General features: G+C 46.7%; 4 protein-coding genes, 4 long non-coding RNA genes and 2 pseudogenes across 22 annotated transcripts; 6 read left to right on the top strand and 4 right to left on the bottom strand.

Annotated features, from left to right (window-relative positions):
• The first annotated feature begins 24,241 nt into the window (after nucleotides 1-24,241).
• Fscn1 (fascin actin-bundling protein 1) lies at nucleotides 24,242-37,356 on the top strand. The gene is given in 5 exon segments (NM_001100806.2): nucleotides 24,242-25,153; nucleotides 33,551-33,707; nucleotides 33,847-33,968; nucleotides 34,195-34,362; nucleotides 36,058-37,356. Coding segments are annotated over 5 exon segments (1,482 nt in total). The 5' UTR covers nucleotides 24,242-24,321; the 3' UTR covers nucleotides 36,261-37,356.
• A 20,828-nt stretch (nucleotides 37,357-58,184) lies between these two features.
• On the bottom strand, nucleotides 58,185-181,484 carry Rnf216 (ring finger protein 216). Of its 8 annotated transcripts, none has more exons than XM_087578242.1 (17): nucleotides 180,805-181,190; nucleotides 168,000-168,135; nucleotides 163,729-163,859; nucleotides 160,750-161,388; nucleotides 159,289-159,365; nucleotides 156,946-157,048; nucleotides 155,249-155,413; nucleotides 150,411-150,525; nucleotides 149,659-149,798; nucleotides 145,280-145,330; nucleotides 143,663-143,800; nucleotides 138,787-138,935; nucleotides 138,298-138,376; nucleotides 89,427-89,524; nucleotides 77,724-77,946; nucleotides 60,908-60,977; nucleotides 58,185-60,374 (listed from the first exon to the last, which is right to left on the bottom strand). In XM_087578242.1, the coding sequence occupies exons 2-17, from the start codon at nucleotides 168,064-168,066 to the stop codon at nucleotides 60,058-60,060; spliced, it is 2,562 nt and encodes an 853-aa protein (XP_087434368.1). In that variant the 5' UTR covers nucleotides 168,067-168,135; nucleotides 180,805-181,190; the 3' UTR covers nucleotides 58,185-60,057.
• On the top strand, nucleotides 124,308-129,008 carry LOC120095834 (uncharacterized). The gene is made up of 6 exons (XR_015634664.1): nucleotides 124,308-124,352; nucleotides 124,794-124,963; nucleotides 125,051-125,157; nucleotides 126,244-126,319; nucleotides 127,381-127,835; nucleotides 128,298-129,008. It is a non-coding gene; the product is annotated as an uncharacterized LOC120095834 (long non-coding RNA).
• Nucleotides 169,655-174,899, top strand: LOC148002206 (uncharacterized). Its single transcript, XR_015634658.1, has 3 exons — nucleotides 169,655-169,779; nucleotides 172,524-172,688; nucleotides 174,715-174,899. It is a non-coding gene; the product is annotated as an uncharacterized LOC148002206 (long non-coding RNA).
• Nucleotides 181,485-210,566: 29,082 nt separating the features above from the next.
• LOC148002205 (olfactory receptor 10AC1-like) lies at nucleotides 210,567-215,022 on the bottom strand. The gene is made up of 2 exons (XM_087579661.1): nucleotides 214,883-215,022; nucleotides 210,567-211,631 (listed from the first exon to the last, which is right to left on the bottom strand). Exons 1-2 carry the CDS (start codon nucleotides 214,929-214,931, stop codon nucleotides 210,646-210,648), a joined length of 1,035 nt encoding a protein of 344 aa, XP_087435787.1. The 5' UTR covers nucleotides 214,932-215,022; the 3' UTR covers nucleotides 210,567-210,645.
• Nucleotides 215,023-227,634: 12,612 nt separating this feature from the next.
• Nucleotides 227,635-228,056, top strand: Rpl36l5 (ribosomal protein L36 like 5; annotated as a pseudogene). The gene has a single exon (XR_015634947.1). The product of XR_015634947.1 is annotated as a ribosomal protein L36 like 5 (transcript).
• Nucleotides 228,057-233,346: 5,290 nt separating this feature from the next.
• On the top strand, nucleotides 233,347-234,296 carry LOC148002204 (uncharacterized). Its single transcript, XR_015634946.1, has 2 exons — nucleotides 233,347-233,414; nucleotides 233,516-234,296. It is a non-coding gene; the product is annotated as an uncharacterized LOC148002204 (long non-coding RNA).
• A 4,341-nt stretch (nucleotides 234,297-238,637) lies between these two features.
• Nucleotides 238,638-239,638, bottom strand: LOC102555525 (uncharacterized). Its single transcript, XR_015634656.1, has 3 exons — nucleotides 239,508-239,638; nucleotides 239,272-239,391; nucleotides 238,638-238,939 (listed from the first exon to the last, which is right to left on the bottom strand). It is a non-coding gene; the product is annotated as an uncharacterized LOC102555525 (long non-coding RNA).
• A 1,279-nt stretch (nucleotides 239,639-240,917) lies between these two features.
• Rbak (RB-associated KRAB zinc finger) lies at nucleotides 240,918-261,584 on the bottom strand. Of its 6 annotated transcripts, none has more exons than XM_087577919.1 (6): nucleotides 261,342-261,584; nucleotides 260,175-260,236; nucleotides 252,069-252,195; nucleotides 251,647-251,742; nucleotides 249,692-250,663; nucleotides 240,918-242,541 (listed from the first exon to the last, which is right to left on the bottom strand). In XM_087577919.1, exons 2-6 carry the CDS (start codon nucleotides 260,187-260,189, stop codon nucleotides 242,465-242,467), a joined length of 1,287 nt encoding a protein of 428 aa, XP_087434045.1. In that variant the 5' UTR covers nucleotides 260,190-260,236; nucleotides 261,342-261,584; the 3' UTR covers nucleotides 240,918-242,464.
• Nucleotides 261,585-267,461: 5,877 nt separating this feature from the next.
• On the top strand, nucleotides 267,462-277,226 carry Spdye4-ps1 (speedy/RINGO cell cycle regulator family member E4, pseudogene 1; annotated as a pseudogene). The gene is made up of 5 exons (XR_015634178.1): nucleotides 267,462-267,489; nucleotides 271,058-271,278; nucleotides 271,756-271,814; nucleotides 272,376-272,461; nucleotides 277,037-277,226. The product of XR_015634178.1 is annotated as a speedy/RINGO cell cycle regulator family member E4, pseudogene 1, transcript variant X2 (transcript).
• Nucleotides 277,227-288,358: the final 11,132 nt, after the last annotated feature.

The following is a 288,358-nucleotide window of genomic DNA, read 5'->3' as shown; positions in this document are numbered from 1 at the left end:
CCACAGACAGGTTGAGCTCTGGTGCCTCCTGTTGGCAAAAAATCTAACAGGAAGCTGACTGCCAGGGACTCTGGGAGATGTAGTTTATAGTTGGATCCTGTGGCCCAGAGGAGATTAGTAAGTCTGGAGCTGGGAGCCAATAGCTCTGAGGCTAGCACCGGGCCATTAGAGACATTACTCTGTGTCTAACAGTCCCTACGCTGCATGGATCTGGGTACACAGCTGCCCACCACTACTACTCCCCACATGGTGGGGAATGTTTGAGTTTGTACCTGGACAAGTTTGCCCATCCAAGCTGTATGGACTTGCAGATGTCTCCTTGCTGGACCAGGGACTTTGATGGTGACAGTATGCCTTGGTTCGCAGGTGCACCAGACACAGAACACGGGTAGCATGAAGGTCTTGTGGTGGCAGCTGGCTTTGGATGCCAATCTGGAGAGGACGGTAGGGGACATGGCGGGGTTGGCTTCCAAGGACATTGACAAAGCATGTACTGGTGGACCAGCTTGCGGCCTAATGTACTGAAAGCTACTTATTATTCCCACAGTTGCATCTGTGGGCCCTCAGAAGTGACTCTGTAGATTTCCTGGGAGCTGCTGGGCAGAGAGAGGGGAGAGGAGTCCAGCCTCAGATGCTTCCTCCCAGCTCTGATATGACCACCCTCCCTCCAGGCCTCTGCAGACACCACTGACAGTGCAGGGGGATGCCACAGGAGACCCTAGAGTGGGAGAGGAGAACTCCTCGAGAAGGTTGGGGATTCTACTCTGTCCTCGGAGAACTCCCATCTCTGACCTTGGTATAGGACTGGGGTCTGACTCTGGTTTCAATCTGAGCCCAGGCAGAGGTCTGGGAGAGCAAGGAGTTCCCTTATTGATTCTACTCTCTCCCTGCATATAAAAGCAGCCATTGGACAGAGAGGTGAAATGGGTCCTTTGTCATCAGGTATTAGGAGCATCGAGGGTATTTGTAAGCCCAGGCTGGGGCGAGGCATGCTGTAAGATTTAAGAGCACTGGGCTAGGGTAGAGGTGCCAGCTGTTCTTCATCCAGCCTCAGTTCGCACACATGAGCACAACGACGTTAAGAATGATTCTTGTTGGGGTTGGGGATTTAGCTCAGTGGTAGAGTGCTTGCCTAGTAAGTGCAAGGCCCTGGGTTCGGTCCTCAGCTCCAAAAAAAGAATAACTTTGTGTGCCACTTGGAAATAAATGCACGCTCCCGAATCCAACTTGTCCTTCTTAGAAAATATGTCCACCATTGCTAGGAGGACAGTTACAGGCTGGGCTCAGACCGGAGAGCAAAGACGGCCCCACCCTTGAATTCCAAGTAGTTCAGACCTAGCATCACCACTCCTGGATAAGCTGCTATGTTCGTGATAGCCGCCAGGTGGCGATAGAGACGCGCCGAGCGGCTCAGGCTGGGCGGGGCCGTACCTGCGTGTACGGAGGACTCCAGGGGAGACGCCCACAATCCTATTTGGGAAGAGAAAATCTGAGTTCTAAGAGGCAAAATATCCCGGCCTGGCGGCGAAGGCCTCTAATCCTAACGCTTAGGAGGCAGAGGCAGGCCGATCTCTATGAGTTTGAGGCCAGCCTAGTCTACATAGTGAGTTCTGAGACAGCCAGGGCTATGTAGATATGTAAAGAGATTCTGTCTAGATGGCCTGAGTTTGATCCTTGGTATGCACACGAAAAACTGGATTCAGGGCCATGCATCTATAACCCCAGAACGCCTACAGCAAAGCGAGAGAAAGAGGCCCGAGAGTCTTCAGAAAACTTGCTGGCTCATCGGCCAGCTAGCCTGGAGTAGGGGAAGAGCAGCCCCAGAAATGAGATACAGAAAAGGGTCATGTGCTGGGTGTGTCGGTGTTGTGGCACATGCCTTGACACTGGCAGATAGAAGGCAGGGGCCAGCAGTCTCTACGGGGCACCAGGAGTCCAACTTTTCATATGAGTACTGGGCACCTAAATCAAGTTCCCATATACTTTATCTACTGATATGTATATATATGACATATATCTACATATATACATATATATATATATATATATATATATATATATATATATGTCTCAAACTCTTTAAGAAGGCGAAGATGACACTGAACTCCTGGTCCACCTGCTTCTACCTCCTGAGTGTTGGGAGTAAAGGCCTGTGCCACCAAGCCTGGCTTGCAACTATTGTATTATTGTTGTTTGTTTTGTTTGAGACTGGGCATCTCTACGTAGTCCTTGCTGTCCTAGAGCTCCCGATGTAGGCTAGACTAAACTCGGACTCACAGATATCAACCTCTCACTGCCTACCAAGTGCTGGGATTATAGGTATGTGCTAGCATACTTGGGATTATATACTCTGTAGCCCAGGCTGGTCTCAGACCCGAATCATTCCTTCTCCTTCTGCTTTCCTGCTTCCTAAGGGCAGGGATCACACACCTTTCAGTTGATTCAGACCCCCACCCGCATGAATTTTACCTCCAAATGTACCCCAGGACACTATCTCCGTTTTCCCTGCTTTGTTTTAAGAGACTCTGGGTCAACTCGAGTGCTGTGTGATTTCACAAAAGTTTGCAGCTTTTCTGAGTTCCCACGTACCACGTAGGCACGGGGAAGGGGCTGTGGCTGCTTCGACCTGCAGGAGTTAGAGAATCTTGCTTTCCTCGATCTCACTGGATTGAGAAAAGAAAAATTTGCAGAAGCCTTTCATCTCACGGGTCAGAAGCAGCCGTCTCTGATCTGCTGAATTCCCAGCGCCCCCAGCAGTGGGAGACAAAGGGTAGGGGGTAGACATGACACACAACTAATTAGGAACAGGACGCCAGAGAGAAACCCAAGGGTCTGCAGGTACTTTCTCCCCAATACCGCAGGCCAACTTCCCCTGCAAGCTCCGCCCACACTCCTGACCTCAGAGCCCAGAACTCTCCAGATTGGTTCATCTCTGGTGGATCCCACCCACAACCAGCACAAAGAAAGTGGAAAGCTTTGTCACACCCACTTCTCTAGGCCACGCCCCAGAATAGCAAGGAAGGTGTGGTCTAGACTACAAACCACGCCCCCAGGGTTCCCCAAAGTCACCGTGATGTCCAAGAACGAAGTCATCTATTTTTGTTTTGGACACGGTCTAGGCTGGCCTGGAACTAGAGGTTAACACATTTCTGATCCTCCTGTCTCCTCTCCCCACGTGCCGAGAGTACTGGCTTTCGCCACCACCTCTGGTTTAGAAGATAGATTTAGGACATTGGACCCAGGTTCTTGGGCATGCTCACAAACGCTCTACCGAGTGAGCTGCAGTCCCATCGCTTTGTTCTTCTGTTCTTCAAGTCTCTACCCCATACTGGCATGGAACCCATGGGTAATTCTTCTGCCTCAACCTCCCAAGGGTTTGGATTAGAGTGGCTGTCTGTGAACAGGATTTTTTTGTTTTGTTTCCTTTTGCTTTGGTTTTTGTTTGTTTGTTTGTTTGTTTGTTTTTTAATGCTATAATAACTTTATTAGACTTGATCTACAGAGAGGCCTGGAGCCAGCTTCTCCATCGTGTGATCGTGTGTGTGTGTGTGTGTGTGTGTGTGTGTGTGTGTGTGTGTGTTCAGGCCAGAGAAGCACATCCACTAAGCCTGGAGCTAGGCTGGTAACCAGCTGGCCCCAGAATTCTCCTGTCTCCACAGCATTGTGCTTTTTTTTTTTTTTTTTAAGATTTATTTACTATATACAATGTAGCTGTCTTCAGATACACCGAAGAAAGCATCAGATCTCATTACAGATGGTTGTGAGCCACCATGTGGTTGCTGGAATTTGAACTCAGGACCTCTGGAAGAGCAGTCAGTGCTCTTAACCACTGAGCCATCTCTCCAGCCCAGCATTGTGCTTATAAATCCAGTGGCAGTCAACCCTGGCTTCCCTCATGGATGTTCGGGATTTGAACTCAGCTCCTCATGCTTGTGCCTCAAGTGAGCCATCTCCCCAGCTCCTCCTGTGTCCTAACCATGTCAGTCACATGACTCTTTCTTTTCACTGCTTGCCTAGTTGAGGTGACAATTTCTAAAGGTACAAACACAATTTGGAATCTCTGTGCATGTCTGAAATTCCAGCACTTGAGAGGACGGGGAGGGTCAGGATTTGGCTGCAGGAGGCCGTGTCCTAGAAAGGGAAGCAGGGAGACGGCAGCAATGGCTCAGCACGCTGCCAGGCCTGCCAACCTCAGTTTGATCCCCAGAACCCTCATAGTGGACAGAACTGATTCTCAAAAAATGATCTCTGGGGAGGTTGGGGATTTAGCTCAGTGGTAGAGCGCTTGCCTAGCAAGCACTAGGCTCTGGGATCGGTCCTCAGCTCCGGAAAAAAAAAAAAAGATTTCTGATCTCCACATATGTTACCACGGTGGATGTGTGTCACACACACACACACACACACACACACACACACACACACACACACTAAGCAAAGCAGACACCAAACAACAAATCAAAGACAGAGCGAGGTGGTGGCCCACACTTTTAATCCCAGCGCTCGGGATTCAGAGGCAAGTGGATCTTTGAGAGTTGGAGGCCAGCCTGTTCTACAGAGTGAGTTCCAGGACAGCTAAAACTTCAAACTCAAACGTAACTGAGGATGACCTTGAACACTTGTTTCTCCTGCCTCAGCTCAGAGTAAGAGTACTGCCTTACAACACAAAGAAACCTTGTCTCAAAAACACAAAAGCAAACCCTCCCCACAAAATCCCCACAAGCATACAAATGAAACAAAGGCAGGAACCTCCTGTTTGAGATGAAGCTCCGCTCCGCAATGACTCACTTTGAGGAGAACAAAAGTCAAAAACTCAGGTGGCCATGTTGAATTTCAAGTGACCCAGGGATAAGAAATCAGCTGTCGTCTGATCTTCAGAGAAACCCATAGATGAACAACATAAGAAGCTCACTTTCCAGTCAGGCCAGTTTAAACTACAAGGTACTCACTCTGAGTAGATCTTAAATTAAAAAAAAAAAAAAGGTAAAGGTTTGTCTGTCTGTCTGTCTATCCATCTATCTATCTTAGAGCTTCACTGTGCTTCGAAGTGCTGACATCAAAGGCCTATGTTTTTTTTCTTTTTTCTTTTTTTTTTTCGGAGCTGGGGACCGAACCCAGGGCCTTGCGCATGCTAGGCAAGCGCTCTACCACTTGAGCCAAATCCCCAACCCCAAGGCCTATGTTTTATATCTGAGTGTGTTCTATCTGCATGCATGTGGTAAGCTCAGGGGAGCTTACCACAAGAGGGCATCAGATCCCCATCATAGATGGCTGTGAGCAGACGTGGGTGCTGGGAACTAAACCAAGTTCCTCCGGAGGAGCAGCCAGTCATCTCCATCTCCCCTCGACCCCCTCCCACTCCCCCATCCCACTCCCACTCCCCTCCCCCAACCCCCCTCTCACCCCCACCCCTCCTCCCCCCTCCCACCCCCCCCACCTCCCTTCCTGTCAAGTGAAATGTATTGTAAATTTCCCTTCCTGCTGCTGCCTCTTTCCTCTCTGCTTCTTCCTTCGTTTATTTCGTGGTGCTGGAATTCCAAACCAAGTCCTAGGCCAAGCAGAGCCCATGCAGAGGCAAGAGAATATCCCATTCTCAAACTGATTTTCTTTCTTTCTTTTTAAAAACTCAGGAGTGGAGAGATGTGGCTAAGAGCATCTACTGCTCTTGCAGAAGACCCAAGTACGGTTCCCAGCACACTACACAGACATTCATAATCACCCGTGAATCACCAGCTCCGGGGGAATCTGATACCCTCTTCTGGCCTCCTCAGGCATCTGCAGGCATCACCCCAAGACACATACATACATTACACTTAATGGTAAAGTAAATCCTAAAAAAAAAAAAAAATCATTCATTCATTCATTATTTATTTAGGGTCTCATATATCCCAGACTGGCTTCAAGCTCAATACATATCTAGGCTGGCCTTGAACTCAGAGATCGTCCTGCCTCTGCCTGCTGGGATTAGAGGAGTGGCCACTCAGCCCAGATTGTTGTTTTTTATTTGTTTATTTGAGAAGCCTAAACTATCTCTAAAAAGGAAAAGATAGGTCTGGGGAGGTGACTTGGTGGGTGACATTTACATGTGTTTGTGTCTGGCCACATGAGGTGGAGAGACAGCTCAACAATTAAGAATGCTTGCAGCTGGGGTTGGGGATTTAGCTCAGCGGTAGAGCGCTTGCCTAGCGAGCGCAAGGCCCTGGGTTCGGTCCCCAGCTCCGAAAAAAAAGAAAAGAAAAAAAAGAAAAGAAAAAAAAAAAAAGAAGAATGCTTGCAGCTTCCCAGAAGACCTGAGGTCAGTTCCCAGCATTTACATAAGGTGACTCACAACTGCCTGTAACCCTAGTTTCAGGGGAGCTCACACCATCTTCTGGTCTCCATAGACACCACTCACACTACGTGTGACATACACTCATACACACACACACACACATACACACACACAGAGGCATCACATACATGTGGCATATACTCACATACATATACACACAGGCACCACATACATGTGACAAACAGGTGCCACATACATGTGGCACACACACATGCACACAGGGACCACATATATGTGGTATACATTCACACACACTCACATATACACATAGGCACCACATACATGTGACACACACACACATGTGCACATAAATAAGAAATTAAAAATAATTTGAAAAATAAAATTATTTTGTAAAACAGTAAAAAGCCTGGGGGTGTGGCTCAGTGGTCGAGCGCCTGCCTATTCAGAAGCCCTGAGTGTAGTTCCTAACAAAACAGAAAACAATTTTAGGCTCCAGATAGCCTTGGCTGTCTTGGAACTCACTTTGTAGCCCAGGCTGGCCATGAACGCACTGGATTAATGGCACATGCTGCCACTGCGTGGCTTCTTTTCGGTTCTTTTTTTTTTTTTTTTTCCGGAGCTGGGGACCGAACCCAGGGCCTTGCGCTTCCTAGGTAAGCGCTTTACCACTGAGCTAAATCCCCAGCCCCACCTGGCTTCTTTTCTTTTCTTTTCTTTTCTTATTATTTGAGACAGGTTCTCATGTAGCCCAGGTTGGCCTCAAACTAACCCCAGCCCCAGGTTTGTTATTAACTCCTGATCCTCGTGTGTGTACCTCTTCCCAGTGCTGTGATAGCACTGTGTGCTCTTGAGTGTTGTTTATCCTGGTGTTGGGGCTGGAACCCAGGGCCTCCAGCCTGCTAGTCCAGCATTTCCCTGCCGGAGCCACATCCCCAGTCTAGATCACATGACTCAGCAGGCCACTCACATAGCCCCAGGGAACATGTCAACTCCTGGAGGAGGCCATGGTGACTTAGGATCTGTAAGAATCAGAAAGGGCTGGGCCTGGGATCCTGCAAAGTGGCTAGTGCTAACGGGGTGGGGTGGGGTGGGGTGGGGGCAGGGACGGGACTTGTTCTCTCTTGCGGATAACAGACTAAACCTATGATCAGAGATAAAAGGCCAGTGTAGGCCAGGAGCTACAGTCCTGGGGTGGTTGTGCCCTCTGGAAGGGGTGGCTTCTGGTTTTTTTGTTCCCTCACCTTGTGCTTGACTCATGAAAGATAAGGGCAGGTGCCTTGGCTAGGGCCACTGGAATGGGATGATGGCCATGATGTTGGAGACCCCTGCTCTAGCCGGTGCACCCCACCATTGCTCAAACTGCTTTCAGCCACGTATGGTGGTGCTTCTGATTTCAAGGTTAAGGAAGCTAAGAAGGAGGACTGTGAGTCTGAGGACTGCCTAGGCCTACTGAGTGAGGTGCGGAGAGGAAAGGGAGGGTGAAATAAGAGGGAGAAATAAGGGGGGAGAGGGGCTAAGAGGGAGGAAGGACAGAAGGCGGGAGTAGGGAGGGAGGGATGTCTCCGAAGGTCCCCTCTATATGCTAGGCAAGTGCTTTATCAATGAGATATTCCCAAGTAAACTTTAACAGAAAGGTTTTCTTTTATTTTAAAATTATGTGCATACCGTGTGTCTGTGTATAGGTTCACACACGTGAGTGAATTGCCTGTGGAGGCCGGAAGATATCTTTGGGGATGAAGATGTAATTACAAGGTGATGTGAGCCAGCTAATGCTGGGAATTAAACCCAGGTCCTCTGGAAGAGCAGGAAATGCTCTTAACCACTGAGCCATCCTTCCAAAACTTTTGTGTTTTAATTGTGTATCTGTATATGGATGGCCACGTGCATGTGAATGCAGAAACCCTCAGAGGACAGAAGAGGGCGCTGTAGTCCCTGGAGCTGGAGTTTTAGGTCGGCGTGAGGTGCCTAAGGTGAGTGCTGAGAACTGAATTCAGGTCCTTCGCGAGAATTTACGAGCACTTTTAACCTCTGAGTCCCTTAAGTTGTTTCGGAAGTCCCATTTCACTGTAAGTCACAGCTTTCCTTCCAGGAGGAAGGGTTCTGTGTCTGTTGGTCTCTGTTGCTGCTTCCAGGGCTTCTCCACATGAGATTTTTGGGAGGTGGAGGGACTCAGAACCCATTGTGGAGCATCTGGGGCTGGAGAGATGGCTGAGTGGTTAAGAGCGCTGGCTGGTTCCATCCCCAGCCACATGGTGCCTCACAGCTCTCTCTAACTCCAGATCCAGGGGATCTGATGCCTCCTTCTGATGTCCATGGGCAGCAGCTACACACATGGTACACAGACATAATTGCAGGCACAGCACCACACACACAGAATAAAAACCTGCTCCCACCCCCACCCCCTCCTTCCTTCCTTGAGGATCCCTGCTTCCTCCTCTCTTCTCAGAGTGCCCTCTCCTACCTGAAGCCTGTCTCCTCCAAAGATCTGGGGATCTCATTAAGAGAGAACCAGGGCTCAGGCTTCAGGACTTTCCGGTGACGAGGCCTTCCTTTCCAAACCTCCCTGGACCCGAAGAGAAACAGCTGGCCAGGATTGCAGGACAGCCAAGAAAACAGAACAACTGTTTCCAGGCTGAGCGGCCAGGATTTCCTGAGGCTGACCTAGCTCCCCAGAGGGAGGTCTGGCTTGCTGGTAACCCTCAGGCAAGTTTCTTGCCTTCTCTGAGCTGTGGGTGGGCGAAAGGCTTGAGAGTTAGAAGGCCTGGGAGGTGTCATTCACCCAGCCCGGGTGAGTCATATGGGGTCACCGCTGGCTACAGATCCACCAGTCCCCTGGTTGGTGGTAGTGTCGGTAGGGTTGCTAGGTGTGTGTGTGTGTGTGTGTGTGTGTGTGTGTGTGTGTGTGTATGTGTGTGTGTGTGTTCCATGTTCCTGAGTGTATGGGTACACACACGTGTGTGCGTGTGCACTTAGAGGCCAGAGCAGGATACTGAGTGTCTCTCTATTGGTCTCTGCCTTGCTGCCTTGAGACAGAGTCTCTTGCAGGGCCGTGGCGGCACACGCTTTAATCCCAGCACTGTGGAGGCCGAGGCATTCTGGAGGTCAAGGCAGGCAGATCTCTGAGTTCGAGGCCACCATGGTCTGTTGCGCGAGTTCTAGGACGGCCAGGGCTACACAGAAAAACCTTTCTCAAAAGTGAGTGAGTGAGGAAGAGGGAGAACCTCATTGGGCCACAATCATTGGTTCAGCTAGGTTGGCTGGCCTGCACGTTCTCGGGATCCACCTGTCTCCATGCTCCGATGCTGGGTTACAGTCAACGCGCCGCTTTTTACACAAGAGCTGGGAACTCAAGCTCAGTCCTTCATGTCTGCAGAGCAAGCACTCTTAACCACCCATCCATCTCCTCAGCGGCTATGAGCGCATATCGGAGACATGATCTGGCTGAATAGCCCAGGCTAGCCTCAAATTCATGGTCCTCCTGTTTCAGTTTGCTGAGCACTGGAATTACAAGCCTGTGTCGCCACACCTGGGTGTCTTTAATCGCTATACACACTGGGGCTGGAAAAATGGCTCAGCTGTTAAGAGCACTTGCTGCTCTTAAGGGGACCTGAGTTCAGTTCCCAGCACCCACATGACAGCTCACAACTGTCCATAGTAACACGAGTTCTAAGAGGCCCAATGTTCTCCTCATGTAGCAGGAGGGTCCATGGTGTGCGAGTAAAACATTGCTACACATAAAAATAAATAAACCTAAAGCCAGGCCATGGTGGCACACACCTTTAATCCCAGCACTCAGGAGACAGAGGCAGGTGGATCTCTGTGAGTTGGAGGCCAGCCTGGTCTACAGAGTGAGTTCTAGATCAGCCAACACCCCACCCCCATCCTCTTGAAAAAAAACAAAAACAAAAATAAATAAGTAAATAAATCTAGACATGTGTTAAAGTAATTTTAAAAATAAAACAAAGAAATATGAACATGCAGGACCCCCAGAACCCATATCAAATGCCAGGTGGGTGTGATGGCCCACCAGCACTTGGGAGGTGAGACAACAGGTCCGCAGAGCACGCTGGCTAGTTAGACTAGCCCAGTTGGTACACTCCAGGCTCAGCAAAAAGACCCTGCTCAGTAAATAGGGAGTAATTGCACAGGACACGCAGTGTCCACCTTTGACCTACACACACTGGGAGGCGGAGACCAGCAGACCTCTGGGACTTAGACTCACTGGCCAGCTAGACTACTCCATTCGGAAAGTTCCATACCTGACAAATGACACTGTGGTCTTCCTCTGACCTCTACATGCATGCATGTACACTCACACAGAAAGAGAACAAAGGTAAGAGCTAGGGGAGCAACGCAGCTGGCAGCATGCTTGGGTGTGGTGCTACACTCCTGGGGCTATAGGCTAGCCTTAGCTACACAGTGTATTTATGGCCAATTCGGGATGGTAAAAACCTCCTCTGTCTCACAAAAGGAGTCAGGCATGGCAAAAGGAGTCAGGATTAAATGTCTGTAATCCCAGCAATTTCAGAAGCCTTGTCAAGTGGATAGAGTTCAAGGCTAACCTGGGTTATACTGAGAGGCCCTGTTTCCAGAAATAGCCAAGGGTGCTGAGGCAGGAGGATCATATTGGGTTTGAGGCTAGTCTGGGTTTAGTATGAGATTTTGTCTCAAGAACCCTGGGCGAGTGAAATCACTCAGTAGGAAAAGCAGTTGTCACACAAGTCTGACAACCAGGACTCCATCCCTGGGAGCCATTCGGAAAAAGCTGGGTTCCCTGCTGTGCCGCTGAAATCCTCAGTGAGATGGGAGGTGGAGGCAGGAGAATCGCCAAGAAGGGCTGAACGGCTGAACATCTTCCTGGCTAGTGTGAAGGATCCAAAGCAAGGAAAGCAAAAGACATTCGGGGTGTGTGTGTGTGTGTGTGTGTGTGTGTGTGTCTGTGTCTGTGTCTGTGTCTGTGTGTTTGTGTGTGTGTATGTGTGTGTATGTGTGTGTATGTGTGTGTGTATGTGTATGTGTGTGTATGTGTGTGTATGTGTGTATGTGTGTGTATGTGTGTGTATGTGTATGTGTGTGTATGTGTGTGTATGTGTGTTTGTGTGTGTATGTGTGTTTGTGTGTGTTTGTGTGTGTATGTGTGTGTATGTGTGTTTGTGTGTGTATGTGTGTGTATGTGTGTGTATGTGTGTATGTGTGTGTGTATGTGTGTATGTGTGTGTGTGTATGTGTGTGTATGTGTGTGTATGTGTGTTTGTGTGTGTATGTGTGTATATGTGTGTGTATGTGTGTGTGTATGTGTGTGTATGTGTGTATGTGTGTGTGTATGTGTGTGTGTGTGTGTGTAGGTAGAAGAAACTGACTCTTTGAAAATTGTCCTGTAATTGAGTACAGTGGGATACACACATGCACATACAGACAACACACTCACAAACATACACATACAGACATACACATATATACATACATACACACACATACACACAAATATACACACACAGTCACACAGACACACACATAGATGCACACAGACACACAGATACACACACTCACAAACATACACATACAAACATACATACACATACACACAGACACATAGATGCACACAGACACCAAAACACACACATATACACACAGAGAGGGGGAAGGGGGATCAAGGATTGAAATTAAAATTAAGAATTTTTGGTTTGGTTTTTCTCTTTCTTTTTCTTTTTTTCTTTTTGGGTTACTTTATTTTATTGAGTGTACCATACCAGGGAAGAGGGAAAATGGGTCAAAAGGGTGGAAGGGAGGGAGGGAGGCAGAGAAAGAGGAAGGGAAGAAGGGCCTGGTTTGGTTTTTCAAGACAGGATTTCTCTGTGTAGCCCTGGCTGTCCTGGAACTTGTTCTGTAGACCAGGCTGGCCTCAAACTCAGAAATCAGCCTGTCTCTGCCTCTCAGGTGCTGAGATCAAAGATGTCCACCACACTGCCCAGCAAGGTTGGGATTCAAACAACATAGCAAGCTAACAAAACTGCAAGACAGTAAATACCAACAGCAAAACCCAAAGGGATCTACTTGGCGAGAGAGAACTTTGTAAGAAAACCGAGTCTGGGTTAATTTTCTCCAAGGCAAGCCATACATTTAATGTCAGATTGAGGCCTTTACTCACTGGCTAGGGATGAGACAGCCTTACCTGGTCTGAGGTCAAGGAGCTCTGCTGTGTTTGCTGTGGTATGAGAGCGACTGACAAATGTGATATCTCGAGCAGTATTTTGAGAAAAAAGGATGTGCTAGTGCTCATCTGTAACCCTAGCACTTGGAAGGTGAAAGCAGGTGGATTAAGAGTTCAAGGCTAGGGTTGGGGATTTAGCTCAGTGGTAGAGGACTTGCCTACCAAGCGCAAGGCCCTGGGTTCAGTCCCCAGCTCCGAAAAAAGAAAAAAGAGTTCAAGGCTAGCCTTGGACCCAGAGTGGGTTTGATAGCCTGGGCTACATGAGGCCTTGTCTCAAAAACCGATAGATAGATAGATAGATAGATAGATAGATAGATAGATAGATAGATAGATAGAGACTTTGAAGGGGTCTCATTTAGAAGGTCAGGAAGGTGTTGTATCTGGTGTCCCAGCGGCCACCTCAGGATCCTAAAACTATTTGTTAAGACGTCAAACACTGGGTGGTGGAGAATATTCTAAGGTCCTTTCCCGGGTACATTCTAGTTACTCAACCCTGGGAATCCCCTACTTGGAGGCTTTCTTGTTTCTCATCATAATTCCTTGTTTTCTGGTTTAGCCAACAGAAGTGGACTTTTCTGTGTCTTCAATTTCAGCTCTCAGAGGCAGAAAGGGGAGTCCCCTTAGCCACCCAGAGAGGCTGACAGGGCAGACCCTAGCCAGCCTAATCTGCTCTTTCCTGTAAATTAGAGGAAAAAAAAAAAAAAAACAACCACTTCTCGGATGTGGAGGCTGCAGGCTAGACTGTGATCCTGACTTCCAGCCACTGTACATGGAGGCCTTGGGGAAGGACACCGGGATTGTGGAGAATTCCCAGAGCTGCAGTTATAGGCAGTTGTGACGTGAGTGCTGGGAGCCAAGCCCTTAAATACTCCTCCCTCCTCCCGCCCCTTTCTTTTTTTTTTTTTTTTTTTTTCTTTTTCTTTTTTTCGGAGCTGGGGACCGAACCCAGGGCCTTGCGCTTGCTAGGCAAGCGCTCTACCACTGAGCCAAATCCCCAACCCCCTCCCGCCCCTTTCTTGAGACAGGGTTTCTCTGTGTAGCCCTGGCTGTCCTGGAACTCCCTCTGTAGACCAGGCTGGCCTCGAACAAAGAGATCTGCCTGCCTCTGCCTCCCAAGTGCCGGAATTAAAAGCGTGAGCCACCCCTGCAACGGCCTGCCGGTGCCCTTAAACCGATCGGAGTCGTCCCTTTAGCCTCTCAGATTCTTCCTGCTTCAGCACGCGAGGTGCTGGAACTACACGTGCGCGCTACCAGGCCTGGCTAGTTTTCTCTCCTGAACATTGGAAGGGTGCTGAGTTTATTGGATCTGGGAAAACCACGAGGAGGCTGGGTTCTGGAAAGCTGGTTCGGCTTGCCCCAGCTCAGTATCTGAGGGCCAGGCACTTCGAAGGACAGATGGGGCCCGAGGCCAGACACTGGGCCCCAGCTCACCAGAAGGGGAGCCCTGAAGGTCTCTGAGGGGTAAGCTGGGGCAGCTGCCAGGCAGGCAAGGCCAAGGCCTGGCACCAGCCAGTGGCCCCTCTTCTGGCAGACATCTTGGCATGGGCCTGGCTCTGCCCATGACACTAAAGCGGCCTCTTAATTAGCCAGGCTCATGCCAAGCATTGGCCATGATCGCCTTGATTCACAGAATTCACCTTGGACCAGGCACAGATGGGGAGGGTGGACGGCCAGGTGTTTTGTCCTTCTTCTAGGGGAGCTGGGCTCCAGGGCCAGCCCAGGTTTCTCCCTCAGAAGCTACAGCATGGACGCTGGGCATGATGGGATATGCATGTCATCCCAGCATTTGAGATAGGAAGATTGTTGAGAATTTGAGGCTAACCTGGGCTAAATAGGGAGGCCCTATCTCTACACATCTCCCCCACCCCTGGAGATCTGGGGAAGATGTCTCAGAGGCTAAGGGCACTTTGTTGTTCTTGCAGGGGACCCCAGTTTGGTTCCCAGCATCTACAGCTTGGTGACTCACAACCGTCTCTAACTCCGGTTCCTGGCACTCTGACACCTTCTTCTGGCTTCCAAGGCACCTGCATACACACGTGTGCACATGCACACATGCACACATCCCATAAATAAGAATGACATACATTTTAAAAACAATGACAACAACATATGCTGGACACGGTGGTGTGCCTGACCTGGTGGTGGGCTCTGCTCTGACAGCACTGAGGAGGTGGACGTAGGAGAATTGAGACTTGGAAGCTAGCCTGAGATAGGAGTCCCTGTTTCAGAATAGGCTGAAGGCTGCCTCTGCCCTTTGACCTCTATTTCTTTTTTCCGTGTGTGTGTGTGTGTGTGTGTGTGTGTGTGTGTGTGTGTGTGTGCGCACATTTTTGTAAGTATATGTATATAAACACACACACACACACACACACACACACACACACACACACACACACTGGGTAAGCACTCCCCTCACTGAGCCTTACTCCCACTCAGTCCCAGACAGGCTCTGGCTGTGTAGCCCTGGCTGGCCTCCTCCTTTCTATCTCCCTGCCTCAGGCCCCTGAGCACTGAGATGAAGGTGTCCGATATATAGCCAGCTGGATTCTCACGGTGATCACAGCCGTGGCCAGGGCACGGTCTCGTGACTCTAATTGGAGCCACTGGGCAGGTTTGGTGACTACTTTGGCGAGGAGCCATTTTAAGACCCAGGCAGACGGTCACACTTCGTCCATCCCACTCTGTTATCTGGAAAGTCGGCTGTGGTAGCTCACACCTGTCTTCCCAGCACTCGGGAGGCTGGAGCAGGAGGATAATCACAGGTTCAAGGCCAGCTTGGGTTACATGAGACTCTGTCTCAAAAAGACCAAACCAGGGACTGGGAAAATGGCCGTTAGAATGTTTTCTGAACTAGCGAGGGAACTTGAGTTTCATCCCAGAACTCATATAAAAAGTTGGTTGTGGGGGGTTGGGGATTTAGCTCAGTGGTAGAGCGCTTGCCTAGCAAACGCAAGGTCCTGGGTTCGGTCCCCAGCTCCGAAAAATAGAAAAAAGAAAAAAAAAAAGTTGGTTGTGGCCAGGTGGCTCAGGCCTTTAATCCCAGCACTCAGTAGACAGAGGCAGGCAGATCTTGAGTTAGAGGCTAGCCTGGTCTACAGACTGAGTTCCAGGATAGCCGGGGCTGCACAGAGAAACCCTGTCTTGGGAGAAATAAAACAAAACAAAACAAACAACCAAACAAAAGCTGGGTGTGGGTAAATGTGCTTGTAATTCCAGTGCTGGGGACAGAGGCAGCACTGCTGGGATTCGCCTGTCTAATCTGTGAGCTCTAGGCTCGGGGCGACATCCAGTCAAATAAATGCAAGCAGGTGACATCTGAGGAAAGACACCCAAGGTTGACGCTGGGGAAGGCGTGCACATACAAACCACAGCAAACAAAAACTAACAAAACGGAAAAATATTTTGTTGTTAAATCTCCTTTCTTCTTTGTGTGTGGGTACCCTGCCTGCATGAATGCCTGTGTACCATCTCCACGCCTGGTGCTCTCGGAGGTCAGAGGAGGGCACTGAATCCTCTAGAACTGGGGTTACAGAAAACTGAGTGACCTTGTGGGCTCTGGGAATTTAACTTGGATCCTCTGCAGGGCAGGCAGTGCTCTTGACTGCGGAAGCACCAATACAGCTCCCCAAACCCATATTTTAGAAGAGCCACCACTGGGCCATGTCCTGTTTGTTGTGTCCAGGCCTCAGTTTTCTGAACGGCAAAGAGTAAGTAGGTACCATATTAACGGGGACAGCAATGGAGGTGACAGCTTGGTCTACCCTCTTGGTCAGAGGAAGGCAGGCCAGGAGTAACTCAGGGCCTGCGGGCAAAGCCCACAGCTGGGCCTGGGCTGGTGGGGACTCAGCCTTGGGTGAGCCCTAGAGTTGGCCCCTCCTACTCCCTAAGCTCCATGAGCAAGTGGTGCCAGCGGCACCAGGCTGCCTTGAGGGGCCCTCAGAGCAGGTGACCACAGAGCCACAAAGAGGCTATTCATGCCCTCTGGTTCATGATGCTGCCCCTTTATTGAGGGCTTGAACCACAGAAGGCTGTGTGGTCTGCAGGGAAGCTAGTTCTGAGTTCTCTGGCTTTCTACAGTAATCTCTCGCTCTGTGTGTGTATGTGTGTGTGTGTGTGTGTGTGTGTGTGTGTATGTACGCACGCATGTGTGTGTACATGGTTCTTTTTCTGTCTGTCTATCTACCTACCTATAATCTATTTTTGTATCTATTTTTGTATCATCTATGTTTATGTATCTATCAATAGATTGATCTATTTAACTATCAACCTATTCATCTGTGTATCTATGTATCTATCAGTTGATCTATGTATATATATACACACATGTATGTATGTATGTATGTATGTATGTACCTACATGCGTACCCGAGGCAGATTTCTTGTAGCCAAGACTAGCCTTAACATATTTTATAGCACAGAATGGTCTTGAACTTCAGATCCTCCTGTCTTGACCTCATGAGTGCTGGGATTACAGATTTGTGCCACCATGCCTCGTTTATGAGGTTCTGTGGTTACAGTCCAGGATTTCATTACCAATTGAGTCACAACCCAGCCATATTCAATGTGCTTTCTTTTCCATTCTTATTTGTGTGTGTGTGTGTGTATGTGTATGATATGTGTATGTGTGTGTATGTATGTGTGTATGTATGTGTATGTGTGTATATGCGTATATGTGTGTATGTATATATGTATATGCATGTGTATATATGTATATGCATGTGTATATATGTGTATGTATGTGTATATATGTGTATGTGTGTGTATGTGTGTATATGTGTGTGTATGTGTGTATGTGTATATGTGTGTATCTGTGTATGTGTGCATGTATGTGTATGTGTGTATGTGTATATGTGTGTATGTGTGTATGTGTATATGTGTGTGTATGTGTGTATATGTGTGTGCATGTATGTGTATGTGTATGTATATGTGTATATGTGTGTATGTATGTGTATGTCTGTGTATGTGTGTGTATGTGTGTATGTATATATGTATATGTGTGTATATGTGTATATGTGTGTATGTATATATGTGTATGTATGTGTATGTGTGTGTATGTGTGTGTATATGTATGGGCATGTATGCCATGGAACTTGTGTGGAGGTCAGAGGACAGCTTGTTGCAGTTGGTTCTCTCCTTCCACCATATGGGTCCCAGGAACTGAGGTTGGTAAGCCTAGTGGCAAGTGCTTTTCCCTGCTGAGGCGTCTTGCTGGCTGACTTATTTGCTCTTTGGAATTAGGGTCTCATGTAGACAAGGCTAGCCTTTCAAGCATAATACAGCCAAGGCTTGTTTTGAACTTCTCAATTTCTTGCCTCTACTCACCAGGTTGAAATTTTAAGCCTGTGCTATATCATGCCCAAGTTTGTTTGTTTGTTTTGTTGTTTTTCAACACAGAGTTTCTCTGTGAAACCCTGGCTGTCCTGGAACTCCCCTTGTAGACCAGGCTGACCTGGAACTCAGAGACACTCCTGCCTCTGGCTTCCTAGTGCTGGGTTAAAGGCCTCTGCCACCACCACCCAGCTTAAGCTCAGCTCCTTGTTTGGTAGCTGGAAATTTTCCTGCCTTTGCCTCTCTCCAGTTGCCCAGCACGATGTCTGAGGAAGAGCAGGGAAAACCAAGGTTCTGCTAGGACAAGATCACATGCAGCTGTGAGCAGCCCTCCTGTGCCAGCCTCTCAGGCCACGCCTTCTGGGTCCTCTGTTACTGAAGCAGAGGAAAGTTGGCACAGCCTTGCTCTCCCAGCAGCTGGGAACTCCTGAAAAGTGTGAATGAGATTTCCAGGACAGCTAAGAGGTGAGAGACTGACACGTTGGGGTGATGACGGGGTGCCCATCAAGCTGTAGCATGGAGCCTCGATATATGGTGAGCCTTCCTGTTATCTCAGCAGGAGGATCAGGAGTTCAAGTTCATCCTCAGCTACATAGTAAGTCTATGGAGCTAGCCTGGGCTACATAGACACCTTCACCCAAAAAAACAAAAACAAACAAACAAAATACCTAGTAAAGAAAAAAAATCTTGTGACAAACCTGGGAGATGGGGATGTGGGTGGGTGAGCTGTGTAGCCCAGGGAGTCATTACTGGTCCCTTTGGAAGTCCCTGCTCTGCAGTGGCAGAAATAGGGGATCATGGGGACTCTGGAGACCCTCCAGGAGTCCTCCTTCAGGGAACTAAGTTCAAGGCAGGTGTCAGGTAGCAGGGCAGCCTGTCCCTGTGGCCTTGTTTCCTGTCTGGAGCAAGTGCTGGCAAGGCATCCAGCCAGGAGCAACTCAGGCCTGACCTCCACTAAGTGTTCTGTTTTGTGCTGTGCCCTCATCTCAGCAAGGATCAGGTGGCACTTGGGTCCCCACGGGATCCAGGGACACAGTGTCCATGTTCCCATCTTTCCCCAGAGGGACCTGGGGCAGGGCCGAAGAGGAGACCTCGTGATGTGTACAGGTCTAGCTTATCCCTCCTAGGCCTCGCGGGTGTCAGAGTTGGGGACACTTGGGGAAGGTGTGACATAGAACAGGCTGGAGCTCCGTGTGGCCCTTTATTAAGCAACAACAGCGGGGGCTGGAGAGATGGCTCAGTGGTTAAGAGCACTGACTGCTCTTCCAGAGGTCCTGAGTTCAAATCCCAACAACCACATGGTGGCTTGCAACCATCTATAAATAAAATAAATAAATCTTTAAGCAACAACAGCAGAGACACAGCAGTGACAACAGTAACAGCCCCACTTCTAACCAAAGCCCAATGGTTACTAGACCCAGCCAACTGCAGAATTCCCATTTTCCTTCCTCAGGAGCTTATCAGAGAGACCTCTCCCCCAAGCCTTCACCCCATCTAGAGCAAACGTTTATGTCATCCATGTTTGCTCAGAGCAGAGCACAGAGGAGCCTCCCTGTCACCAGAGGCAGAGGTATGCGATCTGAAGACAAGAAACAGTGCATGTGCACATGTGTATATGTGCATACATGCGTGTGTGTGTGTGTGTGTGTGTGTGTGTGTGTGTGTTACAGATCCAAGCAAAGAAGTGAAAGCCATATGGACAGGAGGGTCTGGTTTGAGGAAGCTAACTGTATGGATCTGAATATTATACTGTTCTGGAAAGGAATGAGGGAGCTATTTTTTTTTTCTTTTTTCTTTTTTCTTTTTTCTTTTTTTTTGGAGCTGGGGACTGAACTCAGGGCCTTGCAGTTGCTAGGCAAGCGCTCTACCACTGAGCTAAATCCCCAACCCCAAGGGAGCTATTTCTTTTTTTTTTTTTTTTTTTTTGGTTCTTTTTTTCGGAGCTGGGGACTGAACCCAGGGCCTTGCGCTTCCTAGGTAAGCGCTCTACCACTGAGCTAAATCCCCAGCCCCGCTATTTCTTTTTTTAAAAATTTTTTAATATTTATTTATTGAATGTATATTACAGATGGTTGTGAGCCACCATGTGGTTGCTGGGACTTGAACTCAGGACCTCTGGAAGGGCAGTCAGTGCTCTTAACCACTGAGCCATCTCTCCAGCCCAAGGGAGCTATTTCTAACCAAGATTGGGTACTAAGACATATGAAGGAGGGGTTGGGGATTTAGCTCAGTGGTAGAGCGCTTGCCTAGCAAGCGGAAGGCCCTGGGTTCGGTCCCCAGCTCCGAAAAAAAGAAAAAAAAAAAAGACATATGAAGGAAAGGTGGGGCTGAACAGACAGTAAGCACTTACAGTATAAGCCTAAGACTGAATTCAATTCCTGGAACCCCAGATGTGGCCAGGCATGGTGGCACATGCCTTTAGTCTCTGAGTTCAAATCCAGCCAGGACGACATGGTAAAACTTTCTCTCAAGAAAAAAAAAAAAAAAAAGAAACAGAAGAGGAGGAGGTGGAGGAAGAGGAGGAAGGGGAGGAGTCGAGACAAAATAACCAACCACACAGCTGGAGGACGGGATGCTTGCCTATAATCCTAGCACTTAGGAGGTTAAAAGAGGAAAATCAGGAGTTGCTGTGCAGTTTTGGCTCATGAGAGCCTTTCTCATAAAACCAAAATCAAAACAGCAATACATGAGGTGGTAACTCAGCTGTATAGTGCTTGTCTAGACTCCCCCAGGGAGGGGCTGGGGGCGTGGCTCAATGGTAGAGCCCCTGCCTAGAATCCCCCAGGGAGGGGCTGGGGGCGTGGCTCAGTGGTAGAGCCCCTGCCTAGAATCCCCCAGGGAGGGTCTGGGGGCGTGGCTCAGTGGTAGAGCCCCTGCCTAGAATCCCCCAGTGAAGGGCTGGGGGCGTGGCTCAGTGGTAGAGCCCCTGCCTAGAATCCCCCAGTGAGGGGCTGGGGGCGTGGCTCAGTGGTAGAGCCCCTGCCTACAGTCCCCCAATGAGGGGCTGGGGTGTGGTTCAGGAAGAGACAGTTCACCTAACATGTTCAAGGCCGTGACTTTCATTGAAAACATGTGTTTCATTCAAAACAAACAAAGCCATCAGTGCAGTTGAATATATATTCATGTTTGCTTGTCTCCATTTAAAGAACACCTGGAAGATCTCTAGTTGGTGGTGGAGCGAGGGGGGAGCGGGGGAAACAGGGCGGCGAAGCTTGTTTCATCATTTGTATTTGAACTGGTGGCTATGGACATATTATCTGTTCCCAAGGGTGGCTTATGAAATGACAACAATGAAAGCTTCGGTTCTGCTGAAATGAACCTCAATTCTCCACTGATGACCTCACCCAGAGCCAGATGGAAGTCCCCCAACGTTTAAGCCTCTGTTCTGTGTGCTGGACCCAAATGCATCTTAAGGGAAAACCCAAGGAGCCTCTCTGTGGTTTCCCTCCACAATGCTCTCTCAGTGTGTGTGTGTGTGTGTGTGTACATGTGTGCATGTGCATGTGTGAATGTGTACATGTGTATGTGCATATGTGTACTGTGTATATGTGTGTACACGTGTGCATGTGTGCGCACATTTGTACATGTATGTGTATGCATGTGTGTACATGCACATGCAAGTATGTGTAGCATGTACATGTGTGTGCATGTGTGTGAACATGTGTGAGTGTGTGTACATGGGCGCATGTGTGTATAGGCCAGAGGTTGGTGCTGGGTAACTTTTATTGTTTGTGTGTGAGTGACTGTGGCACTGTGTGCCATAGCACGTGTATGGAGGTCAGGGGTCAGTTCTCTTCTTCCACTGTGTGGGTCTAAGACCCAATTTGCATATTCAGGCTTGGTCTCCCTACGTAGCTCCAGCCAGCCTAGAGTTTGCTCTGTGGACCAGGCTGGCATCAAATTCAGAGATTTACCTGCCTCTGCCTCCCGAGTGCTGGGATTAAAAGCACGTGCAACCACCGCTCGGCTTAAGATTTTAAAAAGATTTGTGAGTGCAGGAATTTGGAGAGGCCAGAAGAAACTGTCGGATCTCTTGGACCTGGAGTTAGAGGTGCCTCCACGGGTGCTGAGAACTGAACTTGGGTCCTTTAGGGGAGCCGACTGCTGAGCCGCCACCTTAGATCTGAGTTCCACACTGAAGCTGAGGTTTGCTGATTTGGCAGGCTGCCCGGTCCGTGAGCCCAGGGATCTCCATTTCCCCATGTGGGGTTTTGGATATGCACCATATGCCTAGCCTTCTATCCTTCTATGTGGGTGTTCGGGGTCCCGACTTGCATACTCACTTAGGCTTGCACAATTGACCTTTTGCTGACTGAGCCATCTCCTCAGATTTTTTGCATTTACCTGTGTGTGATACACACACACACACACACACACACACACACACACACACACACACATACGCATGCATGAAGAGGGAAGGGGCACTTGGGCACCACAGTGCCTAAGGTGGGGGGATGTATCAGAGGCAACATGAGGGATGAGGGAGTTGATTTTGCCTTCCATCATGATGGTGGGGAGACTGAATTCAGCCCTTCGGCCTGAGCGTATGCCTTTACTCTCTGAGCCTTGGCTCTAGCTCCCGGTTTTGGGTTTTTGAGGCAAGGTTTATATAGCTTAGGCTGGCCTGGCATTCAAGGTCATCTCGGAAGCCTAGGATGACCTTATCCTCCTGGTTCTTTTGCCTTTATCTCTGGTGTGCTGATGTCTGCATTACCACACCCAGGCATCCCCCGTAACTTGAGCCTAAAGTTTGGGATGGATGGCCCGCACATCCATGATCTGATGTGATGCTAAATGACTAATCAATGCCAGGCATTTATGGAGCCCTGACACATAGCAGGCATTGACGTAACAGCCTGGTGTGTAATGAGGCAAACGTGTCTGATTCTGCCCAAGAGGCTCCTGGGTTAAACAGGTTTGAACAGAGTACCGGATTGCAGGGCATCCCTCAGTATAGGGTTTTGGGTGTTAATGCCTCCAGTCTTCTGACCAGGTCCCCCAAGGCTGGTCTTAAACTCAAAGACCCTGCCCTGTCTCTCAAGTTCTGGGATTACAAGTTTGACTCCCTGTGCCCAGGAGTATGTGTCTTTACTGCAGAGTGGGAAGAGCTCAGAGAGCCCCTGTGATCTGTGCAAAGTCCCACAGCGGGAGAGGACGGCTAGCTATCAACCTCCTTCTTGCTGACCTTTTCTGTGACCTCTAAGGGAGGAACTTGATTTCTCAGAAAGGATGCTAAAGGCTTGTCAGAGCTGACCTTTGATGATAGGGAAGGCACGGCGTCTACCCTTCCTCTTGCCTGGGACAGGGATCTATTTGGACTCGGATCACCCTAAGGACTGGTCAACTTCAGTACCCTGCCCAGCCTGTGGCTGGGAAGGGCCAGGGCCCAGATCTTGTGGGCAGCCTGTGGTAGGGCCAGCATTCAGGGGCCTGCCTGGCATGTGGGGAATGTCGTAGGAGAAGTCTCAGCCTTCCAGAAACTCAAAGGGAAGTGTTCTCATATGGGGTGGTGGGAGGTGGTGTTTGTGGGATGTCCCTCTGGTGTGGAACCCTGAGGGGCTGCCGTTAAGAGTTACACTGGGGCTGACCGGCTTTTCTGATGTCTTCATAAACAAAGACCGCTGTTCCTGCCTTACCTACCCTACTTCCTGGTAGACCAGTACCCCAGTGCTTGAGCTTCACCACAGTGGGGTCTTTTGTTGGTCACTGACTTGGGCCACAATCACCACAATTTATTTAGAGTCAGCACGGTGGCTGTACTCTATGCTGGCCCTGGGATACAAATCTCAGTTTCTGCTCAGGAGGCCCAGGGTACAAGGCCTTTGAGAAACGCTAAGGCAGGCAGGGCAGGTAGGGCTCTTTATGCGCCTTTCTAGAGCTTAACTTAACCTCTTTTCTACCCCAGACCCCTCTGTTTCCGGCCGGTATCTTCTGGTGTCTCTGGCCTCTTCAAGGAACAGCTCTAAGGCTGGTACACCCTGGACCTTCCCTCCATCCCGGACAGACCATTACCTTAAACCTGGTCCTTCCCAACGACTGGGCTTGGGGGTAGGGGTGCTCCAGAATGGCCTCAGAGAGCAGGAAAAATTTGGGGATCAGCCAACTACTGCAGAACGACCGTGGAGGAAGAGTTAAATGGACTAGCAAACACGAACAGGCCAGAGGCAGAAGGATTGCTATGAGTTCGAGTCCAGCTTGAGCCACACATATACTTCAAGCCTAGTCTGGGTTGTAGAGTGAGACCCCCGTCTTAAACCCCGGAAAAACCCGCAGGGGAATCGCAGGGGCCCGGGACCGCGCTTCAGAGCCCCCTCCCCTGGCAGTCCCGGGGAGGGGCGTGGCCTAGCACGGTGACGTCACCTGCCTATAAAACCCATGGCGCCGCCGGGCTGGCTTTGTGGAGAGCTGCAGCGGACTAAGCGGTGCTGAACAAAGGAGGTCCGGAACAGCCACCCAAGCTCCCCGGGCTACCGGGCCGCCCTCCGCCACCATGACCGCCAACGGCACGGCCGAGGCTGTGCAGATCCAGTTCGGGCTCATCAGCTGCGGCAACAAGTACCTGACAGCCGAGGCGTTCGGGTTCAAGGTGAACGCATCCGCTAGTAGCTTGAAGAAGAAGCAGATCTGGACGCTGGAGCAACCTCCCGATGAGGCGGGCAGCGCGGCCGTGTGTCTGCGCAGCCACCTGGGTCGCTACCTGGCCGCCGACAAGGACGGCAATGTGACCTGCGAGCGCGAGGTACCTGACGGCGACTGCCGCTTCCTCGTCGTGGCACACGACGACGGCCGCTGGTCGCTGCAGTCCGAGGCGCACCGGCGCTACTTCGGCGGCACCGAGGACCGCCTGTCCTGCTTCGCGCAGAGCGTGTCGCCGGCCGAGAAGTGGAGCGTGCACATCGCCATGCACCCGCAGGTCAACATCTACAGCGTCACCCGCAAGCGCTACGCTCATCTGAGCGCGCGACCGGCCGACGAGATCGCGGTAGACCGCGACGTGCCTTGGGGCGTCGACTCGCTCATCACCTTGGCCTTCCAGGACCAGCGCTACAGCGTGCAGACGTCGGACCACCGCTTCCTGCGCCACGACGGGCGCCTTGTGGCGCGGCCTGAGCCCGCCACGGGCTTCACACTGGAGTTCCGCTCCGGCAAGGTGGCCTTTCGCGACTGCGAAGGTCGCTACCTGGCTCCGTCCGGGCCCAGCGGCACCCTCAAGGCTGGCAAGGCCACCAAGGTGGGCAAAGATGAGCTCTTCGCCCTGGAACAGAGCTGCGCTCAGGTGGTGCTGCAGGCAGCCAACGAGAGGAACGTGTCCACGCGCCAGGGTGAGCTGGGGACATGTCCCCTCCCTTGGGTCCCGACCCAGTGCACAAAAGCACCTCTGCACTCCTGCATCCTTCTGTTTCCTCGTCTCCTCCTGGGCTCCCTTTAGGCGCACGGGCCTCCAGGCTTAAAAGACCTGATCCTGGAACTCGCTATATAGACGGGGCTGGCCCAGAACTCGCAGAAATCTTCCTGTCTCTTGTGCTGGGATTAAAGGCATGTACCACCCCTCTGTCCCGGACGTGGGTTTCTTCTCCTGGGAGGAGGAGGTAACATGGGGAGGGAGAACGGCCTAGCACATCCTAAAGGAATACTGTTCACGTCCCCAGCCCATGGCTGGGGGCGTGGAGCTCTCTAGACCTAGCTTAGACCTTCTCTGTTTCCTCTTCCTTCCCAGTCTGAGCCGTCCCCATTCATGAGCTGATCCTCTAGGATAGGCTGTCCCAGGTCTTGGAGAGGAAGGGTCCCCCCACCCCCACCCCCTTGTTCATTTCCTCGTGCGTCCTCTTCCGTTTCGCGGGCCTTTGGCTAGAGGGCCAGGGGACAGTCACCCCTGCCCTCCCCGCCTTAACTGGCGTGATAGAAGAGATTGGAGGGGTTTTTGATCCCGGCGGGGTGTGCCGGGCGCGGTCGGTCCTGCGACTGGTGGGGGGGGGTGTTGTCCGCAGGGGCTTCCCCTCCCCCACTCCACCTCCCCTCACTAAGGCCAGGCGCTCCCGGCCGCGGCCTTTGTGAGCAGGGGGGCGGGTCGCCACGGCTGGGCCCTCCCTCGTCCCCTTTGTCCTGCTAAGGCTCTGCAGATGGGAAAACCAGATGCGGCGGAGCTGGGGGAGGGGATCGACTTAGGCGGGTCCCTCTGCGGAAGAGCCACCCCCAACCCTCCAGGCGTTGTCCCTGGTCCAGGGTTCAGTGAGGAGGCGCGGAGTGAAGCCGCCTGGCTCTTCCTTCGCACCCCGGCTGGCAGGCGGCGTGGCGCGGGTGGCTGCGCGCCAGGCACCCTCCCTGCCCTCCCGTGCACGCCTTGCGGTCCGGCACTCGGCAAAGTGGCCCTCCAAAAGCCTCTACCCTCGAATGAACCGGTCCCCACGGCCTCTCTGACTGGGAACAATCGTTTGCAACTCTATCTGTCCCTATCCAGGGCCTCCTGCAGGTTGGCAGGCCATTTCCGACCGGCATGGGCATGGCGCAAGTAGGCGCCTCCTTTCTGGCTACCCCTACTTTCCAAAGGGTCTTTGGTGCCTGCTGGCAGGGGCTTGTGAGATTTCCCTTCCTTGGTTGGGAAATTGAACCCCAGGTTTTGGAGAGAGCTGGATGGGAGCCAGTCTGTGGAGAGGAAGACCCCCTCCCCCAATGCAGAGAGTAAAGCCTTGGGTGGGGCCTACTGAGTTTGGTTGAATTAACGCTCAGAAAGGTGCAACCATTTGCTTACTGTTACACAGCAACGTGCTGAACTGGGTGTACTTGATTCCAGAATGTTCTCTCATTTTACACACACACACACACACACACACACACGCCAATGAACCATAGCTTCTCTTGTTTCACAGTGCTGGGTGAGGGGGTCAGAGTTCCCACCTGTTTAGCAAACACTGATATACAAGGATCAGTAAAGGTCTCTTGGGAATGCGATTGGTATGCAAAGCAAAAGATTGGGGGTACAGGATCGGGGTAGTGGATTATAAGGATCTGGGATCCTTTCTGAGGACCCAGGAGAGTGAATAGAAATTAGCGTGCACCAAGTTTAAGGACTGGTCTTGGAGGCCGGGGGGGGGGGGGGGTCACAGCAAAGGCCGGGAGGCAGGGAGGAGCATATCTAGGAGGAAGATTGGGATTTGGGACGGAGGGGATGCCGGGAACTCTCAAGCCCAGAGAGACCAGCTCTCTGCCTACCGAGCTGTGTCCAAGGCTTGTGCCCTGGGGGAGGTTAGGCAAGGCACAGGTGAGTTAGGCCCCTGGGGCCTGGAAGGAGCTAGAAGGTGTGTTTTGCGAGCCTGGACAGGTACCCTTCTCTGAGGGTGCCATGATGGTGCATGATTCACACTGATGCGGCAGGAGGAGGCGAAAATCTAAGGAGTTGAAGGGATGAGAATCTGAAGGGAACTTGGGGTCACAGTTAGACCTCTTCTGCCCTCATATGTCCGGGTCTAAGTCTAATTTCCCTGTCAGCCAACTCCTCCCCGGGCTTTTTGAGGGTGAGCGGCTGGGTGGGTGTGCCGGGGAGGCCATTTTGGGCAGGCCTGCGTGGCAGGGAGGCGGGGCTGGGCTTCGGGAAACACGTGTTGAGAACTGCTAGCCCGGAATAGGGGGAGGGAAGGCACAATCTGGGGTTGTGAATCATCCATGCAGATTTGCCGCTTCCTGCTCCCTGGCCTCAGTTTCCCCATCTGTAAAACAGAGGTACTTTGAGCCAGGCTCTGTTCCTGGGAGGTGGCGATCCCACGGGAGCAGGATTGGGGGGGAGGGTCTTTTGCTCCTTGCTCCTCTTGACCCTCCTAAGCCCCTGCTGGCTCAAGAAGACCCCGTGCTGTGTCCGCCCATCCTGGTTTACATGTTGGGTTCTGATCCCCGAGTATGCTTTCAAAGGATTTTGTCCACATCACTTCTAGGGTGGCTGGCTGAAGAGTGAGTGACGGGTGAGGCTGGACTTTGTAGACTATCTGACAGCTTCCCTCTTGGGGCAAGGAATGGCTTGGTTTTGAGCACTGTATGAACTAAGCCACCTTCTGGTTTGTGGGGATTGCTTATTTAGAACAATGCAAAGGAATCTGGCAAACAGCTAAGCCCAGGAAGGGGGTTGTGGGTTGGAGGACCCACTGAGTCACCACAGAGACGCCTAGGAAGCTGGAGGACAGCCACGCCCCCTCCGTGGGCTCCTAGGAGCCTGTGACTCAGGTTTTCTGTGCTGCTGCTGAAAAAAAAAATCCCACAGAAAATCTGTTACCATAGCAACGCAGCTCCAATGTGATTCCAAGGCCAAGTGGGGCCTTTCCCCCTGGCTGAGCCTTAGAGGGCCCATTCAGGAAGGGGGCTAACATCCCTTTCCTGCTGAGGTGGGAGGGCCCAGCATCTCCTCGGCAACAGGCCCTCAAGTCCTTTCACGGTTCCAACAGAACTGAGAGGTGATCCTTTTTGGCAAGGGAGGGAAACTGAGGCAAAGAGCAGAGAAGGCATTCACCTAAGGGTGTATGGAGTCCACGTTTGGTGCCTCGATGGCTTCTTTATCAAAAAGTAGATGCACCAGGCCCCTTTGTTCCCAGTACCTGGAGATGAGACCCAGATGGTGGCCTGGGTGAGGCCCTTTCTGTCCTCCGTCTGGGTGTCTCATTTTTCAGAGGGTACTGGGAGGGTGAAGGTTGGTTTATGTCCACAACACTGCGCTGTCTTGAACTCAGTGCCCCTGACGTCTTGGGCCTGGGCCTCCCCTTTGTTTTTTTGTTTTTTTTTTTTTTTTTTTTTTTTTTGGAGCTGGGGACCGAACCCAGGGCCTTGCGCATGCTAGGCAAGCGCTCTACCACTGAGCTAAATCCCCAATCCCTGGGCCTCCCCTTTGTATGAGGGAAGCTGGCATGCTGGACGCCCTGACTCTTTTACCCCGCCCACCTTATTTTTAGTTTCTGTCTTGTAGCCCATCTGGCTTCCAACTCTCCAGTCTCCTGCCTCAGTCTCCAGGGTACTGGGGATGCCAGGCCACTTATGATTGGCTTCTGGCCTCCTCTTGATGGTCTTCCTTGGATGCTGGAGTGGCTGGGAGGGGCTTTTCTTTTCTTTTTTTTTTCAGACAGTGTTTCTCTGTGTAGCCCTGGCTGTCCAGGAACTCCCTATGTAGACCAGGCTGGTCTCCAGTGCTGGGATTAAAAGCCTGTGCCACTGTCTCTTAGTGACGCTTTTCTTTTATTTGTGGGAATGTGGGGATAAAACCTGAGGCCTTGTGCAGGACAGGCTGAGAGACTCTACCACTGAGCCACACCCCAGCCCTCACTGGGGGATCCTAGGCTGGGGCTCTACCACTGAGCCACGCCCCAGCCCCTCACTGGGGGATTCTAGGCAGGGGCTCTACCACTGAGCCACGCCCCAGCCCCTCACTGGGGGATTCTAGGCAGGGGCTCTACCACTGAGCCACACCCCAGCCCCTCACTGGGGGATTCTAGGCAGGGGCTCTGCCACTGAGCCACGCCCCCAGCCCCTCCCTGGGGGATTCTAGGCAGGGGCTCTACCACTGAGCCACGCCCCCAGCCCCTCATTGGGGGATTCTAGGCAAGTGCTCAATCACTGAACCACACCCCCAGAACCAATTCCCCCCCCCCCCCCCCCCCAGCTAGGGACCAAACCCAGGGCCTTGCGCTTCCTAGGCAAGCGGTCTACCACTGAGCTAAATCCCCAACTCTTTCTTTTTTTAAATACATTTTTAATCTAATTACCTTTATCAGTTTGAGTGTGTGTGTGAGTGTGTGTGTGTGTGTGTGTGTGTGTGTGTGTGTGCACGCACACAGGCATAGCCCCCAATACCCACAAGATGCTCAGAGGAGAACTTGTGGGAATCCTTTTTTCTCCTTCAGACATTTGAGGACACACTGTGGTCCCGATGCTGGCGTTTCCCTGACTGCTCCATTACCCTCTGTGGGCACGATTGGATCAGGTGGGGTCACTTAGTCTCTCCAGCCCCGGGTGTGGCTATTCCGCCCAGTATCCTGTGCTGACTCAGCTGTCCCTGCGCTCAGTTACAGGCTGGCAGAGGGGACAGCGGGGGACACCTGCATATATGTGGCCAACTGTCCTCTTGATGTTTAGTCATCTCAAGTGTGGGCCAGGGACAGGAGAGCCAGTTTCTGCCTGAGAAGGTTGGGCAGACCCCAGCCCAGAGCTGTGGCCTTGGAGTGGCGGTCTAGCCTGGGATAGCCTTCCCATCTTCCTCTGTGCTTCCTGGTAGGGACTGGGTCAGGGTGCTGGGGACCCTAGAAGGGGAATGCTGAGACATGGCCAGGCTTCTGTCCATCCCCTTGGTCTTGCTGGGTGACCTTGGGCTAAGGCCTGGCATCATTTTCTCTGAGGTAGAGTAAACGACTCAGTTGGGTTAGGGTGGCACTGGCACACTCTTGGGTGGAGAGTCAACTACAGATGGGTTCCTAGGGGCAAGGTTGAAGGTGGCATCTACCATCCCCTGCTAGGTTCTGCTTCCTAAGGACAACTGTGAGATCAGTAGTGTATACTGTGTCCATGCCGAGGACATTCTTGCAGAGTCCAGGCCCCTTGAAACAAAGAGTTTATCTGGTTAGGAACCAAGGTCCCACTCCTCGGTGGGATCAAAGCCACTATGCAAAGCAGGGCCACAGAGCAGGCCTGGGGAAAGACACCTTACTGGGGCTCAGCGAGGTCATGTGACAGGGAAACCATGTTGTGTTACTAGTGTTGTGTTACTATGTAGCAACATACATAATTGTGTTACTAAGTTAGCAAGCCATGCTAGGGCACAAACCTGTCATTCCAGCACTTGGGAGGCAGAGGCAGGTGGATCTCTTGAGTTCAAAGGTGGCTCGGGATACACAGTGAGACCCTGTGTTATGAGCACTGGCTCTAGAGGTTCTGAGTTCAATTCCCAGCCACCACATGATGCCTCACACCCATCTGTTAATGGGATTCAATGGCCTCTTCTGGTGTGTCTGAGAAGGACCGTGTACTGAGAAGGACCATGTACTCGCATATGTGAAATAAATAAATCTTAAAAAAACAAAAACAAGAAAATGAAAAGAAGGGAGGGTCAGATGTTTTTTGTTTGTTTTGATTTTGGTGTGGTGCAACCCCACCCCCCTTTTTTCTTTTTGGCTTTTTTTTTTTTTTTTTTTTCAGAGCTGGGGATCGAACCCAGGGCCTTGCGCTTCCTAGGCAAGCACTCTACCACTGAGCTAAATCCCCAACCCCTCTTTTTACAGGACAGGCTGGCCTTGAACTCAGAGTTCCGCTCTGGAACACTTGTTTTTGCACAGGCCCAGCACTCACATGGTGGCTCCCAACAGTTCCAGATCTGACCTCTGAGGGCACTGGGCACATATGTGTGTGCACATGCATACACACAGGCCAAGGCTCACACATAACATAAAATACAAGCAGTCTTTCCAAAAATTAGAGAAAATAAATGAGAGAGGGAAAGAAGGAGAGAGACCCCAATGTTTGGACATGGCCACCACATGCAGGGAAATGCTGGAAGGTTTGGTAAACATTCCGTGTTTGTGGCTAGTGGGGGCAGGGATAAAGTATGACTTCATTCTTGTGATTTTTGAGTTTTCTAAAGAAACATGTGGCGTGCATGTCTGTGTGTGTGTGTGTGTGTGTGTGTGTGTGTGTGTGTGTGTGTGTGTGTGTTTGGTACAAGGGGTAGAATTCAGGGCCTTCTATGCCAGGCAAATACTTTATACTGAGTTATATTTCGAACCCCCTTTCTCTTTTATTTTATATATAGCTCTGGCTGGCCTAGAACTCATTATGTGGACTAAGGTGACCTCAGACTCACCCAAACTCAAATGACATTCACCTGCCTCTGCCTCCGGAGTGCTAGAGATAAAGTCATGAACTACCACGCCTACCTTCTCTTTAAAAATATGTCACTGCTTTTGTTTTTAATTTTGTCTGTGGAGGAGGGTGGTACCCACATGCAGTGGTGCCAGTTTGGAGGTCCTGCCCCCATTCGTTGGTCCTAGGGATCGAACTCAGGTTATCAGGTTTGGCAGCCGGTGCCTTTGCCCCATGAGCCATCTGGATGGCCTGCAACACTTTGTCCATCTGTCTGTCTGTCTCTGTGTGTGTGTGAGTCTGTATCTGTGTGTGTGGGGGGGGGGTGGGGTCTCATATATCACAGGCTGGCTTTGAACTTATGATCTTCCTGCCTCTGGTAACCAAGAACTGGGATTGCAGGCTCACCCCACCACACCCTTTTACACAGTTCTGGGATGGACCCCAGGATCCTGCGTGTTCTACAAGCGCTCTACCAACTGAATTACAGCCACGGCTCTATTTTATTTTATTATCTTTCGGGATGGGGCCCTACTCATCGCCGAGGTTAACGTCAGCCTCCGGAGTGCTGGGATGATGGGCGTGGGTCGCCGTGCCTGGCTCCTACTTGGTTCTTTGGCTTTCACACATGCCCACTACAGGAAGCAGGTAACGAAGCCCCTTTTACCAGCATCCGCCACGTGACATTCTGCAGAACCAGCTCCATCTGTGTGTTTATTCAATGGTTTTGGTTGTATTTAAAGCAAATTCCTGACACTGGAGTGTCTTATCCGGAAACGCCTCTGTAACTACAAAACCAGGCCATTCCTTACATAACGGCAGCGTTGCCGAACTGCAACCAATCTTTAAGACCCAATCCAGGACCACGGGAGAGTTCTCCTGCTTGGCCTTAGAACATCCTTGTGGGTGGTTCATTTTGAAGTTTGAAGGCTTCCTTCCTCCCCTGCTCCCCTTCCTCCTTGTCATTTTGGGCACTAGAGTTTAAAGAAATCCACCACTGAGCTAAATCCCCAGATTTTTTTGTAAGAGTCTTATATAGCCCGCGGTGGCCTTGAACTTGTGGCAGTCCTCCTGCTGGGCACATCCTGTTTTTATTGTCTATGTGTACACCTCTAATGTGGAAGTCAAAGATCAATATCATATGTGTGGTCTTCGGTCATTCTACATACTTTTGGGGGGGGGCAGGGATGGAGTCTAGCTGGGTTGCGGTGACATGGGCTTCTTATCCAGCATTAAAGCAGAGGTAGGTGGCTCTCTGAATTCCGGGACAGCCAGGGTTACACCGGAAACCCTGTCTCAAAAAACAAAAAACACAGAAAGAAAGGAAAAGAAGTGAAGTCTCCCTATGTAGCCCTGAGTGGCCTAGAACTCACTATGTAGACCACGCTGGCCTTGAACTCACAACAAAGATCCTACCTGCCTTTGCCTCCTGAGCGTCCACTCTCTCCTTTGAGACAAAAATTGCTCAGTGGCCTGAATTCAGTGACCTAAGCTGGCTGGTCACTGAGCTCCAGGCCTCCCTTTGTTTTGGCTCCCCTGTGCCTGGCTTTTACCTGATTCCTAGCAATCTGAATTTAATAGTTTATGGCCGAGTCATCTCTTCAATGTCTTCAATGCCCCGTTCCCCCCCCCCTTTTTTTTTCTTTTGAGACAGAGTCTTACTTGGTAGCCTGGGGGCCCCAGAACTCAGAGTTAGCCTGTCCTTTCAGTCTCCCGAGGGGTGAGATCCTGGCTAGCTTTGGCTACTGACCTGCTAGCCTGGTCCTGCCCACTGCTCAGGATTACCACTGAGGGATCTAAGCCACACTCCAGGAAGCCCACTGCCCTGTGGTATTTTAGAATATGGCTGAGACAAGGGTCATGCAGTGGCCTGACTGCCTTGGGTCTCTCCACAGGAATGGACCTGTCAGCCAATCAGGATGAAGAGACGGATCAGGAGACCTTCCAGCTGGAGATTGACCGGGACACAAGAAAGTGTGCCTTCCGCACCCACACGGGCAAGTACTGGACGCTGACAGCGACTGGAGGTGTGCAGTCCACTGCATCCACTAAGTGAGTGACACCCTGCACCTACCCCCACCCTTCCCCCCACCACACCCACCCCACCCCCGTCACCTGGCCCTTCTCTCCCCTTGGGACTGGGCAGCCTGCTTGACGCCCCCACATTGCCCTCCTCTCTGCTCTTCCTCAGGAATGCCAGCTGCTACTTTGACATTGAGTGGTGTGAGCGGCGGATCACTCTGAGAGCGTCCAACGGCAAGTTTGTGACCGCCAAGAAAAACGGCCAACTGGCTGCCACTGTGGAGACAGCAGGTAGCCACATGGGGCACGCAGCCCAAGCCTGTTTCCCTAGTGCCCTAGAGGGTCAGTTATCCTGCGGTCAGCCATCAGGCCCACCTGAACCTCTCTGTGTGTGCAGGGCATCCCCGTGAGCTGGCAGCTTGTGACCCTTAGCTTCTTGGTATCCCTCTCTGAGCCACACCTTGGCTGGCCTAGCCTTGTTGCTGTAAAGCTCAACGGCCCCTTTTCCCTGTGACAGGGGACTCGGAACTCTTCCTCATGAAGCTGATTAACCGCCCCATCATCGTGTTCCGTGGGGAGCACGGGTTCATTGGCTGCCGCAAGGTCACGGGCACCCTGGACGCCAATCGCTCCAGTTACGACGTCTTTCAGCTGGAGTTCAATGATGGCGCCTACAACATCAAAGGTAGGTTCACTGGGTGGGGATGCTCGCGTCATCAGCAGAGGACCGGTGTCCTACGGTCGGCCACTCCTCCCCGGGTAGACCCTTCCCCGCTTGTCTACAGAGAGAACGTTCCCATCCGTCCCGGGCAGACAGAAAGAAGGTGGGGAGAGTGAGTGGGCGTGGCTCCAATCTGAGAAGATGAGGCAGGAGAATTACCTTTTTTTTTTTTTTTTTTTTTTTTTCCTTTTTGGTGTTGAGGACGAACCTAGGGCTTGTTAGGAAACGTTTTACCACTGAGTTTAATCCCCATCCCCAAGAATTATCTCAAAAAAAAAAAAAAAAGAAAGGAAGAAAGAAAGAAAGAAAGAAAGAAAGAAACAAAGAGAAAAGAGAGAAAGAGAGAAAGAGAGGGGAAAAAAGAACAAAAGAAATGACAAGAGTGGGGTTGGGGATTTAGCTCAGTGGTAGAGCGCTTGCCTAGGAAGCGCAAGGCCCTGGGTTCGGTCCCCAGCTCCGAAAAAAAGAACAAAAAAAAAAAAAAAAGAAAAAAAAAAGAAATGACAAGAGAAGATGGAGCCTGGGGGTGGCACACGCCTTTGGTCCCAGCACTCAGGAGGCAGAGGCGGTGGAGCTCTGAGTTCTCCGCCAGCCTGGTCTACAGAGCGAGTTCTAAAATAGAGCTATGCAGAGAAACCTTGTCTCAAAAACAAACAAGCGAAAAGGGGCGGGGGGAGGGGGAAGGAAGATGGACGATAAGTATGTTACTTCTTGGCTATGAGACCAAAACCAGTGAGAGTTCAACAACCATCCAGCCGTGTCAAGTCAGAATCAGTGCCCTGTGCTATGTGTGGCCTTTCTTACAGTGCTGAGGATTGAATTCAGAGCCAGCCCCCAGCCCCTCACTGGTGGATTCTAGGCAGGGGCTCTACCACTGAGCCACACCCCAGCCCCTCACTGGGGGATTCTAGGCAGGGGCTCTACCACTGAGCCACACCCCAGCCCCTCACTGGGGGATTGTAGGCAGGGGCTCCACCACTGAGCCACACCCCAGCCCCTCACTGGAGGATTCTAGGCAGGGGCTCTACCACTGAGCCACACCCCAGCCCCTCACTGGGGGATTCTAGGCAGGGGCTCTACCACTGAGCCACACCCCAGCCCCTCACTGGGGGATTCTAGGCAGGGGCTCCACCACTGAGCCACACCCCAGCCCCTCACTGGGGGATTCTAGGCAGGGGCTCTACCACTGAGCCACACCCCCAGCCTCTCACTGGGGAAATCCTACGCAGGGGCTCTACCACTGAGTTACGTCCCTAGCCCCTCACTGGGGGATTCTAGACAGATGCTCTACTGCTGATATATATCCCTCTTTTTGTTTGTTTTATTGTGTCCCTAGCTGTCCTAGAACTTGCTTTAGAGACCAGAAATGTACCTGTCTCCACCTCCCAAATGTTGGATTTAAAGGCATGTACCACCATGCCCAGCCCTCTTACATTTTGTAGTTTGAGATGACATGTCAGTAAATTTCCCAGGATGGCTCTGAATCTAGGTAATCCTCCTGCCTCAGTTTCTTGAGCATTTGGATTACAGGACTGGGCCCCACATCCAGCTGAGCCCACTCCCGTTGTGGAAGCCTGACAGTGGCAGGGAGTGTTAATCCTTTGGGGGACTGACAGAGTTGGGTGGGAGCAGAGCTTGACGTGTAGTCTCCTTCCCCAGACTCCACGGGCAAGTACTGGACGGTGGGTAGCGACTCCTCGGTCACCAGCAGCAGCGACACCCCCGTGGATTTCTTCCTTGAGTTCTGTGACTACAATAAGGTGGCTCTCAAGGTGGGCGGTCGCTACCTGAAGGGGGACCACGCCGGGGTCCTGAAGGCCTGCGCGGAGACTATCGACCCCGCCACACTCTGGGAGTACTAGGGCCACCTGCCCTCTGCAGGCCGCTGTCCAGTCCCTCCTGTTATCCTTACTCACCGAGTGGCCCTGCAGCAGGTGGCAAGCCCTTGCCTTTCAAACTGGAAACCCGAGAGAAAGCGGTGCCCTTGCCCGTCGCCCTCTGTGGACCCCTTCTCCCTAACTCTCTGCTCCCCATGGGTCGGTGGCTGCAGACTGTCCCCGGGAGGGACTCTGGTTCCCTCTGTACCCTTCTTTTCATGGGGCACTCTGGCACCTTTCTTCTGACCTCAGTCAACTCTGAGCCTTATTTCCCCCAGGAAGTGGCCTAGGAGAAGCTACAGGGCCTAGGGAGCTGCCCTGAGCTTGTAACTGGAAGAACCCCACCCCCAACCCCCACCCTCACCTCTCTGGTGCACCTACTCTGGCCCCAGCATCTGGAGGCGAGCCTTTGGGAGGGACTAAGGCCCGCATGGTCTGCCTTGCCCCAAGTGTTTTTCTGGATCATGGCTGGAAGTCAGTCCCATCCTGCAGCATTCAGGCCTGGCTCTTAGACTCAAAGCTAGCTAGGTGACACTGCCAGGTTGCTTCTGCGTATTCTGGAGGGGGCGGGGCTCTCCACATCGTGAGGGGGCGGGGCTCTCCCCGCCTCATTCCCTTTCCCCTGGCCTGACTGGAAGCAGAAAAATGACCAAATCAGTATTTTTTTTTTTTTTAAGGAAATGTTACTGTTGAAAGGGCCCTAGGCAAGCCTGCCCTATTGGTTGTAGCCGTGAGTGGTCTTGGGGGGAGATGCTTGGCACCTCTCCCTGCCTCCCCAGAGGGTTCCTTCCCTCCCTCCCTCCTGCCTGTCCACCCAGCCCTGGCTCTGTGATTGGTGCTCCCCGTCTTCCCAGACACCTCGGGGCTCCTGGGCGGGAGAAAGCCAGATGTGTCCCTCCCTGGGAGCCCTGCAGTAAACCTCAGGGGGCCCTTTCCCAGATACCCCATTCCACCGACTCCCCCACACCATGCATCTCACTCTGGGTGTCTCTGTCTTTTATTTTTTGTAACTGTCATTTGTATAACTCTGAAAACCCATGATAGTAGCTTTGAACTGGAAAATAAAGTAACACCAAGTCTGCGGCCCGTGTGTGTCTCACAGCGGAAGCAGAGGAAGAGGACAAGGGTAGCGGGCAGAGGGCCAGCTGGGAGAGAGGCGGGGAGAGAGGCGGTGCTGATTGGCGGGCTCTTGTTTGGACTCGGACCCTAGTGGCGCCGGCATACGATAGTAGCTCTGGGCTGAGAGATGTGTAACACAGGGTTCCTGAGTCTTTCAAGCTGGGCAGGCTACAGGGTTCAGCAGGTAAAGTCGTTTGCTGCCAAGCATGATCAGTTTGACTCCCCAGCACCCATGTGAAAAGTTGGGCGCAACGGTGTACCCCCACTTCGGAGCTTCTGGGGAGTGCAGACACAAGAGGCTCCTTAGAGCTTGCTGGCTGCCCAGCCTTGCCTAACCTGTGACCTCTGGGTTGAGTGAGCGGCCCTGTGAAGATGGGTTGTGGAAGACACTCCACATAGATCTGCGGCCCACCGACACAAATGAAAACAAGCCAGGCCTGTCATCCCAGTTACTCAGGGAGCTGAGGCAGGAGGATCACATTTAAGACCGCCTAGGTTGAAGAGTAAGTTTAAGGGCAAGCCCAGGCTCCTTGCTAGACAGATGTTTTATATGAAGGGGCTGTGGGATAATTCAGACAGGCAGGGGCTGGAGAGATGGCTCACCTGTTAGAGCCTTGGCTGCCGTCTTAGGGTTTCCATTGCTGTGAACAGACACCATGACCAAGGCAGCTCTTATAAGGACAACTGGGGCCGGCTTACAGGCTCAGAGGTTCCATTATCAAGGCAGGAAGCACAGCATCCTCCAGGCAGGCATGGTACAGGAGGAGCCCGAAAGTTCTACATCTTCATCCAAAGGAAGCCAGAAGCAGATGTCCTCAGGCATCTAGGAGGAGGGTCTCAAAGCCCACCCCCACAGTGACACATTTTCCAATAAGGCCACACCTACCATCAAGGCCACACCTCCTAATAGTGCCACTCCCTGGGCCAAGCTTATTCAAACCACCACAGCTGCTCTTCCAAAGGACCCAGGTTCAATTCCCAGCACTCACATGGCAGCTTACAACTGTAATTCCCGTTCCAGGGGACCCAACACCCCTTACACAGGCACCGTTGCAGGAAAAAGACCAATCGGTGCACATAAAAATACATAAATCAGTAGAAAGAGAAGCCATTAGCTACCTCTGCCCTCGACAGGCAAGCTGAGGTCTTGGGGGTGCGTCAGAGGTCCACAGCTTGAGCCTAGAGGGTGGTGGCATCGCCTATGTGCTCCCTCTCTGACAGGTAGGTACTTAGCTGAGCCCTTTGGATTATCCCAGAGACCCATTTTACAGAGGGGGACGCTGAGGCATAGGAAAAGACAACCTTGTTTGCTGGCTTGTGAGAGTGCCCAGTAGGGCACCCACAAGGCCCAGCAGCCCCAGGCATTGTGGAGGCCGTTAGAGAGCCACATTGATTGGCTGCTGATGACACAATGAAGAACCCGCAGAGTGATTGGCGGTCCTGGAGGGAAGGCATGTGAGGAGATTGACAGGGGCAGATGGCCACAAAGGGTCCAGTGGCTTCCCACAGGGTGGAAGCTCTGGGCCCAAGCCAGTAAAGTGTCAGTGACTCAGAGACATTTGAATCCTTGAGTCGAATTCTCAGGCTCTAGCGGGGCCAGCACTGGGGAGAAAAGACACCCTCCCTGTCCATTACAACCACCAAGCACAGCCTGGCTACCTGATGACTGATGGTCCCAAACTACTACGTGGGTGGGTTCCTGCTGTATTGGAGGGGAAGAACTGATGGAGGAGGCTCAGTCTATTGAGGGCAGCCCAGGATCTGAGGGAAGAGGCACAGTTCTCACATGGGAGGCAAAAAGTCTGGTGGGAGTCCAAGGGAGGACAGATGTAGGGTTATGGGAAGGAACCTAGTCAAGGGACTCTCCTAAGCACAGGCCCTGAGCAGGGGAAGCTGTGAAAGAGGTTGGACTAATGAGGCCCTGTCGTGGGGAGGCAGCGGACATCTTGGAGGGAAGAGGGGCACCCATGAGCTAACACAGGCGAGCCATTAAGTATCTCCGAGTCCTGTATACACGCTCATGCCCACGAGCGCGTGTGTGGCAGCATCCACTCAGCTGTAGCTGAGTATCCCACCCCCTTGTTTGTTCCAGCTGAGTGAGTGATGCCACAGCTTGGAGATGGAGCCCTGTGAGTTTGGCCTTTTTCCTTTGGTTTGGTTTTTCGAGAGGGTTTCTCTATGTAACCTTGGCTGTCCTAGAACTCACTCTGTAGACCAGGCTGGCCTCAAATTCACAGAGATCTGCCTGCCTCTGCTTCCCGGAGTTCTGGGATTAAAAGCCTGCGCCCACGTGTGTGCCACCACAGCCCAGCTGTGTAAATCTGTTTTTTGTGTGAGCGTAAGGAGCGGGAGCTCCTGTTGCACGGATGGGAAATCGAGGCAAAATCTCAAAGAAGCTGACGGCACAAGCTAGTGTGTTCATTTTCCCTCTCTAGAGAGAGAAGATTTTTATTATTTTAAAATAATTATATTTATTTTATTGTTTATTTATTTTGTTAATTTATATTTTATTTACATTTTCTTCTTCTTCTTTTTTTTTTTTTTTTTTTTTCGGAGCTGGGGACCAAACCCAGGGCCTTGCGCTTGCTAGGCAAGCGCTCTACCACTGAGCTAAATCCCCAACCCCTTTATTTACATTTTCTATTTTTTTCGTGTATGAGTGTTTTGCCTTCATGTTTGTGTATATGTGTACCTGATGTCTAAGGGGGTCAGAAGAAGGCACTGGATCCCCGGTATGTATGGTTGTTAGCCGCCATGCATGCTGGTCCTCAGTCCTCTCAAGACAGCACTTATCAGTTACTCCACTGCCTTTTCTTTTCTTTTTCTTTCTTTTCTTTTCTTTTCTTTCCCTTTCCCTTTCCTTTTCTCTCTCTCTCTCTCTCTCTCTCTCTCCCCCTCCCTTCCCCCCCTCTCTCTCTCTTTCTTTCTTCCTTTCTTTCTTCCTTCCTTTCTTTCTTTCTTTCTTTCTTTCTTTCTTTCTTTCTTTCTTTCTTTCTTTCTTTCTTTCTTTCTTTCTTTCTTTCTGAGACAGGCTCTCCTGTAACTTAGGCTCCATTCCAGCTTACCTGGTAGTCAAGGATGACTACATTAAATTGTCTTAAATTTCTGCCTCACCTCCACCTCCTGAGTGCTGGGATTGCAGGCATGTGCCACTGGGACGGGCTTCATTTAGTGCTGACTTCTGAGCTGTATTCGGGGCCATCCCTCTGCCCACCGAGCCACAACCCCTATTGTAGGGAAGAGCAGTAGAGAAGCTTTCGTGGCCCTCACGGGTCCCTCCAGGTCTGTCAGAGTTCAGGTGGCTCACAGGCCCCTCTGGGGGCTTGACAGCAGACTCCAGCCTTAGGCACCCCCTGTTCTACTGCGCAGGCCGGCTGGGCCTTCAGGAAGGCTTGATGAGGTGCGAGAGGGCCCTGGCTAGTGCTGACTAGATTTCTCTGGTGAGGAGCAGATGGCTACAGCCTTGGGATTTCCCAACCAAGGCTACACTGAGCACCCTGTCCACGACCTGCTTCTAACCCCTCCAGTGGGGACCTAAGGGCGTGATCTTAGTTCCCACAGGGCCCCCATATCCTCCAGAGCTGAGAGGCCTCTCCCACTGGAGAGAGAAGAGCTGTCCTGATTTTGCTAAAATGTCGAATGCTAGGAGCTGGGGAAGTGTTTGGATGGACCCCCAGAGCTGTAGAGTTGCCAACGCGATGGGGCTCAGTGGCCGCCTGGCCCAGCTGGACTGGAAAGTTCAGAAACCAAGATGGGTAACTCCTAAGGAATGGCCCTGAGGATGACTCCTTGTGACCACAGACACGGCACATATACATGTGCAAACATTCACATAGGCATGTGAATCCCAATCCATTCCCAGTACATGGGAGACAGGGATAGAGGATTGCTTTCAGGTTGAGGCCAACCTGGTCTACATATCCAGCTACTAAGGGAGACTCTGTCTCCAACTCTTGAGGGTGGCTCACCCTCAATCCTCAAGGCAACCTGGAAGATGCCTAGAGAGGAAGGTTAGCTCAGGTTTACTGTCAGCCCGGGGTCCAAAGTGAGGTCCAGGCCAGGCTGAGCTACCTAGCATAAGACCCTACCTCAAAACCAACCAGCCAAAAGGTCCTACTGTCTTTCCTCCAGAGTGACGCACCGAGCACTTGGGAAGCAGAGGCAGGTGGATCGCTGTGAGTTTGAGACCAGCCTATATAGAGTGGGTTCCAGGGCAGCCTGGTCTACAGAGTGAATTTCAGGACAGCCAAAGCTACACAAAGAAACCATTTCAAAACACAAAAACAACAATAACAAGGAAACTTGAGTGTGTGCGTGTGCGTGTGTGTGTGTGTGTGTGTGTGTGTGTGTGTGCACGTACACGCGTGCATGTGTGCCTACTGTTGTAGTAAACGATTCATTAGAGAAGCAGCCAACAACATCCCACTGGCTCATTTTCGACAGTGTTGAGCAAGGGACAGGAGTTCCTGGCTTCTCTGGTTGTCGCGCTCTTGTCTAGATGGGGAGATAGGAGGGGGCTTTCAGTCCCTTGAGGGTGATATCAGCAGAGGGAACAGATGGGGTCTCCCAGGGAGAGGGATTGGGGGGTGGGGAAAATCAGGGTAGGGGAGGGGTGGATTTAGGTTTACGTGAAACCCGAGCTACTTTGGGGCCTCTGGCTTAAAGCTACCAACAATGGCAAGGCCATCTTCACAGGGGGACTGGAGAGGCTGGTCAGAATCCCTCTCCCTTTTTTCTAGGACACAGGCCTGACCCCTGTGGGGAGGGGACAGATAGAAGAATGCTGCCTTCTAGAGACCCCTAACTAGAGCCACACACCAGGCCTCAGTAATTAATGCCAAGCCTTTTGCTATCACTGAAAGACCACAGTAAAGATCTGTAAGATGACTCAGTGGGTCAAGCTGCTGACAGCCTCCGTCCCATCCCTGGCACCCACGTGACGGAAGGAAAGAATGGACCACTGTCCTTGGACCTCCACATGTGCGCACGTAAAACCATGTAATTCAGAATTTAGAATAAATCTGGAATGGTGATTCACACCTTTAATCCCAGAACTCAGAGGCAGAGGCAAATGGATCTCTGTGATTTTGAGGCCAGCCTGGTCTACAGAGCAAGTTTCAGGCCAGCCAAAGCTACCAAGATCTTGTCTCAGCCTCCTCCTTCTACGAACAGAAATTAAGACCATAAATGAGTGGGATATAAAATAAAAGGCAAAGGGGCCGGAGAGGCAGCTCAGTGGTTAAGAAAATTTGCTGTTTCTGCAGAGAACCCAGGATTGAGTCCCAGCACCCACATAGTGGCTGAGAACTATCCATACCTCAAGTTCCATACACAGGGGGTGTGCGTGAGGGCACACACACACACACACAGACACACAGACACACACACACATACACAGACACACACACACAGGCACATGCATACATACACACAGACACACACACAGAGACACACACACAGACACACACACAGACACACACACATACATACACAGACACACACACACAGACACACACACAGGCACATGCATGCATACACACACACAGACACACACACATACACAGACACATACACATAGACACATACACAGACACACACACACACAGGTACATGCATCATATACACACACAGACACACACACAGAGACACAGACACAGACACACACACAGACACATACACAGACACACACACACAGGCACATGCATACATATACACACACAGACACACAGACACACACAGAGACACAGACACACACACACAGACACACACACACAGAGACACACATACACACACATACACACACAGAGACACACACAGACACACAGACATGCACACAGACACCCACAGACATGCACACAGACACACAACACACAGACACAGACACACAGAGACACACACATACAGACACACACACAGACATACAGACACACACACACACATACACACACAGAGACACACACAGACACACAGACATGCACACAGACACCCACAGACATGCACACAGACACACAACACACAGACACAGACACACAGAGACACACACATACAGACACACACACAGACATACAGACACACACACACAGACACACACAGATACACACACACACAGACACACACACTGGAAAAACAGTAAAGCACATAAAATAAAAGCAAGCAAACAAAAATAGGATCAAAGGGAATTCAATAACACCCACAGAAATCCTGTCCCCTGGTTTGGGTGTTATTTTTTTTTTTTTTTTCCGGAGCTGGGGACCGAACCCAGGGCCTTAGCGCTTCCTAGGCAAGCGCTCTAACCACTGAGCTAAATCCCCAACCCCAGGTTTGGGTGTTATATGGGGCAATTAAACCCAGGGGCTCTCACCTGCTGGGCATATAGCCTATCACAAACCTGAATCCTTGGCGCACACTTTTATATTTATTTTGCGATGGTATTGTTTTTTTTTGTTTGTTTGTTTCTCTTTTTCTTTGTTTTTTTAAAAGAATATTTATTTTATATATAAGTACACTGTCACTATCTTCAGACACACCAGAAGAGGGCATCAGATCCCATTACAGATGGTTGTAAGCCACCATGTGACTGCTGGGAATTGAACTCAGGACCTCTGGAAGAGCAGACAGTGCTCTAACCACTGAGCCATCTCTTCAGCACTGTTTTGCTTTTTCTTTGTTTTGTGTCTGTTTGTATGGTGTGTGGGGGTGTCTATGTGTGTACCATGTGTGTGGATGCGTGTGGACGCTCTGGCATGTGTAAGTCAGATAGATGTTGGATATCTTCCTCCCCCCACTTATTTACTGTCGCAGGGTCCATCACTGAACCTGGAGCCTGACAGGTCCTTACATAGCCAGCTGGCTTACTGCAGGACCTCCTTCACTGTCTCAGGAGTGCAGGAATTCCAGGCTGCCTGCTATACCCGCAGCCACGGGTGCTAAGGATCTGGACTCTGGTCCTCCTAGTATGTACTTGGTAACAGCTTTTCCCACTGAGCCATGTCTTCAGCATCCCCACCTCATTGTGTTTGGCAGGCTCTCACTAGGTAGTTCTGCCTGGCCTGGGACTCCTTAGAGTTCCAGTCTACACCACGTTAGTCATGAACTCAGAGACCTGCCTGTCTCTGCCTCCTGAGTGTTGGGATTAAAGACACTGTGCCTGCATACCTGATACCTACTTCTCTCCCAAACTCCCTGTCTCTCTCTGTCTCTGTCTCTCTCTCCCTTCCCCTCCCCCCTCTCTCTGAGGTATACTTTTTTTTAAAAAAGGTTTACTTATTTTATTCATATGAGTACACTGAGTACATTGTAGCTGTCCTCAGACATACCAGAAGAGGGCATCAGATCCCATTAGAGATGGTTGTGAGCCACCATGTGGTTGCTGGGATTTGAACTCAGGTCCTCTGGAAGAGCAGTCAGTGCTCTAACCACTGAGCCATCTCTCCAGCCCTGAGGTATACTTTTAACAGGTACCCCAGTCTGGCCTTTAATTTGTGGTCATTTTCCTGCCTCAGCCTCCTGACTGCTAAGGTTAGCCCCCACATCTAGCTTCAACATTTTCTTATGTTATTTCAGAACTTTTTATTTGTTTTGTTGCTGTTTTGTCAGGGTGTCTCTGTAGCACTGGCTGTCCTAGAACTCCGTCTGTAGACCAGGCTGGCTTCGAACTTGGAGATCCACCTGCCTCTGCCTCTCAGGTGCTGGGATTAAAGGTGTGCGCCCCGCTGCCCAACAGTTTATGTAGTGTTGAAGGTCCAATCTAGAGCATTTCATTCATGGCAGGCAAGCACCATTCCAGCTCAGCAACATCCCCAGACGCCCCTAATTTAGTCTTTAAAGAAATGTGGGGGGGCTGGAGAGATGGCTCAGCAGTTAAGAGCACCCGACTGCTCTTCCAGAGGTCATGAGTTCAATTCCCAGCAACCACATGGTGGCTCACAACCATCTGTAAAGAGATCCGATGCCCTCTTCTGGTGTATCTGAAGACAGCTACAGTGTACTTATAATAAATAAATAAATAAATAAATCTTTTTAAAAAAAAAAAAAAAAAAAAAAAAAAAAAAAAGAAATGTGGGGAGCTGGGGATTTAGCTCAGTGGTAGAGCGCTTACCTAGGAAGCGCAAGGCCCTGGGTTCGGTCCCCAGCTCCGAAAAAAAGAACCAAAAAAAAAAAAAAAAAAAAAGAAATGTGGGTGTTGGGGCTGGAGAGATGGCTCAGTGGTTAAGAGCACCGACTGCTCTTCCAGAGGTCCTGAGTTCAATTCCCAGCAACTACATGATGGCTCACAACCATCTGTAATGGGATTTGATGCCCTCTTCTGGTGTGTCTGAAGACAGCCACTGTGTGTGGTGTGTGTGGTGTGTGTGTGTGTGTGTGTGTGTGTATGAAATAAGTATTTTTTTTTTATTTTTTTAAGCGTTGTTGTGCGTGTGGTGTTTGTACTACGGGAGACTGTGGCAGTCAAATTACACCACATAAGTCATGGGACTGGAACTCAAGTTCTCAGACTGGGTGGCAGCCGCCCTTCCCCATGGAGCCATCCCACCCACCCATAGGTAAGTTGTCACTCACGGACAGTTTCCATACGAAAGCCTTATCCCTCAGGATCTCTATGTTATATTTGTAAGACAGAACCTTTTTTATTTATTTGCTTTCTGGAGACTGGGTTTCTCTATAGCCTTTCTCCTGGAACTCACACTGTAGACCAGGCTGGCCTCAAACTTAGAGATTGGCCTGCCTCCTCCGGAAGTTGAGATCAGAGGCCTGTGTGACAGTGCTTCCCAGCCCCTAGGCAGGACCTTTAAAGGCGTGAGAAGGGTTAGGGATTTAGCTCAGTGGTAGAGCGCTTGCCTAGCAAGCGCAAGGCCCTGGGTTCGGTCCCCAGACCGAAAAAAAAAAACAAAACAAAACAAACAAACAAACAAATAAAAAACCCTTAAAGACGTGAGAAGCCAGGTCTGGTGATCCAGGTCTGCAATCCCAGCATCGGGAAGGGGGATGCAGGAGGATCAGGGGTTCAAGGTCAGGTTTGGCTAAATGGGGACTTGGAGGTCAGCCTGGGCTATATGACAGCCTGTCTCCTGTTCCTCCACTGCAAATGAAGAAAGAGGTGAACAGTTCAAATGAGGTCAAATGGGTTGGGGGCGTGGCTCAGTGATAGAGGGCTTGCCTAGCATGGGTGAGGCCAGGGTTCCACCCCTGACACTGAAGATGGACGGTAGATAGATGATAGATAGATAGAAGGTAGATAGTTGGATGGTAGGTATACAGATGACAGATGAGGGATAGATAGATGATAGATAGATAGAAGATAGTAGATGAGAGAGATAGGCAAAATTGTCATTAGGCAAAATTTGATCTAAAAGATTGGGGTACCTATAAGACAAGTGACTTGCTTGCCCAGCAAGCTCAAGGCCCTGGGTTCGGTCCTCAGCTCCGAAAAAAAAAAAAAAGAAAAAAAAAGAAAAAAGAAAAAAGAAAAAAAAAAAAGTAAAAGACAAGTGACTAAGCTGGCCAGATATGGGGCAGGACCTAGGGTGGGAGCTGGAGGCAGGAGGATGAGGAGGTCATGGCTACATAGTGAGTTTGAGACCATCCAGGCCACATGAGACTCTGTCAAATTCTTCTCCACTAACAACAACAAAATCGCAAAGGAAACCCTCCCCTAGTCATAGAGCAGGAGTCGGAGCATAGATGGGCTTTCAAAGCTACATGGTGTTTGGGAACCGATGACAGGAAGCACTGTAGAGAGGACTCAGACCCAGAGAGGAAGGGACAGCAGAGTCGCCACGTGGACAGGAGAGTTGGGGCTTGCTGGGCAGCTCACAGGAAACAGCACACACCAGAGCCATCCGCCTAAGAGCTGGGCTACCGTTTCCTGCAGAGCAGGCCCTGACACACCCAGCTAAGGCAAACACTCGCCGGCGGACAGAAAGCAGACACAGGATAGAGCCGGTGCCAGGGGTTATCTCACTGCACTTGAAGATGTAAGCCCAAAGAAATGAGGGCGTACCATGGTGTCCTCTACAGATACTACTATGCCAATTGGTGCTAGGACACTCACATATATAGTATATTATTTAAATATATCTCTTTTTAAAAATATGTATTTATTTTATGAGTGTTCTGCGCCGGAAATGGGGATCGGATCCCATTACAGATGGTTGTGAGCCAACAAGTAGTTGCTGGGGATTGAACTCAGGACCTCTGGGAGAGTAGCCAGTGCTCTAAACCTCTGAGTCATTTCTTCAACCCATATATATATTTCAAAATATATTTTATTTATATTTATTTATTATATATATACTACATTTGTTTATATATCTATTATATAATGTAGTCTATTTAATATTTTTATTTATATATTATATATATAAAATTTTATGTATAGGGGCTGGAGAGATGGCTCAGCGGTTAAGAGCACTGACTGCTCTTCCAGAGGTCATGAGTTCAATTCCCAGCAACCACATGGTGGCTCACAACCATCTGTAAAGAGATCCGATGCCCTCTTCTGGTGTATCTGAAGACAGCAACAGTGTACTTATATGTAATAAATAAATAAATCTTTAAAAAAATTTTATGTATAAAATCTGCCTCCCATATATATAAATTTGAGACAGAGTCCCTCTGGCTGTCTGGGAACTTCCTATGTAGACCAGTCTGGCCTCAAATTCACAGAGATCCTCCTGCCTCTGCTTCCCCAGTCCCAGAATTTAAGACATGCAGACATCATGCCTGACTACATCTCTCTCTCTCTCTCTCTCTCTCTCTCTCTCTCTCTAACACACACACACACACACACACACACACACACACACACACACACACACACACACTCACTGACAGGAGTCAGTTCTCTCCTGCCTCTTAGCCCGCTCCCCGAATGTCCCTGGAAACACTGACCGCTGAGAAGTCTACCTTTCAACTCTTGGTTTCTGTTCTCTAGAGTGCAATGGCCACTGACAAGGCAGTTTGTTCACTCACTCACTTCTGAAGTGCTGAGAATCTCCCTTAGAGCCTTGAGTGTGCTTAAATGTGTGCTCTGCTGGGGCTCTGCCTGAAGCCCTTGGTTTAGTGAGAGAGGGCTTCATTGTGGAGTTCAGGAGGCTTTTGAATTTGTGATCCTCCTGACTCTGCCTTTGGAGTGCTGGGTTACAGTTAGTTTAAAAAGATCTTTTAGGGTTTGGGATTTAGCTCAGCGGTAGAGCACTTGCCTAGCAAGCACAAGGCCCTGGGTTTGGTCCCCAGCTCCAAAAAAAAGAAAAAAGAAAAAAGGAAAAAAAAAAAAAGATCTTTTAGCCGGGTGTTGGTGGCAAAAGTCTTTAATTCCAGGCACTCCAGAGGCAGAGACAGTCAGATCTCAGAGTTTGAGGCCAGCCTGGTCTACAGAGTGAGTTCCAGGACAGCCAGGGCTACACAGAAGAGCCCTGTCTCGAAAGGTGCCCCTCCCCCCAACTCCCTGCCTGAAAAAAATAAATCTCTGAAATTTTATGTGTGTCTGTGTGCATTTATGCCATGTGTGTCGGGAGCCTGAGGAGGCCCTGAGAGAATGTTCTAGACTTATAGCTGGTTGTGAACTGCCTGACTTGAGTGCCGGGAACTGAACCTGGACCCTCTAAAAGTGTAGCAAACGCTCTTAACCTCTTGAGATATCTCTCCAACCCCTGCTGTTTTTAAAATATGCTTTTAAACGAGCTTCCCCCCTCCCCTGTGTGTGTGTGTGTGTGTGTGTGTGTGTGTGTGTGTGTGTGTGTGTGTGTGTTGGCAAGAGGATAAGGGTGCCATTATACCCATGTGGAGATCAGAGAACTTTCACGGAACCAGTTCTCACCGTGCACTGTGTTGAGGCTGGGCTGCTGTTTCTGCTGATGTGTTTTCTATGCTGGCTGGCCAGTGAGCTTCTGGGTGATCCTCTTGTGATTCTGCCTCCTGTTCTGAGTCCTGAGACTCCAGATGCACGCCACGGCACCCGGCTCTCTACACGGCTTTTAGGGCTTATACTCAGGTATTAAGTCTTGCCTGGTTAGCACCTTTACCAGCTGAGCCATCTCCCCAACCTTGCTACCGGGGACTGGGTCTCACTGTGTAGCATTGACTGACCTGTCCACTTTCTATGTAGACTAGGCTGGCCGCACACCTTTGGTAATCCTCCAGCCTCTGCCTCTGGAGTTCTGCTGGTATTATAGCCACTACACCCAGCTTAATTTTGTTAAGACCAGGGTTTCTCTGTGTAGTCCTGACTTTCTTTGAACTTGCTTTGTAGACCAGGCTGGTCTCAAACTTGAGGCTCTGCCTGCCTCTGCCTCCGTAGTGCTGGGACTTAGGCATGCACCACCTCACTGGCTACTTTTTAAGGAAGTGTTATAGTATTTGTCACAGCAGCTGTCCCGTCTTACAGTTCATGGCTGACACTTCCCATTTTATCTGTTGGCACATGGGTTAGCACGCACTGCACAGCTGGGCTCTTGAGATGTCACCTAACAAACGCCCATTTCCCTTATCTGCACAGACAGGCCTCACTTACTGTGTCTTCATCCGGGCGCACGCTTTCTGTGACTGGATGAATGTCACATCTTATCACCATCCCAACACGCTCTGTCCCAGACATCCAGTCGCATTCATCACTGGTACAAATACGGCTGCATGAGCTGCTCTGTCCACGAACCTTTGTGCAAATGTTTGAGGAATTTCCTTGGAGGGCAATTTCTGGCTCATTTGACACTTTAATAATAAATGTGGCCAGAAAAAAAGAAAAAAAAGATGAAAAACCAAATCAAACCAAAAAACCTGGCTTGGTGGTGCAGGCCTGCAATCCAGTGGGAAGTTGGAGCAAGAGACCCTGGAGTTTGAGGCTAGCCTGGGCTACACATAAGATTCTGTTTCAAAATAAATGAGAGGAGATGTGTTCCAGTTGGTAGAGTGCTTTTCTAGCAAATATGCAGTCTTGGCTGCTTGAAACTCACCATGTAGACTAGGCTGGCCTTGAACTCATAAAGATCCATCTTCCTCTGCCTCCTGAGTGTTGGTTGGGATTAGAGTGAATACTACCATGCAAGGTCCATTAGTTTTTGGTTTTTTGATACAAGGTACCACTATGTAGTCCAGGATGGGTTTGGGCTCCTGATGCTCTTGCCTCAGATCTGAGAGAACCACAACCCTTTGGCAGTACTCGTTTCTGTAGAGCTGCTGGCCAGGACCTAACCCTGCCTGAGCCATGGCAACACGACGGGAAGATCCTTGCAGACAAAGGCAGTGGACAGTGTTCTCCTTGGCTTTGGCAAGTACAGGCTTAGGAACTGGAAACTGAAAGCCGAACAGAGAATGCCTTTCACATGCAGAGGATTGAACCCAGCGTGCTCCACCCAGTGCACTCCAACGTGCTAAGTAAGCCCTTTACCCATGAGCCACACCCAGCCCCTCACTGGGGGACTCTAGGCAGGGGCTCTACCACTGAGCCACATTCTCCAGCTCTCTTATTATTTGAAACAGAGAGAGTCTCACTAAGTTGCTTAGCCTAGCCTCGATCTTACTTTGATCAGTCTTTTTTCCTCTCTCCAATTAAGTGGCTTTTCTCTTTTTCTTCCTAGAATCCCCCAGTGAGGGGCTGGGGGCGTGGCTCAGTGGTAGAGCCCCTGCCTAGAATCCCCCAGTGAGGGGCTGGGGGCGTGGCTCAGTGGTAGAGCCCCTGCCTAGAATCCCCCAGTGAGGGGCTGGGGTATGGCTCAGTGGTAGAGCCCCTGCCTAGAATCCCCCAGTGAGGGGCTGGGGGTGTGGCTCAGTGGTAGAGAAGTGTCTGTTGATGACATTCTGCATCACCACCCTTGGCTGGGTTGCTTCTCTTCGGCTGTTGGGAATGCTATCCAATGACTATTGCAATGGAAACCTCTCCAGTGAGCATCTCCACAGACTTTGAACGTTTCCCATCTGTGTACCAGGATAACAGGGAGCAGCAGGTAGAGGCCTACACAGCCAACCCTCTGTTTTGCTGATGTGAAAAGCAAGGCTCTAGCTGTCCAGAGTGACTTGTACACTATGATGCTGGCAAAAGTAACTCTCATCTACTTTTATGATCCTAAAAGCACCAAGCCAACTTTGATGTGACTTCTAGTGTTGCCCCACTGTCTTCACTAAGGTCACTTCATAGGATTCACAGCAAATTCCCTTCTGGGCTAAGAACATTTTCTTCCTAACTCCTCTCTGTCCCTTTTCTCCTTTCAACTCTCCTCTTATTCCCTTCCCTCGTCATCTGAGGCACTGTGTCACTATGTAGACTAGGCTAGTCTTGAACTCACTCTGGAGTCTAACCTGGTCTTTAGTTCTACGGTGTTGGATCACAGATGCGAGCCACTATTTCTAGTCCTCGATTCCTACTCCCTCTACCTTCCTTTCTTTCCCTACTCTTCTCCCCTTCTTTCTGATACAAGGCCACACTCTGTACCCTAGGCTGGTCTTTTTTTTTTTTTTTTTTTTTACTATTCACAAATAATTTTTGTTTATTATTTTATCTTTTTTTTAAATTTAGAGAATACTTTATTAGTTTTTGTAATCAAACCCACGTAGATAAGACCTTACATATTTAATACAGTGTGTTACCCCTGTACAAATGGAAAAAACTTAAGTTCAACATTTCTAGACCAATATGGCTGTTAATTTATGTACAGTGCCAACTCAACACAGTAAGCGGGGATACTTTTTTCCAAAGTTGACAGCACAGCTAAAGTTTCAAAAAATTCAAATTATATATCTGTATATATATATTTATATTTATATAAAAAGACCAATAATAGCAGTGTGTTATGCATCAACAGCAGCAACAGCTTTTCCAGGTTCTGCAGTCATCTGAACAAAACTGTAGAGACATCCAGCACACTCCATTAAAAAAAAAAAAAGGGGCTGGGGATTTAGCTCAGTGGTAGAGTGCTTACCTAGGAAGCGCAAGGCCCTGGGTTCGGTCTCCAGCTCCGGAAAAAAAAAAAAAAAAAAAAAAAAAACAAAACCCGAGAAAACAGCACAGTTCTGTTACTCTTGTGGTACCTGGCACCATTTTTTTTTTAAAAATTAGCTTCTCAATCATCATCTGGAAAGAAAACATTCTGAGCAACATCATTTTTTTTTAAAGATTTATTTATTTATTATATGTAAGTACACTGTAGCTGTCTTCAGACACACCAGAAGAGGGCATCGGATCTCTTTACAGATGGTTGTGAGCCACCATGTGGTTGCTGGGAATTGAACTCATGACCTCTGGAAGAGCAGTCGGGGGCTCTTAACCACTGAGCCATCTCTCCAGCCCCCTGAGCAACATCATTAAAAACAGCTCTGATAAAGCACGGTCACTACTACGTATCATAAAGCAGGTACAAGCTATTTTACATCCACAGAGGTATGATACAGTACTGTCCTACATCTATAATACTAGAGGATACAATTTAAAAGGCATTATTTGAGACTTGATTCTACTTTTCCAGCAGAGGGCCCAAAGGATGGTGTGACACAGCTTTGTAAAGAAACATACTCTAGACAGGATTTCCTTTCACTAGTGGCACAGTTCTAAGGATTCATTCTCTCCATGAATGTCAGCTAAAACCGTTATTAAAAAAATGAAATATCCCTAGAACAAAACCGTATAACCACCGGATTCACATGAAGATGACCTAGTGGAGACAAGCTGGACCTCACCTTACCAACAAGCTATCAAATCTGTTATGTTTAAACAGTGAGACCTCCAAGGAAGGAGATGCCAAGTCCCTAGGCTGGTCTTAAACTTACTACATAGCCCAGGCTAGACTACATAGCCCAGGCTAGTCTTGAACTTACTACATAGCCCAAACCTATTTTTTTTTTTTCTGGAGCTGAGGACTGAACGCAGGGCCTTGTGCTTGCTAGGCAAGCGCTCTACCACTGAGCTAAATCCCTAACCCCCTCCCCTCACCCAACTAACTTCAAACTCACAATGATTGTCTTGCTAAGTGCCAAGATCTTCAGCCTATGATTTCATGTCCACTACATAGATTCTTCCAAATAGTATTTCCTAAGCCTACCTGACCCTGATCTGGAGCTGAGGCTGGATTTCTGCGCCAAGTGGTTGTTTATGGTCTTTTGGGGATTTGGAAAATATTCCTAAGGAGATTATTAATGGAAGCGTTAGTGCCACAGATGGGGAAAGAGGCCAAGAGCTGGGGCTGAACCCAGCATCCTAGTTTCCTGTGGCTGCCAGCTCTGATTACACCCTGGGCTTCCGGGTGGGCCCTGTGTCCTGTCAAATGGAGGCGGGGGTTGGGGGAATGCCTTTGGCCCATCAGCGTACTTTCAGAGGTTAGGTGGGTTTCTGTGGCAATGAAGGCCAGGGGGGCTACAAATGTTCTTTTAAATTTTCTTTTAGGTTTTTCAAGACAGGGCTTCTCTATGTAGCCTTGGCTGTCCTGTAATGCCTTCTGTAGACCAGGCTGGCCTCCCACTCAGAGATCTGCCTGCCTCTGCCTCCTGAGTGCTGGGACTAAAGGCATGAGCCACCACTGCCCTGTTTACAAATGCTCCTTAAGGCCTGAGGGTATAGCCCAGTGCTTACCCAGCATGTGTGAGGCCCTGAGTTCAATCCCTTGTATGCCTCAACATCCTTGTGCCTTTGTTCTGTGATGACACCAGGCCATCCTTGAATGTTCATGGTGCAAGGAAGAAGACATCTCCTGAGGATTTTACTTATTTCTTCATTTGAAATAGAGTCAGTATATAGCCTTGGTTGGCTTTGCAACTTGTTATATAGACCAACCTGGCCAGCTGGCCTCAAGCACAGAGATCTCTCTGCCTCTGCCTCTCAAGTGTTGAGATTAGTGGCACGGCCCACGACCCCCAGCTAACGTTAGATTTTTTTTTAGTTTATCAAGTCGTGTGTATGTATGGCCTATGTCTGTGAGTGAGTGTATGTTTGTGTCACGGTGCAGTGTGGAGATGAGAGGACAACTCAGCTGTTTCTCACCTTCCACCACAGGATCCAGAACTTGCCCTCAGGTCCTCAGGTTCCCCTCTCCCAGAGTCTCATTATGTAGCCCTAGAATTGACTGAGTAGACTAAGCTGGGCTTGAAGGCAAAGGTCTATCTGTCTTTGCTGGGATTATAGGCACGTGCCAATATGCCCACCTAAAACACAGTCTTATGGGGCTGGGGATTTAGCTCAGTGGTAGAGCGCTTACCTAGGAAGCGTAAGGCCCTGGGTTCGGTCCCCAGCTCGGAAAAAAAGAACCAAAAAAACCCCACAGTCTTATTTATTTATTTATTTATTTATTTATTTATTTATTTATTTTATTTTCTTCTCTTTTTTCTTTTTTTCGGAGCTGGGGACCGAACCCAGGGCCTTACGCTTGCTAGGCAAGCGCTCTACCACTGAGCTAAATCCCCAACCCCCAGTCTTATTTATTTTTAATTACTCTAAGTATATGCTTTAAGATGTGTGGTGAAGCTCAGAGGACATCTGACCCTATCTGCATCTACATGGGTTCTGGGGATCAAACTCAGGTTGTCAGGGTTGCATGGTAAATGCTTTACCTTAGGGGTACATGCTCATGCTCGCCCTAGATTTTTTTTTTTTTTTTTTTGTCAGATTGGAAGTCTCACTATGTAGACCAGGCTGGTCTGTATACAGACCTCACAGAGATCTGTAATCTTTGCCTCTCAAGTGCTGGGATCAAAGGCTTGTCCCACCATGCCTAGCTAAGATTCGTCTTGATTCCCACTTTAACGACAGATGATAGGTCCCAGGGCCTGGGCTCCAGTGGCCTGGAGGACTTGTTGGACAAATTTCACTACAGCAGAGCTGTCTACGATCACTGACAGGGATTGGCTGAGCATGATGGGGAGAGATTCAACTTCCCTTCCCCCCATGTTCCTTCCAGGCAAGTCAAACAAAGGCCCCTGGTAGAGGAAGCAACGGGAGCAACTGATGCTTCATTAAATTCTGCATGAGGAAGATCAGGCAGCCCTAAGGACTATGGCAGCGACTGTTTCCCCAGCGGTCATGAGACCAGAGTGCTTGGAGCTTGGCCACTACTCCGAGAGGGAAACCCTTGCTGGACAGTAATGTTGTGCACCAAAGGCAGCTGGGCACACTGGCACATGGCCAAGGTAGGATGCCAAGTTCAGGCTTCATAGGAAGACTGATTTGACAACACCCTCTCCCTAAAAAAAATAACAAAACAAAAACAAACTAACAAAAAGAAAAAAAACAAACAAACCAGAAGCATATGTATCATAGCAAGAACCACACAAATCCTCCTCTAACAAAAGATGTTACGTGGAAGGGGCTAGAGAGATGGTTCAGTCAGCAAAGGGTTTACCACATAAGCACGAGGACTCAAGTTCCATCTAAAAGAGACACCAAACCCAGTCAGGGGCAGGCATGTGTAGTCTGAGCACTGGTGAGGGGAAAACGGACTCCTGGAGCCTGTTAGCCGCCTAGCTGAATTGGTGAAATCTAGGTTTACCTGGTGGTGCATGCCTTTGATCACAGCCCTTGGGAGGCTGGCAGATCTCTGAGGCCATCTATATAGTGAGTTACAAGCCAGTCAAGGGCAACACAGAGAAACCATTTCAAGAAAAACAAAACTGGGGCTGGGGATTTGGCTCAGTGGCAGAGCGCTTGCCTAGGAAGCGCAAGGCCCTGGGTTCGGTCCCCAGCTCCGAAAAAAAGAACCAAAAGAAAAACAAAACTGGCCAGCAGTGCTTTTTTAATTCCCAAATACCTTTAATCCATGGGCAGAAGCTGGCAGGTTTCTGTAAGTCTGAGGCCAGTCCAGTTTACAGGGTGAGTTCCAGGATGGCCAGGGTCACATAGAAAAACCCATCTCAAAAAAACCCAAAGGACCCCCCACCCACTCACCCAAAACCCACCATCACCAACCAAAAACCCTAATAACTAAAAGAAAAACAATCCAATAAAAGATGGAGAACCGGGGTTGGGGATTTAGCTCAGTGGTAGAGCGCTTGCCTAGCAAGCGCAAGGCCCTGGGTTTGGTCCCCAGCTCCGGGGGGGGGGGGGGGGGAAGATGGAGAACCAGTTGAAGAACAGACTGACTCCTGATCTCCGTAGTCCCATTTGTGTACACAGCCATGAAGCCCTACAGGCCACGTGTGTGGTGCACGCCTATAATCCTAGCACTTGCGGTACGGAGGCAGGGGCATTCTAAGATTGATGCCAGACTGGACTCTTGAGTTTGAGGCTATCCTGGACTACGTACGAAGCTTGCCCTCTCCATGTTGGAGGGTAATCCATCTTGGAGAGCATCTGTGACCCATCATGCACAGGGTGTTTACTGAGGGTCTTGGGTATAATGGCAATACTGGAGGCCCTTAGGCTTGTCTGTTTTTTAACTAGGGTGATGTCTGTGAAATGGGGTAAACCCACACAGTGAAGTATCAGAAAACAAATCTGTAGGTCATGGTGGCACACATCTTTAATACCAGCACTAGAGAGGCAGAGGCAGGCTTTGGTCTACATCATAAATTTCAGGCCAGCCTGGGATAGAGAGAAACCCTCCCACCCCCTGCATAAAACAACTCCTTCTGTGTACACGGTATCCAGGTGTCTTAGGGTCTCTATTCCTGCACAAACATCATGACCAAGAAGCAAGTTGGGGAGGAAAGGGTTTATTCAGCTTACACCTCATCACTAAAGGAAGTCAGGACTGGAACTCACGCAGGGCAGGAAGCAGGAACTGATGCAAAGGCCATGGAGGGATGTTACTTACTGGCTTGCTCAGCTTGCTCTCTTTTAAAACCTAGGACTACCAGCCTAGGGATGGCACCACCCACAGTGGGCTGGGTCCTCCCCCTTGATCACTAGTTGAAAAAATGTCTTACAGCTGGGTCTCATGGAAGCATTTCCTCAAATGAAGCTCCTTTCTCTGTGATAACTGCACCTTGTGTCAAGTTAACACACAAAACCAGTCAGTACACCAGGAAAGCTATGTGGTAGGGAAGATTTCCAGAAAAACGGAAAGCCAAGGCCTGAAGCCTCAGTAGTGGGTGTGAACCTGCAAGTAAGGGCCTGGGAGGGTACGGGACACCACCGTCACCTAGAAGGGAGAATGGCTAGTCTTCTTGGCACCACCCAGTTGCAGAGCCTCAGCCACAACAAATGTGATAATTTGTAACCCACACAGAAGCAGCTCCAGAAGGCTCTGGACCACTAAGGAAATCGGTAGTCAATGGCTGCTTTGGAAGCTGGGGATGTAGAGAAACTTTGTCCCAGAGTTTACTTCAGCACAAACCTTTCAGATGTGAAACAAATTCAGTGAAACAATAAAAGGCAGGAGAGCAGACAATGCCTTCCTGGAGTGTTGTCCCGCTTTCCCTGGGTCCAGGCCCTCCCTTCTGGCCATGCAGTGGTGAAGGTCTGTGCTTATGGAGTACAGGCAGCTGGTCTCTCCTTCCAGCCAGCCAGGCCAGGCACCCCCATGACGGACTCACAGATGTTTTTTTGGCAGTCAGCTGGATGAGGCTAGCCCCGGATGACGGCTATTCTCTAATGCACACTGGGAGCACTTGGGGAGGTGGGGTCCTCCAGGGACCGCCTGTGTTTTCTTCAAGGCTCTCTGCTACGACAACTGCTTAGTGTGTTCTAGCTGATACTCACTAGCCAAGGCATCACATTTCTCCTCTGGCAGGTAAAGGGGGTCTTTTCTTCCTGGCCTATGCTAGGGCCATTAGGAGTCCTATGTCCTTCCTTGGAGTGAGTAGAACATGGCGCTTGTTTGCACCCAAGAATTCCTGGGGACCTGTGATTTGAGTGGGGACAAACAGAGCCAAGAGAAGCGTTCACAAACATTTATTTACACAAAATTCAAGTTACATATGATACAGTCTTTTTACACAGTAGTTTAAACAGACTTGTTTTCTCTATTTTTACTACCAAAAGGTAAAGAAAAACGTTTAACCATCTACTTCATTTTTTTTCCTTTTTTTCTTTTGTACAAAGTGAGATCATGCACTTTTCTCTTAACTTTGAAATCTTTTGCTAAGTGCAAATACTAGATTCTCTCCAGTTTTAAGGCAAATACACTGGGAGTGGCTAGGCAGTTTCTTAAACCAGGAAGCAGTCTGGGTCCTAGGGGTTAAGGTGGCAGCTGCCTTGGGGATCCTTGCTGGCCCACCCCTCACTCCCTAGCCCTGCTGGCAACATGGGAGGGTCACTCCTTGATGGAGACAGGCAGTAGCAGTCTCCCTGTCACAGACTGACAATATTTTGAAGGATACGTCTCTGGCCTCACCTCTCCAAATGGAGTGCCAGGGTCTGGATGGCACCTGCCTGGCCTGCTCTTCCAGCTACCCCAGAAACTGCCAGTTTTTCCATCTGGCCTCTTGGTGGAACAATGTGATAGGGTACTGAGGCGCCCAGAACTGGGTGCCCAGTCCAGCGGCTCATGAGGCCTTGGAGGGGCAGTGCTCGGAGTACTGCCCCCTGCAGGGCTTCTGGAGAAGTGCAGAGAACACGAGTACACTAATTGTTAAGGTACTTGGAGGATCCTGTCATGCAGCATGTGGCCCATCTTTCCAAGGCACTGTCATTCAGACTAGCATCACAGTTCAGGTGACCCATGGCAGGGCTCCTGAGTTGCCCTGTGTGCCCTACCCACACTCCAGTGACAGTGGGCACCTCAGGGAGTCTTTCCTTTTCCCAGGGACATCTTCTCTCTTCTAAGTCTGTACACTCTGAACATGGGACACTCCACGACAAGGACAGCCAGTACAACTGAGTGAGACACTTGCTATCAGCCCTGGTCAACACACACTGGAGGAGAGTATAAAGATCTGGTCTGGACAGGAGGGGACACAGGTAGTGGGAACATGGCAAAGACTGTGCAGGCCGATTTTCATCTGACTCTAGGGAAGCCAGCTGTCCTCATCTTGGAGCTAGACCTCTCCTGTCTGCATCCACTGCTAACTAGTGAGGGACAGCTGAGCGGGCAGGAGGGTTGCTGTGATAGCTGCAGCAGCTCCATGAGGTCATCTGCACTGCTAGGGAAGCCCCTAAAAACCTTAGGAGAGATGCTGCTCATCCCAGGTTGGTGACAAGTGAGGTCTCTCCCAGAAAAGGGGCAGCCCAGGAATAAAGGGCCCTAAAAGGGTCCTTCTGTTTGATGTCAAGTGTCAGGACTACTGGTTCTCAGCAGTTGCCAGCCCTGGGGAAATACCTTCAACCTGACTTTCCACGGATGGGGACACACAAAAAACTTCAGCTCAAACTATGTGAATAGGAGCAACCTCTAGGTAACAACAGAACAAAACTTGCGCCACAGAAGATTCTTGGCGGCCCTTGGACCTGAGTGGGCCTTGGGCAACAAGGAGAGAGCCCTGGCCTGGGGAGGGTAGGCCATTTTCCCTTGGGCTTTCAGTGGTCTGCTGGGGAGGAAGTATGGCAAATGCTTAAAGGGCCTGCTTCTCGGCCAAGGCCCCTGGACTGGCTGCTAAGATAGATGGCAGACCCGGGGAGCTGCCCTATTACTGGTGCAGCGACAGTCAGCACCCAAGGCGCATCAGACCCGAAGGAGCAGTGGACCTCGCAACGGGAAGAGCAGGAGGACACGAGCCCACACCCCATAGGGAGTCGAGGACTTCATCCCTACTCAGAGGATGAGACTGGGTCCTCCTGCAGACTCAGCACAGCTGGACAGGGCTTTGGGTGTCAGAAGCGATGCCGTGGTTGGGGGCCAAAGTGCATGGGCAGGTTGTGCTCCAGGGGCACATGCACGTGGCCAAAGTCGAAGTTGACACGCACGTTGGGCAGAGGGGGTACATAGGGTGCGGGCACAGGACCCATGTTGATGGGGAAGTTGTTGAACACGGGCCGCACAGGTGGCAGGGGGAAGGGTGGGTGGACAAAGGCATAGGGTGGCATCTGAGGGTGCAGGTTCTGTGGGACAGGCCGTGGCAGGGCTTCCACACGCTGCACTTTCTCAGCCGGCTTCTCCAGTGGGGGCCCGATGCGTTTGAAAGTGTTCTCTGAAAGGGAGTTGGGATTCAGTGAGGCAAACAGACCAAACCAACAGCAGCAGATTCGCCCCTGTGACTAGGGCTCTGCATGCCACTTCTGACTCTGCCAGGGCTCGGGAGCCTTTAGGGGCAGTGCAGCCTGGGAGGGCCACTGACCTTAAGACTCCTTTGTGCCCAAAAGTAATGGTTCTTAGAGTAGGCTGGATAATGATTAAATTCAAGACAAGAGACACCACTGTCCACCAGAGCAAGATCCAAAGGGTAAATCCACACTTCCCAGGGGTCACTCTCCACCTACAGAGCATGCGGCAGTTTACCTGGCCTCACACCGTCCATGTACAACGTCCCCTCCCTTCAGAGCCCCTGGGGCTCGCTGCCACCCCTTAGTGTCAGTCCAGTGCGAGCCAGTCTCTTAGTCAGGCTTCTATTTGCCTCCAGAGCTCACACACACACACTTGGGAGTGTTTCATCGTGAGGGATGCCCACTGAACCATGGCTTCCCAAGCCTCCCAAGCCTCATCTATGCTGGGAAGAACACTTACCTCCATTCTTTCTTTTCTGCTCCTCCTCAGCCTCCTTTTGGATCTCCTCAATCAGCTTCTCATCATCTTCCTAGAACAAAAGCAACATCAGGGCAAATCTGCAGCACCGGGAAGAGGCCACGGGCTGAGGGCAACACATCAGCACAGCCCTTCCCCAGCTCTTGCCCCTCTTCCTTCCTTCGTCAGCTGCCCAGCCTTCTACTGAGGAGGGCTGTGCTGGAAAGGCCTGTGTCTGGGCCCTCAGAGTCATGGAAGCAGGGCAGACGACACAGACTGGCTAAAAGCCTCAGGCGTTCCTCATCTCCACGCTGCAGCTCTGGGCACAGGAGGCTTTTGGACCCACCTCTCACAATACAGGGAGGCCCCACTGATTGGAAACTGCCCGTGGTGTCCAGTGGTATCCCTGCAGCAGAGGTCTGGCCTCTGCGGGACGGAGAGAGGCATTTTGCATACAGAGAAATTACCAGTGACGTGGTGTGCCTGTCCTCCCTGTTTAGAGGAGAGCTGGACTGCCTGTCCTCCCTGTTTAGAGGAGAGCTGGACTCGCGTCCGAGCCATGTCCCTGCTTGCTTCATCTGATTCCTGAATGGCCGGCGGAGTGCATCTCTAGTTCACAGTGAGACAAAGACTCTTCAGTTGGCACTGGGTGTGACAGTGCAATGTCTTCTTTAATCTCTGCCATTGGGAGGCAGAGGCACGAGGATCTCTGTGAGGTTTGTGACCAGCCTGGTCTCCAGAATGAGTTCTAGTGAAGGCTACAAAGTGAGACCCTACCTTTTTTTTTTTTTTAAAGAATTATTTCTTTTATGTCTATGAGTACACGCACTGTCCATGTCTTCACACACACCAGAAGAGGGCATCTGATCCCATTACAGATGTCCTTCCAGAGGTCCTGAGTTCAGTTCCCAATGACCACATGGTGGCTCACAACCATCTGTAATGGGATCTGCTGCCCTACCTCTCTGGTGGTATCTGAAGCAACATAGTCTGAAGATGAGCTACAGTGCACTCATATACATAAAGACAAAACAAAGGGGTTGGGGATTTAGCTCAGCGGTAGAGCGCTTGCCTAGCAAGCACAAGGCCCTGGGTTCGGTCCCCAGCTCCAGAAAAAAAGAAAAACAAAACAAAACAAACACAAAAGAAACCCCACCGAGATGGTGGACATCCATCAGAAGCAACACAGCAGACCTTGACACATCAACTGAACTGACCGAGAGCACGTGGAATCCGTCCTGAGGGCTGCTTATGAATAGCCAGATTTGGTGCACGCCTCTGATCCAGCACTTAGGAAGCAGAGGCGGGAGGGCTCGCCTGGCTACCCAGTCAGATACTAACCAATGCTGAGTGTGGTGGTGCTTGTCTGCAAACCCAACACTTGGGAGGTGGAGGCAAGATCAGTTTAAAGTCATCCTTGGTTATTTATCAAGTTCAAGGCCATCTTGGGCTACATGAGACCTTGTCTCAAAAAACCAAAATGATGAGGGCAAGTTTCAGTCATGTAAGGGGCTCTTAGAAACACTTGATTCTCCAGACCAAGTCACCCAGCCTACCTTTGACGATGTTGGGTTCCTCCCTTTTTTAACTTAAAATTTAATTTATTTGATCATTTAATATGTGGTGTGTGTTCGTATGTGCATATCTATGTATGTATGTAGTGACACTTGTGTGGAGTCAGAGGTCAACTGGCAGACGTTGGTCCTTTACTACCTGCATAATCTTGCTGGCCTCTTTTCTCAAGAGAGGGTCTTACTGTGGAGTTCATGCTGGCTTGGTATTTGTAATTCTCCTGCCTCAGCCACCTGAGTGTAAGTGCCACTAGTATTCTAACGCTCACCTGTGATACCCAAGAAAGTTCTGGGATGAATAGGAGGCTGCAATGCGGCCTATGAATGACAAAGACCCCAGCCCCGGACTTCTTGTTGGAGAAGTAATCAGTGATCTTACTACAAGGCTATCATGTCCCTCAGGTCAGGAATTTCATTAGACAGATGTGTACCATATGCTGCTGTGACACAGTACGCTGTTAGGCCCACCTCTGAACCACCACAAGACAGAAAGCCACCCAGATGGAGTGTGTCACTATGCAGCACATTCCCTTGACTGATGAAGGACTTCAGTAGAGGGCTGCTGGAGATGGCTCTGTAGCAACTTGTGTAACGCCAGTGAACACTCACATTCTCCAGGCTTCAGCTGCCAAGTGACAGATTTGGTTGAAATGATCCAAATTAAGCTTTCCTCGACATAGGGAAGTCTAACTGCTTACCTCACTGTGCCCACAGATGCAGTTACACCTGACACTGAGATCATGCTTGCCCATGTCCACTGTCTGGGAGGAGTACTGTGGACTCTCTGCTAGAGAGGCAGAGGCAGGTAGAGAGAGTTCCTGAACAGCCAGGACCACACTGAGAAACCATACTCAAAGTCATAAAGAGACTGGTGCAGGGATTGGCTAGGGCAGTGCCTGTAAAGAACTCAGCACAAGGTAAGATCTCACTTGGAAAGTAGGAACACAGACTTTAGAGGCACAAAAAGGGTATGGACTGGGACATGGTGTTTGAAAAGTTAATTTATTTGAGACAGGGTCTCTCTGTTTCCCTGGTTATTCTGGAACTTGCTATGTGTAGCACTGACTGGTCTGTGCTTCCTGAGTGCTAGGATTAAAGGTGTGAGCCACTGTGTTATGCTTTTACAGATATTCTTACTTTGTATGCCCGAGTGTTTTTGCCTGTATAAGTTTCTGTGTATCATATTTGTGTTTGGTACCTAAAGAGGTCAGAAGGGGCATAGGGTCCCCTGGAACTAGAGTTACAGATGGCTATGAGCTGCTGTGTGAACGCTGGGAATGAAACCCAGGTCCTCTGCAAGAGGAGCCAGTGCCTTACACCCATCTCAACCTCCCGAGTGTGGGATTCTAAGTGTGTGCTACCACACAAGCCTCTGTGTGGCTTCTTCAATTTAAGCAAGAGGTTGCCCCACTGACCATTTCTTAAGTAAATGTTAGTGCTGTCACCAGACTTCATCCCTGTCCAGCTAACTGTGGTGTCACTGGTATTTCCTAGGGAGACAGCTAAGACTTCTCCTGGCGCAAGACAGTACTTAGAAACCACACATTAAAGTCTGGTGTGATGGAGTGCACCTGTAACCCCAGCACTCTGGACGAGGAGGTAGGATACTCAGAGTTGGGAGTCATCTGCAGCTACATAGTAAATCTGAGACTAATCTTGGTCACATGACACCTATTTAAAAAAAAATTTCAAAATACACCCCCCATTCATTCTGACTTCCTCAGAGCACAGAGTTGAGACCCCAGAGAAAGTGAACTGCTACTCTATTGGGTGCAGTGGCTTGGGAAGAACATTCAGTTAAGGAATGGCAAATGTCGCTGTGTCCTTAAGGTCTACAGAGCAGGTCAGGGTAACTTCCTTCCTCCCCTTAGCTTGTGAACCAGTTCGTGTGCAACATGCATGTCCTGAAGGGTACAGGAAAGGTGAGGACAGGAAGAAGCAGTGTTACAGCTGGCTCTTCACCATGGACTCTCTGCTATGACATTTCAGAGCAGAGAAGACTGGATGTCCATCTTGGCTCCTCAGAGTCCTGTTTTAATTAGAAGAGTGATATAGATGGCTTTCCAGATCCATGAATCTAACCAATATGGGTGGAAAATATTTGGTAGAAAAAAATAGCAACTGTTCAGAACAAGGCCAAGCCTAAACACTGCACCTCTGACTTGGAAACCATGATTCTCCTGGCCAGCTGTTTAAGCTCTGAGGCAGAACTGCCTAGATAGAACCTTGTGTCTACCACAGAGGATGGCTGGATCATAAGGGACATGGACTTTTCCTTTGAGACAGAAGGTCCTAGGCTGCTTATGGCAGTATGAAGACACGGAATGTTGCTGTCTGCCTCCCATCCCTTTCAGGCTTCCTGTGGACAGTCCGCAAGAATGGACTAACACGATTGTAGGGGCTTTCTCCCCTCCTCTGCACAGCACTAGCAAGGGTCACCCAGCCTTTCCTCCCATTCCCTCCTTCGTTTCCTCACTCCCTGAGGTGCCACATTCCTCAGGACCATTTGCTCTGAATCAGTCTGGGAGTCTGGAGATGACCTTGGCCCCTTACATCAGTCTCTGTTACCAGAACGATGGGGCTCGGGCATGACTGAGGAGGAATCACGAGTCAAACAGTTCAGACCTCAACTATGAGCAAGGCATGGGGCATAGGTCTGTAATTTCCCACTCCTATGGAGGAAGGTCTGTGAGTTCCAGGACAGCCTAGGCAAAAACAATGAAAAACCTCTGAGCAAACAAACGGTTGCATCCGACGGCTTTTGCTGTGTTAACAACTTTAAAAGGATTTTTTTTTTTAAAAAGAGAAAAAAAGTCTCCGTTCAGCCAGTGTGTGTATATTCTGGTCACTTCCCACTTTTCTGGGTGGAAGGTCCCTACCCAGCAGTTTCCTTTCAGTCTAACTTCCTTAGGCTAAGGCAGGTGGGTAGGCATACAATTTTTATCTAATATCCACTTTATCACAACTGAAGAAAAACCTGTACTGTTCCAAAAAGGAGGAAGGGCTAGGTTTAGGGTTGATGCCTGCCCTTTAGTCTGAAAACAGATGGAGCGAAGGAGGGCCCAGGGAGACAGTCTAGGCTACCTGAGTAAGGGAGCTGGGAAAGGGCTTGCTGTGGGGCTGCTGGAAATGGAACAATGGGAGGAAAGAGGATGACAGGTTGGGAAGGAACAGGATCACAGGCCAGTACCAAAGTTCTTTTGGCTGAGCCACTTACAGGAAGCTGGAGTCTGCTTGGCCATAGCCACAGGGCTAAGTAGTGGATATGGCTAAAGATACACAATTTTGGGACTCCAGATCCAGGAGTCTAGCCCTAATCCCACTCCCAGCCTATTCTTTCAGAAAATTGTTGTACCAAAGCAGCGAAGGGCTCTGTGGTGGCTAATTCTGGTTGTCAACTTGTGTCACCTGGGAAGAAGGACCCTCGACTGAAGAATCACCTCCAGCACACTGATCTCACCAAGTCTATGGAAAGTTTGGGAAAGCACACGAGGTTCTATGTAGGCAGTCCCACCTTACTACCTTGAGCACTTGGCCACACAAACCAGTTTACAAGTGAGAGGTCTACTTCATCTAGGCTCTGCCTTGCTCTGAGAAGATGCCGTTTTTCCTGCTCCCAAATATCCTTACTCATGGTTGGTTGGGTTATTGGACAGAGAGGGTCAGCCAAGGAGTCAGTATACACCGGGGCACAAGCTTCTCTAACTCAGCTTGGCTCACAGTGACCTCTGAGGGGCTCATAGCCACTGGTAATCCAGACCCACCAACTCTTGATACCTCTGAGGGCCCCTGAACACACATGTACACAAGCACACACACATTGAAAAGTAATAAAGGGAGAGATGGCTCAGTGGTTTAAAAGCACTGGCTGCCATCAAAGAGGCATCCAAATGGCAGCTCACAACCACCTGTAACTCTGGTTCCAGGGAATTTACTCTCTCCTGACTGTGGGACAGCAAGCACACGCCACACGCCACACACAAACATGTGCACTCCAAAAACAGTCAAACACAAAGATAAATCTAAGAGAGACAGAGAGAGAGAGAAAGCCAGGCTATGGCAGCACACACCATTTAATCTTATCAGTCTGGAGACAGAGGTAGAGGCAGAGGCAGAGCTCTGAGCTCGAGGCCAGCCTGCTCTACCCAGCAGGTTTCAGGTTCCATAGTGAAGCCCTCTTTCACAAAACCTTTAAAAGAGTATTATGTGTATTTGTTGGGTGCAGAGGTACATGGTTTAATCTCACACTGAGAGGCAGTGGCTCTCTAGGATTTTGAGGTCAGTATGGTATACGGAATGAGTTACAGGCCAGCTAAAGTCACAGTGAGTCCTTGTATCAAAATAAATAAGTAAATAAATAAACAATAAAAGAAAAAAAGAAAGAGTATATATTCACCATTAAAGCATAAATCCACAGGTCACCTGCTGGAGGCAGTTCCACAATTGCGGGTGCCTCCCTCCCTCTCCCCAGGTGTGCTAAGTTGACAATCACCAGCAGCCATCAGAGTCCCTGAATGAGTGAGGGAAGGAGTTAGAACTAGACCCCAAAGCCTGGGTCTGTAGCCCCAAGCTGAAGATAGTCTAGTAGGTCTTGCAGTCTAGTAGGTCTTGTTTACACAACTGCTGATGGTGGAAAGTCTAGCTCGATGACAGAATGTTGCACAGAATGAGCAAGGCCCTGGGTTTAATCTCCAGCTCTGAAATACAAATAAAACCCAACAAACCAGGCTGGAGAGATGGTTCAGCTCTTCCAGAGGTCCTGAGTTCAATTCCCAGCAATAACATGGTGGCTCACAACCATCTGCAATGAGATTCGATGCCCTCTTCTGGGAAAAAAAAAAAAAGAAAAAAGAAAAAAAAAAACCCAAAAAACTTACCAGAAGTAAATAACTGCTAACAACATACTGGTATATTTCTAACACCCTTCCTCCCCCGCCCTCTTTCTGGCTTGACTTTGCACCATGATTCCTATTCTCACACAGAGACTGGCAGGGTCAGTCAGAGGGCACTAAAGGAAGGGCAGGTGGCCTAGACTCACAGATAGATCCCAGGCCTGAAGAAGTGTCTCTGTTCTTTTCTGAAGAGCAGGGACAGCTGAGAGGGAAGTGGGTGGAGTCTGGCCAGTGTTAAAGGAAAGAGGATGAGGACATACCAGGCTGTGATGGAAGTGAATCCTGAAGTGCCCTTTGGACCCCTACAGCTGTCTTAGGAAACCCTTAGATCACCTGAATTTGGTGAAAATGGGGAGGAAGTATGGGAAGCACCCCAGGGTGGGCCAGGGCACTCCAACAGCTGGGTCAAGGACAAAGGATGAAAGTGAAATGTGGCACCTCACGTCCAGCAGATCCCTGGAAGGGTGCTTTCAATAGAGAGAAGGAGGGTGGGAGAGGCTTTATTTCCCATCCTTGAATTCTTTGAGCTCAGCAGGACATAGAAGGCATCAGGAAAGGCTTGTTTTACTGCAAGGCTACAAGGCTGGTGGGTGGGTTGGGAGTTAGGTCCAGAGTCTGAGGGAGAAAGCAGGGCCCAGCTGTTCTAGAAGTTCACAGGAAGTGAGGTAGAAATCACCAGAGTAGTTTTCATTAAGAGCGGAAATGCAAAGACATCTGCTTATACCTCAACCACAAGCACCACAGCTGTCCACACAGCGGGGTCTACACAAAGGAACTACAGAAGAGAAACTGCAGAATGCCTGCAGGTCAGCTCCCAACAGCTCCCCTCAGGCAGAGCTTGTGGGTTTAAGATGCTTGCATGAGTATCTGGCACAGCGCTGTTCTTGCTAAGACCTTCCCTTCCAAGCCCCCACAAACCCGAACCCCAACCCCAGTCTGATTTTTCATTACTTGCTTGCTGGCCAGGCTCACGTGACTTGACTTAGCTTTCTTTCCCCTCTAGAAAGATGACAGGCAAGCCTGCTGCTGCCCGACCCAGCCCCTTCCCCCCATGATTCTGGTCATGTGTGGCCACAGCTGTTGTTAATAAACTTGCAAGGATTTCGTGAAAGGCTTCCAAGGGCTAGAGATTTAGTTTCAAATTATTCCCAGCTCAGTCGTGGGACTGCATGAGAACAGCAGCCCCTAACCCCCACCCCAGCTGTCTCCCTACAACAGGAAATTGGGGGGGTAGGGTGGAGGGGAAAGCCCAGCTAGGGAGGCACATGCTGTGCAGAGGGAAATAGAAATGTGCTGGAGAGGAACAGAGATTACACAGCTCCAGACCAGCCTCTAGCTTCAGCAGCCATCTTCTTAGTCACGGAAGCCAAGCATCCAAACGCCTCTGACTGGGGCGCCTCCTCCTCAAGGACCTGAGGCGGTGTGGAATGTGCGAAGCTTTGACTCAAGGCAGGGTCTGCTGAGTAACTTAGTTGTTCCATCAAGGAGGTGGGGCTGCAGGGCCTCTCCTCCATCACAGTTTGCTCAGCTGAGGTGTCCAGTGAGCCCCCCACTCTACTTTAAGGTCTACTTGGTTCACAGGACTGAGCCCCGTGGGTACATCTTGGCCATCTATTTGTGGAAGAAGTCGAATGGGCAGAAGACCCGGGCTTTTGCTTTGGCTTTACCAAACCCAGGATTCTGGACAGTTTTCCTAATCTGAAGTCCCACTTAACATTCCAAAAGCACTGTTCTGTGAGGGAAGTTTTCTAAAGACTTCAATGATGACGCCCACTTTCCCTATGCTCCTCTTAACAGTTCTACAGACAACGGGGCTGAAATCAGTGAGCAGAGATGAAAGTCAGGGCCAGCTCTCAGGGATGGTGACTACAAATTTTTTTTTTTGAGACGGGGTCTCCTTATTAACTAGCCCCAGCTGTCCCAGAACCTGCTATATAGACAAGGCTGGCCTTAAACTCAGAAAGGGTCATCTGCCTCTGCATCCCAAGTGCCTGGATTAAGACATGTGCCACAACACACTGCTAGACGGTTTTGAAAGGGTTCATGAGGGACATGAAGACTAACTGCTAACTTGGTAAGAGATTTCAATGCTATAGAGGAGGACATACAGGAACACGGTGAGGCTCTGAGGAGAGAGTAGGTCTGTGCATTACTGTGAGAATCTCTTCTCTTACATTTTACAGGAAGGGGGAACGTTGCTGGTTTGTGTTGATTTTTCCAGACAGTCTTCTGTAGAGCCCTGACTATCCTGGAACTCAGTCTACAGACTAGTCAGGCTGTCAGGACCTCAGTAATTCACGTGCCTCTGCCTCCTGATGCTGGGATTAAAGGCGTGGGCCACCACTAGCAGGCTCAGGAGGGAGGTTTTCTACGCTCTGACTGATGGGTAGTTATTGTACCTGCTTCCCATCAGAATATCCGACTCTAGGCCAAAGAAAAGGAAGGGGGAAGGACTCTGTGAGCCTAGGACCTGTGTGCAGTCTGGTGTAAGATAATAAGAATATCGAAACAGCTTAATAAAGCGGGGCTGCTGCTTTAATCCCAGCAATTAGGAAGCAGAGACAGGTGAATTTCTGAGTTTGACAGCCAGGGTAACAGAATAAAGACTCTGTTCGGCCGCCCTTGAACTCACTATGTAGCTGAGGCTGACCTTGGTTGTCTCATCTTTTTGTCTCCATTTGAATCCTGTGACTGACGGTAGATAGGAGTACCATCATGCTCAGTTCTGAAGAGAACAGAGTTGAGGGTTTTATGCGTGCTAGGTCAGTACTCTGATCTACATTCTAAGCCCTCCTTTTTATTTTTGTAGAAGTTAAGGGAAAAAGATGAGGTGCTAGAGAGACAGTGCTTAGTTTTTGTAGAGGACTGGGGTTTAGTTCCTAGTATGCTCATGACATTCTTGTAACCTTCCTGTGAGTCCAGTACAGACCGTCTGACCAGGACAGTGGTGCTGGTTGGTGAGGTGAAGCATTACGTTTTTCCAGGTGTAAGCACGAGAGAGCTTTCCTTGCTAGGTTTCTACCTTTTTCTTTTCAATCCTCTTGAATCCACTCCTGCAGCCCCTTGTCCTCTTTCTGAAGGACCACCAGAACCAGTCTCCAAGATGCTGCAGGCACTGAGGGGAGAAGGCAGGACCTAGGGACAGCTGGCCTGGGGCAGGTGTAGAAGCTGACTTCACTAACTAACAGGCTTCTTGTGAACCTGGGGCCAGGCAGGTGCCCTAGCGCATCACTTGAGCACACGCAGCACGGCACTAAGGCAGGTGCTGTGGCTCTCCCCAGGAGCTGGCAGGGAAGCCCGAGAATAGGCTCCAGACACATATTTCAAAGAAGCCTGGTGTGGTGGCTCACGCCTGTCATCCCAGCATTTGGGGAGACCAGGCAGTTGGAATGTCAAATGAGATCCTGTTTCAAAAAACAAAACCCCGGGGTTGGGGATTTAACTCAGTGGTAGAGCGCTTGCCTAGGAAGCGCAAGGCCCTGGGTTCGGTCCCCAGCTCCGAAAAAAAGAACCCCCCCCCCAAAAAAAACCACACACACACACACACACACACACACACACACACACACACACACAAAAAAAAAAAAAAACCCAAACTAGAAGCCAAGAATTGCTCAGGATGCAGCTTAGAGGTAAAGCACTAACTAGCTTGGCAGTCTTGGGCCGTGGATTCTATCTCCAGCACCATAAAGCATCACCACCACAGAACAAACTCCTAAACCCAAACCAAGAGAAACTCTGACTTTGTGATTTTGGGGTCTTTCTGAGGCAGAGTGTCTCACTGTAGCTCAGGTCAGCCTCTAACGCATGGTGATCCTCCTCTCTTGTCTCCCCAGTGCTGAGATCACACAGGTATGAATGGACCATCAGGCCTGACTCTTAAAATCGATTTTCATTGCAAATATAATAATAATAATAATAATAATAATAATAATAATAATAATAATAATAAAAACATGAACAAAAATTGTTTCTTTTTCTTTTTTAGAAACGGTCTTATTCCTGGCCAGCCTCAACTCAGAGAGATCTGCCCATCTCTGCCCTCTGAGAGCTGGGATTAAAGATATGCAGTACCATGTCAAGCCTTTAATAATTCTTGTTTATTTTCTTTGGCTTTTTTGGGGTGGGGTGGGGTGGGGTGGGTGGCCTCTCAAATGCTAGGCAATCACTGAGCTACTTTGGTATTTAAAGAGCACGCTGTCAATCCCACTACGCCTCTAGCATGCAGCCTGCCAAGTGGATGCTCTTGTGAACACAGCTCTACTCAAATCCAGCTTCTTGGTCTTGGCTGCCCTGTTCCCAGCCACGTGCAGACAAGCAGAATTCAATTCAACTCTGGGTTTCAGTTCTGCCCCTGCACAATTCTCCACTGCAGAGCAGTACCTGCTCCTCCCCACCTTTTGGGCAGCATTGGGGCTTGAACACGGGACCTTGCACAACAGGCTACGAAAGCGCTGTACCACTGAGTTAGGTCCCTTGCGCCTGTTTTCTCTTCTTCCTAAAGAAGGCAGCATGCTTCATGCCTTGTTTCTGGCACACTCACTGCAAGGTACATGTGGTAGCAAACAGAGAAAGCTCTTATTCACCATCTGAGCCCTTAGCACAGAGTCCATTCAGGCTCCCAAGCCACCACTAGTCATTAAGGGCTCAAACTTCTCTTCACCCCAAGCTGTGCAGGAACAATTCCCTGCTGACAATTCGAGCTTCTTCCTGGCCTGCTGGTTAATGAAGCAGAGGTCGGGAGCAGGACAGTGCAAGCTTTGTCTCTGGCGAGTCTGAATGGCTTTGTGTTCTCAGAGGACTCAGCAGATGCTGGGTTGGAATTCAATCCGTCTCCTGGTGAGAATCAAGGAAACCAGGCTGATCCCTGGTTTGATGGGAATGGGACAAGTGGAACAAAATCTCCACCTTAGTCCAGAGGAAATCAGAGGGACTGCTATTTGCCTGACCTTCTTTTCGAGTTACAGAACCTTCCTCACGCAACAAGATGGCAATTCAACAAGAAAACAGGGGCAGGTACCTGCGATGGCAGACAGACAGAGTGCAAAACAGAATTTCATGTGGGGGAAGGAGGCAGGGGGGAGGGAACGAGCTCAGCCCAGGATGCTAAACTCCTTGTGTGGTAATGGCCACTGTCCTGTTCCTAGAGATAAGTAGGGGTCTAGAAAGACTCCATTTCATCCCGAACCTGTACAGATGTAAGCGAGACAGGCAATGGCAGGGGCAGGGGAATGACCAGGCCCGTATCAAAGGACCTAGGTTCCTGAGGCATACTCATTCTCTCCTGCACCTTGTAGGCTGCCTCCCCACAACTAGCAATTTGGGAAAATTAGACTTTCTACACTCAAAATCTCTTGCTTTGTTCCACAGACCACCCTGGAGACACCTCACTGCTTGAGGTCTCATGGGTTGTGAGGTGCATGGGCAGGTAATTCCTGAGGCAGTCCCTCAGCTCAACACTGGTACAATGAGCCACAATGACCTGCTTCTGACAAAGCATTACTGACATAGGCACGCCCAGACCCCAGAGCATGACTGCTTTCCCATTGTGGTGGCTCTGATATATTTATTATATGACTACACTGTCACTGTCTTCTACACACCAGAAGAAGGCATCAGACCCATTACAGATGGTTGTGAGCCACCATGTGGTTGCTGGGATTTGAACTCAGGACCTCTGGAAGAGCAGTCAGTGCTCTTACCACTGAGCCATCTCTCCAGCCTGAGAATTTTTTAACATAGATTCAAACCAGCCTTTAAGACCACCCTACCCATGGCCAACAGAGTGGCCAATCGTGACCTGGCTGCTTCTTGTGGTATGTATGCTGTACATTTTCACGCCAGAGACAGAAAAGGCCCTTTGCTTTAGGTGATAGGATGCTGACTCAGAGTTTTCAAGATACCTTAGTAAATGCCAATTTTTAAAACCAGAAGTCCATACTAAGGCACAGATTTTCAGCTCTGGGAGCTGGAAGCTATGGCAACTCTAAGCAGCCTGAGGAGATCAGCAACAAGCCAAGTTGAAAGCGCCCTGAAATAGGCCACACCTCTACCATGCCATGCTGGCTCAGCAATCCTCAGTCCTGGTTGCCAGCTGGCCTTGTGGTAATTGGTCTGCGGTCCCAGCTACAGATCATTCTTTCACATTAGTTTCCATATTTGGAGAAAACTGACATACACATTGCATTTTGGGGGATATTATTCTAATCTGAGCATACATAAAATATGACATCTTGTATTGGGGCATTTAAAAAAATGTGGTTCTGGGGCTGGGGATTTAGCTCAGTGGTAGAGCGCTTACCTAGGAAGCGCAAGGCCCTGGGTTCGGTCCCCAGCTCCGAAAAAAAGAACCAAAAAAAAAAAAAAAAAATGTGGTTCTAAACGTACAATCGTTAAAAAAGCAGTACATAGCAATTCTGCAGACCTTTCTGAACTGCTGAGCATATTAGTGGAAATTCAAATTTCCCGTCTGCTGGGAACGAACATGCATGTGGCTGCAATCCCAGTTGGTTGGGAAGCTTAAGCAAGCTGAATTTAAGTTAAGGTCTAGGCCACACAGGCAGTGCAGCGAGAAACCATCTCAACAACAATTCCTCTCTACACTGCTGTCCTCACGAAGGTTATGTTAGTTCAATGTGCGTGATGCCACCCACCTTCCAACCCTTTAACCACCTTTGACAGGCACTGTGCCATCTACATACACTAGACGATTAGAGGCAACACTGTCATAACCAACAGGCTGTGGCTAGGAGAAAGCCGGCAGGTTTGCACAAGTTTTTCTGCTTCCTATAATTCTCTTCACTTTCCTACCTATCTTTCCCAGTGGAAGCAGAGAGACTTAACTCACTAGCAGAACATTTGTCTCTCCAAATGCCAGGGGACATTAGCTGAGAGTAGCTAAAGTCACAACCAGCCTTGGTTATGTTTATTTTATTATTGTTATCACTGCTATTTTTTACTGTGTGTATGACAAACGTGGAAGCCAGAGGACAGCTTGATGGAGCTGGTTTTCTTTTTCCTGAGATCAAACTCGGGTTACCAGGCCCAGCGGCAAGCTCCTTTATCTACCAAGCCATCTCACCAGACCATCTCACACTACTTTTAGACTCGCTATTGATTACCTATACTCTTATTTATGTATATGTGTGGTCTGTATGTATGTCTGTGCAGGACACTCGTTCCCGGTGCCTATGGAGTCCAAAGGAGGAAGCTAGATTCCCTGGAACTGGAGTTACAGATGGCTGTGACCAACCAGACCTGATCTACAACAGCACCATCAACTGTTCTCAACTGCTGAGCCATCCAGCTCCAAAGTTGACAATTTAAGAAAAGAACATCTATCATTTATGTATGCACATGGCTGTTTGACTACATGTATACACAGGCATCACATGTGGGCGGTGGGGGTTAAGGATGGCTGTTAAGCCATCGTGTGGTTGCTGAACAGACCCTGGGACCTCCAGAGGAGATGCCAGTGCTTTTTCCAGTCCTAAGTCAACAATTCCTTTTTTCTCTACCCTGAGGCAGGGTCACTGTGTAGACCAGGATGGCTTCCGACTCACAGAGATCCACCTGACTCTGCTTCCCAAGTGCTGGAATTAAATAAAGGTGTGAGCTACCAATTGCCCAGCTGATAATTTTTAATATTTGTCGATAGACTAAGTCATTTTACTCTACATAAGAACATTTTGGTGAGTTGCATAAGCTGTAATAATTTCCCCTATTTTTAGGTTGTAATTATTTTTTGTGTGTGATAAGTGTGTAAGCAGGGCAGTTTTCTCCCTCCACCTTTTGGTAGGTTCTAAGGACTGAATTCTGTGCAGTACGCTATCTCACTGGCTTTCTTTGAGTTTTTCATTTATCTTGTATGTAGAATCTGCCAAAGATAATTTACATTTTCATAAAAAAATATCTATTCACTTATTTGTATGTGTGTGCTATGTGTGCCCAGGCCATGTGTGAAGGTCAGTGGACAGCCTGGGAAGTTGGTTCTGTGTTTTTTATTCAGTCTGACCCTACGTAGGATCTTCTGGACTTTCCAGTCACCCCTTGGTTTTCTAGAGGTGCTTCTGACTGGACAAGCATTCCATACCAGGGACAAACCTCCCACCCTCACCCTAAGAGTAAACAATGTGCCTATCACACTATGCGGTGCCCCAGTGGCACTCAGTCCAGTACCTGGGAGGCACTGGATGATGCCACTCCTGCCTCCTCTGGGCCCGAAGGCTGAATCTGAAGGCCTTGCACCTCCTCTAAGCCCCTGGAGCTTTTGCTACAGCCCTGGCTCATAGTGACTAGACTGTGGCTACTAAAACCATGGAGCACTGCACTGTCTCACACTATAGTAGGGCACTTCTGCTCAACAGATCGGCTCTGCCAACGTTTCCTAGTTAAAAATGAACAAATGGGGCCTGCAGAGATGCCTCAGGTTGAGAGCTCCTGCTACTCTGGTACACGACTGGGATTCAGCCCCTAGTACTGACATGACGGCTCACAAGCATGTGTCATTCCAGCTGCAAGAGATCTAACGTTCTTCTAGCCTTGGCAACAGACAACAAGCACAAAGTGGTACATATGTGCAGGCAAACACTCAAAAACAATATGATAACAATAATGATGATGATGATGGTAATAATAATAATAATAATAATTAATAATAATAATGATGATGAAGAGAGAATGAAGAAATGGCTCACATCTACAATCCTAGCACTTGAGAGGTGGAGGCTAGCCTATGTTACATGAGATCCAGCCCCAAAAACCAAGCTGGTGAATAAATGTGTCGTTACTTCAGTAATATAACATGTTTTGCTTTGTTGTTTTGGGATAGACTCTTACGCAGCCCAGACGATCCTCTTACCTCAGCCTCCTAAGTGCTAGGATTATATGTGTGAACTGCCACAGCTGACTGGTTTTTCTTTCTTTTTTCTTTAGAGACAGAGTCATTTTATTTTATTTTTAAAAAGATTTGCTTATTTTATGTGCCTGGTTGTTTTGCCTGCACGTGCGTTTATGTACTACAGGGTGGAGTGTCCTCCAAGGCCAGAGATGGTATAGAAGCCTCTAGGCAGTGAGCCGACAAATAGGTGCTGGGCATGTACAAGCCCTCTGAAGAGCAGCCAGTGATCTGCTGCAGTGCCACCTCTCCAGGCTCCCTGTCATATGCGGTTGGTCTCACAGAGCCTAAAAGGGCCTGGAACCTGCACATAGCTGAAGATGACCTTGAACTTCTGATTTCCTTTTACTTCTTCAGTGGTGAGAGGATGGGTGCTCACCAACACTATTAAATTCCCCCCAAGACAGGGTTTCTCTTTATAGCCACCCTGGCTGTCCTGGACCTTCCTTTGTAGATCAGACTGGCCTTGAATTCAGAGATCCGCTTGCTCTACCTCCCAGAGCACAGGGATTCGCATGCCTGGCATTTTAAAAAGTTTTAAAAACAATTTTGTGTGTATGATTGTTTTGCCTGCATTTCTATCTGTAAACTGTATATGTTCCTGATGCCCACAGAGTAAGAAGGATGCAGTAGACTCCTAAGTGGAGCCAAGGATGGCTATAAACAACCGTGTGGGTGCTGGGAACTGAGCAGGTCCTCTGCAAAGGCAGCATGTGCTAACTGCCAAGCCAGTTCTCTGGCCCCTAGTGCTGTTGCTGCTGTCCTGGAACTTGCTCTGTAGACCAGGCTGGTTTTGAACTTAGAGAGCCACCTGCCTCTGCTTTCAAGTGCTGAGATTAAAGGTGTGTGCTACTTCTGCCCCCTGGCTTTTTTATTTTTCTTTTGTGGTTTTGGAGATTTAATGCCTGGTCTCTTGCATGCTAGGCATATGCTGTAATGCCAGTGTCTTTCAAAGTTTAAATCAAGAATGAAGGTCTTGAGTCCCTTTAGTGTGTAAACCTCTAACTGCAGCAGGATGGAGAAGGCTGCTGATATTAACCTGCCCTTGCACTTCTACAGTACGCTGCATCCTAGACTTGGAACATGCTTATTTAACTTTTCTTTCCTTGTCTCTAATGCTCTCCCTTGTTCTGCCAACACTTCAGATGGCAGAGGAAAAGTTTGTCCTCTAGGGGACTGAAGCAATTTGTCCACAAGGCTTTTTTTGAGATGAGGTCACCCTCTCTTGCTCAGTGATTCTCCCACCTCAGCCTCCTGAGAATGGCTACAGGGCATGCCCAGCACACTCAGTGTACTTTATGGCTAGTATTTTTTGATGACATTCTCAGTTTTCCCTGTGATTATTTCTTGTATGTTTCCATGAGCCTGAGCTGCCACGTAAATACAAAGTATTTTTTATTACAGGAATGTACAGCTCTTTTCTCATATATGAAATGGACTGACGATATGCATCTACTCACAGTGGGGTCGGTCCAGAGGGAGCACCTGGAACATTCCTGGCAAGGGGCTCCTGGAGAGCGAGGATGCTGGCAGAAGTGGTCATAGCCATTGATAGAAACTCGACAGAGGTAGCACATCTGGGCACCACAGCGGCAAGACATGCGGTTGCAGCCTTCAGATTTGATGAGGCCAGTCCCACACTTGTGGCATTTTCTAATTCGAGCAGCAGTCATTTTTTCTTCACTGAGAAAAAGAAAAAAACAATCGGAGTTGGCAGGGAACGTGAGGGCAATAAAATTACTATGGCCATTAAGATGTACTATTTCCCATATGTAAGGATGGATTGAGTCTTTTGTGACATTCAGACAGTGGAAAGGAAGGGCCCATGTTTGAGTCTGAGAACTGGCTCCAAGTTTACGAACTGTATTACCCAACTGCCAGGAGACTCAGTTTCCTCACTTTTAGATTGAGAGCATAATATTCTAACGGTAGTTTTGGAATTCAGGTAAGATATAAAGCCATTTGATTGATATAATGTGTGGCACGTTATTGATCAGAAAAACAACAGGGTGAAGAAACTCGGCTCCCTCCTAACCAAATGTAATTTGTTCAAAGTTAGTGATTTAAGAACTGGGAGTCCAAGCCTATATACTCCAATCTCTGAATACTTGGTCTGGGAGTGGGCAATCCTATGGTCAGCCTACTTCCCCAAGCTCACACTCCTATAGTCAGTTTCCCAACAGTGAGACTGCTTCTAGAAGCATCTGAACTGATAAGGAGGGCACACTACTTTTGCCAGGATACTTCTTCGTGTGTTGGTATTTTGGATTGCTGTTCCCAACTACAAACCAATACCCTTCACCTTTCTCTGTTACACTGAAGGCAGAGGGAAGGGAGGAGGGGTCAAAACAGAGTTGCTATTGAAATAGAGGGTGGCCAGCTACAAGGTGAACCAGAGAGGGGGTCCAGCAGGATCTGCTTCCACCTAAAGGTGAGTCTATGCAGCAAGTGCTTCCACTGCGGGCGCTTCAGCTATTCACACACTGTGGCAGTTTGTCACCCAGACTATGTACCTAAGAACAGTAAAATGCAATACAACACTGGCTGCTACTTATTGAGGTCCAATCTGTAGTGATCTGAAAGGAAGAAACCCAGAACTTTAGCTTGGAAAGAATTTACACCCAGTTCAAATAACAGAAGAACAAATGATTTCTAAGTCTTGAATAGGAGACCAAGTTTAACTAATTAATCTTTTGAATCAAGGTGTCACAAAGCCTAGGCTGGCCTAGAACTCACCATTAGACTAGGCTGACCTCGAAATCACAGAGATCTATCTGTGTCTGCCTCCTGTACTAGGATTGAGTGTGTCTAGGAGACTAGACTTAAAATGACTTCATTTCTCCTGCCAGCTGAGAGTAGCACAGTGAGTCTGGATACTGAACAACTGTGGACACACTTCTTTTTTTTTTTTTTTTTTTTGTTCTTTTTTTCGGAGCTGGGGACCGAACCCAGGGCCTTGCGCTTCCTAGGCAAGCGCTCTACCACTGAGCTAAATCCCCAACCCGTGGACACACTTCTTAATGTTGCTTGTTAAGACTCAAGGTGCTGCTGGGTGGTGGTGGCGCACATCAAGTCCAAGCACTTGGGAGGCAGGAGCAGGCAGATCTTTGAGTACAAGGCCAGCCTGGTCTATAGGCTGAATTGTAGGATAGCCAGGGCTACACAGAGAAACCCTGTTTTAAAAAACCTTTACCACCACCACCATCATCGCCACCCAAAAAAGGCCAGGACGGGCCTGTGTAAAGGCCGCCCCTATGAGACTGAGCGGCCTGATGGGAGGGGCTGAGTGACCATGGGAGGCGCTGAGAGAGAGACCATGGGAGGGGCTGAGAGAGGGACCATGGGAGGGGCTGAGAGAGACCATGGGAGGGGCTGAGTGAGAGACCATGGGAGGGGCTGAGAGAGAGACCATGGGAGGGGCTGAGAGAGAGACCATGGGAGGGGCTGAGAGAGACCATGGGAGGGGCTGAGTGAGAGACCATGGGAGGGGCTGAGAGGGACCATGGTTGCTTTTTGTTACAGGGCTTTGGCAAGAAGATTGTGAACCCGGCAGGAAAGTCTCACAGGAAGTGCTTCCAGAAGCAGGGCAGGAAGGGAAGCCTAAGTGGAGGCTGTCTCTGTCTGTTGACCTCATGCTCAACAGGAAGGCTCAAGGACATCCTCTAGGCAGCCAGCTGACATCCCGTGGGTCTGCCACTGCTTGTGCTTTACTACCCAAAGACAATGGGAAGTAATCTTGGGGGTTTCCTTCTCCCTACTCTCTCCCTCCTACTCTTCCCCCGCAAAAAACGTACTCTGCAGTCCTGGCTGGTCTGTAACTCCCTATGTAGACAAGGCGGGTTTCAAGTTTATAGAGACCTGCCTCTTTTCCTGGAGTGCTGGTATTATAAATAATTCTTAAAAAAGGAAAGAAAAAAAGAAATAGGGTAGGGTTGGAGGAAATAGTTTAGTTGGTAAAGTGCTTGCATGAGGACTTGAATTGAGATTCCCAGTACCCACAAAAAAGCCAAGTACAGCTGTGCATGTCTGTCAGTTCAGAAAGCTGGAGACAGGAAGCTCCCCGGGGTTTGTGGGTCAACTAATCGTGCAGAACTAGTTAAGTTCTAGGTTCAGTGAAAACCATGCCTCAAAAAATAGGGTCAAGTGCTGGTAAGGTGACTTATAGAGGACCTGAGTCTCTGGGACCCGGATGGTGGAGGGAGAGAACTGATTACTGAAAGTTGTCCTCTGTCCTTCATAAGCCCTGTGTCTGCACACACTTTTCTTTCCTTTAAGAGACAGGGTCTCACAGGCCATTTTTAAATCTCAGTACTTGGGAGGCAGAGACAGGTGAAACTCTGAGGTCTAGGTCAACCTAGTCTACAGAGCAAGTTCTAGTTAGTACAGCCCTAGAGCTACACAGAGAAACCCTGTCTCAAAAAATCAGAGACAGGGTCTCAATTGTATAGTTCTGGTTGGCCTTGAATTTTGTATGTAGGCTGGGCTCTAAATCACAAAAATCCATCAGCCTCTGCCTCTTAAAGCTGGGATTAAAGATGTACCTGCCATGCCTAGCACATAATTAAAAAAAAAAGGCTTATTTAATCTATATATATGAGTGTTCTGCTTATGTGTGTGTACCATGTGCATGCCTGGTGCCCATGAAGTTTTAAAAAAAAAGTGAACCCTATAAACTTGAGTAATGGAGTGAGACACCATGTAGGTGCTAGAAAGTGACCTGGTTCCTCTGAAAGAATATTGGGTAATTCTATGGCAACTTGTCACAAACTAGGGTTATCAGAGAGGACGGAACCTTAACTGAGAAAATGTCTTTATAAGAGTCAACTCTACGGGGTTGGGGATTTGGCTCAGTGGTAGAGCGCTTGCCTAGCAAGCGCAAGGCCCTGGGTTCGGTCCCCAGCTCCAGAAAAAAAAAAAAAAAAAAAAAAAAAAAAAAAAAAAAAAAAAAAAAAGAATCAACTTTAGGGCATTTTCTTAATTAATGATCTATGAAGGAGCACCCAGGTCACTGTGGGTGCTGCCATTCCTAGACTGGTGGTCTTGAGTTCAGTAGGAAAGCAGGCTGAGCAGGCGGTGATGAGCAAGCCAGTAAGCAGCACCCTCCATGGCCTGCGCCTCAGCCCAGGTTCTTTTCCTTTGCCTGACTTCCTTTGACGATGAATGAATGTGGAAGAAAGAGTAACCCAAATAAACCCTTTCCTCCCTGTGTTGCTTTGGTCATGCACAGCAATAGGACAAAGAGCGGTGTGTTCTTAAATGCCAAGACATTTACCTCATCAAATAAAAATATTTTTTAATTAAAAAAAGATGGAGAGTATCTAATGAAGATGCACACGTACACACAGAACACATGACTCATCCCCCTTCACCCAGAAACAAAATCAAACACCATTGTGCTGGTAGGACTCGGTTACTTCCCACCTTCCTGGCCCACCTTCCTAAGGAAATACCTACTGGAATCACCTGGTTTTGGGTTGGGCTCGCTCTCTTGCTGGTTTCATGATCTCTGTCTATTTGGGCTGTGACTAGCGCTGCAGGACAACACTTCTCAGGCACGTGGAAGGCCCTAGGTTAAATTTCTAATATTGAGAATCATCTAACAAATGGATCCCTGCCTCCACAAATCCAAAACGTTTTTCTACATTTTCTTTTCTTTTTTTTTTTTTTTAAAGCAGTTTGCCTCTCATGCGTCTTGTTTCAGACCTTTTAAAAACACTGGTTCACAACCCTAAATCTAAACAGTTTTCAGCCATTCTTTCTCCAAGTATTCTCTCTGGCCCCCTTTGTACCCTCTTAATAGGAATATACCAGATCATGGGCCATAGGTCCCTTAGGGTCTATACACTCCCTTTCTTTATTTTCTTCTGCCCATTTTCTCAACTGGAAAATGTCAATTCAGTAATCTTCAAAAATCTGATTCATCATTTTCTTTAATTTATTCATTATTTTGTGTATTAAATGTTTTGCCTTCATGTATGTAAGTGTACCACTTGTGTATGCAGTGCCCTCTAAGGCCAGAAAAGAAGGCACTGGATCCTCTCTGGACTGGAGTTCCAGAGCTGCCACGTGGGTTTTGGGAATCAAACCTGGGTCATCTGAAAGAACAGCCAGCACTGTTGCCCATAAGTCATCCTGAGCCCTTTTCTTTCTTTGTTTTTTGAGACAATGTCTAATGTAGACTTCAGATGTGCTAGTTAGCTGAAGATGAGCTTGACTCTAGAACTGCTCTGACATCCCAAGTATGGGATCACAGGCCTGCACCTCTGTGGCCATTTTTATGCAGTGCTGGGAAATAAACTCAGGGCACTGTGCATCCAAAGCAGACCTTTTACCAATTGAGCTACGCTGCTAGCCCTCTGATTCATTCTTTTGCTTGCTCAAATAAGTTATTTCATTTTCATAGTTTTTTTTTTAATTTATTTATTATGTATACATCATACAGCTTTCTGCCTGCATGTATGCAACTACAGGCCAGAAGAGGGCACCAGACCTGATTATAGGTGGTTGTGAGCCACCATGTGGTTGCTGGGATTTGAACTCAGGACCTCTGGAAGAGCAGACAGTGCTCTTAACCTCTGAGCCATCTCTTCAGCCCCATTTTCATAGTTTTACTGAAGCTGAAACTCTCTTGTATTTTTTTTTTTAAAGATTTATTTATTTAACTTATGTATGTGAGTACACTGTCACTGTCTTCAGACACCGGATGAGGGCATCTGATCCCATTACAGATGGTTATGAGTCATCATGTGGCTGCTGGGAATTGAACCCAGGACCTCTGGAAGAGCAGACAGTGCTCCTAACCCCTGAGCCATCTCTCCAACCATGGTTTTTCTTTTTTTTTTTTTTTTTCAGAGCTGGGGACCGAACCTAGGGCCTTGCGCTCGCTAGGCAAGCGCTCTACCGCTGAGCTAAATCCCCAACCCCCTCTCTTGTATTTTTAAAGGTGTCTTGTTCTGATACTCTTGCTTATTTATTCACCATGAACTGGTTCCTTCTGTCCATGGTTTCTTTTTACTCTCCGACAAAGACAATAGATTTTCATTTTTTAAAAAATGGGGGTGGCTACAGTTTGACTAGTATTGCAGTGATGACTAATGCCAACGACCACTCTAGCGACTGCTCATCGTCACCTCACTGGCTTTTTTAGACAGGGTCTCTCTGTGTAACCTGGGCTGTCCTGGAACTCACTTGTAGACCAGGCTGTCCTCAATCTACCTGCTTCTGCCGGATAAAAGGCATGTGCCACCACTGCCTGGTGACTTTTAGACTGGTCCAGTGCTTTTCCTCTTGTGAATAGGCCACATTCCCCTAGTTTCTTTGAATGCCTTGCAAATTGTTGTTGAAAATTGGCTATTTTAATACTGTAAATGGAAACTGCAAACCAGACTACTTGGAGCTCGGCAGCTGCTGAGACTTTTAAACGCTCTCTCTGTGAGTACTATCTTTCCTGTTGGGTGGGGTCATGATTAGTGGTCAGGGCTGAACTGAAAGATAAACCCCAGAAAGGAAGGCAGTGAGCAGGCCTGCTGTCCTGTTGCCTGGCGGCTGGCTCCGCACTCTTCTTCCTCGCTGAGCCTGCTTCCAACTCTTGCCTGCCTCTTACCTATCATTACATGGCTACGGCTAGAAGCTTCCAATCTTATAGGATGTGTCTGAAGTGTGGCACCCTGGTCCCTGGTCAACCATGCAGCCTTCTAGGTCTCAGGTTGCTGCAACCAGTCTATGTCTTAAAAGTCTTTGCAACAAAATCCACAGGGAAGCTGCTCAGATCCTAGGTTTGGACCTGGCGGCTCCTACTGGGCTAATAGTTGCTTTAGTGCAAAGGGTGTACTTTTTTCCAAATACACTGCCATTTTTAGCAGCACCATTTTCCTTTGAGTATGTTCTTTTTCTTTTCTTTTTTCTTTTTTTTTTTTTTTGATAAGAAAAAACTCTGGTGAGTCCTGAGACTGATTCTGTGCTCACATGTGAAACCTTAAATTTGCTGGGCACGATGGCACACACCTTTCATTCAGCACTCAGGAGGCAGAGGCAGGAGATCTCTTTGAGCTCAAGGCCAGCCTGTTGTTGAAAATTGGGTATGTTAGTACTTTAAGTGGTTCTAGGACAGCGAGGGCCATGTAGAGATCCTACCCAAATCAACGGCCCCCACTCCCAGCTCTGCTCTACCACCACCACCACCAAACACCAACAAAAACCAAATCACACTACTACCATTAAAACATAACCCACCCCCCTCTTCAGTGTCATTATTCCTTAAGGCTCTATAACCTCTATCTTGGGCTACTGTAGTAGTTTTCTTTTTCTTTCTTTTTTTTCAGAGAAGAATCTTTCCTAGTCCATGCTGGTCTTCAACTCACTAAATATAATATGGAAGACTTGAAGCTCTGTTAGAGAACACTGTCCTCTTCGGGCCTGGTGGTGTACATCTTTAAGCCCAGCACCAGGGAGGTAGAGGCAGGTGAATGTACACAGAGTTCTTGTAAAGTCAGGGCTGCACAGAGAGACAACTGTCTCAATCTACCATTACCACCATCCCTACCCACCCACCCACCCACCCACCCACCCACCCACCCAAAGAATGTTGTCCTTTGAGCACAACAACATTACAACCTTCACTATTTTATCCGAGTAGCTTCGAAAACCTGCAAAGGATGCTAACCTGAGATTCCAGCCACTCCTTCCTCCACTTCCCTCTAATCTCTACGGAATTCTGCCCACACTGAAATAGTTGCAAAGACTTGGGGGTGTAAGAGGTATGGTGGCACATGCCTTCTGTGAGTTTAAGGCTAGCCTGCTGCTTTCCTGTGTGTGTGTATGCGCGCATGTATGTAATGTATTTATGTATGTATATGTATGTATCCCTTGTTTCAAGAAGGGAGAGAGAAAGAGTAGAATAGAGGATGAAGGTCTAACTGAAGGGTTGGACTTCATTTATGCAACTACAAGAAATAGCTTTTAGGGGGAGATGTGGTAGGATGGCTGTTTTGGGATTTACCCACCCTCTATAAGCCCCTGATAAATTCATCTGTTCTCCAAGACAGTACACCTTCTCGGGTGAGTTCACATGACAGTTCACACGACAACTCATTTATTCTTGATGAGATATGGGCCCTCTATGTAGTCCTAGCTGCATCTTACTTTGCAGACTATTTGTCCTAGAGCTCACTGAGAGGCTTCTGCCTCCCAGGTGCTGTGATAACAGTGTTCAAACAATTTCTCATCCTGTTGCCTCTACCTTCTGAGTGCTGGAACTGCAGGTGTAGGCCACCGTGCATGGCTCTCTTCAATCCTAGCCTATTTCTGTGAAAACTACTTGCTGTGCAGCCATTGACTCTCAGGCATTGGGGCCTAACACTTGTTTAGGGGTACCTGACTGGGGGATATCTTGGCTCCTCTGTGCAATCTCACAGAGCCCCTGACTCTAACACCCAGCTTACTCTAAGCTAGGGGAAATACAAGGAGGGAGCAGTCAGTGTCAGAAAGTTTCCCCCAAGCTGTCTTTATCAGAAGGCACCAAGACGATACGATGAGCCAGCACTTGGGAAGCAGAGATGGGAGGACTTGTGGGTCTGGGGCCAGCTGGGCTTGTGTGGTGAGCTCATGGGAAAAGCAGGCCTTCTATGAACCTCATCTGATTGAAGTTCTTTTAACAACTGGAGGACCGTGAATCTGGCAACCAGCACGGCAGACTCACTGCCAAACTTTGTCAATGATGACAGCGGCAAAGGCTAAGTAAGAGCTAAGTACTTTGGGCTGAAACAAATGATGGGAAGGACAGATTTGCTTGAAAATATAAAGGGCTTAAAACAAGAACAACAGAGACAAAGTATGGCAAAACAACTCTGGGGCTTACTCACTCACTAGTGTCTCCACTGTGGGCACCTGAAATCTGTGTGTGCTGAGTGTCTCACTCAACGCTCACACTTGTAAGCAGTCACTGAACTGAACTGTCAATTGGATGCCTAAATATTTTCATAAGGGATGCCTAAATATTTTCATAAGACAGAGAAAGTGATTTTTTAAGAAAGCAGCTGGGGCTGGAGAAATGGCTCAGTGCTTACGAGCACCTGTTATTATAGAAGACACTGGGTTTGAACCCCAGTGCCTACACTGTGATTCACAGCTATCAATAAACTCCAGCGCTAGGAGATCCCAAGCCCTCTGCTGCCTTTCCTGGTTATCAAGCATGTACAGTTATATATATATACACACACAGAAGCATGTCATCTGTACATAAAAAAAAATAACAAAGAAAGCTACCACAGTTTTCATCATTACAAAGTTAAGATGTATTTATTCTGATTCCCATTGCTATAACAAAGAAGAGGTTCATTCTGCTCATAGTTCTAAAAGTTCAATGACATTTACTTGGCTGTGGTAAGGATTGTAGATGGGTGGTTCATAGCAGCAGGGAAGCAGGCAGAACAGATCACAGGGTCATCCCTCCTCTTTGGTTGAGAGGGTCCATGTAGGACTGGCCTTGAATTCATCATTCTCTTTGCCTCTGTCTCCCTATGGCTGGGATATCCCAGGCACGCACCAAGGTGCAGAGGACTTTTTTGGCTAAAATTTTTCAGCTTATTTAGACAGTCTTCTTCCTTGCAGCCAAGGCTAGTTTTGGACTCTAGGCAGTCCTCCTGCTTTTCCCTGCATATGTTAGGTAAGCGCTCTACCACTGTGCCACATACCCAGGCCTCAGTGGAAGTCTATTCTTTGTGGTTGCTGTTACTCACTCTTTTTAAATAGCCTGTTCTGATGGGACTACCTTGGTTTTGTGAGAACTACATTAATCTTGTCCAAAGGTAGTGCCCCCACCCCCCATGGCTTAATTTACTTCCCTACCTCTTCAAGGTCACACCATCAGAAGCCAGGCGGCTAGCACATGAACATAGAAGAATCATGCGACTACACCCAAAGCCTCATGTAACTCAGGATGCTCTGCAGTGGGGCTACATCCCCAGCCTTCCACATGGCGGTTTTCTTTCTTTCGAGAGGTGGTGTGTCTGTGTGTGTGTGTGTGTGTGTGTGTGTGTGTGTGTGTGTGTGTGTGTGTGTGTCTTCTCTGTCTGTCTGTCTGTCTCCTGTGTGACCACACCCAGCTCCGAATAGTCTCCTGCAGGCAGTTCCCAGACAGAGCACCATCGCCTATCATTTCCTCTCTACACAGTCGTGAGCTTTCTTCCTTTTGCTACTTGTTAACAGGCAGGATCCCCTGGGTCAATTGAGGAAGGGCTACCTGGCGAGCCCTTAAAGCTACCTAAAAACAGGACCGACGCCTCCGGGCATCTCAGAAACTGCACTCACCACTGACTTCAAGGCCTAGAATGTTGGTTCTCACAGGTTAGTTATTTCTGTGTGGCCAGTAGAGAAGGATGGGCAGCAGAGAGCGGGGTGCCAGGTACACTGCTGACCAGGTAGTGAGTAACTGCAGCTGCTGTTCCAGATGCTATTCTTACTGCAGCAATAAACAGCTCCTGGCAACTGGCACACAGATACTGATCTGGAAAATGCTTTTATTCCTTTGTCCAACGGTAGAGAATAGCAGCTGACAAGGATCTTATCTGTCATCCACCAAGACAATAGACTAGTCTGTGACTCAAGTGACATACAGATCTGACCCATGAATAGAAGCGGCAGGTGATCTAGAATGCACTGATATCGGACAGTGGCATGTGTTATCTCTATAAAGCTCTGGTAGTCTGGAGGCCAGGTCCATATCAAGAAAGACTTCCCCAAAACAAACATGTGCTGTGAACTTCCACCCTCTTCCCCATACAGTGAAGCATGCTAGAGAGCCATTTTGAGTCAGGAACTGACAGATGTTGCATTAGATGGTCCACTCTAGTGGTCTTTTACTTTAGAGGATCACCAAGCTGAGAAGGTCCTGCATACTTGAGGTGCCCATGGCTATAGAGAAGCAAAATGGAATTCTATTTTCAAACAACCACAGACTCTCTGAGAAACATCCATGGTCTGCAGGCCACATGGGAGGTTAGATCCTAGATGTTTAGGATCAAGGTTTTCTTTGGGGGCTGCAGGTTAAGGGTTGCTCCTAATTTTCAGGGGCTACCTTACTCCATCTTTAAAGGGACTAGTATACAGTCAAGTCCTCACGTTTTCAAGTCCAGTTACAGCATCTGTCTGACTACTTCCAGGAAAACATTCCAGTTCAACAATACCCAATCAACCGAGTCCACTCTGAGAATTTCACCATCTCAAGGTCCTTAATTTAAATGCATTTGAAAGGAACCCCAAGTACAACCTGGGGGTCATTATAATGACACAGAGCACAATCAGAAGCTATGTGCCTCAGTTCAAGTTCCTTCTATGCCACTATTACCTGTGTGACAATGGTCCAGTGACTTGGGTTGCCTCAGGTGCAAAGTGAGGACAATAGGACCCATCTGTGATGCAGACCTTGAGAATACAAACTGCTTCAAATGTCTGCCTAAACACTCCCAACCCCTATTCTTTATATTTAAGACTGACGTGAAATCATCCACTTAGAGGCCACATATACTGCCGGGCTATCTCCATGTATGTAGTATACATCATTCTACATTACTTCCAATTTGAGGAAAAGTTGCCTGCCTAATTAATAACCTATTTCTTTCCTTCCTTTCTATGCTGAAGTAAAAACGCAGCAATGACCCAAGCACAACTATGCAGAGGATAACACCACACATAGGGAGCGACAGTCAGAGGGTGAAGGACCCAGATCTCTAAGAGATCTAACGGGACATTGCCCATCAGTCTGGCAAAGCTGGATTCTTTATGAGAGAAATAGACTTTGGTAGCACAGGTGACTTGTCTTACCATATATTAACATGTAGAACTTGCTTAGCCACACAGGGAGTACCACATAGTGCCTGTTATTAATATTACCGATAATCTTTTGCCTTCTGGAAGTTGGCAATTCTACCCACTATCTCAGGCCACTTGTATCCTGACACAGTAGAAGCAATACCAGAGCAGTAAGACCTATTGTTAGCTGTTTACTGATAGACAGTAAGTAGAGAGATGGCTGACTTTTACTGAGTGTATGTAAGCCAGACCTTCCATAGACACCATACACCATTTGAATGGCTAAGGGCCCAAGACTCCTCTGTGCAGAGGAAGCCTCTGCTCCCTGCAGGCTCAGCTGCTGTCGCATCACTCACATAGATGTCCGGTACTTGATGTCATCCTTTTCTGCCAGCTCTTCACAGGTGAGGCCATTGTGTTCTTTCCAGAGTCCCTGACACTTCCTACAGGTCTCCTGAGGACAAAAGACAGATACAAAGACAGTTCCTGGTAAGCAGGTGTCACTCAAGCCTGTTCGCAAATGTCTGTCAAATGTACTTCTTTGGGGTTCTGAGTCTGAGTGCTGCTGTCCCAGTGAGCAAAACTGTTTCTAAAGACAGAGCAACAGCAGAAGCTCAGAAGGCACAGGCCAGTTTTCTCTTTTCCATTAGAAGAGTCTCTCTCACCCACCGATCTGAAATGCTGGAGAGCCCCTTGAAACAGCACAGTAGACCGAGTGAAGACTTGTGAAACACTGTGAGCTGTTTGAGGGCTCGTCTATTAGGATCTGACCCTTCCACAATTCTTCCAGCTAGGCTCTTGACATAGAAGTGAGGAACAGTCTAAGTTATAATGACCAGGAGGGAACTGAGAAAGACATTCTTTCTGTCACCTATCATTCACAAACATGGATGTAGCCTTTCACGGTCTCACTTCATTACAAATACAAACTTAAAAATGTTACCACCTCGGGGCTGGGGAGATAGTTCAGTCAGGAAAGTGTTTGCCTTGGGAGCATGTGTGTGCACCCATACATCATTCCCTTTTATTTTATTTTACAGAAACTATCTTGTACTAATAGCAAGAACATAAGAAAACACCAAGCCAAGGATCCCTAAGTGAAAATTGCAACTCTGTTCAGAATAGCACAAGAAAAGATAGTGTGTGTCAGCTGACTGGGCCTGTTTGGGGCGGCAGGAGACACTTGAGGTTCGAGGCTGAAGATGTTGATGAAGCTGGGCTGCTGGGTACTGGGGCTTGTACAGATGATGTAAGCAGGCCTAGTTCGGCCTAGTTAGGCCTGCATGACCAGTCCATGTAGACTCTTGTGAGACCTAGTTATCAGTTTCATCTTGAAACCAGATCATCAGGAAGCACAGAGGCAACATGAATAGATGTGTGACTTTATTAGAGCATTCTGGGAAAACAGATTAGAGGGAGAAGAGATTGAAGTATTTGAAAGACAGCTGGAGGACGAGAGACGGTTCAAGTGAAGAGTATTTGTTGTGCTAGGTGGTGGCAGTGCAGGCCTTTAATCCCAGCACTCAGGAGGCAGAGACAGGTGGATCACTACGTTTGAAGCCAGCCTGGTCTACAGAGTAAGTTTCAGGACAGCCAGGGAAATACAGAGAAACCACATGACAAGCAGCACGTGACCTTCTAGAACTAAGTCAGAGGATCCAATACCTTCTGACCTATGTGGGCAGCAGCCACACCAAGTGGCACTACTACATGTATGCAGGGAAAACACTTATGAACACAAAATAATCTGGGAGGAGACAAAAAGACAGGTATGGACTGCTGTCACATTCAGAACCCATGTGGGTTCTGGAGGGCTGAACTCAGGTTGTCAGGCCTGCGCAGCAAGTGCTGTACATACTGAGCCATCTTCCCAGCCTGAGAGTATTCCTTTTACAAAGGTACCCGCATGCTAGCTCCACCCTTGGTAGCACGTGCACTTGGGAAATGGAAGTGGGAAGAGGACAGCTTAGCGGGGCAAGGACACTGCAGTACTAACAGCTCCAGGTATATGACAGATGCGGGTGGGTGGAGGACTCAGGAGTGGACTGAATGAGGCAACAAGACTTTTGACTGTAAGCCTTCTGCATTCATCAAGGTGACATGGTGTCACATAGCTCTGGTTGGCCTGAACTTGCGGTGTAGCTGAGGGATTACCTTAAATTGATTCTTCCTTGAAGACATTTTCTTAAAAATTATTTAAGCATGTGGATGTTTTGTCTGCACAAACATTTACACACAAGAAGAGGTTATCAGATCCCATGAGACTACTGTTATAGTTGGTTTTAAGCCACATATGATGCTAGGAACTGAACCCACGACCTCTAGTAGAACAGCCAGTGCTCTTAACCACTGAGCCGTCTCTCCAGTCTCTTACAGGCACGTGGCTCCACAGGTTATTCTGGGCTTGAGATGGAGCCAAGGGCCTTGTGCAAGTTGGGCAATCAATCCACCAACTGAGGTGTATTTCCAGTCCTCTTTTGTACCTTTTAACTGTATATGTCATGTATGTGCTGGTAATTTAGAGATAGAAAGGATAGCTCTGGGAGTCAGGAACACATACACTCCTGAGGCGGATGGGGCCCAGAGGCTGTAATCAATGGTGCTGGGGGAGAGATGACCTCCTGGGACAGCATACATCTCAGTGTCATTGCTTCCACGTAGATGTCCCCCTCCCCCCACTGGCATTCCATTCAGAAAACAGAGCTAAGACAGAAGTGTATTTAAAAATAGTAGTTTTGTACTTGCACAAAAGTGTTCTTAAAAGACATTGTGTGACCAGGCATGGTACCATATGCCTTTAATCCCAGCACTCAGGAGGCAGAGGCAAGTGGATCTCTCAAAGCTAGCCTGGTCTATATAGAGAGTTCCAGGACAGCCAGGGCTACATAGAAAAACCCATCTTTAAAAAAAAAAAAAAAAAAAAAAAGACCTTGTAAGTGTTCCAGGAAAGTGGCATAAACAACAGCTGGAGAATAGAGGAGCTGGTGTGTGGATCCTGTCTTCCTAAACAAAACCCTGCAGCAGAGCCGCCCACCAGAAGCGGTAGCTTGGAAACAATAGAAGGCAGAACTCAGTACTTCTGAGTGGTGCTGGTGAGTCAGTCATCACATCATGGCTGGACGTCTTAAGTAAAGATGCCCAAGCCCACAAAACAGCCTGTCCACACTGGAGTCTACGGTTTGTGAGGCTTACAGGGAAGTCCTCAAACTCCTATTTTGTACCGCAGTGGCCAGCCTGTCAGTTGTTTCTTCACAGCGAAGAACCCAGGGACCCCACAGAATAAACCTCATTGTCTTCTGAAGAGGCACTGTAGCCAAACACGGAAACCAGCAATTAAAATAAGACAAGCACAGAGTAGGCTGGGCTAAGTTACCGTGTGGAGCGCTCTGCATCATCTCTAAACAGTGTGTACTAAACTATAATTCTTTTCTCCCAAGCTCAGCTAGGATTTGTTCCTCAACTCCAAGAAGCTTCAGCAGTGTAAGGATAACCATGTTCTTTAAACTGGAGAGGAGAATAAGAGAGGCCAGAGGCCACTTTGGAGGGCAGAACACCCAACAGAAGGAACTCACCAGCATGAACACAGACATGCTCACCCTGCCAGGCATGAGCTGTCCAGCCCAGCCCTTTCCTGGTGACTTCAGCTCAGGAAGAAGAGAGGTGAATGGGACACAGGTGCTGGCTAACCTAGGCAACTCATTAAAGGAGCTGCTATCAGCTGCTGCTTTTTATGTCATTAGGAGCCTGATGCCTAAGTCTTATTGGGCAGTGGACCCTTGAAATCCTAAGATGTCATGCAATATAAAAAACCACAGGTGGCTCAGTTGCTAATTAGCATCTGAGTTTGATACCTAGAACCTACATTTAAAAAAAGCCAGGCACGGTAAAGGGTACATGTAATCTTAATTCTGGGGATAAAGGGGCAGGTTGATCCTGGCATTTATGGTCAGCCTGCCCACTGTAATCAGCAAGTCTTCAACAAGAGAGCCCATAGTAAAAAAACAAGATGTAGGAATACTAGTAGGGGCTGATCTTTAGATTCCCATGTACATGTATGTACGTATGTATGTATGTATACACACACACATACACACACCTCTTTGTATTCATTTTCTGTTCTATGAGACTGTAATGAGCGAAGCAGCTTAGAGTCATCAAATTCAAAGGGAGGTTGGATTACAGGGCAAGTTCAAGGGCAGTGTACACTGCATTCCAAGTTTCTGTCCCTAAAACAACATCAAAAGACAAACAAATGAGGCTACTGCGGCTGCTTGTACTCCAGGCCTTCAGGTCCTACTGAATTTCAAGCCTATCTCAGAGTCAGAACACCAGGCAAACTGCTCTTTTCTTTGATTGATTGCTCCAGTTTAATCTTTCAACTTGCTCGCCAGGAGAAATGAAGTTGCAGACCCAACTCTAGGGCACAAGGCTAAATCCAATATGAGAAACTACATCTTTCTGTTGTCATTTAAGGCACTCAAAAGCCACCATGGTTGTGATTGTCAATTCCCTGAGGCCTCCAGGTGAAACATGAGACACACAACTTCACCAATGCTTAGTCAACTTTAGGGACCACAGGGACAAAGGCTTTCAGGCCTCCTGAGTCCTCCAGCTGTCGAAGATAGCAGTCCTTCCTACCCTTAACCCCAAAGTGAAATGGCCTAAGAGCCAGAAGATCTAGAAGGATACTGATTAAGAGTGTGAAAGACACAGGGAGCCATGAGAATCAATGTAGCTCAACTAAATCGGAGCTCAGGCAGATTCCACAAGCTTCCTTTCTTGGTGGAAATAACTGGAGGCTCCAGGAACTTCCCTTCTCCCAGGCACACCAACAGAAGGAACCTGACCCTCACCTAGACGTTCAGCAGCTGGTGAGTTCAGCAAACTAGGGAGGGCACAGTGACATTCCATGGCATAGCATGGATGCATACACATGTGCCCAGGGAAGGAGGGTGATGACAAGTGTTCTCTAGGGAACTGATGATGTCTTTTATCTTATTTTTGTGGATGGTTTTTGAGAAGGGTCTCTTTAAGAGTCCTGGCTGTCATGGAACTATGTAGACCAGGCTGGCTTCAAACTCAGAGATCCACCTGCTTCTGCCAGGAGTGCTGGGATTAAAGGTGTGTGCCACCATAGCCAACGAGGAACACATACCTACACAGCTGATACGGAAGCACTCCCCAGTCTGAAGCTACACTGTCTGGTGCGACGCCTTTGCAGGTTCTGGCAGTCACAACACCCAAGTATCCAACATTCTGAATACTTGAATCAAGCAGTTCAACAATGAGATATATTCCATAAGTTGAAATTTCAATGAACATAGATGGGTTTCATATTATAAATAAAAATTATTTCAAGGTATGGTTCATTACAAGCTGGGTTAGTGCTACTTGGGGGAGGCAGGAAGATCAGCAGTTTGCTGTAAGCCTGGTGATACAATGAGACCTATCTTAAAAAAACAAACAAACAAACAAACAACAAGTAAAAATAGTAAGAATAAAGCGGGTGAGATAGTTCAGTGAGTTTGCTCCCTGGGACTCAGGGTGGAGGAGAGCGCTGAAGTGAAGAGTGTTCTCTGACTTCCATGTGTGCTCCATGGCACAGGCCCTTGCATGCACTCTTGTGCAAACACACACATCACCAATAATGATAATATAAACTGAGATTCTCATCCCACTCGTCTTATATTTTATGTATTAGGTATGTCCGGAACACAGCTTACAGGAGCATGCCCACATGTAATTTATAAACAAGCTCATGTTTAGGGGAGTCTTCTGCTCTACACAGTTCTAACACTGTGAGCATCTGCTCCTGCTGGTGCCAGTAGTCAAGGATAGAATGCAGGTTGGGCTATACTCCAACATACTCCATGATGGACTGCAGGTAGACAGAGGCAGGAAGAGAGTTAAGCGGGTGGAAGAGTCCCTGAGGGACAAGCATAGAAGGCAAGTCTACATACAAAGTTTACTGAGCTTCTGTCCTGTGACACTATCTGGGTTGAAACACAGGTGAGTGGCACAGGATGAGGGCAGGTCTGAGTTAGGGCTCAAGTTTCTACAACTTGTAAAATGTCACAGCTACAGCAGTGGACGTGACTCTGAGTCTGCCTTCGGTTAGGCAGGGCGGGGCGCAGGAACAGCCATAACCTCTCAGCTCAGAGGCTGCAGAGGTCCGGGAAGAGTGAGATGTTGAGGTTGAAGGTGCACAGGAGTCAGTCAGCTGACAGGAAAATGCATGCTTGCGTATGGTAGAGGAGCAGAGTGGTGTGGTGTGGAAGGGTCAGAGGTGAAAGGAGACCTGGGTTAGCAGGCTGCTGGTGCTAAATGCTAGGGACAAACTAGAAGTCAGGTGGAGTAGAGGGAAGTATGATCTGATGGCTGAAATGGCAGAGGTGGTGATGGTGGATCTGATGCCCCCTTTGATCTCCCTGGGCCCTGCCCATCCATTGTGGACATAAACTCAACCCAGGTTTATACATAAACACAAACATGAATAAAAAATATATCTTTAAAAAAGAAGAGTGGGCAGTAACCATAACCCAGATTTTTAGAGCTAGAAATTACAGCTACCGGTTCTAAAAATGCAAACATATATATTCCCAAAGGGTACTTTGCAAGAACATTTCACTAAGTATTTTTTGGGGGGAAGGGGAACACAATTTTGTTTTTATTTTTAATTACATGTATATGTACCTCGATGTGCAAATGTGCAGATGCTCTTAGAGAGCGGAGGCATCATCAAGTCCTGGCGGAGACAGGAGTTAACAGGTGGTTGTAGGATGCCAGACATGGCTGTGAGAAGCCAAACTTAGGTCCCCTGGAAGAGCACCATGTACACTTAGCCCATCCCAGCCTTGAGTCCTCTAATTTTCACAGTAACTCTGTGAGGAAATCCTGCACCATAAGCCCTACACAGGTATGTGTTTTGAAGTGAATGAGAAGGGAAGTTAAGACAGTCACATTCCTTGGCCAAGGCCATGTGGAACTGCCTAATTACAAGTAGGATTGCTCTTCCTTCCCCTCTATTTCCACTGCTTCCCTCTGTGGGATTTGTTGGCAAGAACAGGTCATTGTTTAGTGGAAAAATTCAAGGTGTAAGAGCATGAGGCAAGCTGTGAGGTCCTAAGGGAATCTCATATAGAGGCTACAAATGGGCAACTTGCAAAGCTGCCCAGTTGCAGCTGCACAGGACAATGCTTCCCAAATAAGCTTCCTGGAGAGCTGAGAATGACCTAGTGAACAGCAGGATGGAGAGTGAGGCCTATTTTTTATTTAAAAAACAAAAAACAAAAACATAAAGCCTGCTAATCAAAGTAACCTTAAACTGGCCACAAGGAAGTGGCTGTTCCTCCCACCTTCAGTGACTGCACATCTGGTGGGGCAACAGAAAGAAGCATGTATAAAGAAAGACAAGCTCAATGTGTGCGTTCCACACCAGAGCCAAGATCAGCCGGTTACTCCTCATGACTGGACTCTTCCTGGGAATACTCATCCATTTTCTCTGCAAGAGTGGCTAGGACTTTAGCACGGATTAGCCTATAGCCCAGACCTCTTATGTCTCCTTCCTGAGTCCTGGACTTTAAGGCATGTTGTCACTGTGCCCAGCTGTTAGGATTTGCTGGTGGTTATGATTACTTCGATCACAACATTGGGTCAAAGTTCAGGGTGATATTTGAAATGGCAGTGATTTCTGTATTGAAAGGAATGAAAACACTCTTCACTGGCCCATTCTTGCCTCTTCATCCAGTGCTAGCGAATGCCAATTGATCTGTTAGGGCATCTCTCTGCAAAGGGCCAAGAGGAGGGCATTATCAAGTCCAACCCTCTAAATCTTCCTCTAGGGTGGCAGGGTCTTGGGGTCCCCTGAAACGTGAGCATGATGAGGTCGGGCCAGGCAAGGGAGGGTACTGTTGCTCAATCCGGGGGTTATCTGGGAAAGTTGTTGCATGTAGAGAGAATGGAAGAGGGATTGAGGTGTGATCCAGACCAGGAATGGGGAGTCAGTACTGTGGCCAAAGCCAAGAGCATCTTGCCAATGTCTACATCTTCTATATTTACCCATAGCATAGCTGTTTCAAATACCTGAGAATCCGAGGAAACCTTGATGACCTGAAAAAAAGATGGCTTCTCTCTGAATTTCTGGGGCATTTGGCTTACATGCTATTATAAAATTTCTCTTTCTTCTTCCTTCTCCTCTTCCTTCTATTCCTCTACCCCCCCTTCCTCCCTTCCCTCTCTCTCTTGGGTTTTGTTTTTGTTTTGTTTTTTTTTTTTTTTTTAGCTGAGGACCGAACCCAGGGCCTTGCGCTTGCTAGGCAAGCGCTCTACCACTGAGCTAAATCCCCAACCCCTCTCTCTTGGGTTTTAAGACAGGGTTTCTCTATGTAACCCTGGCTGTCCTGAAACTAATTCTGTAGGCCAGGCTGACCTCAAACTCAGAGATCTGCCTACCTCTGCCTCCCAAGTACATGGATTAAAGATGTGCACCACCACCTCGTACAGTCATTTTTTTTAAATTATCATTATTATCTTTCATTATTTATGTAAAATATTTTATTTATTTAATATATGTAGCACACCATCACTGTCCGCAGACATACCAGGAGGGCATCAGACCCCATTACAGATGGTTGTGAGCCACCATGTAGTTGCTGGGAATTGAACTCAGGTCCTCTGGAAGAGCAGTCAGTGCTCTTAACCTCTTAGTCATCTCTCCAGCACCTATCTTTTTATTTAAGAAAAATTGTTGCAGCAAGCTTCAACTTCCCAAGTTACAGGTTATGTGTCCCTGCTCTTCTCCCACTCTTTCTAAAAAGTGGGACTACTGACAACCAGCTCACACCTCTCCAGGAAGTTGCCCACTACATGCAGGAGGTTTTCACTGTTTCAAAATAAAATATCTCTCAGAACTTTAACCTGGGTGTGGCCAGTTAAGTGCTGTGAATCTTACAATGATCTTGGTTTTCTCTTTAGCTTCCAGCAAAATGGCTTCGGAAGGAAAAGATTTCCTTTAACTTATAGAAATTCTATTAACACACACTAAAGCCAAAGTATGTGTGCACTGGACAGACAGACAGACACTGCACTACTCCTCAATAAAGGAACCACTCAGCATCACTCCCCATCAGGCTAGAAAGTCAAGCACCTCTTTCAGGGAAATCTTGATTTCTGTCCTATTGCTGCCCTCTAGTGACAAAAGACTGCAGAAGCATTTGGTTTCCATTTCCCCTACTTTGGAGACTGGACTCTTCTAGTGGTATCAGTATCACAGGGTTCTTCCTCTGTACGGATGGATCAGGGTTCTGAGTTCAAGCGGCTGGCAAAGCCTCCCCGGCTTTTGTAACAGTTCAGTGTGCCTTTATCAGAACTGACTTGAAGTCAAACCCACCAACTCCTTCCCAGAAGTTAGGAAAACCTGAGTGTGGTTTCTCTGAGGTTCTTTAGCAGATTATTTACAACCCCTGGGCAAGGAAACATTTACACAGGAGCTTACAAACATCCATTCGAGTTCCCTCTAGGCACTATATAGGCCCTATTCTTGGGAATAAAAAGAATACAAAGAATAAAAAAAAAATCTGTGCCTGCTAGGAAGTTACACTGGACGGGGCAATGACATATCAAACAAGCGAAAAACAAATGAGACAGCACTGTAAGTACTCAGGCACAAACTCAGGAAGCAAAGTCATCAGGATTGGGTAGAGTGCCGAAGGTCACAGTCATGAGGTGGGGAGTAGGGGTCTAGACCTGTATTGAAGTAAAGGTGTACAGAAGCCAAGGTGGGCATATTTTGTGATGACTTGGGGAACTGGGAGGAGGGAGGGAGATGATTAGTCAAGAGAAATCAAGCCAGGGATGTGAGGGCATGAGGCTGCCTGGGTCTGGCAGGTGATAATTAGAGCCTATGGAGGATCCAGAGTAAGGGTAGTCACAGATATTCTGAATGTATAAGCTAATTCTAAAGAACCTCTACCTGGTGGCTGCCCTTTCTCAGGGAATCTCAGGCTTGAGCCACACCTCCACTAGACTGAGGCTTTGTTCACCTCTGCTTGGTGGCCAAGAGTTCAGTCCCTATAGCCTTGAAAGGGCAGGAGGGCAGAGGCTGTGACTCAGGCCCTTCTAGAGGCATCTGCTTATTATATAGGTTCCACATAGCTACAGTCGGGTGGTCAAAGTCATTGTAGTTATGATTTTAAGAACTGCAACCCTTTGGTGGGTTACAAAATCATTCCACAAGATTATGGTCAGTGGGTTTTGCATTAGGATAGAAAAGTTTGCATTCCACATACCAATTTGTTTTGTTAAATTGTTACTTCAGTTAAACATTTATATACCCATGCCCTGACTTAATGTTAAATAAAAATGTTCATAAGCTAATAGAGATTCAATCATTCAAAAATGGGTTTAAGAAAGTACCTGATGGGGCTGGAGAGATGGCTCAGTATTTAAGAGCACTCTTCCAGTGGACCTAGGTTTGATCCCCAGCACCTACATGGTAGCTCTTTTTTCTTTTTTTAAAGATTTATTCATTTATTATATATAAGTACACTGTAGCTGTCTTCAGACACACCAGAAGAGGGCATCAGATCTCTTTACAAATGGTTGTGAGCCACCATGTGGTTGCTGGAATTTGAACTCAGGACCAGTCGGCACTCTTAACCACTGAGCCATCTCTCCAGCCCCCTACATGGTAGCTCTTAATTATCTGTAACTCCAGTTCTCTGGCACCATCACACATACATACATACATACATACATACATACATACATACATACATACACACACACACACACACACAAACAAACAAACAAACAAACAAAAAAAGTACCTAACGTTCACTTATTTATGTATTTATGTTTTGGGGTGTTTTTTTGTTCGTTTGTTTTTTGAGACAAGGTTTCTCTGTGTAGCCCTGGCTATCCTGGAACTCACTCTGTAGACCAGCCTGGCCTCAAGCTCAAGAGATCTCTCTGCCTCTGCCTCCCAAGTGCTGGGACCAAAGACCTGCACCACCAAATCCCAGCTCTGAAGCTCATTCTTCCTTCCTTCTTTCTTTTTTGAAACAGGGTTTCTCTCTGTAGCCTTGGCTATAACTCACTCTGCAGTCCAGGCTGGCCTCAAACTTACAGAGACCCACCTGTCTCTCTCTGTCTCCCAGGTGCCTTACTACTACCTGGCTAAGGCTCATTCACATACCGAGAAATCCCTGTGGTCACTGGGAGAAAGAGGAAGAATTCTGCATGAACACCAGACAGGAACAGGGGCTATCTTAACTGTGGCTAAGGAGCAGGGAATGTGGCAGGGATTGAAGGACCTAACTAATGAAAGATCTTGAAATTAAAGAAAAAACCCCAGAGCTTGCCTTTGCTCACTTCTAGGCTACTCTGGGCTTCTCAGAGTTTGCTGAGAATCTAGGCCTGGCAGGAGTAGCCAGCAAACTCAGCTTGCCCTGTCACCATCCCAGAAGGGCAATGATGGTCCCAGCCTTTTACCTTGTAAGTATATGTTTCCAAACAGTCACTACTCTGGGCCAAGTCACAGTCGTCTGTTACTCCAGGAGGCAGCCTACTACCTATAGTAAAGTCACGCTAACCCAACAGTGTATGGGCAAAGGAAACAGATGAGAACCATAGCACATCCCTGCTGCATGAAATGTAATCCTTCTAATAAAACCCCACAAGCCGAGACACTCACGTTTTCAAGATGCATATTGAAGGACACACAGACCATTTACAGTTTAAGGGGAGTGAATTTAGAAAAGCAGAGTGAGTTTGTAAGTAGCTGAGTGGTAGGTAGAGTGCTTGCTTAGCATGTACAAGGCTCAGGTTTGATCCTTGTACTAAATAAATAAGAGAGGGGGAGAGGATAGTACTGATAGCATGTAGCGTGCTTTGGGTAGAAGTCATGATTAATTCAGATAAATAGTCCTTTCTGTATTCGCTAACAGGTATTGTTAGCTGTGCATTCCCAATGACTTGAAAAGAGGTATGTACCTCCTGGGTTAGCCATGCCATCAGAAACCAGGTACAACCCATGTGGGGCATAAGGTTAAGAAGGTGCTCATTCTGGGGTTCAGTCCTCCATCACCTTTCTACTCTGGTTAAATTTGGGGGATTATTTCATTGTTTGAAATGGACTAAATGTTTAGAATGCTACGAACATTAAAGCAATAAGAATTAGCATACACCCAGAAAGATGTCCTGTTAATTGTTGGGGAGTTAAAGAACTGCTGTGATTCTGTATTTCTCAGATGCCTGTACAGATCTGCACTGTTCATTTTCAACCATATGGGAAAACATTCTTAGTGTTGGGCCTGCAATTCAATCTTTTCCTTATAATCAGTGGCTAAGGCATCAAGGTTTACCACTGGTTCCTTTGAGATGTGGTCTGGGGCAGCAGTCCCACTCCGTATGTTTGCAGAATTGCCAGGCCTTTTTGGAGTCCTCGTGACTGTTTTGGCCAGTCAGCTCCTGTTTTCAGTGGCCTTTTAAGTCTAGCTTACATACTCCCACTTTATTTCCACTGAGGACTGGAAATCAAGAGTGTTGGGCGTTCAGTATGAATCTGAAACAAAAGCAGACATGTAGAAGGCAAGCCTGCACCATGAACCACATAGGTGAACCACCCCAAGCTTCAATCACCTGGTCAGCTTAGGTCTTGCTCAGTGTAGGGATGAGAAAGGCACCCACAACAGCAGCTTAATCTGGCTGACCTTCTCAACCTGCATGTTTCCACCTCCCAGTTCTGTGAGGGCAGGGAGAGCCTTCAGTTTTGCCTCTGGCTGCAAGGATTTGGGCATATCTTGACATCTTGGGGAGAAGGAAGATGTAGATCCCTTTCACCGTACTTGATTGAGAGCTACTTTACTGGTTCTAACCCACACTCAAAATGAGTCATGCTCTAGAAGTGCACTGGTTTTCCTGGACCTAGTACCCAGGTATGACCAGGCTTATACCAATGTCTTAGGGTCTATGTTCACGACATTGTCAAAGCAAAACAGGACAAAACCTAAACATTGCGACTAAACAGGAAAACATCAAGGAGAGGTCAGTATCTTGACAGTAACGGCAAGTGGCATGTCAATTTCTCAGGCAGGTCTGCATAGTCTGTGGTTCTGTTTTAGGTCAATCAAGAGATGTAGTCTCAGGTCAATCACTTACCTTTGAGGGAACCAATGTTGCTCACAAAATAGCCCCACAGCATGGTCATTGGTGACTTCACTCAAACCATTTCATGAACTCAACTTTTCACAAAAAAGGCTTATGGGGAAGTGTTTTGTTTGCTTATTTTATGAGACAAGGGTCTCATGTGGCTGGCTTTGAACTACTTAGCCCAAGATAATCCCCTGTCTCTGCTCTGGAGTGCAAAGATTACAGAGAAGTACTACCACATCTGGTTTATGGAGTACTGGGATAGGATGTGAGGCTGTGTGCATGCCGTTCAGCACCCTACCAAATGAGCACATCTCCAAACTCCATGAGAATTATCCCGGAAGAAAATGTTGCTGTGCTTCATTTGATGTCATGTGCAGTGTCTGAGGAGGTGTGGACAGAGATGGGCTGGGTATGGGCAGGGTAAGTGTTCTGGGTAGAGGGAAAGGCACATACCCAAAGCCCTACAGGAAGGAGAAGGTAGAGCTTCCTGGAGCAGCTACAGACACAAAGAGAACTGGACTAACACCAGCAGTTCCTGGGTCAAAAATGTGATCATGGATGAAATAGACTTGCAACAGTCATGTAAGGTAAAACAAAAACTTAGATGCAGCTTCCTAAGACCAACCACAAACTTCAGCTCCAACTTTTATTTTTTGGTTGCTATTGGTTTCTGGAAGAACATGGGATAGAAGAACTAGTTCTTGGAAATGGGTGTAAAATGAGCTTCTCCTTACTCTTCTGCCCTGGTTACTCTTACCTGCTCATTATACTACCCATATATGCATCCTGCAGACCCAAGCCACATCTTGCTGTTTCTACTGACATTCTTTTAAGACCCGGGCTTTGAGGATGAGGACCTGTCCTGTATTAGCCTGTTCTCCTGTTATCTGACCATGATCCCCACTCAACATTTTTTTTGGAGCCTTAAGAAAAAGAAATTTCAATGGCAGGCGTGGCAGTGCACGATTTTAATCTCAGCATCCAGGAGGCAGAAGCAGGCAGATCTCTGTGAGAGTGAGACCAGCCTGGTCTACAAATCAAGTCCAGGACAGCCATGGCTCTGTCACACTGAGAACCCCGTCTCAAAAAGAACCAAAAACCAAACCAAACCAAACAAACAAAAAACACCCAACCAACAAAAACAAAACAAACAAACCAAACCCAAACAAAAACCCCTCTACTTTCCTTTTTGTGTGAGTGTGGTCAGAGTGTGATGTATGGGTGCACATGTGCCACGAACCTGCTAAGTTCAGAGGAAAAACTTTTAGGAGTTGCCTCTTGTCTTCTGCCTTTTCTGAAGAAGGGTCTCATTTCTGTTGTCCTGTGTCCCCAGGCTAGAAGGCCTACCAGCTCTGAGTCTCCTGTCTGTCTCCCACCTTGCAGCAGGAGTGTAGTGGGTATAGCAACTATTTTTTACCTGATGAGTTAGCTCAAGTCTCCCGACAGGAGACTGCTTTATGAAACATACTTTGCTGTTTCCCAACCTGGGCAAAGAGACTGGAGGCAGAAATGACAAACAGTTATGTTTTGTAGTCATGGACTCTGGGTCCTGATTTCAGGTGTACTTTGGGGCCTCTAACTGAAACACCCCACTGGTTTTCCTTCCACTTTTATTTTTGAGGTTCAAGTCTCCCTATCTGCTGCCCAATCCCCTGACAGGAACAGAAACAGAATGTGAATGTGTGAGAGGAGCTCAGGCTTTAGCCTTGATGGGAACAGGCTGGAGTTTAACACCTTGACTCTGCTTTCTTCTGGGCAGTGCAAGGACCAGTGAGGGTATAGCTTTTGACTCAGCAGACTAAACACTGATTTCCTGGAACAGCCTGGCTCTGCCCCTCTGACAATTCAGTACCAAGGATAAGCCTGATGGGCTGCTAGCTTATTCTTTTGAGATCTGCTTCTGGAAAGTGGCTAGAGATAGTCCATCTAGGTGTAAAAACTGGTCACCTAGTTCTCTACTCAGAACGAGCAGCTGTGTCTTCATCTGGGGACTTGACAGACGGTACAAAGGCCAGCTCTACCCTGAACCCCAACAATGAGAATGGCACTGTGACAAGATGACAGAGTGATTTCGACACATTGCAGTCTGGGAAGCCCTGACTCATTTGACAAGCTTTGCTGATCCTTTGATACCTATTTTGATCAGGTGTATTCTCTGGAGATTCTATTTTTGCCATCAGTAATCACAGGAAAGTTGTGGTCATTCTTTTTTCTTTTCAGTATGGATAAAGGACTAGCAGAGTTCATGTAATGTTTATGAAACTTTCGCCCATTTGGCTCCAAATGAAGTCTACCGAGTTAATAGGAAGACCCTGATTTGATTTAATTATATTTGTTGTTGCGATACAGTCTCACTGTGTAACTCTAGCTGTCCTGAACAATGTAGATCAGCCAGGTCTCTGATCTCACAGAACTCTGTCTTCCTGGTATTGTGATCAAAAAAGCATGTGCCACTAGTGCACAGTGTCTTTTTTTTTTTTTTTCTTTTTTTCGGAGCTGGGGACCGAACCTAGGGCCTTGCGCTTGCAAGCGCTCTACCACTGAGCTAAATCTCCAACCATGCACAGTGTCTTAATTATGTAGCCCTTGCTGGCCTCTGAGTATTAAATGTGTATATGAGTTTTGTTTTGTTTTAAAAATGAAGACAAGGTTTCTCTATGTACTCTTAGGTGTCCTGGAACTCTAATGTAGACCAGGCTTAAGGACTTGGGAGCTGAGGCATGGGGATTAACATGAGTTACAGGCTAGCCTGGTCTACATAGTAAACTCCAGGCCAGTTTGGGCTATAAACTGTTGTCACAAATGAGCCAGTGTTGAGTCTTTCTCAGGAGTGAAGGCCCAGAGTAACTTTGCAGACACCTTTGCCAGTCTGTTTTCATCCTTATCTTTTCCTTAAGGTAAGAGCTCAGAATGACACAGATGGACAATAGGATAAAGTGTCACCAAGAACAGTGTAACTCTTGCCCACAGCCCTGGCTAAGTGCTACTTAGGCTTAGCAGCTCTGCGTGTGCCTGTGTGAAAGTTGAGGCACCAAGCAAGGGTCAGGGCTGGTGCTGGTGTATTACTAGCTTCCTTTGGCACAACTGTAGCCCCGAATAGAACCATGCTAGCTTCTTATTGTTTTCCCAACCACAAAAAGAGGCACATGTAAGAGCAAGGACCAATTGGGGTATAAGAGTATCTTAAGTTCAAGGCCTGCCCGAGCAACCTGTCTCAAAAAGTAAAAAAGATGGCTTCAGGGTGGGGAATGACAGCTCAATGATTAAGAGCACTTGCTGTTCCTCTGAAGGACCAGAATTCAGTTCTAGCACTCACACCAGGTAGTTCACAACTGCTTATGATTCCAGGTCTGATTATCTGACACCTTCTGACTCTGTGAGTACCTGCACGAATGTGCATATTCCCATATAAATACCTGTAATTAAAAATAATAAAATATACATTTAAAGTCGGGGCTAGAGCCAGGCAGATCTGAGTTTGAGGCCAGCCCGAACTACACAGAGAAAACCTGCCTTTGCTGGGGAAAGGGACAACATGGCTGGAGATGTAGGTCTGCATTTTCAAATCAAAGAGAGAAGTTTTGGGAGAAACCAGCCCTGGCAACCCTTATTTTGGATTTCTAGCCTTCAAAGCTTTGAGAAAAGGCCCTGCGAGGCAGTAGAAAGGGTGATGAAGGTTGAGAAGCTGGGTTCCTGGACTCATGTTATACACTGTGTCCTCCTTGCCTGAACCATGTTGGAGATATTCTGTCACAATTTGGGGAATGCACAGAAAGGTACTTATAGAGACTATGAGTACTAAATCCCGCAAAACCAAGACAGACACCAAGTGTTTTTCCGTTTGTATGAGCACAGGCTTTCAGAAAGCAGCTGCCTCTAAACATGTTTGCTTGAAAGTAACAATTCTGAGACTCCGAGTTACCTAATCTCCACTGATGCTTAAGGCAAACAATCCCAGCCTTCAAAAAAATGCTCTGACGGAGGCTGTGTCTGCTAATGAAGAAGAGAACCAAGGAACCCAGACTTCAGAGCAACACCCCATTTACTGTAGTGCCCGACAACAGAGTTATCCAGCTGACCTACTTCAATAGCAATTGACTGTGGATCACGTTCTGAGGACAGAGAAGGTTCCAGAGTTCACAGGATTTATGTTGAATTAAATCTGTAGTTATGGTACTCAGTGTGATGAAGTACCTATTCCAGCACTTATTTAATTCAGGCACGTCAAACACGTCAGACACGGGTGAGAAGTAGAAATGAAAGGTGATCAACACTCTGTTTCTTGCCTTTTAGCAGAGCACTGTGTACATTGAGATCTGTGAATTCAAAATGCCTGCATGGCAAGCAGCAACCGCAGTTGAAAATCTGTAACAACAGGCACGACCAGTAGCTACCAGGCAGGATCCATTTTCATTTTCTAAATTCAAGAGATTCAGAAACTGGGGATTTTTCATATGTTATATGTAATCACAATACTAAATATTACTAGTGAGGACCCAGGGTATACATATGTACTAGAGGCCCAGATTACCATCTCTGGGTATGCACTTTACAGACTGGGGACTTCTGGCGGACCTGAAATGCATGGCTCTGAGTGTTCACACACAGGGCTGCTACGTGCGTATGCTGCACTTTGCTGTGGCCCTTACCTAGCCTCAAGCCCCTCCTACCTTTGTATTATTCAAGAGAATGTTCTCGGGGTTGGGGATTTAGCTCAGTGGTAGAGGGGAGAGAACAATCTGTTCTTTTATGTCAGCATGTGGCATTGCCCACAATATTCGCAGAGCAGAGGGTAGGACTTCCTAAAGAAAGATGGCCGAGGGGGTTGGAGATTTAGGTCAGTGGTAGAGCGCTTGCCTAGGAAGCGCAAGGTCCTGGGTTCAGTCCCCAGCTCCGGAAAAAAAAAAAAAAAGACCAAAAAAAAAAAAAAAAAAAAAAAGAGAGAGAGAGAGAATGTTCTCCTGCTCCACTTTGACTGCCTGGCCTCGCTAAAGGGTTACTGACATCAGCCTGCACCCACAAAACATTACCTCGGATCCACATGTGACAGCATGTTCTTCTGGTGACTCACCCTTCTTCATTCAAACCAATGCAAGCAGGAACCACACAAGCCAGGTGAGACCTGGGTGTCCCCTCCCTCAGTGAGCTCTTCCCATTTAAGAGAGACTGTGTCTCTCCCAGACGCACACTTTAAAGTTTCATTGACTCACTTGATGAAGTACTGAGTCTCAACAGCAGGTGTAAGGCTCCAGCCCAAGCTGCGCTGCCAGCAGGAAAACCGACTGCAGGGCCTTCCGGCAGCAGCCGCAGCTGTGCTCCAGCTACTTTTCAGTTGCCTTGTCCTGACCCAATGCCCAGCTGTCTAGCTACCTCCCCCCAAAGGGGCTCTTGGAACACAAAGGACCACTTGGACAGGCATAGGCGGGAGGGGAAGCAAGTGTCTGTCTGTCTGTCTCCATCCATCCGTTGCCACCTGAGGCCCTCTTCTGGCCTAACAACAGGGAAGGAAAGAAAGGACACCTAAACGCCTGGTACAGTTGAGCCATGACACACACAAAAGTCACTGGCCTCAAGGTTCAGGCACTTCCTCTCCAGCCATTGTCCCCATGCTTCTAGTTACAGGCTGGCCTGGGGCCTTTGAACAGGTGTGGGCTTATGTAGGACTAGGGGTGCGGATATAACCTCATCAAGGTTCACTGCTTCCCATGGGTAGAAAACATTGTTCTGTAGTAACACAACGAAACCAAGACATATGAGACACACGAAATGATTTTAAGGAACACAGGGAGGTCCTGGTCTCAGTAAGATACTGTACAGGCTAAACGCAGCCTATAATAGATTTGTATGACGGCTTATAGTGAGAATGTCATTCCTCTGCTTCCACTCCGAGACAGGCCAGTCCCAAAGTCACAGTTCTCACACTACAGCTTCCCAAGTATTGAAATGAGAAGCCCCTGAACGCATCCAGTTTAACGAGTTCACTTTCCACTGGTACAGTCAAAGTAGGAGCCCTTCATCTGGGGGCTGCTCAGCCTCAAGCAAGGAACATCACCTTCTTCAAAAATTTTTGAGATTTTATTTTTATCCTCCTTTATATGTATATGTTCTGCCTGTGTGTCTGTGCACTATGTGTGTGCGTAGTACCCATAGAGGTCAGAAGAGGGAGTCACATCTCCTGTGACTGTAGATATAGAGGGTTTTAAGTTGCCATGTGTTGGGAATTGAACTTGGGTCCTCTGGGAAAACAGCCAATACTCTTAACCATTGAATCATCTCTCCAGCCCCCGGCCATCTTTCTTTCTTTCTTTTTTTTTGGTTCTTTTTTTTTCGGAGCTGGGGACCGAACCCAGGGCCTTGCGCTTCCTAGGCAAGCGCTCTACCACTGAGCTAAATCCCCAACCCCCTCGGCCATCTTTCTTTAGGAAGTCCTACCCTCTGCTCTGCGAATATTGTGGGCAATGCCACATGCTGACATAAAAGAACAGATTGTTCTCTCCCCTCTTTGAAGATTGTTATTGCTACCCAGAGAACCATGTTACAGACAGACAGGTAGACAGACAGACAAAGTCTAGAAAAAATGATAGAGGGAAGACATGCAGAGCCACTACATATCTGTAAGCTAGCTTCTGGCAGACTATACTAACAGAAAACATGCTATAAGCCACATTCAGCTGTTACCCTGCCTGCTTTTCATACCCACACTTAGTGTCTGGACTGCGTCTGGAGTGTGCCTCCCTTCCCACCTTGGTTGTTATCTTCTCCTGCACGTTTCTCATGTACACCTATCTTTTCTGTGGTACTGCTATTTTTTCCCAGGTGAGGACTGCTAGTCACTGGCTGCAGGCAGGGACTTGTGGAAGCTTATCCTGGAATGTAGGCGTATTAGTCAGGCTCCAGGGCCCTCTGCTGGCTGCTTTTAGTAACTGTCAACTCTTAGATTAAAAACAAAACCCAAAAAAACCCAACGAACTTCCTGTTGCTCCCACCTCTCAAGCTCTCCCAATTCTCAACAACGTTCAAACTCACTGAAACAAGCAAGAGAGTGTTATAGAACTAATGTGCTCTCTATGATATTTTCTGAGGTATTTTATTTGCATTTTATAATAGGACTTCAGAACAGTAAAGCTTGTGTTAGCCTTAAAGTGAAAACAAAAACAAACTTATCATTAAAAAGAAAGGGCATCACTATCTTGCCAAACACAATGCAACGACCTCATTTTGCAGGACAGACCATGGCTTTCTTGGTCTGGTCAGAGCCCAGTGATCTCCTTAGCCACTCACTAAGCAGTAGCCCTGACAGAGCAAGTGGCCTCATATATAAGTGAGCTGATCAGCACCCACCCAGCAGAGTGGCTGTCCCCAGCAGGGATGAAGAAATGCTATCTGTTGTTCTACAGTTGCTGCTGTCACCATGCCCGCCTGGTCTGCTCTCCTAGTACAGTGACCCTGCTCAATGTGATGAACTGGAGAGGCCACTCTTCATACAGATGGGGACAGACCATGTTTCTGGACAGACCCAGTCCACCAGGAAAAAAGTGAGAACTACACCAGATAACTTAAAGGGAGAAAGAAACTTCTAGAAGGGCAGAGCAAGAGTACTAAAGAACTGCAAATATGTCTGCAGATCAAACAACACAGAGCTAAATATAGCAAGAGCTACTTCATCTATGACTTCCCCCAACAACTCAGACAATGAGGAAGGCAACATGGAAATTTACCAGTGCCACAGGAAGATAGTATTCTTTTTTTTTTTTTTTTTTGCTTGTTTTTTAAAGACAGTCTTACTTACTATGTAGCTCCTGGCACTATGTAGATAGACTAGGCTGGCCTCCCTCTCAGAGGTTCACCTGCCTCTGCCCTTTGATGCTGGGGTTAGGGAAAGGCAGCACTATGCCTAGCTGGAAGACAGCATCTTAAAGATTACGGAAGAGGGCAGGAAGACTGAGAACAATGAGAGGAACAGTGGCAGCCATCTCTTAAGGAACTGCTTAGGTCTGAACCCCATTCACCAAGTCATCACTCTCCATTCCTCTTCAGGAGTTGCTGCAACCCTTGCCTGGTTAGAGAACTAACTGTAGCTGAAATTCGAGGTGCCAGGGAAGGCCATTCAAACACAGGCAACAGGACACCAGCCAGTCCTTGTCCAGGGATCTGAACAATGGATCTGTTCTACTCCATTTAGTGCCATTACTTAGGGGCAAATCAGCTCCAGAATAGTATGGTATAGGGCAAAGAGTGATGTGGTCAGCTCAAGAGGTGGGTAGGTGATGGGTGTACACTGACAGAAATGCGAAGATATGATGAGTTAATGAGGATGCTAGTGCACCATGGGAAACTTGGCAAAGGGCTCAGGTGGCAGGAAAGCCGATCAGGGAGCCTCTGAAGACTAAGAGTTAGTGAGATTAGTGTTTGGACTGTGTTCTGGAGCTAAGGTAATGGACCACAAAATTAAGAACCCTGGAATCAAGCGAGCAAGATGGAACACCCTTGCTGTGGAATCAGCCCAGGGAATGTATAACTTCAGGAAGAGGGAGAAAGGGGGAGGCACAGGGCTACACTGACAAAGGCCTTTAGTAGCACGCTGGCATTTCCCGTAACTGCTCTCATGGGAATGAGGACAATTTTAGAACTGCCTATGGTAGAACTGACTCCAGTAGTCAGGATATCATGCTTGGATGATAAAGCCAGCTTCACTCTAGCAACTTGGGAACCTTCAGATCAGTCTTTCCGTAGAGCAGCCAGTCTCAGGGCAGGTTAGCAGGGTGGCTTCACAGTCCCCACTAAGAGCAAAAGTCTTTAAAAGAAATGGGGACCTCATGCAGTTCTCCAAGTCTCTCTCTTATCACCAGTTTTTTCATCTTGCTGCTATCAGATGATTAAAAATAACAAGACTGGTCCTGTCATTTCCGCGGTCAAGACCCTTGATGTTGCTTACAGGAAGCTGTCTACATACCACCCATCCCCACAATGAGGGATCCCGTCCCCAAGATCGTTCTCTACACAACCTCTTTTTTTTTTCCCCCTTCCTTTCCTTTTTGAAGGTCCCTCATAGTCCTCTACCCTGCGCTCTAAAGGGCCTTCATGTTTAACAAGGCCACTGTTCTGGTGGTTCTTGTACGTACCAGAGTTAGGGTTACTTCATCTTGAGCCTCTACAAAGAGCACGGTCTGCTCCCTTATGTGTGCGTCCGTTCGGATGGGACAGAGCTAGGCCTACACTAGAGCTCAATGGATACTTAATACTATGGGGCATATTCTAACAGGTACCCTAACACAGTGTGAAACTAAGTTTCTCAATGCTGGTTTCTCCACAAAACTGTTGTCTCCTCTGGATCACCAAAGGCTACAATCCAGCTTTAAAGTGAACTGCTCTAATGTGTCTTTCTCCTTCAACCCAAAACACCACACCTGCCAGCCAGTTCTTCCTATATACCCACCCCTACATACATCTCAGATCCCCTATTTGTGCCAAGGTCAGAAGCCTGCATCACTTCAGACCTGGACTGCCATGGCAACCCTGGACTGAAATCTTCCCCTAAGAAATCTTTGCGATCCTAGTCAAGTCCTAGCCTTTCTTGACATTATCAGCCTTAGATTTTGAAGAAATATTCTAACAGCAATTTGAAGGACAGATTGAAGACATACAAGAACATAGAACACCACCGTTGGGAAAAACAAAAATCCTAGCACATTAGCTAAAATAGACAAAACATTAGATTACCTAGGAAAATGTTATGTGTCTGGTTAATAACACATGTAGCTGCACACATTGGACACACCAAACTTAACCACCATCTTTCTGAATGAATGTGTGGGAAGAAATTCTCTAATACTGCCTTAAGTGTGCACTTGCCACAGAACCCTGACGTTCCCATCATGTAGTCTAGAATAAGTAATGCAATAGCAGAGCAACAGAAAAGCCCTGAGCTTATCATGGAAACAGGGTTGATTGCCAACCCATGGTTTTTGATTGATAAGCAATTCCCAACCTATTAGCTATCCGTCAGAGAAGAAACAAACGAGAAACTGCATTCCAGCTCCTGCAGGGGATTGGGATTTGCACTGCTTTTATTTATAGACAGTGCCGTTCTGTTACCAATTATGTCAGATAAGAAGGCAGGCCAGGGTGACATGGGGATAAGGAGATTGAGGCATGAGCAGAGCAGAGGCAACACTGAAACTGGCCCCGGGCTTCGGCACAGCACATGTGTCTGTGGCTGGGCTTTGTGGAAGCCTTTCTGTGGAGGAAAGAGGACTCCTGCTGACTAGGAAGTATCAAATGTACTTTTCAAGGTTCTGGGCAGTACAGCTCCCCAGAGTTTCTAGACCAAGGCTGGCTGATAGACGGGCAGCAGATTAACTCACATGCCCATGTTTCCAGTCCATAGCTAGTGCTTTCCTCCCACTCTGCAGATTACTATCTTAGCAGCAACAGCACCTACTTCAATGTGCATCCATGGCTGTTGAAGGCCCCTCATGAAAGGAAAGTAAAACAACTAAAATTTCTGTGGTTTCTGCCCTCTAGTAAACTGAACGACAAGTCAGTTTACTGGGTAGACATAGGAGGACACAGTAAGCAAACACTTTATTAGGCCTTTCTTGTTATTAAGGCAGGGTCTCACTGTGGAGTTCTGACTGCCTGACAACTCTTTATGCAGATCATGTTGGCCTCAAATTCAAAAAGAATCTCCAGAGGGCTGGGATAAGATTCCTGGTGTGGAATTTTCTGAATACATGTGCTCAAAGACATTCTCAAAGTCAGGAAACTTAAATTCCCCAAGAGAGAAAGAGGCTTGGGTACAAAGATAAGTTTGTGAACGGTTGAGGCTTCTTTACCCCTCACAGGTCTTCAGGCAGTTCAAGAGGGCATGGGACCGAATAGGGAAGGCAAATGTTCAGCAACTATGGGCCTGGTTTTCTATAGCACAGGTCTCTAACCGACAAGGTACCCGAGGCCTCTTATAGGTTGTGAGCCAAACCTCTGGACAGCACTGGCTCTCCTGCTTAGCCCTCTGCTTTCCCCAGCCCTATGTATTGGCTACTGGCTGCTCGTGCCACAGTAGACCTGGCAGGAGCCAAATCAAGCAAAAGCAGTGGACCTTTTGCTGCTTTGTTCCCCATGGTCACAACCACTACAGACACATGGAGAGTCAAAAACAGAAATGAGCTGGGAAAAATTAGCCCCGTTTCTCTGCCCCTCAGGATTCTGACTGCATGGGCCTCTGGACATGACTGTGGGGATTACATGACTGGGTTACGTCAACCCATCTACTGTGGGGGGCATGAGGCTGGAGTCCTAGAAAAAGCTGGATAGCAGCAAGCATTCATCATGCTCAGCTTTCTCCATATGATGTGAACAACTCCTTTAACCTAGCCACCTTGCCTTACCCACCAGGATGTGATAGAGGGACCCTCGAATTGCAAGCAGACAAACCCTTTCTTAGGTTGGGATTATTTTTTATATCAGCAACAGGGAAAGAAGACACAGGGCTAGAGACTGTTCTGCTGCCCACTTCCCCAGGGCCAGGGCATGCACACTAAGCACTACTGCTGTAGCAAACAGTGCTGTGAGAGGAACCCCATAAAGGCACTCTATTACCCAGTCCTCTCTCCTCCCCAGACAGAAGAGACAAAGAGATGTGCTGAAAGCTAGAGGGAGGGGCCCAACGCCAACCTGTCAGGAGTCCCACTTCCTCCTCTTCCTCTTACACTCCCATCCAAATGGCAAGTCACCAAGGCTGCAAATGCCTATCTCAGGAGTAATTAAATCAAATGAATCTCAGGAGAAGAGCTTTAAATATTCAAAGCCCCATTAATCCTCATGCCTTGTAATTAAATATGTATGCTAAGAAGGCCTGGACAAAAGCAAAAACACGTTCAAAATGTGCATTTTAAAAATCTGTAGCGTTAGCATGTATTTCTGTCCTGACCTTGTAGAAAACTATGCAAAAAATTCCATGAAGCATGCACGGCAGAAACTGATAGGAGAATGCAGATACAATCTTGGTCCATACCGAGTCTTAAAAATGTGCCTGAATAAACAGTTTTCCCCTTCTCCTTACTTTCTTTGTCAGCCTAAGTCCAGGGCCTCACTTGTGCAAGGCAAGTGATTGACTGCCGAGCTACACCCCTCAGTCTCACAGATTTACTTTTAAGGACAAATATTTGATCCTGCAAACAATGACCCCCCCCCTCTTTCCTTCTTGCAATCTGACCTGAACTCCAAGTTGTCCCCAGCACCTTGGAAACTTGTTTCTGCAGTTGAACTCCTCTCACTGGAGTCCTGTTAAGCTCAGTGACTTCTCAGCCCTCATGGTCCACCTCTGTTTGACAGTCAGCCACGGGAGATGGCTGCCCCAACAATGCATCCTGGAGGACAGCAATCAAAGTGGCCAGCCTTTCCTTGCAGGAACAGTGAGTGTGTGCCTGAAAACTCCTAGGGAGACTTGAACTGCCACAAGCTCTCTGGGGAGGGAGGGGTGGAACAGGAATGACAGACACCCCTGCGTCTCTGGTGAGGAAATCAGGGTGAACGCTCTGTTGATGATCATGCAGTGCAGTTTCTGATTGTCTTCCTGTGATCAGGAGTTGCTGCTGGGAACTATTAAAGCCATGGGCAGGCAGAGTCAGTCACCTACTGAGTTTTCCAGTGACAACTCTACTACTCTGTTCCGTTAGACTCATTCACCGTTTTAAAATACAAGAGAAAGGTTTTGGAAACTTGCCAAAGGAGCCATCAAAGGCAGCGCTATTTGCAGCAATGGACCATTACCTACAGAAAGTCTTAAAGCTCCAGCCCTGGCCAGCCCAACTGGATCCATTATCATAGTCAACTGACTGTGCCTGTCAGGAACACCAGGTTCCAAATTTAAAGCTAAAAATTAAGGAACATGTGAGATTTCTAGACATTAAAGAGTACATACACAGGCAGCTATCTCTGAAGCAAAGACAGTTCTGAAGGACCCTCTCCTTAGCACCATGGACGTCAGTGACATTGAAGTCTTTTCTAGTTTAAGCTGAACTGGACCCCTTTGCTCTTTCCAAGATTCTGAAGTAAGTGGATATGAGAAACAAAACGATCCCAAATGTGAAGAGTCCCAGAATCAGGAAAATCAAATGCACCCATCTATCCACCCACCCAGAAAGTAGCTTAGCAAGAAAAAGGATAAAGGAAATGGAGAAAAGGGATAAAAGATTCCATCTGCATTTTCAAGGATGTGAAAGTGGAAGGTGCTAAAAGAATTAGGAACCCCCTTTCCCCAACCAGGCTTTCTCTGTAGAGCTCTGGCTGTCCTAAAAGTCCCTGGGAATGCTAAGATTCTAAGCATGTGTCATGATTCCCAGTTTTTCAGTGCTGGAAATCTGAAACCCAGGATTTCATCCAAGCTAGGCAAGTACTGAGCAGCTTCTCTACTGGAAGCCATTTTCCTAAGGGATCAAAGATTTGCTCTGATCAGGAAGAGTGGCTGGAAACTCTGTAACACACAAGTAGCGCCTGTCACGGTCAATCACCTCCCTGTGTCCTAGAAGGAAGGGCCCACCTGAGATGGGGGCACTGGTTTAGCACAGTACATCTCTGCTGGCATCAGACACTATGGCGTCAGACGGGCTGGTGGGGACAATAGGCTTTCTTTTGTTTTTAAAAGTACAGAAGTGTGTGAAGCTGACAGCAATGTTTACTCGTCTTTTAATTACTAGTTGACAGAGAGAAAAATGTATACAACACAAGTGTAATTTAACAGTAAATGAGGCTGAAGTGAACTGCATACCCTAGCACACCCTCAAGAACTTATGAGCCCAAAAGAAAATGGGGGGAGCTATCATGCATTTCATTCTAGGAAGAACAGGGAAAGGTGCTCAGCCAAACTGACTTTTAAAAAAAAATCTTGGGCTCACGAGTTGGCTCAGCGGTTAAGAGCACTGACTGCTCTTCCAAAGGTCCTGAGTTCAATTCCCAGCAGCCACATGGTGGCTCACAATCATTTGTAATGAGATATGATGCCCTCTTCTGGTGACAACAGTATACTCATATACATGAAATAAAAAAATCTTTAAAAACAAAACTCTGCTAACACATGTACATGCTAAGAAGTACATTAAGGCATAACAAAGAGCGGACGGACACTTTTGTGTCAAGCCATCCTGTAGCTGTTCAATTCCTTATAGGAAAAAAAGCTATGCCCCTCTTTAGCAGATAGGTCGGGACATTTAGAAAGAGGAAGCGGAGCAGGAAGCTCACACAGTGCCTTCCATGTCTTGCTCCGAGTCTTTAATAGAGACTTCCTTATTAGCGCTTACATGTGTCTTGAGTTCTTTGGACTGGGATATGAAAATTGTTGATGACTAACAATAATTCTATGTTTCACTTTCTCATCAATGGAAGGTTGCTTTAGGTAACTATGACACATGACTTCTTGGATGACAACTACCATCAAGTCACAAAATACTGCTCATAAAGATAAAAAAGGGCTGGCTATAGTCTGCCTACCTGTAAGCCTAGCACAGGTAAGTTGGAGAACCAACAGCAAAACCAATGGTAAAGCTCAGGAGCCTGAGTACTAAAGCTGACTGAACGCACGAAGAGAAGCAAGTATTAAATAAAGACTAAAGACAAAGGCGCTGCGCACTCTGTCTCCTGTGGATCTAGGAGACTGGGCTGCTGTGGCTCCTGTTCAATACCATGAAGCAGAATGAAAGCCTCTAGGAGCCCGCGCTCCAACCTGTATGTCAAGAGCAGTATGTGGGGAAAGGGGCTCTTTGGTGCAGGCTGGAGGAGGATGGTGGCTGCAGTAAGGCTGGCATTACTCTGTGTTGACTGCAACAACTGCATTTCTTGCTATGTGAGACAGGGGAATGTGACAGATTTACTTTCGGTTTTGGGAACCGTGACTCACCCTGTGACTTTCCCACAAGTATGGCCATATTTGAGTATCACACATCAAAAGGAAAAGCAAAAGGAAAGGAGAGGGGGTGTGGCTATAGCTCAGTAGTGGAGTGCCTGTCTAGCATGCATGATGCGGAGTCCTCAGTACTGCATAAACTGAATAAAGCCGTCCATGCCTAAGCTCCCACTCGGGGCAGTAAGATCAGAAGTTCAAGGTCACCCTTGGTTACAAAGACATATTTAAAAGGATACAAAAGAAAGGAAAAAAGAGGGGAAGGGAGAGGAAAAGAGGACAGGGAGTCTGGAAGAGCAGAGAGTGGGATCTAGCAACTACACCTTCCTGTGGCTCCCACCATCAATAACTCCTTGTTTTCAGGAGCTCTTTTCTTTTTAAGAAAAGTTCGGGGCTGGGGATTTAGCTCAGTGGTAGAGCGCTTACCTAGGAAGCGCAAGGCCCTGGGTTTGATCCCCAGCTCCGAAAAAAAGAACCAAAAAAAAAAAAAAAAAAAAGAAAAGTTCAAGCTCCTGCTCCTATGTCCTTTTCTGCCTTGCATAGTCTGTAAATATCTATCTTCTGAGACGGTCTCTCCCTGTGTATCCCAGGTCGGCCTCTAACTCTGGCTTCTCCTACATGTACATCTGCTAGCGCAGCTCCGTCCCAACAACTTCAGGTATTCTAACCGCACACTTGTGCCATGCACAATGCAGACAATCACAAGGGAACCACCATGGTTTGTGACACAGGGAGGTTGCATGGGCTTCTCCAAGCACCTTGGACCAGGGTGTGTTCACCACTTCTCTGCATTCTGCTTCTTTTAGACACAAAGAATTCTGTCCTCACTCAGGAACCCGCTGGTGGTGCTGCAGGTTCTGATAGAAGCACATCTCTTTCTCTAAACCACTCATGCCCAAAGTTATCGACTAAAAAGTATCTCGATTCCAACAGAGCTGGGTCTGCTTGTCTGGGGAAGAGGGGCAATGTTCAGCCATACCCTGAACAGATTGACAGATACCTCACTGCTTGACAGTAGGAATGTACTGCCAGGAAGAGTGTCTTCTCACTTTTAGGTTCTAAGAAGTGATTATTAGTGTCAGGGTTTTGGCTGAATTGCTCTAGGGCCATTAATAATCGAAGAGCAGGAGTGCAATGAATGCAGAAGCATGAAACAAGTTTCGGGTTAAATAAAGCAGCCAAGAAATGAGCTGAGGGCAGGGGGGAGAAAAAGGTGCCCGTGTATGTATGTATGTAAAGAGAATGCCAGTTTCAAAGGGACTCTTTGAAATGCCTACCCTCCCTTAGGAGCACTAAGCACGAGGTGGCACGGCAACCAAAGGCTTGCCTCTTCTCTGTCTGGGGAAGGCACACATCCCTCCCATGCCACTTGTCAGAGTCCATTGACACTGCAGAGCTGCCAGTGGATAAAACTGAGGTCAGAGGAAACTATGCTGGCATCTTTCAAATCTATTTACAATGTCTGAAACAACTTACTTCATAAAGGGTGAGGCCTGCTTGTTCAGCAGAACTTGCCTGCTCACCATTTTCTTTTAGTCACAGCTAAGAACAGCAGCACACAGCAGCCTGGGTGGGTGGCAGCTCCCTCCTCTGCTGAACAGTGCTCGTGCTGTTTCTACTGCCTCCCTGGTGCGTGCATGTGTGCGTGCGTGTCTCTCTGTCTGTCTGTCTCCGTGCACACAGACATGCTGTTGCTACTGGCTCCACAAATCTGGAGTCTTCAAGAAGGGATTTCAAAAGCTCCCACTTTTAACATTCCTACAGAGCTTTGCAGACAAACTGAATGATGGCAAAGAAGCCCCTAAATTATGCCTGGGAAAGGCTTAGTTTGGCTATTTGAAGAGCATCTGCTTGGGAGGAGGCCACAGCCATATGTGAATTCTTTAGCTGTTTATAGCCCACACTGCCCCCTCAGCAGAGGATTTGCTACTCAGCCTTCAGCACATACCAAAAGGCAAGCTGTGCCACATACCAGGGAGGCAGCAACTCTATCAGCTGCTCTCACAACCCAGACCAGATATTTTAAAGGCCTGTCATGGCAACGCTTCTTGAATTAGAACTCATCCTGACCTTCTTGTCAGGAGCAGTAAGGGGAAAGGGAAGCCACTAGAAGCAGTCTTGAATCCCAATTACAAAAGCTGTATTGCATTTTGTAGCTAGTGCAGCAGGCAGGGCAGCTCCAAAGCAGTTGCTGTGAATGGGGCAGAAGAGCCTCAAGAAAGGTGGTGCGGTCCACACTCACACAGACATAGCTCTTCCCCATGACTGAAGCTCTGAGGCACAGCTGTCCTCTTCAGGCACTAAAACAGGCCCTTGTGGGAACCATAGGGACCAGAGACACACACATATAAAACTCCAAGTACACAGACATATTTTGACAATTGCATTTTTCATCTTTTGAGTTCTCTTGAAACGGAAAAGTCCGTTAGCTCTAAAAAGCTCAAGAAGGCTGGAGGGTCAGCAGTAAAAGGCACTGGCTACTCTTGCAGAAGACCGGGTTTGATTTCCAGCATAAATACACAGTGCACAGACATTCATCTAGGCATAGCCACATAAATAAGAATAAACTCTTAAAAAAATTTAAAACATTAGTATGAGTTGGTGACAAGTGTAATCCTTTTTTGTTAAAAACAAAGGCCATATATATATGCTGCTTCTCTTGACCCTCAGGAGGCCTCCCTATGGGGGGATACATGCTACTGATGTCTTTCTAGCCTTCCAAACCAGCTTTATGCATGCCAGCAAACATCCCTCTCATTCCATTTAAGATTCCTGTGTATAGTGCTCACCTACAGTGGTGCCTGCCTGTGACCTCAGCTGGGAGGAGGACTCTAAGTCTGAGCCTTGTATCAAAGCAAACCAAAAAGACCCAACAAGAGCACGCTGTACCCACCACCTACCCCTTGTTCTCTCTCTTAGTGTACACTGCAGGCAGCCACATCTGACCTCCCACCTACTTACTTAATAATTAAAATTCTAATAATTATAAACACAACCTATCTACTTGTTTAGTTGCAATCCACAGTTACTTTCATGATGAACACTTAAGTGAGCAGTCTGACATACTGTATGGTCCGTAAAACCTAAAATATTTACTCCTGCTTCTTGTAGGAAGTCTGCTGCCTCCCACCTACCATATGCCATAGCATTAATGCACCTAACTGTTCGCTGTTCATAACTATACCAAGAGGAAATAGCCTGGTCCCTGTTCCCTCCATCCCTCTGTCTTGACAAAGTCATTATGCAGCCAGGCTGGCCTCTAACTCTTCAGTGCTGGGACTTCAGGTATGTATCATTAACTCTGGTCTTGAAAATGGATGTCCTTAAAAATAAAATTAGACTTGGGGACAATTAAGGATGAGGAAGAAGCCAAGCTTCAAGAGGGAACTTTAGAGAGAGCAACCACCTCTTCAAAATGTTACTTCTTCTTTGTAGAGGAAGTAAGAAGGGAACTGTGGGGTTTTGATAAGAGGAAATTCCCCTCTGCTCTGTGGGAGCTATTCCTTGTGTTTGTGTTTTTCTAAGGTTAGGCAAACTGCTTGGAGAATACCGTAACCAAATTAGGAAACAAGCTGGCTGACATGTCCTAAGTGGCGGCTACATGTCAGGATGCAGGCAGACAGCGATGGATGTGGAGGGGTCAGTACCAGAAGGAAATGCTTGAGAAATCAATCTTAAATTAGACTCAATCAGAATTAGTAATTTTACTGGCTGTGGCTGACTGGAAATAAGGGGTGTGTGTACCTCCTAAAATGCTAGGTGTGGTGGTAGATCTCACTGTTCAAGTGGAGGAGGAGCGCAGAGCACACAAGCTTGAGGCCAGTCTGGGGTACACAGCGAGATAGGGAGGGAATGGACAGAAGACAGTGCTTCTAAGTTTCCAGAAGAAAGCCTCGTGGACCAATGTGCATTCCCAGGGCAGCGCAGGTCTTGAGATAAGCCAGGGCTATCACACTAATCAGCAATTTAATAGATCAAAAGGGTCAAAAGCCAAAGATATACCTAGTGGCAGAACTGTTGCTTGGCATAGGCAAAGCCTCAGGTTTGAGCTAGTGAGAAAAAAGAATTGAGTCCTACAGAGAAACAAATAACAAAGCTCTGTGAACTTTCCATTTTCAGGCTGCCTATCCATCCATCTGCTCCACTTGCCTCAAGAGTGAGGCTCCAAGCTAGTCTCACGGCTTTGAAAACAGGGTCTAGGTTTGTGATACTTTACTCCAGCCACTTCGATGACTCTCTCTTTCAGGAATGACTTGTGATTCATTTCTGAATGGGAGCCAGTTGAATACAGACTCAACCAGCACTATCTGGGTAGTAACATTCAACTTTGGAAAGCCTTGCTTTCCGCCCAAATTTCTGGATCAGCAAGATTCTTGGCTGACCTTTATTCACTTAAGAATGTGCTCCACTCAGTTCCAGCTTCCGCTATGAAACTAGTCAGAATGGAGATTTAAAAGACAAAGTCAACTGCAGTCCTTACTAAGAACCCCCTGTTTTGGCTGAAGCAGCCTTCCCCTCTCTCTCCTCTCTCTCTCCCCCTCTCTCCCCCACCTTCTTTTATTCTTTGATACTTAGCTTCCCCCAGTCCTCTGGCTAGGGAGCACAGAGCTGAAACTTCACAACTATTTCAAAAGTACTCTATTAAAAAATGATTCTACTGACTTTAGTGTTTATGAGTGTATGGTGAGTGTGGAGGCCGAGGTAGAGGACTCCCTGGACCTACAGTTCTAGGTGTTTGTCAGATGCCTGACTTGGTTCTCTACAGGAGCAGCACATGCTTTTTAGGGCCTAAGCCAACATTCCATCCACATTCAAAGTATTATAATGGTTCAAAATAGCTAAGTGTTTGCTTTCTCTTTTGATTTTTCTTTTCTTTTTGAGTCAGGGTTTCATGTAGGAAAGGTTCCTAAAACTACTTGATGGTCTTTGCCTTGACTTAAAATGCTAAGATGGCAGATGTGCCCTATCGAATCTTGCATGAGCATGTACTTTTTAAAAAGTACTTGTGTGTGGGGTTGGGGATTTAGCTCAGTGGTAGAGCGCTTGCCTACAGTTGCAAGGCCCTGGGTTCGGTACCCAGCTCCAAAAAAAAAAAAAAAAAAAGAAATAAAAAGTACTTGTGTGCTGCTTCTAACACTTATTTATTATCACTGACAAGATCCCAGGGTTTTAATGGATAACACTTTACACAGATTTTACGCTTCCCAAAGGCTTGAAGTGATTAACAGAAACCCACCAATTAAGACCTTCATTTATACTAGCCGAGAGCACTGAGGGTATCTGGCGTATAGGATCTCCCGGGTCTCTTTAAAAAACTGGGTATCCACAATTATAAGCCATGAGAACCAAATGTTAGCAATACAGACTTGGGCAGAGTTCAAGTGTTACTGCAGGCAGCAAGCGAATGAATAAGCAGATGAGCCCTCAACTGCCTCTACTGTCATGCTGGAGCCTGAATTGAGCAAGACCAGGACGAACCAAAGCAGCACCCCCTGTCTGTCTCTGCTTCTCCCCATAGAGTAGCAGGCATGGTTGCTACAGAAAAACCTCATTGCCCTTTTATGGTAGAAAAATGAATTACTTCCCAGCATTGAGGCCCAGAGATGACAGAAGGGAAAGTTGTCATTTGTTGTGGTTTTGGCAGCCACAGAATAGTGTTCTTCCTTCAGTTGCCCTTGGCGAGATGGCACAGACCAGGCTACTGCTAAGGAAGAAAATAGGCCTGGCCAACTGCTGGGGGCACCCTCCCTTACATTGCCTGTGAATGGACATGCCATTTATGAGGAGTGGTGAGCCTTGGTTTTGTGGAAACATTCTTTTTATAAAACAAGGCATGAAAAAGTCTTGCTTTATGTGAAAGGTCTGCACAGAGATGCCCAGAGGTTTGAGTTCCAATCACTGGATCCAGGTACCTTGGGCACAAGCTATGGAGACTGGGGTCTGGCAGGGAGGTAACCTTCACATGGCAAAGGGTCAAGAAAGCAGCCATCCACTGCAGAAAAGTCCACCCCATGAAAGCACAGTAATGTCCAAGGCCCTTCTGCTGATAAAGCAGTGGTTTGCAACACAGAGCCTTAAACTGTTTGCATTTCTGTCAAGAGGCCTGCAGAAAAAAAGCAGACTTCCCAGCTGCAGACACACATTGCAAAAGAAGAATTAGGCAATTCTCTGTAGGCACATTAAGAGTTAGGGAAATTAAGCTTATCTGAGCGAGAGAAATTAAGCTTATACAACATGCTTTCAGCTGGAAAACAAGCCTTTAAGATGGGGGGTGGGAGCACACAACTGTGATGCTCACACAGTTTCTTCTACATAAAGTTCCCAAGGACGGGGGTGTGGGGGGAAGCTGGCCTGTCAAACTGTAGGGACACACCAACTGTCCAGGAATCTGCTTCAGGGACAACCACAGGAAACTACACAGGAAGGAGGAATAATATTCCTGAGTGCCAATGTGGAGTTTGCATCTCAGATGGACCTAGACTGGCCTGTATGGCCCAAAGCCACTCTCCCTGGCACCTCCAGTTTAACTAAAATCTAAAAGATTGAAGCTTCTTTGGCTACTTCTTTGGCCTTCTGGGAACTGGGAAATTCCATGCAAATATTCAGAGCTTTGTTAACAGCTTGTTAACAAAGGTAAGAAGGTTTATCTAGGACTACAAGACCATGTGTTCTCAGGCTCTGACAAGGCTCCCTGAAGATCTCTATCTGCTACTTCCTTTAGAGTTACAGGTTCCCTCTAAAGCATCATGAACCCACTATGAAGCCTGTAATAGTTCTTTGGCATCTACAGAACTGACTTTACCTTCCTTTACCTATGACTTTACACTGTCATAGTTCATGATCTAGGGTCTTTTTCTGCTAATTGTATTTCCTCCCACTGTGGTCATACCTGTCTATCGGCTGACTCTGAATACAGCTCAGGACACATAATCCTCTAACCCCACAGTAAAATTCTATCTCTACCCATTTTATCTTACTGCAGCACACAGTCAGGCCAAGACGTGTGCTTTTTCAGGAAAGCTCACACAATGGTGCTTTCCTCAGTGTGACAAAGCCTAGTGATCTTTCCTTCCTGGGAGTCTCACCACCTCCCGTTGCTGTCTAGAGGAGTTAGCCTATTGCATTCCTTCCAGCACAGCTGCTGAATTATCAAACTATTCTTATAACTGTGGTGTTCCATTGTATCTGTGCAGAAGACAGCAAAGGGGAACGAGGAGCAGCCCTGCCAGTCTGGGTAAGAAGTGGCAAAGCAAGGTAGCCTTGGAAGAGAGCACAAGCCCTGGCCTTGAGGGTAAAGGGGAGGAAAGATCCAAGTTTCTGAGAGGACAGTGGAAACCAGAGGTGTTTTTAGTCTGATAGGAAAGGAGAGGAAGACAAAAAGACAAGCTTCAGTCAAAGACAAGAAAAGAAACTGTAACATTTTACTGGCTTTGGGCTAGAATCTGGATCTGCTTCTCAGGCACAGGGAGCTTTTGAAGCCAAAAAGCTTTTCATAGGAACCTTTGATGGGAAATAAATCTGGGGGGAAAAATCACTTTTATGAGGCTACTGAGATTTAATCTGACAGACTTAGTCTGTTTTTGAAAAGCAAATGCCAATCTCAGCTTTCTAAGAACCATTGAGTTTGGTCTGGAAGGATGCTCAAAAATTGTCTGGTCTCTCTTCTGGCCTTCAGGTAGAACAGCCTGCATGTAAGTTTCCCTGGAGATGGAATAGTCAGTGTCGTCACACCAGAGCCTACAGGAGGAAGGAAGAAGGAGGAGAGGCCACAGCTGCTGCACAGTCTTTCCAAGCAGTCTCTCTGCTGTCTACACTGAAGCTCTGAATTCCATGTGTGTGGCTCTGGTAGGTTCCACCCACTCCACCTCTCAGGTGCTGCTCAAAGAATACCGGTTCTAATGGAGAATCCTGACACGTAACCCTTTCTTCTAGGATGATGAGCATTTGCCTTCGAGTAGGCAGTTGCTGCCATTTTCCTGTTACCAATTATCTCGTCTCAGAAGAGTACAGATTTGAACCCAGGACAAGGCTCTAGTAAGGTAGTTCCATTCCTTGTGAGGGATGTATACGCATATTTGCAAAGCAAAGCAGGCAAGGACAGGGACATAGTAAAGTGGAGAACATGTGAGTGTTTGCTTTGACTTAGCTCTTTGTCGAGTGAGGCTTGAACCCAGGTCATTGCACACGGCTAGGTAGATGATCCACCACAGAGTTACACCTCTAGCACTTAGTGATGACTGGGAAGGAAAACCACAAAACTAGACAATATAAAGAATGCCGGGGCTGGGGATTTAGCTCAGTGGTAGAGCGCTTACCTAGGAAGCGCAAGGCCCTGGGTTCGGTCCCCAGCTCCGAAAAAAAGAAAAGAATGCCATGCACCAGCCACTGATGACCGACTCATGGCCAGTCCTAGCTTACCTGGCCCCTTCATCTTCTTCCACCCACTCCTGTACAACCATGAACAAATCCCAGACTGCTTGGGTCATTCATAAACTGTCAGTGACTATTTCCAAAAGATAAAGACTCTGCAAACCACACGATAAAACCTTCCCAAGCATAGACAAAGAGCGACTGGAAGCTCTAGGTTTGACTCTCACCGATATCACTTGCTGCTGTGTGGCTTGAATGCGAGCATCAAGTCGCTCACACACACTAGGGGAGAGCTCCATCAGATGTGTATCTGGACGTTAGCCTGAGGATAGTGTCAAGCTCCCAAGCCAGGAAGTCATGACTACACAACACAGACTGAGTTAACAGAGGTGCTGCCCGCTATGTCTTTCTTTCTTTTTTTCTTTCTTTTTTTTGTACTCTGGGCCCTGACCTCGGCAGATGAGATTCTGTTTCTCTCCACTACTACTCTGAGTTACCAAGGTTACCAAGTCATCACAGGTTCATTACCATGCAGTGCAGACACAGAGCACACTGTGCAATGCAGTTTCAAAGAAACCGGCATCTTCCCCTGTTGTGGGCAGTGAGGTTTTCCAGGCCAGGATAGCTGACCCTGCTCAGAACAGGGTAGCAGGCCGGAGAGACTTTGTTTTAACTGTGGCCTATGAAAAGGTCATAGGGCATGTGGGGGTAGTGAGTAGCAGTTGTTCCTACTCTGTTTTTTGTCTCTACTTCAGGGAGGACTAAGGGGTCAGAGGCCATTTCCATTTCATGGCTGCCACACTACAACTGGGAAAGAAACCTGAATTCAGAGTAAGTGCACAATATAGGAAGAGCACCTACGGTCTCTGAGTTACTCCTGTTTTGCTCAGTAAATGCTCTCCTTTTGCTACCACTTCCCTCCCATGTCCCCTGCCTTGATATACACAGCCCCTTCAGGATTGGGGAGCTTCCTGCCTCTGGTATTGCCATAGCAACAATATCTCTTTTACCTGGCAAAGCAGGAAACCCTGCAGTGTTCTGTGCTGAGAATGCAAAGGAGGGACCTGATCGCTCATGTTCTCTTTGGCACATGCTCTGCGCATGCGCACATGCATGCTCTCTCTTACAAAGCCCTTGCTCAAGGACACTGAATGAGATCACTAAAACAAATTGAAGTGCTGATACCTGGTAATTCACAATTAGTGTGAAGATAAGGTGGGCTGAATCGTTGTTTATAAAGACAGTTTGCTGATATCAACTTTTGAGAGATTGTTTTTAAAAAGACAATCAAAACACATTTTTCTTTCAGTGAAGCCATAAGCACAAGAAAAGCCCATTAAATAACTTTAGCAAAACATAAAAAGTGGCTAAGCAAATTGGTGTGTGGTTTCTAGAAAGATTCCCCTGGAAGTTTATGATCCAGATAGAATATGCAAATGAGATGGGGTTTTGATGAGTCTGAAAAGGGAAGCTAAAACAGTGACCAAAGGCACTCAAAGAGGGCAGTTTCTATTTTAACAGTGTAAAGACCCAAGAAAAATCCAGTCTTTGCCTGTAAGTAGCACATAGTGAAAACAGGAGATGGCACGTGTATGTATGCCCTGCTCCAGGGCCAGCAGAGGAAGGAGGGAATAGCAGTCTGACTTGAAGGGCTCCTGCTGTGGGGCAGGAGAAGCCTGGACTTCAAGTAAAGGTCAGGGCCTTCCATTAAGTTAAAAAAAGAAATGTGGGGGTTGGGGATTTAGCTCAGTAGTAGAGCGCTTGCCTAGCAAGCAAAAGGCCCTGGGTTCGGTCCCCAGCTCCGAAAAAAAGAAAAAAAAGGAAAAAAAAAAAAAAAGAAAGAAATGTGACCAACAAGTCACACGACAAACACATTTTATTTTATTTTTTAGGTAACAGAATTCTCCAGCAAAATGTGCTGTGAACTTTTCCTCCTATACCTTTCTGAACACCAGTCCCTGAAATTCCAATCCTTCTGGATACCAGTGGGAAACCAATGAGTAGTGCAAGAAGAGAAGGCAGAGCAGAGCTGTGGACAAGACAAAGACAACAGTGACAACAGCAGCCCACAGGCAGCCTTTCTCAGGATAAAGCTGTCCCTGGGCAGTGCGGGACAGATCCTTCTTGGAGCTGGGGTAATTTGGGTTGGTGGGGGTTGGTTGGTAGGAATCTTTATCTACCCTTCCTTTCTTTTTCTTTTTACGGTGTTGAAGATTGAACCTGCAGGCTTATCTGTACTGGAAAAGCATTTTACTACTAAGCTATACTATGCCTAGTCCGGGAGTTGTACATCTTCCTTACTAATTCTGGTGATGCTGGCCTGTAATCCTAGCATCAGGAGGCTGAGGTGAGTTCAGGCCATTTTGGGGTATATAAAGAGTCCCTGTCTCAAACAAAGCCCAGACTGATACCCCTTTGTCATGGCAGACAGAAAGCTGGTGAGAAATATAAGGTGTGTGAAGATATGTTTGCTTCCTGATAGGACGGTGTTATGCCTGATCACATAATTTCATGGCAGTAACCTGTACAAACAATCAGGAAGAAGGCCCAACTTTCTAAGAATTCCTTTCATTACGGGGCTTGTCTCTCAAACTCACAGCCACTACTGAATGACATAAGCAGCAGACACTGGAACTTAGCGTGGTCTATCTTACACCATTTGTTTTTCTTAGTGCTGTGCAAAGTTTTCATTTTACAGATAGTGGAAATGTGATCAGGGCAATGTTTAGTATAGATCACAATTCTAGGAAAAAGAGGAACTGGAATCTAAGTCCCTCAAGGTAACCAATGTGCTGCCCTTTTTCTGCAGGTAGCCACGAGTTTAAGTGACTTGCCATATCCTCACAAGTACCCAGTACTGAGCTCACGGGACTTTCATCAATGAATACTAGCTTATGTATCGTCAACAGCCTTCAAGACAACTCTCAAAACAGATAGCTTACCAAGAAAGCATACCAAAAGGATTTGTGCTGTGCAGTGCTGACAGAGGAGAAAGACATGCTTTGTTGACTGACTGGAACAGAGGGTTCTGTGATCTGTCTCCTGGCAAGTGGTAACACTTTAACCATCATCACAGGCTACTTCACGGGTTTGAAAAATTAAGTACCATAGAGATGCCAGTTCCTGGACAAGTGGGCAAACACCCAATGCCCAGGAGAACTGCTGCTAGATCCCAGGAGCCCCCAGATTTCTTGTTGATTGCTGACCTTGTGTGGACTGCTCTAGACAGGAAAAGGCAGGTGAAATATAAAAACAAGAACTTTCTTTAGGGATAAGGGGGGTGGGGAGAGGAGAAAAGGTTTTAATTTATATTTTCTTCTCCTGTATGGGGTAGTTATCTTTCTCCCTTTAGACAGTCGTTACAAATAACAGCAAACGTGGGATTTATTTAACTCTCAGTGAGAAGATACAGACGTGAGGTAAGCAGTATTTACCCTCTGGGGTGGTTTTCACTCTCGGAAACACACACACCTGTTCTCTGGCTGTTCCAGGACTAAATAACATGTAAAGTTAGCAGACATGCCTCTGTGTAATGGTCAGATATCATACCAGGGCCAAGAAACACAGGAACAACAGATGTGTGTGCTGCTCTTACAGAAAAAATTTTTAAATTAATTTTTACTTTATGCATATAAGAATCTTGCCTGTAACATATGCACGTGCACTGTGTATATATGTGCTTGGTGCCCATAGAGGCCAGGAGAAGGTACCACATCACTAGAATTGGAATTAAGGACAGTTTAAAGGTGCATTAGGAACTGAACTCAGGTCCTCTGTCAGAGCAGCAAGTACTCAACTACCTTTCCAACCCCTGCTATACGGAATTTAAAAGTGGAATTTGACAAAAATATTTGAGCAAAGTCAGTGCAACTCTGAAACCCTTTGCTACTATGCTGGCTGTTGCATGTCTGGTGGAAGAATGGCTTCCAGTTACGGCCTTGGGATATACCCCGAGGCTTTCCTTTGGGTTTCTGGCTCTACCATTATATATCACTTGGTGTCAAGCTTCAGTGCCACTTAGCACAGTCTCTGTAGTGACCAGCAAGTGAGTGAAGGGCTTTGTTCCATCCATAATGGACACACAGAAAGCACAAACACCACAGCACCAGAGACCTGAAGCTCTTCAGTAGGACCTCTCTGGAAACTGTAGGAAGAGCAGACCACATTCCCAACTCCTCCCTTTCTGACTCCATAATGCAGTGTGGATTTTATTCCAGTAAGTGAGCCCTCACCTACAGGCTTAGGAATCTTTCTGTCACCAAGACTTCTGGTTCTTGTCACTGTAACTTCCTGATGTAAAGGTCCTCCCTGACAGAAGGAACATGAAAACCAAGCTTCATCAACTCTGGATAATGTGAAGGGTTGGTTTAGTCCAGGAGTCAGCAGCCTAGCTAGGTTCCCCATCAGTGTATGGCCAGTAAGTGCCAATCGCCTGGCACCACAGCTGGAATTGTCTTGGCAATGACAGCTGGATAATTTACATTCTCTCCACACAGCCATTCAGCTACTGCAGGCAGCTGCAGATTCTGGTCTGCCTTTTTTTTTTTTTTAAAACAAACAAACAAAAAAACCCAAAAAACCTGGTTTGCTGCAGTAAATTCTGGCAATATTTCACAGACATTAGAGTTCTGAGCACTGAAGGCTACAGAGGATGGCATGGCACCTGACGACTGTAAAGAAGGGAAGCAGGGAAGAAGGTGTGAGGTGGAGATTGACAAATAAGCCAAACTCAAACTCAGAGATGGGGGATTACATAACCGATTCACATTCTCAGTGTCCACAGACTGAATCCAAACAGGTTTCTTCATGTTCTTTTCATATGACTCTTTACCATGGCTGCCTTTCTTTCCTTAATACTTGCTTACTGTGGACTGGTGAAAATTCTAGCCAATTTTCTAGAAAGCTCTGTGTGTACTGTAGAATACAAAGCAGACATGTGGATCTAAGAGGGTAGGAAAGAGATTCAAGATGAAAATGTCTGGACCTAAGAAAAAATATTCCGTAGAATACTGGAAACTATGTCAGAACCTGCCAAAATTTATGTGCTTCCTCTCCATAGCAAACACTCACACATCTACTGACTGCTGAAGCAGCGAGCTGAATCGAGCTGATGAATGCTCTCTGTAAGAAGAGTGAACCAGGGAAATGACGGCCCAGACCCACATTCCGCACATCCATGAGAGCCCGCCTATTTTACAGAAGGCACTCGTAAGCCTCAAGTCTTGAGGATTCGGGCACCAGGTCTCCTAGATGCATCGCTATCAAAGCCTTCTCTCAGAGTGACAGCTTCCTCAGACTCCAACTGGAGTGTAGCTTACTGGCAAACACTGCAATAACAAGGCAGATGCCTTTAGTCTTACATAGGACAAAATTAGCTCATGGCTCACTTTTTATAATGCAAAATCCTCAAGGATTAACTGCCAGTTCAGTCATCTTGTTGGAGAGAAAGAAAGCCACCTATAAAATTGGAGCAAGTACAAAGGAAAAGGCAGATGTCCTAACAGCACAGCCATCTCGCCATGAAATCTGAATGCACACACTAGTCTGCTTTAGCACTAACGTGAAAGAATTCTGCTTACAAGACAGTTGTGCTGACACATCTATTTTGGAAATCCCCAAGGGGAAGAAGGTACTTTTCTTATGGAATACTAGTGCCATCTAGTGGCAGCTTGTTTCACGGTTCACGCACGGATTCTGCATTCTATTCTAGGTTTGGTTTTTATTTTATCTCCCACAGACCCTTTCCTCCAAGAGCAGAGAAAGAATCTAGCACAGGAGTGGCATCATCTCCAGGTAAAGGTTAAGGTTAAGTTCTGAAGCAGACAGTCTGGAGCTATAAGGTCCCTGTGCTGCATCTCTTCACTGTGGGCACTGTTAAATAAGGTGACTGAAGCAGCAGAAGGAAGCTGAGAACCACCCAACATTTTCACAGTAACCATCCCCTTACTGGGCCACTGTCCTTTCAAAACTGCATCAAAGTCCAGACTCTAAGCTCCTTCTTCAACCATAGTCTCTTCAGACTGGGTGATCTAGTCACTTTGCAAACTGTGTGCTGAGAACCCTGCTGGCAAACACACACAGTCTCCATACTTTATCCTGAAATCCCTACATGTTCAAAGCAACCTCAGCTTTTTCCCCCTGCTGAAATCCTCCGAGGTTCCCTCCCATTAAATCGCTGACGCAGTGGGTCAAAGCGGAAGGCTCACTTGCACCTTGTCCTACTCGCATTCACTCTAACTATATAGCCATCACCCGGGATCCCTCTAAGCCTGTTCCTCTAGATTCAACTGTTGCTGAGACAAGCCTGAAGCTTAGCAGCACCAGAGCTGTTTTCAATCATGGCGTATGTCCATCTTAGCAGGGGAACACAAAGTGAACTAAATGCCCTGTCCTTTGCAAAAACTGTGAGATCACAAGACGTGAAGTCCGTTTGCTAGCTATAAGCAAAATGTTGTATAAGCAAGTATCAAGAACTCTGAATCTGGCCTGATTCAAATTACTCACTGCACAGTAATTCCCATTTCCCCTATGCCTAGACCCAGCCATAACTGCTCAGATTCCTGCTACCTGTGTGTGGTTACTGCACATGAGTGGAAGGAACCACAGCCTCTGTCCTCTTGGGACTTGCTAACTTCACTTAGGATGGCGCCGTCAAAGCACATCCTAGTTGTTTCACAGCACAGGATTTCTATCTCAAGGTGTGTATACACACACACACACACACACACACACACACACACACACACACACACACACACACACACACACACACACACAGTTTTTATCCGCTCCTCTGTAAATGTCATTCAGTGGTTTCTCCCTCACAGCCACGGTGGGCAGTGCTGCAATGAGCAGGTGGTCCATGAGGCACTGAAGAGTTCCTGTCCACAGGCTGTCTTTCTACTTTGTTCCCTTTGAGGTGTAGAAGTCTAGTTTGATGTCATCCATCTGCCTATTTTTACTTTTACTGCTTTCTTTTTGGTGTTATATACAGGAAATCGGTGCCAATGCCAAGAGTAGGTTTCTCCTGCTTTGTTCTCAGAGCTTTATGGTTTCAGGACATAAATTTAAATCTCACGTCCCACCCAGAGACTGTGCTGGTGCACTCCTTTAATCCCAGGACTTGAAGACAGAGGCAAGTAGGACTTGCCTGGTCTACAGAGTTCCAGGACACACACCAACCAACCAACCAACCAACCAAACAAACAAAAAACCCAACCCGGAAGAACTGCCAGATGGTGGTGGCACACCCCTTTAATCCCAACACTCAGAAGTGAGAGGAAGGCAGATCTCTGTGAATTCAAGGTCAGCCTGGTCAGAGCCAATGTCAAGACAGCTAGGGTCATACAAAGAAATCCTGTTTTGAAAAACAAAAACAAAAAAGTCTGCAGTCTAGTACAAGTAAGATGGCTCAGTGGAAGAAGGCACTCAGGCACAGGCCCAACAGCCCGAGAGGTTTTTTACTTTTATTTTACATGTAGTGTTTTACCTGCATGTATGTAACTGTAGTTTTGTAATATGCTTTGAAATAGTAAAATCTGAGATCTCCAGCTTTGCTGTTTCTCAAGATAGCATATGGAGGCTCAGGGTTCCATCAACAGCACTAAAAACCCAACCAAATCAAGACAAAACCCGAATCAATTGTGAACAGGTAACTTCCCCCTTCCTGGTATGAATATCTTTTTCTTTAGGCTTCTGATGCTGAACAGATGTGAACAGAGCTGATGCTACTCTACTTCTGCTTTTTCCTATGCCCCAAGGGTTGACATTGTTACAGCCGTAGGTTACTGGAGGCAGGAGTTCATATCACAGCATGTGTGCTTGTGTGTCTGACACCACAGAAAGGGACTGACTGTGCGACTCTTGTCTCTTCTTGATCCTTAGCTATAGCTTTTGTTCACAAGCTTCTGTTACGACAGTCTGCCTTTAACAAGGCCAAACGCACAACAGAAACATGTAAGTAATTAACCTCCAAAGCAGGCAAAATATTCCCTTTCTCTCGGTAAGCTGGTTATCCCACGCATTTGTAACTAACACAGCTTAGCTCGTTCTTGATCTCAGCAGAGAAACCTTTCATATACCCCAACTGTCCTGTGTTCTTGCTGCTGCTGATTTTTAGCTTCACTCCACTGTGGTCAGAAAAGGTACCTGGTATGATGACAACCTTAAGTCTTAGAACCTGCACTGTGACCTATCATTCTATCCTGGAGAAGGCTTCATGCATGCTTGTAAATGGGTCTTCTGCTTTCTGACAGGCAGAATGTTCTGTAGGTATCTGTTAGATCACCCAGTCTGTCCTCTGTTGGGCTGCTCTATTAGTCATAGATCTTCAACTGTTTGTATACGGCAATCTATAACTTCCTTCAGTTTTATTAATATCTGCTTTACATGTTTGGGCATTGACATTGGGTGCATATAGTCAGTCACCTCTTGTTACCTATGGACTGGATCAAGACCCCCTGTGCGAACTGAATGGGAAATGTTGTCCCACTGCCTTGGCAATTGAACACTTGGCCTCAGCAGTGGCGCTTGGGGGCAGTTTGGGAGGAGCAGCCCTGCTGGAGAAAGCATAGCTCTGGAGTGGCTTTGAGATCATAAACTCTTATCCTACACCATAGTTTGCACTGTTTCCTGTTTACCGTTGAAGATGTGATCTGTCAAATTTCCTGCCTCTGCCACGATACATCCTTGCCATAAAGGAATTTTTCCCTCTGAAACCATAAGCCCCAAAACACTTTTCCTTCAATAGCATGTCATGGTCATGGTGTGTTATCATAGTAACGGGAAAGTAACTAATGGCCCCTCCAGATATCCAAATTTACTGACAGCCTGGTCCCTTACATGAAATTGCAACAGCATTTGTACATAACCTATGCACATTCTCCCATACTTGAAACAATTTCTTACATGCAATTGTTAGACAGTGCAGATCTGTGAGGACAGATAAAGGGTCTTCAGATGTTTAATGCAGGAGCCATTTTCCCCTCAGGTATTTTTATCTTCGGTTGGCTGAATCCATGGATATGAAGGCTCATCACGATTTAGAAATGGTTATAATTGGTTTGCTGACCTTTTTAAATTATGCTATAATTCCCTTGCTTATCAACTGATAGCTTTTTCTTTAAGTATATTTTGTAGAAGTGTGGCCAACCTGCTCTCTTTTGGTTATCATTTCTACTTAATGTCATTCCTTTCAGCTGTAGCTTGCACAAGCCCAGCACAGGCTTTGAAGAAGCACAACCAGAACCTGATTTAAAATCCTTCCAGTCACTCTACTCGCCTTTTGTTTAGGGCCTCCTTCGATGCTGCGTTACAGCAATGGAAGGAGGAGCTTACCTTTGTGTGTGGTTTTTATTATTTTTGGTTCATCTGTTTCCTTTTTTCCTTTATGCTTAGATTTTTTTTTAAATACTGATATTCCCTTTTTTTGGTTTTTCTTTTGCATATTCTCTATGAGTCTTCTCGGACCATAGAATGTACATAAAATATCTTGTATTTATAATATCTTTAAAGCCAATAATAACAATATTCATTTTACTTTCTTACATCCACCCTTTTTTTTTTAAAAAAGATTTATTTATTTATGTATTCGAGTACACTGTAGCTGTCTTCAGACACACCAGAAGAGGGTTATCAGACCCCATTACAGATGGTTGTGAGCCACCATGTGGTTGCTGGGAATTGAACTCAGGACCTCTGGAAGAGCTATCAGTGCTCTTAACCGCTGAGCCATCTCTCCAGCCCCTACATCCACCCTTAATATGACTTACATCACAAATCGCATGTTTTTGTTGTTGTGAATCCATTAGTACTTTTGAAGAGTTTTTGGATTTTTGTCTTTCAAATTCTATATCGACTGATTTATGTATAACTACCTTATTACGGAATTCTGAATGACCATACAGATTTTCTCTAACTTACAATGAACTTTAGATTGGTACACCTAACCAATCTAACAGCGAAGCTGAGTGGCACAGTTCACTGCAGAGTGGAATGCCGTTGTCTGCTTGTGGAGTAACTCAGGACTGAGTGATAACTGTAGCCTGCTGCTGCTGCCCAGCCACCATACTTATAAGAGGAGTATTATCATATATCATTGGTCTCACAAAGGATCAAGATTTAAAGTAGTCTCTTCAGCCGTCAAGATGGCTCTGTGCGTGAGGTGCTTACTTCTAAGCCTGATGATATGAGTTTGACCCCTAAATTCCATATGGTACAGAAAAAACACATTCTCACAAGCTGCCTGCCCTCTAACCTCACCATGTGCTTAAATAAGCGCACACACAGACAAATGAAATTTATTTTAATAATTAAAATTTAAAATAAAAAAATATGGTTTCTTTTTTTTTTTTATGGTTCTTTTTTTCGGAGCTGGGGACCGAACCCAGGGCCTTGCGCTTCCTAGGTAAGCGCTCTACCACTGAGCTAAATCCCCAGCCCCAAAAATATGGTTTCTTAAAGTTGAAAAACCTTAAATCAGGAACTATGTGTATATTTACTTAACTCGGGAACTATTATATTTATCTATATATTATACAACTATTATATTATCTATAGATTTATTTACTTGCTAATGAACTTCGTAGTTTTACATGAATTTGTGTTTCTACTTAGTTTTCGATCCTAATACTGGGATTACAGGAACGTATCTGGTTTCTCCTCGCGCTGCCTTTTGAGCATGTGTGTGCATGGTCATGGATGTGTGTATGTATACAGCTTTATGTCGGGTTGTTTCTCAGGAGCCACTCACCATGGTTTTTAAGAAAGAGTGTCTGGCTAGGACTTGGGGCAGAGTCAGATTCTGCCTCTCAAGTGCTGAGATTATGGTGAACGTGTGCACCATACCTGAAACTGAGTGCAGGACCTCATATCTGTGAAGTACTTAACCCACCCTGTTCTCTTTCCACACCCTGACTGCTTCTCTCTTCTTCCTTCTCCATTTTTTTGTTTTTGCTTTTGTTTTAAAAAGACAGTGTCTCACTATGTGCCTTAGGCAGCCTGAAACTTGCTATGTAGAACAGACCGGCCTCCAACTCACACTGATCCTCTACCTCTGCCTCCCAAATGTGCGTGCCACCATGTCAGGCCTTCTTAACTTATTTTTTTTAATTATTTATTTTATGTCTGTGAGCACACTGTAGCTGTCTTCAGACACACCAGAAGAAGCATCAGATCCCATTACAGATGGTTGTGAGCCACCATGTGGTTGCTGGGAATTGAACTCAGGACCTCTGGAAGAGCAGTCAGTGCTCTTAACCACTGAGCCATCTCTCCAGCCCTCTTCTTAACTTTTGAAGAATAATTTTATCAAATACAATTCTCTTGGTTTGGCTAGAGGTTACTTTTTTCCAACACTTTAACCTTCTTCGTTTACAAGGTTTCTGCTGAAGAATCCACTGATTTTTATGGATGTATTACATTGCAAGAAAGAAAAGAAAAGAAAGGAAGAAAGGGAGGGAAGGAATGGAAGAGAAGGGAAGGAAGGGGAGGGGAGGGGAGAAGAGAAGAGATGGGGTCCTACAGTGTAGCCCTGGCTGAAGTGGGACTTGCTATATAGATGAGCCTGGCCTTGAACTCACAGAGATGTTATCTGCTTGCTTCTGCCTCTTGAATGTTGGGATCAAAGGTATGAACATTGTTCTCTCTCTCTTCCTCCCTTGCCATCTCTGAAACTGAACCCAGGTGGTCTTCTGGAAGGGCAGCCAGTGCTCTCACCTGAGGAGGCATTTCCTCACTCGGAATACAATGCATAACTCCATTTAGTTATGGTTTTCTGTGTCTTAGCTCAGGTGTCACCTGCTCAAGTGTACCAGTGCCTCACACACCCAGACACCCACAGGGACATTTTACTATGCTTTTCCATTCCAAGAAGACAGAACTGTTAGGCCAATAGGTACAGCAAGAACCTGAATGGGGACAACTTACAAAATTGCTACATCATCTCTCAGAATGCATACAGGTTTCACAGGGGAATATTAGTATTAATAATGCTGTAAAGCGGGGTTGGGGATTTAGCTCAGTGGTAGAGTGCTTGCCTAGCAAGCGCAAGGCCCTGGGTTCGGTCCCTAGCTCCGAAAAAAAAAGAAGAGAAAAAAAAATGGTGTAAAGTTTTAGTTGATTAGTGTCTTCTCTAACTTCAGAGTTTTTTCACTGTCTACAAAACAAGGAAATACTTAACTCTGATGACGTAGTTTTATAAAATGGCCTAAAACACATCTGTCTTCTTCAGGGAAGGCGATTAGAAACCCCTGAGTAACTATCAATAGCTGGTAAGTTTGAAGATGCCCTTATTCAAAGTAGAAGGGCCATTAAAGGGGAAGAGGTGCACTTTCATCAGGGAGGCGGCTGCATGGCTATAGCCCCTCTAGAAACGACTGATTCTTCTAAGAGGAAACTCGGTGAGAACCTATCAGACATGACATAGTGCTAACATGGTGTTAGTCTTTAATCAAAGTGTCACTTGGACCTTGAAAGTTACAGGAAGTGTCTGTGTGTGTATGTGCTATACTTGAGCACAGAACAGGGAAAGGAGCAAGCAAATATATGACACAGCAGAAGAAAACACATTTTGTATCACAGTATCTGTCTTTATAAAATGACATAGAAGAGAAAAACTGAGCTTTGCAACTGGATTCCACAACTAATTTCACCTCTGTAACTACGCCAACTTCCATCACAAATCTTCACATGCTTCCTGAAGAGTCAAACTATTCTTGTGCATCGGCATGCAGATCACAGAACATAACCAACATGGGTCAAGCCAAAACTCAAGCAATGTGCTAGAAAAAAACCCCCACTGTCTTCCTTACCTTTCGGCAGCGAGGGTTAGGGCAGCTGAACCTCTTCACATCGCTGTCCAACAGAGCAGGGAAGCTGCAAGAGGGGCACCTGGAATAACAGGAAAGTGGCATCACTCAAGATAGCTAAAGTAGGTCTCATGGGATCGTGCTACCAAGATGGAGGGCACTTTGTATTCCTTAACGATCACTACAACCTAGACTGAGCTGTCTCCTATACTTGCATTTACAAGGAAACACCATTCCAAAGCCAAATTTACTATCAGTCACATAACTCAAGCTTTCAAGGATTCCTTGTAACCATTACCTTTCCTTCCTCCTAGGGCACAGTGATTCAGTTAGAAGCTAGAATACTAGTAAGTGAGGTGTGCAGGTAGAGTCCACAGATGGGTGTTGTCATTTCTTTCATTTCTTAGCAACAAGTACCAGAAAATGCAGACAATCTTCTTGCCTGGTAGGAACAGCCTTTACCTTGGGGTAAAGCAGTTTCTCGGAACTCACCGGACAAGCTCGTCAGCATAGGCTGCTGCGACTTCCTCTTCAGCTTTCCGTTCATAGTATTTGTACAGAATGGTCTGGGGGAGCACTTTCTCCAGTTCACTGGTTGGGAAGGAACATGTGCAGCTGCCTTCCATGCAGCTGAGCTCTGACTAGAATAAAGTAAGCAAAGAAAAACGTTAACCAGGGATTCAGAATAACAAAGAGTGAAGGATGTCAAACGCGTCTTTCAAGGGAAGGGAGATGAGCACAAATACGGAGGTTACAAAATCCTTCTCCTCTGATAAGCCATCCTTTAAGCTTGGAACTGATAAGAAAGTGTAAAGGCCTTCTCTGATCCTGTCAGAAGACCTCCAGCAGCCCAAGAAGAAACCAGTGGCTAAGGTGACACTGGGAGAGGCTGGCTTCAGTGTCTGAAATAAGCTGCTTCCCCTGTAGAGTCTGCAAAGCTGGAGCCACTCTGGGAAGGAGAGAGAAAAGGTTAACTGGGTATGAAATGGGGAGGGAGTGGCTCCAGCTTCTGCTCTGACTTTCTCTGGATGGAAATCAATAGAAAGGAGAAACGTTCAGGGACAGCAGAGCTCATGTGTGGCCTTAAGGGAAGACCTGAAGCAAACTTTGCATATGGAATAGCAACATCCACTTCTCCTCTTCCCACTCAGTGCTAGGATGCTGGGGTGAGGGCAATTTCATATCCACATCTAGTGAAAATGCCTAAGGATGTTATCGGAGGATCACTATTCACGTACCCAAAGTCACCATTTGGCCTATATGCCCACAGCTCAAAAAACTTTCAAACACATCATTTCTAAGAATGTGACACAGAGAAAACCTGTGCTTTTTAAAAACCAAAAGGAAAAGTGGAAAAAAAAAGGGGGGGGGGGGGCGCACATGCTAGACATCTGAGGAACCATAAGAAAAAGGTAGGGGTTGGGGATTTAGCTCAGCGGTAGAGCGCTTGCCTAGCGAGCACAAGGCCCTGGGTTCAGTCCCCAGCTCCGAAAAAAAAAAAAAAAAAAAAAAGAAAGAAAAAGGTAGAACCCAAAGTGAACACATGGAAATGACCTTACTTAACGCTCCCAAGAATCCCCTGAGCATCTTCCTTTTCCAGGAGAAGAAACTGAGGCAGAAGACTTCACCAGGTTTTCTGTTTATTCCTTTTTGGTCTAGAATCCCACATGGCTTCTAGCTGTGAGCTCTCTTTGGTCTCCCCCAAATTTTGTGTGTGTGTGTGTGTGTGTGTGTGTGTGTGTGTGTGTGTGTGTGTGTGTATGTGTGTGTATTTTGATTTTTCAATCATGGTTTCCATGGCCCCTATTACTTCCACAGTGACTAGAACAATAAGTATTTGACCTTTTGTCCTTGGTTCCAGAAGCAGCTTCAAAATAACTAGTGATAAAGTTGAGAGACAATCATTTGCTATAATGCTGGTACTATCAGCCTGAGAAAACAGTCCCTTTGACCCCTCTTTCAAGTGTTCTTTTTTCCTCCCCAAGGCAGGCCACAACATTTTTCTTCAAGATCAGTACAAAAACAAAAACAAAAAAAACAAAAAAAAAACAAAAAAAACCAACCCTATATATATACTGCAATTCTTTGTCTTTTTATATTGGAGGCGGCCATAAAGCAATTCTCTGAACCTGTTATGTTACCGTACACTAAGACCTTCAATTTCAAATGGGGTCACATCACAGAGAGGACAGGAAGGATTGAATAGCCTTGGTGGGTTTCTGTCTATCAGGCTCTTATCTAATGCTTTTTTTTTTTTCCTTTTATTTTGGAGCTGGGGACTGAACCCAGGGCCTTGCAGTTGCTAAGCAAGCGCTCTACCACTGAGCTAAATCCCCAACCCCATCTAATGCATTTCTATAAGCTGTTGATACTTCAATCTTACCTATGTAAAGAGGACTCCTTAAAAATTCAAAGGACAGGGGGCTGGGGATTTAGCTCAGTGGTAGAGCGCTTACCTAGGAAGCGCAAGGCCCTGGGTTCGGTCCCCAGCTCCGAAAAAAAGAACCAAAAAAAAAAAAAAAAAATTCAAAGGACAGGACCTGGAGAACTTTCAGGTGTTCAACACTGGAGGCTTACAGGAAGGGGAACAAAACTCTATTCCCTGTGGGGATGGTGATGTCTCCTAACCACAGAGACAGAGCTTGTATGCTCACTCCATCCACCTATCTACCCCTCCATGTCCCGAGCTTCTGATCAATCTGCTGACCTGGAGCTTTCTAACAACCTGTGTAACAACCTTGGAAGTATAAGCATTTCTCTGAGTTCTGAGAACTTCAACCTACAGAATCTTAACTCTCCACAGAGATGAATTGCCTGCCAGTGTGAGCAATACTGACAACTGCAAAAGCGAGTACCTGCCTTGCTAGTGGAAAGAGATCCACATGTCCAGGGCCATGGAACAGACAGTGCTTTAAGCAATCAGTGGGAGGCTGGAGGCTGAGGCTCTCCCTCCCGGTCTCACAGAGTTTCTCAGTTCTCCTGGTCTTTCAGGGTTCTGACTTTACAGGGTGCAATTATTTATCAAGTTAGATTTGTCTCAGTATTTACCATGCCCATGCGATTTTCCAGTGAACCATGGCAAGTATATGAGATTGATGAGTCATATAACGTGATACTCAAGCTATTTATATAAGGTTATGTTTGAGGGCTGGAAAGATGACTTGGTGGTCAGAAGCACTGGCTGCTCTTCCAGGGGACCAGACTTAGATTCTAAGGAACCACACAGTGGCGCATAATAACTATCTCTCCTGCTACTCCAAGGGGTCTACGTCCCTGTCTACGCTCCTCATGCACCAGGAGCTCACACAGTGCAGACATTCTTACAGATACGTAAATTTTTAAAAAGCACATTTGGGAGACAGAAGCACGTAGATCTCAGAGGGTGAGGCCAGCCTGGTTTACAGAAAGAGTTCTAGGACAGTCAGGGCTACACAGAGAAATCCTGTCTTGGGGGAGAAGGGAATGGTTCAGGGAGGGATGAGTGACACTAAAGATGCTTTTAAAAGGCATAGCAAATCATACTACTTTATGTTTAAAATCAATCTCTCTCTCTCTCTCTCTCTCTCTCTCTCTCTCTTAAATGAAGTTATGACACTTGAAATGACAATGTTCCTTTCTAAAATCCACAGACTATCTAAAAGAAAAAGTATCAGACATGGGAAACCTCCTTTAGAACTGTTCTTTGGGGGAGGCCAAGAGACTGAAAGAGTATGGTTTACTGTTGCTGACCTTTGCTGTCCCTCAGAAGTTGAGGTAAGAGCTGAAGACACCAACACTATGGCAGAAGACTTGAGGAATCTACTGGAGCAGACCTGGGAGCCTCCTCCTGAGGACTGGTTTCAGAGCATGAGGTGGCGCTATGCAAGCTGCCCAGGAGAAAAGCAATCCTACCAGGGGATGCCCATGACCACAATAAAGACAAAAAAGACGACAAACCTTGTCCTCATAGGTTCAACGGAGGCATTTTTACCCCAGGGGTAACCAACAACCATCTAATTGGACTGAGGGCCAGTTCCATACAGGAGAGATTTTACTCCTGATACTGTACAGCCTGCTACCTGTATTTGGTAAGGCCACGACACCAGAGGAAAACTTACTATTGCCACTTCACTGAACCAGTGTAACTTTAAACTGCACTCTAAACATTAATCCTATACCTTCTACCACTAATCTTCCATCAAGAAAACATCTTTTTGCAGCAGGTAGACATGATGACGTAACTGGTCAAAAATGCAGAGACCAGGTGACCCTGGGTATCCATCCCTAACCGATGCATCTGTAACACAGCCCTAATCTAAGGCCAGAAGAGCATCACAGAAGAGGTGGAAAGGTTCTAAGAGTCAGAGTACAGGTCAGAGAACCAGGATGTCAGCTGCAAGGTACCATCCTCTATATTGGACATGGAAACTGTCAGAAAATTTCAACATGCCAACACAGATGGGAGAAATCTCACAAAGTCTTACTCCAAAATGAGAACGCTCAGGAAAGAGGCTGCTGACAAAGGGAGAATCAGTTTTCTCTAGGGATAACCCCTTAAACACACACACATATATATCTAACACTAACTTAGCAAATTATATCTGTATGTGCACACGCAAATAATTAAAGAGTAAGAAGCCAAAAATCTGACGAATGATAGGAGACACTGGATGGACTAGGTGTGTGCCTGATGCAAATACAGTACCACATATGAAAATCTATAAAAATAAAAGGCCATGGCCATGTTCTAAATCACTGTTAGTTTTCCCCCGTCTCCACTCTCCTTCTGTCCCCTTCTCTGTCAGTACTGGGGAATCCAGGGCCTTAAACATGGTAGGAAAACACTCTACTGCTAAGCTATAGCCCTAGTCCTACTTTAGTTTTCCTTTGAGACAGTGTCTCAGTAAATTGGTCAGGTTGGCCTTGAACTTGTGATCCCCCTGCATAGGTCCTCTATACAGCTGGATTACAGGCCTGTGCCAGGGGCTCACTTTCACTTTGCCATGGTTGCTAGAAGAGATTTGCTGGTGTTGAGTAAAATTTACTTTGGAGTAAGAAATACTATCTTAGATTTACTCTGTCTTTTAAAAGCAACTATAAAACCGTTAAGTATGTGAAAAATGCTAATGCACGTTCATATGCTTAAATAACATGAAGACCCATCCTCAGCTCAACCTTTAATTGTACCGGCAAGATGAGTGCTGAGACAAGAGCCCTGTGGAGCTAGACATAGGGCATGAATGAGTCAGGAAACCTACTGTACTCAGAAACAACATGACACAAAACAGGTCACGCATATATCAGCCTATTAGCAGAACTGTGCAGCCACTCAAGTACACTCGTTCATAAGCACAGTCACCCTTCTTATTTATGTGCAGCACACACTTACCTTTCCAGATCCAAACACGGCCTCTTGGGCATATCTGATGAGACATTCTTTGCAGAACAAGTGAGCATCAGCGCATTGTGTCAGCTCCTCAAATGGAAACTCCCCATAGCAGCAGCGGCATTCAATCAGCTGGCCATCCTGTAAGGCCAAAAAGATAAATGTTAATGCCCCCATAACCCATACCCAGGAAGCGAGGTCTCACACACTTCCTTGCCCCAGACACATAATGAGGGCAACACCCACTACTACGAGACACCAAATAACAAGAAACGGTTTTACTGTCTAAACCTAGCTCAGAAGCTGGGTAGCATGGCAATGTATGTATGACAACAGTACTAAGGACACTGAGAAAAGGGGGAACTAGAGTTCAAGGCCAACCAGGGCTATGAAGTAAGATCATGTCTCAAAAGTAGGTAAATTTTTTTTTTTTTTTTTGGTTCTTTTTTTCGGAGCTGGGGACCGAACCCAGGGCCTTGCTCTGGTAGAGAGGTAAGCTCTCTACCACTGAGCTAAATCCCCAGCCCCAAAAGTAGGTAAATTAAAAAAAAAAAAAAAAAAAAAAAAAGCCTAAATCAGGATATCAGTATAACACTACACCAGAGCTAAAGACAGAAGGTAGCCTCTCCAACAGATGCTGACATGACTGACTATAAAAGGGTTAACAGCATGACAGCATGACACATTATCTCAGAAGCTTTCTAAAGCTAGACTATGTTCCTCACGCCAGCCCTTGCTGTTGGTTAAGAGACTGAGGAAAGCAATTTAAGTCACATCAAATACATATACTGTCAGGGTCTGCTGGTGAGACAGAGCAGCCTGCCCACTTCTCTTAGAAGGCCACTAAGCAAGCTGGCAGACACAGCATAGAAACCCCGGCCCAAGGCTACACACAGTGAATCTGAGTTCTACATTTCCTTCTAGAACTGACTAGTAGATTTCTGTACCTCTTTGAGGAAAAAAAAAAAAAGTAAAAATTTTAGAATGTAAAAATGTCACTTTGCTTTATAATATTTGTTTCTATAAACTTACATAGCTATTTTGTTTGTGGTTCTTTGTGGTTTTTCTTTCATTGGTCTCCTAACAATATCTTTTCTGGCTCGGCTCAGCTTCTCCCAGCTCACTTGGCACCGACTGTCTTCCAAGTCTGCTAGCCCAGGTCTCCTATATGCTCACTCTGCTCTTGCCCGACTCAACCTTCCTCCTTCTCTGACCTACCATTCTGTTTCCTGAACGTCTACCTGTAATACTACTCTCTCCCAACTCTTTCCTCCCGCTTCCCTTCAGCCTCTGCTCGATTTTATATCCAATCCTGCTCTCAGAAGTCCAGGAGCCAACTAACTGTCACTGAAGAACATATAGTCACTTAAAGGGCAGACACGGAAAGTATTTTCTGTCATGCTATGGATTTCTGCTCATGGTCTTTAAGAGCTTATCTATCTCCTTTTAGTTCTGCTCTGATCTTGGATAAAGACAGCCTCTTCTGGCTGATGTTACTGACCGTGACTTGAGTGAACTGCAAGCTGACAAGTCAACAGGAGACTCTAAAAAAAAAGTTTGCTTTCAAGAGCCCAAATGAGAAAATACAGAATAAATTAACTTGGTGAGATTTGAAAATACCTTTTGATACTGCTCTTCATTCATCTGCAGGGCAAGCAAAAAATCTTCGTGCTGAAGAAGAGAATCACACATTCAGATACAAACGTAGAAAAAAACCGTACCATTAGCACTGAATTCATCTGATGCACATTATTACAGGTATCCCTGCAGTTAACATTGTTCAGTGGATGAAAAAGCTACCAGAGCATCCATCTACAGAGTGAATAAAAGAACATACCAATCAATATGAAACACTCTGGAATAGCAAATAGCATAAGCAAACAGAACCCAAACTAAGTTTGATAACACAATCTGAGGTTAAGTTGGTAAGCAGACAGCATTTGTGCATTGCTGCAGAAGACGGAAAAGAGTTGACCAAAAAGAAGGCATGTGGTGTGAACTCAACGGTCAAGTTGTTTTTTTTTTTTCCCAGAGAGAAATCTCTATGTAGTCGTGACCTGGCTGTCCTAGAACTCACAACCAGGCAGGCCTTAAACTCATAAAGAAGAGCATGTCTCCCTCCTGCTCAAGTGAGTAAAGGCATAGCCATAATGCCTGGCCAAAACTTTAATTTCCAGACACAGTTTTACTATATATCCTGGCTGGCCCAGAACTTGCTATAAATGAATCAGGTTAGCTGCAAACTCATGGAGACCTGCCTGCCCCTGCCTCTCAGGCTGGGATTAAATTGTATACCTCCATGTCTACTGAGGAACCTGTCCCCAAGATGCCCCGAGACATAAATATGAACTAATGAACCCACACACTTATTTACAAATAGTGACATCTGACAATTTTATAGCAGGCAGTTTTAAAAGCGAAGAGGAAGACATCTATGGCTGTGGCTGAATGCGTATGTGGTCACACGGCTCTCCGGATACACACTGCCGAGGGAAGCAGCAGAGGCTGTAGTCCTTCCTGGATGACGATATACACGTGTGTATGCAGGAATGGGGCAGAGACAGCTTTGTGAAGCCTTCACCAGTTCTGGGAGTCAAATTCACATCACAGGCTTTATTCAGCAAATGTCTTGAGCCATATCTTGCTAACTCTATTTCCTTTTAAAAAAAAATTATTTCCATCTATCTCTTGACTAATAAAGAGAAATAAATAAAATACCCATACACATTTTATTTGAACTAAGTAAAGATAAACTAAAATGAGTAAGAATATAGAGGAAGGGAGAAAAGAATCTGGCCCTCTGGACATCTCCTACTTAATAGTTTTGACTTAAATAAATAAATAAAATTATTACAAAACTAAAAGGTAAAAAGCCGCTGCCCCCCACCCCCAAGGCTATTTCCCTAGAAGTCAAATCATAAGCAAAAGTTGTCGGCACAACCACAATTGTTTAGTGACTTTTTTTTTGAAGTGTATTCTTGTTATGCTCTTCAGGCTAGTCCTGAGCTTCTGGGGTAAAAATTCCCCTGCTTCCCTCTCTCATGGACCTGAGACTGTAGGTCTGTATCACTATGCTTGGCCGATTTTAAAATCTAATCTGGTGGGAATCGTGTTAGACCATTAAGAGTCAAGACTTTTTTTTAACAGACACAGACACCATAAAAGAAAGAAATAATAAGATTTGTATATCAAACTCTGAATGGAAATCTGAGCATGAAAAATCCAATAAAAAAGGAAAGCACTTTGGAGAAATTTTCCAGATCTAGTCCTCTGCTGGATAGTTAAGTTTTATGTCAACTTGACACATGCTAAAGTGAGAGAACAGGACCTTAACTGAGAAAATACCTCCATAGGATCAAGCACAGACAAGCCTAGAGGGCATTTTCTTCATTAGTGATTAGATGGGGAAGGATCCAGCTTATGTGGTAGTGTCATCCCTGGGCTGGAGTGCCTGAATTCCACAAGAAAGCAGGTTGAGGAAGCCATGGGAAGCAAGCCAGAAACAGGACCCACAATGGCCTCTGCTTTAGCTCCTGCCTCCAGGATCCTGCCCTGTTTTTAGCTCCTGTCATGACTTCCTTAGATGAGGAATGGTTATATGGTAATAATTTAAACCAAACAAGCCCTTCCTCCTTATAGAAGTAACAAGAGAAATCGTAAATAAAACAAGACCAGAGAAACCAGACCACTTCACCATGCCAGAAAGCAAAGATGTGGCCAGAAACTACCAGATTAGGACAAAGGGGCGGCCATTGGTCAGAAGGACAATTTGAATGTAAGGTTAATAATGACTATAAATAACAGATAACCCATTTTATAAAACCATTTGTTGATTAGCTCTGTGATTTTAAATTTAACTTTAGATGTATAGGTATTTTCCCTATATGTCTGTTTACTATGTGTGTGTCTGGTGCCCATTAAGAGCCAGCGAAAGTCACCAGATGCCTTGGGACTGGAGTTAGATAGCTGTGAGCCACCATGTGGGTGCTGGGGATTGAACCGAAGTCCTTTGGAAGAGCAGCCAGTGTTTACTCTTAATCTCAGTCATCTCTACAACCTCCCACAGTGGTATTAACATATGCAATTCTGTGACCATGGATCAAGATGAACACTTTCTCCAAATGATAGTGACGTCTGCTTGAGATGTTTAATTTTTACCCACACATATATATCATCACTTCATTTTGAGAGAATGTGTATCCAAATACTCGATTTTGATTAATCAGTAATTTTTCTTTCAGTTGTTTTCTTCTATGTTCTGTGGTGGTAGAGAGATAATTGTGTGTGTGTGTGTGTGTGTGTGTGTGTGTGTGTGTGTGTTGGTGCTGATTCAGTGATTCTCAACGCAGCTGACGAGTGCCTCTCCTCAGGATAAGTTTTTACATGCAGATGCTGTAAGAGCACTCCCGGACTTCTCATTTTGCTCCACAGAATTGTTGCCAGACAATAGCAACAAACACTATCTTGGACTGCTTTATTAAAGATATTTCTATGTGAACGTTTTTCTTTTTATTTTTCAGAGACAGGGTCTCAGTATACAACTCAAACTGGCCTTGAACTTGTGATTCCCCTGCCTTGGTCTCCCAAATGTTGGGACTACGTGTGTGTGTGTACCACCATGCCTGACTCACTAACACTGGCATGTTCTATTATTTTCATGGTGGTCTGGAAATTGAACACGGGATCTGCTAAGTCAAATGCTCTCCCACTCAGCCACATTCTTGGCCTTCTCTATCTTCTCTATTTAAGTTAAATAGGCTAGCCTTGAACTTGTATAAACTTGGCCCTGGCTCCCAAGGAAACTAGGAAACTAGGATTACATTCCAACACACGGGTAATATTATCATCTTATGAATGAGTGCAGAGACTGCTCAGCCACTGCTGGCTACAAAAAAAAAAAAAGGAGCTAGTTCTGTCTTTTTAAGAAATGTGGGGGCTGGAGAGATGGCTCAGTGGTTAAGAGCACAGAGGTCCTGAGTTCAAATCCTAGCAACCACATGGTGGCTCACAACCATCTGTAATGGGATGTGATGCCCTCTTCTGGTGTGTCGGAAGACAGCTACAGTGTAGTTATATATAATAAATAAATCTTTAAAAAAAAAAGTGACCTAAGGTTATATACACCATCAATTCCAGGCAGAGGAGAATAATAGACCTTTTTTGAGTTTAAAATCAGCCTGGTTTACACAGAGAGTTCTACGACAGTCAGGACTACACAGAAAGAGACCCTGCCTCAAAAACAAACAAAAAAATGTGATCTCACAAGCTTGGATCTCTGGGAACTCAGTACCTGAGGTTCATGTCTCTAATCTAAGCAGTTGGAATAATGCGGCAGGAGGATTTCAAAGCATTCAAAACAAGCCTGGACTGGTTTACAGTGTGACTTTTTCTCAAACAAACAAAACAAAAACCCTAAAGGCAAACTAAACTTTACTGTGTTATTAACCATTCCAACAAAGGAAATTTGGGGCTGGTATTGTAGCTCAATGGCAAAATGCTGTCTAACTGTGAGCTTAGTACCCAGTACAGAGGAAAACCAAACCCTCCAACTCAAGATTCCCCTGTTTTGGCTTTCTGGATTAGACTTAAGGGGCTTGAGCAACATGCGTTTCTTATTTTTTTTTTTTTAGTTCTTTTTTTTGGAGCTGGGGACTGAACCCAGGGCCTTGCGCTTCCTAGGCAAGCGCTCTACCACTGAGCTAAATCCCCAACCCCGCAACATGTGTTTCTTAAGAAAGGAGTGCACGAGGGGTTGGGGATTTAGCTCAGTGGGGTTGGGGATTTAGCTCAGTGGTAGAGCGCTTGCCTAGCAAACGCAAGGCCCTGGGTTCGGTCCCCAGCTCCAAAAAAAAAAGAAAGGAGTGCACGTGGTACTAGTGATGGAACCCAGGCCAGCTACATCCCTAGCGCCCAAAGGAACCAGCACGTACCAAACTCCCAACAGGGAGCGCAAGCTAGAACCCCAAAACCACAACCAAGATCAGAGCACAGCTTCCTACCTCTGCCATCTCTTTAATTTTCTGCTCATAGAACTCCTGCTCTTGCTGCACAGCTGGAAGGAGGGCCTGCTGGTCATAGGACCTACAGTGTCGACGCTTGTTTTCCAGAAAGAACATCCTCTTTTCTATTTTTATGTTACCTAGAAGATATATCACAAAGTGAAATTACAGCGACAACTACTCACTAGGAATCCAGGCCAACCATGCTTCGTCAACAACTGAGCACTCCCTAGCTCTATAGCAGGACACTGTAGGTTCCCACAACCCATCCTGCCACTGGAGACTGCACGCTTCATCATGCAGAATCTGTGGGGAGGCTTTGTCCTTCCTCATCTTTTCTTTATGATCTCCAACTACAAAGTCCCTCCTATTCTGACAGCACTGCACTGGGAGCATACACCTTATAACCCTTATAAGGATAGTTTTTACACTTTTGAATTATTACAGATACAACTAGAATGGCCTGTGTTTGTTTACTGGTCAATCTGCCAGTCAATATATAATCAATTCTCACATCTCCAGAGCAGTGTCTGTCCATGATTAGCAGCCTTTCTTCTTAGTCCATACAAACTTCCTACTGCACAGCGTCCTCTGCCACTGTCTGTATATTGTGATGTGCTGTTCTAGTCAGTCAGTCTGATGCCTGCTGGGCCTTTGCAAACCTCAGGTTACACTGCACCCCACTTCAGTGACCTCAAACAAGGTACTAGATTCCAACTTTATGTGCTATCGCCACGTTCAGCGTCTATTACCTTGTTCAAATTTGAAGTCTATGAAAGAATACTGATTCATTTCTTTCCTCTTTTTCCGCTTTCCACTGGTTTCAGGTGATAGCTCCTGCCATTTTTTAATGGCATCAGAAAAGGCCTAAAAATTGAGAAGGGTAAGGTTACCATCATAAAGAACAAGTACACAGGAAGCAATCTTTGAGTTTCATATTCCCTCACAATGCCAGCTCTGCCCAGTGTGACACCACCAAAATGCTTTCTAACAGATTAAATGGTGACACAAGGAAATCTAAGCTATCCATGCATAAGTACAACTAATTATATGAATACTTGTGAACAGCCTACTGAGTGTTGTTGGTGGCAGTCCCTGTCTAACCCCCAATTAAGCTTCCCTCCCCACACACCAAGGCTCTTCACTGTATGTGGCAGTGTGAAGTCCTTAGACCAATGTCCACTTCTTTCCTTCCCAAACCTGGCTTCATCATGTCTTAGATCTTTCCTAACAGCACCTACCAAGGTCTCGTTCCTCTGTCAGCTTTCAGCCCCACCCCTCTTTACCTCTTTGAGGTCAAAGAGCCATGAGATGCTATTTCACCTCCTACCCCCCAGGGGCATAAACAAAACTGAAAAGCCAGGCTTTCAACTCAAATTCTATTCGGCCCAAATACTAATAAGAGGGCAAGCATCCCTCAGCGTGAGTCCTCATCTCCCTGATTCTGACCTCCTTTGCAATAGGCATGTGCTAACTCTTTCTCATTCCTTTGCAGGCCCCCTCTCCCCCACAAAATGTGAGCCTAGTCTACTCAACATACCCTCTAGGTAACGCAGGTTTGCCTTCTGCAAACTGTTAGCTCTCAAAATTCCAGCCACTTCTCTAACTTTTTCTGTCCATTCAAATATGTAACATTTAGCTGTCTTATAAACGCTACTCATCAGAGTGGCATCTTATTCCTCCCTTGCAAACCTGGGTTGTTTTTTTTTTTTTTCCAGTTTTCCTCCCTCTAGCCATGCTACATTCTTCTATGCCTGCTGTGAGGCCCTCTAGAAACAGACTGTATTTTCTTCTTTCAGAGGACATCTCAGTCATGAGAGCCTAACTATTTGCTTGCTTCTCTGCTTCACGTTATTTCTTCTACCAAACTGTGAGCCTCTGGAAGAAATGTTGCATAGGTTTCTAGTGGAAGGGCTAGCCCAAGTCAAACCTCAAAAAGGCTAGATTTGCCGACAGTACAGTCTAGAATTGATGCTCCCTTCTTTGACAATGCCGCCTCATACAAATCTGGAGACCCCAAAGCCTGCTAAGGGTGACGCCCATCATGCTTCCTTTCTGCTCTCCTTTGGGTGTGGAATTTCCCCTTTCTTCTTTCTGGAATCTCCAAACCGAATGAACCAATCTTAAAGTCATGACTTAGTGCTCAGGTGTTAGAAAGATGCCTTAGGGGGTTGGGGATTTAGCTCAGAGGTAGAGCGCTTACCTAGGAAGCGCAAGGCCCTGGGTTCGGTCCCCAGCTCCGAAAAAAAAAAGAACCAAAAAAAAAAAAAAAAGAACCAAAAAAAAAAAAAAAAAAAAAAAAGAAAGATGCCTTAGCAGTTAAGAACAATGGCTCTTCTTAGAGGACCTGGATGTGATGTACAGCACCCAGATGCAGGCTTACAACTGACACCTTCTTCTGACCTCCCCAGGCACCAGGCAAGGATGTGGTGCACAGACACATATGTAGGTAAAATACTCATATACTTTTTTTTTTTTATTATTAATGATTCAGCCATTAAAGCAGAGGTGCTATTCAGAAGGTGAGCTCAGAGATCCTGAATAGTGGTTCACTGGCTTGGTATTGAAGAGAGGGAGAAGCTCCAGCCTGGAGCCCTAAGCAGATTGTTCTCCATAGCAGTGAGAAAGTCTCACTTAAAATGAACATTCAGTACTTGTCGGGAAACCATTACCTTTTAAAATGTTGTGCTGTTAGTTAAAGGAGTCTCCAAATTCTCACTTGAACAGTTGTATTAGAAACCAGCACTTCTATTACACTTGGCCAAATGCCTAGTTTACAGACCAGATGTAATCAGATTGCCTTGTGACCAGTGTGCACCAGGGCACATAGGTTTCTTTCCTGCCTCTTGGGCTGTGGTGAAAGTATCTTTCTATCAAGGCTCTGCTCTAAGTGACCTTTCTTCTTTCCAGGTCTCTTACTTGCCTTGAGAGCACTTACCACACTGTGTCCCCAAACAGACTAAAAGCTCTTTGGAAGAAAGCTAATCTGTGTCCTATTTTCTTTTCTTCCTTCCTTCCTTGTTCAATAGTGCTGTGGATGAACATAGGACTTGTGCAAGGCAGGCCACCAGTTTCCCACTGAGTTCCACTTTTACACTATCTTCCTGCTCCACTGAGGCTCAGATCTTAAGGAGCAGCCTGGTTGGTGCACGCGTAAATAAGGATTAAAAAGACTTGCTAGGAACAACAGGAGCTCAAAAATAATATTCTTTTAGCTGTCTAATCCTTTCCCTGAATTTACTTACATGTATAAATTAAACATCTGCTTGTGACAGTTCTAAAGCAGTCAGTCTGGTAAGGTTTTTAAGACATCTAAAACAAGGGCCAAAGTTGCCCTAAGAGATACCTAGAAGACCTAAAAGGGGAAAAAAAGAAAAAGAAAAACAAGAGAGAGATACGAAGAAGGGGTGTACACCTATATTTTCAGCACTTGGGGGCCAAGGGCTGCTAAGGCAGGAGGATCATGAGATTCAATCTAATGGAGGTTACACAGCAGGACTCTGCCAAGAGAGGGGGGTGGGGGGGAGAGAATAAGAATGAATGAGTATGAGGAATGGGACACTAGGCATGACGATGCCTTGAAGACCCAGGGACAGAAAGAAAGCTTGTAGAGAGGAGAGGTAAAGGTGGGGACATGCCCCATTCAAGATGACCACTAAAGCCACATGGTGGAAGTCTATGAAGCCTGGGGAAGTGGACACCTAGAGAGAGACTGACTATAGAATAGATTAAAAGATGGCCTGCTCCACTAGAGGGTTTAAATGTTCATTTGATATTCCTGGTGCACGAGCTAGGGCAGGCAATGAAGAAACTGAACAAGATAGTCACATTACAGCAGAATAACCAAAAAAAAAAAAAAAAAAAAAAAAAAAAGAAAGAGAGAGAGAGAGAGAGAGAGAGAGAGAGAGAGAGAGAGAGAGAGAAAGAAAATCAAAATTTCAAGCTGGTTGAAGTTCCTAGGCCTGAGCATGCAAACCAAGACAGGTGTCATGCCAATCTTGGATGAATCTAGAAACAATGACGACAAGAACAACAAAGCCTCTGTACAGACAGAGAAGAGTATTTCCTAGAGGAATTTCTGGGAGGAATTAACTGAGACTCCCTGTAGTGGGTAGTGCCTTCCAGAACTGGCCCAAGGGAAAAGCTACTGGCTTTTGCCCTCTTGCCTCTGAACTTCCTGAAGAATGCATCTAGCTTGCTGCCATTCTGAATTTAACTACAAAATCCCCTACACCACTCAAGAAAGAAAGCACCGGAAAAGAGTACATTGTTTACCTGAACAACAAATGTATTCCATTCCCAAAGTAAATCCTGAAAACAGAGATTCTCCAAAAAGTACACGTATAAAAGAGGGTGTGCGAGCCAGGTTTAATTCCAGCACTTCAGAGGTGGTGGCAGGAGAATCTGTTTGAGGCCAGCCTGGCCTACAAGCTAATTTCAGGCAAGCCAGAGCTACACAGTGAGACCGCCCTCTCCAAAAGCAAGCAGGGTGAGGTGGTGTACTCCTTTACTGCCAGCACTGGGGAGGTAAGCAGAGGAAATCAAGACCAGTCAGTCTAAACACTCTCCAGGCTACACAGCAAGACTGTCAGAGAGAGAGAGATGTGCATGTGTGTAAGGGCTCTTACCACAATGAGAGAACTGAAAACAGGTTTCAAGATGATTGATTAAATATAAGCCTGTGCTCAAACCATGATGGCAAATTCGACAAAGCAGATCAAAGAATTTAGCTGCCTCAGAGAGCAGACACAGCCCCAACCTGCCATGTTAAAACTGCATGCAGGCATTTAAGCCATAGTTGATTTTTTTAGAAGCTTATTTTTATTTTATGTTATGTGTATGGGGGCTCTGCCTACATGCATGTTTGTGCACCATGCACATGCAGTACCCAAAGAGGCCAGAGGAGGGTGCCAGATCCTCTGGGACTGGAATTACAGACATAAAGTTATGCTAGGGCAAGAATGAACTGAGACTGCATGAGCAGCGCCAGTCAGGTCGCAGGTTTACCCTGTTATCTAGTTCATCTACAAGAGAGCCTGTCTACACTGCGAGAAACTGAAGCTCAGTGTACAGTGGACATCTGTGCAAATCTCAGGGGGAAGTAAAATGACCCTTATGTTTATCACATGTAAGATCTATAATTTTAGATAAAATGCTGAGGACACGGGAACCAGCTAGTAACACCTAGAGGTACAGATGACACAAACCCGGACTCTTGAAACCTATAGGATCAAGACAAAAGAAAGCAGGAGACACTGAGAACCTAGAGACAAAAGACTTACCAACCAACCAGAAGCCCTTAACTTGGAGCTTGGTACAACTGAACAAACTATGAACCAGGCAGATACGGGTCACACTCCAGGCACCCTGCTCTTCTCAGAACAAATATCATCGCAAAGGGACTTTTGGAGATTGAGGTTTCCTGCTCTAGGTGGCACTTCTCACTCAGTGATTCCTAACCAGCTCCTACTTCCCCTGGCAAACTCTGAAGCTTTCTGCCACCACAGCCACCTCAACCTCTGTAATCTATAGCTCTCCCGTCTCTTCAGGACAATCAAAGAACGAGCCCAAAAGGAAGCCCACGGCCTACCTTTCGGGTGATTGCGTAATGCCCTTTGAGCTCGTGCAGGGCCCACTTGATGTCCTGGCTGCTGAGCATCTTGAAATCAGCCATCAAGAGGTCAGCAGCTTGGATGAAGCAGCGCTGGTCAAGTGGAGTCAATTTGGAATAGTCAAAAAAGTCTATCTTAGGCAACTGAAATGAGACAAAAAGCATAAAGTTAGAGGTGAGATAGCACACTCATCCAAGAGGAGGACGAGGGGGACGACAGAGGCTGGCTCTAAGGCCTCAACAGTGAAGAACATTTGCTGTTTTTCCAGAGAAGCCAGGTTTGGTTCCTACAACACACCTTCGGCAACTCACAGCTACCTAAAACCGCAGTTTCAGAGACTACAAGGCTGTCTTCTGGTCCCCACGGACCAGCATGCACACCATGGTGCACACAAACTCATTCCCTACCCAACAAAGAATAACAAATAAGATGGGCACTGACGGCACACATCTTTAATCCCAGCACTCAGGAGACAAAGGCAAGTAGGTCTATCTGAGTTGGGCCAGCCTGGTCTCCAGACCTTGTTCTAAGACAGCCAGGGCTACACGGAGAAACTCCGTTAGAAAAAGCAAAGCAACCAATCAACCAACCAAATCTTTAAAACAGTACATATTACAAAAAAGACTCTTGCCTGGGCTCATAATTACTTTGTAGGGTGACCAGACTAAAACAAAAATGAAGAAAAAGTACATTATCTGTTAATTCTGCACTAGAAGGCTGAGGCAATGAGGCAGGGGTGGGTGTTGGCGACAGTTGTTTTGGTCAGTGCAAAGCCAGCAGAAATTAAACATTAAGAATCATGGGGGGGGGGGGGGGTGTGGTTGGGGATTTAGCTCACTGGTAGAGCGCTTGCCTAACAAGCACAAGGACCTGGGTTCAGTCCTCAGCTCTAAAGAAAAAAAAAGAAAAAAAAAAAAGAATCATCTGGGGTGGGGGTTTTTAACCACATAACACACTCAACATTAGTGGTAGATCACAATTATTGACTAAATATTAAAGTTTTGAAACTTTTGACATCTTGATATGAGATTTGGCTAAATGAGTTGAACACAAATCTTTTAAGAATGGCTATCTATGGGCTGGAGGGAAGGCTCAGAGGTTGAGAGCAGTTCCCAGCAACCACATGGTGGCTTCACAACCATCAAAAGTGAGATCTAGCGTCCTCTTCTGGCATGTAGGCACATGTGCAGGCAAAACACCTGTACATAATAAATCTTAAAAAAAGAATGGCTACGTGCATGCTGAAGTATTTGCAGGGAAGTGGTTGTTTTTGCAATTTAGGATGGAAACATTCTAAGGAACAGCAGTAACAGACAGCAGTACAATAGAGTAGTACACCAACAATTCACGTGAAGCATTCAACTTTTATATAAATCCACAATTATAAAGCATTAAGAAAAACAAACTATTAGAACAACACAAATAATACTGGCTAATTCTTTTCCCTTAACTTGCTCTGCAGAATTAAAGGCACAAGAATTTGCTTAATTCTTTATGGGAATGGAAAGATTTCAAAAAGGAGCCTTCAGGGAGTCTGCAAACATTATGAAATGTTATTTTTCCTGCTTGCCTGTAAAGCCCTGTGTTAACAGCACCTCTTGCTGTCAGCAGGATGACCCGGAAAGCAGCAACAGAGCAGAACAGATCCAAGTGGCAAAGCCACAGGAATACTTGCCTTCACATCATCCTGGCTGGCAAGCAGGCTACTGCTGGGGTGGATAAGGATTCGGTCTTCTCTCTTTGGATAATCTGGATTTTCCAGGAGAAAATTACAAAGTCTGCAAAGTAACCCACACAATGTTACATAGTACTTTCCAAAGCCCAGACTTGCCCACTGAATCACAAAATACTTGAGGGGAAAATGTCTCAGAGACATAGGACAACTAAATTATCAAGGAATTAAGATGTACCAAGTTGGGGGGTTGGGGATTTGGCTCAGTGGTAGAGCGCTTGTCTAGCAAGTGCAAGGCCCTGGGTTCAGTCCCCAGCTCCGAAAAAAAAAAAAAATAAGAAAAAACAAAATAAACAAAGATGTACCAAGTTGGGGTTGGGGATTTAGCTCAGTGGTAGCAAGCGCAAGGCCTCAGCTCCGAGGGGGTCGGGGGGAGATATACCAGGTTGGCACATTCCTGTAATCCCTACACTTGAGGTCGAAGCAGCAGGAGAATCTCAAACTTGACATTGTTTCAACTTAGGGGAAAAGAGTTAAGATATAGTATCCATGACAAACTAGCAAATAACAAAGACCAGGACAGCAGCCCTCTGATTTCATTTTGCTAGAAGTGATGGTGCACAAACATAACCCCAGCACTCAGGAGGCTTAACTCCCAACCACTGAGGCTGCACGGGAAGACTCTACTCAAACAAAACAAAAACACTGAGCACACTGACAGATGCAGACTCCTCTGAGCTTTAACTTCCAGAGGATGACACTTCAAGGAGTACCACCTAAACTACACAGAACAAGAGTGGAGAAGGAAAGTGGCCACTCCTCAAGGAAACTATGAGCACATATAAAGAGGAGAAAGTGCACAATCAAACACATTTGCGATCAAGTTCAATTACTGAGCAAATAAATGAACTCCAGAACATCAGTGTCCTTTGCATCCTGTTGTGGTAAAGTAAGCTTCTGGGTACTGTGTCAGTCTCAGCTTATCAGCCAACTCCAAGACTGATCAGCAGACCATGTCTTCTAGGACAGACTCTCTTAGTATCAAGCCTGAGGCTTCCTCTACTCTACATCACTGTTGAAATGCTTCAAGCTAAGATGAGATAGCACAAGCTAACCCATGACGACGCACCAATGTCAAGACTCAAGCAAAGTCAACTATCCAGGCTCTTCACTCGTAACCAAGCCAAGTCAGAAGGCTGGACAGAAGGCCAGCACAGCAGTCAGTGCGGAGGCTGGCCTGGGTGGGGCTCAAAAGCAGAAAGTGTGAGCTCATAGGGAAGTAAGCTTTCCTCTGTGTTTTGCTCCTTTCCTTGCTATGGCAGATTTGTAGAATCAGCTCCCTTAGATCTCTCACCCATTTCCTTTCTTATCCAACGTCAGTAGTGTGTCTCTTAACAGTATGACAGATATGGCAAGAAGAGAACAGAGAAAAGAAGTCCCTTTCTAGGGTCCTCTTCTCACCAAGATGCCAGTAAGAGGACCTACAAGGGGGGATCATATGTTGGAGACAATGAGAAGCTGCAAATAGTGGCATACATTGTTAAAATCCCAGCACCCAGGAGGCAGAGGCAGCTCAATTCCAGGTTAGCCAGGGCTACACAGTAAAACCTTGCCTCAAAAAATAAATAAAATAAACATCATTAAAAAGGCATGAAAAGTAGCTGCTAATATTTTTTCAAAGTCTACTCCAAGGCCTGTCTTTCCCAGTCTGTTCGGGTATAAAAGAGTTTTATCCTTAATCAAATTCCCTGAGGCTAAAAGAACAGTGAGCTTTGAGGCTGGGAAGAGATGGGGAAGTTAAGTGTTCAATGGAGAGCCTCAGTTTAAGATGATACCAGTTCTGGAGATCAACAGTTGAGAGCGCTATACAGTAATAGGAAATGTGTTTAATAATACCATTCAACTATATGTTCAAAAATAGCCAAAATGTTACCTATACTTTACCAACAAAAAGAGAAAGAGGGAGCATGGTGGTGTGAATAGGGATGGCCCCCATAGAGTCATGTGTTTATATATGCTTGGCCTATAGGGAGAGACGCTATTAGGAGGTGTGGCCTTGTTGGAGAAGTGTGGGTGAGCTTTGAGGTTGCCTATGCTCAAACCATGCCCAGTAATAGTCTCTCCTTGCTGACTGAGGATCAAGATGTAGAATTTTCAGCTCCTCCAGTACCATGTCTGTCTCCTGCCATGATAATAATGGCCCATACCTCTGGAACTGTAAGGCAGCCCCAATTAAATGCTTTCCTTTATAGGAGTTGCCTTGGTCATGGTGTCTCTTTATGGCAATGAAACTAGGGGTGGGGTGGGGGGTGAGGGGGCTGGCAGCAAGCATGGTAGAATACTTACACATTCAAATCATAGTAATTTTTCAAATGAATTATCTCTTCAACATATCCATTTGCTACGTCTGGAAATCTTGCTTCCTAGAAAGAAATATTTATATTTTGTTCCTTAGAATGGATTTGAAGATAATAAAAATCAAATAGCAGAAAGTATACAAATTGCCTTAAAACCGGAGAATGGCTGTAAAGCAGCCCTGTGCCCCTAGAGCTGCCTATAATCCTAGTACTTGAGAGGTAGAGGCAGGTGGATCTCTGAATCCAAGGCCAGCCTGGTCTACAGAGTGAGTTCTAGGACAGCCAAGGTTACAGAGAAAATACTGTCTTTAAAAAAAATAAAAACACCCCCCCCCCCAAAAAAAACTAGCAACAACAACAACCATTAAAAATGTATATAGGGAGGTTGGGGATTTAGCTCAGTGGTAGAGCGCTTGCCTAGCAAGCGCAAGGCCCTGGGTTTGGTCCCCAGCTCCAGGGGGGAAAAAAAAATGTATATAGGGGCTGGCTGGAAAGGAGGTTCAGGTTAAGAGCACTCACTGGCTGCTCTTCCAGAGGACCCAGGTTCAATTCTCAACATCCGCATGGGAGCTTACAACTATAACTCTAGTTCCAGGGGATCTGACACTTTCACACACACATAGACACAGGCAAAACACCAATGTGCATAACTTAAAAATAAAATTTATATCTATAGTGCATAACTTAAAAATAAATTTTATATCTGTCTATCTATCTATCTACCTACCTACCTATCTATCTATCTCTTACCTACCTACCTACCTTCCTATCTCAGCTCCTAGTCCCCAGATCAGATGGGGCCTACAAAGACCTTTAGAGGTCATCTACCCTGTCCACTCTCCATCCTTCGAACAAACACTGAGAATACAGGCCAGAGATCAGAAAGGAACATTCCCTACACCTGCCTTCAAACTCACCCCCTACCCCCAGGGTCAAATAAAAAGACCTAACAAATTAGGAGACTTAGGGAAGGCAAGCAATAGCTGATCTCAGAAAACAAAGGCCTGCTTTGCTCTCTACTGCAGATATCCTACAGAATCACGACTATTAAGATGACTGATGCACTGGAAACAGAATGTAACTTTATTCAGCTCTCAGAGATTTACAATACTCACAGGAGCTACTGGTTGCTGTATTAGATGGCCCAGAGCTAGGAAATATAATAAACAGGAACATAAGGCCTTGACAAACAGGAGTTTACAAGAATGACAGCATCAGGCTCCATTAGGTACAACTAGCACCAAGAGCCCTCCCTGGAGGTAGAGGGCACAGGCTGGGTTGTAGGCTGTCTAGCTATCTGGGTTCCTTTCTTTCACCCTAGGTATGTCCTTCTTTGGAAAATAAAGCTTACTTATACAACAAAGCATCTCTTTACTGCAATGACAGAAAACAAATGTATAGTATCAGTATTAGTAGCATAGCATTCTTTAATAAAAAGAAATGACCTTACCGTTTCTTTCACTAACAGTGGAATGAGCTCTTGATCCCCTTCAGCAGCTTCTTGTCCCCACACATTTGCCAAATTGGCCTCCTGGGGTCCTGGCAGGGGGTAGGCAGGCCCAGGGTCTTCATCAATTGCTAATTGCTGGTCTTCAAGCTCTCCTAGAGGATGGGCTGGTTGTGGAGAAGCGGGTCCTGGAATCCCCTCCTGCTGGGGTTCTGGCCTTGGAAAAGCTGGCTCCGGGAAATCATGGCGGAAAAACATTGGGCCCATTTCTGATTCAGAATGTCGCTCTTGGGGCACAAGCTGGTTTGTTCTCTCCTGAGGCTGTGGATTCAGAGCCTGGAAGTAGGGATGGTCAAGCCAGTACTCTTCTTCAATTAGCTGCTCATCTACTGAGGCAGCTGGCTCACCAGGATTTGATAAAAGATCTGTCTCTGAGTCTTCAGATAATTGGTTCTGAACTTCCAGAGGCTCACTTTCTGAAAAAAGAAGACCATTTTCTCCCAAAATAATGACTTTCTGCTCCAGCCTGGGGCTGACAGTATTGTCTGCTGTCTGCTTATTGCTTGGTCCAGGTTTGGCTTCTCCTCCTTTTTTCTCAGTCTTAAGATCCAGAAATCCACCACATTCATCCTCAGAATCATCCTGTGCCCCAGAATCAAACAATGAGTTGTTACAAAAGGAAAAATAGCTGTGGGTATCTGCTTCAAAGTCTGCTCTAGATTTTCTAGGCCTTTCTTCTCCCAATCTGTTCAGATCTTGCCACTCGGCAGCTGGTTTGATGAGATTGGGCCGGGATGTCTGAGGTTTATGTGTCTAAGAAAAAAATGAAATTTTAATAATAAAAATTCAATGTCCTTCCTGTATCTATGCCTGGTTCTGGGCTTGTAATGAAAGGATAAAAAACAAATAAAACCAGAAGCATCTCAAGGGAAAAAAACTATCCCATTTTTTTTTTTTTAAAGGTAGGGAGGCTCAGAGTACACCTGGCTGGCCTTGAACTCACAGAGATTTATCTGCCTCTGCCTTCTAGGTGCTGGGACTAAAGGTCTGCAGCATCATAAATACCATTCACATTTATTTTAGTATTGAAAATTGATTATGTCCAAAGTAGAGGCTAGAAAGACAGCTCACCAGTTAAAGTGTGATACATAAAGCACAAGGACTTGAGTTTAATGCCCAGCATACAGACAAAATACAGGGACAGTATATGTGTGATCCCAATGTCAAGGAGGCAGAAAAATGCAAATTGCAATGGCCTCCTGGCCTGCCAGTCTAGTCAAAACGGTAAGTTCTAGGTTCGCTGACAGACACTGCCTTTAAAAAGCAGGTGGAGAACAACAGAAAATGACAGCAACCCTCAAGATTTTCACATGTGTCTGTAAGTGAATGAACCCTCACACATTGGTCCACAACCGTAACATACGCTGTCATGAGCGTGTATAGGCAAGAACATAGAGAAAACTAGAAGCCAGTGAGAATGTAAAGTAGCAGAACCACTGGCAGGATACAACAGTTTCTAAGTGATGCAGCAACTCTACCTCTTGGCATACACAAACAGAATGAATACATACAGTCATACGCAAACTTTACATGAATGTTTACAGCACAACTACATGATAGTCAAAAGGTACAATGCGAAAGACCATCATTGGTTGTATACACAAACAAGATATCTGCAAAATTCCCAATTACACTGAACCGTAAGCCACTGATGAGGTGATTTAAGAGCATGCACAATGTGCTTCAAGCCACTAAGGTATAAGGAGAGGTAACAGGAACATGCAGCTGGGTGCATGCCTTTAATCCAAGCATGCAGGAGGCAGAGGCAGGCAGAGCTCTGCGAGTTAGAGGTTAGCTTGATCTAGTGAGAAACCCTGTCCTGAAAAAAAGGAAAAAAAAAAAAAAAAAAAAAAAAAAAGAGGCTAAACACAAAATAAAAAAAACTAAAGCAGTAAAGGAACCACTTAAGAAATGAAGTCTGTCAAACATGAAAAAGCAGAACTACAAAACACCAAAGCAGAAAATAAATGCAAGTACCACTAGGTACATTTCAGAGTTGTGTCTTGGGTGAAGAAAATGAGTAAAACCAAGAAAATGAACTAGAAAAATGGCTCAGTTGTTAGAGAACACTTGATGCTCTTCCAAAAGACGAGTTTGGTTCTCGGCACCCACATCAGGCAGTTCATAGATGCCTGTAAGGCCACCTGATGTCCTCTGTGGCCAAGAGCACTTGCACACATGTGGCATTTGTTCTCGCAAACACATAAAAATAAAAATAAACCTTAAGAAAAATGATTAGAAAGAAAGGAAGGGAAAACAATGGTTAGTTTATAAACAGGAGAAATCCCAGTATGGTAGCATGCATTCCTAACCCCAGCACTCGGAAGTGAGATGAGTCTGTCATTTCTATAACAAGTTCCAGGCCAGCTGAACTATATGAGACCCTGTCTAAAAAGAAGAGGAAGGAAAAAAAAAAAAAAAGAAAAAAAAAAAGAAAAAGTGGGACTAAAATAATCAAAATAGAAAGGGAAACTGGGGGGTTGGGGATTTAGCTCAGTGGTAGAGCGCTTGCCTAGGAAGCGCAAGGCCCTGGGTTCGATCCCCAGCTCCGAAAAAAAGAACCAAAAAAAAAAAAAAAAAAAAAGGGAAACTGGAAAATCTACAGAAGTAAAAAGAATAGACTTTAAATTTTTTCCATATATTCAAAACCATGAAGAAATAAAACTCAAACTATTTTCAAAAAGTCAGCATCAAGTTCATAAAAATGCATAAGTCGGGGTGGAGGCACCTGAGAACTATGAAGGAATTAAGTTGTTATAGTAAGGCGCACTATATATACTATGGGTTAACTGTAAAGAAGTGAGAGTAGTAATGTGGTAACAGAAGGAGAAAGGGCACAGGTCACAGAGAGGGTTAACACTAAGACACAAGAGGCAGATGGGAACAGGTTGTTTTCATTATGGACAGTTTGAAAACACTCACTTCTGTCAGGATGACATCATCATCCAGGTCGTCTTCCTGTTGCTCAGTAGCCGGGGTAACCAGCATTGGAATCCCTTCCTCATCAGAGGAGTCAGATATGGTGATGGGCCCCTCTCTGACAGCCATCCACTCTACAGTGAGGTAGAAAGCATGAGCTCACTCAGTTGGCCAAGCCTCAGCAGTTAACTTAGCACGACAGTGCACACAGCCTCAAGGAGTAAGAACTGCTTCCATGCTGATTTTGCCAATAACACTGAGAGATGCCAGGCAAAATGTATCAACTTTTTCTATGTTAGGGGTTTGTTTGGTTTTGGTTTTGGTTTATGGCATGGTTTTATGCTATACCCATGGCTGGCTGGCTGGCTTGATACTATGAAGACCAGACTATACTCAATCCTCCACCTCAGCCCTTGGAGTACTAGAAATACAGGCACTGAATCTGTTCAAAAGAATCTGTTTAGTTGGGTACATCGATGCACTAGGAAGATCAGAAGTTCAAGGCCATCCTCTAGGCATAGAAAGATATAGAACCCAAATTGAGGGAGTGATACTTTGCCTCAAAAAACAAACATGGGGTTGGGGGATTTAGCTCAGTGGTAGAGCGCTTGCCTAGCAAGCGCAAGGCTCTGGGTTCAGTCCCCAGCTCCGAAAAAAAAAAAAAAAGAAAAACAAAAAAACAAACATAAACCCAAGTCTCCTGAATGAGCTATGTCCTCAGGCCAACTGCAAATGTTTTTCATATATGAAATTATTTTATTATGACATTGTCATAGAACTGCCAGCTTTTAGAGACTCCCCATATATAGTTTTTGTAGAAATGAGACTGATTTGTTAAACAACTACATATGAAAGGATGCTCAAAAATACTAATATATTTACTTAAGATTTAAAAATCAGTTTACTTTATACAGACTACTTAAGCAGACTTTTCCATTTGAATCAAACATTTAGCATCCACTGAGCAATCATCTGGCATCTAGGACACTGGGCAATTTAAGTTACCTGCTCTCATTTTTATAAAGAAGCCATGCAGCATTTTTTAAGACTTATTTTATTTATTATGTATACAGCATTTTGACTGCACGTATGCCTATAGGCCAGAAGGCGGCACCAGATCTCATTATAGATGATTGAGGGGCACCATACAGTTGCTGGGAATTTAGGATTCTGGGAATTATGAGGATTCTGAAGGAGCAGAATCTCTCAGAGGAGAAACCAAGCTCAGGTCCTGCTCAGCGGGCAACTTTACTCACCGAGCCATCTTGCGAGGCTGCAGAGCTCTCAGGGCTAGGCAAGAGCACTGCCACTGAGCTATATCCCCAGCCATGACTTTGCTTTTATGTTTGTCTTTCCTTTAGACAAGGTCTTGCACTGTAGTTCCATTATGTATGGAGCTCACTGTGTAGCCTAAGCAAGCAAACACTACAAATCAAGGGCTCGGTTCCACGACCATGGAACCCTGACAAACCAGGAAATAGTTCTACATCTTTGCAGGCTCCTTGTGCCTTTTCCCATCTCCACCCTCTATCCTACTCAACTCTACAGATGAGGCTTGGTTGGTTGGGATTCCTGTGTCTCACTTTCTTGTAAATTGCATGCCTGGGATACATCCACACTGCTGTGATGACAGTTCTCTTTGCTGCATGTGAATCTGCTGTGAATGTACCATAAACAATTCATTCTTCCTGTGATGGGCATCTGAGCTGGTGCTGATGTGGACTATTTTGGATACTGCTGGTATGTACATGCTTTGAGGTGCTCCTTTCAGTTGGGGACAGTCTGGGAATGGACATTCTGAGTCACAGAGTAAGCACATGTTCAATCTTGGGAAACAAACTGTATTGCTAAGCTGATGCAGCAGACACAGGGTCTGCTATTTGGGCCTTAACATTTGCTGATCCCTAACCTGTACTCCTAACTCCCCAAAGCTTTGCTATACAATACATGTACATTTTTATGTATTAAGTTTTCTCTAAAACATGGATTTACTTTGGGCTAATCTGAAGCCTTTTGTTATGTTTTGTGAGACATGATTTCTCTGTACATCCTTGACTGTCCTGGAACTTACTCTGTAGACCACACTGGTCTTGAACTCAAGAGATCTGCCTGCCTCTGGAATTAAATATGTGTCTCAGCACTGCCAAGCCTGAAGTCTATTTCACATATACAAGGATTTTTAACAAGAACTTGGGCTGGAGAGATGGCTCGATGGTTAAGAGCACTGGCTGCTCTTCCAGTGGTCCTGAGTTCAGTTCCCTGCACTCATAGGCTCACAACTGTCTATAATGGGATTTAATGCTCTCTTCTGTTGTGCAGTCATACATGCAGACAAAACACCCAAACATGTATATAAATAAACAAATAGATAAATCTTAAAACAACTTTGTAACTGATTCATGTCAATTCCAATATGCTGCATAAAAGAATTCTACCAAAAAAAGTGTACTATAGTTTGTTCTATGTATAGGGAAGTGAATAGTAACACAAGCAGATCAGTGACCTCTCGAGGTCAAAATGGTGTGAGGCAAGACAAAGAAGAATCTTCATAAGGTAGCAGAAATGGTCTGGTCACAATTCTAAGGTTTCGTGTTCGTTTTTCAGAACTTTTCTTTTTCCAGAATTCTTGAGGAAAAAACTTAAGAGATTGGCACAATAAATACTGCTAATGTAGCTGACATAAATCAACTAACTCTACATACCTGACAAACATCCTCAAAATAGGTATAATGTTTATATTTGTTGAAAAGAATTAATTTCCAAAGTGAATTTTCCAAAAGGAAGTAGTTCGCTCGCCGCCCGCCCATCCATCCATCCATCCATCCATCCATCCATCCATCCATCCATCCAGTGTTTTTGAGACAGGGTCTCACTGTGTAGCTTTGGCTGTTCTGGAACTCTCTATGTAGACCAGGCTGTCCTTAAACTGACAGAAACTTAGCTGTTTCTGCCTCCTGAGTTCTGGGATTAAATCAGGTGCCACCGCAACTGGCCTAGGAGTTTTGGAAGAAAATTCTGTGCAGTTATATTTAAGGCCCAATTTAAAAATTCTAACACTAATTCAGTATGCATTTATAAAAGTCAGGAGATCCCAGCTAAGCTCTCTAACTTTCTAGTTATGACTATGGTCACTGCCAAGCTGTCATCCAGTGCTAACAAAAATCATAAACTCAGTTTTTCTTTTGTACCTGTAACTTGTACAGTTTGCATGGTTGTTTCCCCTAAATTTACTCACTTAATAAAGTTTCTTACACTTCAAACATGCTGAAGGAATTATATGACTTATTTTATACTAGGAAAAAAATCATCTTCACAACGACAAAATATCAAGAGAAAAAACAAAGCTAGCTTAGCCTCTTCATGGAATTTGTACTCACAAGAAGGGACTGTATTAAGGATTCTCATAATTTACCAATATGATTTCTTTCTTTCAGATCAAGTATAAATAAATGTATGTTCAGATTTAACAGAAAATGTCACATACCTTTAGGAAATGTATGGAAATGCAGGACACTCCTGCTCTTTGCAAATGAATGAACTTGTCAGAAATTTTAAGGACTATAAAACAATCATGCCCTAACATTCTCTATAAGGAAGAGCAAAAGGGCACTGTCCATGGTATCTTGGAGCTGACCCACCCCAGGTGCTCCTGTGTGATCTCCATTCCCCCAAACCCTCGCACAAGCAAATATCTACAGTATGAATCTACTTATGACTGCTGAGGCTGTCAGGAAGGACTGCCGGACTAGTCAGATTCCTGAGAAGGGCTTGACCTTTTCAAAGAAAGAACATGTCCCCGGAAGACTGTTGCCTCCTTGTCTAAGGAGAATATCTTGCAGTTTATAGAGATTCACCTTATGTCCTTGGGCACTTCCCAGTACTCCCCCCCCCCCCAAGCTTCAGTTCCTGCTTCAATTCCTGCTTCAGAGCTTTAAATGCTGTACATTCCTCTCAATAAACAGACCTTTGACAAGGACACTGCTTGGTCTCACTCCTCTTTCTCGCCCGTTCTCCCGCAGGTATGGGTCCCCTTCGACCCCCACAAATAATGGGTCCTCGCTGGCGGGGGCATGAGTCATTAAATTCCATTTATGCTACATGTATCATTATTTGACATTATTCTAGTTTGACATTTTATGCCTAAAGGTCTTAGGTCTAACAGTGGAATCGCTGGGTAATAAATGGTACTAAACAGGTTCATTTCGAAGAAGATAGATAGTGCTACCACACTAAAGAAAAAGTACTGGATAAAGGGAGAAAGGACAGCAACTCACCCTTCCCCCGGTGGCAGTGAAAGTTGTTCAAGTGAATGACCTCCTCTTGGTTGTTTCCCTCTGCCATTTTCAAATTCAGATATAAACGTATGTGATTGCTAGAACCCAGACATGGTGATCATCTGTTCTGTAGGGTCTGAAAAGGAAGAGAAGACAGCATTAACATAGGTGGCACCAGCCAGGTAGTGGTGGTACACAGTTTTAGTCCTAGCACTTGGAAGGCAGATAAGTGGATCTGTTAAGGCCAGCCTGGTCTACAAAGCAAGTTCCAGGACAGCCAGGGTTGCACAGAGAAACCCTGTCTTCAAGAACCAAAAACCAATCAACCAACCAAACATACAAAGAAGTACAGACCTAATATCCTTCCAGTTAGGTGGCTGAGGCAGGATGACCATCAAGTTTGGGATAGAGTTCAGTGGTAGAGCTCTTGCTTAATAGGGATAAGAGTCTAGGTTTAATCTTTAGTACCGAAAAATAATAATAATAATGAAAATAATTTTTGCATTACAGTCCTTTCTTTCATTTGTGGGTGGGGTGGGGTAGGGTGGGAAGGAGATTGACACAGGGTTTCTCTATGTAGCCCAGGCTATCCTGGAATTTTCTTCATAGACCAGTTTGGTATTTAAAGGCATGTACCACCACATCCTGTGTGTTACCGTAGTTTCACAACATGATTTAAATTCACTACTTAAGTGTTTAAATAAAATCTAGCGGTCTCATAACAAATTTTGAATTTTAAAATTACTGAATGACAAACTGAAGTGTTAGAGAATTCAAGGCCTCACATGTGCTAGACATGCAATCTCTCTACCACTGAACTGTACCCCCATTACGTACAGAAATATAAACCTCTTTTTTGGCTTAAAAAACTTGGTTTGTTTTGTTTTGTTTTGTTTTGAGGCAGAGTCTCTGCTGTGTAGCCCTGGCTGGCCTTCAACTCAGGCGACTGTGCTACTTCTGCCTTCTGAGTGCTGGGATTAAAGGTGTGCCGTGCTTTGCACGGTTTTTGTTTGTTTGTTTGTTTGTTTGTTTTCTTTTTGAGACAGGGCCTCACTCAGTACCTAATGTAGATCTTGAACTCATGGCAATCCTTCAGCCTCACTTCTGAAATACCGAGATTACATATTCCTACCTAGAGAGACTAATTTATAATGACAGAAAATCAAAAGCTGCTTTGTGGGGCTGGAGAGATGGCTCAGCGGTTAAGAGCACCTGACTACTCTTCCAGAGGTCCTGAGTTCAATTCCCAGCAACCACATGGTGGCTCACAACCATCTGTAATGGGATTCGATGCCCTCTTCTGGTGTGTCTGAAGATAGCTACAGTGTACTTATATATAATAAATGAATAAATCTTTTAAAAAAAAAAACAAAAAAACAAAAGCTGCTTTGTGGAAGGAAAGGTAACCACAAAGAACATGAAGAAACTTGGGGGGCGTGAGGGGAACAATAGAAGTGTTCCGGAGCTGGAAGACGTAGTCTATTACATGAGCCAACTGCATGCATCAGTAGAGGGAGATTAAGCTGACAGTGGGTCCAACTTTATTATTATGGGTATCTTCAATTACCTGTTCACGTCTGTTGTGAGCATTATATTGGAAAGAATGTTAAGGAGAGGTTAGTCATAAAAGACAAACATTCTACCACACAAGTGTCAGAGAATTCAGGAAGCAGAAAATGACATAAAGCAGTGGCTCTCAACCTATGGGTCCCAATGCCCTTTGGGAGTGCAGGGGACAAAGCACCCTTTCACAAGGGTCGCCTAAGACACTGAAAAACAGGTACTTGTGTTATGGTTCACAACAGTAGCAAGATCACACATATGAAGTAGCAATGGAAATAATTTTATGGTTGGGGTCACCACGACATGAGGAAAACTACTAAAGGGCTGCAGCATTAAGAAAGTTGAGAACCAGGGGCTGGGGATTTAGCTCAGTGGTAGAGCGCTTACCTAGGAAGCGCAAGGTCCTGGGTTCGGTCCCCAGCTCCGAAAAAAAAAGAACAAAAAAAAAAAAAAAAAAAAGATATTGGGAGACCACTGTGTGTTTCTACCACACATTCAGTCAAGAGTCAGTGTTAGCAATCTGTTCTCTGTGGTGGTTTTCAAAGTCGAACTTTGGGCTGGAGAGATGGCTCAGTGGTTAAGAGCACCCGACTGCTCTTCCAGAGGTTATGAGTTCAATTCCCAGCAACCACATGGTGGCTCACAACCATCTGTAAAGAGATCTGATGCCCTCTTCTGGTGTATCTGAAGACAGCTACAGTGTACTTATATATAATAAATAAATCTTAAAAAAAAAAAAAAAAGAAAGTTGAGAACCACTGATGTAAAGGGATATTTTAAAGATAATGGCAGGATTTTTTTCCCTGAGTCATCACAAATTGATACATTTATTTCATTATTTGTTGATCAGTTTTGCAGAAACAGATGTCACTTTAACATAATTGCAAGGACACAAGCAGGCAGCCCATCCTCTAGCTGAGTAGACCCAGGGAATATTCTGTCATAACCTCAAGGACCTGGGCATGCAGTGAGATAGTCAGGAAGAGCAGCAATTTGGCACACTGCATGGCAAGCCATGGTACAGACTAAGACTGGTGGAGCTCTGAGCTGGACAGGACAAGCTCACTGGTGAGTTACTAGGAGGATGCAGAGTGTGGAAAAGCCAAGCTAGAGCTAGGAGAGCGAATGGCTTCTTTTCAAGGTTCACTTTGGCTTCACTCAGTCCTCACCTAGGAGGAAATAGCCGCAGGGTGCGCGCACCTTTGAGAAGCTACAGGCGGAGATTCAGATCCACAGCTGTCTGATTCTGAAACACACTTTCCTCTGTACAGGAAACCACCTGAGGCGACATCTGCTCAGTGGCTCAGAGAATGATATAATGGTGTCCAGAGTAAATAAATTGCCTTTACATTACTGAGAGTGGGGGAGGGGAGGAAGAGACGAATAGACAAAACACCATATTCTCCTTAAATTCCCACCATTCCTGGGTGGAAGACCCAACCCAAAAGACCCCGATAACCCGCCTGCATCACAAAGGTCACCTGAGCTATTAACATCAGCTTCTCCAGGCCTTGCTTGTAGCCAGAGGCCAAAGGACTTTTAAAAACTGCTTGCCGCTGCTGCGGCAAGAGTCCTCTGAACTTTAAATGTCTATAGGACTGCCTGGCTGTGGGCTCTGAATTCTCAGATTTTGGAGTTTTTTATTTTTATTTTTTAATATTTGTTCATGATTCAGTAGACATCTTCTTCAATGGCTCTTTTAATAATCTGCTGAATTCTCCTAGGCTTTTCTTCAGCAGAGTGGACCTGGACACTGACAGTGCTCATACCACCCCAGATGCCCCGAGTTGGGAGCTGCTAGTAACAAAGCAACAAGTAGCACAGAGCCCCCCCCACAGCAGGCCATGTCCAATTCCCAGTGCCATCTCTGCTTAGGATGCAAACCTAGACTCTGCTTTCTGTTATTCTCAGGCAGGGTCTCACTGTGTAGCCCTTGATAATGGCTTAGATTTCACTTTGTAAAACAGGCTAGCCTCAAAGTGACAGAAATCTGCCTGCTTCTGCCTCCCACGGATTGGGACTAAAGTCATTAACATACATGGTTAGGATTATTTTATTATTTGTTTCTTCCCCCCCACCCCCCCCCCCCCCGCCACATGAAGAGGTTTAATGAGAGAAGAGTAGAAGAGCAGAAAGGCGGCCGGCAACAAGCACATGGGAGGTGGGGGGCGATGGGGAAGGGGACAAGAGCAGCGAAGAGAGGGTAAGAGCTTATTTGTTTCTTGACTGAAAATACAACTATTTAGCGTGAGTAAAAATAAAAACATGCTAAGTGTGTCAAATTCCCACTTCTACTCTTTATTGTGACAAGAGCTGTAGGCTGGGCCTTTGGGAGGTTGTTAGCTTTAACAGAAGGCTATGGGGTGAAGCCCAATTATGGTTTAGCACCCTCAGAACCAAAGGAACCAGACAGCTTAAGTATTTCCTTCACCACGGACTGAGGGAAAAGGCAGTTGTCTTGTGATTCCAGAGTTAAGACCTCATGAGAGCTAACCAGACTGGCAATCCTATTTTGAGACTGCTAGACTCCAAAAACATTCAATGAGTGAAACAAGTCTACATTTTGGGTAGCCAATGATCACTCCAACTTAAAACCTTTTCCTAAAATTGAAGTTAAATTTTTTAGACAAGGATGAGGTGGTATACTGAGGGAGTGGTGTTCAAGTAGCTGGATTATGATCCTTGACCTTGTGGGAGAAGGTCACAATGACAAACTAAGGGTGCGGTGTGAGGCCTTTCTAACTACTTACTTCCCTTGCATTAACTAGTGTAAAGAGATTGGCTTTATTACCACACTGCAGATTTTCCATTCCAGCCATAACTCAGCATGTATAGACCAACTTTTAAGCCTTCTTACATAAAAAAACATTTTTGAGGGCAATAAAGAAAAACCACAAAATAGGGTTTCTCCAATCTTTGAAATTTTCTCACCAAAAGTAATTTGGACAACTACACCTTCAGGTTGTGGACAGGAGATACACAGGATCAGCCTGCAGCATTTTGTCACTCAGACATTAAAGCAGCTATCATAGACTAGTGGTTAAGACTGGGTCCCGTCAGAACAAGAAAACAAGGCTGGAGCAGTTCCCACTGACCTACAATAGATCATCTTTACCTTCAATAAGAGTAAGTGTTGATCTGGCATGGAATTCTTCAGTGTGTATAAATTAGAGTTCATAACTTTGCCTGTTCTGTATGTGTGGAGGCCAGACCTTGGGTGTCACTCCTCAGGTACTGTCCATCACTGGGTTCTGTGACAGGCTCTCTCACTGAAAACTGGGATTCACCAACATGGCTAGGGTGGTTAGCAAGCAAACCCCACCACTAGGATAACACTGACTGACTGCTGCTGCAGCCTTTTACAGGAGTGCTGGGATCAAACTTAAGTCCTTATGCTTTCACAGCCAGCACTCTACCAACTGAACTACCCCACTAGCTTCTCTAACATTTAAAGGTCATGTTCAGATGATGAAAAGCAAAAGATATATAATCTAGCAAAGGAAAGCTGAGTGTGGTGATCCCAGCATTTGGGAGGCCAAGGCAGGAGATTCAAGGTTATCCTCAACTACAGAGAAGTTTGAGGCCGGACCAGGCTCCTTAGACCCTGTCTTTAAAAATAGAAACAAACAAACAAAGGTAGAGAAGGAGGGAGGGACTAGAACTAAGGTAGAACAAGAGAGAAGAAACTCACTGGGTGACATCGGTGGCAGTGGTGTCACACACCTTTAATCCCAGCACTGGTGTGTGTGTGTGTGTGTGTGTGTGTGTGTGTGTGTGTGTGCAGGCAAATGCAGATCAGCCTGGTAAGTTCCAGGACAATCAGAGCTACATAGTAAGACCCTGTCTCAGAAAACAAGCAAACCCATAAAGAAATAAACATAGAAATTAAACCAACAGACTGGTAAATAGGGGCAAATAATTTGACACTCCCTTACTTTTTCTACATAAATTATACACTGGGTACCAAATAGAAAAGTGGCTTCTTTCTATAAGTATTCTAACTAAAACAAATAAAATCAATAAAAAGATCACCATTTTTCAGCCTTCAATGAACTGCTAACTCTAGACAATACCACTGGCTACTAGAGAAACTGCTATAGGGACAAGATTCAGTCCCATCTAAGGAAAGAAACATTACCTCACTAAGCCAACAGAATCCAAGTCTGGTCAGCCACAGTTTAAAACAGAAGCCAGCAAAACTTTTTGTCACACAGTACTTACCAAGAGCAAGACACGTAGAGAAACAGTCATCTGGGAAAATGATATTTTTTTTTCCTTTTCTTTTTTTCGGAGCTGGGGACTGAACCCAGGGCCTTGCGCTTGCTAGGCAAGCGCTCTACCACCGAGCTAAATCCCCAGCCCCTGGAAATGATATTTTAAGGCTTAACAAATATTTATGGAGACTGGGACATTCAACAGTAGATAAATTCTAAGGAAAAGAATATAGGGGGGGAAAGCAAGAAATGTCAAAGATTCCCATTTTTAAATGGATAAAATTACACAATAACATCTAAGAACACTGACTTGAGTGACCAGACCTATACTCTTGAAGTGAGTAAGAGCCTAATGGACTTAGTGGACAGAACACTAGGCAGGCAGACTTGGGAGAGCAGTTCCTGAGGGTGGGCGGGCGGGCAGGGTCCATTTCCAGCCCAGGGGTGGCTTTGAGTTCACTATGACAACGAAGCTACACATTTGCTTGATGGGTTTTCTACATAGATGTTTCAAAAAACAATTTCTGATTTCTAAAATTGCAGTTTCATCTCAACACCACAGTACATGTACTTGGGACTGTCTCTAGCAAGTCACTCTCACTTCTCTACTGATGTCACTCTCCTGGTTTCTCTTCACACATAACCCTAAAGTCATATATACTAGACAAGTATGTCTAGTACTTGTGTTCCAGAATACTGTCCATAAATAAACATGCCTGTCATGTTGCAGCACCATTCCGGAGTAAAGAGGCACTCGGATTATTTAGTTAGCACAGGGTCTCAGTAAGAACCCAGGCTGACCTTGACCCTGCTATCTTTCCATCTCAGTCCCATCCCCTCACCCCTGGCCCAACTCCCAAGGCTGGAACTTCATTAGTACAATCACTCACCCAACTAAAACTTTCAAATGTAATGATTTAATCTCTTTTATTTTCCAGTGAGAAGTGGGCAAAAGCAGGAACTGCCAGGCCTCTTTCCTGTTTCTTAATGCAACGATTACTGCTTTTCCTTCTAGCACTAATTGCTCAGATTAATCATTCATTGCATATCCATACTTGCTAAGTCTGTATATCCTGCTGTTAAATCAAGACATTAAAGGTTTATGTCATTGTTTTTATGTCTACATATTTCCTGATTTTTTTATACTAAACTGATTTTTTTTTACTAACAATTTAAAAATGTATCACACTTATTTGAACAGCTATGAAAGTCAGAGGACAACTTGCAGGAGTCAGCTCCCTTCTATCGGTACCAGGGTTAAACTTGGTGGCACACACCTTTCCTTGTGGAGCCACCCCACTGGCCATAGTAGTTTTAAAAACATCAAAGAACTCAGCAAAATGTAGTGTGGGTTTGCTACGTGACAAAGATACACAAAGAAAACCCAACATGCATAGTGCTCTAAAGAACTTGGAGTTACTGAGTAGTAGTGGTGCCCATCGCTTGAGGGGCAGGCAGGCGGTTATCTACTGAGTTTGAGGCCAGCCTGGTCTACAGAGCAAGTTCCAGGACAGCTAAGTCTACACAAAGAAACCCTGTTTAAAACAAAACAAAACAAAACCAAAACACACACAACAAACAAGCAAACAACTTGGAGCAGTGTGAGCTGGCTGGACAGCTCAATGCTTTAGGGCACTAAGATTCAATTCCCAGTACTTAAAAAGATGGCTGAGGGGGTTGGGGATTTAGCTCAGTGGTAGAGCACTTGCCTAGCAAACGCAAGGCCCTGGGTTCGGTCCCCAGTTCCGGAAAAAAAAGAAAAAGAAAAAAAAAAAAAATAGCTGAGATCCACCCAGATCTCCAGCTCCAGGCCATCCAATGCCCTCTTCTGACTTCTGTAGGCATTGCACCCACACAACGTATAGATATACATGATAGCAAGACACCCACACTTTAAAAAAAGACTTAGAGCAATGAGAGAAAACATGCAAATAAATCAGGTGTTATTCATGCAATAAACCATTTTAGACTGGGGAAACAAACAGGTCAGCTAATAAAGTATTTACCATGAAAGCACAAGATCCCAGTGATCTCCAGTGTTGACATAAAAAGCCATGTATGATGGCCCAAACTTGCAATTCCAGTGCTGGGGAGGTAGATCCTTGTGCGGGGCTCACTAACTAGACAGGGTAGCCTATTTGACAAGCTTCTGGCAGTGAGAGGACAAGTTGGACAGCTCCTGGGGAAGAAGTTGGTTTTTGGTCTCCGCGTATACACAACATACATAGGCACACATACACAGACAAACAGACAAGACAGGGATAGTTTAGAAAGGCCAACCACTTTTGAGTCCTGTGCCAGAGTCTAACAGTTTTAAGAGCTTTTATCTACAGATCTGGGAGCTAAGATCTCCTAAGAAGTCTGCATGGTCAGTTGGAGTCATGGAAACCCCCTGGCACTACAGACAGTAAAACCCAAACCTTCCTCCCAGCAGTCTCTAACCCCTGACAAGGCATGTGAGTGAAGGAACCATCACAGGAGTTGTTGATCGGCCATCTTGGCTGACACTGTGTGCCAGGGAAGCCCTCTTCAATCCCCAGAATGACTGTAAAGGAGCTGGATGTGGAGGTGCTTCCCTAGAATCCTAGCATTCTGGGTGTAGAAGCAGGAGATCACAGCGGTTTCAGCCTGACCTAAATGCTAAGACCCACACTCAAAACAAATGCAGACCACACTCAAAACAAATGCAGACTCCTGTCAACAGAGTAAACTGTGGCTTAAGCCTTTTGGGGGGTAGTTTGTGCTATTGAGAGGAAGCTGAACTAGAGTTCAAATTATATTTTCCAACCAATGGGAAACAGAACAATGACAGCTACACATTAGGAAAATCAGCTTTGCTACTATGGGGAAAGTAGGGACATTTTGAGCCAGGAAATCCAGCCAACAAGAGGCAGTCAAGCCTGAACTAGAGATAATGGTATAGGCGTGGGGGATGAAGGGAAGGGCGTGTTGGGGGGGGCAATGATGAGGGGCAGGGCACAGGTATTGAGTACAGAATTAGTGGGGTTTCGAATTGGCTATCAGGGCAAGAGAAAAAAGGAGTCTAGGTTGACCTAGATGCCGAGACCAGGCTGTATCATATCAGAAAGACTTAAGAACCAACAAACAAGATGATGAGTTCAGAATTAAAATACAGGATACTAATTTTAATATACAGACAAGTGAAATAATTAAGGCACGATAACATCCATATTTACAAATATTAGTGTATACATAATGATGACTTTAAGCAGTTTAAACAAAATCTAGAAATCCTACTACCAATGTTTTTCTACACTAGGATTCACACCAAAAATTAAATTCAGTCAGGTTAGCTAGCTAAATATTTTGTAAAGTTGTTTATTTTTATTTCATGCATACAAACCTTTGTCTGCACGTTTGTATGTGCATCGTGTGTACCTAGTGCCTACAGACGCCCAAAGGAGGTGTAGAAAACCCTGGAACTGGAGTTACAGATGTTTATGGGCCCCACATGGGTGCTGAGAACCCAAATCCACATCAGCTGTTAAAGAGCTGCTGCTGCTCTTTCATGGCTGGGCCATTCTTTCCAGCCCCAAAGTTAGCATTTAAGATTTAGCATAAGGGCTGGGGGTTTTGTGGTACACAGAATGCTGCCTGACATCCAGGGAGCCCTGAGTTCAATTCTAAGCACTGCATGAACCTGGTTGGCGGTACAGATCTTTTGAGTCCAGCCCTCAGAAGAGGCAGAATGAACAGTCTACTGTTCATGGTCATCCTGAGTTACATTCCAAGTTTGGGGCCAGCCCACACTACAAAAAATTGTTTTAGAAAAAATTAACATAAAATGCTAAGATTCTTCTTAGCTGTTGGACGATAGACTCTGAAATGTGAGCAGGTAAGTAAACACTCATACCTTTGATTTGTTTTTTGATGGTGGGGCACAGTGCTGGAATTGAACCCAGGGCCTGGCAGGTGCTTTGTCATACTTCTGAGCTATAGCCCTAGTCCTCGAAGATCTTACAAATCAATTGTCTACTTTTCTCTTACTTTTAGCTCAAGCTCTGCCTTCTAGGCTCCATACTTTGACCTCTTCATACAGCGCTCAGGGTTGTTTTTGTTTTGTTTTCCAGACAGGGTCTCACTAAGAAGCCCTGGCTGACCTGGAACTCACTATGTATACTTCGCTGGGTTCTGCTGGGATTAAAAGCATCTACCATCATGTCTGGCTGTTTTTTAAGTTACACATCACCATGACAGTCCCCAAGTCCTTACTACAGTACAAAAAAACATGGTTCATCAGGTGTTGGCTGACCCAAGTAGTGTCACGTGATAGATCGTTCTTTCCCTACTCAGACCAACCTTTCTTTCACTTCGCTCATCTCATGCTGAATTCTCTTAGTGAGACTGCCTCTCTTTGGCCAAATTACCTCTGTTAATCCCTGATCCTCCACTTCCTCAGACAAAAACCTTTTCTGACTATCCCTTAAGTGTCCCTGCTCCGTGTTCATTCACAAAACATCCCTCAGCCCCTCAGATACCACATGATATCTTCAACTCAAACTATACTTAACATCTGCTGTTGGAACTTAAGTTCCAAATGCACAAGACCATGCCTTACTCAAAGCTTCCAAAGCCTGGAGACAAGGCATCAAGAGGCAGATCTAAAGAACAGTGTGAAGATATAGCAGTACAATACAGAGGCAAGAATGGTGTAACCATGACTGTCCTCTGAGAGACTCCACCCAGCAGCTGACTGAAACAAGAGTCAGAGTCCTACATCCAAACATTAGACAGAGTTCAGTCTTGTGAGAGAGTTGGAGGAAGGATTAAGGAACCTGTAGGGATAGGAACCCCACAGGAAGACCAGTGAGTCAACTACCCAGGATCCTGGGGGGTTCCCAGAGACTGAACCATCAACCATAGAGCATACATGGGCTGGACCTAACCCCTCCCTATATGGAGCAGGTGTGCAGCTTGGTCTTCATGGAAGTCTCTCAAAACTGGACTGGGGGCTTACCCTGACACTATGGCCTCCATGTGGATACGGCTTCCCTAACTGGGCTGTCTTGTCTGGCCTCAGTGAGAGAGGATACATCTAGTCCTGCAGTGACTTGAAGTGCCAAGGTGGGTTTCTTGGGAGGAACCTCCCCCTTCTTGGACTTCGAGGGGGTGAGATCAGGATGTAAAGGGAATAAATAAATTAATGGGAAAATAATCTAGCCATTGGATAGCTCACACCCATGCTCATGTAAATGGCCCTGGCTAAACTCAGTGGATTACAAAAAAAAAACCCAACCAAACAAACAAACATCATGACTGTGGGAATGGAAATTTTGTGTGTGTGTGTGTGTGTGTGTGTGTGTTTAATGGGATAAGAGTCATTAATACATTATACATGAAACTGTCAAAGAATAAATGTAATTTAAAACTTTTAAATTGTGTAACTGAGTGACCTTTGTATCAAGTTATTTTTCAGCATCTCCCTTCCCCCTGACCCACAACAAAAGCTATTAGAGAACCTACGTTATTGACAAGTCTAAGGAGAGTTATATCTAGCACTTAGCACCAAGTTGTGTGCAGCTAAGGCTGCTGCATGAGCTCAATAGGTTAAGGGCACTTGCTGCAAACCTGACAGACAGCATGAGTGGCACTGTCTGGACCCGTACAGCAGAAGAAAACCAACTTCCAAAAGCTGTCCTCTGACCACAAGTGCCCTTAAGTGTCCATATACACAGGGAATGTTTCTTTAATCGTTTATTTTTACTTATGCACATTGGTGCTTTATCTGCATGTGTGTCTGTATAAGGGTGTAGGATCCCTGGAACCAGAATTACAGTTAGTTGTAAGCTGCCATGTGGGTGTTGGGAATTGAACCTAAGTCCTCTGGAAGAACAGCCCCTGCTCAGGAGGCAGAGGCAGGAGTACAAAACCAGTCTGGTCTACAAAGGGAGTCAGCCAAGGCTCTGTTACAGAGAAACCCTACCTCAAACAAACAAACAAACAGCTTTGTGCAGATAAAATCTGGAGAATAGTAAACACAGAAACCATTACCTCACACAGCAAATTTCATAAACTTTCAATCTCCCCGAGCCACAACTTTATTAGATTTCTCAAGAACTTTTCACTAGCTGCTCTTGTCCTTTTTAGATAAAAGTCCACGCTAATGCAACAGGTTCACAGGTATCCAAATCCAGGCTCAAGAGCCTCAGCCATTTCCTCAAGTTCACCACCCTTCCCTAGACAGTTTATTGGGATACAAACAGAATGCAAGGCTTGGAAATCTCATAATTCGGATAAGCTAAACAAAGGTCATAAAAATACTGTCCCTCCCTCCCTCCAGGCAAGGACAAGCCCCTTCTCTGTATATGTTAAGATAACAAGCAGGTGGAGCTCTCATAAAGTCACCATCCATGGTGGGGTTGAAACTTGGCCCTCAAGCAGATGTTTCGGAGCACACAGGCTCCAATACATAATCCTTCACCCCTGCACTGTACAAAAACCCAATAAATCCACTAGAGTCACCCAAACAACCAAACCAAACCAAACCAAACAAAAATCCAGCAAGGGCGTGTGTGGAGCTCAGGGGTAGAGCAGCTGTTGGGTAGGAGAAAAACGTTGAGCAAGGTGACACAGGCCTTCAATCCCTACAATCAGGAGGCAGAAGCAAGCGGACATCTGAGCTCCAGGCTAGCAAGGGTTACAGTTAGAATCTATCTTAAAATAACAATAACAACATAATGGTAGGACAAGGTGGCCTACACTGGGCCAGAGGCATGCAAATTCCTGAGTCCCTTGGGGCCAGCCTTATCTACTTTTCAGGTTGCAGGCTAACCTCCGATATGCAGTAAAATTCTTTAACAAAAAAAAAAAAAAAAAAAAGGAAAAGAAAAGAAAGGAAGAAACGAAACCAAGACAAACGCCAGCAGAGATGGCTTCCAAGACAGTCAACACAATGGAGGAGAGGGTCCCAGGTCATTGCACCCCTTAGAAAGCCAGGGAGTTTGGGATGACCGATGAGCCCCACAAGGGGCCGCCTCGTCCACTCCAGCGTGGGTCTTGCCGCTCACCCAAGGTGCCACGCGCCACGGGAGCGCTCTCTCCACCGCGCACCAGGACGCCCGACTGCAGGAGTTTCGAGTCCCTTTTGCTCCGGAGCGCTGATTGGGATGACAGGCGTCAACTTGGACTCCAAGGGGCCCAAACTGGCCCGGGCTGGAGTTCAAAGTCAACAGTTCGCCGCCTCTTCCGCTTCTCCAGGCCGCGGTGGGGAGTGCGGCCACAGCGAGCCGCCAGCGAACCGTCTCTCAGTGGCTCGACGCCCCCCGCGCAGCAGGCCGGCCCGAGAAACTTCCTTAAGTGGCGGGAGGGGAGCCGGCAGGCCAGCGGTCGTCTGCGTCGCTCCTCTCCCGACACCCCCTGCGCGGACCCCCGGACCCCCGGGGCTCGCGAACGCGTCCCCCTCAGCCCCCGCCCCCACCCCAGTGGCGCCCCGGCGGGAGGCCACTCTCCTCGCTCGACCCGCAGCCCCCGGGAGACGACGCGCGCGCCCGCCCATCACGTACTCGCCACGCAGCTAGTCCAGCTCCGCGAGCGGGGCTCGACGCCCGGGAGTTCAATCTCAAGTCACCTGAAGCATCCGCTCGAAAAGCTTCCCCGCTGCTACAGCCGCCACTGCCAATGCTGTCGTCGCCGCCGCCGCTGCCGCCGAGGCCGCTACTGCGTTCCTTCCGGCCTTGCTTCAGCGTCTACCTCGCGCCTGCGCGCAGCGCCCCCTCCCGACTAATGACAGGAAGAACCATAGAGGCACGCGGAGAGCCGGGGAGGAGGGACCTGGAGAGCGAGACCATAGAGATGGATGCCTAGCTGGCTTCCATCTAGGCTCCACAGCTGCAGAGCCTTGACTCCCACTTGCGGTGGGAAGACAAAAGGGGTCACTGTATCCTCTCCAGGCTGCAAGGCCAGCTAGCGATGAAATCAACTGATAGACCACTTGTCTATCTCCTCTTGAGGTGGTGTTGTGTACCAGGTGAGACAGGTAAAATGACCCAACTCTCCTCCAAGGATATTTGGTGAGGAATAAAGCATTCTTCAATCCAATTCAAGCTCTGTTAAATCAAGGCGGGAGAGCTGGCTCAGTGGAGCCACTCTTATTTAAGAACTGTTGTGTATGTTTGTGTGTATGTGTCTATGGTGTGTGTGTGTATGAACGTTGTATGTGTGTTATGAGTGTGCTCGTGTGTGTATATGTGTATATGGTATGTGTGTGTGTACTTTGTGTCAGTGCTTGTGTGTATATGAGTGTGTATGCTTTGTGTATCTGTCTATGTTGATGTGTTTTGGTATATGTGTGTGTGACCCAAATTTAGTTCATGGGACCCTCACTGCAGCTTACAATGTTCCGTAATTTCATTCTAGAAGATCCTCTATGATCTCCTCTGTGGGCACTGAGCATGCAAATTGTGCACCGCTATATATGCAGGCAAAACACTCATACACATAAAATCAAAGTAAAAAATAGAAATTAATTTTTTTTTTAGTCAGGCAGTGGTGGCCCACTACTTTAATCCCAGCACTTGGGAGGCAGAGGCACTTGTAAGCTCAGAATAGCCAGGGATACACAGAGAAATCCTGTCTCAAAAAAATTTTTTTAAATAAAAAACCCTTAAGGCTCTGTGTGTGTGTGTGTGTGTGTGTGTGTGTGTATGTGTGTGTATGCGCGCGCTTTCATGCATACACACTCATGTGTATGGTTGTGTATGTATGTATGTGTATGTATGATGAATCTGTGTGGTCTGTCTGGGCTTCAGTATGTTGTATATGTATGAGTGTGTGTGCTTGTGTATATATGTGTATATGTTGTATATGTTTGTGTGTGTTTATGGTGTGAGTGTATGTTGTATATGTATGAGTGTGTGGTATGCTTCTGTGTGTGAGTGTGTATATGGTATGTGTGTGTAGTCTGCTTGTGTGTATGTATATATGGTGTGTGTGTGTATGGTGTGCATGTATATGGTGTGTGTGTATATGGTATGTGTGTATATGGTGTGTGCGTATATGGTGTGTGTATATGGTGTGTGTATATGGTTGTGTGTGTATATGATGTGTGTGTACTCTGTCTGTCTGTGCTTGTGTGTATGTGTATATGGTGTGTGTGTATAGTGTGTGTATATGGTGTGTGTGTATGGTGTGTGTGTATATGGTGTGTGTGTATATGGTATAGTGTGTGTATATGGTATGTGTATATGGTGTGTGTGTGTGTATGGTGTGTGTGTATGGTGTGTGTGTGTATGGTGTGTGTGTATATATATGGTGTGTGTATATATGGTATGTGTGTGTATGGTGTGTGTATATGGTGTATGTGTGTGTGTGCTTCTGAGATTGAACCCAGGACCTCACATATGCTAGACCAGCTTTCAATCACTGAATTACATTTCCAGTCCTATTTTTCACTTTTATTTAAATTTCAAGACAAGATCTCACTAAGTTATTTAGATTGACCTTGAACTCACATAGCTTAGCCCATCCTTGAACTTGTGATCTTGCTGGGAAGTGCAAAGGCTAGCACGTAGCATGGAGAGAAACTCCTTACTGAATCATAAAATAACAGAAGGCCTTGCATTATCCAAGAGAGTCTGTGTGCTAACCTGGGTGTCTCTTCCTGCTTGTACAGCCACTGATGTTATTGTGAGAGCCCCACCATCATGACCTCATTGAACGACAAAAGCTCCATTTCCAAATGCCAATAACACACAGAACTGAGAAGAAGCTGTCAGTATATGAACTTTTAGAGTGCAGAGTCAGACCATACCAAGAGAAGGCTTGCTGACAGTGGTGTAAGGAGGAGGGTAGCAGGGCCTATGGCCATGCTTCTAAAGGATCCAGTTACTTTTTTATCGCTATTGTTTTGACAACGGCTAGCCACGTAGTTCAGAGTGGCCTCCAACTTTCTCCCAAGTGCTGGGATTTCTAGGTTGTAGGTATATATTATCATAATTGGGAGAGAGATTCCGGGAAAACACAGTAAAATGGAGGGTGGTTAAACCAAGTGTGGTGGCACATATGTGACAAAACTTTTCCTGAAAAAACACACCACCGCACATCTACTCCCCACCAGATAAGGACCCTGACACGGACCAAAGTACAGATACCACCAAAGTCCAACTTGGTGAACCAGTGAGGTTGTTTTTTTTTTTTTTTTTTTTGGTTCTTTTTTTTGGAGCTGGGGACTGAACCCAGGGCCTTGCGCTTCCTAGGCAAGCGCTCTACCACTGAGCTAAATCCCCAACCCCGAACCAATGAGTTTTACTGAGGTTACCTGCAGGAATGTGGGTGAAGGATTGCTTATAGGAGCAGAAACGACTCAAAGGCAGCTGCAACACCAAAGCCCACCCCAGCATGGGTGACAGCCCGCAAAGCTGGAAACCTGGAGCACACTGCACAGCGTGCAGGCAGCTCACCAGATTGGAGAGAGCCTTCCCAGGTGCCTCCACTCTAAACCTCTTCCAGCCAGCTCTGCTGGTTTCCGCTTATAGGAAGCTGGTCTGCTCTCGAGAGTCTTTATTGTAGCTGTGCTCGTCTGAGAGTCTTCTTTGCAGCTTGGCCTCTGCTTTTCTGAGGGAATCTCGGTTTTTATTGCTTACTCTGGCAGGGAGGGACCCGATGAATCTGGTGAGTTTCTGTTGAGTTGTTTAGCTTTCAGTTTAAGGAGCTTCCCTGCGGGATAGACTTCATTCTAGGAAGGAACACAGCAACGGACCTGTGAACCCAGGTTCAGGAGCAGAAGTAAAAGGATTGCCACAAGTTTAAAAACTAGCCTGGTGTGCACAGGGAGTTCTACACTACTCAGGGCTACAGAGTGAGGCTGTCTGAAAAAAGTCAGCCAACCAATGACATAAAAGGTACAAAAGAAACAAACACCCAAAAGTTGTGTTATTCAGGTTTTTGTTGTTGTTGTTGTTGCTGTTGTTGCTGTTGATGATGATGATGTAATAAAATACTTGAGAGAATCAGTTTATAAAGAAATAAGGTTACGGGCTTTCAGTTTTCCAGGTTTCAGTCCAAGACCGAGCCAATCATCATCTCCTTGGTCTCTGATTGGTGATCCAAACGGCAATGGTGGTGCAACAAACGGCTTACCTCGTGTCCAGGAAACCAAAAAGAGGAAGGTAAAGGACAGGGGGCCTTACTGTTCAGTTCTAGGTGGAAGCCAAGAAAACTCACTTCGGATACAGAAGTTTAAAAAAAAAAATGAAAGCTTTATTTTCTGAGCGCACAGAGAGGCAGCCAAGTCGGGATCTGAACTGTGTCCCCAAAAGGAGACTGTACAACATTTTTAAAGAATAGGGACACAAAGGGAACAAGAAGCTGGGGGGTGGGGGAGAAGGCGAGAACTACAGTGTTATCCAATTTAACATAATGGGTTAAGCAAGGGAGTACCCTTTGGAGACTGGACTGCATCCAGGGCACCTGGCTTCAAGGTCCCTCATTCATTCTTCTAGACATTAGGTGCAGACCCCAGAGTGACAAGGGGACCAAGGAGCAGGCCAGCCTCCTGCAGTTAATTAGGGCATGGCAGGCAAATAGGTTATATATTCTTACAACTTATGTACCTTGCCTTAGAGAACCGCAACATTTCTATTCTCTCCTGGTTAACAGATAATTAAGAACACATCTGGAGAAGTGGGATAGGTGTTCATTCCTAGGCCCAGAACATGAACTTGTTTGACCCCGCTGGCAGGATGCAGAAATTGTCCTTGAGATGTCCGGACTCAGACAACTGTTTACAACAGAAGCTGTTCTGTTATAGGGAAGTTCAGGGCCTGGGATCTTGGATTTAGTTTCTCCCTGTGACTAAATGGAGTCTAAAAATGAAAAGGTGGTACCTAGAGATAAGTCTCTTTCCCTCCCTCACCACACTCACACTCACTCTCAGGGCCGTGCCCTCAATGGCCCACATAGTTCTAATCAGGCTCCACCAGCTCGGTGATGATTTATGCTGATTTTCAACCTGACAGGATCTAGGATCACCTAGGAGACAAACCTCTTGGCTTGCCTGTGAGGTATCATCTAAATCAGATTAGCCTCTGTCAGTATCTGTGAGAACCATCTAGATTAGGTTCATTGAGGTAGGAAGGCCCTTGCAGACTGCGCAAAGAGCAGAAAGCCTGTAGAAAAGTCTGTATTTTTCTCTCTCTGCTCACTAACCGTGGGCACAAAGGAACCTCCCACTTCAGCTACCATGCCTCTGTCAGGGACTGAACCCTCAGACTGTAAACCAAGCTCTTCCTGGGGCTGGAGAGTTGGCTGGCTCAGCCATTAAGAGTGTGTACTGCTCTTGCAGAGGACCTGAGTTTGGTTCCCAGCAACCACGTCAGATGGCTGGAACTACCCGTTAACTCCTGTTCCTGGGGCTCTGACATCCTCCTGTGGCCCCGTGGGCACCTGCATGAACATGTACATACACACACACACATAGGTGAATAAAGGAAAAATAAAATCTTTAAAAAGTCCTCCCTCTCCTAAGTTACTTTGTCACCAGAGTATGAAATATTAATAATTAATACTACATACCAGTAGCACCACCCTGAGAACTAAATCGTTAACACATGGACCTTTAGGGGACATTTACAGACCAACAATAGCAAAGGACATGGGGCCTGCTGGGTTCAGCCTCCTGACAACACCTTCTGGGGCTGTTCCCCTTGACATGCTGTAATTCGGTTATTAAGTGGAGCCTTGATTATATCTCCACTGATTGAGTCATCTCCCCAGCTCCTCAGTGCTCCCCCATTTCACCTCTCTTCCTTTTCACATCACTGTTCATTCAGCCTGTAAAACTAGTCTCGGGGGCACAGGGCTGCCGTCAGTCCAGTGTGTGTCCCATCCTGCTCCTAAGAGCTCTGGCCATTGTCATCAGCTTAATGCAAATGGAGGCTCTTTGGTTCGGGTCTAGTCGCAGAGGAAACTAGACACAAACTGGATCTGCTTTCAGAAGCAGTAATTTTCCGCCATTCTGGCCCATTATCACAAGAGAAAGAAAATTGATGTTATTAAGGTATAATTTATATACAGAACACAGCACCCAGATTAAATGTACTTTCTATCAGTTCTAACAAATTTACAGACCCACAAAACTACCACACACAATCGGGACTGAGATCAGGGGCTGGCGAGTTAGCTTGGCCCTTAACGTGTCTCCTGGTTGCCTAGCACCCAATAAAGGCTGAACGGTGACTTCTGTAACCCCAGCTAGATACAGACAGGCAGGTCTCTGAAACATATTGGCCAGTCAGGCTAGCTGAATGGGTGAGCTCTGGAGACTCTCAGCTTCACTGAGAGACTGTGTCGCAGTTAAAGGTGGTCGAGGGAAAGGTTATAATTGTCCTCAGTACCCAAGGTCCTATGACGATCCTAATTAAACTCAGCGGGTCACATGTTTTAAAAAAATACATGGCGGTAAAAGGGAGATTCATGGAGAAGAAAGGGGTTTTAAGGGAGAAAGAGGGAGTAACAAGGAATGGAAGTAATAAGATTCATTATACATACAGGGGGATGGACCTATGGCTCAATCTGCATATGTTGCAGAGGATGACCTTGTCAGGCATCAATGGGAGGAGAGGCCCTTGGTCCTGTCAAGGCTCATTGCCCCAGTGTAGGGGAATGTCAGGGCGGGGAGGCCTGAGGGAGTAGGTGGGTGGGTGAGGGAGCACCCTCATAAGAGCAGAAGGAGGGGGGGTTGGGGATTTAGCTCAGTGGTAGAGCATTTGCCTAGCAAGCGCAAGGCTCTGGGTTCGGTCCCCAGCTCCGGAAAAAAAAAAAAAAAAAAAGAAAAGAAAAAGAAAAAAGAAAAAGAGCAGAGGGAGGGGGAATGGGATAAAATAAAAAAGAAAAAGAAGATTCATTATATGCATGTTTGAATCTCAGTGAGAAATTGTCTAGGGAATGGGATAAAATAAAAAAGAAAAAGAAGATTCATTATATGCATGTTTGAATCTCAGTGAGAAATTGTCTAGGTCCGGTCGGCCTGGAGGTATGTCTTGAGTGCAGAATTGATGTGGAAAGACGGAGTTCACTGCAGGCAGCACCATAACCTGAGATCTTGGGCAGTACAGAAAAGAAGGGTGGGACAGACCTCTCATGGGATAATAGTGCTCGATGCTCTTATAGAGGACCTAAGTTCCATTTCCAGCCCATGTCTGGTGGCCATAACTGCCTGTGACTCTCACTCTGGGGACTGGAAGCCTTCTTCTGGCTTCCAAAGACATCTCCACACATGTGCCATAAATTATACATACAGAGACACATGCATACACATTAAAACATAAATTCTAAAGGAGGAGAAAGCAAGCTGGTCACTGTGGATATATATATATGTATGTATGTATGTCTCTGCCCTTGACTGTAGACATATATGACTTTTTAAAGAATTATGTGCATATGTACATATGTGCATGAGACCGGTACTTGGGGAATGCAGGAGAGCACTGGCTCCCCTTGAGCAGAGTCCCAGGCAGTTGTGAGCCTTTCACATGGGTGCTGGGAACCAAGCTTGGGTCCTCTGAAAGAGCTGTAAGTGCTCTTAACTGCTGAGCCCCGGTCTCCCGCCCATGACTGGCTTGTTTGTTTGATTGATTTTTTTTTAAGTTTTTATCACTGTGCCCTCCCCGCTCTGATGGACTATAACCTGGTGAGCTGCAGTAAAACCTTACCCCTGGGGTTGCTTTTTATCCGAATGCTTTATGTTTTATCACACCAATAAAACCAAAACCAGCAGTCACAAAACACAATGGTTTCTGGAGAAAAGGCTTTCTACACTTATCCTCTGAGTTGTGGGAGGAACTAATTTCCTTCCCCCAGACGCATGGTTCTAAAGGGAAAATTGACCATGATGAACTATGCCCATTCAACTGGTGCATATTTCAGACTTTTTTTTTTTTTTTTGACAACATGGCTTCTAGTGGAGCAGTTGTATGTGCTTCCACTGGTAACATCTGAGCTTCCTGGACATGGTTAGAATCTGAGATTTCCATCAACCTTTCGAGCTCAACCACTTCCCATTACTTGGATATGTTGCTAAGACAGCAGGGTGGCAACAAACTTGAGGGCTGGCTGGCATCTTGTGACGTCTGTCCACATTTCAATAAAGCTATTGTGATTAGGTCATACATAAGAAATAAGTATTTTGGTTATGTTCCTGGCCAGAGCTCCCTATTAATTTCCTAAGTAGTAAGAGCTGATAGGACCTGGGTTCAACATTTTGCTTATTAATTTAACACTCGCATGCATGGGTGCGTGTGCGCACGCGCACACACATGTACAAGTCAGAGGACAGCTTGCAGAAGTCGGTTCCTCCATCCTGTATGTGGGTCTCAGGGATCAGACCTAAGTTCATCAACCTTTCCACTGAGCCATCTTGCCAGCCCTGGAATCATATTTTCTTTGTCCCCCCCCTTTTGGTTTTTTCTTTTCTTTCTTCCCTTCTTTCTTTCTTTCTTTTTTCTTTCTTTCTTTCTTTCTTTTTTTTTTTTTTTGAGACAGGGTTTCTCTGTGTGGCCTTGGCTGTCCTGGAACTCACTCTGTAGATCAGGCTGGCCTCACACTCAGAGATCAGCCTGCCTCAGCCTCCCAAGCATTGGGATTAGAGGCGGGCGCCACCGCTGCCCAGCCAAGCCCCCTTGGCATCATCTTTTATTCGACTATGTCTGTGTTTGCTTTCTGTCCCTAACTCCAGGGAGATTAAGAAGAAAGAAATGTCCTGATTTGTTACCATAGCTTCTTTCAACCACTCCTTTTTGTACATCATGAAGTGATTTTCATTTTTCAATTATCTATTGTGTGTGCAACACATGTGCCTATAGGTATGTGTGGAGGCCAGAGGTCAGCATCAGACATCTTTTTTCTTTTCATCATTTTCCACTCTTAGCTACTGTGCAGCTCCCACTCTTTTTTTTTTTTTTTTAAAGATTTATTTATTTATTATATATAAGTCACTGTCTTCGGACACACCAGAAGAGGGCATCCGATCTCATTACAGATGGTTGTGAGCCACCATGTGGTTGCTGGGATTTGAACTCGGGACCCCTGGAAGAGCAGTCAGTGCTCGTAACCGCTGAGCCATCTCTCCAGCCCATTGAGCCATCTCTCCAGCCCGGCAGCTCCCACTCTTGATGATAACTTCTGAGTTTTTTTTTTTTAAGAGTTATTTACTTCATGTATGTGGTTACACTGTAGCTGTCTTCGGACACACCTGAAGAGGGCATCAGATCTCATTACAGATGGTTGTGAGCCACCATGTGGTTGCTGGGAATCGAACTCAGGGCCTCTGGAAGAGCAGTCAGTGCTCTTAACCGCTGAGCCATCTCTCCAGCCCCCAACTCTAAGTTTTTAAAAATTAGGAGAGGGACTAGAGAGATGGCTCAGCAGTCAAGAATACTTGCCGCTCTTTCAGACGACCTGGGCTTTTCCAACACCCAGAGTGGCTCACAATCTTCTGTAAATCCAGTTCCAGGAGATCTGACATCCTCCTCCGGCTTCTATGAATATCAGGTACACATGTGGTAGACAGACATACATGCAGGCACAACGCTCACAACACTCATTCACGTTAAATAAAACTTCAACAACTGAGAATACAGAGAGGTCATTATACCAGTTTCCAAACTGCTACTTTTTTTTTTTCTAATTCTTTTTTTTTTCGGAGCTGGGGACCGAACCTAGGGCCTTGCGCTTGCTAGTCAAGCGCTCTACCACTGAGCCACATCCCCAACCCTCAAATTGCTACTTTTAGTCTCCCATTTTGTGATATATGAATATATATATGTATATATATAACATTATGTACATATACAGTGTCTGTCTAGTGTTCTTGGAGGCCAGAAGAGGGCATTGGATCCCCTGGCACTGCAGTCACACACAACTGTTAGCCATCATGTGGGTGCTGGGAATCAAACACAGGTTCTCTGCAAGAGCAACAGGTGCTTTTAACCATGGAACCAACACCCCTGTTTTCCCTCCCATTTGTGGTGTTGGGATTAGAATGAACAGCTTTGTGTATTTTAGACAAGTGCACTGCCCCTAAGCTCCATTTGTTCTTCTGCCTTTTAATTCTTTTACATGTGTGCGTGCGTGTGTGTGCGTGCGTGTGTGTGTGTGTGTGTGTGTGTGTGTGTGTGTGTGTGTATGAGTGTGGTAGTACATATGTGGGTCTTGGGAATCGAACTCAGCTCCTCAGGCTTGGCAGCAAGTGCTTATACATTGAGCCATCTCACAGGCATGGCTTCCCCTACCCGTTCTTTAATATTCCATTTTATGGAAGAAAAAAAAAGCAAATCTGATCTTATAATAATTCATCTCAATTTATCTCATGCTTCAGTTATCTGGGTTGTAAAGGGCATCGTTTGTTCTGGGTCCAAGCTACGCCTGTCTGCACTGTACCAGAGCAGAAGTTCTGTGGGCTGTCTTCTCGGAGTAGAGTAGGCTGTTCAAGGAGGGACAAATGATGTCACCAGATTCTTACAAGAACTCCCTTCCCCTGTGAGCCACTCCTCTCCCATGACTCGGCAGTTAACAAAGTGACTTTTGCTACACTTCCACTAAGAAATAGTGTCTACTTTCCTCCACTTGGACCTGGGCTTGCCTTGGGCTAGCCTGGTCCAGTAGAAGGCAATGAAGGGACAGCATACTACCTCCAAGAAGTAAGGGCAACTTTGTCTCTTTGGCTTATTTTTGGTTCTATGTCAAAAAGCTAAGTGTACAGACCTGGGAAGGTGGATCCATCAATGAAATGCCTCCCACATAAACACACAGACCCCAGTTTGATCCCCAGCACCCATGTTAAAAAAAAAAAAAAAAAGAGCCAGGTGGCTGGCAGTGGTGGTATATGTCTTTAATCCCAGCATTCGGGAGACTGAGGCAGGCAGATCTCTGAGTTGGTGGCTAACCTGGTCTACAAGGAAGTTCCAGGACAGACAGAGAATCCTCCTCCCATCTCACAAAAAGATAAAAGGAAAAAAAAGAGGCAGGTGTGGTCTGTAATCTTAGCTTGGGGTGGCCAGAGGGCAGGGATAGGAGGCTGCCTGGGGCTTATTGTTCAGTGACAGACAAGGTAGGGCTGGGGGATGGCTCTGTGGAATAGAGGTGATTGCTACTAAACCTCAGGACTTGAGTTTGATCCCTGGGACCAACAAAGTTGAAAGAGAACCAGCTTCAGTTCCTTTGATCTCACGAGTTTGCTCTCCCCCTCTCCCCCTCTCTTTCACACACACACACACACACATACACACACACACACACACACACACACACACACACACACACACACACTAAATGTAGTAAGGAAATCGAAGAAAAAAGATGATGCAAAATGGATGAGGAAGACACTTGCCATTGATCTCTGATCTCTGCTTCGCACGCTTGTGTACCCACACATGCACATGTGCTTGAATGCACACAGATATTATGCACATACGCATAAAATTTTTAAAAGAATTAAAGGCTAGGAAAAGTCTCCTGGATAGTAAGAAGCCACATAGAGACAAAGAGATCCAGTGTCTCAGTCTTTTTTTTTTTCTTTTCTTTTTTTTCTTTTCTTTTTTTTTTTTTTTTTTTTTTCGGAGCTGGGGACCGAACTCAGGGCCTTGTGCTTGCTAGGCAAGTGCTCTACCACTGAGCTAAATCCCCCACCCCAGTCTTTTTTTTTTTTTTTTTTTTTTTTGATGTGTGATAATACACCATAACCAAGGCAACTTAAATTTTTTGTTCGATTCTTTTAGTGATTTGTTTTTGTTTTTTTATTTTGAGAGAGGGTTTCCCTGTGTAGCCCTGACTGTCCTGGAACTCACTCTGTAGACCAGACTGGCCTCAAACTCAAGAGATCTGCCTGCCTCTGCCTTCCAAGTGCGGGAATAAAGGCGTGCGCCATCACCACTCAGACTTATAAAACAGATAGTTTAATGTGGCTTGAGCTTCCATCAGGCTTGAGCCTACAGTGGTGGAGCAAAGGCCTGACAACAGGTGGCTGGAATAGCAACTGAGAGCTCACATCTTGATCTCCAAGTTGGAGGCAGAGAACACACTGGGAGTGGTAAGTCTTTTGAAATCTCAAGGTCAGCCCCCCATAACACACCTCCTCCAACAAAGCCATGCCCCCTACTCCTTCCCAAACAGTTCTACCAACCAGAGGCCAAGTATTCAGAATATGAACCATTCATTCTAAGGAGGCATTTATTCTAATTCAAACCAGCACACTCCCGTCTACAGCCCTATCACGGTGATTGTGCCCAATCTGGAATGATAAGCAGAGTTAGGCTTGGTTAATACTCAGATGAAAGGCCAGGCATCAGGCAACAAAGAGAGGCAAACACATTGGATTCACTGCTCTTTTCGTTGCTAAGTTTCACGGGGACTCCCCTTGAGACGTGGGCTGGGACCACGAGAGACTGATGGCCATTTTATATTTCTTTTGAGGCAGGGTATCGTTGTGTAGCCCTGGCAACTCACTGTGTAGATCAGGCTGGCCTTAAACCCATAGAGATCCTCTCACCTCTTCCTCCTGAGTGCTGGGATTAAAGGTGTGTGCCACCACACTGAGCCCATTAGCTGTTTTCCTTACTCATTGCAGGCTATGGAGGGATAGAGGAAGGGAAGGAGGGAGTGGTGGCTGGAAAGTGGGAGTAGGGGGAAGGGACAGGTAGTTTTCTTCTCTCTACTTCTTTTTCAAAGCTTCTGATGATTTCAGTCTGCACCCTGAGTTATACGCTATTTGAATCAGTTTCTAGTTAGGGTGTAGCTCAGCCCTGGGCACAAACTTTAATTCCTCTGGTTGGAATACAGACGTGCCCTTGGCACTCACCTGTAATCCCAATCAATGAAGGTAAAGTTAGTTTGTAGGAGGAAACACCACATTTGAAAGTAATGTCTAACCGAATGGCAGACAAAGTGATGAATCAGAGAAAGATTTGACAGTATAGGATATGCCCAACTCTCGCAAGAAGAAAAAGGAAGGGAAGCTATTTAAGGGAGAGACAGTACAGGAGGGAGAGGGTACAGAGCAGGAATACAGTAGAGTTCGTGGACAGCAGTGCAGTAGAGTTGTGAGGGAGAGGAGAGCAACACAGAGGGAGAAGGAGGCAGTGTTACCGGGAGAGTTTCACAGAGACAGATTGAAGAGAACAAGCTAGACACAGGTAAAGACAGAGTGAACAAGAGAATGAGAAGGAGTCAGAAGATAAGAACAGATTGCTAGAATCAGTTTGAGGCCAAGCAGAGCAATTCAGAGGCCAAGAAAGATGCCAGATTGAATCAGTCACTACCAACTACAGCCTGTGCTCTCACCCTTGGACTCAGTTACGCTCTGACAGGAGGCCCCTAGTTTTCTTCCCAAGTCAGTGAGTAAGGACTCTCCAAAGGAACAGAACACACAGAATGAATGCGGTGTGTTCACAAAGGGCTTATTAGATTAGCTTACTTGATTCAGGCTGGCTAATCCAACAATTGCCATTTGCTTCTGGAGAGGTTAGGAACATCTGCTCAAGTCCATGAGGCTGGGTGCTTCCATAGTCCCAATACAACAGACAGCTAAAGCCTGGAGGATTTAGGGAGACCGCTGGTCGTTATTGGAAGACAAAAAAAAAAAAAAAAAAAAAAAGGTATGTCCCAATGTCAGTTATGGACAATGGCAGCAGCGCGGCGGCAGGAGCAGCAGCAGCCATAGCGGGATGGATGCAGTCAGCGGCAGGAAGTGAAGGTAAGCAAATAGCACTGTTCTGTCCTCAGATCTCTCTATACCCGAGTTGCTGCTGGAAGCTCCCATCCACTCAGGAGGAGGGGCTTCCCCTCTTAGTTACTCCTTCCTGGAAATACTCTTACAGCCCCCCACCCCAAAGGGGCTATCTCTGATTAGATTTCCCTATCGCTCCCACAGCCAACTGCCAACCAAGATTAACCATCACATAGGAGGTGGAAGTAAAGGGGGTGGGAGTGGGGGTGTGTGACAATGGGTTTGTGCTCCCCCGCTCCCCTTTCTCCGGGTATATGAGGGTTCTGATTAAAACCCCACAGGTTAAGCAAGGTCAGCCAGTCCTGAGTGCTTTGAGACCACGTGTTCTAGCTTAATTTCCGTCCTACCTCACTCAGGAGGGCTTCCACCACACAGCGCCCTCTGTCGGGCCCTGCTCCAGCTCCCAGCTCCTGAACCCAGCAGCCAGGTCCCCTCGGGGTAGTGCTCCAGCAACTCACTGTTAAAACTCATCTTTAGGTTTTCCTGCCTGTGGCCATCTGCCAGAGAGGTTTCTGCTTAGGTGAGTGTGATTGTCAACTCCCTGGGTGTCTCTTATTGTCTGAGGTTGTGGGTTTGCCTGCCCCAGGCCTCTGATGAATCAATCTTAACTGAGTCACTGAGCTTCCAGCGTGTTCAATATTTTGTTTGTTGGGACAAGGTGGTGATTTCCAAGACTGCTGTCTCACCAGCCCACGGATAGCAAGTCCTGCTGGGTCTTTGTGAATTCTGAACCAGCCTGGTCTACATAGCAAGTTCCAGACTAGCAGGGGCTACATAAAGGAGCCTCCCTGTCTCAAAATAAACAAGTAATTAAGTAAACAAACAAACGAACATCTGACCTGCTTCCAAGCCACAAGTTAGAGTCTTGACTGAGGGGAAATTATCTTCCTATTACAATACTTAATTAGAGCTGATAAGGAGGAAGAGCGGTTTGCCTTGCCTGGCATCCTCCATACAGAGAAATTTGTAACCTCGTTTGTGTTCAGGGAGAAATGAATGACAGGTCCTTGCTCTGTGGTCTCCAATACTAACATTTCCCCATTCATCCCTGACAAGCTTGCTCCTCCTCCCTCAGTCAAAAAAACGAAAACAAACACAAACAAGCAAGCAAAACTCCTTTGTTCTTAGTAACTCAGCTACAGATTTAAGTTTGCTGAAGGATCAGCAAAGTGGGGGCTGGGAAAGTGGTGGATAGAGCATTTTCCGCAGCCTGAGTTCAATTCCTGCACCCAGCTAAAAGCCAAGCCTCCCTGGTTATGCTCCTGTATCCTCAGTACTGGTCAGGCAAGAGACAGACTCAGCAAAGTGTTTACCCCGGCGTTCATCCTTTTTGTATCAACATTCCATTGTATTTCCAAGGGAAAAAACGGGCTTTGAAAGCCAGGGGGGCGGGTGGGTGGGGGTGCAGATTTGTCTTGGTTTGTTTCTGTTCTTGTTTTTATCTAAGAGGTCGGCCTAAACAGGCGCTGTTGCTACCCGACTCCAAAGGACTATGATTCTGCGTTGCTATGGGGATGAGATGATTCAAATGCACAGCATGTTCTGTTGCTAAGGCAATCACTGACATCTTCACCTTTTCTGTCAGGAGGGGCTTTGCCGCAGATTTCTCTCTATTATTTGTTTCGAGGGTCTGTATGTGGTGTGCGTATGCATATCTATGTGAGCTTGTGACGGTCAGAAGAGAACCGGAGGAAGTTGGTTTTCTCCTGCTTCTGTGTAGGTTTCCAGGAATAGACCTCAGCTCTTTAGGCTTGGTAGCAAGCACCTTGACCCACTGAGCCATCTTGCTGGCCCTCAGCCGATTCATCTTTTCCTCATTTTTGTCTTTGGCATTTATTTATTTAGGCTGGCTTTCCATTCAGTACCCCAGGATAGCCCAGACCTCACAATCTCCTGCTTCTGGCTCCTGAGTGCTAGGGTTACAGAAGTAGGTGTGTGTGTGTGTGTGTACACGCACATGCTTGGGAGCCATAGGTAAACATTGGTATTTTTCCTCAGGGCTGCCCAAGTTGTTTTTGGTTAGTGAGTTTATTTTTGTTTGGTTTTGTGTCTGTTTTGAGATAGGAATTCTCAATGGCCTAGAACTCTGTGACTAGACTAGACATAGACTGCGGGCGCAGACTGCCCACGTGCTGAGATTTACACAGTTCCACCATCGGGTCCAGCTTGTTGTGTGGATGGTTCTGACAGCTGGACTCAGGTCTGTGTGTTTTCACGCCAGGCACTTTACTGAATGAGCTGTCTCCCCGGCCTGTTTTTAAAAGATTTGTTTATACGAATGTTGTATCTCCACACAGTATAGTAGAGGGCTTGAACTACAGACATTGTGAGCCTCCATGTGGTTGCTGGGAATTGAACCCAGGACCCCTGGAAGAGCAACCAGTGCTCTTAACCACTGAGCTAAGTCTCCAGCTGCTCCCCCAAGTTCCCATTTCCATGACAAGCTTTTTGCTATCTTCCTCTCACCCTAAGAACTTTCTGGTATCCTTTTTTTTTTTCTTTTTTTTTTCAGAGCTGGGGACCGAACCCAGGGCCTTGCGCTTGCTAAGCAAGTGCTCTACCACTGAGCTAAATCCCCAACCCCAAAATGTGTAGCCCAGGCTGGCCTTGAACCCTTGAACTCGTGATCCTCCTGCCTCTGCCTCCTTCAGCAAGTCCTACCGGCATGCGCCACCACAACCGGCAACTTCCTGGTATCCTTAATTACTCTTTGTCTATGATACAGGATATAACACACACACTGTCCCTGTAAGTCGTTTGTTTTTTGACTTTGCTCATGCTATTTTATACTATGTAAATATGTAAATATGCTCTCTTTTGCTTTCACATGACTGAATGTTATTATTAGGAGAGTTTGCTGGGCTGAAGATGAGGTTCAGATGGTAGAGGGCATTACGAAGCCTTGTGTTCTGACACTACATACACCAAGTGTTGTAAGGCACATCTGTAATCCCAGTCTGGGGAGAAAGAGACAGGAGGATCAGGTATTCAAAGTCACCCTTAACTACAGAGAAGTGCTCAAGGTCAGCCTTGGATATGTGTCTCAAACAAAACAACAATAAAAAAAAAATCCTTTCTCTGGTGCTGGAGAGATGGCTCATCGGTTAAAAAACTTCGTTACGAATTGTGGGGGAATTTCTATATATTTGCTTTTCTCTTCGTTTTTGTTGTTGTTTGTTTTTTTTCTATTTGCTGTTTTTCAGTTTGGTTTGGTTTTTTGAGACAGGGTTTTCCCTGGCTGCCCTGGACCTCTCTTTGTAGATCAGGCTGACCTCAGTCACAGAGATCCACCAGCCTTTGCCTCTTGAGTAGTGCCAGATTAAAGGATTGTGCTACCACTGCCCGGCTGCTTTTCTCTTTGTATGCTTTTATTTTATTTTAATTCGGTGCACATGTGGGCATGTACGAGCGAGCACAAGTCCCAGAGGAAGCCAGAAGAAGAGGGTGTTGGATCCCCTCAAGGTGCAGTTGCAGCCACTGTGAGACACTTGTCTGTAGGTATGGACTGAAACTTGGGTCCTCTGCAATAGTAGCAGGCTCTCTTCAGCCTGAGCCATTTCTGGTTTCTTTTCTTCTCTTTCCATTTCAGTCTTCGGTTCATTTCAAATGCATCGGCTGTATGGGCCGGAGACTGGATGTGATTGTTTCCACCAGCTATCCGGCGATCCCGCCATCACACACTGGAGTCCTTCACCCGGTTTCCTGGCTCGAGATACTATCTGTACTGCATGCTGGCTCCGCATCTGTGGCTGGTTCTATTTCTAGATTTGATTTTTTTTTCCTGCTTCCCTGCGGCGTCTGCAAATGACAGCGTCTTGCTTTAATGACAAAGGCTTAAAATATGCCTCAATATATGGCAACCCGCTGCCTTTCAAGAGTTGCCTGGCTTCCCTAATATTTTCTCAAATGATACTCAGCTTTGTCTCGAACTTAAAGATGAGGGAAATGAATAGTGTCTTTATTGAGCTCGTGACTGGTTTATCGATGCACCCAGAGAAGATGGATGTCCTCAGGAAATTAAATCTATCCAAGAGCAGATATGTCTTTGCATTTGTTCACACTGTCTTTTGCCGTTTTGTGTTTTATTTTTCCTATGAGCTCTAAACATTTCTTTGACTCAGTTTCTTGATTTTGATTCATTTAACTTTTTCATTTAATAGTTTATCCTTTTGTATTTATTTGAAATAGGGTCTTCATTTTCCTCAGCTAACTTATTTCTTACAAAGTTGACCAGGGACTCCACGTGTAACTGCATCAGCTTCTTGTGCGCTAGGATTACTAACCCTCCTGAGCTCAGTCTGCATCCATTCCTCCATCTATCTTCCTCCCTTTGTACTTCCTTCCTCCTTCCTCCCCACCTCCCTCTTCATGGTCACCCTTTGTAGTCTTGGATGTCCTGGAAAAACGTTTTTATTGTGTATTGTATGTATGTATGTATGTATGTATGTATGTATGTATGTATGTACACCGCGTGTTACCCAGTGCCCACAGAGGTGATAGGATCTCTTGGAACTGAAGTTTTGAATGGCAATTGAACCTAAGTCCTCCGTAAAGCATTATGTGCTCTAGACCAGTGGTTCTCAGCCTGTGATTCCCAGGGTACCCCCCTCAAGGGGCCGTCATTTCACAGGGGTTGCCTAGGACCATTGGAAAACACAGATATTTACATTACGATTCATAGCAGCAAAATTACAGTTCTGAAGTAGCAACGAAATAATTTTATGGTTCGAGGTCACAGCATGAGGAACTAACTGTATTAAAGGGTTGCAGCATTAGAAAGGTTGAGAACCAGAGCTTTGGATTAGACCTTTCAGTCAGCTCTACTGCCCTCAAGTGTTGAGATCTTTCTGATAGCTAATTCTATAAGATCGCTCCGGGGCCAATCTGCGTGGTATCCATATCAAGCACCGCAGCTTCCCGGACCAGGAGTGCTATGAAAGAGTCTTGTGGGGGTTGGGGATTTAGCTCAGTGGTAGAGCGCTTGCCTAGCAAGCGTAAGGCCCTGGGTTCAGTCCCCAGCTCCAAAAAAAAGAAAAAAAAAAAAAAAGAGTCTTGTGACCAGGCCACATAGCTAACGGGGATGGGGACCCGGTCTTTTAACGGGGATCCTGGAGGCTATAAGCGAATATGCATCATTGATGACCGGAAGTGCCGAGGCGCAGTGTACCGCGGTGACCTTTGGGAGTTGTATTCTCGTCACTCATAGTGAGGGGCCTCTTAGGCTTGTTTTCAGGGGTCAGACTCCAAAGTGCACACTTCCGGACTCCAGGCTGTACCGTGGCAACTGCTATCCCATCTGCTCCCAGAAGCACAGTTTTGCTCTCTGGCTGTTCAGAGTTAGGTTGCTGGTTGCTGGTCCCTGCAGAGCTGGCTGTGTCCTGCACAGTCCGGGTTGAGTGGTAGAGCTGGCACATGGATACTAGGTGTTGTGTGGGTCTTAGATCTGCTCCCAGCCTATCATCTCACCAATCATCTCTCCTTCAGCTCTACCTGCTCAGAGCCCATGGTCCACCGGAGGCTCACAGATTTCATGATAGCACAAACCCCAGAAAACTGCCCAGATATCGCCCCTTCTTTCCCAAGAATGGCTTACCTTCTATTCCTTCACTTGTAGCTTCGCGGTCTATCCAGGGACCAGAACGCTGCTCCTCTCTACTCTTGTGGCTGGATATCCAGGGGGAGGAGGGGCTGCTAAGGAAAGGCCGTGGACTCATCTGTTCAGAGAATACTCCTTTTGTCTATAATCTCTCCTGGCTGCTGCCGCCCCCCTCTTACAGCCCACAGTAAATGCAGCGCAGTAAGCAGAACCGTGGGAGGATTTTGAAAAGTGCTTTTTAATTTCAGTGGTCTGAGCTAATTTGAAATAACAAAAAGCCCAAACATTTGTGGAACTGGGTGATGGTGGCGCACATCTTTCTTTGATCCTAGCACTTGGGAGGCAGGAGGTGAATTTGTGAGTTTGAGGCTAGCCTTTGTTCCAACAAAACCACCCCCTCTAGAAAAGAAAAGAAGAGAAGAGAAAAGAAAGAAAGAAAGAAAGAAAGATAGATAGATAGATAGATAGATAGATAGATAGATAGATAGATAAGGGCTCTTGTAGAGGGCTCAAGTTCGGTTCCCATCACCAACATTTGAGTGTCTAAAAACCGTCACTCCAGCTCCAGCCTTCTTCCTCCATTGATGCTAGTGCTTCAGCTCTCCCCCTTCCTCCTCCTCCTCCCCTCCCCCTCCCTTCCTTTCCCCTCCCCTTCCCTCTCATAACATAAATCTAGGAAAAGAAGAAACATTTGTTGAGTGTCAAGGTCAAATAAGAGGGGAAACAGACTTAGTTCCCGTTCTTAGCTGGAGTCTTGCTGAATTAGACACAAATCACAAGTAAGGGTACCCCACACCACTAAATCATTCTGCATACTGGATGAATAGACATCTCACTGGGAAAGGGAAAATTGCAGGTCCGACTTCAAAACAGGATCCTTGGAGGTGAAGAGGGGAAGGGGTGTTCCGGGAGGGAGGTGAGAGTACTTGGAAAGGTCAAAGCTGAGAAGCCTGTTGGAGTTAGTGTGATATAAACATGGTTTCAGGAATGGTGGATGCTGGCAGGCTGGGAGAAGGGTGTGGCTCTCTGTGCTCCAGCCTGCAGTTCCACTCTTCGGGAGAGTAACGTCTGTACATTTGAGCTTAAATCAGGGTAGAGCTGGTGAAGCTGCTGAAGGAGTCCTGAGAGGACAAGAAGGGACTAGGAAGGTGGATCTGAGGTCTGGAAAGCCAGTGGTCATGGAGCAGTGTGAGCGCCTCGCCTAGTAGACCGGGACACGCAGCAGGTGGGAGATGGTCGTGTTCATCACACAGGCTTGAGAAGAAAGACCACCAACCTCAAATCATGGCCAGATCAAAGGAAGCTTTAGTGTGCACGCCAGACAGCTAAATCTGCCGCTATCTCCCTCTGAGGCGGGGCTCGGGAGAACAATTTCTCAAGCCTCTTTTATAGGACAAAACTGCAAGGTAGGGGATTTTACAGGCATGCATGGTCACAGAAGCAAGACCGAGGCAGTTAAAGAAATCCTGAAACATTTGTTATGGGCCTGTCCGTGTTGACAGGGGTGGGGCACAGCCCAATTCAGAGAAACAGAAACTTCACGCTAAATAGAAAGCTAACCTAACTAAAGTCCTAAAATGGTTCCCAGGGCAAAATGGGGTTAGCCCTGTTCCTATACTCTATTCCCCCCCCCTTAAAATTTTATGTTTATGGGTGTTCTGCCTGCATGTATGTCTGTGTAGCACGTGCAGTGCTCTCAGAGGCCAGAAGATGACGTGGGATCCCCTGGGACAGGAGCTATAGAGAGACGTGAGCCATCACATCCATGCTCAGAGTCAAACCCGGGACCCCTGGAAGAGCAGCCAATGGTCTTAACCACCTCTCCAGCCCCTTCGTATGCTGTTCATTTAAGGCCCTTGGCAAAGACAGATGCGCACCATCAAAGATGATGGAGGGCGGGAAGTACCTGGGACTCTCGCCTAAGGACGGGCTCCATTCACTGAGACACAGCTCAGGATAAGGGGCTGAAAATGCTCAGGCTATTGGGGGATCCAGGAAGGCTGGCTCTACTGCATAGCAAAGGATCACAGGTTGTTAAACAGCAAGCACCCCAGCCTTCCAGTGAAAGGGTGTCAGTCATTTTCTTCCCTTGAAGAAAAGGCCTTCGGATTTAAGGAGTCTGGTTCCTCCACAGCTTTGTCTAAGCTGTGCCTCCGATGCCTGACCGCCACACACCTGCTTGTGTCTCATGTGCTCACATGCACTGGAGCATGCGTGTACACTAATACATGAATTATAAATATAAAACGACTTTAGCGTGCACCTGATGTCTCTTGAGTTAATTTTTGAGGACAGGGCTGTTTAATGTCTAATACCTCACATATATTTTAAGTGCTTTTTTGTTTCTACTTGTATGGACAAGGAAGTCTGGGGAATATTGTTCTTAGTATTTGTTGGTTTGTTTGTTTGTTTTTTTCATTTGTCTGGTTTTTGTTGTTGTTGTTTTTGTTTATAGTGGGGCATTGCATATATGCTCAGCAAGTGTTCCTCAGCCAGGCCAAATTCTGAGCCAAAGATAGTTAAATAAAAATGTAATTACATTTTATTTGATATATACACACATATACATATATACACATATATGCATACATACACACACATATATACATACGTGTGTGTGTGTGTGTGTGTGTGTGTGTGTGTGTGTGTGTGTGTGTAGGTCAGAGGTCAGCTGGAGTCAGTCCTCCCCTCTGGTCTTTACATGGTTTCTGGTAATTGAACTCAGTCTGTCAGGCTTATGTGGCAAATTCTTTTACCCACTGAACCATCTCCTCAGCCCTGAGCCAAGGACTTTTTTTTTTTCCTTTTTCTTTTTTTCGGAGCTGGGGACCGAACCCAGGGCCTTGCGCTTCCTAGGCAAGCGCTCTACGACTTTTTTTTTTTTTTTAAAGATTTATTCATTTATTATATATAAGTACACTGTAGCTGTCTTCAGATACACCAGAAGAGGGCATCGGATCTCTTTACAGATGGTTGTGAGCCACCATGTGGTTGCTGGGAATTGAACTCAGGACCTCTGGAAGAGTAGTCGGGTGCTCTTAACCGCTGAGCCATCTCTCCAGCCCGAGCCAAGGACTTTTATAAAATTTTTATTCGTTATATTCTGTTGAGATATATAACGCTGTCCTTGAACTCAACGGAGATCCTACCTCTGCCTCCCAAGTGCTGGGATTAAAGTTGTGCATCCCCGCGCCCTACCTGAGGAACTGAGGTTAATTCTCCAGTAGGGTGCAGTGTGCACCTGCCACTCAAGCGCCAGGGAAGCCTAGGGGGTTGGCCGGGGTTGGGGGTTGGGGTTGGGGTTGTTCCTGAAGCTCACTGTCCAGCCAGTCGAGACAAAGCGATGAGCTCTGGGGTCGATGAAACCCGCCTGGAAAACTAAGGCGGAAAGCGATTGAGGAGGAAGCCTGGTGTCTGTCTACCTTTGATCCCACATACGCACAAACACATGCTTTTATACTTTCCCAGACACGTGTACACGTGAACACATACCCTCCCTCCACATCTACACATGGGAAAAGAACTGAAAGTAAACTAGTTAGTGGGCTCTAGAGAGACTGGCTGATCAAGATGGGCTAGAGCCCAAGAGCTGCAGAGGTCACCAATGCCGTGGTGAGGTGCATTTGTCCTTTCTGGCTTTAAAAGGGCAGGCTAATGGCTTACAGAGGTGGTGGCTCCCCATTTTGAATCCTCAGCGCATACCTAAAACGCCTCGCGTGACTCCACGACTATAATTCCACCAATGGGGACAGAGACAAGTGGATGCTGACAGCCCATCAAGCCTAGTTCAAATATTTACAAAGAGTCCTGGTGGCGGGGGAAGCGGGGAGGGAGTCGGGTGGCGGGGGCGGGGTTGGGGCTGGGGCTGCTGTAGTTTAGGCACGGTCAGAGGATCAATCCCCAGTTCTGTAGCAAGCAAAACCATACCTCGATTATACCTAGATTGTGTTGTAGATGTGGAAAAACAGCTCACCACCGGATCTGGTTCATTTTCTCTGCTTCTGGGAGCCCAAGAAGAAAACCTCTAACCACATTTTTCCTGCCATTGCTTTATCTTATCTCTGTGTGGTTGGTGAGAAACTGCTTGGGGGGGATTTCCCGTTACTTAACGAAAAGCCGCACTGGTTTATCATTGGTTTTGCCCACCGACAAGCTGCAGAGGCCATTTCCGGTTGCTTGAGGATTGATCAGCACCTGGAATAATCTTCCTCATCCGGATTCCCCAAGTCCCTGCCTAAGCGCAAGAAGCCAGGCTTAGTTTTAAGAAAATCATTTTACAGCTGGGTGGTTGTTTTGTGCACGCCATTAATCCCAGCACTCAGGACGCAGAGGCAGGCAGACCTCTGTGAGTTTGAGGCCAGCCTGGTCTACAGAGCACGTTACAAGACAGAGATACCCTGTCTGGCAGGGTGGGGAGGGCTCTTTGTACAGAGTCAGTTCTCAGCTTCTACCTTGTAGAAGCAGAGTTTCTCCTGGTTTGCTGCTGTAGTGAGTACTTCTGGCCTGCTGGCCCAAGAATTCCCTGGATACACTCTCCTGTCTGCTTCCCCTCTCGCTGCTGGAGTGCTGCCATTACCGATAACTCTCACTGAAATCTGCTTTCCATGTGGGTCCCGGACATGAAACTTGTGTCACATCAGGTTTGTATAGCTAATCACAGCTTTTCGTCCTCCGTGTCATCTCCATGGCCCTAATAATAAAGCTGTCTTTTCTTTTCTTATGTGTGGGCCACACTTGTTTTGGCTTTGCATTAACCAACACAGGAATCCATTGCATTCTGCTGCAAATAAGCTACTTACGTTCATAGGGTTTTATTTTTGGCCATAGTAAGTATTACACCCAGGGCCTGGTATATACTAGACAAATGCTTTATACCCCAGCCCCTCACAGGGGGGATTCTAGGCAGGGGCTCTACCACTGAGCCACGCCCCCAGTCCCTCACTGGGGGATTCTAGGCAGGGGCTCGACCACTGAGCCACATAAATCAGTTCAACAAGGTCAGTGTTTTCCCCTTTTTTCAGTATCTCATTTTCCGATTGTAAAACCCAAAGAATAGAAGCAGTTTGTACCATAAGAACTAGTACTCTAGGAGGGAGGAATGGGGTAGATATGACTAACGTATATCGTATGCATGTATGGATATATATTAGACTTTTACTTACTTTTTATTTTTTGGAGACAGGGTTTCTCCCTGTGTTGCTCTGGCTGTCCCAGAACTCGCTTTGTAGATCAGGCTGGTATCAAAGCTGGCCTGCCTCTGCCTCCCGAGTGCTGAGATTAAAGGCATGCACCACCGCCACTTCCTATGTGTGTAAGGAATTTCTAAAGAATTAATAAAAATACTACATTAAAAAGGAAGTTACAGTCTGAGCAGTTAGATTTGAAACCATAAAACTCATCTTCCTTTTAAACATGTTTGAAGTGGCTCTGTGACACGATCCTGGAAAAATGAAAAAGTGTGTGTGTCCGCGTGTTTTCCAAGAAGCCTGTCAAGTTGATACACAAGTTTATAGGACAATGGGGACATTGAAACACACAGGTGGCACGGGTTGTCCAAGATGCAGGATGAGGGAAGAACCAACCAATAAGGTGTTCTGTGAATTTGTGTTTAAAAATTTTGAAGGAATCTGTACGACTGGAAACCTTTCTTCCAGACGGCAGCCCTACTCATGGGGCCCACATGGGGACCTCTGTAGCAAAGTGGGCCTCATGCGCGGTGCCCGCAGAGGAAATAGGAGTGCTATGATCACAGGGACTTGTTTCTGTCTTTTCAAGTTTGTGACTCTGTTCTTGAGTGACACAGTGGGAATGTACCCAGTGTAGACCTTAAGCCGGGACACACCCTTGAATGCATAACAGGGATCCCGAGGCAGGTACGATCCACGACGGGAGGTCAGGTTCGGTGGGCACAGCCCAGCAGGGATGCAGACCTGTGTACCCTCAGCAGTAACTCTGCCAGCATCCGCTCGCCCAGGTGACGAGCATCCTGTCACTCTGAAGGGTTAGGAAGAGCACATTTCTAGTCAGCATAACGAAGACTAACAATGTGACATATACATATATTATATGTTGTAGTGGGTTGGGCTAATGCTGCTTGTATTCTAATGCTCATTTGGGTCCCCAAAACTGTTTGCCCCAAAGACAAGAGAGTCTGCACATAGGACACAGAGGGACACCGCCCCCAGCTAATTCTGATTGGAAAATAAAGATGCCACCAACCAATAGCTGGGGAGAAGAGACATAGACAGAGTTTAGGTTTTCCTGGGCTTGGGACCATGAGGGAGAGGAAAGAGAGGAGAGAGAAGCTACCATAGGATAAAGAATAAGTGTAGGAGGGGAGAAAGGAGAAGTTGCCATGGGCTAGGGGGTCAAGAGAACATGGCCCAGAGGGCTGCCTGGTTGGAGCTGAGAGCAGCCCAGATGGAGCTGGAAGTAATCACTTGGGTTATCCATGGGGAAATAGATTCTAACAGCATGGAGGGCAGCCAGCTGCCCAGCTATTGTGCTGTCTTTCATCCTGGAACATAAATGGCTTGAGGTAAGTAAAAATCCTGCACCAGGATTTTTTTAAATTACTTTTTACTACAATACGTAGTATAGACTTAAAAAAGATAACATGTAACATATTGAATGAAAATATATGCATATGTAAATGTATATAATTTATTTGCATGAGTGTGTGACTTATATGCATGTGAACGTGGGTACCCACGGCAGCCAGAAGATGTCATCAGAGTCCCTGGAGCTGGCGTGTGGGCAACCTAACGGGGTTTCTCAGAGAGAGCAGCAAGCACTCTTAACCTCTGTGCTATGTCTTTAACCCTGAGTGATATATGTTCAAAGTTTTACTGTCAAGTCCGGTTTATACTTCATTATTATTTTGTTTTATTTTTATTTTATTTGTGCGCATGTGGTACACAGACATATATGTTGCATGCAGTTTTAAATGCCACTGCCTTTACACGGGACTAGCCGCACTACCAGCCCCTCTCAGCTTCTCTTTTGTTTGCCCGACTTTGCAACCAGGAGGTGACCAGCTACCACCCAAGACCATTAAATCCAATACACATACACACAGTTGTACCTTTATGATTTGCCTTCTTGGCACAGTTGCTGGGCGTTACTGTCTCCCATCTGGAAAAGCTCACCCTTACAATTTATTATCCCCGTCTCCCCACCTGCCCTAAACTTCAGTGCCTAGTCCCACCTAGCCCCTGTCAAACATCACCGGTCACCCGCCTGGAGCAGAGGCCACAGGCCCAAGCTCTCCCTGAGACCTCACACGATTATTGCTTTCTTCTCCCCTCAAAGCATGACAGAAAAGCTCTCTCTCTCCTTCCCCACGTATCCTCTTCTTCCACGGCCCTGCAAGTCCTCCTGTCTGTACCTTCTTCCCAGAGATTGCCCTCCCCAGCCTTCTTTACTGACAAATCAAGAACCAATTGGGGAACAGGACGTGAGCAACAGAACCTCCCCTTACAACATATATGCAGGCAAAACACCCATAATCATAAAATATAAACAAACAAATAAATACTAAGAAAAAGAGAGTGCATACAGATTCAAGGATTCAAGTTCAATTCCCAGCACCCAAATCAGGTGGCTCACAATGGCTTATAACTCCAGCTTTAGGGGCCACAATACACCATCCTCTTCTGGTTTCTGTGGGCACTTGCATGTACAAACACATACCTACACACAGTTGGATATGTACTTAAAATTTAAATTTACTCTCATTGTGTGTGTGTGGGGGGGGCGTCAGAGGCCAACTTTGTGGCATTCTGGAAATCAAACTGAATCGTGTGGCAAAGGCCATTCCTCCCTGAGCCATCTACTACCCTCTCCATGTTAGTGTCCTACTGAGTGTGGAGCTGCTGACCACTGAGTTCCCAGGATCCATTTCTTCAGGTCCTCATGATCATACAGCGGGCATTTTACTGGCTGAACCTGATTTTAGATCACAGTAGACGTAGCAGAAGGGGAAGAAGGCATCATGAACATGGCGATGTTTGGGCTGATCTCAAACAACACAAGGGTCTGCACAGGACAGAGCCGAGAGGATACCAGGGACACACGGCAGTCCAAGCAGTGGCCGGTGCATGAAGGACTGCTCTGCTTAAATAGTCAAGCTTATTAAATAGCCTAGCTTATTTGAATAATGCACGATGTATATGTCTTCGGTGTGTGTCTTGATAAAGTTTTAGAAGTTGTATTTATTTATTTATTGAGGGATGGGATGTATGTACAGAGATCAGAGGACAACTTTTAGAAAATGGTTCCCTCCTTCCACCATGTGCTACCCGGGAATTGAACTCACGTCTTCAAGCTTGGCAGCAAGCACCTTTACCTGCTGAGCTATCTTGCTGGCCCAAACCAAGAAAAATAGCAACCCAGGCAACATTTCTTTCTTTTTTTTTTTCTTTTTTTTTTTTTTTTGGTTCTTTTTTTCGGAGCTGGGGACCGAACCCAGGGCCTTGCGCTTCCTAGGCAAGCGCTCTACCACTGAGCTAAATCCCCAACCCCAACATTTCTGATTCATCCCTGGCCAGTTCAGGTATTCCACCAGTCTCTGGATGCCAGCCATTTTCAGTCCCCGTCCTTCACCTGCGTGGGATTCTTTGACATGTACTCCGTTCATGTCTTGCTTTACAGACTTGGTGCTACGTTTGTGTCGGCATTTCTGTTTGTTTCCGACAACAGTAGTTCATTCTTTCCACAGTTGTGTAGTAGGCCACAAATACAAGACTTGAATATTCCATAACATGCCATAGGTTATGTGTACTTAGATTACATTTACAGAGAGTTAAAAAAAAAGACTTATTATCATTGCACATTTGTGTACGTGGTGCGGGGTGGGTGGGTGTGCCCCGGTGGGTTTGTAGAGGTCAGATAACATTGTGGGCTGAGTTATCTCTATCTTTGCATGGATCCAGAGGATCGAACTCAAGTCATGAGGCTTGCTCTGCAAGCCGCTTTACCCACTGAGCCCTCTCATTGGCTCGCATTTGTGGATACTTATTTCTATTTTTCATAGTGCAAAGGATGCCTCTAGTGGCTTTTTATGCATTTATTGAAGAGACAGTAGGGCTTAGCATATCCGAGCATCAGAGCATGAAAGCAGAAGTCGGGTTTGCCCATGGGTGGCCCCCTGGGTAGGCTCTAACGATATTTTTAAAGTTGAATTTTACTAATTTTCTTTCTTTCATTCCCTCACTCCCTCCTCCTCTTTCTTTTTTCTTTCTCTACTTTTTTTCTAAGATGGGGTTTCTCTGTTTAGCACTGGCTGTCCTGGAACTCTCTTTGTAGACCAGGCCTTGAACTCACAGAGATCCACCTGCCTCTGCCTCCTGAGCACTGGGATTAAAGGCGGGCATCACTATATTCAATTTCTCTATCCTTTAAAACAATTTTTTTCCAGACAGAATTTTACTACATATCCCTGGCTGGAACTTATTATGTAGACCAGGCTGGTCTCGAACTCAGCGTCTACTGGTTTCTGCTCCCCAGTGCTGGGATTGGAGGTATGGGCCTCCATGCCTGGCCCTTTCTGTTTTTATTTTATTTTCTTCTCTGTGTGGCATTGGCTGTTCTGGAATTCGCTCCTTAGACCAGACTGGCTTCAAATTCACAGAGATCCACCTGCCTCTGCCTCTCCAATGCTGGGTTTAAAGGTGTGTGCCACCACAGCCTGACCCTTTCTGTATTTTTTGTTTGTCTGTTTTAAATTTTTTATTAGATATATTTCTTTACCCTTCCTGTATTTTTTTTTAAAGATTTATTTATTTATTATATATAAGTACACTGTTGCTGTCTTCAGATACACCAGAAGAGGGCATCGGATCTCTTTACAGATGGTTGTGAGCCATCATGTGGTTGCTGGGAAGTGAACTCAGGACCTCTGGAAGAGCAGTCGGTGCTCTTAACCGCTCAGCCATCTCTCCAGTCCACCCTTCCTGTATTTTTAAGGTGAGGATTTATATACTTCACGATGGCCACCACATAACTGTGAGGAAGACCTCGGACCTTTGCCTCCACCTCCCACAACCTATAATTATAGGCATAAGCCACTCCCCCACCCCCACCAACTATTAGGAGTTTCTTTTGTCTTGTTTTCAGACAGTGTCTCCCTGTGCAAAATTAGCCTGGCCCTGGATTCTCAGCCCTCCTGCCTCTGCCTGCTGAGGGCTGGAGTTACAGACGTGAGGCTACACACCTGGTTCCCAGTAACGTTTGGTTGTCACATCTTGGACAGCAGATGCGCCCCCTCCCCCACCCCCCACCCCCGTGCTCAGTGAATGTAGACCTGAAGTGTTGAACATCACAGTTTTACAGGATGTCTCCCCACGACAAAGAGCTATGTCATTCCAAAGGGGAGCGGGGACATTGCTGACCTGCTAGTTCAGTTTGGAGGCTTTTGGATGCTACCAAGCTTATCTGTGGAAGCTCGCATCAGGCAGGTGATGGGGAGGCTGTGGGTGAGAGCTCTGGAGTGGTTCTGTTTCTGTCAGTGGTTCCCATACCAGCTGGCATCCATCGCTAGACAAGATCAACTTGTTGGACCACCCCCGTCGTTCTCTGGCTGACCACACGTTGGAGGGCACCCTGCATGTCCCGGTTGCGCAGTGTGTAGATGGCTGGGTACAGCAGCGGCGTGAGATTTATGTAGATGAGAGACACCAGCTTATCTTCCTCCAGGGAGCGGCTGCTCAGGGGTCTGGCGTACATGGCTGTGGCACAGCCGTAGTGGAGCACAGCCACCGTGAGATGGGATGCCACTGTGTTGAAGGCCTTGCGGCGACCAGCGCTATCCCCCACCCCCAGGATGACCACCAGAACCCTGGTGTAGGACAGCAAGATAAGGATTAGAGGCAGCACCAGCAGAAGCATGCAGGCTGCCAGTAACACGTGTTCCTGAAGCTCCCGGTTCCCACAGGCCAGCACCAGCACGGCCGGGAGATCACAGAACACGTGATTGACAAGACCGCCGTGGCAGAAAGGCAGCTGGAATATAGCGGTGGTAAGGCCCAAGGCTAGGATCGAGCCACCCAAACAACAGCAAGCTAGAAGGGCCCAGCAGAGCCCCGAGGTCATGAGCTGAGGGTAGTAGAGAGGACGGCAGATAGCCAGATAGCGGTCCAAGGCCATGGCGGCTAGCAGCAGGCATTCAGAGCCACCCAGAGCCACGAAGAGACCCATCTGGGCGGCGCAGGTGGAGGGTGCCACCGCCTGGCCACCAGGAGGCAGGAGGAAGCCAGCCAGCATCCGTGGGGTGAGTACCAGTGTGTAGGCCACCTCTACTGCAGACAGTGAGCCCAGAAAGAAATACATGGGTGTGTGCAGGGTGGGTTCTGCCAGGGCCAGGCCCAGAATGAGCAGGTTCCCAGCCAGAGTGGCCAAGTAGAGTGGCAAGAGGAGAGAGAACAGCAGCACTCGGAGGCCCTGGGGCCACCCTGAGAAGCCTAGGATAACAAACTCCTGTGGCACTGTCCAGTTGGGCTCAGACCAGTGGCTCAAGGTGGGGCCTGCTGGGGGACAAGCCAGAGAGAAGCATCATGGCGGACACCTTCCTCCCAAGATCCAGGTGCCCCAACCTTTCTTCTCCTGGACCCAAGAATGCCATGCCAGATCTCTATAGCCCGCACTATGATGGTTCATTTTATTCTGCATATCTGTGTTTTCATGTGACCTGTGGGGGTCAGAAGAGGCACTGGAACCCCCAGGAGGTGGAGTTAGAGGGAGTTGGTGCTGCCAACAGAACTTGAGTCACCTGATAACAGCAAAAGGTCTTCATGAGCAAGAGCCCTGTGTTTGTGAACTTAGCCACTGTGACTAGTAGGCCTGCTTCAGGACGGAGCTTGCCCCTTCACTTTACACTTTTTGCGTTCAAAGGCGCCCTAAGCACTTCCACTCACATGCCAAATTCCCTCTGGTCCTACTTGGACCTGACTCATGGTTTTCAAGGCAAAACCTCCCTTTCTTCTGGACACAGAGATGACCAGAACTGGAAATAAATATTCCTGGATCAATTCTCTCTCCCACATTTTCAAGTATAACAAGGAGGGAGCTGGAGAAATGGCTCAGTGGTTAAGAGCACTGGCTGCGGGGTTGGGGATTTAGCTCAGTGGTAGAGCGCTTGCCTAGCAAGCGTAAGGCCCTGGGTTCGGTCCCCAGCTCCGAAAAGAAAAAAAAAAAAAAAAGAAAAAAAGAGCACCCGACTGCTCTTCCTGAGTTTGATTCCCGGCACCCACACGGTGGCTCACAACCATCTGTAATGGGATCCGCTGCCCTCTTCTGGCACGCGGGTGTATGTGTAGCTAGAACAGTCATATCCATAAAATAAGTAAATTAATAAATCTTTCTTTAAAGTATTAGTGAAGAAGCACACCCTGCCAGCCAGTGGAATCTCATACCACACTACCGATCCTCATTTCCGTCTCCTACATAATCACAACCTACCCTCGTGGGTCCTTTCACTCCCAACGCAGTGGTTTTACAGCATCATCATTTAAAGTCTGTGTGTATGTATTTGTGTGCGCACATGCATACATGTATGTGTGTGCATGGGTGTGTGGAGATCACACGTCTACAACGGGTGACTTTCTCAATCCCTCTTCATCTATTTTTAAGACAGAGTCCCTCACTAAACCTGGGGTTTGGAAATTCTTCTAAACTACCTGGCCAATAATTCCCAGGGATCCTTCCAGGCTGGGCCTTACGGGCACATGGCACTGTGCCTGGCTCTTTAATGTGGGTGCTGGGACTCGAACTCAGGTCCTCATGCTTGCAAACATGCACTTTGGTGATGGTGCTATCTCTAGATTCACTTTTTTCCTTGAGGTGAGGTCTCTATATGTAGCTCAGGCAGGTTTCAGACTCATGACCCTCCTGCCTCAACCTTCCAAGTGCTAGGTAGGTGTATCACCATCCTTGATTGTTCTTATAATGATGTCATAGTGCCAACTAGAGTAAGTTTTTATCAAGAACAGTACAGAATCAACATCTAGACTCCCCCAGTGAGGGGCTGGGGTGTGGCTCAGTGGTAGAGCATCTGCCTAGAATCCCCCAGTGAGGGGCTGGGGCATGGCTCAGTGGTAGAGCCCCTGCCTAGAATCCCCCAGTGAGGGGCTGGGGTGTGGCTCAGTGGTAGAGCCCCTGCCTAGAATTCCCCAGTGAGGGGCTGGGGGTGTGGCTCAGTGGTAGAGCCCCTGCTTAGAATCCCCCAGTGAGGGGCTGGGGGTGTGGCTCAGTGGTAGAGCCCCTGCTTAGAATCCCCCAGTGAGGGGCTGGGGGTGTGGCTCAGTGGTAGAGCCCTTGCCTAGGATTCCCCAGTGAGGGGCTAGGGTGTGGCTCAGTGGTAGAGCCCCTGCCTAGAATCCCCCAGTGAGGGGCTGGGGTGTGGCTCAGTGGTAGAGTCTCTGCCTAGAATCCCCCAGTGAGGGGCTGGGGTGTGGCTCAGTGGTAGAGCCCCTGCCTAGAATCCCCCAGTGAGGGGCTGGAGGCGTGGCTCAGTGGTAGTGGGACTAATTACTTGGGTCTCAGTTCTCATACATTGGCTTGGCACCCCCACTTGCCCTCAGTTATCATCCTGACCCAAGTTTCCAGCCCCGGAATCTCAGAGAACCCCGGGCCTCGCCCTTCCCCATGGCACTTGTCCCACATTCTGCTGAGTTCTTCCTAAACACTCTTGGCGTCCCATCCCTGTGACTATTAGACTCTGCTGGGTGTTCTACTCATCAGTTTCCTGTCCAATACCTCCCCGGACTATTAGAATTGATCCATTTCCACACTCAGCTACCAAAGATCGGGTCAACTATGGCATGCATTCCCTCTCCTTTCTCTTCTTTTTTTTTTTTTTTTTTTTTTTTTTTTTGGTTTTTTTTTTTCAGAGCTGGGGACCGAACCCAGGGCCTTGCGCTTCCTAGGCAAGCGCTCTACCGCTGAGCTAAATCCCCAGCCCCTCCTTCCTCTTCTTATCCTCCACACGTTCCTTCAACATCTTCATCGCCATCATCACCATCACTTGTGTGTGTGTGTGTGTGTGTGTGTGTGTGTGTGTTTGTGTGACGCTTCAGATGGAATCCAGATAGATCCTCACACCAGGACCCTTTCCGAATGCTATACAAGCGCTCTACCATCAGATGACATCCCTACCCCTAAGTCTAGGCTGGCCTCACACTCTAAAGCCTTCTGCCTCAGCTTCCCGCATATGGGAATTACAGGCACATGCTACTTCATCTTTTCTTTTCCTTTCCTTTGAGGAACCTGAAGTATCTTCAGAGGATGCAAGCGTTCTGCCACTGAGTAAGCTCAGGACCCCCTGAAAACTAACTCAAGCTCTGGGGCTGGAGAGACGGCCCAGGGGATGGGAACGAATGTCTTGTAAGCATGAGGACCTGAGTTCAATCCCCAGGACCCAGTCTTTTTTTTTTTTTTTTTTTTTTTCTTTTCTTTTCTTTTTTTCGGAGCTGGGGACCGAACCCAGGGCCTTGTGCTTGCTAGGAAAGCGCTCTACCACTGAGCTAAATCCCCAACCCCCCAGTCTTTTTTTTTTTTAAACCTACACTACACAGCCTATGACCCCAGCACTGTGGAGGTAGACATAAGATACACGGCAAGCAAAAGAACCCCCCCCACCTCACAAACACACACACACACACACACACACACACACACACACACACACACACAAGAGAGCGTGTACAGAAAGCTACCCCAAGCTCATTTCTCCCAAGAAGCACCACTGGCTACATCCAGTCTCTGCTCACCCACCTACCTTCTCCGCCATGAGACCAGGAGAGCAGGCTGAGGTGAAGCCCCACCATCACTGCAGCTGTCCTCAGTCCTTAGCCACTGGTCCCTGTCCTCACCGGAGGCTCGTGATGGACTAAGGTCATGTTGTAGAGCTCAGTCAACGGGGAACCATGACATCAGTCCTCCGGTGCTCACTTTGAACTGCTGTGCTGGACACAAGTCAGAGCGCACTGCAAAGCGAGAGTCGGGCCTTATGTCTCTTCTATGTCTGCTGTTTTGTGGCACTGTAAGAAGTTGAGTTTGTGGATACGTTATTATTTTCTTTTCTTTTTTTTTTTTTTTCGGAGCTGGGGACCGAACCCAGGGCCTTGCACTTGCTAGGAAAGCGCTCTACCACTGAGCTAAATCCCCAACCCTGTTATTATTTTCAAAATAAACTGTTTTTTTCTTTTATTTTTAATTTTTTTTTTTGGTCTTTTTGAGACAGGGCTTCTCTGTGTAGCCCTGGCTGTCCTGGAACTCACTCTGTAGACCAGGCTGGCCTCAAACTCAGAGATCCACCTGATTTGTTTCCCTGAGTGCTGGGATCAAAGGCGTGTGCCATCCCTGCCCAGCTATATATAAACCATCTTTAAAATATGTGTGTGTGTGTGTGTATGAGTGTGTGTGAGTGTGAATGTGTGTGTGAGTGTTTGAGTGTGAGTGAGTGTACATGAGTGAGTGTGTGTATATGAGTGAGTGTGTGTGTGTGTGTGTGTGTGTGTGTGTGTGAGAGAGAGAGAGAGAGAGAGAGAGAGAGAGAGAGAGGTTATGCACACTTGCCTGTGTGCGGTGCATGTCACCCTGGCTAGAGGTTACCCTAGGGATCTTCCTCAACAATTCTCTTCTGTTTAAAAGGACTTATTTCATTCATGTGCATCTGTCTCTGAGTGTGAATATGTGCACCTATGTGTGGGCGCCTGAGTAAGCCAAAAGAGGGCGTTGGGTTCCCTGGAGCTGGAATACAGGCAACTGTGAGTCACCAAATGCATGGTCTGCCAACTGAAACTTGGGTCCTCTGGAAGCAGCCAGGACCCTTAGCTGCTGAGCCATCTCTCCAGGGCTCCCCCCCCACCTTATGTTTTGAGACAGGGTCTCTCCCTGAATCTAGAACAGACTGATTTGGCTGGCTGGTCCCCCTCACTGGGGCTGCAGACACCCACTGCCACCCCTGACTTTTACATGGATGCCGGCTGTCTGAATGAACATGGGTCCTCATTTCTGTTTCATGGCCAGCTTTTCCCACCATCCTCTCCCCAGCCCACATCTTATTCTTGTTAAACATAGTTTAGGCTTTTCAAACAACCCTAAAAATATTAAGTCACGTGGCACATGCCTGTAATCTCAGTACTGGAGAGCTGGATGCAGGAGGATTGTGAGTTCAAGACCAACTTGGGTTCAATAATGAAATGCTGTGTCAAAAACACCGATGGGGACAGCAAGGTGGGTAAAGGTACCTGCGGCCAGCCTGACAATCTGAGTTTGATCCCCAGGGCCCACAGAGCGGGAGGAGACAACCAAGTTGTCATCTGATCTATGCACCCAATAAAGGAATAATTTTTTTTTCTGAAGGAGGTAGGCTATTCCTTTAGACCAAATACTCACAAGGCAAGGGCATGCAGATCTCTGTGACTTCCAGAGCAGTTTGGTCTATAAAGCAAATTCCTGGCCAACTAGGGCTACATAAATGAGATTCTATCTAAAAAAAAAAAAAAAAAAGAATTATATAAGCAGGAGACATGTTAACTTGATCTAAGCACTATACAATATCCGGACATCTTGAGACACATCTTTGTGTGTGTTTTGTTTTTTTGTAGTCCTGGCTGTCCTACAACTTGCTCCTGTCCTAGACCAGGCTGGCCTCGAACTCAAAGATCTGCTTGCCTTTGCTTCCTAAGTACTGGGGTTAAAGGTGTGCACTCCTACCATCTGGCTGAAACATACCTTTTTATGTTTTAATAAAATGTTTGTTTTATCTGTGTGGGTGTCCTGCCCATGTCATGTCTATGCACTACACACATGGAGAGCCTGAGGAAGCCGGAAGAGGGCACGGGCTCCCCTAACACTGGAGTTAGAGATGGTTATTAGTCACAGCCACCAGGAAAGCCAGGTCCTCCGGAGCAATCCGTGCTCTTAACCACTGACCCATCTCTCTGATTTTGTGTTTTTTTATGTACCAGTTAAAAATAGAGTTTAGTTTAAAAGACATTTTGATTTATTTTTCAAGAGCCCTTGAACAAGTCTGAAGGCCAAGTGGGGTGGCACATGCCTACGATTCCAGCACTTGGGAGGCTGAGCCAGGAGGATCTTGAGTTTGAGGGGTTTGCTTGGACACCATGATGAGGTCCTATCTCAGTTTTCCTAACTAGTTAGCTAGCTAACATCATCATCATCACTCTCTTCTTCCTCCTCCTCCTTTCCCTCATCTTCCTCCTCTTCCTCCTCCTTATCATTACCATCATCATCCTCATCATGGAAAATAAAAGTAAAGCTAAGTATGGTGGCACAGACTAAGCTCCAGCACTCAGGAGCCAGAAACAGGTGGATCTCTGTGAGTTTGAAGCCAGCCTGGTGTACAGAGCCAGTTCTAGGTCAGCCAGAGTTATATAGTAGCTATGTGTTTCAAAAATCATCATTACCACCACCACCACCACCACCACCACCACCACCACCACCACCACCATCACCATCACCACCATCACCATCATTATCACCACCATCATCATCACCATCACCACCACCATCATCACCATCACCATCATCATCACCATCATCATCACCATCACCACCATCACCATCACCATCATCACCATCATCACCACCACCACCATCATCATCATTACCACCACCACTACCACCATCATCACCATCATCACCATCACCACCACCACCACCACCACCACCACCACCACCACCACCACCACCACCATCATCATCATCGTCATCACCATCAGCTTGTGTGGTTGCTCAGTGGTAGAACACTGGCCTAACACGTGAAGCCTTGAGTCAATTGTCAGCATCACAGAAAGGAAAAGAGGGAAGACACTGGCTTAGTTTAGAAAGAGAAGCCAGTTAGCAGGGTGGGATGGGAGTGTTAACCTAGGCATAACACAGTGGCAGTTTTGGACAGATCTTAGAAGAATCTGTAACTCTTTTGAGCCAGTGACATGGCTCGGCAGGTAAAGACACTTGCTGCCAAGCCTGAAGACCCACGTTCAGGCCCTGGGACCCACATGGTGGAAGGAAGAGAACTGAGCCCTTGCAAGCTGTCCCCTGACCCCCCTATGTGAACACAACTATGTGCACATGAATACATGTTATAAGCAAACAGAGTCTCTTCCTTGTGATCCCGGTGGTGTGTGTTTGTGCATATTGCATTCAGCTCAGGGGTAGCCTCAGGTAACAGTGAGCTCTGGAATGTTCTGGGGTAGCCTCAGGTAACTGAGCTCTGGAACTAGAGTCAGAGCTTTGGTCTTTGATGTGATATGTTGATGTTTTTGAGACAGGGTCTCATGTAGCCCAGGCTGGCCTAGAACTCACCACATAGCTGAGAATGACCCTGAACCTCTTCCTCTCTGAGTGCTGGCATGACAGGCATGTGCACCACGCTTAGCTCCTGTGCATACAAGGCGAGCGCTCTACCAGCTAAGCCAAGTCCTTAGCCCTCTGACGTGATATCTCATGTTACTTACCCAAGTCTCGTTTTACCCCTAGGTGCCAGGTTCCTCATCCGAGGAGTCTGATGAGACACGGGGGCTCCCCTACAATTCAGTTGAGATCATACTTACCAGGCATCAGCGATCACGGTGAGATCCCCATCTTCTCTGGCACCAGCAGCGCCCTCAGCCCACAGGGTGGTGGCAGTGATTGTTTTGAATGGTGTGCGTGATGCATGGCAGAAGGGTTCCTGCGGTTAGGAAGTGACAATGGATTAAACAAGCAAGCAGGGCTGGTGAGGTGGCTCAGGGGGTAAAGGCACTTGCCACAAGGCCGCCAAGGTGGCCAACCTGAGTCCAATCCCTGGTAACCATTTGTAGGACAGAACTGACTCTGAAGTTGTCTCTGACTGCCACACGTGCATTGTGCATTTGCTCATGCACACGCATGTGTGCACACACACATGCACGCACACTTGTGCGCACATGCAATCCAACTAAATAAATATAATAAAAGTTAAAAGAAGGGGTTGGGGGGTTGGGGATTTAGCTCAGTGGTAGAGTGCTTGCCTAGCGAGCGCAAGGCCCTGGGTTCGGTCCCAGCTCCGAAAAAAAGAAAAGGAAAAAAAAGTTAAAAGAAACGTGGGGCATGGTGGGATACACCTTTAATCCCAGCACTTGGAAGACAGAGGCAGGAGGATTTCTGTGAGTTTGTGGCCAACTTTGTCTGGGTGGTGAATTCCAGACAGCCAGGGCTACATAGTGAAATCTTGTCTCATAAAGGAATGATTGAGAACAGACAAGGAGGGGTTGGGGATTTAGCTCAGTGGTAGAGTGCTTGCCTAGCAAGCGCAAGGCTTTGGGTTCGGTCCCCAGCTCCGGAAGAAAAAAAAAAAAAAAAAAAAAAGAACAGACAAGGCTAACACATCAAGATCTGACTGGCTTTCCCTTCGCTTCCTGCCCACAGCATAGCTGTGTACCACAACTCACACACAAATATTTATCTGGGCAGATGGAGCAAGGTGTGGAGAGAGCAGGACACAGGGCAGGGGCTTGTAACATATCCAGGCTCCGTTCTCCTGTTGCCTTGACACCAAGACCCCAGCCCTGGACAAGGAGATGGGCAAAGCACTTGCTGTGTGAGCCCAAGGACCTGAGTTCAATTCCCCAGGTCCTGGGTAAAAGTCAGATGCAGAAGTGATTCTTCTGTAATTGTGGTGCTTCTGTAGGGAGCTGGGAGCTGGGTATAGGAGAACATGCAGAAGGTGGTAGGTCAGCCAGTCTGCTGCTGTGCGCACTGGTGAACAGTAGAGACCCTACGTCAAGGGGAAAGGTGAGGGCTGACCTTTTGTCCTCTGACTACCACATGCACAAGCTGGCACACACACACACACACACACACACACACACACACACACACACCCCTACACACAGATTCTAGCCTTTCTCTCTCACTCCCATCCCTACAGTCCCAGGTTTTCCTGGGTCTTGACACCACTTCCAACTTCCAACTTACTCTTCAGAGGCCGTGTACTCTCTAAACACTGATGGGGGGGAAAGGAACGAAATGAGAACAGCAGCCATTACTGCAACTGATGGCCCTGACACCATTGAGCAGTCACAATGTACAAGTGATGTTTTAAGCAATATCCTTGCACAGTATCCCTTCCTACATCGTTACAGCTTATGTTGCTGCAAGACAATTACGCGATAGGCATTATTATTAATTTGTAGATGAGATCAGAGAGGGTTGCTTATGAAAGGGGAGTCACACAGCTTTTCCTTGCCCTAGTATTTTTCCCAATGCTGATATTGGGGGTGGGGAGAAGGGCTTGCTGCACTCTTGTCTCTCTCATATGCTTATATATCCCTCCATCCACCTGAGGAGAAAATGAAATAAAGCAGAGGACTTTGAGGTACGCAGAGAGCCAACAGAGATGAAGAATTGGAAAGACCATAACTAGGAGCTGGATGTGAGGCAGGTTATGGCTGCTCACAAAGCAGGGCAGGCAAATGCCAAATTGAGACGAGAGAGAGAAAGGGAGAGAGAGGTAGGAGAAGAGAGAGAAGGTATTGAGAGACAATTTGGTAGGAAAAAGATTTGTGTGTATGTGAGAGAAAAATGGAGGAGAGATTGTTGGGAGAGAGGAGAGGGACTAAAAGTCAGTAAAGAAACTTGAGAGGAAAAGACAAGAGGGAGGAGAAAGGCTTATTTCAGAGGGAAATAAGAGATTAAGAAAAGAGAAAGAGAGGGAGAGGTGAGGGGCTGAGAAAGAAAGATAAACTAGGGGTTGGGGATTTAGCTCAGTGGTAGAGTGCTTGCCTAGGAAGCACAAGGCCCTGGGTTCGGTCCCCAGCTCCGAAAAAAAGAACCAAAAAAAAAAAAGAAAGAAAGAAAGAAAGAAAGAAAGAAAGAAAGAAAGAAGGAAAGAAAGAAAGAAAGATAAACTAGGGAAGCAGAAAGAAAGTCAAAATCAAAGAAGAGAGAGAGAAAGAAAAGCAGAGGAGAGAGAGAGAAGAGAAGAGAGAGATTGGGAGGGGAAAAGTGAGAGAGAAGAGGGAGAGGGAGAGAGAATAGAGATTTACCATGGAGTTCACGAAGCGTGGATTTCCGTTGGAAAATTTCACTGGAAGCTTTGCACTTCAACCCCTGGCAGTCACACTCTGCCGACAGCCATCTTCTCTCGCTCCTCCCCTGCCAGCCCTGGACAAGAATGGCCTGAGTATGGACTATTAACCTCAGAAGACACCTGGACCCAAGCAAGCCCTGAATTGCAACCCTCTGATTTCTATTTGGCCAGTCCTCTGTCCACATACCAACTCTGGCAACAGTGGAAAGTCTCACTTAGAACTCGAGGTTTGCATCAATAAGGTGATGTGAATCCAGCCTGGAAAGGCTAAGCCCGGTCCATCGCAACACAGACCCACCACAGCTACTTTTAAAATTCTCTCCCACCCCTGCCTTCTGCCTCAGTCTTCACTGGCAAGTTTTCCAGCAACATGAGTATGTCCTGATCCTCAGTTTCTCCTGGATCTCAGGCACGTGCATCTCAGAATGTCATTTTTCCACCTGGAAATGTACCTATTCTTCAAAGTCCACATCAAACAAATATACCTGAAAATAATGCAAGCGAAAAATTATAAAATGATACTATCGATCTTGGGAAAGGCTTTTGTAGAAACAGAAGCAGGCTGACCCTATCGATAATGCCCCACTGTTTGGCTCCCCTGATATCCCAACTTCTTCCAAAGTAGGGACGAGATTCTTACTCCGAGTCAGGAAGGAGATGCTTAATGGGTTTCCCAGGGCCCACTTAAGGGTCTAGCTTGAACTAAAGCCCCAGAGTCTCGTTAGCACGTCCTGTACCCCACTGTGATGTCTGAGGAGTATTGGGGGGTCTCAGAAGGATGAAGCTTGAGGGACTGGTGGGAAAGGAACATGGGAAGACAGAACTTTAGTATCTTGGGAGAGCCTGAAACTTCTGGTCCAAGGAGACAGGAAGGCCTTCTCCCAGCAGTGATGGCAACAGGAAGAGCTGGCGGAGACCGGACCCCAGAGGAATGAGGAGCCCAGAGCACTTTGAGGAGAAGCTCCCTAGAGAAAGAAAAGAAAACTTGCTACTTCTGTGTTCAGTTTTTTAATAACATTTACCAAAAGTTTGAACTCAGAAGTGATCAAGAGTCTCATGGTTTAGAGACCTTGACTAAGACTGATGTCAAAGGTTGGGTGGTGGCACACATCTTTGATCCCAGCACGTGGGTGGCAGAGGTAGGCGGATCTCTGGGTTTGAGGCCAGCCTGGTTCACAGAGTTGAGTTCCAGGACAGCCAGAGCTACACGGACCGTAAGAAACCCCCGATAAACAATGGTCAGACAATCTATCCACTGTCTAGCATCCTCCGGGACAACCTAAGTTCAAATAAGAAGCCACAAAGCTCTGGAGGGCCAGAGGGTGGGAGGGAGCGAGGGCTGGAGGGGGAGCTGGAGGGCAGGTGGGCAGGCGGGCAAGCAGGAGGGAAGGAGGGCGGTCAGGAGGGCTGAAGGGCTGGAGAAGCCCATGCTTGCTGCACATACACTGAGTCTGAGTCTGATGGTACCATTTGTTTAGAAGGCTAGGCCTGGCAGCACACACTTGTAATCCTGGCACTGGGGAAGCAGAGATGGGAGGATCCCTGGGGATTGATTGGCAGCCTGTCTAGTTCAACCAGAGAGCTCCAGCTTCAGTGAGAGGCTTTGTGTTTAAAAATAATGGTGGACGGTCCCCAGCTCCGAAAAAAAGAAAAAAGGAAAAGAAAAAATAATGGTGGAGAATGATTGAAGAAGACGCGCGCACGCGCGCGTACACACACACACACACACACACACACACACACACACACTGATGCAATCATAATAATCCAATACTTCGTCCACCCTCAGAATAAATGCAGACAAAAGAGGAGAAAACGTTTTGTTCGCTCTGTCATCTTATCCTCAGAGCCAGCACAACCCGGAGAAGAGTGAGTCACCTCAGTCACAAGTTTCCCATAGGAGCAGGGACTGAGGAGGACCTCAGCTGCCTTCATCGGCAGCTGCCCCAGCAGCCCTTTCTATTGCCACACACACGGCTCTCTCTGCCAAGGACCGTTGTAATCTTCACTGAAATGAATGGTTGCTATGGGAACTTCCTAGCGTCCACGCTGTTGTTCTATCTTGGGGCAGGAGCACCCCACCTTGCACCTCTGTAACAAGCATCACCATGACTTCCGCATTAACAATCCAATCTGCTGGTAAAAGTCTTTATTTGCCCAAGCCAGTCCATGTGTAGGTGTGTGCGCAAGTCACGTGTGCATGCACACACTCAAGTGGGTGTGTGAGTTTACCCATCCATGCGTGTGGAGGCAGAGATAGATGTTGAATGTCTTCCTCAGTTGCTCTCCACCTTATTTGGAGACAGTGTCTCTAGCTGACCCTGGTGGGAGCTCACAGATCTGAGATAGATTCCGGGGCCAGTGGTTCCCAGAGGTTGACCTGTCTTCACCTCCCCAGCGCTGAAGTTACAGGCACCCATAGCAGCACCTGGCTAAGCCATGGATGCTGAACACGGGTCCCCGTGCTTTATGTGGCAGCCATGTTGCCTGTTGCGCTATCTTCCCAGCTCTCTGGCTGCTTCTCCAAATGCACAGGAAATAGCATGAGGTTGCAAAGAACACACACACACACACACACACACACACACACACACACACACACCCCAAAGGCAGTAGGACCCTGGTAGGCAAGCACAACAGAGCTCCAGGGACTGGTTCTCCGTAAGAGATGTCTGTATCAGTTGAAAAGGAATCCCAAATAACGGGCCGGAGAGATGGCTCAGTGATTAAGAGTGCTGGCTGCTCTTTCAGAGGACCTGAGTTCAATTCCCAGCACCCACCTGACCTCTCACTACAGTCTGTAACTCCAGTTCCAGGGAATCTGATGCCCTCTTCTGGCTTACAGATGCACTGCACACACACACATAATGAACAGACACACAAGCCAAACACCCACACTATTAAGATAATGAAACATCTTAATTAAAAATTTAAATAATGGTCCTCAAGACAGCTCAAAAGCACGACTCAACATTGTGAAAGGAATACATGACTAAAATGAGAGTTTAACAGAGATTGAAATCACTTTTTAAATAAAATGACCTCGTGAGCTGGAGAGATGGCTCCGTGCTTAAGAGCACTGACTGCTCTTCCAGAGGTCCTGAGTTCAACTCCCAGAAGCCACATGGTGGCTCACAACCATCTGTAATGAAATCTGATGCCTTCTTCTGGTGTGTCTGAAGGCAACTATGGTGTACTCATATACAAAAACTAAATAAAATATTTTTAAAACAGACCAGGTGTTTGTTTTTTATTTTAACAGACAGTTCTTCAATGTATTATTTCATGTGCACGGTGTTTCCCTGCCTGTCTGTATGAGCACCTTGTGTGTGCAGTGCACATGGTGGCCAGAAGAGGGCGCAGGAGCAAAAGCGGGAGATCAAGAATGCTCACCAAACCTTAGGGTAAATAAGTAGAAAAAAAAAATGGAAGGAGATTCAAATAAAGAAAACCAGGATGTAAAGACATCACAACAGATGCCAAAGAAATAAGAAGGGTCATAAGGGATTATTCTGAACAATTTTATAACAACAAATCAGATGACATAGAAGAAATTAATAAATGGCTAGGAACACAGAAGTTACCGAAACAGAATGGATGAGGAGACACGCAGCTAACAAGATCAAATTACAACAAGAAAGCCCAGGACTACGTGGCTCTTGCAGTATATTCTACCAAACATTTGTAAAGAATGAGCTAACCCGGAATGGTGGATCACACCTTTAATCCCAGCACTCAGGAGGCAGAGGCAGGCCGATCGATCTCTGTACCATCAAAGCCAGAGAGTCCCAGGAAGGACAGGGCTACATAGTGAGACCCTGTCTCCAAACAAGAGGGGCGGGGTCCGGAGATCTAATCACCAGCAGACAGCTTTGTAGTGAAGAGCGTACAGTGCTCTTGCAGAGAATCTGTGTTTCGTTCCTAGAATCCACATCTGTAAGCTCACGACCACTTGTTACTCCAGCTTCAGGGGAATCTGGCTTCTGTGAGCACCTACACCCACATGTAAATATCTACACACACACACACACACACACACACACACACACACACACACACCCCGCCACCACTGTAATTGAAGGTAAATCTTCCAAAAAAAAATTTCCAAAAGTAATCAATTCCAATGTTCCTTAAAAACATCCAGAGAGGGGTTGGGGATTTAGCTCAGTGGTAGAGCGCTTCCTTAGCAACCGCAAGGCCCTGGGTTCAGTCCCCAGCTCTGGAAAAAAAAACCATCCAGAGAGCTGGAGAGATGACTCAGTGGTTAAGAGCACTGACTGCTCTTCCAGAGGTCCTGAGTTCAAATCCCAGCAACCACATGGTGGCTCACAACCATCTGTAAAGAGATCTGATGCCCTCTTCTGGTGTGTCTGAAGACAGCTACAGTGTACTCATATACTTTAAATAAATAAATCTTTTTTAAAAAATCCAGAAATATCGGTCCCCAGCTCTGAAAAAAAGAACCAAAAAAAAAAATCCAGAACTATAAAGAGGGCTATTTCCAACTGCTTCCATGAAGCTAGCATGTCCCTAATGCCAAAGCTAAAAATACAGGAAGAAAGAAAAACTCCAGGCTAATGTTCTTAATGTTCAAAAGCCTTCAATACTACACTAGCCATGGCACTCAAAATACTCAAAAAAAAAAAAAAATAGAGACATTAGATTCAGGACTTCATCCTTGGCTACAGAGCAAGTTGGAAAACAGCCAGGGCTGCGGGAACCCTGCTTACAAACAAACACTTCCCCACTCTCTAGGAGATCAAATTCAACTGCATCTAGTAGTAAACGGGGTTTGTCTTTGGAGGACAAGGATGGTCGAATATATGCAGCTAGATCATTGTGAAACACGATAGCGACAGAACTAATACACCAACCCGCCCGCCATGGTCATCTCAGGAATTCCAGAAAAACACTCGCCAAACTTTGACATCCATGTCTGACATTCCAAAATGTTTCAATACAGTAGACGTAAATGGAAACTTGAGGTCAGGAGGTGGCTTCAGAAGGAAAGCACTTGCTCTGCACCTGAGTTCAGATCCTCACATAAAGCCTGTAGATTCAGCAGTCCATCTAAATCCCTTTCAACATCTTTCCAGTCCCACGGAATCCTGATGCTTCCAAAGTCGTACAAGCCATCTTGAGCAACACCACCACTGAAGGCATTACGGTCTGCGTTTCAGAACACATTACACACTCATCTACAGCCGTCAAAGCATGATGGCACCAGCATATAAACAAACATGCAACTCCAAAGCTCAGGGGACATCCTGGGAAGGAAGCAGAAGAGACATGAGGGGCTGGAGAGATGGCTCAGTGGTTAAGAGCACTGACTGCTCTTCCAGAGGTCCTGAGTTCAAATCCCAGCAACCACATGGTGGCTCACAACCATCTCTAATGGGATCTGATGCCCTCTTCTGGTGTGTCTGAAGACAGCTACAGTGTACTCACATACATAAAATAAATAAATATTAAAAAAAAAGAAGGGATATGGAGCCAGAGGATGGGGAGAGAGAGCTGTGAAATGCTGTCTTTTGAACTGAACTCACGAACTCATAGTAGCTGTGGTAACCCGCCAGCTGAAATTCCCTTGGGGCAGTTGAGGGGCTCATGAGGTCCCACTCCTAACTGAGCAACTAGGCTGATTGCTGCTAGGTATGGGGAGAGTAATTTTTCTTTAGGGCTGTGGCCATTGGTAGATTGTCCATGCTCCAGTGGATGGCCCTAAACCCAGGCACATCCAGGCAGCACTAACAGATTCTGTGAGTTATAAGGAAATGAAGAAGAGGGAGGCTGGAGAGATGGCCCAATGGGTCAGAGCACTGGCTGCTCTTGCAGGAGACCTGAGTTCAATTCCCAGCATTCACATGGTGGTTCACAACTATCTGTAACGCCAATGTGTGGGACCCCCGAAGTCTGCATAACGTGGAACAAATACATACATGAAGGCAAAACACACTTAAAATAAAACACATACATCTTAAGACAGAATAAAAATAAATAAGAGGGGCTGGGGATTTAGCTCAGTGGTAGAGCACTTACCTAGGAAGCGCAAGGCCCTGGGTTCGGTCCCCAGCTCCGAAAAAAAAAGAACCAAAAAATAAATAAATAAATAAATAAGAGGACGTGAGGTTGCATAAGGGACATGTTGGGGGAGGTCCAGGGGGGACTGCAGGGTGAAGTGGGGGGGGTAGATATGACAAAAAATACTTTGTATACATGTATAAAAATTTTAAAGAATAAATGAAAAATATAGAAACAGAGACACAGGCTGGAGAGATGGCTCAGCGGTTAAGAGCACTGACTGCTCTTCCAGAGGTCCTGAGTTCAAATCCCAGCAACCACATGGTGGCTCACAACCATCTGTAATGGGATCTGATGCCCTCTCTTCTGGTGTGTCTGAAGACAGCTACAATGTACTTATACATAATAAATGTTTAAAACAAATTTAGATATATCCCAGGATTCTGCGCGGCGGCGTTCTTCCTGTCCGGCCGCCATCGTGAAAGCTGCAGCCATGGCCCTGCGCTACCCCATGGCCATGGGCCTCAACAAAGGCCACAAAGTGACGAAAAACGTCAGCAAGCCGAGACACAGCCGCCGCCGCGGGCGCCTCACCAAGCACACCAAGTTTGTGCGAGATATGATCCGGGAGGTGTGCGGCTTCGCACCCTACGAGCGACGCGCCATGGAGCTGCTCAAGGTGTCCAAGGACAAGCGAGCACTCAAGTTTATCAAGAAGAAGGTGGGCACGCACATCCGCGCCAAGAGAAAGAGGGAGGAACTGAGCAACGTGCTGGCAGCCATGCGGAAGGCGGCGGCCAAGAAGGATTGATGACCCCTCCCCCAATAAAAGATGGTTCTTAAAAAAAAATTTTTTTTAGAAAGAGAGACACAAGGCTGCTGCAGCCCTGGGCCAGGGTCCTAGAAACCTAACTCGGAATGACTGGAGAGCAAGAAAGACACACACATAATGCAAAGCTGGGGTCCTGTGGGTCACGTGACTGGGCGCAGCCACATGGATACATGGACACAGGAGCAGCCTGGATACTTCAGACTGTTTATTACATACGTAAATAGGAGGTGGGTTGGTTAATCTCTGCAGTGGGTCCCTGTAGGGGAGCAGCCTCATGGGTCATGAGCACTTAGTCACCAGAGAAGAGGAAGCTGGAGTCTGTGGAGCTTTGACAAGCCCGACTCTTTCTAAGGTTCTAATTAAAAGTCAACCTTAATCAACATTCCAACCCTGGAAAGACCTTGCCGTTCCTTTGGCCCAGGGGTTGCACTGGAGTCTTATGGCTTGACTGTGCTTATGTAAATCTTACCCAGTGTCCTCGGGGCTTCATCCACCCTCCACATCAGCCGGGCATCGTGGCTCATGGGTGTGGTACTGGCACTTGACAAGTTGAGTCAGAGAGACAGCTGTAAGTCCAAGGCCCGTCTGGGTGGCAAGAGTGAGATGCTGTTTCAGACAGAAATATAGAAAAGTAGAACGGAGTCAAAAGTCCAGAAAGTAGAATGAGTTTCTGGGGCACATGACCTACCAAAGCTGAACCAAGATGAGTTAAATAATTTAGATCAGTGGTTCGAAAACTGCGGGTCTTGACCCCTTTGGAGGAGGATGTCAAACAATCCTTTCACAGAGGTCTCCTAAGATAATCAGAAAATCAGATATTTACATTATGATTTAAAATACAAAATTACAGTTATGAAGTAGCAACAAAACCGGTGTTATGGCTGGGGGCCACCATGCTGTGTGGAGGATTGATGTATTAGGAAGGTTGAGAACCACTGATGTAGACAGATCCATGGATCCTTTCCAAAAGCAGTGGTATTGAAACAGCAATAATGTAAAAAGACTACAACCAATGGGGTGTGGTGGCTCACACTTTTAATCCCAGCACTCTGGAGGCAGAGGCAGGCAGATCCCCATGTGTTTCAGGCCAGCCTGGTCTACATAATGAGTTCTAGGTCAGTCAGAACTACACAGTAAGAGCCTCTCTCTCTCAAAACAAAACAAAATGAAATAAACAAAACAAAAACCACTTAACCCTCCTGACTAAGGCCCAGGCTCACAAGGAACCCTTGAAGGATTCTATCAGACATTTAAAGAACTAAAATCAATGCTTCTCAAATTATTTAGTAAAATAGAAAATAAAAGAACATTTCCAAATTCCTTTAACAAAACCAGTATTACTTTGAGATCAAGACTAGATAAAGGCAACAAAAGAGGGAATTACAGGTCCATTTCTCTGATAAATATGTATGCAGAAATTCTCAACAAGATACTTATAAACCTAGTACAGGAGTACATCAAGCCCCATTTGCCCATATCAAGTTGGCTTTATTGCAGAGACACAGGGATGATTCAGAGTGCTCAGATTTGGAGTATATTATAAATTTAATAATCTGAGGTGGAAGCTTCTTGTTGCGTTATATGATGCAGACTCATGTTGTGTCTTTGTGAGAGGACTCGTGATGTTTGGAGAGAGTATAAATAGGACATCAACAGTGATGGTGCTTGCATAGCTAGCTTTGAAAGGCTTCACTGGTCTTGTGTCTTCACTGATCTTCACTTCTTTGAGAGAGGCACCGCAGAGAACTCCTGGTGTCCTGGCTGGTTCACTTTGTCTGGTGCTGATTCAGTTGAGGCCTGGGGGTTTCTGCTGGATTGTGCCACTGCTGCTGATTCATGTTTGGTATCCTGACACTACTGAACTGGACTGCTGGTATCCTGACAACAGAGATTGGAACTGCCCCAGAGAACTACCTCTAAACAGGTCTACATCCCCTTGACCTATTTACCATCTTTTACCCCCTACCTTTGGATGGTGGGCTAGAAGGGGGAGTTGAAACACTTGAGAACCCTTATTGAAGTAGGTTTTGAAAAAAACCTAAGCCTACATCATCTTATAAGTGGACTCAGAGACAGAAATCACATGATCATCACAACGGATGAGGCCAAAGCCTTTGGCAGGTTCTAACGTCTCTACAGAAGATTCAGCAGTGGGCAGAACCGCTGGCATTGCTTTTCTGAGATGTCGTATTGGATTGTTATACCTCACCCTTCCGACCTTTATCCCACCCTAATCCCTTCCAACCCCACAATGCTAGGCAGGAGAAAAAGAGATTAGAGAGGAAAGGGGGTCAGAGCTCTCTGTAGGCTGCTTTCTGTGGACATTGAGTTCTTTGGATCCAATCTTCATTGTCAGGGTATCTCCAACTTTTCATCTCTTTGCTCAAAAACACTTGATAAACCACAACAACTGCAACCAGGAGCAACAGCTTCCTCTTCTTCCTCCTCCTCCTCTTCCTCCTCCTCTTCCTTTCTCCTTCTCCCCTCCTCCTCTTCCTCCTCTTCCTCCTTCTCCCCTCCTCCCCCTCCTCCTCCTCCTCTTCCTCATCCTCATCCTCGTCCTCCTCCTCTTCCTCATCCTCTCCCTCCTCCTCTTCCTCCTCCTCTCCCTCCTCTTCTTCCTCCTCCTCCCCCTCCTCCTCTTCCTCATCCTCCTCCTCTTCCTCATCCTCTTCTTCCTCCTCCCCCTCCTCCTCTTCTTCCTCCTCCTTCCCCTTCTTCTCCTCCTCTTCCTCCTCCTCCTCTTCCTCTTCCTCCTCCTTCTCTTCTTCCTTTCCTTATCCTCCTCTTCCTCCCCCCAACCTCTCCGTCTCCTGAGAATCTCCTGCTCCTCTCGGGGCTCTGGCATTTATTCCCTCTCCAGAGTCCACAGAATTAGAACTAATTACATTTGCAGCTATAAGGCTCGAAGTGAGTCTTAACTACCAGGAGACACCCCCCACCTCGCCAAGTGAGACACGAGAACGGAGTTCGTTGCAAATGCAAGAGGTTTATTTTCAGCGCGTCAGGGCCGATCTTCAATCAGCCCCTTGTGGCGGCGAGTGACTAGAAGGCAACCCTGAATGGCTACAACAAGCAGTTTTTATACTTTTTAGGGGTACAGGTTATATCAGCAAGGTTACAGTTTAAACTTATTGACTAAGCATGTTGACCTTTGAATCTATTGGCTAGCAAGCATATGACATGCATTCGAATTCTATCTGGGACCAGAGGGTCAGGTGACTATCAGTCAGTACATTCTGTGGGTTTTCAAGAATGTCCCTGCTCCTCCCGAGAACTGTGGGTGGAAAAAGGAACTTGGCCTAGCCTTGACCCCAGGCGGGAAACTGGTACTTGGCCTAATCTTGACCTAAGGCAGTGGGTGTAAAGCTGGCAAAAGCCCCTAGGGTCCTTCACCGGAACTCCATAACCTACCTACTTTCTACCAGGCCAAGTCTCTTAATAGCTCTTACACTTCAGTAAGAACTAGGGTCCTTCACAGCTAGCAGAAATCACACCCCTCCTAGAGCACAAAACAATCATAGTCAACGGCTGTGGACAAACTGAAGCAGCCCCATATCTCACATCTAGGATTAAAACAAACCACACTCACATAACATAACTGGGTTTTTTTCCTCAAAGAACCGAACTTCTCAGTACGTGAAACATATCTCAACACAATAAAGGCTACATATGAAAAACCTATTGCCAAAGTTATCTCAAATGTAGACCTTGAAGATTTCCACTAAAATCAGGAACAAGACGAGGGTATCCACTCTCTCCATACCCGTTCTATATGGTATTTGAAGCCCTAGCTGTAGCAGTATGACAAGAGAAGGAAATAAAACACTCCAAGGAGGAGAAGAAGAAATTGTAGAATCCCTATTTGCAGATAACCTGATTCTATATGGAACTGACCCCAATGACGACTCCACCAAAAACAAAAACAACAAACCAATTTTTTTTAAAAAAAAAAATATCCCAACTAGCAAGGCCCTGGGTTCGGTCCCCAGCTCCGAAAAAAAAGAACCAAAAAAAAAAAAAAATCCCAACTAAACAAACAAAAACCTAAACCGGTAAACACTTTTGCACTTTTGGCAAAGTGGCAGAATACATCATCAACTTCCTGTCTACGAAATGACAAACATCTTGAGAAAAAACAAATCAGTGAAACATTCCCATTCTCAATAGCTTCAAGAAAAAAATATAAACCTAATCAAGAAGTAAAAGACCGGGGCTGGAGAGATGGCTCAGCGGTTAAGAGCACTGACTGCTCTTCCAGAGGTCCTGAGTTCAATTTCCAGCAACCACATGGTGGCTCACAACCATCCGTAAAGGGATCGATGCCCTCTTCCAGTGTGTCTGAAGACAGCAACAGTGTACTCACATAGATGAAATAAATAAATAAGTCATTAAAAAAAAAGAAGTAAAAGACCTCTATAAAGGAAGCTTTAAAATTCTGGAGGAGAGGGGAAGGGGAGAAAAAAGGTTGCCTTTAGAACTGTGGTTCTCAACCCGGGGGTCTCTGTTGTGGATAGACCTGGTGCTATTTGTATTTTGATGCTAATTCTGCTTCCCCAAGAGGGGTTGCCTGGGACAAGGAGTGAGTCACCTATTCAGGTGGCTTCTTGAAACCCTTCCTTTAATGAATAAAGATTTCTAGGAACCAATCACTGGATGAGGAGTAGGCGGGACTTCCAGGTCGGAGAGGGGAAGAAAGGAAGCAGGAAAGTTGACTTGTTTTTGGATGGAGAGAGCTTGGAGGACAAAATGTCGGTAGCAAGAGGCCCCGGTTTAGATGGTAGTTCCACCAGGATTAGCCATCGGAGGAGTTATATTTAGAATAGCACACAAAATTAGGATGCTAGTTGCTGCGCCGAGCAATTGTGTCACCTGTTGATTCTAAACTAAGTTTGTGCGGTGTTTTCCTTCATGAGGCGACTCAACTGAGTTTCAGAGAAAAGTACGGTGGCGGGGCGCCCCAGCCACCCACGAGAATTTGGAACCGTGGGGCTGGCGTGGCCGCAACCCACCATGGGAACTTAGCGAGTCAGTTGGAGAGATTTCAGAGCTCCCAGGTCAGAGAGTCAGCCGGCTTGAGAACAGGCCATGCCGGCTTGCCCACCGGTTCCATGCCAACAGTAGCGTGGATTTTCCTTTTTTATTATTTCACGCAACAGGTGAACCCCACTGGAGGTCCACCTGAGACCATCAGAAAACACATATTTATTTACAGTCAACTTATAGCGTCAGCAGCGCTGCCGTTATGAAGTAGCAACAAAAATCATGTTATGGCTGGGGTTGCGGGGAGGTCACCACAACATGAGGACCTGTATTCTGAAACATCAGGAGGGCTGAGAACCACTGCTCTAGAAGATTGAATGATTTTTCAAGATCGTGGGTCGGAGGGGCTGGGGATTTAGCTCAGTGGTAGAGCGCTTGCCTAGCGAGCGCAAGGCCCTGGGTTCGGTTCCCAGCTTCGGAAAAAAAAAAAAAAGACCGTGGGTCGGAAGAGTTAATATGGCCCATCCTACCAAAAAGCGGTCTACAGATTCAACATAATCCCAATCTACATCCTCATGGCTCTCAGGACATAAATAAAAGAAATAGAAAACATTGCCGTGAAAGACCCTAGAGAGCAATCTTCAACAAAAGGAGCACCGTGGAGATAACACTATACTCAATTCCAAGTTATATAGAACCATAGCAAATTCAGCATGGTACTGCCACAGAAGAGATGTCAACCGATGGACCAGAAGAGAAGAGCCACGGCCACCTGTTTGTTGTTTTGTTTGTTTGTTTGTTTTTACAAAGATGCCCTAAGTTACAGCATAGAGAAAATACAGCATCTTCAACAAACAGTGTTGGGAAAACTGGACGGTGTATGCCAAAGATACTTATTCTTATGTCTCATGCTCATAAAACCCAACTTGAAATGGTTCAAGAACTCAACATAAGACCTGGAACTCCGAGACAGTTAGCAGAAAAATCGGGGCATAGGAGAAGACTTCCCGAAAGACTCAATCACTGGGGAAATACGGCTGACTACTGACAAATGGGACTTTATGGAATTAAGGCAGGGTCTCTTGTTTCTGTACAACCAAGGAGATGGTAATGGAGTGAAGAGACCATCTACTGAGTGGAGAAGAATTTGCTAGTGACTGGCTTGACTTTATTGCCTTCTCCTTAGATTTTGGTTTTCCCTCCCTCAATCAACTTAATGGCAACCACTACATAGTATTCCTTAAATATTTATGGCAATAAAGTTTTCTGTCCTTTCCAGAGGTCCCCTGTGTGTCAGAGCCCATCTCCCACACTCAAACTTGGTGACTGCCTTGGTCTCCATTTAAATCATCCTTCTACTCAGTCACTGAGGAGGAGGGCTCAATGTGGGTAATGAAGGGCCACTTACTGAAGGCAGCATTCTACACAGGTTCCCTGGAAACGGGAGGGCTTTCCTGTAGGTGTCTTCTTTAGGACCCTATCATAGAAGCCTCAGGGAACAAGAGAGCCTGAATGTTCTCCCTTTCTCCCTACATGTCTGACAAACATGCCCAAGGGGGTCAGGAATCCTCTTTCCAATTACGGAGTGGGAAATGCTGTCTCAGATGGGAGCAGGGGCATGTGTTGGTGTGTGTATGCCATGGTGCCCATGTAGAGGGCAGAGGAAAACATGTGTTGACCCTAACCTTCTACCTCAAATGAGGCAGAGACTCTCTTGTTTTCTGCTGCAAACATCAGGCTAGCTAGCTAGCTAGACAGTAAATTTCCAAGAAGTCTCCTGATGCAATCCCCATCCTAGGGACACTAGGATTACAGATAAATATGGTACACATATAACTTATGCACTGGGGATTTGAAGTAAGTTCCTCACATTCTTGTGGCCAACAGTTAACCTCCCCGAGCCATCACCCAGGTCCTGGGTGGGAGAATGGGGTCTTTGAGATGTGATTAGGCCATGAGGGTGGGGCCCTCATGAATAGTATTAGTGTTCTCATAAAAGCAGTCCCAGGTGCTGGAGTTCTGGCTCAGTGCTGAAGAGTGCTTGCTTCTCTTCCAGAGGACCTAAATTCAGGTCCCAGCATCCATACTGGATGGCTTACATCAGTTCCAGGGAATCCAATGCTCTCTTCTGCTTCCCTGGTCATCTGCACACATGTGGCACTCTCTCTCTCTCTCTCTCTCTCTCTCTCTCTCTCTCTCTCTCTCACACACACACACACACACACACACACACACACACACACACACACCACACATCTGTAAAAGTTAATGTTTAAAAAGCAGTCCAAGAGAGCTCCTGTGTCCACATTCTGCACTGTGGAAGTTCTCACCAGAACCTCGTGGTGCTGTATTCTGACCCTACACTCCCAGCCTCAGATCTGTGAGAAAGAAATACTTATACGCCACCAAACATACTTCACTACAGCATCCCACAGGGACAAAGCCATTTCTAGGGGGCCCATGCTTCCAGGGAGGAGGGAGTCCCTCTCTGAATCACTTCTGATCTGTGTGCTCCAGCCCATTTCTGGGTGTGTGGGTGGAGTTCAGTGTACCAGTGTATTCCCCCAAATTTCTGTCCCCGGCCATCCCTCCAGAGGATCTAGGTTTCTCTTTAGGAAAGTTCAACCTAGAAGGAAGGAGGAAGACACTTGCTTCCTCACATCACACCCTTCGGTGGGGGCATTTCCTGCAGCTGTTATTTAAATGTTTATTTATTTTTTTGTGCATGTGTGTATACATTATTTTTGATATGTCCCCCTTCTCCACATGTGGAGGTTAGAGGGCAACTTTCAAGAGTCACTTCTATCCTACCATGTGCATCCCAGGGATTGGGCTCAGGTTGTTAGGTTTGGCTGCAAGCCCCTAAAACTGCACAGCCATGCCAGCAGTTCTGATGTTCTTACAAAGGCACTAATCTCATTCCTGGTGGCTCCACCTCCATGACCAAATTAAGCACATCTCAACGTCTCCACCTCTTGATACTATTGTTTTGGGAGAAGGTTTCAACACACAAATTGTGTGGGGGACACAGTCCGTCTCAAGAGCACCGGGACAATGCAATGGCCAGTGTTGAAATGAGGGCTATAGTGCAGTCACAGGTGTGTGCTTAACAATGGCCTCATCTTGGAATATACCAGTGACAGTTAGTTTTATCTATTAACTTGACATCACCTAGAATCACCCCAGAAGAGTCTCAGGATTTGGAGAGATGGCTCAGAAGTTGAGTACTTGTTGCTCTTGCAGAGGACCTGGGTGCAGTTCCCAGTAATCATCTGGTAACTCATAGCCTTCTGTAACTCCAGTCCTAGGGGATCCAATACCCTCTTCAGACTTCTGCAGACATCAAACACATACATACATGCAGGCAAAACACTCATGCACACAATACCAAAAACAATCTTTAGAAAAACCACTCTTAATGAGGGCTTACCTAGATTAGGGTGTCATGTGGGCATGTCTGTAGGGAATTGCCTTTATTATGTTGAGATGTGAAGACCTGCCCACTGTGGGTGGTACCATTCCCTATGCAAGAGATACCAGGTTGTGTGAGAGTGGAGAAAGCAAGCTGAGCCCATACTTGCATATGTTCACGACTTTCTGTTTCTGATTATGGCTGTGATATGACTAACTCCTGCTACAGTGACCTCCCTACTATGATGAATTGTAACTTGATGGATTGGACCTCTGAGGTAAACCAAACCCTTTCTCCTCTGAATTGCTTTTGTCAAAGTATTTTATCATAGTCAGTGGAAATGAAAGTTGGACAACCTGCCTCCAGCTTGTTTTAAGGCTGGTCCCTGGCATCTGTCTGTCCTCTTCTTTCCTCAAACTCCTGCCTTAGTCTCATCGTTGGATACAGTTCCTGAAGACGAAGGACCCTAATAGGACCTCTTACATGACTTCAAAGACTCCTCAACCAAGCACAGACTTCACAGACATAAATTTGGCCTCTGTTGTGTCCTGTGGATGGATTGGTTTGCACATGCACAGCTCATACCATGGCTGTTGCTAAGATTTCATTGGCACACCCAATTGTCTGAGTTTGTCCCCAAGCCATCAACACCATATCTACTCATCTGTATGAGACCTCTCAGGCAGAATCTGGGCTCAGGAGCTCACAGAAGGGTAAGCTCAGTAAACTCAGTGAACTTAGGCCATAGACAGTGGCTAGCCCAGAACTCCTAAAACCTCATGAGTCATCTGCTGTTGAAATGAGGAGCCTTATCTATGGCCTGGGAGATATCAGTGACAATGTCCAGTAACAGGGCTTGTCCTCTGGAGTCCAGACTCCGTTCTTCATATCCCCTACTAAATATCCAGGAAGAACTGGACCTGGTGGAGGTCTGTAATCTCAGGTACTCAGGAGGAGGAGGAGGCAGGAGACTGACATATTTATGTGAGACCATTTCAAAGTAAAAATTAGAGGACTAGGTTATAGCTCAGTTATAGTATAGCTGCCTAGAATCCCCCCAGTGACAGGCTGGGGAATAGTTCAGTTGTATAACCACCCTCCCAACCCCCACCCACAGTAAGGGACTGGATGTGTTGCTTAGTGGTGGAGAGCCTGTTGTGGTCATTTGAGTATGCCTAGCCCAGCAAGAGGCAATATTTGAAGGTGTGGCCTTGTTGGAGTAGGTGTGGCCTTGTTGGAATAGGTGTGCCACTGTGACTTTGGGCTTTAAATCCCTCATCCTAGCTGCCTGGAAGTCAGTCTTCCACTAGCAGCCTTCAGATGAAGATGTAGAACTCTCAGCTCCTCCTGCACCATGCCTGCCTGGACACTGCTATGTTCTTGCCTTGATAATGGACTGAACCTCTGAACCTGTAAGTCAGCCTCAATTAAATGTTGTCCTTATAAGAGTTGCCTTGGTCATGGTGTCTGCTCATAGCAGTAAAACCCTAACGAAAGACACTTACTTGCCTAACATGCCTGAGATCCTAGATTCAATGTTTTACACACACACAAGGGGTGGGGGGAGAAGAGGAGGAGGGAGAGGGAGAACTGTAATCAGGAGACTCAGCTGCAATGTTATTTCACGAGGCCATCTGTGACTGGGTCATGGTGGTACACACCTGTAGTCTCAACGCTGAGGCAGGAGGTCTGAGAGTTCCATGCCAACCTGGGTTACATCAGAAGGTTCTGCCTCAAAACCCCCAAATGCAAGAAACTCCTACCTTGGGGGCTGGAGAGATGGCTCAGTGGTTAAGAGCACTGACTACTCTTCCAGAGGTCCTGAGTTCAAATCCCAGCAACCACATGGTGGCTCACAACCATCTGTAATGGGATCTGATGCCCTCTTGTGGCATGCAGGTGTACGTGCAGAGAGAGCACTCACAAAAAATAAATAAACCTTTAAAAAAAAAAAAAAGAAATTCCTACCTTATCTAACTCAGCACCATCTTCTTCAGTCCCGGTTGAAAGCTGAGCATGCCACTGTGGGGAAGAGAGGACCGATCACTAGCTGCGGTGGTCAGAAATGGCAGACACAAATGCACAAGTGAGCCTGCAGAGGTCAGTGTCTGAGGCAGGGGGATGTCAGGTCCAAAGCTGGGTGGAGCTGGTTGGCTGGAAGCTGGGGACTGATCTCAAAAGGAAAAGTGCACAATAAGCTTGAAAAAAAAATCCTTTTATTTTGAAATGGTGCTTCAGGTAGGTCTGGTGAGTTTCATATATGTCCCCTGCTAGGATACTGGTGTCCACCCCCAGCCCCTTCAGCAGCTGAAGGGCCCTGGAGGAGACCGGAAGGAGGAAGTGGGAAACTCCCGATCCTGTGCCTGGCAGGCCCTCATGAGCCTACAGGTCCTCAGCCCCAGCGTCTGGACCACATAGAAGCCACCTTATGAGCCAGGAGGACAGCGGGAGCCAGCAAACAGGTTGTCTTCCCTCCACATGCCTCTGTCTCCTTCAGTTTGAATTTCTGTTGAGGAGTGGCAAGTTTAGCTGTGTGGTGCTGTCAAGAAATGACGTAGCTCCCCAGTCAGGGCCCCTATGCCGTGGCCATGCATAAGGAGGTACAGGGGAGAGCAACCCATTCGTTGCATAGCAGGTCCAAAAGGGTTCGTGCTGTTGGGCATCCAGTACTAGACCACACTCATTGAACTGGCTTCCTCTCTACCACCCAATTCTCTACATCTTCACCAAAGTTCTTTCTTCCTATCCGTCTCTGCCTACCCCTGCCTCCTTCCCTTTCTGCAGGTCCCCAAACTCCTCTCTTCCCACACCCACAACCCACTACAGGGCGGTGGAAACCTTCGAGTACACTTGGAAAGTTTTCCTGGAGGTCGGCAGCTGGGTGGGGGGCGCCATGGGCAGCAGGAAGCAGCAGAAACAGCAGCACCAGTGGTGGCCACATGACCCTGGGACAGGGCCCTGCAAAAGGACGGGTTGTTGGTCAGAGGCCTTCCCTACCCAGGTGGCTTCTATTCCCTCCCGCTTCTGCACACCACGTCCATTCCTCTCTGGTACTGGGAAGACCGCCTTCTCACTTCCGAGGTGCCCTGTGTCAGCCTTCAGCCTGGTCAACGGTCTCCAGGTCCCCAAGAATTGTCAGGTGCGGACAGTTGTGACTCTGGAACTAAGGATCTCCTCGAGTCAGCTTGCAAGTCCTGGCCACGCCCCGCATCCAGAGCCACGCCCCTCGAACATGAGCTGACCCGCCTACTCTGACCACAGCCTTGAGCCCAAGCCATGCACTCCTACTACAGAGCTGCTCCTTTATACTATGGCCCTGCCCTTAAAACATAGTCACACCCACTCCTTAATGTTTAGAGCCTTCTCCAGCCGCTGGCCACACCCACTCGCTGAGAACTACTTCTTGGCAGGGTTGCTCAGTGTTTTGCTGTGCCTGGACTTGGATTTGCTCTTTAATCCTTTGCAGACTCAGTTCTCCATTAGTACCACTGCCAGAATTCTGGTGACCAATGGTCCCCTTCTCCTGTCCACTCGCCATCCGTTTTGCATACATGGAGTCCATCCTTCTTCTTTCTGTCGTCTCTTAGGGTTCGTGAAGTGACAAGAGGCGGATTCCGATAGCCTCCTCTTTCACTCTTCTAATTTCTTGGAACCTAGACCTCATGTTTTTCAGCTGAACAGGTAGCCAGCAACCCGGCCATCCTCCTGTCTCCACCCACTTCCGTGCTGGGATTACAGGCAGGAGTGGGACCACAATGGCTGCCCAAGAACCTTTCAGATAGGTTTTCATTTATTTTGTATATATATGTATGAAGGCGTGCATGTGTCTCGGCCCCGGTGTGGAGGTCAGAAGACAGCTTGCAGGAGTTGGCTCTCTCCTTCCACCGTGTGAGTCCCAGGAACTGTTCGAGCTTGCAGGTTGGACAGCTGGAGCCTTTACTGGATGAACCACCTTGCAGGCCTCCTGAACATTTCTTAAACATGACTCTTCATCAAGCCATTGACACTGTGATATTTGCCCTAAAGATACATCTTAAATGTAGAAATATGAAATTTTAAAATTTGGAAATATAAAAGCTGATTCACACACTACATAATCATACATACATACATACATACACATACACCCATCATATATTTACAGAATAAATGCAATAATGGATATGAGCTGGCCTGGGGGTGCACACCTTTAATCCCAGTACTTGGGGAGCAGAGGCAGGTGAAGCTCTGTGAGTTCGAGGTCAGCCTGGTCTTCATAGTGGATTCCAGGCCACTCTGGGCTACAGACCCTGTCTCAAAAACACAACACAACACAAGACAACACAACAAAACAAAACAAAAACCCACCACCAACGGAACCCCCAATTTGATAGAAACAAAAGAATACACATTTGCTTCTATATTGAAGAGAGAATTCAGACACATTTCGAAGTACAAACACATTATATATGTAAAAATGTGGAATGAAGAAAGATTTCCTGGCCTTTTGACCTTTTCAAGTATTTTATTTAAAATATAGCACGGTGGTAAGGCTTCAAGGGCAGGGTTGCAGAACATCATAGCAGAAACCACCAAAGCTAAAGAAGGGTCCTGTATAGCTATAAAAACTGGCCACTCTGATACACTGGGGGCTTCAGCACCAGCTTTATACACAGAAAACTGCAGGAACCAGATACACAATCCCGTAAGCCTCAGCTCCAGTTAAGTGGTGTTCTACTGACTGCTGGGTGTTTTGCCTGGTTTTATCCTTCACAAGGAATTGCAGCACGTGCTTATGCATGTCTAGGAGTCTTGACTCCGCCATGTGGCAGTTTAGACTCATCCTTTCCCACTGTGCAACAGGATTCCATGGCAGGAATAAACTCCTTCAATCTGTCCAGCCTACTCCACATGTGAGCCTTGAGCCTTCTGGGATGTTCTTTCTCTTAAAGTTTCACATTATATATTTTTAGTGCGTGTGTGTGTGTGTGTGTGTGTGTGTGTGTTTCTGCCCAGTTTGAGTAAAAGGGTAATTACAGGCTTGTGGGGTTTGAACAGGTTTGGCCTCCTCCAGCACCGTGTCTGTCTGCACACTTTCATGATGATAGTGGGCTGAACCTCTGAAACTGTAAGCCAGCCCCGATTAAATGTTTCCCTTTATAAGAGTTGCTTTGGGGGGTTGGGGATTTAGCTCAGTGGTAGAGCGCTTGCCTAGCAAGCGCAAGGCCCTGGGTTTGGTCCCCAGCTCCAAAAAAAAAAAAAAAAAGAAAAAAAAAGAGTTGCTTTGGTCATAGTGTCTGCTCACAGCAATGAAACCCTGACTGAGACAATGTGTAAGTTAACGTTTTCAAAGTGGGTTATTGTTGTTGTAAAAATACAAAAAATAAAAGGGGTATCTTTTATCCCCCACTAAGTCCGGCACCACAGTGACCCAAGATATCTGCTGGATGTCTTGCCAGAAGCACACATTCCAATTCCATGGTGGCCCAGACTAGCCGCACCACACTCCCTTACACTTAAATCACTACATGAAAGAACACACACAACACAATAACCTTTGGCCCAATTGATAAGATATAATTGCCCACCTAAACATGCAAAGCCCTGTACACATCCATCCCTTAAAAACATTCGTAACGACCTGCAAAGGTGCAGCGTGGAATCTTAGCGTCACCCGCCATGTTGTCCTGCCACGGCTTCTCTCCCTGTCCCTCCTGTCTTTTCCTCCTTTCCATTCCAGCCTCCTCCTCTTCCTTCAAACTTCTCTCCCGCCCATCCTTCCTTCTCATCCAATGACAGGCCTCCTTCTATCCTGTACCTGACCTCACCTGTATTTTACAAATTAAATGGGGAGAAGGTTCAGGTGAAGTCTTGTGAGTCCTGAGTATGACCAGGCAGCCATCCTTGAGGCAGCGGAATTAGCATCTAAATACAGGTAACTCCAGGGCAAACCACAACAGGTTATCACATGACGTGTTTCTCACACGTCCTTTTCCAGGGCTGGAGGGGTGGCAGTTAGTGTCTGGAGAGGAATAAAGCTGGGTTCTCAGCTTTATGTGAGAAGGCTCATGGCTGCTTGGAACTCCAGTTTCAGGGGATCCAATACCCCTTCCTGTCTTCCAGAGGCACCTGCACACATGTGACACACACACACATACACAAATTAAAAATAAATATCTATTTATTTTTTTAAAAAAAGCTCCTGTTGAGATTCTTGCTATTGAAAATTCTTTTTTCTTTCTTTTTTCTTTTTTCTTTTTTTCGGAGCTGGGGACCGAACCCAGGGCCTTGCACTTGCTAGGCAAGCGCTCTACCACTGAGCTAAATTCCCAACCCCTGTGTCTCCATTTTTGACTATTTCAGCGAATGGGTTTTTTCTTTTTTTCTTTTTTTTTTTTTGGGGGGGGGGCTGGGGACCGAACCCAGGACCTTGCGCTTCCTAGGCAAGTGCTCTACCACTGAGTCAAATCCCCAACCCCGCGAATGGGTTTTTTAAATGATTGTGTATAATGTGTAAGTGTGGACGTGCCACCTGCCAAGCATGTGCAACTCAGAAGAGACCTTTCAGGAGTTAGGCTTCTTCCTTCCATCATAGGCGCGGGTCACAGGACTATGCAGCTATCTCACAGCCCTCAGTGGTTGGGTTTTCAATGTATCACCCCTTGGTTATTGAGATAAAACATCTTCTCACATATGTATTGCGATACGGCCATTTGCTTTCCTTTAGTGAAGTGGACGGTCGGCCGTGTCTTTTGCTTATATTCTCCTCCCATTGATTAGGTTTTCTTTATATGTTCCAGATAAAGTCCCAGGAAACCAGGAGCTCTAGGCCGGCTTCTGATGCCCTGATGCTTGCGAATAAAGCGCAGTGGGAAATAGCCAGGCACAGTTGTCTGTGGACAACATGGGGTTGCCTGCCTATTACAAGAAGAAAGTTCAGAGGCAGCTGTGCTAGGACAAAAGCTACACTATTTGCTAACTGGCTCCTTACGGAAAAAGTTTGCCAGTACCTTTACCCTTCCGTATGAACTGCAAGAATAGTCAACCTTCCCATTTTCCTAAACTCAAAATGATTCATTCTTTTTTTTTTTAAAGATTTATTCATTTATTATATATAAGTACACCGTAGCTGTCTTCAGACACACCAGAAGAGAGCATCGGATCTCTTTACAGATGGTTGTGAGCCACCATGTGGTTGCTGGGAATTGAACTCAGGAGCAGTCGGTGCTCTTAACCACTGAGCCATCTCTCCAGCCCAAAATGATTCATTCTTAAGGTTGCATGTGTTATGCATACATGAGTACAGATGCCCACAGAGGCCAGAAAAGGGTGTCAGATCCCTTGGAGGTTGAGTTAAAGATGGTTGTGAGCCACCTGTGGTGGGTACTAGGAACTAAACTGAGGTCCTCTGGAAGAGCAGCGAGTGCTATTAAATGTTGAACCATTTCTCTATCCCACCCCACTCACTTAAAAATTATTCAAAATTGTGTCTGTGTATGTGGGAGTGCAGAGACCAGTGCTGTTGGGTATGGCACTGGAATTACAGGTGGTTAAGAGATGCCCCAGTCGGGGTTGGGGATTTAGCTCAGTGGTAGAGCGCTTGCCTAGGAAGCATAAGGCCCTGGGTTCGGTCCCCAGCTCCGGAAAAAAGAACCAAAAAAAAAAAAAAAAAAAAGAGATGCCCCAGTCAAGTCCCCTCAAGGGCACTGAGTACTCTTCAGGAATGAGCCATCACTCCAGTCCCTACCTTCCACTTTCTCAATTCAGCATAATCCAATTAAGCCTTTATGCTTTAAAGCCTTCTCAATCTTGCTTAGAACATTGCCTGTACCTTTAGGTATAAAACCTAAATTTTTTGAGGCAAGGTCTCACTGCATAGTCCTGACTGGCCTGGGACTTGCTCTGTGCATCAAGCTGACCTACCTTTGCCTCTACCCCTCAGTGCTGGGCTCACAAGGAATGATCCCTGTGTATGCCCCTCCTATTCGTATGTTATTTTATACTTCAAAAACAAACACCTCATTTGGTTTAACTCTTCATTATACACACAACTGACAAAATGTCAAACAGAAGTGACGTTTTTGCCCCCTTTTTTTTTTTTAGTTCTTTTTTTCGGAGCGGGGGACCGAGGTCTTTGCCTCTTAAGTGCCACTCGCTAAGACAGATGACCCACATTCCCGGGACCTGTATAATATTCTGTTCTCGTGGTCAATTTACTCTTAGGCCACTGTGTCTATGGCTTTACAACATTTCTACACGGTGAGTAGCAAATGCTTCACTCTGGTTTTTTTTTTTTTTTGTTTTGTTTTGTTTTGTTTTTTTCTTTTTTCTTTTTTCTTTTTTTTTTCGGAGCTGGGGACTGAACTAGGGCCTTGTGCTTGCTAGGCAAGCGCTCTACCGCTGAGCTAAATCCCTAACCCTCTGTTTTGATAGAGGGTCTCACTATATCTTGTCACCCATGTCTTGAAGTCACAGCACTCCTCTGCCTCTTTTATGCTGGGATTGCAGGACTGAAGTCACCACACTCAATATTAAAAAACAAAAGCACACTTTTAGCTGTGCGTATTTTTGTGTGTGCACGAATATGTGCACATGAGTGCCCTTGCCCATAGACAAGAGGGTGCTGCATCCTCTAGAGTTGAAGTTACAGGTGGTTGTGGGCCACCCCATGTGGATGCTAGAAGCCACGCTCAGGTCTGTAAAGAACGCACACACTTCTAACTGCAGAGCCATCTATCGATCCAGCCTCTATACTCAAGCCTTGGTAACTATCGAAACTCTATGTCTTAGATTCGGCATGCTCATTTCCGTGAAATCACTTGGTTTTGAGATTCCACTACATGTGGGCTTACAGGGGAAGCTGATAGCCCTTAGAGCTCCTCTTGAAAACCACAAGAGGCCCCACTGTGTGGCCAAATTGTTTTTCCTAGACGTAATTCTTTTTTTTTTTTTTTTGGTTCTTTTTTTTTGGAGCTGGGGACCGAACCCAGGGCCTTGCGCTTCCTAGGCAAGCGCTCTACCACTGAGCTAAATCCCCAACCCCCCTAGGCGTAATTCTTGAATATGTATTTTTCCTTATGCACTTGAAGATTGTTATAAACAGGCACTACTCTCAAAATAATCTAGCTTTGTTTTTCTTGAAAACCCCAGTGTTATAAAAATGATCTTGTATGCTATAACCCCTATAATCAAGTTATAGTAGGCTCTCCTCCTAACCTCTAGCCGGACTTTCCGTAGTCTTAGTTATCTGTGGGATGGGCTGCCAATCACAGTGCAAACATACTAAGTGGAAGCAGGTTAACAATGCTTGGGGGAGAGTACTGGAAACCAAACACAACCTCATGCCATCTAAGCAAGGGCCTTCCTACAGAACCCTATCCTCAGCCCTCAGTTCCTGAGATGTAATGTGGGACAGTGAAAGGCACCCTAGTTCCGGTTGAGGAGGTATTAAACTCCGGTGACCCTGAGGAATGGTAGGCATTTCAGGAAACCCGGCAGGTCAGTAGCCCGCAGCCCTCCATAGATTGGTAGCCATCAGTCATGCAAGGGCAACGCCCGATGCCCCTCCACAAGTAGAGGAGGACACCAGGTCACACAGGCTCAAGACAGATCTCCATTATAATGAGACGCCCAAAGGCCTGGGGGCTTAGCCAATGAACTTTCCTTCCCAGACATTCCTCCCTGAAAACGGTATTTAATCCTAGGCCCACTCTAAGAAGTGGGGTACGGTTTTACTCATCCACTTCTGCCATGGCAATAAATGTCTTAAAACCATGGGCTGTCTCTTTTCATCGGGGTCCACCATGGGGAGCTGTAGAGGAGCCCTTTGCCTACAAAGCCACCATCTAATCTCCAGAAGAAAGTCTCCCCACACTCCCGGATACCTCCACCACCAAGCCTGCATCCTGCCGTCCAGCCAAGGACTATCTCCACGGGACCAGTCAGAGCTTCCCCCCTTTGCCCTCTCAGCCTTGGCTAGACCTAGCCCCAAGGGCCCCCCAAGCCAATTCCGGCTGCCCCGAGCTCAGACCGTGCTTCCCCACCCCTGGAGCGGTGTCCTGGGGCTGCCCTATGACCCACTACCCACCTGGCTGTGGCAGGATGGGGTAAGTAAGCACAGTCAAACTTCCCATGTCCTGCCTCCCCAAGTGGCCCAAGCCCTGTGGCGGAGTGGACACGAGACCCCACTAACCTACAGTGTAAATCGACATCATCTATGGAAAGTTGAAGACATCCCATTGAAAGACCCACCCCATGAGTCTTAACTCAGAGTTGCAACAGGCTTGAACGAGCCCAGGCACGCCCAGATACCTAGGGCCGAGTCACCATGAAAACTAACAGACCATAAAAGGAAAGGAATGCAGAACAGACCAGGAATACCACTCACAGGCCACCTGGCAGAAAGAGATAAGCCCCCAGCCCCCGACATCCAGGACGCCCCAAACCTGCCAATGTGTGTAGCTATACCTTATTACCTCATCATGTGAAATAGCCAATCATATGTGAACATGTCTATGTGCCTCGTTTGAATCCACCAATCCCCGTAACTATGCATCTGCTTCTGTACGCCCGCTTCTGCTTCCCCAATCCCTATAAAAGCCCCATGCTGGAGCTGCTGGGCGCGCAAGTCCTCCGAAGAGACTGTGTGCCCGCAGGTACCTGTGTTTTCCAATAAACCCTCTTGCTGATTGCATCCGAGTGGACTCGGCTCGGTCATTGGGCGCTTGGGACTCCTCCTGAGGGAAAGGTCCTCTCTGGGGGTCTTTCACCATTGGAGTGTCAATCCTTCTGTTCAGGGATTCCACATTGCACTCACGACTGCCCACCACTAAGCAGCTGTCTTAGCAACCACATAAGGTGTTGCAGAACCACAGTACTTATGGTTTGGGACTACATCGCTTCAAGTAATGCCTGGGGGGGTCTTGGGACACATCTACTGTGTGGCAATCAAAAGAGAATCGTGATGCTTGGAGGATTCTCACATGGAGAAATGGTAGGCAGTCAAAACATTTTTTGCAAGGCATTATGCCCAAAAAGTGTCAACCAGAAAGTGTCTGAGAGAAGAATACTGTATTCTAAAGGCCTGACAGTACGAGGTGATAAACGGAAACACGGCATGTCTACGGTACACACTCTTCTAGTTAGAGGACACGACCCCAAGTTAGGTGTGCATATGTGGTGGCTCGAACAGAAATGGCTCCCACAGGCTCATAGATCTGGATCTTGGGTCATTAGGAAGTGGCACTAGGTGTGACCTTGTTAGAATAGGTGTTGCCTTGCTAGAGGAAGTGTGTCGCTAGGGGGTATTTGGGATTTTGGGATTTCAAACACTCAAGTCAGGCCCAGTATCTCTCTCTCCCTGCTGCCTGTGGGTCCAGATGTGGAACTCTCAGCTTCCCCTCCGCATCATGTCTGCCTGCGTGCCACCATGATGCTCGCCACCATTACAGCGGGCTAGACCTCTGAACTAGAGTTCAGAGCAGAGTTCGATTAAATGTTTACCTTTCCAAGAATTTCCATGGCCATCGTGTCTCTTCACAGCAACAGAACACTAAGACAGCATAGTTTATCAAAATAGTATTTTAAAAAATTTTTTGCTCAATTCCAGTTGAAAATTTTTTACAAAACCGCTCTCCTGGCAAGCAGTGACCTAGAAAACTATGTACTTCCCGATCACATAGCATATCCCACCAATGGACCCACTGTAACAGGCGTTGCTAATCCTGGATACCAGGTTTCCACCAATCGTTCGAGGCGGAGATGGCAAACATTGCATAGAATGGCTGCTCGACTTCTAGAACAGCAGAGGTGCCGTGGTTTAGTCATCCTCGTGGCCAAGCGCTAGCTTTATAATTTCATTTCATAACTTTGCTCAGAGCTGACGGCTTCTTGCATCCTGTCTATAGACACCTGGTCTGACATCAGAAATATGGCTTTTAGCGTATGTGTCCAAGGTGAGTTATACTCATCGGCTGACAGTTCTCGGCAACGCTCCCTGATATGTAAATACAATTTAAATAAAAAATAAATATTAAATACTTTCGAAGTTTCACTCCTGTAAAAATTACCTACTGTCCCATAAACGGTTTGCTTCTTGCCCAATCTTTACAGATTCTGCTCTGAAAATTCAGGTTAAAATGGATTTTGTTTTAGGACTTCACACTCTTTAAGAGCAGGGGTGCTCAACTCGTGAGTCACTGCAGTCCAGCTCAGTGCAGAATTTCTATAGCATGCAAAGGGCCCATATTCAGTTCCCAGCACCACATATATTAAAAGTTTGGGGGGGCACCCTTGACTACCTATTGGACTCCCAATGTTCACTATAACCATATGTCTTTTTAAAAATTGAGACGTCAGAGATTTTCTACATTAAGTACATTTATAGTCCCTCTTTTATGAATTCTCTGATGGCTATTGAAGGCTGATCTGTGGTGGAATTTTTTCCCACATTCGTTACATTCATAAGGCTTCTCTCCTGAATGAGTCCGGTAATGAACAGTGAGGTACGACTTCTGGGAGAAGACTTTTCCACACTCATTACATTCATAGGGCTTCTCTCCTGAATGGCTTCGGTAGTGGACGGTGAGGTTCGACATCCGAGAGAACACTTTGCCACACTTGCTACACTCGTACGGCTTCTCTCCTGAATGGATCCTGTGATGGATAGTGAGGTAGGACTTCTGCGAGAAGAACTTGCCACACTCGTAACACTCGTACGGCTTCTCGCCTGTGTGTACTCTCTGATGTCTGAAGAGGGATGAATTATGAGAGAAGGTTTTCCCACACTCGCTGCAGCCAAAGGGTTTCTCTTCTGAATGACCTCTGTAATGCACAGTGTAGCACGACAGGTCAGAGAACACCTTCCCGCATATGTTACACTCGTAAGTTTTCTCCCCTTCGGGAACGGGCTGGTGCCTGCTGAAGGCTGAGTTTTCAAGGAAGGTCTTCCCACACTCATTACACCCGTGGTGCTTCTCTCCTAGGCCATCAGCGTGATCAGGGAGATACTGCAGCCGGGACGGCTTCCCACACTCACCGCACTCCTGCACTCTCTCTTCTGCATGGGCCTTCCGGTGCCTGGTGAAGGCGGAGTTTAGATTGAAGGTTTTCCCACATTCTGTACACTCATAAGGTTTCTCTTCTAAATGGCTCCTATAGTGTATGGTGAGGTACGACACGCGAGAGAAGAACTTCCCACACTCACTACACTGATAGGGCTTCTCCCCTGTGTGTGTTCTCTGGTGTGTGATGAGGGTGGACTTCCGGTAGTAGGACTTACCACACTCGTTACACGCGTAGAGCTTCTCTCCTGTGTGTGTTCTCTGATGGTCATTGAGGGCAGACTTCCGGGAGAAGGATTTTCCGCATTCACTACACGGATAGGGCCTCTCCCCTGAATGATTCCTCTGGTGTAGAGTAAGGTGCGTCTTCTGGCAGAAGGTCTTCCCGCACTCGCTACATTCGTAGGGCTTCTCTCCTGAGTGAGTTCTCTGGTGCTGTGTGAGGTGTAACTTCTGACAGAAGGTCTTCCCACACTCATCGCACTTATAGGGCTTCTCCTCTAAGTGTGACCTCCGATGTACAGTGAGGGTCCCCTTTTGACTAAAGGACTTTCCACACACACCGCAAGCATACGGTTTCTCTCCTGTGTGCGCTCTCTGATGGATGATGAATTTGGACTTCTTACAGAAGGACTTCCCACACTGCGTACATTCGAAGGGCTTCATTTCCACTTGTGATCTGTGATACGTACTGAAGTCTGATATCTGGATGAAGTCTGGTCCAGAACCGTTCCATTCATAGGGCTTCTCCCCCATGTAAGCTCTCTCATGAGCCATGAAAACACTTTCCCTGTCTAAGGCTTCCAAGCACTCATAGTCAAAGGGTTTCTCCAAAATGGTGATTTTCTGCAGAATACTTTCGTCACGTTCAGAAGAGTTACCCTCACTTTGGTTAAGGTCCTCAGGGTTTTCTCTGTACCCTTTCCCACACTCAAAACACTTGTCGGGCTTCTCTACTGCATAGCTTCCATCACTGCAAATCAGTTCTGTAACAGATTCCAAAGTCTTCCCACAGGAGACACAGCTGTGAGCACCTGAGCTGGGGGAAATGAGGGGTGGTTCTAGGGTGCAGGCTTCATCAAACTCGTCCCCCTTCTCCACTCTCCAGCTGTGGAGATCATCACCGCACTGCAGATGTTTCTTGCCATTTTCCTGGATTCCTTCTCTGGGGTCATCAACTTTTTTGATTTCTGAAAAGGAGATTGAACAGATGTTGTCAACACGAGTATACAAGCTACAGAGGGGGTGGCACCCAGATGCTGGATTTGTGGACAATCTGTGAGTAAGTTATCATGAATGTGCAGGTCTCCTTTTCCTTTGATTTATAATCTATAATCTGTGTGTATGCATATGTGGGGGTGGGTAAGAAATGAAGAATCAATTTACAATGGAAACATGCGCCTTACATTACAAATATCATCTTTACAACTGTGACTGAGCAATGATGAGCAGAGGGCACGGTTACTGAAAGGGCACCGGACACAGACAGACGAAGCAGGAAGGAGGACTCGCAGCAAAGGGAAGCAGGGGACAGTCATTATTGGGCATATGAAAAGAAACGTTTAATGTGGCCCATGTCTGGGAGACAGACTGTCATTACTATCCCATGGTAATATATCACCACGCAGGAAGGCTGGCACTCTAGACGCTTGTGCATTTCCATCGATGGGTCTCCATCTCATGGGAGATTTTTATACCTCAGACACTTCTGTAATCTTTGCTTTTGTTTTTGTTTGAAACAGTCTCTTTTTCTTTAGCCCAGGCTGGCCTTTCAGCAATTTGCCTGCCTTACCTGGAGTTTTGGGACTACAGACCTCAGCTACCACACTCAGTGAAATCTTTGTCTTTCAACCTGGCACATTAGAAAACATTCTCAAAGTTTCAAGTTCCTCCCACTTAGAGTCCCGCACCAGGGCGTGGACATTTGCGACACAGAGCGAGTGCCCACTATGTTAGCCTTGAATCTCCTTGCCATGTCCTGACCTACATTCCCTAACCTGTCGTGTGTCCCCTCATAGTCTTTTCCTCAATTTTTTCTTAATTCTGAATACAAATGAACCTTCATGCTTCTGGATCTCGTTTGCTCTAAAGCATCAGGTTTTCAGAAGCTTCCCCTACAAAATTAGTTAATTTAAGAAGAAGTGCTTTTTAAAATTTTACTCTATTCACTCACCCAAATGCCTCTTAGCATGGCGGTCACCTTCCACTGTCCAGGGTTCTTCTCCCTGTTCCAACTTAATAATCACGTTTGGCTTGGTGACATCATACCCTGTTAACAAGAAAAGGAGGTTTGGACCAACTGTGGTATAGGAGAACCACTGTGGTATAGGAAACTGCACCATGAGTTACATTAAGGCTTTGCCTGTGTTTACCAAGTAAAAGCAGAGCCTTTTGTGTACACGGCTGTAGCCTACCATGCAGGAGGCTCTGGGGTCAATCTCCAGTACTACAAAAGGGAGAAACGTAGGCTCATTCAATGGAGCAGTAAAGACATACCCGATGTCTACCCAAAAGGACTAAGAGTCTTAGCACTTGTTCCTTCAAACACAAAGACAAATCATTAAATTCAGTGTTTAGGAAGCAAGCGACCCTCACCCACGGAGACGAGGTTGCTGTAGGTCTCCAGCATCACATCCCGGTAGGTCGTCCTCTCCTCAGAGTCCAGCTGCTGCCACTCCTCCTGGGAGAAGGCCACAGCCACATCCTTGAATGACAGTGGGCCCTGCAATGACACGATCGGAATGAGGACATTTATAAAATGCACGGGGAGAACAAGTGTTTCTCAAGCTACTGGTACAGTTAACCATGAGTGCTGTGTACCTTATTTTATGTTACAGAGCCCGGGAGGAAAACAAACTATATTGCTGCAGGAAATCTCAACATCATATTGTAAACATGTCATCTTGGGAAACAAAACCAAAACTCTGACGTGACAGTTAACTGTCAACTTGACATAATCTAGACTCATCTGGGAAAAGGAGGTGCAATAGAATTGTCTAACCAGGTTGGCCTGTGGCACAGTGTTTCTTAAGTTATCTCAAGTGGGAAGACCCGCCCACTGTGGGCGGCATCATTCCCTGGACAGAGATCCTGCATTATTTAAGAGTGGAGAAAGCAAGCTGAGTGCTACTAAGCACTCATGAATTCAGTGCTCTTTGCTCTTCACATTAGCTGTAATGTGACCAACTGCTTAACATTTTTGCACCTGATATCCACAGAGTTATGGATCATAACCTGGGATCATGAGCTAAACAAACCCTTCTCCTTTAAGTTGCTTCTCTCAGGGGTTTTTAATCACAGCTACAGGAAATGAAACAGAGACACAACAGTGGAGTTCCCAGTTTTCAACTGGATTATGACTGTAAGATATGCAAAACAGCGTTTCTGCTCTCAGAGCCTGCGAGACCAAGGAGGAGACAGTCACACATATAACAGACATATGCATCCCATTATCCTGTCACCGCCTTTAGTCTCCTTTGCTGGCAGTCCTGAGTCCCTTCATAATGGAACCCTCCCAACTCAGCCCTGCTTCTCTTCTTCCCATTGTCCCGCTGTTTTTGCCCCGCTTTGGATTTTAAGAAATGGATTTTAGCAAATGTGTGGCACCAAATATGTGGGGCTCAGAGGAAAGCTCGGCAGGCAGTTCTCTCCTTCCACTGTGTGGGTTTAGGGGATCAAACTCAAGTTATCAGGTGTGGTGTCAAGAGGGCCTTTCCTCACTGAGTCATCTTGTCAGCCCAGATTTCAGCATTTGAAATGTCACTGCAAACATTTCTTTCTTACACCATTTTGTAACATTAAAAAAAAAAGACAACAGAATCAAAGCCAAAAGGTATTACCAGAATAAAATATACAAGGAAAGGTGGGGGCTAAGAAAAAGGATAAACAGGCAGGCACCAGGACGTAGAGGTCGGGCAGAAAGGTAGGTGGAAAGCCACCAAGAGGGCACTTTCCTATGGGCAGCTTTTGACAGTGAGGGCCAATTTTAAATTAGGAGTAAACACATGATTATCTTCCTGATTCAAAAACCGAAGTCCAGGGGCTACCGTGATGGCTCAGTAAGTGCTCATTGCTCTTGCAGAGGACCTGAGTTCAGTTCCCAGCACCCTGTTTGGCAGCTCACAACTGCCTGGTAACTCCAGTTCTAGACTCTGGCTCCCTCTCCTGGCTTCTGTAAGCTTCTGCATGCACATGGTGCACATAAGCTTACACAGGCACACAAATATCAACATAAATAATAAATATATATTTTTAAAAAAGAAACAGAAGGGGGTTGGGGATTCAGTGGTAGAGCGCTTGCCTAGGAAGCGCAAGGCCCTGGGTTCGGTCCCCAGCTCCGAAAAAAAAAAAAAAAAAAAAAAAAGAAACAGAAGACCACATTTCATTCTTCTAAGCGCAGTGGAAGGGAGGTCCCAGCCATAGGAATTTCTCAGTGGTGTCTTTTAGGTACAGAGAAGAGTTGTGGACAAGAGAAACCACAACCTTGGGTCATACAACTTTATATAGAGGCTACTGGTCTGCAGTCAAAACAAACAGCAGACTCTCCAGCAGAGTCCTTGCAGAGTTCCCTCAGGGCCTCATGGCTACCAAGGAGCAACTGGTCACTGGAGAGTAAAGCACAGGACCCCCGGACAGCCATGTGATAAGATCATACACGCACTGTTCAAAGGGAAAATTTCTGTATGAAATAAATGACTATCTGTATGGGATTATCAGGAATATAGATCAAATTCAAATTCAACCAGGACATTCACTCAACTCTATCCACATTGGACGGCTTTTGTTTCCCTAAGTTGGGCAAAACTCACCACCTCTACAAAATGACTCAATGCCTATTTAATTAGGTGTTTATCTCTGTGATCAATAAGATGAGGCCCTGAATACTGGAGAGACAGGCCAAGGGCTACTCATTCTTACAGGGGATTATCTTGATGAAGTTACGTGGAGCAGGAAAGTCGGCCCACCGTGTGCGGCTCATTCCCTTGGCTTAGATCTTGGACTATACAAATACAAGGCGGGCCAAGCACTTGTTGCTTCCAGCTCTTTGACTGGGGATGTAATGTGACCAGCCACTTCAAGAGTCTGCTGCTGACTGCCTTGTGATGGAGCTAAAACAAACCTCTCTCTCTTAAACTGCTTTCATCGGAGGGTTTTTGTTGTTATGGTTTTTGTTTGTTTGTCTCTTTGTTTTTCTTTTTTTTTTCCGGAGCTGAGGACCGAACCCAGGGCCTTGTGCTTGCTAGGCAAGTGCTCTACCACTTAGCTAAATCCCCAACCCCTTCTTTGTTTTTCAATACAGGGTTTCTTTGTGTAACAGCATTGGCTGTCCTGGAACTCATTTGTAGATCAGGCTGGCCTTGAACTCACAGAAGTCTGCCTGCCTCTGCCTCCTAAATGTTGGGATTAAAGGCATGCACCTTTAAGGCATGACCAAATTTGGCAATTTGAATATTGTTTTTAAGATGTCACTATTGTATGAACGTTTTCCATGTAGTATGTATGTATGTATGTATGTATGTATGTATGTATGTAAGAATGTGCACATGTGCACAGTGCCTATGGCCAGAAGACAGTACCGGCTAACTGGGGTTACGGGTGGCTGTCAGTCACCATGTGGGTGCTGGGATCAACCCTGTACCCTCTGGAAAAGCAGTAAGTATTAACTGCTGAGTCATCTCTCTAGGCCATGCCTCGGCAGCAGGGAAGCCATTCGGCACTTCCAGCTTCTACAGCTGTCTCCTCACGCTCACGTATGACGGGAGCACATCCGAATTAGCTGCTAATGATCGATCTTTCTTTGCCTACAGTGGAGACACCAAATTCTATCTCCAGCATCCTAAAGAAGGAAAATTGTCCTCTAAATGTAAACAGAACATTAAGGATCATCAGCTAAAATATAGTATAAACAAAAAGACAAGCATCTGGGGTTGGGGGTTTAGCTCAGTTGGTAGAGCGCTTGCTTAGCAAGCGTAAGGCCCTGGGTTCGGTCCCCAGCTCCGGAAAAAAAAAAAAAAAAGACAAGCATCAAGACAAACACTCAACCTCAAAAAATTAAATTGATACATGACAGAGGACCGTGATTTCTGACATACGAATGGTGTTTTGCCTGCGTGTATGTCTGTGTATTAAATGCACGCCTAGTGCCCACAGAGTTCAGGTTTTAGGGTTCTATGTACAAGACTTTATGATTGCATGTATGAAACTCTATGATTCTATGCATGAGAGTCTATGATTGAATGTATGAAACTCTATATTCTATGTATGAGACTATGATTCTATGTATGACTCCATGATTCTATGGCTAAGAGTCTTCCCGTTGGATCTGCCAAAAGCAATGCTAAGCAAGATCAAGTACGTGTAATGTCCTCTAGATTAAGTGAGCACTCTGTCACTGTGCCATGGTTTTTTATTACATCTGGTGCTATACAGTGCACATGGCCTGTTATTTCAGAAGCCATTCTGGCATGGTTGGGCTAGAGAAATGGCTCAGTGGGTAAAAGCACTTGCCACACAGCCTGACAATCTGAGCTCTGTCCCCAGGATCCGTATGAAGGGAGAGAACTCACTCCCACAGGCTGTGCTCTGACCTTCATGTGCATATATGGTACATACTGGTCCCCACACATGCACACATGTAGGCACATCCAAGACAATTTTTTTTTTGGTTCTTTTTTTTTCGGAGCTGGGAACCGAACCCAGGGCCTTGCGCTTCCTAGGTAAGCGCTCTACCACTGAGCTAAATCCCCAGCCCAAGACAAATTTTTTAAAAAAACTGTTTAAAAACGGTACATGAGAGCAAACGGAACAAAAGATTTCTTTGTATAATTCTTTTGTTTCTCTGTAACTTTTCTATGAATCTGAAATTACTTCACAATAAAATGTTCAGTGTTCAAATGTTTAAGACATGTTTACGAAGATCTCAAGAACCAACTTAAAGCGATTACCTGGCCTCCAAACTCCAAAGGTTTAAATATCAAGGCCAATCACAAGATGTGCTGAGACACTGGAAACATTTTAAATCCGTAGACTCAGGACAGCAACGAACGAGAAACATGCTGCTCACGTGGTCGCTCTAAACTGTCTGTCGTCTTACAGAGCTGTGTGGCCCAGGGAGGGAGTCTACTCTCGCACAGTATCCTAGCTTGTACCGGAAGTAGAGATGGTACTTAGAGTGGCCTACCATTCCACCTTCCCTAAGGACTTTGTGACAAACGCCATCACTTCGTAGATGATAATCTCACAATGACAAACAGGAACATGTGTAACTACTGTGGTGCGGGTGTTGTCAATCTGATAGACCGCAGTCACCTGGGAGGTGGGCCTACTGGGCTGTCTCCATTACATGAGCTGAGTGGGAAAATCCAATGGCTGTGGGTGGCCCCATTCCCTGGCTGGGATCCTGGACTACTGACACAAAGGGAGCCTCTTTCCTCTATCTATTTCCTCTTCCCTTCCTGACTTCAGAAAATAGATAAAGTATCGGCTTCCTTAAATTAAGCTTCTGCTGCCTTTCCTGCCAGGATGGACTGTGTATTATGGAACTTCCAACATGCAAACAGAAAAGTAACTAAGACAACAGACTTGCTAAAAGAATGGACAGGCCAGGGACAGAGGTGCACATCTGTCATCAGCATCAAGGTCATTCTCAGGCTACAGTAGCATTCTGGAGGCCAGCCTAAGCTACACGAACTCCTGTCTCAACCCCTAAAATGAATGGACACGATCTAATTAATCTTTCTGTGAAAACCACCAATCTCACGGGGTGCGCAAGGGATTTCAAAAATTAAAGGTAAGACAGTAGGGACAGACTCCAAACTTTGAAACAACAAATAAATAGCCCAGTTTCTTAAAAAAAAAAAAAAAAAAGAAAGAAAGAAAGAAAGAAAAAGGAAGGAAGAAAGAAAGAAAGAGAGAAAGAAAAGAAGCAGAAAAAAATTCAAACCATAGGAGGCATACTAGGGGAACCAGCCAGGAGCCACCTAGGAGAAGCTGAAAGCTAGCAGGCGATCTTCCTAAGATTCAATCCACCACGGATTAAAATCTAAGATGGATTTCCTCCTTTAGGCAAGGCCGAGGAGAAATCCATTTTAGGATTCTTCCTATTACTATGCTTTCCCTGTTATTATTAAATATATATGTACAACAATCACTAGGTGTTAGTCCGCCCTTTTGAGCAGATTTCTGCAGGACAATGAAGACGTACTGTCTTGTGGTGATGCTATGTAGACAAACAGATGGCTTCTTAAGTCTTCGTGAAAATCCTGTAAGAATTCCTAAAATTATACTAGTAATTACTAAGCTCTTTTATAATAGGACCGCTACTAAGTCCTCTCTGACAATCAAGGCTGCAAAGAGAACCCTGCCGGTCTTCAAGCATCCCCAGTCAATTGCTTCTGAGACAGCCAGGGGGCATCTACAACCCAAGAGCACATGACAAGATGCTGTAAACCCATTAACCAGAGGTCATAAAAGGGGAGCTAAGGATTTACTACAGGTGCAAGGACAGAAGATAAAATACTGACCGGGTTTGTCTGTACAAAACTTCGATAATAACTCAGTCACCAAAGTTATGGTTTTTACCTCTCCAGGAACCTGTAGAACTGGTAATACACGATGACTGTTTAGCCAGCTAACTATTCTTAACGGATATGCGTGTAAACATCCTCTGTTGTAAACTTCTTGTTCAATGTATAATTTTAATTCATGTTTGAACTTCTAAGAACTTTTTTTTAAAAAAGGATACTTGGAAAAACCATGTGATCTATTCTCCTAGGAAAGGAAGAAAAGACTGGGAAAGATCACACTGGGGATACAACATTGGAAAGAAAGCACTGGGAGTAAGGCATCGGGAGCAGAGCATTGTTACAACAGAGCAGGAGGAGAGAGCAAGATTAGAAGGAGAATGAAGAGTGGAATAACTTAGAAACTATAAGGCAAATAAAGAGAGCAATATGCAGAATGCAGAGGGAAAGAGGCATGGGGCAGAACAGGTCCTTTCTTAACAACAAGGCAGGCTTAGTCTTACTGAAGAGAACAAAGCTTTTCTTACAGACAGGTTTAAACATGTAGCAATAAAATGGTAGAAGCTTTTTCTTTTTTCTTTTTTCTTTTTTTCGGAGCTGGGGACCGAACCCAGGGCCTTGCGCTTGCTAGGCAAGTGCTCTACCGCTGAGCTAAATCCCCAACCCCAGCTTTTTCTTTCTCTATGTAATAAAGACTGGAACTCATTTTTCATCCAGAATAAGTGAGTTCTTTCTGCACTGGTCATGTATGTATGTATGTATGTATGTATGTATGTATGTATGTATGTATATGTGTGTGTGTGTAACTATGTAATTCTGAGACAGTATGTAAGCTGGGCCCAACTGGTTTAAATGGAGATTTATGAATATGTGTACATAAATCTGTATATGAATTTATGTGAGCTTAATCCATATTTGCTTGTGTAAAAGTTTTTCCTTCTGTGAGCATAATTCTCTTCTCCTGGTAGAAGTTTATTGCTCCGTGCACTCCCCCTAGCCTGACAAGCAAGAGACATCTGGATAAGAGGGAAAAGGATCTAGCAACTCATCCTTTACTAATCCCTGCTGTTCTACAATGAGGTGCTAAATGACAGAGACTGCAGTTTCTCACCCAAGAGGAACTCAAAAGGCAGGCCAGCTACAGAAGCAAAGGACTGAGATTTAAGATTTAAGATAGGCAAACGTTTTATTAGCAAACAGCAACTTTTAATATCTAGCCCCCACCGACGCTCTTCCTGTCAGCTTCAAGACAGAACCAAGAAAGAACAACAGCCGGGGCATGGCCCCCCTGAAGGAAACATTATTAAAAGGTTGATCGAACTAGTAACTACTAACATGTGATCTACAATTCACTTCAGGGATTTAAAAAGTAAAGACAGAAATGTATCGCGATGGCTCATGACATTCTGGTCTCTGAAAAAATGTTATGCAACAAGTTCTCGGGGAGCTTGGGCCTCTGCTTACAGAACCAGCAAAGAGAATACAGGACTCAGATGTTGCTATTAGGATTATCCATATGTTATCCATATTCGTACCAACTTGAATAATGAAAGATTCTCCAAGTCCTAGGAAGTCTTTACTACCCATAAGGAACAAAAATGGCATCTCCCAGTAGCTGTTGCAGGTGATGTAATGGGATAGCAATTTTTTTAAAAGATATTTTTATTTATTTATTATGTATGTGAGTACACTGTCGTTGTCTTCAGACACACCAGAAGAGGGCATCAGATACCATTACAGATGGTTGTGAGCCACCACGTGGTTGCTGGAAATTGAACTCAGGACCTCTGGAAGAGCAGTCCGTGCTCTTAACCGCTGAGCCACCTCTCCAGCGCCACTCATTCTTTTTCTAACACTGCCAAGTAACTCCACTAGCCTAAAGTTATCAGACTGCCTACACAAGAGATCATGACAGCCTGCCACTCAGGTGTATTTTATATTACAGTCTCCTTTATATACTCCTTCCTCCACTACCATTCTACTTATTTATTTAATATTTATTTTATGTATGACTGCTCTGCTGCATGTTCACCTGCATGCCAGAAGAGGTCATCAGAGCCCTTTAGAGATGGTCCTGAACCACTCTACTACCACTCTCAAGAAGAGAGCTCCGGGCAAGTCTTCCAAAATACATCACAAAGGGGTCAGAAAAAAAAAATTACAAACTGGAAAAACTCACCTTTGATATGCTCATCTTTTGCTCCTCTTGGGAAACCGTAGACAACACTGACGACTGACCTGCTGGAGGAAAAGGTCACTCAAATCAGAGATGAACTGGTCTACACAGGGATATGCCTCTCACCTGGGAACCACCAAAATGAAATCACAGCCTACACACACACCATGAAGAGGTGAGAGGACGGAAGTCACAAACCTAACCACAACGGGTGGCAGGGGGGGCGGGGACAGTGCAGTTCTATGATGAACACTACACTGCTTCCTTTTTAATCCACGGGCATTTGATGTAAAGGTGCAAAAACGGTTACTTATTTTATTTCCTGTTCAAACTGTTGTAAAATATGTCAGTGAATTAAGATTCTGGGCTCTATATATCTGGGATCCATGTTCCATGAGGTGCCATACATGTAATCCCAACTCTCTGAAGGTTGAGACAGGAGGATCACCCACTACCAGAACAATATGAGTGACACAGGGAGTCCATGTCTCAAAAAATTAAAACACAAAAAGGGATATTGGTCCAGATGGGCAGACGTCCGACAAACAGTAATAAAGCGTTGTGTGTTTTCAAACTATCCAACCAAACTTGGTTACCGCTGCACATTTTTAAAAAGGACTAAGGGAGGGGTTGGGGATTTAGCTCAGTGGTAGAGCGCTTGCCTAGCAAGCGCGCAAGGCCCTGGGTTCGGTCCCCAGCTCCGGGAAAAAAAAAAAAAAAGATTAAAAAAAAAAAAAAGGACTAAGGGGAGAAACTGGAAAACAATGAGGCTCATTATCAACAAACCGGCGCACAACCTTGATCATGTCACACACCTTCGCAGACTCAGTCTTCCTCCACCAGCATTAGGAAAAGCAGACTTCGTGTGCTAGGCTATTAAGATGCCTCAAGGGCAGACTCAGGGGGACCCATAGACAGCAAGGGTGCTGATGGGCGCTGACTGACACCATGGGAATCTGGAGCCGCTGAGTTTCTCACTGCCTGCACAGCGTCCTCGGTACCGACCATGCAGCCTAAAGCTGTGCAGCTGCCCTACTGTCAGCCCGACCACCTCGACCCTCCCGGGCCCCGCATGCTAGGGACAACAGGGAGCCAGGGTGAACTGGCATGCCACAGCTGGGCCCAGTATCCCTCCTGCAGCCCTGAACGATCTGCGCCCTCCAGCCTCACCCAGCAGACGGCCCCGCCGCCACTGTCGTCCTCCGCGCCGAGCTCCCTCTAGGCCTCCCAGGCCAGCACAGCTGAGTCTGTTCGCTGCCGCCCCGGAAGCTCCGGTCTCGTTCCCGCAGGCTCGGCGACTCCAGCTTAGCGGGTGCAAAAGCTGTGGGAAGGAAGGTAGCCTCGACGACGGACCTGCAGGAAGTCACAGCGGCGCAGTGGCCGTGCACACGCACAGGAACGCGCACGGACCGCGACGCGCATGTGCAGCATCTTTCCGGAAGTCTGAATTCCAAGGCTCTCTTTTCTCCCCAGGAGTTGCACAGAAACTCAATGTCCCAGAAGTCTTCGCGCGCCACTGCATCTAGGGATCCTGGCGCAAAAATCTACCTTCTCCGAGCAGTTTGGAGGCGGTCCTCTGAGAGCAATGGCTGCCTCCAACCCGGCTCTTACCTTCTTGTTTGTCTTCACTCCCTTTGAGCCTGGAGAAATAGCCTGGGACTCCTAAAATAAAAGAAGATCCTGTTAGAAGGAAAGGAAATTGCGTGTCATTCTCGATTAACCAAACTTCCTTGAAGTACTAGGCACAAGAAATAACCAGCTATGCTTTACAAAGAAGGAGAAGAAAACACAAATGGTGGGTTTCTAGATTTCATGTCTAATGCACAGAAACTCTACAAAACAGAACCAGAAAGAACATATAGAAAGAAGAAAGCAGCTATCTGTAATGTGACCTTGAAAGGTGATATTTGGGGCCAGGCAACAATGACAATTTTTTTTTAACTTGCATTTATTTAATACATGTGGGTACACTGTCGCTGTCTTCAGACACACCAGAAGAGGGCATCAGATCTCATTACAAATGGTTGTGAGCCACCATGTGGTTGCTGGGATTTGAACTCAGGACCTCTGGCAGAGCAGTCAGTGCTCTTAACCACTGAGCCATCTCTCAAGCCCAACAATGACAATTTTTAAAGATAGTAGAATATAATATAACACAAAAGTGTTCTTGTCCTATCGGTTTCCAAAGCTGATGGAAACCGAACAAAAGCTGCAGATGCAAAAAAAGGAAGGAAGAGAAAACACAAATGGTGGGTTTCTAGATCACGTGTGTAATGAACAGAGATTAAAAACAGAACCAGAAAGAACACACAGAAAGAAGAAAATAGCTCTCTGCAATGTGACCTCGAAAGGTGATATTTGGGGCCAGGCAACAATGACAATTTTTAAAGATAGTACAATATAATGAACTTCAATATAATGAACTACAGTATAATCAACTTCTTACAGAAATAATGCAACAGTGTTCTTGTTCTAATTCTTCATAAAGACATTGACATCAAAATTAATAACAAAGTCTGTCAACAGAAAAAGTTCTCTGCATTGGTGCAGAGAGTAAGTAACATTTTTATCCCAGAAGAAACACCAAGCACCTTCAAGTGCCAACCTTGGGTAAACTATTGAGCAAGCAGCAGGAGACAGGAGCATCACTAATTCCCCTCAGATGCTGCTGGGCACAAATGGTCTCAGGAGAAAGGGTGAGGACACCTTGGAAGGACTGCACTGCAAGCCTGGCTGCACCTTCTCCCAGGTCTGTCCTCACCTCACCTGCCCATCTGAGCTGGCTCTTATCTCATGAAGGAAAATCTCCCCCATCCCTGTGACAAACACGGAGTTAAATGTCTGAGTGAGGGGCCTGGGCTAAACTCCCCAGTGACAGGGAGGTAGGAAGACTCTTTTCTCAAGGTTCACATTCCACAGGGGGGACAAAGGTCTTTCAGAAAAGGAATTCTTGCTTGCAATGAGGACATTTCAAGCTCATTTAATTCCTGTGTTAAGAAAAGACTTCGGTTTGTACAAACAGACAGAACAAGGGCCACCATCAGCAGGCTGAGATCCTTCTGCTCTGCTCAGATAGGAGATGCTCAATCTGTGTGGACCATCCCAGGCTACTGGCTGCAACAGCAGGCCTAGAAGTTTCAGCTCCAAGTCCTGTCCTGGGGGTCTATTGCTTCAGGCTTTAGAAAGTAGACCCTTAGTGTCCTGGCCTTTAACCCACTAGTGGCTCTGGCACATAGCAGCTCTTGTATATGTGGCCTCCAGCAGCAGCAGCAGGTAGCAGCTGTGCCTGCTAGTGACATTGATCCTACATGGACATCAGGTGTAGTGATCCCTCCACAACTACAGATGGGAGTGATACAGCTCTTGAATCTAATGTAGACTTAGACTTTGCTAACCCCCCCAGGTGACAGGGAGGTTTCCACTGCATAGAAGGGGCTCTTGGGCCTTTCAGAAAAGGAAGTTCTCGCTGGAAACAAGGGCAGAAAGCTCCTGTAATTAAAAAAGTGAGAGCTGGATATGTATCGAAGAGACAATAGGAGTCTCCACTGTGAATTTTCTCAAGGAAAGGCTCTTTAAAATGGGAAGGATAGAACACAGAATGTATCTTTATCATCTGGCAACAAGCAATATTTAATCTTTCCTTTATACCCTATTGCCTGAGGATGAAACCCAGGCCCTCCTATAAGTTAGGCAGGGGCTCTACCACTGACTCACACCCCAGCCCCTCACTGGGGGATTCTAGGGGCTCTACTATTGAGCTGCATTCCCCAGACCAATCTTTTTTTTTTCAAACTATATAATGCAAACACAATATCCAAGAAGATGATAAAAGAACAGAGTTAGAAGTACTAATGTTGAAGGACTAATGGTCATAATATACTTGTTGTAAATATGTACTCTTGGGGCTGAAACAATGATTAAGAGCACTGGCTGTTCTCCCAGAAGGACCCAGATTGGTTTACCAGCACCCACATAGAGGCTCACAACTGACTGTAGTTCCAGTCCTAGGGGATCCGGCACCCCGTTTCTGGCATGCATGAGCACTGTTTGCTTGTGTTAAACAGTCAAATATGCAGACAAAATATCCATACACGTGATTTGTTTTTAAAGCTTTATTTTATGTATATAAGTACACTGTATCTGTTCTCAGACACACCAGAAGAGGGTGTCAGATCCCATTACAGATGGTTGTGAGCCACCGTGTGGTGGCTGGGAATTGAACTCAGGACCTCTGGAGGAGCAGTCAGTGCTCTAAATCACAGCTCCCACATAATATGTTTTAAAGGTGGGGGGAACCAGTGAACTGTTGCAAGAGAACACGGATTATACATACAGTTACGTAAACATTTCATACCAATACAAAAACACTTTAAGGGAAAATTATGAAATTAAATAAAATGCTAATAACCTCATGCACTCTTTTTTTTTTTTTTTGGTTCTTTTTTTTTGGAGCTGGGGACCGAACCCAGGGCCTTGCGCTTCCTAGGCAAGCGCTCTACCACTGAGCTAAATCCCCAACCCCACCTCATGCACTCTTAAAGATAAGGTCAACAGCAAACTCCTCTTAGGGTAGCAGCACCATTTCCATGGAGATGGATGTAAAATCGAGCAGGTATATTCTGAGAGCAAGTTAGATGAATTTTCTGCTCAGAGAGTAATTAGTCACCTTGCCTCACACAGCATCTCCCCCTCACAAGGACTAACATCGCCGTGACTGTAAAATGTGATTTAAAACGATCGACTCTATTCCCATGAAGTGAGCAAAGAGGGTGCACTTTGAACTGAGAGGCAGTAAGGGGAGATCTGTGTTATCTTTTTTTTTTTTTTTCCGGAGCTGGGGCCTTGTGCTTGTTAGGCAAGCGCTCTACCACTGAGCCAAATCCCCAACCGAGATCTGTGTTATCAATGTGCGCACCTGATGGGCATAGATAACATATATGGTAACATTTCCTTCCTTGTAGATAGTTCTCATTTGTGTATGAATGTGAACACACATGCCATGATGCCTGTGCAGTCAAGAGAACAACTTTTGGGAGTTGGTTCTCTTGCTCCGCTTGTTTCTGGGGTGCGTCTTGTGTTGTTCCGATGCTGGGTGCTCTGGGCTAGCTGGACTGAAAACTTCCTGAAGGCAGGTTCTTGACCCATGAGCTTCTGGCTGTCTCTCCTTTCCTTCTCCAGTCTGGCTATCGCTGGGATCCCTGGTAGGCTGTTGAATCCGGTTTGGGTTTTTCTCTTTTGTTATGTTTTGTTTGTTTGTTTGTTTTGTTTTGACTTCAGCTCTGGGATGTAACTTTCTCAGGTTCTCCAGCTTTCCCTGTAAGAGCTTTTCCTGTGGAGCCTCCTCCCAGGCCCTTTAGCTCATCTTAAGGTTCAGTAATTGTGTGGATGAATCACATTTTGCTCGTGCATGCATCAGCCGGCAGACATCCCCTGATCTGTCCTGAGTGCATTCCTCTGTAGTGATCTCCTGGGTGCTATCCAGGAGAGGAGTCTCCCATGGTATCTGGTAGCCTCTCCTGGTGTGCAGAGAAGATACCCACATACATATTTATGTAAAAAACAGACAAACAAACAAGTCCATTTCACAACTGTCCATCAATTTATTACTGAACTTTCCTCATTTTTTTAAAGATTTATTTATTATATATGAGTACACTGTAGCTGTCTTCAGACACACCAGAAGAGGGCATTAGATCCCATTACAGATGGCTGTGAGCCACCATGTGGTTGCTGGGGTTTGAACTCAGGACCTCTGGAAGAGCAGTCAGTCCTCTTAACTGCTGAGCCATCTCTCCAACCCAACTTTCCTCATTTTTTCTATCATCTATCTATCTATCTATCTATCTATCTATCTATCTATCTATCTATCTATCTATGTGTAGTGTGAACGTGTATGCATGTTTTTGCATGTGCACTGATGCATGTGTGTCTACTCAAGCCTTTTCACAGAGATAACCTAAGGCCATCTGCATATCAGATATTTGCATTACAATTCATTACAGTAGCAAAATTATACGTATGAAGTAGCAGCAAAGATAAATTTATGGTTGGAGGTCACCACAGCATGAGGAACTGTAGGGTCGCAGCATATGGAAGGTTCTATCTTAGTCAGTGAGGCTTTGCTCTGTCAGTCACAGTCTCTCAAGTCAAATCAGAATGTATAGTCTCACTTCCTGGCTTGCTCTGAGGATCCCTTGTCTCTGCCTTCAGAGGCGGAGAATTAGAGATGAGCCACCACACCCACCCACGTCCAAGCCACACCCACCCAGATCCAAGCCACACCCACCCAGAGACAAACCACGCCCACCCAGAGCCAAGCCATGTCCACCCAGATCCAAAGCCACGCCCACCCAGATCCAAGCCACACACACCCAGATCCAAACCACACCCGGTCACTGGTGATCTGAACTCAGGTGTTCACGCTTGCCTGGGAAACACTTTAACTTCATGGCCATCTCTCCAGCTTCTCGTTTCATATTAATTCTTAATTTTTTATTACCGTGTGTGTGCGTGTGTGTGTGTGTGTGTGTGTGTGTGTGTGTGTGTGTATAGACTAGAGGTCAGTGTTATGTGTCTTTCTCAATTACTCTCCATCTCTCTTTGTTTGTTTTGTTTTTCCAGATGGGGTTTCTCTGTGTAGCCCTTGCTGTTCTGGGACTCAGTCTGTAGACCAGACTGGCCTTAACTCAGGGATCTTCCTGCCTCTGTCCCCCCAGCACAGGGATTATGGGTAGATGTAGTGCATCTATTTCCTTTTCCTTTTTATAACGTGGGCGCTGAAGTCTGAACTCTGGTTCTTCTATTTGTGCAGCAAACGTGTTAGCAACTAAGCAATCCATCCAGTGCCCCATACGGTTTGTCTGTCTTTAAAACAGGTCTGACTATGTAGCCCAGGCTGGCCTGGAGTCTGTAGTGACTCTCCTGTCTTAGCCCCCCTAGTGTTGGGATTACAGGTGGATTCCCAATCTTGTTTGGGTAGCTTGCTTAGGCTGGGCACCTGAGGACTTTCTCCCGTTAACAGGCCTGTGTGGAAAGGTCGTCATATCAGCCCCTGCCCCTCCTCTACCTCTCTACCTCTAGAATAACAACTATGCCATGGGGGCTGGGGATTTAGCTCAGTGGTAGAGCGCTTACCTAGGAAGCGCAAGGCCCTGGGTTCGGTCCCCAGCTCCGAAAAAAAGAACCAAAAAAAAAAAAAAAAAAAAAAAACAACTATGCCATGAACTAAATTTTTAACCCTTTGCAGGCAACCTCGGGATGGTTGTGCCCTGGGGCTTGCCCCTGTGCGCCATGCCGACTAAATCTGCTTTCTTCAATCTAAGCACTGGGTCCTCCACCAGTGAGTGCACAACCTCTCGCCCCCTCTCGCCCCCTCAATCCATCTGCCGTGGGAACTCATCCTGCCCATAACTGGAGCTCCACTCTGTGGCTTCTGGGAAGTGGCTGCGCCTGTATTCTTCCAGTTGAGGGAAAATTACAACCAGGGGCTCTGAGGATGGCTCCATGATTCCAGGTTCCAGGCTCCATGGGAAACCTGTCCTGGAAAGCACAAGGCGGAGGGAGGGCTGGTGATGCTGCCCAATGGGTAAAGGCCCCTGCTGCCAAACCTGACCATTTCAGAGTGATCCTTGTGACCCACGAGATCCAATGGGAGGGATGACTCCTGCAGGCTGTCCTATGGCTTCCATACCTGCTAATCCTACCCCCCCTCCAAAAATGAAATGAAAATGTTTAATAAGGTGGAGAGTGCCTGAGGAAGACCAGATGTTTGCCTCTGAATGCACATACATGCATATATGCACACGTATGAATACACATGCACATGTAACACACAAATATAATTTGCTTTTAGGTGTGTGTGTTGCCTGCATGCCTGACTGCACACCACATGTGTGCAGTACCACTGAAGACCAGAAGAAGGCATCAGACCCTCGAGGTACTACAGTTACAGATGCTTGTGACCCGCCATGTGGGTGCTGGTAATTAATTAGTCCCAGGTCCCCTGGAAGAGCAATCAGTGCTCTCAGCCACTGACCATCTTTCCATCCCCATCAGTTTAAGTGGCAATGAGAGGGAACATGACCATGTCTCCATGGCAACCTGTATGGAAGTCTTGAAGACTGACATGAGGAGGGAAGCCAGGCCCTCGCCATTCCCTTACTGTACACTGGATGCTCTCAGTGGAGGGCTTTGTGCCCAGTGCACGTTATTCCTCCCTAATCTGGCCTGAGGCCTCGAGTTCTGAGGTCCAACCCAGTGACTTCCACATAGTGGCACTACTGGGTTCTCCAGACTGAGCCTTGTCCCTTCTGCTTCTTGACTAGTGAATTGTGAAGTCTGGATCTGGACTGTGACTGAGACTTCCCAGTCTCGTGTGTGTGTGTGTGTGTGTGTGTGTGTGTGTGTGTTTCTGTTTCTGTTTCTGTCTCTGTCCTTCTCTCCCTGTCTCTGGGTCTGATTTCCTAAAAACATTACTTCCTAAATATAAGAAAAATTTTAAAAATTAGCATGTATGTGTGATGTGTGGTGTGCGTCCACCTCTTTGCATGTTTGTGTGTGTGTGTGTGTGTGTGTGTGTGTGTATGTAAAGGTGCACATGCAGACACATGCATGAGTCAATGTATGTGGAGACCAGAGGTTGACATCAGATGCCTGCCTTACTTACCCTCCTCTCTTTCAGAGTCCCTGAACCCAGAGCTCACCTGCTGGCCTAGCTAGCCAGGCTGCCTGTGGGATTTTTTCCCGTCTCCATTTCCTTTCTTTTCTTTTCTTTTCTTTTCTTTTCTTTTCTTTTCTTTTCTTTTTGGAGCTGAGGACTGAACCCAGGGCCTTGCGCTTGCTAGGCAAGCGCTCTGCCACTGAGCTAAATCCCCAATCCCTCCCGTCTCCATTTCTGAGCACTGGTATCATAGGCAAGCTGCCATGCCTATGCCCACTGGCTTTGTGCGCGGGTGTCGGGGGGGTGGGGTGGCTGCTCCAGTCCTCATGCCCCTGGGACAAGTACTGTCTATGCTGAACTAAACTCCAGCCCTCAGCTTCCTGCATTTACTCCATCTGGTGAATGTGACCAACTGAGGCAGAAACCTGGAGATTCCGCCATGGGCAGAAGAGCAGCTGGCCATTTCCTGCTCCACTCTGCTCCAAGGGCCTCTCTAGGTAATAGGGGTCACAAAAGAATCTGTTTCCCCGCGTAGTCAGAGACAGCTGCTCACCACGGATCAAAGGGAAGGCCAGAGGTGCAGACTCGTGCACTGTGGAAAAATGAAGGCCGGATACCCTGGCTGAGCCTCCCTCTGAGCTCTCCATGTTTACACAGGCAGCAAAGCTTGCAGGAGGAGAGAATGGCTCCTGGTCTGCCTCTGCCCAGCAAAGTCAGCCTTCCTTCCCAGCATCCCTCTCAGGAATTCTCCTCCCTCCCTCCATGGCTACTTCCTTCACAGAAACGTTGCTTTTTAAAAAATTATTTATTTATTTATTATAGATGAGTACACTGTAAGTGTCCTCAGACACACCAGAAGAGGGCATCAGATCCCCTCACAGATGGTTGTGAGCCACCATGTGGTTGCTGGGAATTGAACTCAGGATCTCTGGAAGAGCAGCCAGTGCTCTTAGCCGTTGAGCCACCTCTCCAGCCCCTTTGCTGCTTCTTCTTCTTCTTTTTTTTTCAACGAAATGTTTCCCCGTTATTTATCTAGTGTGTGCGCATGTGTGCTTGCGGGGCACACATATGGAGGTCAAATGACAACTTGTGGAAATCAGTTCTCTCCTTCCACCATGTGGATCAGACTGAGATCAGCAGGCTTGGTGGAGAGCCTGGCCTAACTAGCCACACCAGTGTCCCCGCTGTGTTCCTCAGTCAGGGTTCTCTAAATCTGCATGTGTATCATCAGTTGATGGTTTGGCCAGGCCTCTGCCTTCTGCTATTGGAATCAGTGAGGCTTAATCCAAGGGTTTGTGCATTTGTATTTCTGGGAAACCACACGTTTCTCCCTCTACCTCTCTTCAGCTTTGTGTGTGTTGATTGGTGTGTGTGTGTGTGTGTGTGTGTGTGTGTGTGTGTGTGTGTGTGTGTGGTGTGTGTATGTGTGTGTGTACTCCTATGCAGACCAGTGAGTGTGCAAGAGGACAGAGGAGAGGATCAGGTACACTCTATCACTCTGTGACTTATTTCTCAGCAAGGATGGTAGTCAAAGAACCCCAAGATTATCCTGTTTCTGCTTCTCACACACACACAGACACAGCCACAGACACACACACACGTGCACACATACTCACACATACAATCACACATGCACACACACAAACACACACACATGCACACACAATCACGCACACACACACACACACACACACACACACACACGGCCAGGTTTACAGACACCGGAAAGACTGTGTCTGGATAATAAATGGATACTAAGATTTGAACTCAGGTCCTTATGGTTACACAGCGAACACCCTTAACCATGGACGCACCGCTCCAGCCTCAACCCTCAACAAGTATACAAGGGGAAAGTAGGAACCAGACAGGGAAGATGGTGCTGTTGATGGAATGAGTCTAGGTGGAAGGAGATTGTGTGTGTCAACCCCAGACCCTCAGACAAAGTGGAAACATCAAACTAAAAGTTAGAGTAACTTTCAAGCTGGTTTTCAGGCTTCTGTAACATCATTTATGAAGGGCCACACTCCATGGGGCTAGGCAGCCCAGTGGAAAATGGTGTCTTCCCAGAGCTCCATTCTTGAGATCTCCTCAGACTGAGGGAAGGGAAATTGCATGATGGTTTGGGGAAAGGCAGCAGCTGAAGAGGTTTGGGGTGTTTGGGGTGCTGTGGGACAGGGTTGAGAGCATGAAGCCCGAGCCTCACATTGGGTGGGCTTTCTTCACATAGAACCAAGGGTGGAAGCCAGGTCCCAGCCTCCTTCCAGCAGCCCAAAGCGGAAGAGGGACTTGTCATCGGATTCTGAGGATGACCTGGCAGAGCTACTGGAACCGGATCCCCAGCCGGTGTGGTCAGTGGAGACACTGTGCGGGCTCAGGATGAGACTGAAGAGGTGACGTGTGTGTCTACAGTGCGTCCTGAACACCACAAGGTCTTCACCAGGCTGCTCGGTAAGAGACAGCGGCACAGCTCGCTCCTTAAGCAAAAGAGAGAACTTCTAGTCAACCCTCTTCTCTGTGGAAAATCTGCCCTCACAGCCCCTGCTGTAACTTAGCTCTGACTTTGCTGAGCTGGGGTGTTTCACCCAATCAAGCAAAGCACACCCATGTTTATAACCTTATAGGACATCAGTTGATCTGCTGTTGAGGCATCTTGGTCCTTAGCTCTGGATGTAGCTCAGTGGTGGAGTCTTGTCTAGTATAAGCCAGACCTTGGAATGACCTCGGACCTACATATTCATACATCTAAGCATGCACATGTGCCACTGTATTCTAAGCCTCCTGGCTGGAGGCTCGGGTGGAGTCCTTGCCACCACCTACCCTTTGCTTCTGGGCTCAATCTGAACCCTCCCCCAGGGAGCTGGTTCTCCCAGCGGCAGCTCCCAAGCTGTCCCGGTTCACACTATAACAAGTGCGCTTCCTTCACAGAGGATCCCGTGGTGAAAAAATTCCTGAACTGGGACAAGATGCTGAGGGTGTCAGACAAGGTGAGGAGTCCTGCGCTGAGCTGGCCCCCTGCTCCTGTCCTGCCTGGGGAGAGACCTCACTGACCCACACTCCTCTGTCCTTCAGTGGTTCCACCTGAACACACACGGGCCTGGCCCTTGATATCCTGTCAGTGTCTCTCTGCGAGGACTGGCAGCGTCTTCCAGAGTGGACAGGAGGCTCCTGCTTCACTGGGGTCCTTGGGATCTGAGCCCAAGGCCACCATCCTACCCTGGGAATTGCTTCCTCTCTCTCCACAGTTCTCTGGGGTCCTTAGCTTCAGCTGGACAAGCTCCTCCTTGTCCCTGATGGCCTAACCCCCCTCCCCTCAGAACTGACCCAGAGCCAGCCATCCTCATACAGGCTGCAGCAAGCCATGCAGCCATGCAGGAGCAGCAAGGGCACCTGCTTGTGCCCTCTCACCCTCCCTTGCCCACACTGCAGGAACCAAAACTCCAGGCTCCTCTCTGAACCTCATGCCCACCTCCACCACCCTTCCTCTCTCCCTACCTTCCTCCTCTCCAGGGTGTGACCGCTCCTCTCTTGTCTCCTCTCTCCATCAGTATCTCCTGTCTATGGTCATAGCTTATTTCAGCCGCGCTGGGCTTTTCTCCTGGCAGTATAGGCCAATCCACTTCTTCCTGGCTCTGTGAGTATTTTCGTCTCCTCCTGCTGGTCATCGTACCCTGCCTTAGGTATAGGATCATAAGAAGTGAGGCTCTGACCTTTTATCCCTTGTCTACATGGTTTTGTGGCCGTATGAGGAAAAACGAGCTCATGCCCGTTTTAAACCTGGGCAAAACCCTAGGGACTGGCTTTACACCAGTAGAGCACCTGCTGTATCTTTTTTTTTTTTTTTTTGGTTCTTTTTTTTGGGAGCCGGGGACCGAACCCAGGGCCTTGCGCTTCCTAGGTAAGCGCTCTACCACTGAGCTAAATCCCCAGCCCCGCACCTGCTGTATCTTTACAAGGACCCGAGTTCCTGGGGTTGGGGATTTAGCTCAGTGGTAGAGCGCGCTTGCCTAGCAAGCGCAAGGCCCTGGGTTCGGTCCCCAGCTCTGAAAAAAAAAAAAAAAAAAAAAAGAAAGAAAGAAAGAAAAAAGAAAAAAAAGAGAAGGACTTGAGTTTCCATCCTCAGAACCCCAGTGAAAAGAGGTGTAGTAATCCATGGTTATCATCCTCTTGCTGGTGGAAGAGATAGCAGGATCCCTGGGATTCACTCACCAGCCACCCTAGACGTGTTGGCAAGACACGTGTCGCAGAGACAGGGCCTATGTCACAAAACCAGGATCTAGAGGATCAATACCTGATTTCACTTCTGGCCTCTGAGCATACATGCTTGCACAAACTACACTCACATATGTACACACACACACACACACACAACTGAACACACAACTGAGAGAGAGAGAGAGAGAGAGAGAGAGAGAGAGAGAGAGAGAGAGAGAGAGAGAGAGGCTGGGCAGAGATGGCTCAGCCGTTAGCACTGCCTGCTTTTCCAGTGGGCTTGGGTTTGATTCCAAGCATTCACACGGTGGCTCACAATCATATGTAAATCTACTTCCAAGGGCTCTGACACCCTGTTCGTGCTTTCTTGGACACCAGGCATGCACATGGTACACTGACATACATGCAGGGATGTGGTGGTTTGAATATGCCTGGCCCAGGGAGTGGCACTATTAGGGGGTGTGGCCTTATTGGAGTAGGTGTGACCTTGTTGGAGGAAGTGTGTCACTGTGGAGGGTGGGCTTTGAGACCCTCCTCCTAGCTGCCTGGAAGCCAGTCTTCTTCTGATTGCATTCCGAACAGGATGTCGAGCTCTCAGCTCCTTCTCCAGCTCCACGCCTGCCTAGATGCTGCCGTGCTTCCCGCCATGATGATAATGGTGACCCTGTAAGCCAGCGCCAGTTAAATGTTGTCCTTTCTAGGAGTTGGCTTGGACATGGTGTCTCTCACAGCAATGGAAGCCTAAGACAAGGGAAAACACTCATGCACAAAAAAGTAATTAAATGAAATAAAATGACAAGCCAAGAGGAGACATTGTGAAAGCTCTGGGATTTGGGGTTCAAAGGGGACGCTGAGGCAGAGTCTCTCCTTTGAGTAAAAAGAAACCTTACTAAATTCTTGGGCCGGCTGATAGCTGTGTTGCCAGAGTTGTTGTTATTGTTGTTGTTGTTCTTCTTCTTCTTCTTCCTCCTCCTCCTCCTCCTCCTTCTTTTCCTCCTCCTCGTCCTCTTCTTATTCCTTTCCCTCCTCCTCCTTTTCTTCCTCCTCTTCTCCTCCTCTTCTTATCATTGTTTTATGTTCCTACATTTCTCCTCCTCCTCCTCCTCCACCTCCTCCTCCTTCTTTTCTTCTTGTCAGCCAGGCTGTCTCTGATTCCACAGAAAGAGGCACGGAGGCAGAGCAGATGGAAGAAGAGACGCATACACACCAGTGTGTGTGTGTGTGTGTGTGTGTGTGTGAGAGTGTGTGTGTGAGTGTGAGTGTGTGCGTATGTGTGTGTGAGCGAGTGTGTGAGTGTATGTGTCTGAGTGTGTGTGTGCGTGTGTGTGTATGTGTGAGTGTGTGTGTGAGTGTGTGAGTGTGTGTGAGTGTGTGAGTGTGTGTGCGTATGTGTGTGAGTGTGAGTGTGTGTGTGTGAGTGTGTGTGAGTGTGTGAGTGTGTGCGCGTATGTGTGTGTATGTGTGTGAGTGTGTGTGTGAGTGTGTGTGTGAGTGTATGTGTGTGAGTGTGTGTGTGCGTGTGTGTGTGTGTGAGTGTATGAGTGTGTGTGTGCGCGCGCGTGTGTGTGTGAGTGTGTGTGTCCGTGTGTGCGTGTGTGCGTGTGTGAGTGTGTGAGTATGTGTGTGCGTGTGTGTATGTGTGTGTATGTGCGTGTGTGTGAGTGTGTGTGCACGTGTGCGTGTGTGAGTGTGTGTGTGCGTGTGTGTGTGAGTGTATTTGTTGTGTGTGTATGAGTGTATGTGTTGTGTGTGTGAGTGTATGTGTGTGTGTGAGTGTGTGTATGTGTGTGTGAGTGTGTGTATGTGTGTGTGTGTGAGTGTATGTGTGTGTGTGTGAGTGTCTGTGTGTGTAGGAGGGGCCGGTTCTATAAACTTGGAAAACTCAGACATCTGGGAACTTGAAAGCTAGAGATTCAAGTCAGGTTCTCAGAGGGCTGCTTGGTAGTGTTCTGCATGAGTGGGAAGAGGGGGCGTGGCTCTGTGTGGCTGCGTTCTGACACGCAGAGCCGTCCTGAGAGGGGAGAAGAGGAAGATGGAATTAACCACTGTGTCCCCAAGTGCTGAGGTGCAGCGCTGAACACACACACACACACTCATCATCATCATCATCATCATCATCATCATCATCATCATCATCATCCCATCTTCTCCCCTGGGTCCCACGACAGGTGTCTGTCTCAAGCCTCCTGACCCAGCACCAATCCCATGTAGAATGCTCCCTGCAGGTTTTCCTTGCCAGCCTGTCCCCAGTCCAGTGGGTCTGCTTTGTGTGAAAAAGCAGGCAACTCCCGGGACTGCATTAGGAGTCCTTCTCCATCCCAAGGCTGGAGGGCCCTGTGTGAACTCTGCCTTCTGTCTAGGTGTTCTCCAACCTGGCTCACCTAATGCCTGGACACTCTCTCCCTTCCTTCCTGGCTCCTTCCCAATGCCCTGTCTTCCATTTTATCGTGTGTGTGTGTGTGTGTGTGTGTGTGTGTGTGTGTGTGTTTTGTGCAAGTGTCTCACACGTGTGTGCCTGAAGACAGCCACCTCCCTAAAAGTCAGCCTGAGCCCAGCCCAAACAATCAGCAGGAGATGACAATCCTGCAGCCTGTCCCTCAGGAGGCGGCTGTTGAGGGATCTCTTCAGCCTAGGTATATGGGGGAAACTCTGGTATTACAGTGGGACATTTTAAATCAAACAAAAAATGGGCAAAATCCCCTTGGCTGCCTTCTTTGACCTAGCTTTTGTCTCCGGCAGTAGTGCAGTGAAACTCCTATTATGGTAGGATATTAGGGATTATGGTCTGGGCTCTGACCTCCTCCCTTTCCTGAGTCCTGCACACTGAAGGCAGGCAGGGTCTTGGCAAATATCCAACACCTGAATTCTGTTTATTTTGGGAGTGGTTAGGCTACGCTCCTCAGTCAATGAAGGTATCGGTATTGCATTTTGCCTTATCTATCGCATTCATTTGTTCACTCATTTATTCATCTGTTCATTCACCCATCTGTTCATTCACCCATTCATTCATTTGCTCATTCACCCATTCATTCATTTGTTCATTCACCCATTCATTCATTTGTTCATTCACCCATTCATTCATTTGTTCATTCACCCATTCATTCATTTGTTCATTCACCCATTCATTCATTTGCTCATTCACCCATTCATTCATTTGTTCATTCATTCACCCGTTCATTCATTCATTTAATCATTTGTTCATTCATCCATTCATTCATTTGTTCATTCATTCATCCGTTCATTCATTCATTCATTTAATCATTTGTTCATTCATTCATTTGTTCATTCAGTTATCTGCTCATTCATTCAATCATTTGTTCATTCATCCATTCATTCATTTGTTCATTCACCCATTCATTCATTTGTTCATTCACCCATTCATTCATTTGTTCATTCATTCATCCGTTCATTCATTCATTTAATCATTTGTTCATTCATTCATTTGTTCATTCAGTTATCTGCTCATTCATCCAATCATTTGTTCATTCATCCATTCATTCATTTGTTCATTCATCCATTCATTCATTTGTTCATTCAGTTATCTGTTCACTGATTCATTAACAAACCCTACAAAGTGCATGGTGTCTATCAGAACTCATAAATGTTGAATGAATTGATGTCCCATACAAACCAAACCTGTCAGCCACTGAAAGGAGAGGATGACCAGGAAAGGAAAACAGGGTCAGTCCCGACACTTAGGTGCTGAGCCTGACCTGACACCAGTGTGTGCACACAACATAAGCTCAGGGAAGAGGGAAAGGATGGAGATGGGAACCCTGGGGTCTTCTCATGTCAGGTGGGCAAGGACAGCATTGGGACTGGTAGGCACTAGTATTTGTCAGCTCCATGTGATAGGTGCCTTCAGATGGCCTCTGTTCACAGTGAGATGGTCCCCATCATGCTGGAAAGGACTGATGCTGTCCCACGATGAAATGTCCCCCAGCATCTTCTGGATCCTCCTTGGTAAAGAACCATAAACACCCTGATTTTTCTGCAGGTACCTGGCCAATGACATGGAGGAGGACAACCAGGCCCCTAAACAAGACATCTTTTACTTCCTCTACGGGAAGAGCTATGCCCAGCGCCCGATGTTCCACAAACTGCACTTCCAGTTCATTCGCTCCATGGGCTGGAGGATCTGGGTGTCCCGGGAGGAGTATGAAGAGGTGTGTGTAGAGGGTGGGTGAAGTGTGGGGTGCTGAGGGATGGAGGGAGGAATGGGGTTGAATATGGGATGTAGATTGGGGAATGGAAGAGCTGGAATGTGGGTCTGGAGGATGCGGGGTCTTCCAGGAGGGCCAGCATCTATTCATGGAATTGTTTTGCTCCAGATCCAGGCTGATGCACCCACCTGACCTAGAACCCTAGGGTCATGGATACTTGAAGTCATCAGCCTGCCGTAGGTGTGTTCTTGATATCGTTTAAAGTATGTACACCTCTCTGTGTTAGGAAATTAGGAAAGACATAGAAACCCCCCCACACACACACACAACATACCCACAATTACCTTTATACTGTGAGAAAGTACCCCACATGCGCGCACACATGACTGGACCCTCTCCATCACTGCACACACAGAAATGACAAATAGGGAGACACAACCTTGGGGAGATAGGCTACGCACTTGGAGGCCAGGCAGATGACTTTGGAAGAGGACATTTCTTTCACAAAGACTCGAACTAGGCAGAAGACTTACAGCTCCAAGCAACTGACTCCAAATGTGTTTGAAGAAATCCGTATTTCTTTTTTTTTAAATATTATTTATTTATTTTTATGTATATAAATACATTGTACATGTCTTGAGACGCACACAAAAAGAATACATTGGATCCCATTACAGATGGTTGTGAGCTACCATGTGGTTGCTGGGAATTGAACTCAGGACCTCTGGAAGAGCAGTCAGTGCTCTTAACCGCTGAGCCATCTCTCCAGCCCGATTTCCGACCATTGCACATGTTCTGCAGCTCTGTAATCCCACTTCTCCATACTTTACATTTGCTTTTCATGTTTTCTGAGTGCATGCATGTGTGCTGAGTATATGCATGTATGTATATGTGTTCTCATATATGCAGGCACATGCGGTACTCATCTGTGGGAGGGGAGGCAGCCATTACTGCTGAAATGTCTATCTTGATGACTGTGAACTTTATTTACCGTGGTATAAGTTGTTGTTGAACCCAGAGCTCGCCAAAGGCAGGTAAGTCTAGTTAGCTCGTGTTCTCCAGGGATCTCTGTCTGTGCCTCCTGTGTGTTAGGATTCCAGGTAGGTTGCCAGGCCCTTCTGGATTTTATGTGGGTTCCAGGGGTCCATACTTGCGCAGCAAGTTTATCCCACGGAGCCATCTCTCCAGCCACCAAGTTTGCGCTCAAGTTTTCAGGACCACCTACGTTAGGTACTTTGAGTACACCCTGGTCACACCTGATGGGAAGAAGTAAAGATATGGCTCACTTTTTCCCATGGTTTCAAGGCCACCATAATGGGTAAGGCGTGGTCCAATGGATCTGTCCATGGTGTGTACCTGAAATCCCAGCTCTGGGGAGAAGGAGATGGGCAGATCCCTGGGCCTGGCTGGATAATTGACCAACCTAGATGAATTGGTGAGGGCCAGGACAGTGAGAAGCAGTCTCAAAAAATCAGGTGGTGCTGGAGAGATGAAAGCTGTTCTTCTGGAGGACCCAGGTTTGATTCCCAGCCCACAACCATTGTAACTCCAGTTCCAGGGAATCTGACACCCCCTTATGGTCTCCAAGGGTACTGCATACACACATACACATACACACAGACACTCATATACACACACTCACAACACACACGCTCACACAGAGACTCACACACACATATGCTCACATGCGTACACTCTCACACTCATGCACCCCCCCACACAACATACACACTCTAGTTCAAGAGGCAGCAGGGTAGCTCAGCGGGCAAAGCCGCATGTTGCCATGTAAGTTTCAGCCCTGGGACCATATGTTGGAAGGAAAGAACCAACTTCAACCAACAAATTGACCTCTGACCTCCACACCCACCCCCTCCTAAGTCAATGGCAGTAAAAATATGAAACAGGCAACTGAAAAGGGCCAAGGGTGGGTTCATTCAAAGCCACAATCTGAGGGTCGACTCCACACCACAAGCAAAGGCTTCTTTGGTCCTTGCTGTCAAGCAGGTGCTGGGCCCACATTAGGCAGCTTATGTAATTCTGGGAGTCTAGGTTAACAAGTCTGAAAAATCACACTCGTTTAGAGGTAAAGAATCAAGGGTCAGCTAGCGTGGTTGTGAAAGCCGGAACTCCAGGACTCAAGAGGCAGAGGCCCACCAAGGGTTCAAGGTCCATCTGCTTGGAATAGTGCATGTTAGGCCAGCCAGGGCTACAAGCAAGCCCCTGGCTCAAAACAACAAGGGTCAGAGAGAACTCTGCTGGGAAGAGCTCTTGCTCTGCTTGATGCCTTCTGACCCCCTCTGACACTACACCCACTGGACAATCTTTCTTCTGTCTTTTTATGTCTCTGTCTGTGTCTCTGTCCTTCCTCTCTCTCTCTCTCTCTCTCTCTCTCTCTCTCTCTCTCTCTCTCTCTCTCTCTCAAAACCTCCCAGACAATGACAACAACCATGCCAAGGGTAGCTCTGTTGTCCACTGCACAGGAGCCTCTGGGTCTGAGTCCAGCACCACAGAAGAAATAGACAAAAGAAAGAAGGATTAGAGATAAGCTCACACTTGCCAAGTGCTCCAACCTCTAGCTAGGACTGACTATGACATAATCATTTCCACTTAGAGATTTGCATGTATAAAGTCTGACATGGCTTCCCTCTACTTCCAGATCCCTGTGCCTGTGCCTAAGGGAGACACTCTATGCCAGCATTAAGGACTACCTTCTGTGGGAAACCTAGAAGAACCCAGACTCTTCTAAAATGAGTGGTATGGAGTCACCACATTGTGCTGCTGGGAGCTGGGACACTTGTAGTGGGTTCTGGAGGGGCCATAAGAAGTCAGGATTCCTCCAAGCTCCATTCTTTCTAGAGGCACCATCTAAATGTTATCCCGAATGTCCTCAGTCCCCACCTCCCCAACCGTAGCAGCAGAAGGCCTGTGGTTTCCTGTAATTGGTCTCCACTGCTTAGGCCCTTTGAAGGCAGCCCCTCAGGGCTTAGCGGTGGAGGGAACTACCTTCAAAATACAGCATTTGAGCCATATGTTTGTAATAGAAAGCTTTAATATATTTCACAAATTTTATTAGAGTCTACGAAGGTTTATCATAGAAATATTTTTTTATGAACGGTTTTTGAAACATTGTAGATTTGAAAGCACACAGTTCTCACAGTTTTGTAGTGGATAACATTTATGTAAACATTTTCCTTCTAGGAGGAGATTTGGGGGTTTTATCCATTTGTTCTATTTTGTTGGGGGCAGAACCTCACTATTTAGCCCAGGCTGGCCTTCAGCTTGCTTCGGCTAGCCTCAGACTCACAGAAGTCCACCTGCCTCGGCCTCCCCAGTGGAAGGGTGTGTGTCACTATGCCGTGTGGGTTTTAAAAATATCTATTAGAACCATACAGAGATTCTACCGATAGATACTTGTTTCAGGTAAGTATGAAGGTTTGTTTGAAGTTTACTCTTTATTACTAAGACGTGAAGAAGTGTACTTGCTTCTTTTGATTTAAAGGCAATGTGTATTTTGAAAGAACACATATTTTTAATAAATACTCTTGTCAACTCTGTAGAGTCCAAGGTTGCCTCTTATTTATTTGTTTATTTTCTTTTGTTTACTTTCCTTTCTCCTTTATGTGTATGGCTGTTTTGCCTGCATGGAGGCCTGTGCAACAGATGCATGCAATACCCACATAGACCAGGAGAGGGCACTGGATCCACTGGCACCAGAGTTACAGACAGTGGCGAGCCACAGCGTGGATGCTGGGAATTGAACCCAGGTCCTCTGGAAGAGCAGCCAGTGCAATGACCTGCCGAGCCATCTCTCCAGCCATTCACTCATTCACTCATTCATTCATTCATTCATTCATTTTTTTAAACCGTATCTTCTTCACTGTTTTCTCATGTCATATGTTTTTAAGTTTTACATATATGTATGTGTGTGTGGATGCACATGTGTGCATGCGAAAAGATCAGAGGACAATTGGGGTCTCAGGAGTTGGTTTCCTCCCCCTGTGTGAGACCCGGGGATTGAACTCAGGTTGTCAGGCTTGGTGGTCAGTGCTCTTGTCCATTGAGTCTTCCCATGGTATGTGTTTTTAAAAGAAACCACACAACATTTGCTGCAGGGGAAGACAGTAAAGGTGAACTTCGTCCTGTTCTCGAACCTTCTGATCCTGTTTGCTGCTTGGTGTTGTTTAACAGAATTCTACTCATCTGAATTTAACTCTTTTTTTTTTTTTTTTTTTTTTTTTGGAGCTGGGGACCGAACCCAGGGCCTTGCGCTTCCTAGGTAAGCGCTCTACCACTGAGCTAAATCCCCAGCCCCCTGAATTTAACTCTTAAGAAAAGAATCCTGGTGTCATTTACTTATTTTCTTCTCTCTATGCTTTTTTTTTTTTTTTTTTTTTTTTGCAATGGAGCCTCATACATATCATCAGCTGGCCTCAAATAGGACATGTAACTGAGAAGGACCTTGAACGTCTGGCACACTGACCTTGCAGGTCTTCACTCTTAGTATCTGCTGGGTTGCGGGGGTAGAACCTTGATGTAGTGGTCTGAGTAGGGGTGGCCCCGATAGACTCATGCGTTTGGATAACTGTCCCATAGGGAGTGACACTGTTAGGAGGTGTGGCCTTGTTGGAGGAAATGTGTCACTGTGTGGGTGTGGTGTGAGATCCTACGTTCAAGCTCCCTCCACCCAGTGCAGAAGAAAGTCTCTTTTTCTGGCTGCCTTCAGATGAAGATGTAGAACTCTCAGCTCCTCCTGCACCATGCCTGACTGGATGCCGCCATGCTCCCACCTTGATGATAACGGACTGAACCTCTGAACCTGTGAGCCAGCCCCAGTTAAATGTTGCCCTTTGTAAAAGTTGCCTTGGTTACGGTGTCTCGTCACAGCAGTGGAAACCCTAAGACACCGGGGCTTACTGCATGCGAGGAAAACATTCTACCAACTGTGAAACATCCCCATTCCCTGAGTTAGAATTCTTTTTCATGTAGAAAAGTATTGACGAAGGCTCACTGAGTAATACTCTTGCGGCTCGAGCACAAGGACCTGAGTTCAACTGCTAACACCCCACAGAAAGAAGGGTGTGGTCATGCATGCCTTGTAACCTCAGTGCAGAGTGGGAGGGCGGGGTGTGGCAACAAGAGACAAACTCCAGACTCATTGGGGGAACCTGACTCATGGGAATAAGGCAGGCATCGAGGGAAGGCACTTGATATCATCTTTAGTGCAAGGCTGTTTGCACACCCACCACAAGTGCACGGTTACATTCGCACCCATGCACACATGTACATATAGGTATGCATATAGGAAAATACCACACACAGGCAAGTGTCACATGTACAAGCACACCCACATGTGCACACGCATACACAAATAGCAGTTTTTACAAAGAAGTAAAACGGGAGAGATTCTGCAAAAGACAGTAATTTGAACCCAGACTTAATGAGAAGCCACGGAGGCGGGAAACTCAGGAGTGCCAAAAACGAAACAAAACCCAGAGTAAGTATTAAATTCTTAGAGAGAAAAAAAGAAAAGGAAAAAGGAAAGGATCCATGGGTTCCTAGAAAACAAACCTACTTCCTACATAAAGGGAAATGGGGTGGCTCAGTGAATAAAAGCACTGGCTGCTCTTGCAGGGGACCTGGATTCCGTTCCCAGCACCCACATGGCAGCTTACAACTGACTGTCTGTAACGTCAGTTCAAACAGATCTAGTGCCCTCCTCTGGACTCCAAGGGAACCTGCACTCACAGGCAGGAACACACACACACACACACACACACACACACACACACACACATTAATCAATAAAATATAAAAATTTTAAGAGGAAAAGTGAATCATCAGAGGAGGGACCTCCCTGAAAATGCCTCTGGGTAACTCCCAACACATCCAATCAGTCATCAGAGTCTCTCTCTCGCTCTCTTTTTTTTTTTTTTTTTCAGAGCTGGGGACCGAACCCAGGGCCTTGCGCTTGCTAGGCAAGCTCTCTACCACTGAGCTAAATCCCCAAGCCCCGTCAGAGCCTCTCATTCTAGCTTTATTTGGGGATGGTTGCTGGGAGTTATGGTGTTGTTTTTTTCTTTCTTTGTTTTGTTTGGTTTGATTATCTGAGACAGGGTTCAGGTTCGATCTAAGGTGAAGGCTGGTCTGAAAATCCACGTGTAGCTTAGGATAGCATGGAACTCACAATGCTCCTGTCTCTACCACCTAAGCCATGGGATCTGGGCACGAGAAACTATGCTTGACTTCTTTCCATGTGTATAGGAAAATCTAGAGGACGCAATGAAATTAAAACTATTCAAAATAACAGGGGCTAGAGCAGTTTCTGAGGCAGTGAGATGGAAATTACATAGGTGAGCAGGGAAAGGGAGTTATTAATAGTGTGGATGCTGGACAAATAGGAAAGAGCTTCTTGGAGAAGGGAGCGTCAGAGAACACAGGAGCCAGTGGAGGAGGGAGAGGTAGGAACATTATATCAGCCATAAGCAAACAAAACTAAAGAGGCCCAGCAAGATGCTCATCAGGGAAACTGAGATGAAAAGACCCATCCACTGTGGGTGGTACCATTCCCTAGGCTGGGATCCTGCCCAATTTGGGAGGCACCATTCCCTAGATTGGGAGCCAGGACTGTATAAAAAGGAGAAAAGGAGCCAAGCACTAGCATGCACCCATCATTCTCTGCTTCCTGACTGTGGATGTGATGTGACCAGCTGCTTGAAGCTTCTACTGCCTTGACTTTCCTACTGTGATGGACTACACACCTGAACTGTGAGCTAGTATAGACCCTTCCTTCCCTTTAAATACTTTCTGTCAGGGCATAACTAAAAGAAAGACAAAAAGTTGTGTATATATACAATTATAAAAGGGATTTTTTTTTTAGACTGGCTAAGATAATTGGGGGATGCATAGTTCAACATTGGTCATCTGCATGCTGCAGAGCCCAAAAACCCACTAACAGCTCAGTCTAAAAGTTTGGAAGCCTCAGAGCATAAAGGATCCACGGTGTAGCCCAGTGTAAGGCTGTAGACCTTGAACACCTGAAAAGGCTGGCGTCTCTATCTGGAGAGATGGCTCAGTGTGTAAAAGCATTTCTCATGCAAGCAGGAGGGCCTGAATCTCCAGAAACCATGCAAAAGCCAGACATGTAACTCAAGCAAATATAACCCAAGAAGTTCTAAAAAGCAATGGAAAACAGAAACACACACACACACACACACACAGAGAGAGAGAGAGAGAGAGAGAGAGAGAGAGAGAGAGAGAGAGGCAGAGAGAGAGAGAGAGGCAGAGAGAGAGAGAGAGAGAGGCAGAGAGGCAGAGAGGCAGAGAGGCAGAGAGGCAGAGAGGCAGAGAGGCAGAGAGGCAGAGAGGCAGAGAGGCAGAGAGGCAGAGGCAGAAAGTATATTTGGAGTCTCATGGCTACAATGCTGACACCATCAACAGATGACTTGTTCAGGAATATGCTCTCTGGCACCTCATCCCCTCATCCCACTTTTAGACTGTCTGGTCTCTCAACTTATTATATGGTGCCTACCACATTCGGTCTGTATCTTTTACCATTAGATCCGTTCCAAGCTTCCCTGGAAACATGCCCATAGGCACCACCCAAATCCAGTCTCAATGCAATCGCATGTCAGTCAAGATCAGCCTTCTTTAATTTTTTTACATTTTATTTTTATTCATCTTATATCCTGATCATAGCCCCTCCCTCCTCTCCTCCAAGTCCCACCCCTACAGATCCCTCCCCCATTGCCTCCTCTCCTCCTTAGAGAGGGAGAGCCCTTCCCCTTGGGTACCACACCACCCTGGGATATCTAGTCCCAGCATGACTAGGTACATCCTCTACCAACGAAACCCAACCAGGCAATCCAGATAGGGGGAAAGCGATCCAATGGCAGGGAACAGAGACTGAGACAGCCCCACCCCACTTGTTAGAGGGTCCATATGAAGACCAAGCTGCATATCTGTTACAAATGTGTAAGGGCCCTAGGTCCATCCCTCCATGCTCTTTGGTTGGTGGCCCAGTCTCTATGAGCTCCCGTGGGCCCATGTCAGTTGACTCTGTAGGTCGTCTTGCCCCTCTGACTTGCCCACTTCTATCCCCCACTCTTCCACAAAACTCCCCAGGCTCCCCCTGGTCTTTGCCTGTGGGTCTTCAGTCAAGAGCAGAAAGAAATTAGTGCATGCATAAGCTGCTGACCTGCAACTGAAAAAGTCAGTTGTTTTTTCACAGTTCAGAATGATCTGCCTAGGGATGGGTCTGCCCGTGTTCTGCTCATAGAGGGTGGGTCATATCAATGAAGACAGTACCCCATAGACATGGCCACAGGCCACCAATGGCAGGCATGACGTGGCATGTGTGGAGGTCAGAGGCAACCCCCCAGTGCCTATCCTTGCTTCCCACCACGTTAAAGACAGGCTTTCTTTGTTACTCGCCACTGATCATTCTAGGCCTATGACCGTCTGAGGATTCTCATGTCTCACAATAGTAGCACTGGGGGGTTACAAACATGTGCCACTGTGCCCATGGGTTCTGTGGTTTGAATTGGTAAGATGGCTCAGCAGTTAAAGAGCACTTCCTGGCCTCAAAAAGGACCAAGATTTGGTTCCAGCTCCAGGTGGTCCAATGTCTTGCTTTGACTTTTGTGGAAACTGCTCACACATGGCACACACATACATTCATGCATACATACATGCAGACAAAACAGTCACACACATAAACTAATGACAAATAAGTCTTTTAAAAAACAATGCACAATAATATAAACTATCTTGGTGTGACTCTTACCAAGCAAGTGAAAGACTTGTATGACAAGAACTTCAAGTCTCTGAAGAAATTGAAGAAGATATCAGAAGATGGAAAGGTCGCCCATGCTCACAGAGCAGTAGGATTAAATGAACATAGTAAAAATGGCCATCTTATGAAAAGCAATTGGGAGGCCAAACCTACTCCATCTTGGAACTGGCCTCCATCTTAAAAGAAAAACAGCCCGAGAACTTGACCTGCACCTGATCCCAAGCTGCACCCAAGTATCAGGCAGGACCCCATGGTTTGCCCTTGGGCCACACCCCAGAGTTACTCTCTAGCTACCTCCTAACAACAGCCAATCAAGATTAGTCTGACTGTTTCAGATGTGCTTTCAGGGCGTTTGTCATCGTTCACGGTCTTGCTTCAGCGCACCCACCTGTCTGCTCACAATAGTCATTCTAATAGATGCTCGCCAGGCTGGACACCCCTCGCTTGCTCACTATGCCCTATAAAACACTGTCCCAATGAGGGCTCAAGGCTGCTTCACCCATCTTGCTGCATCAGGGCTGGCAGTGAATAAGCCCAAGTTCAGGCTTGAAATAAAGAGACCCTAGTGCGATTGCATCAGAGTTGGCTCCTTGGTGGTCTTTGGCGGCTCATGAATGATGCGCAACACAATCTACCAATTCAACGCAATTCCACTAAAATTCCAACTCAATTCTTTACAGACCTTGAAAGAACAATTATCAACTTCATATGGAAAAAACCAGGAAACAAAAACCAGGAAAACTGAAACAATCCTGAACAGTAAAAGAACTTCTGGAGGAATCACCATCCACCTCTAATTTCAAACTATATTACAGAGCAATAGTAATAGAACCACATGGCATTGGCATAAAAACAAACAGGTTGATCAATAGAATCTAATTGAAGTCTCAGAAGTAAACATGAACACCTATGGAGATTTGATTTTTTTTTTTTTACTAAGAAGCCGAAAACAATGGAAAAAAAAGAAAGCATCTTCCAAATACGTGCTGATCTAACTGGATGATGGGGTGCAGAATAATGGAAATAAAGCCATATTTATCACTCTGACCTCAACATAAAACTGGACACACTGAACTTAATAGAACTAGGGACTGCCCTGAACACATTAGTACAGGAGACAACTTCCTGAACAGAATACCAATAGCTCAGGTACTATGATCAACAATTAGTAAATGGGACCTCTGAACAAAACAGTAGCCTTCAGAATGGGAAAAGGCCTTCACCAACCCTGTATCCCACAAAGGACTAATATCCAAATAGAGAGAACCCAAGAAGTTAGACACCAATAAACCAAGTAACCCAATCAAAAATGGGATACAATGCTAAACAGAGAACTCTCAACAGAAAAATCTCTAATGGCAGACAAGCACTTAAAGAAATGTTCAAAATCCTTATCATCAGGGAAACGCAGATCAAAACAACCCTGAGATTCTATTTTATACTCATCAGAATGGCTAAGATTGAAAAGTTAAGTGACGGTTCATGCTGCCAGGGTTGGGGAGCAAGGGGAATATTCCTCCAGTCCTGGTAGGAGTACGAACTTGTACAATCACTTTGGAAATCAGTCTGGCAATTTCTCAGAAAATTGGAATTAGTTATACCTCAAAACCCAGCTATTCTATACCTGGGCATACACCCAAAAGATGCTCCAGCATACCACAAGGACACTTGCTCAACTATGTTCACCGTAGTTTTATTTGTAATAGCTAGAAACTACAACTCAGTGTCCCTCAACTGAAGCACGGAGAAAGAAAATGTGGTACATCTACACAATGGAACGCCGCTCAGCTATTGAAAGCAAAGACCGGGCTGGAGAGATGGCTCAGTGGTTAAGAGCACTGACTGCTCTTCCAGAGGTCCTGAGTTCAAATCCCAGCAACCACATGGTGGCTCACAAGCATCTGGAATGGGATCCGATGCCCTCCTCTGGTGTGTCTGAAGTTAACTACAGTGTACTTATATATAATAAATAAATCTTTAAAAAAAAAAAGAAAACAATAACTTCATGAATTTTTCAAGCAAGTGGATGGAACCAGAAAATATCATCCTGGATGAGGTAACCCCGACCCAGAAAGGCACACATGTTATGTTCTCACGGATAAGTGGGTCTTAGCTCTAAAATACAGGAAAAACCATCCTACAATCCACAGACCCAAAGACGCTAACTGGAAAGGTCCAGGGAAGGATGCTTGAATCTCACTCAGAAAGGGATATAAAATAGACATCAGAGGTAGATGGAGGTAGGGAACTGGGTGGAAAGGGAACAGGGTGGAGATCAAGTGTGGGGAGAAGGGAGGCAGAGAGGGCTGGGAGGGCTGGGAGGGAGAACTGAAATTAGAGAAAGGGCATCTCTGGGAAGAGCCGG

This window comes from Rattus norvegicus, chromosome 12 (genome assembly GCF_021556685.1).
Source record: "Rattus norvegicus strain SHRSP/BbbUtx chromosome 12, alternate assembly SHRSP_T2T, whole genome shotgun sequence".
Classification (NCBI taxonomy): Eukaryota; Metazoa; Chordata; class Mammalia; order Rodentia; family Muridae; genus Rattus; species Rattus norvegicus.
This window is presented reverse-complemented; position numbering and strand designations above follow the sequence as displayed.

What these genes read in the sequence shown, in the direction of transcription:
- Rbak (XM_087577917.1), bottom strand. An exon ending in CAGCAACCTCGTCTCCGTGG is followed by an intron (nt 251,743 to 252,068) that starts GTGAGGGTCGCT and finishes TCTTGTTAACAG; the next exon opens with GGTATGATGTCACCAAGCCA. An exon ending in CTACGCGTGTAACGAGTGTG is followed by an intron (nt 249,235 to 249,691) that starts GTAAGTCCTACT and finishes TGTGCATTACAG; the next exon opens with AGGTCATTCAGAAGAGAAAC.
- Rnf216 (XM_087578242.1), bottom strand. Translation starts at nt 168,066, where the DNA reads ATGGCAGAGGGAAACAACCAAGAGGAGGTCATTCACTTGAACAACTTT. An exon ending in CCAGCCAGGATGATGTGAAG is followed by an intron (nt 155,414 to 156,945) that starts GCAAGTATTCCT and finishes GTCTCATTTCAG; the next exon opens with TTGCCTAAGATAGACTTTTT. An exon ending in CCCTCTGGACCGACCCCACT is followed by an intron (nt 60,978 to 77,723) that starts GTGAGTAGATGC and finishes CTTTTGTTCTAG; the next exon opens with GAAGATGATGAGAAGCTGAT.
- LOC148002205 (XM_087579661.1), bottom strand. Translation starts at nt 214,931, where the DNA reads ATGGTGGGGCTTCACCTCAGCCTGCTCTCCTGGTCTCATGGCGGAGAA. An exon ending in CTGGTCTCATGGCGGAGAAG is followed by an intron (nt 211,632 to 214,882) that starts GTAGGTGGGTGA and finishes GTCCCCCAGCAG; the next exon opens with GCCCCACCTTGAGCCACTGG.